General features: G+C 43.1%; 15 protein-coding genes and 3 long non-coding RNA genes across 33 annotated transcripts; 8 read left to right on the top strand and 10 right to left on the bottom strand.

The window, feature by feature from the left end:
• Positions 1 to 420: 420 nt before the first annotated feature.
• On the top strand, positions 421 to 17,487 carry hook2 (hook microtubule-tethering protein 2). The gene is made up of 22 exons (XM_082530235.1): positions 421 to 689; positions 2,507 to 2,589; positions 3,055 to 3,127; positions 3,263 to 3,313; positions 3,400 to 3,532; positions 5,959 to 6,026; positions 6,348 to 6,413; positions 6,545 to 6,625; positions 9,095 to 9,261; positions 9,507 to 9,647; positions 10,535 to 10,736; positions 10,902 to 11,012; positions 11,481 to 11,568; positions 12,839 to 12,905; positions 13,260 to 13,397; positions 14,139 to 14,226; positions 14,865 to 14,899; positions 14,998 to 15,080; positions 15,162 to 15,265; positions 15,386 to 15,487; positions 15,577 to 15,648; positions 15,756 to 17,487. Exons 1-22 carry the CDS (start codon positions 645 to 647, stop codon positions 15,882 to 15,884), a joined length of 2,127 nt encoding a protein of 708 aa, XP_082386361.1. The 5' UTR covers positions 421 to 644; the 3' UTR covers positions 15,885 to 17,487.
• Positions 17,488 to 18,665: 1,178 nt separating this feature from the next.
• On the top strand, positions 18,666 to 21,322 carry trir (telomerase RNA component interacting RNase). The gene is made up of 3 exons (XM_082531689.1): positions 18,666 to 19,519; positions 19,889 to 19,960; positions 20,035 to 21,322. Exons 1-3 carry the CDS (start codon positions 19,220 to 19,222, stop codon positions 20,140 to 20,142), a joined length of 480 nt encoding a protein of 159 aa, XP_082387815.1. The 5' UTR covers positions 18,666 to 19,219; the 3' UTR covers positions 20,143 to 21,322.
• Positions 21,323 to 21,419: 97 nt separating this feature from the next.
• On the bottom strand, positions 21,420 to 34,907 carry ubn2b (ubinuclein 2b). Of its 3 annotated transcripts, none has more exons than XM_082531674.1 (17): positions 34,249 to 34,907; positions 33,572 to 33,700; positions 31,594 to 31,695; positions 31,008 to 31,139; positions 30,784 to 30,887; positions 29,786 to 30,275; positions 29,585 to 29,655; positions 29,365 to 29,494; positions 28,258 to 28,364; positions 28,066 to 28,176; positions 27,202 to 27,345; positions 26,985 to 27,035; positions 26,861 to 26,903; positions 24,608 to 25,888; positions 23,096 to 23,303; positions 22,530 to 22,598; positions 21,420 to 22,276 (listed from the first exon to the last, which is right to left on the bottom strand). In XM_082531674.1, the coding sequence occupies exons 1-17, from the start codon at positions 34,558 to 34,560 to the stop codon at positions 22,230 to 22,232; spliced, it is 3,531 nt and encodes a 1,176-aa protein (XP_082387800.1). In that variant the 5' UTR covers positions 34,561 to 34,907; the 3' UTR covers positions 21,420 to 22,229. The 3 variants fall into 3 exon arrangements, with proteins under 3 accessions (XP_082387800.1, XP_082387799.1, XP_082387801.1); XM_082531673.1 differs by having other exon boundaries at positions 30,784 to 30,890; positions 34,249 to 34,906; XM_082531675.1 differs by lacking the exon at positions 22,530 to 22,598 and having other exon boundaries at positions 30,784 to 30,890; positions 34,249 to 34,905.
• Positions 34,908 to 34,933: 26 nt separating this feature from the next.
• On the top strand, positions 34,934 to 39,921 carry LOC309705727. The gene is made up of 3 exons (XR_014276595.1): positions 34,934 to 35,021; positions 36,112 to 36,156; positions 36,653 to 39,921. It is a non-coding gene; the product is annotated as an uncharacterized lncRNA (long non-coding RNA).
• Positions 39,780 to 42,582, bottom strand: rpsa (ribosomal protein SA). 2 transcript variants are annotated; one of them, XM_082531687.1, is made up of 8 exons: positions 42,474 to 42,582; positions 41,538 to 41,708; positions 41,309 to 41,427; positions 40,821 to 41,066; positions 40,426 to 40,554; positions 40,154 to 40,316; positions 40,013 to 40,048; positions 39,780 to 39,920 (listed from the first exon to the last, which is right to left on the bottom strand). In XM_082531687.1, the coding sequence occupies exons 2-8, from the start codon at positions 41,668 to 41,670 to the stop codon at positions 39,823 to 39,825; spliced, it is 924 nt and encodes a 307-aa protein (XP_082387813.1). In that variant the 5' UTR covers positions 41,671 to 41,708; positions 42,474 to 42,582; the 3' UTR covers positions 39,780 to 39,822. The 2 variants fall into 2 exon arrangements, with proteins under 2 accessions (XP_082387813.1, XP_082387814.1); XM_082531688.1 differs by lacking the exon at positions 42,474 to 42,582.
• Positions 42,583 to 45,229: 2,647 nt separating this feature from the next.
• LOC309705329 (mitochondrial glycine transporter A-like) lies at positions 45,230 to 50,599 on the bottom strand. Of its 4 annotated transcripts, none has more exons than XM_082531077.1 (8): positions 50,508 to 50,599; positions 48,849 to 49,043; positions 48,253 to 48,377; positions 47,989 to 48,073; positions 47,698 to 47,877; positions 46,710 to 46,878; positions 46,438 to 46,598; positions 45,230 to 46,319 (listed from the first exon to the last, which is right to left on the bottom strand). In XM_082531077.1, the coding sequence occupies exons 2-8, from the start codon at positions 48,861 to 48,863 to the stop codon at positions 46,197 to 46,199; spliced, it is 858 nt and encodes a 285-aa protein (XP_082387203.1). In that variant the 5' UTR covers positions 48,864 to 49,043; positions 50,508 to 50,599; the 3' UTR covers positions 45,230 to 46,196. The 4 variants fall into 4 exon arrangements, with proteins under 4 accessions (XP_082387203.1, XP_082387204.1, XP_082387201.1 ...); XM_082531078.1 differs by having other exon boundaries at positions 48,849 to 48,957; positions 50,508 to 50,598; XM_082531075.1 differs by lacking the exon at positions 50,508 to 50,599 and adding an exon at positions 50,341 to 50,436.
• Positions 50,600 to 50,605: 6 nt separating this feature from the next.
• On the top strand, positions 50,606 to 70,445 carry LOC309705331. Its single transcript, XR_014276535.1, has 3 exons — positions 50,606 to 50,685; positions 69,780 to 69,876; positions 70,328 to 70,445. It is a non-coding gene; the product is annotated as an uncharacterized lncRNA (long non-coding RNA).
• Positions 51,328 to 83,020, bottom strand: LOC309705328 (myosin-9-like). 2 transcript variants are annotated; one of them, XM_082531073.1, is made up of 41 exons: positions 82,788 to 83,020; positions 70,720 to 71,051; positions 68,776 to 68,932; positions 67,733 to 67,760; positions 67,530 to 67,623; positions 66,915 to 66,935; positions 65,619 to 65,711; positions 65,471 to 65,534; positions 65,252 to 65,350; positions 64,990 to 65,133; positions 64,792 to 64,887; positions 64,435 to 64,706; positions 64,060 to 64,233; positions 63,804 to 63,977; positions 63,588 to 63,702; positions 62,320 to 62,507; positions 61,820 to 61,941; positions 61,618 to 61,687; positions 61,373 to 61,533; positions 61,148 to 61,256; positions 60,892 to 61,023; positions 60,337 to 60,543; positions 60,106 to 60,243; positions 59,865 to 59,988; positions 59,569 to 59,740; positions 59,243 to 59,455; positions 58,997 to 59,141; positions 58,711 to 58,917; positions 58,439 to 58,543; positions 57,807 to 57,959; positions 57,416 to 57,664; positions 57,108 to 57,320; positions 56,800 to 57,012; positions 56,252 to 56,413; positions 56,033 to 56,161; positions 55,850 to 55,938; positions 55,627 to 55,750; positions 55,306 to 55,514; positions 55,010 to 55,118; positions 54,561 to 54,733; positions 51,328 to 52,940 (listed from the first exon to the last, which is right to left on the bottom strand). In XM_082531073.1, exons 2-41 carry the CDS (start codon positions 71,044 to 71,046, stop codon positions 52,823 to 52,825), a joined length of 5,892 nt encoding a protein of 1,963 aa, XP_082387199.1. In that variant the 5' UTR covers positions 71,047 to 71,051; positions 82,788 to 83,020; the 3' UTR covers positions 51,328 to 52,822. The 2 variants fall into 2 exon arrangements, with proteins under 2 accessions (XP_082387199.1, XP_082387200.1); XM_082531074.1 differs by lacking the exon at positions 66,915 to 66,935.
• Positions 83,021 to 91,131: 8,111 nt separating this feature from the next.
• Positions 91,132 to 96,756, bottom strand: txn2 (thioredoxin 2). The gene is made up of 4 exons (XM_082529482.1): positions 96,650 to 96,756; positions 93,510 to 93,787; positions 92,149 to 92,272; positions 91,132 to 91,984 (listed from the first exon to the last, which is right to left on the bottom strand). Exons 2-4 carry the CDS (start codon positions 93,785 to 93,787, stop codon positions 91,868 to 91,870), a joined length of 519 nt encoding a protein of 172 aa, XP_082385608.1. The 5' UTR covers positions 96,650 to 96,756; the 3' UTR covers positions 91,132 to 91,867.
• An 8,202-nt stretch (positions 96,757 to 104,958) lies between these two features.
• LOC309705528 (CCN family member 1) lies at positions 104,959 to 113,932 on the top strand. Its single transcript, XM_082531431.1, has 5 exons — positions 104,959 to 105,513; positions 106,738 to 106,951; positions 107,622 to 108,065; positions 108,538 to 108,716; positions 111,522 to 113,932. Exons 1-5 carry the CDS (start codon positions 105,463 to 105,465, stop codon positions 111,825 to 111,827), a joined length of 1,194 nt encoding a protein of 397 aa, XP_082387557.1. The 5' UTR covers positions 104,959 to 105,462; the 3' UTR covers positions 111,828 to 113,932.
• A 576-nt stretch (positions 113,933 to 114,508) lies between these two features.
• On the bottom strand, positions 114,509 to 120,313 carry ddx39ab (DEAD (Asp-Glu-Ala-Asp) box polypeptide 39Ab). Its single transcript, XM_082531430.1, has 10 exons — positions 120,212 to 120,313; positions 119,136 to 119,352; positions 118,669 to 118,796; positions 116,721 to 116,997; positions 116,483 to 116,601; positions 116,217 to 116,348; positions 115,968 to 116,077; positions 115,651 to 115,795; positions 115,360 to 115,507; positions 114,509 to 115,022 (listed from the first exon to the last, which is right to left on the bottom strand). The coding sequence occupies exons 2-10, from the start codon at positions 119,341 to 119,343 to the stop codon at positions 115,006 to 115,008; spliced, it is 1,284 nt and encodes a 427-aa protein (XP_082387556.1). The 5' UTR covers positions 119,344 to 119,352; positions 120,212 to 120,313; the 3' UTR covers positions 114,509 to 115,005.
• A 780-nt stretch (positions 120,314 to 121,093) lies between these two features.
• Positions 121,094 to 125,773, bottom strand: LOC309705526 (volume-regulated anion channel subunit LRRC8D). 3 transcript variants are annotated; one of them, XM_082531429.1, is made up of 6 exons: positions 125,685 to 125,773; positions 124,994 to 125,353; positions 123,773 to 124,354; positions 123,458 to 123,663; positions 122,697 to 123,074; positions 121,094 to 122,591 (listed from the first exon to the last, which is right to left on the bottom strand). In XM_082531429.1, the coding sequence occupies exons 2-6, from the start codon at positions 125,336 to 125,338 to the stop codon at positions 121,469 to 121,471; spliced, it is 2,634 nt and encodes an 877-aa protein (XP_082387555.1). In that variant the 5' UTR covers positions 125,339 to 125,353; positions 125,685 to 125,773; the 3' UTR covers positions 121,094 to 121,468. The 3 variants fall into 3 exon arrangements, with proteins under 3 accessions (XP_082387555.1, XP_082387553.1, XP_082387554.1); XM_082531427.1 differs by having other exon boundaries at positions 123,413 to 123,663; XM_082531428.1 differs by having other exon boundaries at positions 123,413 to 123,663; positions 124,994 to 125,365; positions 125,685 to 125,761.
• An 11,008-nt stretch (positions 125,774 to 136,781) lies between these two features.
• Positions 136,782 to 142,823, top strand: LOC309705947 (uncharacterized protein). Its single transcript, XM_082532032.1, has 7 exons — positions 136,782 to 136,848; positions 139,050 to 139,128; positions 139,931 to 140,207; positions 140,454 to 140,623; positions 141,997 to 142,140; positions 142,238 to 142,403; positions 142,509 to 142,823. The coding sequence occupies exons 3-7, from the start codon at positions 139,949 to 139,951 to the stop codon at positions 142,703 to 142,705; spliced, it is 936 nt and encodes a 311-aa protein (XP_082388158.1). The 5' UTR covers positions 136,782 to 136,848; positions 139,050 to 139,128; positions 139,931 to 139,948; the 3' UTR covers positions 142,706 to 142,823.
• A 2,072-nt stretch (positions 142,824 to 144,895) lies between these two features.
• On the bottom strand, positions 144,896 to 173,445 carry engl (endoglin, like). Of its 2 annotated transcripts, XM_082531942.1 has the most exons (17): positions 173,281 to 173,445; positions 171,633 to 171,748; positions 170,998 to 171,170; positions 169,206 to 169,343; positions 168,950 to 169,124; positions 168,514 to 168,685; positions 166,408 to 166,552; positions 165,975 to 166,167; positions 165,211 to 165,380; positions 164,953 to 165,108; positions 162,362 to 162,442; positions 162,017 to 162,268; positions 161,372 to 161,860; positions 159,791 to 159,932; positions 159,617 to 159,718; positions 147,517 to 147,624; positions 144,896 to 146,566 (listed from the first exon to the last, which is right to left on the bottom strand). In XM_082531942.1, exons 2-16 carry the CDS (start codon positions 171,700 to 171,702, stop codon positions 147,518 to 147,520), a joined length of 2,565 nt encoding a protein of 854 aa, XP_082388068.1. In that variant the 5' UTR covers positions 171,703 to 171,748; positions 173,281 to 173,445; the 3' UTR covers positions 144,896 to 146,566; position 147,517. The 2 variants fall into 2 exon arrangements, with proteins under 2 accessions (XP_082388068.1, XP_082388069.1); XM_082531943.1 differs by lacking the exon at positions 159,617 to 159,718.
• On the top strand, positions 151,967 to 154,604 carry LOC309705883 (nucleolar GTP-binding protein 2-like). The gene has a single exon (XM_082531944.1). It carries the CDS (start codon positions 152,131 to 152,133, stop codon positions 154,300 to 154,302), a length of 2,172 nt encoding a protein of 723 aa, XP_082388070.1. The 5' UTR covers positions 151,967 to 152,130; the 3' UTR covers positions 154,303 to 154,604.
• A 2,944-nt stretch (positions 173,446 to 176,389) lies between the features above and the next one.
• pkn1b (protein kinase N1b) lies at positions 176,390 to 228,755 on the bottom strand. 4 transcript variants are annotated; one of them, XM_082531025.1, is made up of 23 exons: positions 228,475 to 228,755; positions 228,194 to 228,325; positions 193,228 to 193,528; positions 192,050 to 192,195; positions 191,822 to 191,942; positions 189,893 to 190,038; positions 188,903 to 189,116; positions 188,606 to 188,800; positions 188,344 to 188,453; positions 187,162 to 187,305; positions 186,908 to 186,983; positions 185,023 to 185,152; positions 183,756 to 183,846; positions 181,636 to 181,727; positions 181,177 to 181,249; positions 179,898 to 179,989; positions 179,581 to 179,757; positions 179,084 to 179,146; positions 178,907 to 178,983; positions 178,655 to 178,797; positions 177,171 to 177,278; positions 176,912 to 176,992; positions 176,390 to 176,830 (listed from the first exon to the last, which is right to left on the bottom strand). In XM_082531025.1, the coding sequence occupies exons 2-23, from the start codon at positions 228,218 to 228,220 to the stop codon at positions 176,627 to 176,629; spliced, it is 2,811 nt and encodes a 936-aa protein (XP_082387151.1). In that variant the 5' UTR covers positions 228,221 to 228,325; positions 228,475 to 228,755; the 3' UTR covers positions 176,390 to 176,626. The 4 variants fall into 4 exon arrangements, with proteins under 4 accessions (XP_082387151.1, XP_082387152.1, XP_082387150.1 ...); XM_082531026.1 differs by having other exon boundaries at positions 228,411 to 228,755; XM_082531024.1 differs by lacking the exons at positions 228,194 to 228,325; positions 228,475 to 228,755 and adding an exon at positions 199,038 to 199,253.
• LOC309705295 lies at positions 211,064 to 212,525 on the top strand. The gene is made up of 2 exons (XR_014276533.1): positions 211,064 to 212,030; positions 212,276 to 212,525. It is a non-coding gene; the product is annotated as an uncharacterized lncRNA (long non-coding RNA).
• Positions 228,756 to 237,086: 8,331 nt separating the features above from the next.
• Positions 237,087 to 278,880, bottom strand: prr36b (proline rich 36b). Of its 3 annotated transcripts, XM_082529942.1 has the most exons (6): positions 278,523 to 278,880; positions 269,466 to 269,563; positions 253,649 to 254,377; positions 253,194 to 253,272; positions 243,225 to 243,445; positions 237,087 to 241,541 (listed from the first exon to the last, which is right to left on the bottom strand). In XM_082529942.1, exons 3-6 carry the CDS (start codon positions 254,268 to 254,270, stop codon positions 238,219 to 238,221), a joined length of 4,245 nt encoding a protein of 1,414 aa, XP_082386068.1. In that variant the 5' UTR covers positions 254,271 to 254,377; positions 269,466 to 269,563; positions 278,523 to 278,880; the 3' UTR covers positions 237,087 to 238,218. The 3 variants fall into 3 exon arrangements, with proteins under 3 accessions (XP_082386068.1, XP_082386067.1, XP_082386069.1); XM_082529941.1 differs by lacking the exon at positions 269,466 to 269,563; XM_082529943.1 differs by lacking the exons at positions 269,466 to 269,563; positions 278,523 to 278,880 and adding an exon at positions 273,403 to 273,573.
• Between the last annotated feature and the right edge of the window lie 4,881 nt (positions 278,881 to 283,761).

Below are 283,761 nucleotides of genomic sequence, written 5' to 3' on the forward strand. Positions count from 1 at the left end.
GCTCATTTAGAAAAATAGGAGTGTGGTTATATAGAAAACAGAAAACAGTGTAAAAAATCAATGAAGTAAAATTTAAATGGAGAGCATAATAAGTATATTCTTGCAAATTAAGTAAATTTGAGGGTACTGAAATATTTTTTGACACAGTTGGAAATTATGAGTCTTAACATCACTAGTACACTAGTTACTTAAAAAAAATTCTAATATATTTTCTGTATCATGTCTATCTAGCTACCTTGACCTGAACCCTACTTTAAAAGCTAATTCGTCAGCTCACTAGCATCCCCCGGCTGAATAAAGGGTAAATAAATTACACTCGGAGATGGTCAGCATTTAAGCAACATCATTATAGCAGATTAAAAGAAAAACAGCGTATTATCGCGATAATTACTATTTTTGACTGCGACTAGACAAGCTGACCCAAAATATAATCCATCGTCTTGGAAACGCTCTAATACGGAAGCTCGCGAGGCCCACAGGAGCCGAAACGCGAAGGTTGTCAGGAGCAGCAGGAGGAGGCCACGGCTGGACAGTGTCTGACGTGGAAAGTGTCAGCACTGAGTAAGAAACTTCGGGCCAAAACAAGCCTCGAGAACAAAATCCCCCCAGTTCTCTGTAAGCTCCTGCGGGTTTCACAGAGGACAATGAGTCTGGATAAGGCGAAGCTGTGTGATTCACTGTTAACCTGGGTAAGTTTGACAGTAGCAACATTTCGAGCAAGGCTAACCGCCGGCTAAGAGGTGTCAGCAGGTGTTAGCAAATGTGGAGAATTACGGCTTTACTTTTGGAAGTTGTGGGCTCACGTAATCGATAAGGGGCATCTTTACTGACTTGGTCAATTAAACGCTTGGTGTTTTAAGTTGTAAGCTAACTGTCACTAGCCAGCCGAGCTAATTGGCTTTGTGAACACATTGGAGGTTTGCTCCTGGTGGTCTGCTTTATCTCTTATCCATGTTAGCAAACTGACTGCATTGTCAGCAAATTAACTGCCAGAAAAACAAACCCAAATAGCTTAGTGTAAGCTGAGAGGCCTAAGGAGTAATGTTAGGCTATCCAACACAGCCACGTTATTTTCAAAGCTCAGAGCAAATCCACCTGTTTGGCTCCTTTCTACAAAGAGGTGTGAAGACTTGGACTGAACTAAGACACCAACTAATAATAGCATACTAAGCAGGGCTGTAATCCCCCATTGCTGCTTAGTATTTTTTTTTTTTTTTAATTTAAGTTATGTTTAGAAAGCTTGAGCAGCTTTACACAAAATCCCCAAATACATAAATCCCCCTTCTTTCTTTAAATTGGAAAGTTTTTAAAAATGATCTTGAGCAATTGTTCTTTAGACTTTCTGAAGGTCTTTCAAAGTTTCTTTTAACATCGGCTACTTTTTTACTCATTGTCCAGTCCAGTCCTCGTATCTGACCATTCTCAAAGAAATGTTTTTGTGTTTTTAAGCCACTCAACACTGACCTATGAATTATTCAAGCATAAAAAGACACCCAACTCAACGGATGAGCTAGTGTTGTCTACACAGACAAAATAGAGAACCAGTTTTAAATTGTATCTTTAGGCTTTACTAGCAGCAATATAACTTGTTCCTATTCCCAGTGATAACACAGGTTGACAGGCATAAAATGGTATTTATATAAAGAAGGTGATTCACTAAGAGCTGTTGGCTGAAAACTTCACATCTCAGCATGGTGTGCAGTGTGTCCTTAAAAATGTAAGGAAACTGAACAGGTCGCGGACAAAAGATGTATCAAGGATCAAAGAAGACTATATACAGCAGAGGAGCAGAATATAAAATCGTGGCCTTAAACAATAGAAAAAATTAGATGCATTAGATGAACAAAATTTTGTTCAGATTTAGGCTGCTCTACAGAGGAGATCAGGAGAGAGTACAACAGTGAGACTCTACAGCCATCTGTAAAACACAAGGAAGGCTCTGTATGGTATGGTGTTGGCTTTCAGTCAATATTTTTGGGATCTTTTCAAAATTGATGGAACTATGAATGCAGAAAAGTGTAATACCATCTGGGAACCATCTAATTGGTAATCATTCTATTTATCAGTATGACAGTGATCTCAAACACCCTGGCAATGCAATGAAAGCATACCCAAATAGAAAAACACACAAGACAACACCATCAGTCATGGATTGGCTTCCCTAGAGTCCAGTCACCAAACATTAAAGCATTGTTCTGTTCAAGATGATTCCACAAATGGCAAATACCAAATATGTATTTTCAAGTTTGTTAGAATTGTATAAATCACGTTTTCCCCAATTTACATTTATGTTTGTCGACGTTTCAATAAATCACTGCACCCATTTTCCTAATGATTCAAGATTTTTGCACAGTGCTGTTTAGAATGGGGATATTAGATTCATTTATTTAATATAGTAATGTTTTCACCCTGGTTTAGTTTAATGTAATGTTGCTGTACATTAAATGTCAAAACATTGAAAGGTTTCTTTCTTTAATGACCAGCTCTTTAATGTCTTCACTCTCAGTTACAGACATTTCAGGTGCCATCGTGCAACAGCAAGCACGACCTGACAAGCGGAGTGGCCATTGCACATGTACTGCACAGAATGTAAGCACAAGCAGTATGTCACCAGTGTTGTTTCCACTAACTGCACGATTGTCTTCTGGAGATTCATTCAGAACTTACTCACTGAAATTTGCTTATCTGTATAATTTTGGATTGCCATTATCTATGCAAAATGTAGCCAGTTAAACAGTAAATGTTACCCAGACATGGCTCTGAATACCTCAGGCATTGGTGTGATTTTTTTTTTTTTAAAATAAATAAAGTGATGTGTGCAGGCTTAATCACATCAACCAATTATTGGAAAATACACATTTGGAAAACAGATTTTTAATCAACCTATTTTAGCTGTAGCTGCTTCCCATGCTGTGTAGCTTTTAATGAATAGTTTTACTCTGTCATTGTGCCTGAAGGGACAGAAACACAGGGTCTCACTGCCCTGTGGTCTTGTTATCAATCTCAGTATCCAGAGATGTCGTCGTTACAATTCTCTTGTGCTCTCATTAACAGAGACCCTTCTTGGTTTAATGAGACATGGCTAGGCAGGATCAAGGAGGAGAGCGGGGCCAACTGGCGCCTCAAGGTAATTTGTGAAACAGCATGATATGACAGAACACCCTGTAGTTATCTAGAATGACTAAAATCAAAGATCTTTTTTTAAATTCTTCTGCTTGATTAATGAAAGTGTTACGATTGTAACCCCGTTTCATTCTTTCAGGTCAGCAATTTGAAAAAGATTCTGAAAAGCATGATGGAATATTATCACGATGTAAGAAACTTTTGCTGATTTGGCCTTCATTTTTCATGTGCTGCTTGACTCGAGCCTACCAGCTCACTTTTCTGTTTCGTGAACAGGTGCTCGGTCACCAGGTGTCTGATGAGCATATGCCAGACGTGAACCTGATAGGAGAGATGGGAGATGTCACAGAACTGGGAAAGCTGGTACAGCTCGTGTTGGGTTGTGCAGTCAGCTGCGAGAAGAAACAAGGTAGGCCTGTACACAAGTACATTTCTTCTGCTTTCATTTAGGAATAAATGCCTCATAATCACTGCTGAGAAGATATTTGTCAGCATGAAAACACAAAAACGCAATTCAGTGATCTCAAGTCATTTAGAAATGCTCACACGGACGGCAACTTTATTTAGACAACAGCTGTATTTAGCAGCTGGCCACTCACTTTATACCCAACTGCTTGCAAAGCATAATATGACATGACATACTATCATGGTGGCCAGATGGCCTTGTTTTCCTCCTCCATCCTTGAATAGACACTTTCTGGATTTTTTTTTCATAAATTTTTGCAAATGTTTAAAAAAAAAAAATGGACTGACCTCTTGCCAACATAAACATTCATTAGGGGATTAGGAGCAACATTAGGAGACGTGGCTGCTGGTTAACTGCTATATATGGCAACTGTGTTGAAGCACAAGATTAAAAGGTGCTAGAATCAGCATTCTTGTTATTATAGTAAATACATTTTATTCTGCTGAGTTGTAGAAGTAAAGAAGATGTCTCACACTTGTGGGTTTGCTTTTCAATAGCTGGGAAAGGCAGTGACTAAACTGCTATGAGATCTAGAAGAAGGGAGGGGGAAACAAATTTTTCAAATGTGGAAATTAATTGCTGCACAACTATGCCAGTAATTGGCACAGAGTGTGCAAGTGTGAGCACCTCCTGAAAGTTTTCTGGTCTGCAGCATTTGGATGTGTGTTAACACAATACCACAGTCTTTCCAGTGTGAACATCCTATCAAATTCACCCCAAGGACAGACCGTTCAGCACTCAGAGAAACGGCAAATAACCGAAGATCTACATCTCAGACACTACAGAACTCAGTCAACATGTTAAATGTTGATGTTCAAGACAGCGCAATCAGAAAAAGACTAAAGGAGTATGGCTTGTTTGCAAGGGTTGCAGCAGAGAGCCTCCTTCATCTAAAAGGAACATGGCAACACAGCTCAGGTTTCCAAAGCTGCATCTGAAAAAGCCTTAACGATGTCCTTTGGACAGATGAGACCAAAGTGGAAATGTTTGGCTATAATGCACAACACCACATGTGGCGAATAGCAACAACCGCCTCACACCAGCTGATAGCACAGTGGTGGAGGGGTAAATGTTTGGACGTGTTTTACAGCCACAAGACATGGTTAACTCAGTCATTGAGCTGACCATGAACTCCTCTGTATACCAAAATATTCTAGAGTCAAATGTGAAGCTTTTGACAGCTAAAGCTTAGCTGAAATTAGGTCATGCAACAGGACTCTGGTCCCAGACAATCTACAACAGAATGACTGAAAAGGCAACAACAACAAAAAAAATCAAGGTGCTGCAATGATCCAAAGTCCAGAGTTCAACCTGATTGAAATTCTGTGGCAGGACCTTAAGAGCTGTGCATAAATGAAATGCTCAATGAAATGAAATGAAGCAACACTGTAAAGAAGAGTAGGACAAAATTCATCCACAGTGATGAGAGAGTGATAAAGTCATACCAGAACTAATTGCTTCAAATTATTGATGTTAAAGGCTATTCAAGCTACTGCAGGATGGAGTGTATTAAGTGTTTGGCATAGACTGCTGCATAGAGTACTAACATAAGAAGACTCATTTAATCATACATGCATATACTGCAGGGGTGGGGGAACTCCAGGCCTCAAGGGCAACTTCTAGATCTGTCCTTGATCCAAAACAGCTTGTTTAAATGGCTAAATAACCTCCTCATCGTGTCTTAAAGTTCTCCAGAGGCCTGGTAATGAACTACTCATTTGACTCAGGGTGAGATCTAAAACCTGCTAGACCCTCGAGGCCTGGAGTTCCCAACCCCTGGTATACTAGATTGTTGGCTTAAGGTGGTTCATTAGTTATAAAGCTTTCCTTTGAAAATGAATATTTTTTTTGTTCCTCATTTCACAAATGGCAGAAAGATCGACCCATCCAGATGTGCACTCTTTTTACTTCCTTCCTGTGAAATAAGCAGTGTTGGACATTTTGCATCTTGCGTACAGAAATACACATTTATTAAATTGGTGATAATGATGGAGACATGTTGGCATTCTCAAAAAAAAATAAGGTGTATGCGGTGCTCTTTCTTCTTTGGAGAGGTAAATGTTGGTGGCTTGAAACAGAAAAAGTTGGAACAGTTGTTTTTCTCTCAGTTATGGTCTGATCAATTTGTTGACAAGCTGTTTTCCCGTTACTGATAACAGCTCATGAGACAAAAAATGGTCAGGTCAGTTTCACAGAAAATTGACTGTAAAGCTGAGTCGATTTTTACAGCAGTGGTTTGACTTTCATGGGAGCGTGTGTGTGTGTGTGTGTGTGTGTGTGTGTGTGTGTGTGTGTGTGTGTGTGTGTGTGTGTGTGTTAATCTGTATTTGGCTGAGACTTCACTGGCCTTTGTTGTCTTCTAAACGCAGAGCAAATCCAGCAGATAATGACACTCGAGGAATCTGTCCAGCATGTTGTGATGACTGCCATTCAGGAAGTGAGTGAGCCTCTTTTTCTTTCCTCTTGGTTTACCCTGATTTGCATTAATCCAATTCTTAGTCACGGTTAATTCAAAATCAAAGAAGTCTGGATAAACATAAGACTAAAGAGCATCCCACAGACCCCTACTCTATGCTATTTACAAAGATGCGTTTACTGTTATCACCACCAAAGGGACTGTAAAAACCTGGATCATCTTCCAAGGTTTTTACCAAACAAGGTTATTCAGAGAACCAGATAAATCTGCCTTTGGCAAAAGACTGTTATTTTATTTTCCCTGTGGTTGCATTCATTGACTCACTTTCCTGTTTTGTTTTAGCTCTTATCGAAGGAGCCGTCATCTGAACCGGGAAGCCCAGAGACCTACGGGGATTTTGACTATCAGGTAAAAACCCACAACATATTCATTCCCCTACTTGTTTTTTACTTAGATTTGCTACATCCTGTGTTTGTGTTTACTCCCCACTGCTTTGATCAGTGTCAAATATCCTCTGTCTGCACGTCTTTTATTCGCAGTCCAGAAAGTATTATTTTCTGAGTGAGGAGGCAGACGAGAAGGAGGACCTGAGCCAGCGCTGTCGACACCTTGAACATCAGGTTGGTTTACTAAACACGGTTTTGATCATACTTGGCAAACATTTGCTGAGACTTTAAAGATATAATCCTAAGATTTCACTTCAGGTCAATTTGGCAATCAAGTCGGTGGAAACTGAAGAGACACTCTTTGAGCACACATTGGTTCAACAAATGGTTTTGTTGCACAAGCATCATCTGATTAAGGCCAGTGCTTTTCACACAAGACACAGTAGAGTTACAGCAGTATGTCAGCAGTGCTGGCAAGTTTCTGTGCAACCCTGCTAAAAGTGCTTTAAATCTATCATTTTGGTCCTTCACGTCTTTTTCCTGTGAGTACTTGAGTATAAATTCCACTTTTGTTTAGTTTGAACTCGTTTAACAGGAGATGGAGCAATAAGCATGATTGAGTACAGAAGTACGCTATAAAAACACTGAGACAAAAACCATACAACACTAATGTTGCAGTCCACCTATACATGGCCTACATTTATTGGTTAAATTTGATGGGTGTACCAAGTTTGGATGGTTCCCACCTTGGCCGGAGGGGTGTACTATAAAGCAAGATTATTGGATTATTCAGGTTAAAATCAGCGTTTTCAATGTCTGGAAAGTGGCTCCCTTTTCCCTGGCTACAATACTCTGGTAACTTATGTTAAACATACAACCTGGTCCAGAGCACATTATGTTCCTAGTTGAAAGCGCCACATTTTTACTTATTCCAGCATGCTTTAAGTGGGATAGAAAATGGTATGTTACAGGTTGACAAATTGCATCTATAAACCCTAACACAGTGGTGTCCAAACCTTTACTGTTTAAATGTATAAGGTTTACAGTTTCAGAGTTGTGTGCAGCTCTCACGTTAGAAATAAACAGCGGAACGCAGCTATAGAATGAATTCAGTAAATATGAATTTACTTCAAGATGATATATTTACTACGTTGCATGCTTGTGATGATATCGAGTTTGTAATATTAACATTAATGTGTTTAATTGTAGTAGTAGAAGTAGTATAACATTTCATGTCAGACAAGAGAAATTCTGACTTAACAAAGAAAGTTGATCGTCGCTTTCTGGGGTTTTAGGTTTAGGCTTTAACAGAAAGCCGGGCTTTTTTGACTTGCCTCATAGGACACCCCTCAGTTCTCACTTGTAAAGAAGATTTTGAGCTCAGTGTGTAAGAATATAAAGAGTGGATAGCAGAATAGCTGTTGCTGGGGAGAAATGGTTTGATTGCATGGAAATCTTGAGGATTATAACTTTAAGATGAGTCTCGGGTTTGTTTTATCAATCTTTGAGCTGTTGACTTGAAATTTGAAAAAATAATTCCATTTCATCTCTGCCTACCAGATTTACAGACTCTCAGAGGTTTAGTTTTGCTGTATTTTTTTATTTATTTATTTTTTTAGAGAAGCATGTTGCGTGTGTCTGTGCCTGCAATTTATTTGTGCTCTGGCCTTTTATTGATTAGCCAGCCAAAGGCTTTGTTTGTGTTCCCTTGACTTGTTTTTGCACCACTGAATGTGAGCGGACTAATTCAGACTTTTTTCTTTTTTTTGAAAAAGAGGATCCCAGTCGATAGTTGCATAACATCAAGATAAAACTGACACGTTGCCTTGGGATGGAGCAGTAGCCAACTATAATTTGTACTGCTCCCAGCCCACCTGTTTGTTTACTTACTCGGCCCACGCATTAGGGATTAGTCATTTGTGTTGTTTTGAAAGCTATTTACTGTTACTGGTTTGGTGCTAAAGCATGCAATCTGTCCTTAAAGTTCAGTGTAGGGTTTTGCTGTATTCAGACTGGAAAGATATCCTGCAGGTAAGTATGCGCTCCCCTCTCTTAATATTGGAATGCAAGCTTGTTTAACTATGAGCGCCGTTCAGTCTGACACAAACATTTAAAAGTAATGCAGCTCTAAACCACAGCCGGCCCTTTCCTCAAACCAACCACCGTCATCGATGTAGATCTGTTCTCCTGCCGACTATTAATGTTACACATGTATTACTTACGGTCCTCAATGAGCTCTGCATACTCGTCTGCTCATATCATGAGGATCTGCTTTGAACCCTGGGGGTAAAGCTAACAACTGCACTACTGAGAATGTTCCATCTGCTTGAGATCATTGCACACCAGCTGACTAACACACATTTTACAAAAGAGCTTGTGATATTACAGCAAAGCATGTGTTTAAGGTCCTCTTTGCACTGAAAGTGGTGAGTTATCGCTGTTTATCTTGTTTTCCTTCATGAATCTGTTGTGTCCTTGCACTGTGGCTTTTTTGTATATAGGCTGGTTTTTTTTGCTGCTTTTTGTTATGCTTCAATCTCGACCTTTCCTCTATTGTGTCTCCTTGTCCTGTTTTTCACCCCTTTTTAAAGCTGTAGCTCACCTTCCGTCTCTTCTCTCTCAGCAGTCCACTGCACACTCAATCTTTACACCTCTTTTTGCAATGTTTGTGCTCCGTTTCTCTCTCCCACCCCCCTCCGACAGCTGTCAGTGGCTCTGGAGGAGAAGATGTCCCTGCAGGCAGAGACGCGCTCCCTGAAAGAGAAGCTCAGCCTATGCGAATCTCTGGACGCCTCCACCACTGCCATCACTGGCAAGAAGCTGCTGCTGCTGCAGAGTCAGATGGAGCAGCTTCAGGAGGAAAACTACAGGTACAAGTGGTACTTAAGTACTTAGGAAAACAACCCGGGGTTTATAATGAGTGTCTCAGTCATTAACTCTTTAAAAAGATGTAGTAGTAGTAGTAGTAGTAGTGGTAGTATAAAATTTCAGCCCTCGTTCATAACATATGAGTCAACTTTATAAAGACATGCAAATCAGATGCCGTTGAGTCAGCTGTTCCTTTGAGTGTCTTTCAAAGTGCATATCCAGTCATATTAACCACTGTATATCTCAGACTGGAGAACGGCAGAGACGACATGCGTGTGCGGGCAGAGATACTGGAGCGCGAGGTGGCTGAGCTGCAGCTACGGAACGAAGACCTGACCAGCCTGGCGCAGGAGGCCCAGGCCCTCAAAGACGAGATGGACATCCTCAGGTGAGAGCAGCTCGAACAGATCGAGTTCAGTTGATCATGAAAATGTAAACAAGCCAGTTAAACAGTGGTTATTATGTAAGGAGTGGTGTAGGCCTTTTTGCAAGCTCACAAGTTTGTAGTGAAAGAAACTGCAGAAAGTTGCGCTTTGTGGGCGTTTGGTCACATGGACACTAAGTGTTTGTGTTCATGCTTTGCAGGCTTTTTTGAATGCATTACATTCACAGTTTACAAGTGTTTTACATATAAAGGTTTTCCTTGTGTCAAAACGGGTAATTGTAAACATTTGCTAACAACTTCTGCTGAGCTACTACTTCAGGAACTGTGAATAAAACAACTGCCAACAATCAGAAGGTCCTGCTAGTAAATATTGTATGTGAATTACAGGGTGCAATGCTTCTTTTATTATACAAAGATTGTTTTAAATATATTTGCTTCTGTCCAACAAATTCAGTGTTTCCTTCTGTTTGAGTAGTAGTTGCAAAAAACAGTGGATGAGTTGAAGTTTCTTGGCATATTTGAAGATTGATCTCTGTAGAAGAGGCAAAAACTTTAAACAGTTTTGATCCTGAGTCCAAAAGTATCAATACACATACTAATACAGTGTTGGTAAATTCTTAATATCAAGAATGTTGATAATGACGAGCCTTTTCCTTTAAGTAGTAGTTCAAACTGATAATAGATGAACTCACAGAAGCAACCCCCATGCTGCCCACACACAGATGTCCATTCTGCTCTCTCTGACATCTGTGTTGATAATACAAATTTTCATGCATTGACACCGGCTTGCGTCAGAGTACACATCTACATGGACGCATTGTGTTAAGTATAACTCATATTCCTCTGCTGTTGCTCGATGCCTCCCACGCTATGCTTTCCTTCCCCCTCAGGCACTCGTCTGACCGGGTGAACCAGCTCGAGGCGATGGTGGAGACGTACAAGAGGAAGCTGGAGGACCTGGGAGACCTGCGCAGACAAGTGCGCCTCCTGGAAGAGCACAACACTGTGTACATGCAGCGCACGTGCGAGCTGGAGGAGGAGCTTCGCAGGGCCAACGCTGTCCGCAGTCAGCTGGACACCTACAAGAGACAGGCAAGCTGTGCTTTTGCCTGTTCCTGTGCTGGGACATCCAAGAGATGCGAAACACATTCTGGCTCGTACACGTGTTTGGAAACCCTTTTCATTTATTTATTTATTTATTTATTTATTTATTTAAAATAGAGCACTCTGGCTGACTGTATGCTCTCTGACTTGTAGGCTCATGAGCTTCACACCAAGCACTCAGCAGAGGCCATGAAAGCTGAGAAGTGGCAGTTTGAGTACAAGAACCTTCACGACAAGTACGACGCACTGCTGAAGGAGAAGGAAGTGAGTCGGAGAGTATTTTTGAGAAATTAAAAATAAACAGTTTTTATATGGGGGGAAATGTGCACATGGTCTACAGAGTGTTTTTGTACACTGAGGCCCTCTCATTTCCCTCTCGGTCTAGTAATAGTTTTGATTTCAGTGATGACAAATGATGTTTAGATTGGCGTTTGTTGTGATCATTACAGAAAGCACTTCCCTACATGGAGAATTGTGTCCTAGTAGATACTGTACTATTCTTCAGCGGACTCCCACATCCTGTGTCAATTCTAGTAGCTTCTGCAGTCAAGGAGTGATTAATTTTCTCGCTTACTTGTGGGTGTAATTAGGAAATGTGCTAATATGACGTGGATACTTGTATTTGCTCTGTCTCTGTCTGGACTGCATCGCATCCAAGTCCAGATATAGAAAACCTGACGCTACATGGATCTTAAGGCCACTTAAGGTGTTTTGGTGTCCTTTGTTTTCCAGCGTCTGATCGCAGAAAGAGACACACTGCGGGAGACAAACGATGAGCTCAGGTGTGCACAAGTCCAGCAGAGGTATCTCAGTGGAGCAGGTGAGTTGAAAGCATAGGTATGGCTAGAAAACACCTAAAACAATGGGCTTTACTGAGAAATATGTCACGCACTGTTGGAGGAAAAAAATTAATAAAACATAAGGAAACTTGGAAGTTGGACCCTCTTCTTCCTTTAGAACAGCCTTAAATCTCTGTGGCACAGATTCAGGAAAGTGTTGGAAACATTTCTCAGAGATTTGACATGATAGCATCACACAGCTACTGCTGATTTGTCAGCTGCACATCCATGATAATCTCCCGTTCCACCAAATCCTAAAGGTGCTCTAGATCTGGTGACTGGACACTACTTGAGTACAGTAAACTCTGTGTTTAACTCATTCACTGCCAGCCATTGGCAGTGAATGAGTTAAACCCATTGACTCATTCACTGCCATTGACGGCTATAGACGTCAATGGCAGTGAATGAGTTAAGAATGGTGTGTCATCCTGCTGTAAGCAACCATCAGAAGATGGTCACACTGTGGTCATAAAGGGGTGGACATGGTCAGTGAGACACATGAAGAGACTACACAGATCACTCCTAATTAAACTAAAATCACTTTTCTTTCCCATTCAGATGTTCAGTCCACATCTACATACATAGATGCTTTTTGTTGCTGTCATGTGATTGGCTGATTAGATATTTTTGTAACTGAGCAATTAAACTGGTGTACCTAATAAAGTGGCCAGTGAGTGTAATGGTAATACTAAAGAGTGTAACTTTTTTGGGGGGGGGGATTGTAAACATTTACAGTGAAAAAATTTCTCAGGCTGAAATTGGCCTTTTTAGTAAACGTGGTCAAGTGTCCAGCTGACAGTGTGTGCGAGTCCTCCATCCAAATGCAGTCAGATAACAGTGGTTCTGGTTCAGAGGTCGTCATCCTCTGCACCGCTTACTAGAAAGGAAGCAAAGAACCTTCTAAAGACTGATTCAGCTCCACAGCCATAATTCAGTTTAATTTCTCTATCACAACAGTCGCCTCAAAGTGCCTCGTATCATATTTTTCATTATTGAGCTCCTTATTTTATTCTGTTAATCGTTTTAAATGTAGTTCAGTTCTATTGAATTTGGGATCTTCAGTGTGATTTCTGTGCAACTATTTTGTTTTAAGGGGGGGGTTTGTTTGTGCTGTTTCACTTTATCAAACTGATTTGGGGTTGGGGTATTTTGTTTGGTTGTTTGTTGTTGTTGTTTTTGGGGGGGGGGGAGACACAGGAATTACTCGACTTTTGCGATGATTTGTTTGTCTGACTGTCTTTCTCTCTGCAGGAGGCTTGTGTGACAGCGGTGACACGGTTGAAAACCTGGCTGCAGAGATCATGCCAACTGAGATCAAGTATGTCTGTTTGCACATTTCAATGTTTTCTTTTGTTTGGTGTTTTTTAACCATAATAAGAAGGCCGTTTTATTTTAAGTCTACACAAACATGCCTCGGTGTAACTTTCACTCACGCACTCACTCGTGCCATGTGTACATTCTTGCTAACACAACCACAAAAGTTTATTTTTAGAAAGTGGACGTTGCGTGCCAAATGGCGACACATGGCGCGTTTGGCCTGGGCGTTGGTGGATAGAAGTTTCGTTCATGCTTCCATTTGCAGCCGCCATTCTCTAACCCGTTTATTTTATCCCCGCCCCTCTTTTTCCCTTCACCTCCTGTCGCCCCGCTCTTATCATTGCTGCTTTGACAGGGAGACAGTTGTTCGTCTCCAAAGTGAAAACAAGATGCTGTGCGTCCAAGAGGAGACCTACCGACAGAAACTTGTGGAAGTTCAGGCTGAGCTGGAGGAGGCTCAACGCAGCAAGAATGGGCTAGAAACTCAGAACAGGTAGGGGTGTGTGTGTGTCCGCACACTCTTCTTTCAGCAGTGTTAAATAACCAGTCTGCTTCTAGGCCACCATACTGTGCGTTCCTGGACATTAAGCTGGTTGTTTGGCTGATAGGAGGAGTGATATCTGCCTAAATGTCAACTCACCCTCTGGACTGTGTGTTCAACTGAACTGTGTGGGCTGGACTGGAGGACAGACAAGCAAAAAGCCAGATTGTCCCTCGACTCAGAGTGTGTGTGTGTGTGTGTGTGTGTGTGTGTGTGTGTGTGTGTGTGTGTGTGTGTGTGTGTGTGTGTTTACATGCCTGTGGGCATGTGGACATGTGGGTGGACTGTGTGTGTGTACGTTTGTGTGTGTGTGTGTGTCCATTGCAACACCAGGCCCAGGGTGTGGGAAGCATCCTCAGCAACAGTACCAGGAGGAGAGGAGTGGAGTGAGCATGCTCAGTAGAGCAGAGCAGTGAATGGCCAGGCGGCACAGTCGGTGCCTGCAGCAGATGTACAAGGACCCACTTGATACTTTGCAAACATCTTCCACCCACAGTAGCAGCAGCTTAATAAGTTTGTGTTGCATCTTTCACGTCTTTTACCATCTGCCTCTCTATAAACCCTTTTCCTTCTCTAGTCATGCCCCCTCCCCCACACACCTCCCTCCTTTTGTTTTTTGTTTTTTTCCTCCTTCTCTTCCCAACCTTTCCTCTCATTCTTACCCCATGTTTCCTTTATTTTCCTCTTTCCAAGGCTGAACCAGCAGCAGATCTCAGAGCTGCGTTCTCAGGTCGAGGAGCTCCAGAAAGCACTCCAGGAGCAGGACAGCAAGAACGAGGACGTGAGTAGAAAGACCGGTTTGCTTCTCATCTGCCCACTTCTGCTATTACATAACTCAACACAATCAAGCTGACAGAATATTGGCAGCATATACACAGTGTGCAACTGACTTTTTTTTTTCTCATCAGTTTTACCTTGAAGAAGTGAAATATAAGATGCGAGATTAAATTCTAACCAACAAAGTCATTTATTATGTATATGCTCAAGTCATTGAAGGGTTTTAGCTGGCATGGTATTTATATGGCACACTGAGTATATTGAAACGATTAGTTCTGAAATCACTCTGCCTTTGAGGACCGCATTGTTTGTTCTCCTACTTTGATACATGTTGTGTGGGAATTTAACCCGTGTTTGCTGTGGTGATTCACCGGTAACGCCTGCCCCTCTGTGTCTGTCTCTCTCCGCCTGCCCCCACCGATCAACTCTGCCAAAATCAGGCCATCGTAAGTACGGCCCGCCCTCTCTCCAACTGGCCTATGATTTGACTTTGACACCTTGACTTTCACAGTTTAGTGTGTGTGTGTGTGTGTGTGTGTGTGTGTGTGTGTGTGTGTGTGTGTGTGTGTGTTTGTTTTTAAATGTGCCGTTTTAAGTACAATGGATTTTAAGTTTCTTTCTTTCTTTTCTTCTTCTTTGAAGTCGTCCTTATTGAAGAAAAAGCTTGAGGAGCACCTGTGAGTATTATTTTTCTGCTGCTTACTGATGCCTGTCTGCCTTCTGTGCTGCAAACAAAAGTGAACTCACACAAGTGTCGATGTGTGTACTGTTCCAGGGAGAAGCTCCAGGAGGCCCAGTCAGACCTGCAAAAGAAAAAAGAGGTCATTGATGACCTGGAGCCCAAAGTAGACAGCAACAGTAAGGAATGTCATGTAGATGGTATTCAGAAGAAGTTCAGCTTTGTTCCTTTCCTAAACACAAATTTGTTTTTCCTTCTAGTGGCTAAGAAGATTGATGAACTCCAGGAGATCCTGCGGAAGAAGGACGAGGACATGAAGCAGATGGAGCAGCGATACAAACGCTACGTGGAGAAGGCGAGAACGGTCAGTGGTTATAGGAGTACTGCACTTTTTATTTCACACATTTTTAAAGACTTCGACCTTTTTAAATATCAGAAAAAATGATGTTCTAAGCTCTTTAAATTAATATCCTTTTGTGTGCAGGTGATCAAAACCCTGGATCCTAAGCAGCAGCCAGTGGCTCCTGATAGTCAGGCCATGAAAAACCAGCTGATGGAGAAGGAGAGAAGAATCCAGCATCTGGAGGTATGAACCTCTGACTCTGAGAGACAAGTGTGCTTCCATCAGCACTGTAAATCCCACTAATGCATGATGATGGTGTTCCTTTTATACAGCATGATTATGAGAAGAGCAGGGCCAGGCATGACCAGGAGGTGAAACTCATCATCAGTGCCTGGTACAACATGGTGAGCGAGCGTGTAAATACACAAAAGCTCAAACAGGAACTACATCCACACCACCCAATCCCTCACTCCTTCATCTTTCTCTTTCCTCCGCCCTCTTTACCTGTCAGGGAATGGGGCTGCATCAGAAAGTGTCTGGTGAGCGGTTGGGCTCCTCCAACCAGGCCATGTCCTTCCTCGCCCAGCAGAGACAACTCACCAACGCAAGGAGAGGCCTGACACGACACCACCCGAGATGAGACACGGAGGCGTGACAGTTACCCTCAAATGAAAAGCAAAGTGCACACAAGGTGATCCATGTGATCTCTGAGTGTCTTTTGCCTTTTTTATGCCTTCACTGGGATCACTGTGCCTCAGTTTTGTCACGCTGCTGCTGCCCCCTGCTGGCTCTTACTGATATGAGAAGATTTCTTTTCTCCGTTGGGCTCCAGAGCAGAAGCTCTCTGCTCTGATTAAAAAGTAGGAGTTATAGGCCTTAAGAAGAGGCGACCTCACCTTTTAAGGTGACTTTTATTTCCCCTGTAGCTTCTTGGACTTTTTTTTTTCCTTGAACATCTATTTAAAATCCTTTTTTATTTATTTTTTTATGTTAAACAGTGAAACAGAACTGGAACAAGTTTTGTCAGGTGCCAGTTTAAATGTGATAGATGACAGAGAAGTTTGACTACTCCAAGTGCTACAGAACAAAAGCTGCACAAGCTGTCCTCATACCTCCACTACAGCAGATCGTCACGTTCACTACATTTTGGGTTTTATGTGTTTGCTGAGGTTGTTTTTTGTTTTTTTTTTTGTTTTTTTTTCTTGTAGCGTTTTTATTTTTAGTCTAAGTTTGAAGTACCTTTGGGAAAAAATGTAAAAATCAAGCGGGTGTGTAACAGCTTTAGTCTTGATTTCTTCTGTATTCTCTTTAAATGCTTTTTTTTTTTTTTCCCCTTCTCAGCCTTAAATCTGAAACATGTCTTTTGTAAATATTTTCACAGTGTACACCAAAGCACTTTCTCTCTAGAAGGGTGGGTTTGTTCAGTGCCTCGCAAAAGTCTCCCATGCTAGCCCTTTATAGATGAGACTGAACACTGACATGTTTGCAGCGCCAACACTGTTTCTGTCACACTGCAGGTACGTGCTCAAGTCTGGTGATATGACTTTTGTGTATTTTTCTTTTCGCTGTTGCCTCTAAATATTATTTTTTTATTTTTTTTATTCCTATCCATAAGACCTCCCCCATCAGGGGGTCTGATTGTGGGTCAGACCCAACTGCACTCTCCACTTTAAACACAAAAACTGGATAACACTATGCGAGAGTCTCTAATCATAAAAACACTAAAAAATATATAAAACTGAGTCAGCTGATGTGCTGTTTGCCGCTGCTAGGTGTTGTTCACGGCTGAGCTGAGCTGGAAGGAAACGTGTTCTTCAATGCGCTGGAATTTTTCCTGTGACAGGAAATCGACAGCAGATTAAAAAGCCTGAGGCACATTTATCAGACTCTACGTCTGCCTTTCTTTACAACCGTTGATCAAGTTGTTTTTGTGCGTCCCATGTCAGAGCTGCTGTCCTGTGACTTGTACTTGCCTCTAACAGTTTGTGCTATGATCTACAAAGACCAGAGTCCTGCTGTTGTGTAAACACTTTTTACTTTTTTGTTCTACTGATTTTTTTTTTTTTTTTTTAAGTTGGTTTTTATGGCGTAAAATTATTGGTCCACATATGCATGGTGTGAAAGGTTGCATCATGAAATGGTCTACTAGATTATAGCATAATGTACTTGGCACAGGGTTAAATTATTTGTAGTCCTCTCTGTTCTACTTTTTGCACTACAAATAAATGGGATCTTAAGTTAAAGATGGCATTTTGTGTTCTTCTTTTCAGTGCATTCAAAGACTCACTTTCAGTCCCTTCCGATTTAGACTCACCCAGAGAGGTCTGAGAAAGCACGCCAACCCAGGTTTTATCAAAGTGGGCCCTTGTTGTGGGTAGACTTTCATTCCGTCACAGTCCTAAAGGCCAAACCGATTAGTCAAACTTCTCACATCCTTTGTGCAACTGTCAAAACGGTGAAGGCATTGTTTATCCGTCGCACCACTTTTCCACAAGCACATCTCAACGGATTAAAGAGAGGTGGCACATTCAAACATGATGAACAACAGCACAATGTAATAGAATGGCATGTTTGGGGGGGGCTGTAAGATTCACCTAAGATTTGTTAAGTCTGTACTATGTAACAACCATGAACCACTCCTGATTTCTTTATATTTTTCTGGGAAAATGGGAGATGCAGCAGATTAAACATTAAGGATTAAAAACAGTTTCTACAATTCAAACAAACTTGAAGTCAGTTTGTATGACCACCTTTATTCTTTAACACACCCTCAACTCTAAGGTAAGATGGCCACCCACTGAGACAATTTTTCATGAGGCTTCAGTGAACTCAGATCCTGTGTTGGGTTTCCACTATTTTATGGTTATTTATTTATTGGTTAAAGCCTGCCACGTTGTCTTTTGTCCACCACATGTCCAGCTTCCACCCTCCATCCATTTTCTTCCACTTATCAGGGTTGCGGCAGGGGAGTGCTGGAGCCTATCCCAGCTACCATAGGAAGAGTTCACCCTGCGCAGGCCCCCGTTTCCTTCTTGGAATCAACACAAAAACAAATAAGGTGTGGCTCAAGACTTTTGCACAGGACTGAAGTATGAAATAAGCTTGCATAATGTGAACTGATCAGCTTGACCTTTTAATACAAGTGTAAATTGAATGGATTAATGACAGTGCTCCTGACAATCCTAATCAATATCTAAAAACAATGAATACAGTGAGGTTTTATTTTAAGCGATATAGCACAGCGTATAGTTTACGTCACTGTCAGAGTGAAGGACAGAGTTCATGTTCGGCTGTGTAAACTGGGTGTATTAAATTGTACCGTGTCAACAGAAGCAGACCTGAGAGCCAGCAGTTTCCAGCCAACAACCGTCTGTTATGTAATTTTAGTATCAATTTCACTTCCGGCACAGCAGGAGGCGCTACACAGCTGCCACGTGATGTCACCAGAGAAAATGAAACATGGCGGAGCAAAGGTGACGGTTTGTGAAAGTTGGCGATAACTGCGAGAACAAATTTTGACCCTTCTTGTCTTTGTCGCAGGTGTTTGAACCTTTAGGTGAGCCGCAGCGGTATGCTTATACCTTAATAGGTTCCGCACATGAACTGGGAGGCTGTAGTTGAGTTTGTTCGTCTGCAGTGGTCTTACCGAACCGGGCATTAGCTGTTAGCCGCGTTAGCAGCTAAACCAGCGCCTGCTTTTGTTTTTGTCGGGGCCCGGGGATTGTGTGCTAGAGGGAGGGCTGACATTTTTAAAGCCTTTTGGCTTTTTTTTTTTACACTTCGCCTTATTTTTCAAAGACCATATCCCCACACTGGACTGTGCAGCTGATCTATTTTTAAATAGACTTTAGGTTTTCGTATTGCACTGCGGTTGAGGCGTGCTGGCAGTGCTCTCCGCTAAGGCCAACCACACAACAAAGCCATACGTGTTACACAGCTAACACACAACAGACTGTGTCTGCTTGCCCAGGAACTATGGATCCAAAACGCGCACACGACAAACCTCAAACGAGCGGCGGCGGTGGCGGCAGCAGCGAGGACTCCAGCTGCGGGAGCCCCGCGTCCCCCTCGAGCAGCCCCGCACAGCCATCGAGCAAACCCCTGATGCCTGGGGGCAACGTGTTCGCTAACGACGGCAGCTTCATGGAGCTGTTCAAGAAGAAGATGGAAGATGAGAGGAGGAAAAAGGAGATGCAGCAAACAGGTGGAGATGCCAGAGCCACCGAGCAAGGACAGACACCAGTGGAAAAGAAGGCCCCACCCGTGACGAGCTTTGTAAGGGGTTTAGCAGTTGTAAGATGAGAGAGCAGTAGTTCCACTCACAGCCAAAGTGAAGCACTATGCACTGATACAGCAGGCTTACTGGCACCATAGTTAGTACTCTGATGGCTGACATGTCATTTTTATGAGTGTTTCATACATATGCCGGTGATTGTATTATCCCTGAGATATTTCAGTAAAATCACCCACAGTGATGGTGTAAAACAAACAATAGCTTAGTAAAGTGTAGGGATGATCCTCACTGATGGTTTCGCTGGTGGCGCGAGACAAGTGTAGACCTTCTGCTCTGGTGTAGTCTCCTTCATTGGCAGTCCACGTGCAAGAGCTCGTATAACGGTTTCAGTCTTCTATCCCCTAACCCAGGTGGGGAAGCGCCGAGGCGGTGTGTTCCTAAAGACCGGCATTGTTGCGAAGAAGCAGAAACAAGACACAGAAGTAAGTGGGATGGAAGGTGGCAATATTGATTGTGTTGTTCCCACAGGTGATAACCTCTGCCTCCTCCCCTGCAGGCTGAGCCAGGCAAGAGCGATGCTTGGTCTAAGTACATGGCTGAGGTGAAAAAGTACAAAGCCCACCAGTGTGGCGACGACGACAAAACCAGGCCTCTGGTCAAGTAGGCTCCAGGAGGTGGAAATGAAGTGCTTTGCTGGTGGGGGGCAACTACCTGGGACAACCTCAACGAGGGCCTGCCAATCCTCGCCTCCTGTACTATCAGTTCGAGTTGCCCTTCATTTTTACATCATTCACAAACTGCTTAGATTTACCCACCCCCTTTTTTTGTTTTTTTTTAATTGTTTTTGTCTTGCTTGTTACTTGTTGGACTCTGTTCATTTGAGTTGATGTCAAAAAATATTTCAGACACTTGAACATTTATTATTGAGGACCTTTTACATTTTTCATGTCTGGTTTATTTGGGGTTTCATTAAGGACTAAGTTGATTTAATAGCTAAATCAAGGGTTCAATTAAATCTACACTGCCTATAATTGTGTCATGTTGTGTTTCGACATTCTCATAAATACCACTGTAAAGGCATCTGAGGAGCAGAGACTGTATGTAAAAGATGGCTGTTGTTTGCAGGTCTGAAAAGAGAAGGCAATGTTGAAATGTTTTAAGCCTGCATTCTTTCTTGACTCTGCTTACAAAATCAGGTCTGATTGTATTTGCTTGTTAAGGATCCAGGGACACAGTTTCTGGGCTCTTGCCTTTTTACCATGTTGTAGTATTTTGCCATATTATTAGCCATAATCATGTAGCAAGTGTTTAAACAGAGTTTGATAAAAGTCCTGTGTTCCAGACACTCCTGTGCTGAGTAAGACTGCAGAACACAAGGCTTAAGATCAGGCCTTTTTTTAAAATTCTATTCTTTTATTAGATAATCCAAATTGTGTAGCAATATACGAATGGCTAGCCTTGTAATTTCAATTGGGTGGGGTTATCTCAGGCATTGTTTTGACTGAAGTTTGTTTTTGGTATCATCTTTTTGCTAAATGACCTTTGTCTTTGCCACAATATGTACTTTCATCCAACATGTTCTCTCTACTAATTGTATCTCAATTGGACCAATTTCCCTAACCCTTCCAGACATCACTATTTACTTTTTTCTTTATGCCCAAAATTACAGATGTGTTATATTTTATTTTTAAGATAACTCCAGTCACTGCACAGTATATAATTTGTTTCCTAGCCATCTCACATTCAAACCTAATCTGTGGATGTCTGGACATTAAACCTGGGAGAGACGCCACATTAATCATTCTATTGGAGGCAATAAAAATAGCTAATGATGCTAACAGAGAGTTAGATCTGGGAAAACGAAATCAATTCTAATGATGTCTGCAAACACTTCGAATAGTGTATGGGCTCACTCTCTACTTCAGTCATACAGGATAAAACATGTTTATTTCACAAAGGATGGTCCCCATTAAAGCCAGAGCAGTGGATAAAGTAGGTACGCTGACTCTGCACAAGTCTGCATTGTCTTCAGCTTCCAGTCAGATCCACCTCTCATTTGTCACAGCTGAACACCAAGATAGTAATGGCCAAAAATGCTGTTTTATGTCCAGCTTTTATATACAGTCTATGGTCCAGGGGTCAACATGATATAGAAGCTTCAGCTTCATTTGACTTTCATAATGCAGCTTGAATGATTCATTTGAAGAGAAAGATTTTAATTAAAAGTCAGTTTGAGTTCTATACAGGAACAAATTTATCCAGGAATTCAAGTACAATTAAAACATGTACAGCTCTCTCTTTTAAAAAAAAAAAAAAAAGCTCAAATTCAACAATTTGTTTACATTTCTTACAGGTATCAGTGATAATTACATTATGATAAAAACAGCACCAAGTAGACACACTGACCATGCATCAGAAAGGGAGCCATACAAAAGGCACACAGTCCCAGCAAGCACACACACACACCTCAATCAACTATAAATCCCATTCATTCATTCCTCCCTGTCCACAGTGATATAGGTCTATTGTGTAAACATTGGCAAACTGCATTTGCCATTTTATTTAACAGCTCAAAGATTTAAAAGTTGTCATTGTTTTAAAAAGGTTATTTTTAACTGGTAGTTGTGGATAGTTGAGCTGATCTTAAAAGCAAAAGTCTGTAATTCAGACCCCTGTTATGTGCGGTCTGTGCGTCCCGGCTGTCCCAACGTTTCCTCGTTTAATTGGACTGCATCAGCTGGGTCCGCTGGATCATAGAGTCTTCCTCTTAGCATCACCTCCCTGGCTTTGACTGACATCTAGACGGGAACAGCACAGTGTTTGAAATCTCAACAAAAACATTACAAAGAGGGAAGGGGGAAAAAATTGTTTTTTTTAAAGTAAGGCATGCTGCCACCAACAGATGAGAACAGGACCGGACAGAAAATAAATAAATAAAAAGAGGAGGAGGGGGGGACAACCTGAGACAGAGAACATCAGACACTTGAAAGGAAAAGCAGAAGAGCAAAGGAGCAGGCTTTTGAGGTGGAGGGAGCGAGGGTCAGATTTTACCTGAGAAAGCGAGCTGCAAGTGAGGAGGCAGAGCAACCTGAGACCCTGACTGGAGGCTCTTATACAGATCTGAGGAGACAGGACAGGGCGACAAGAAACAAAGAGGGAGAAGATGGGAGGAACAAGTACCAACGGAACGGGGAGGTCAGAGGAGAGACGTGTGAGAGGAAGGAGCAGGAGGAGAAAGGAGGGGATAAAGGCAGAAGTGTGAGGCCAAATGTGAGATAGGAGAGGAAGCATGATGTAATACAGAATTGATGGGGGAGCAAACAAAAATGCAATGTCTTACATTAATTACAAAGCTTACATTTAGACACAAAACATGGTGATAAATGAGAACGCACTACAACACAAAAAAAGCCCTACACAGGAAACACCCACACAAAAGCAGACACACACCCCAACAGCCTCACACATACACAGTGCTTTCATGATGTCATATTGTAAAGAAAGCAATGCTCTTAGTTAAATCTGCAGCTGCCATCAATGTCAGAGTTGCACCTGGTGCATAATCTAAGCCCCCCCCCCAGTACAATGAGCGCTTGTGACCTGTGTGCATCACTCACTCTGGGTCAGGGTGGAGAACGGTGGGTTGCTACTGGCTGCAGAGCTGCTGGGTGCCGTGTTGGAGCCTGCTGCACCCAGCGAAGGCAGGTTTAACAGTGAAGGGAACTGGAAGGGCAGGGACACAGGCACCAGCCCCCCCAGCATCCCAAAACCGAGCGGAAGAGACGAGGCTGAGCTGAGCAGATTGCTGCTTCCTGCCGCGGAGACCTGAGCAAAAAAACAGGTTAGGAGTGTTTAACAACAGGAAGAAAGTGGTTTCATTCAACAGATTCAGGGTTGAAAAATCCACCTGTGTACATGTGCTGCAGACAGTGTATCCGCACAGTATTCACAGAGCTTCACTTGGTCCACATTGTCTCATGTTACAGCCTTATTCCAAAATGATTAAATCATTTTTTCACCTTAAAATTCTTCACATAATGACAAGTGAAAAAATGCTGGTAGTAGCCAGTGGTACCCCTCAGCCTGCTGGTAGATACATATGGTATCAATTTCAAAATCCTACCTCGCCTTGTTCTCAAGTTATTGCGTTCACAAGCTTGTCAGGAAAACTTGACCTCTGACCTTTAGGTCGAGGTCACTGAGACTTTAGTAGAAACATCTGTCGTATCCATTTGAAAATCCTAAGTGACATTCACAAGATTTTCAGAAAACTTGACCTTTAGGTCGAAGCCACTTAAGATTCTTTTAGCAGATACACCTATGGTATCGATTTGAAATTCCTGCATCGCTTCGTTCTCATGAATTCCTCTGAGACAGGATTACATCGAGGCACAGATCTGGGGAAGGGTACAGATAAAATGTCTACAGCATTGAAGGTCTCAATGAGCACAGTGGCCTACATCATCTGTAAATGGAATCTGAGGAATCGGGGTAGAAGGACCTTAGTCAGTAATGCGACCAAGAACCCAATGGTCACTCTGACTGAGCTCTAGCATTGCTCTGTGGCAGAAGAAGAAACTTCCAGAAGGACAACCATTTCTGCATCATTACAACAATCAACTGAATCAGTTAAAGGCACATGATGTTTGCCAAAAGCCAGTTAAAGAGTCTCAGACCACGAGGAACAAAATTCTCTGGTCTCATGAAACAAAGATTTAACACTTTGGTCTGAAGCATCATGTCTGGAGGAAACCACGCACTCAGCCAAAATAACAAAGAGGGGTTTCAAGATCACTCTGTGTGTTCTTGAGTGGCCCAAACTTGAACATGACTGAACATCTCTGGATCTGAAGATGAGCGTCGCTGCACAGCTATTTAATCTGAAGACACTTGAGAGGTTCTGCAAAGAAGGATAATAAGAAACTGCCCCACAATAGGTGTGCCAAGCTTGCAGCGTCATTCTCAAAAAGACTTGAGGCTATAATTGCTGCTTGTCATTATGCTGTACTGTATGCAGAGGTAAAATATGAAACTAATCCATTTTCGAATAAGGCATGTGAAGCACTGTGAACACTTTCCAGATGTACATCCTACATGTTTCCTTATCTAGCCATACTGGCACTACAAACCTGTGGCAGCTGAGAAGAGACGGATGACATTGGGACAGATGTGACTGGCTTGGCGCCCTGAGGTGTCCCGCCCCCAGACCTCTGGCGCTGACCTTGATTGGCAGAGGCTGTCGTGGGGGAGGCACTGGATCCTGAATGCTTGCTTATGGATGAGGTGTTAATAAGGCTGGTGTTGGTGCTGCTGTTGCTGTTGGGGGTCTTCTGGCTGCCTGGAGGAGTGTAACTGCCTTGCCCCGGCTTGTTCACTCCTCCTTGGGCACCTGAGAACGGCGGGCGGAAACCTGCTGGGCTTTTGTTAGGGTACTGGTGTAGGGACGGGGTTGCCTGAGACCTGGGACTTTGAGAAATGGAAGCTGAGGATGAGGTGGCAACGGTGACGATGGGGTTGGGTGTGCGGGGAGTGAGTTTGACGATGGGTGGGATGCTGCTGTGGGTGGACTTGGTGAGAGTGGCGTGCATAGGGGTGATGAAGTTAGACTGTGGTTGTGGCTGTGCTTGTACGCTGGGGAGTGTTTGCGAGAGGGAGGAGGATTTACTCTGGGGAGTCTGGGGCAGGTGAGGTGTCTGAAATGTTTTCTGGACCGTGACTGAGGGCGATGAGAGGGTGTGTAGCCGAGGTGATGTGATGATCAGAGTGTCAACACTGTTGACTTTGTTATTATTGCTGCCTTTGAGGAGCCCAGAAGGGGCAGTGGAGACCCCGGTCTTTGATCCTGGTGCCACTAGTGGAGACGCAGTGGGCGGTGGACGTGGTTTAGGTGGAGACACTGAGGCAGGCATGTTGGCTTTAGTCACACCCACACTCAAAGGTCTCTGCGTGTTTAAAAGTAAATGTCTGTGCGCCTGCGCAGTGCCCTTAACAACCCCCATGCCATCCACCCTGACCAAGGGCAGAGGAGAGGACGTGACGGAGGGAGACCGAGACAAAGAGGTGGAGGATGACGAAGAGGTAGAGATGTAGTGAGGTGCTTTGGAGCTATTGGGAGTGCTGACAGAGTTCTTTTTCTGCTGCAGGATGACCGGTGAGGTGTGGAGGCCGGAGGGGGTGGTGACAGTCTTGGGTTTATCTGGGGACGGGGGGCTGTCCCCCTGGGCCAGGCCCTTAGCTGCATTGCCAAGGATGGCCAAGGCCTGAGAGATGGAGTCCAGAGAGGGAGCCTCATCGAGGGAATCGAGACATATGGGCTCAGACGGTGACTGAGTCGGACGCGTGGCGACCTGGGCAGCAGGGGAGGGAGTGGCACCTGCTGAGGGTGTGGTGTGACGAACCCACACAGCCTCCTGGAAAATACAGAGGACACAAATATACTTTTAGCGACATTTAAGAGCACCGCCATGTTTCTTCAAGTTAATCTGAAATCATCATTCATATACTAGGAGTAGCAGGTGAAACACAACAACAGTATCACAATATTCTGCATGGCGATACTGTATCAATACACAAACCCAAATATTGATATTTTATCAAACACATTAAAATACAAGAGGGCTCATTTCACGCATCATGAGATAACGTTAGCCGAGCACCGTGAGAGAACTTTAACCTTATTGACAAAGTTTCACTTTGAAGAGATCATTTGCATAACTTGTGTTTTTCACAATTTACTGTCCAGAGTTTCTGCTCCAACTTCCAGCTGCTGTACAGTTTCTAATGAGAACACATTTAGAATCTAAACCTTTAAAAAACAAAAACAAAAGAAGAAGAGGTGTCAAACATAATGGCCAGAGCTGACCCAGCAAAGATTCAAATCTGGTGCACTTGACACAGCAGGGCATGCCGACATTTAACTATATTTGAATAAGTTTTACAGTTTTTCCTGTTGATAAAAACCTCCCCCATGGCTATTCATGCTACACCAAAGTAATTAGGAATAGCAGGACAGTCTGGGTAGTGCACTACCAGAACCCTTTTTGTAATTTTACATTTATTTCATACAAATTAGGTCCAAAGAGTCGTGCCGACAGATTTCTTTGGTTTCCCATAGCTGCATTTCTTTATGATGTAGAAAAACTAAGAAGTATGGTTGAAACTATGCTTCTTTTTCTCATTTTAAGTTATCTCAGAGAGTTATATTAGTCACTAAAGTTCTTTACACTGACAAAAAGGAGTGTTTCACTGGTCCAGCCCACTTTAGATCAAAGTGGGCAAGTGTAAAATGTGTAGCAGTCATCCCTTCTATATCAAGAGCCCTTCCATTACAAAGTCACTCTGCTGACAGATGGATTGCAGATTAACTTGAAAGTTCAACTAACCTTTGGCTTGGCTTTGGGAACAGGGAGCATCTTCTTCTTTGCTCTGGAACAAAATAAAATTGAATGAGTTATTAGAACAAATCAGTGATGAGAAAATAGGTTAATAGTAAGGTGAAAAACGTACGTGTAGCCAGTGAGATGACCGTGAGCCATGATGCTTTCTTTGAACAGCATCCTGCAGATGGGGAAATACAGAAATATGAACACAACAAGCACTAATATTAGGGAATTACTTCTTCATTACCATTCTATTTAAGCCATGATTGAAAACATACGAGAAAGATAGCCGCTATTATAATCACTGGACAACCACAGAAATCGCATTAGCTGCTGTCACACACCTGGCCTGCATCCACCCCTTAGGCCAGAGGGGTTTGACTTCAGTCTCCATGAAGGCTTTGAGGTAGTCTTCCAGAGACAGCGTGTTCTTGCCTTCACGCTCGTAGCAGGTTAGCTTCACCCGCACCAAGTTACACAGCAGTGACCTGGAAGGCAAACAGCATTAAGTTGACCTCTGATCTTGAGGTTGAGGTCGCTGAGATTCTAACTCGTCTGAGATTATTAGTAAATACACCTATACTATGAATTTGAAATTCCTACGTTGCTTAGTTCTCAAGTTAACATATTCACAAACCTTGAAGTCCACATCACCCACCCACCTGGCAAGGTGACGACATTACAATATACCATAAAAGGCTGATGGGTAAAAACTGGGGAGGATCTTTTAAAATGAAAAGCCACATCATGTTCATTTTACAGCAATTTTTGTTAAAATTAAATAAAAGATTTTTTCCATGTACTGCAATGTATTCACACACCCAGCACTGAGTGTGTGATGTTCGAAGCACTACAAAGTGTCACACTTGATGACTGCCTGCAGCTTTCCCTCTCCAGTAGCTTCCAGAAACACTGGGCTGGACCTGGCTGAATAAACACCTCGCATGATCGACAAACATGGCTTCTCATATGCAAACTGTGCAGATCCAACTACCAGATGTGTCTTGATATATGATCAATGATGGCTGTTTTTTGTGTCCTAGAGTTTCCAGAGGCGTGGGATCACAGCAGATGCTCTCGATATGGATAAAGCGCCCTAGATCTCAGCTTTATGCCACTCAGAGCTACCAGAATGCACTGAACTGCTGAATAAAGAAAACAAGTAGAGTGGAAAGGATGGATCCTGTGAGCACAGAGAGGAAACTGACCTGAGTCTGTCATCCCACACAAACTTCTTCCGAGGCCCTATCACCCTCTTCCCCGGCTTCTCCTCATCGTCATCCTCCGAGCCATTTTTCTCTCCCTCCTCAGACTGCTGCCTGCGAGCAAAGAAACAAACATTTTAGATTAAGGAAAAAAGGTATGTGAGCTCAGAGTAAGAGCCCAGAGCGAGTCCTTACTTTGCAACTTTGGCAATGCAGTCCATGTTGTATCGAGCGATCTGCTCTGGCATCACACTGCACACCGCCAACTTCAGCTTCAGCAGGGGCGTTCGTAGTCGGTCATCCTGGACAACGAGAGAAATCAACACTCATAAGGACAATACAGAAATGAATAATGGACACACAGACACAAAAACAACAGCTTTTGCACAAATGCAGCAGTTGCCTCATAACAGGTTTAGCCCATTTTTTGCGACTGTTGTCAGTCCTGCGTGAACACCCAAGCGGGGGATAAGTGTGGGTTTGCACTGCCTACACAGACCCGCAGTTCACCCACAGCTATCCATTGTGGGTGCATATGGGCATGTTTGCTGAGTGTGCTGAGGAGAGCATCATAGCAACACAGATGCTAAATGTACTGCTGTGGAGATCAACAGCAAAACACATTCTGGCCAACAAAAAACAAGTCAGGGCCTTAAGCTGCTGTCGGTCTGCTCTTTGTGAATGAACTGAAGCGGCTCTCTTATAAAAAGTTTTAGATGGGACCACCGTGTTAGCATCTAGCAGGGTTAATGTCACTAACGTAAGGTAAGGTAATGTAATGCTTTAATCGCATGCATACAGGTCAGAGCTCTGGGCAGAATGTTATTCTGAGGGACATCCATGAACTGAGGAAAACCTAAGAGCTGATTTAGAACAAAATGAGTAGTACTGGGTGTGTTACTCTGCGTTTGGGCTTCAGTAGAGTTAAACTCACTTAGCTTTTTGCTCCATTTGCTGCTGTTGCATTTTGATACAGCCAAATTCACACTAAATCTGTCTTTGTGAATGAATGATTAAGCAGTTGTCAACACTGGGGAGGAAAAACTCCCTTTTAACAGGAAGACACCTTAGGCAGAACCAGTCACTCATAGAAGTGTTTTCCTGAAAGAAGAACGTGCAGCAGCTGTTCCAGTCTGACTTAAAGCCACAGACACTGAGACTGGTAGAAATGGTGCTCATAGCATCTTCACTAAGTGGAAGGACATGGGACCTTTAAGTGATGTCAAATGCAAATCGTAGACCTCTTGGGATCCCATTTTACCAAAACTCATTCTAACAGTAAGAACACTTGCTGCCACACACCTGTATGTTGAGGCTGAGCTTCTTCAGTCGTTTGAGCAGAGCATCTTTATTGCAGGGCACAAAGGCCTCCAGGTGAGAGTAGACAGCTGAACGCACCTCTGTGGGCTGCTCCTGAACCTGCAGCTCGATGCTGACACACACAGAAACAAACACAAATTTACATTTAATTGATTTTATACAAATTAATCCGCACTAATTCAAAATGAAGGAATGTACTCACTCCAGTAGGATGTTATTCATGTCCAGTGTGAAGAATTTCTTTCTGCCCTCTTCATCAAACAGACGGGACGCCTGTGACAAACAGACATCGCAGCAGTGAATAGGACTGGTTATGTAGGCAGTCTACTTCACATTTAATTTACACTCTTACTAACAATTATTTAATAAAAAAAATAAATATGAGCTGGTAGAAGGCTCATACCGCCCTCAGGTCTTCAATGCGTTTCGCGAGTGGGTCTGGAAGTCCGCAGGGCAGAGGAGGAGGGGTAATCACACTGCTCTGCACCGCCCGGCTACCTCCCATTTTGTGTCCCATCCCAAAGGAGCCGTTCTCCCCCTGAGCCGGGCTGGAAGGCTGAGGCGAGTCCAGCATCCCAAAGTCCAGGTCACCCATCATGTCCTGCAGTAAGTCGTTGTTGGCCGAGCCGAGCAGCGACATCACAGCAGGGTCTGCGGAAAGGTCGGCCATGTTGCACTCGTTGCTGCCAGCGGCCTTGGGATGGGTGTTCAGGAGCGCACTGTTGGTGTTCGGCACTTTGGGGCTAGGTCGCGGCAGACCGGCGGCGGCCATGTTCTTCTTGCGCATCTCCTCCTTTTCCCTGGTGAAGCGTCGCAGCATGTTGGCCAGGTGCAGGGAATCCTTCATCAGCTTCTTCCTCTTCTTCTTTTCTGGCCGGTTTAAAGCTAAAACGCTGCCGAGACCAAAGAAGCACAGAGAATAAAGACGTTTAAGGCACAGCGTTGGGATAAGGTCTGTGGTTACAGCAGTGTTTCACTGACATCACTGGACAACAAATTCTTACTAACCGTTTAGTATATTGTAATTAAAGTGGCATAAAACGGAACTAGCCTCCTACCCTCCTTTCAGCCAATAACAGACCAGAACACACAAGTACTACAAAGAAGTTTAGGCCAAGTACTGCTTATGCCTTCTGGGGAAAAACTAGTGGTAAAATAAATTATATAGAGGACTTTCACCTCAGAAATTAAAGTTCAAGTCCCATGTAAAAGCCAAAAAGTAGTGTTGAACTATTTTTAAATAAATGAATAATGTAGATATTCCTTTATTTGTCTGATGGGACGGGCACAACGAGGAGCAATGCTTATTCTTAAACGAACACCTCATGTTAATTTATCTAAGGAACGAATTAGCTACTTACTGAAATAACTATAATACAGGATTACAGGTCAAAACCTCACCCAGACTTTGGTACTTTGTTTTTTCGGGGTTTCTTTTCCTCCAAAATTCCACCATCTTGCTTTTTCCGTCGCTTTTTAATCACTCGCTCTTCACCGTCTTTCATCTTCTGCAGATAAGACACAAAAGGTGAAAAAAGGCACAGAATAATACAAGGAGCAAAGCAACAGCTTTTCTTTTTAACTATTTGTTCATATACAGAGTGCACAGAGAACCAAGCACCTACCTTGAAATGATTATCGTTTCCAGCCGCGTTTTCTCCCTCAGAGTCAGACGCAGCTCTGAACTGCAGAGTGCCCGTGTTGATGTAAAAGCCTCCATGTTTAGTGGTGAGAGAGGCCGGTACCAGCTCATCATACTGAGGACGGGGTAGAATTACAATTAACTGCTTGTTTTCTTATGATGCAACAGTCTTCTTCCCACGGTCAGTCTTCCAAACGACTACACATAATAATACTAAACTTTACTAATATTATTCTCAGTATTAAAGCTTATATATTTATTTGTTTAATGTTTTCCCTCTTATCCAGTTTCTTTTATTCTTCTGTTTCTACTGCAGATCAAAAGCATCCACTGACAAAAGGAAATGAAGCAAAGCAAAGAACCATGACTTTATATTAAAGTTACTGTAATTTCTCATTATTATTTTAATACAACATGAATGTTTATCATCTTTTTACTACACTTATTTTTTACTTTCATTACAAATAAGGTCGTTACTTATTTTAATCTTTGGCAAAGAGACCTGAAACGTAACCTATTCTGATGAACGCCAATAAAGAAGATTAATTTTTTTAAAAGAATAAACTCACAGCTTCTGAATTGTCAATGAAGGGATCGGTTTCATCGTAGCCGTAGCCGATGTCAATGAGATCCTGCATTCTGTCCTTTTTCTTCTTCTTCGAGCTGCCGCCCTGCAAATGGACAGTAAACACAAAGATCACAAAATATTTAAAAATACAACAGAAACACGCAACAATAATCACCCACACAGATTCAGCTGTAACCACAATATGGACAGCAGAACCAGCGCTTCAGTACAGGGAGGCAGGGGCGCTGCTTGTCCCGCTGTGGTACTGGGGGTACAGGAAGCACCAAACATGGATCACAATAAACATGAGACTTTTACTTTTGAAAAGGACACTTCATCATCCAGAGGACCCTGTGGGGGCCTTTATGGCTGAAAGAAAAGTCATGCTCAATCATCCAGGTAAGTAAATCTCCAAAAGTTGATTCTGTCTCAGACTGAAGAAGTCACTTGGATGAGTGACGAAACGTTTCTCCCACTGAAAACGCTGCGTCCAGACGAACAGAATCAACTTTTAGAGGTTGAAAGAAAAGGTTTGCAGCTCTTAACCAGTTCGAATCATGTAAGCTAAAAGAGTTGTCATGCCAAGCAAAACTAGGAATACATTAACTGGGAAAAAAATATTTACTTAATTTAAAAATGATATGCATGCTCAAACACAAAAACCAACACGTGTGTGTAAGTAAAAGCCTGTTTAACCTCGTCTTAACTGCAGAAGTCACCTGGAGCAAGAAATTAAATTAATAATGTTTTTTTTAACTCAAGATTATTTATTAGATTTCTAAATTGTCTGTTAGTTTTAAAAGAAAACTGTATACAGAACAAAATCCTACCAGTCACAAAATTTAGAAATTATTTTTAAATTAATTTAACAGAAAAGATACAATCAAACACAACAGCACACATATCAGTGACTCTTCAACAACAAGACATCAGAATGTTTCTATTCTACATTGTTACCATTTTGTAGAACTGCCACTGAACCATCGACCTGTGTGAGTTTTAGTCACCTTTTGATTGGCCGGTCAGTCAGTGGAAGAAAAACTGATCTAAAACTAGGTATGGTAAAATAATAATAACAACAATAATGATGATAATAATAGATTACTAAAATAAAAACAAAAATTAGACTAATCAAAAACAATATTGTGCAATTGAAATCGTTTCTACGTTTAGAAAGTTCAGTCTGATTATTTATTGAAACTTAGGATTTCTATGACAGTAAATCAACCGCTGACATAAAGCAGTCTCACTGTGCCCTCTATTAAATAATGATGTGAAGGAGAAAAAAAAAAAAAAAAACATCTCTCATGCAAATAAAAACTAAAACTGAAAGTAAACTTTTCAAACAATAAAAACTAAAAGTAAACGAGCAAATTCTCTCTCTCTTAGAACCAATTCAGAAATGCTAAATTATGATAACTCAAACTCCAGAGAAGGTCTCTCAGTCACATTATCATTCAACTCCACTGACCCCTGCGGTTATTAGATAGCAGGCAGCCAAACAGAAGGAAGGGAAATCCAGGACAAACATTTTGCTACCATTCAACAACTTCAACTTGAAACCTAGCATTCAAATAGCTAGAATTTCCCTAACATGACTCTGACGTTAGTCTCGTTTCTGGCTGTTGTGAAATATTCAGAATCGCCACTAATTTGCATGTTGTTATGGAGCCTGCTTCATTCCCGTGCTTGTAAAAGCCAATATTAGAAAAGACTTGTTATCAAGTGATAACATAGCTTTAACACTGTTTCTCAACCCTGGAACTAAGCCTACATTTTTGAAGCTTCCAAAAATTAGATTTTTAAACCATGAAGGGTTGAATAATTCCTCAAACGCCTGACTAGCAGTCAGGCAGGAAACGCTAACATTCTTCACGTTTTACTCTAGGGTCTTTACCTTACAACATAAAGCGACTTTGGACGACTGTTGTCCTCAACTGGTGTTATGCAAACAGGCCCGAGTTTACTTTGCTACTTACATATTTGCTTTCAAATTTTCTGGCAAGCTCTTCTACCTCCCGCCTCTCCTTCTCATCATCTGCAAAAGGGTCACTGGGGTCCAGCGGAGGAGTGAGTCCTTTGGGTACAGCAGAACCCACGGGCTTTACCTGAGGAACACCAGGATAGCAACTTGAATCGTAAATACGTAAGGCTGACAACAACATCAACGTCATAATCGCACCTGGCAATACATGCAACCTGCATAAAAAATAAAAATAAATGAAAAAGTAGGGAGGTTCTCACTACAGCAACTCTTTGTCTTGTGTGGATTAAGTAGGACACCTCTATATCGGTCATAACATAAGATGTAGACATAGGAGTAACAAGATAGGATGGTAATAATAAGAGGGTCCAGTGTCCCTGACACTTAAAATACTTCAGCCTGCATTCAGACTGCGTTTTTAAACTGCACTGCTTCAAACTCTCCAAAATCTATCTAAAGGTCATAATAAATAAATACATAAGGAGCATGAACATCACGTATTTATGGGCTCAGTGTGATCTACTTTATTTGCAAATCCTGTCAGACAAAAGTTCAGCAGCCACAACAACAACAAAACAACAAGTGCAACATGCACGCGGGTTCACCACCACCGGAGTTGTGCCCGGTTAGCCCCCCCGCTAACACCACCGTGTCTGCCTCTGCTCTCCTAACCTGAGAAAGAGATGAGTGGACCAGCTCGCCGTAGTTGAACTCGGAGGACCCTCGCTCATTCGGCTCGCTCAGCGTGAGGCTGAGGCGGACGGTGGGCTTCTTCTCCTCCCTCTGCGCGTCGCTACCTTTCTCGTTGCCGAACAGACCTCCGCCACCCCCTGACCCGACCGCACTCCCACCTCCATCTTTCCCAAAAGTGATGTCGACGGCCTCATCTTCGCGGCGGCGTTTCTTGCTGGTCTCCGGGGTCGGCGGCGGGGTGGTGTTGAGGGTGGAAATGGTGACGAACGGCACTTTCCTCGGCTCTGCCATTTGACGCTCTCCTTCCGACGTCCGGGCACACAAAACCTGGAGCGCCACGCTCCTCTCAGCCGCCAGTGGCAGGGGAGCTAAACTGGAGATGGTCGACAAGTAAGAGCTAGCTAGTTGCTCAGCTAGTTAGCTTCCTCGGAATGAGTGCTGCGGGCAACACAATGACTTTTATCGCTCCTCGGCCCGTTTTAATCCATACAGTATTATCCCTGGAACAGCCCCCGTCGCCTACGAGTGACTTAAACTGCAGGAAATCGCAGTTTTGACAGCTTCCATGAAATTGGTGGTTAGCTACCGCAAGGAGGATTCTGAAGTAGCCATCTTGATCATTATTATCATTATTCAGAGGCTGGGCGTGCATATGAAAAGAAAGCGGAAGGCAGAGAGGAAGGGGAACCGCGTTTGTCCAATGGCAGCGCAGAAACACGCCCACCTGACAGACTAGCGCGAACGTGGAGGAGGTGATTGTTCTGAACAGCCAGGATATCTCAGCTGTTTACTACAAAGAGAAAATATAATAATACATTTAAGTTATATCTTTAGGCACTTTGTTGTTTTTCATCTTAATGACTCTTTCTAGGTGCTGCACACTAGACAGCTTCTTCCTTTGTCCGACTTTATGTGTCCAGGGTTTTTAATCTTAATCTTTCCATAACGCTTTATTATCCAAGTCCCTTTCAAAACTACGTGTTTATCTCTCTGCTCCCGTGTTTTTCTCTCAATCGCATTTATCTTCAAAATCTTTGCATTTCTTCTCCATGGACAGATTTATTTCCTCATATTTGTTGGTCTCAAACTTCTCCGATTTCCGGAGGAAAAGAATTTGTAGTTTTTCCGCTTTTGACTGTTGGATCTCTTTCATTTTTAAACTTGGCAGCCTCATCCTGCTCTTTTTTTCAACGATTTCTCCACCAGGGTTAAAATCTTAGTTTTAAGCCGTTTAACTTCATCCGTGAGACGCCTTTCATTTTCTTTCGTTTTTTCAGGCTCATTTTGGAGTTGCAAGAAATCAGGTTTAATGATATGAGACATTTTTTAATTGATGCATGTCGTTTGTATGAATTTTTAAGTATTAATTTACTAATATTGTGCTTCACATATTATCTGCGGTGTCACTTTATAGAATGGAATGTCACAGTGTGATGAGCACAGAGCATGCATGTGTTTGACTAAAAGACATCATGTTCTAGTTGTTGTGAGGCCGTGTTGTGTTTTAGATGCAATTGTGCCTTTTTATTTTTTTATTTTATCCTTTTGATTGTTTGTCGTTATCTTTCTCAGTAAAACTGTGGCAGTTTTCACTGATGGTACTTTAATTTGTGTACTTTTTCACAAGTAAATCTGGAGTTACTACTGATTTACTCCAATATTAAATAATCTGTATTCAGATTTAAGAGTACAGGAAAATTTATTTTTCACTGAGTGGTTCTGCCTCAGCACTGGACAACATATATTAATGCTTTATAATATTTCTCTCAAATCAAGTAAGATGTACAGAGGACTGTGTCAACACGCTAGGATTAATTATGCCATTTCTTTACACTTTTGCAGGATTCTCTAATATGGACTGTACATCATTAAAATACTGCAATTTCAGTAAGTATACACATTTCATATAATCATAGTCTGTAACTTTATTATTGGCATTAGCCCAAGTAATTAAACATTTTAGTTAGTAAAGAAAAGAATGGGCATTTTGATTGTATGTGCACCATAGTCTATGTAACAAATAACCATATAGCCCAATAACTATATAATAAGGTGGATCCAACTTCAGTTTCACACTCTTCGTTTATCAGAAATACACTGCTCAAAAAAATAAAGGGAATACAAAAATAAGACATCCCAGATCTGAATGAATGAAATATTCTTATTAAATACTTTGTTCTTTGCATAGTTGAATGTGCTGACAACAAAATCACATCAAAATCATCAATGGAAATCAAATTTAACAACCCATGGATTTGGAGCCCCACTCAAAATTAAAGTGGAAAAACACATTACAGGCTGATCCAACTTTCATGTAATGTCTTTTTTTTTTTAAAGTCAAATAAAGCTCAGTAGTGTGTGTGGCTCTATGATCTCCCTGCAGCGCCTGGGCATGCTCCTGATGAGGTGGCGGATGGTGTCCTGAGGGATCTCTTCCCAGACATGGACTAAAGCATCCGCCAGCTCCTGGACAGTATGTGGTGCACCGTGGCTTTGGTGGATAGAGCGAGACGTGATGTCCCAGATGTGCTCGACTGGATATAGGTCTGGGGAACGGGTAGGCCAGTCCATAGCATTAATGCCTTTGTCTTGCAGGAACTGCTGACACACTCCAGCCACATGAAGTCTAGCATTGTCTTGCATTAGGAGGAACCCAGGCCCAACAACACCAGCATATGGACTCACAAGGGGTCTGAGGATCTCATCTCGGTACCTAATGGCAGTCAGGCTACCTCTGGCGAGCACATGGAGGGCTGTTCAGCCCCACAAAGAAATGCCACCCCAAACCGTTACTGACCCACTGCCAAATCGGTCATGCTGGAGGATGTTGCAGGCAGCAGAATGTTCTCCATCATGTCTCCAGACTCTGTCACGTCTGTCATAATGTGCTCAATGTGAACCTGCATTCATCTGTGAAGAGCACAGGGCACCAGTGGCAAAGTTCCCAATCTTGGTGTTCTCTGGCAAATGCCAAACGTCCTGCACGGTGTTGGGCTGTAAGTACAATCCCCACCTGTGGACATCAGGCCTTCATCCCACCCTCATGGAGTCTGTTTCTGACCGTTTGAGCAGACACATGCACATTTGTGGCCGGCTGGAGGTCATTTTGCAGAGCTCTGGCAGTGCTCCTCCTGTTCTTCCTTGCAGCAGGAGGTATCAGTCCTGCTGTTGGGTTGTTGCTCTCCTATGGCCTCCTGTAGCTTGATTTCACAGAAGTGTGATTGACTTGGAGTTACATTGTGTCTTTAAGTTTTCCAGTTTTCTGTTTTTTTTAGCAGTCGATAATCAAAAGTGTGTTACATGCTTAAATTTACACAGAAAAGTCAGAAATCTGCTCTTGTTCCATCTCTGTTCTGTCCTCATTCTCCATCTCCCTCTCTGTTCCTCTCTCCCCCTCTCTGTTCCCCTCTCTCTCTCTCTGTTCCTCTCTCTCCCTCTCTGTTCCTCTCTCTCCCTCTTTGTGCTGACAATCAAGCCAAACACCAACATCATCAAATATACAGTTGAAACCAGATATTTACATACTCTCCAGATAAAAACAGATACTTTTTAATTGTAACATCAAATCAGACTAAATGTTTATTTTTTTAGGTTGATAAATATAAAGAGTAAAGAGAGAAACTATCTGTATTTCTTAATTGTAAATGGCACCAAATTGTATTCAAAATTAAGCCACACTTATGGAGCTCCACAATTCTTTTTCTGGTGTTTTGGTTGACATCTCCTGAGTTTCCCATTTCAAAGAAACAGGCTCTGTGTTTTGCCTTATATGCATCTGCAGGTGTGCCACAAATTTACTCACATGGACTCTACTAACCTATCAGAAGCTTCTTCAGCTCAGAATGGAATCATCTGGAGTTTTCTTATTAATTAACTTAGTGTACATGTACTCCTAAATTTGATGAAAGTGATAAAAATAGACAGATCTCTCTCTCTTTATTCTGACATTTAACTAATTCAAAAGATATTTCAATATTTATTTATCCAAAACAAAACAAGTTTACTCTAAATTGATGTTGTACAGTAAAAAATGTTCTTGTGTTTTCCATAAAGTGTCTGTAAATATCTGGTTTCAACTGTGAATATCCTGCTGTGTATTGAAGTTCCTCTTGTTTTGCATAGAAATATACTGAACAACATACAAAGCATAATATATAAAATAACATCTAACAGAGTTTTTTCTTTGAAAGAAGCTCCTTATGTCCATTCTTGTATATCAGTGCATTACTGAAACTGATTTATTAAGCCGTGGAGGGTAACAACTGAAAATATGAAATAAACACATGTAAGCTAAGACTCTCTAAAGAAACAGCATTCGGCTTTTGATTTCACCATTTGTTGATTTACTTGAAGAACAAGTAAGGTAATATGAGTCAAGTGATCAGTTTGATATCAATCTTTCGTGATACACCGTCATATTTACATTATTTGTACAATTCGAATGATTTGCTTTGGTACCTGGTCGAACTTCAGTTCTCCGTCTGCCTGGCTGCGTTTCTCTAGCAGCGCACTCGCAGGCAGCAGCTCCCCCCGCCCCCTCGTGTGATTCGAATATTGTGTGTAGTTTTTGTTTTATACAGTTGTCAGCCAGGCATCTAACTATGAAAAAATTACACTCCAAAAGACCCTAGGGTTCTGAAAAAACAACCTGGGCTTAAGCCCAGTAAGCCGCCACCCCCCCGCCACTGGCCTGAACTATAGAACACGTAACATAATACCCACTGAACAGTATCAAGTTCTTTTTAATCAAAATTAAACTTATGAGAAAGTAGACCCCTTAAACACAAATCAGTGTGATAATAACTGAAAGCATCTTTTGGAAAACTAACATTTCCACGTATGGTTGGACACGTCAGCAAACTGCCGTTCCCATTTCCCCAGCCAAATATAAAGAAATAAGTGGTGCAACTTTTAATGATGCCACAGATTCCCCTTATTATTTTTCTGGGTATATAATCCAATGCATTTCATCCTACTCCAACCTAGTCAGGGAAAAATAACTGCAGGGGCCCTTTTACTTAAGGTTAGGTTAGGTTCCAACTGGCTAGTGAAGGAATATGACCCACTGCAGGTGGGGCTGCAGAAAACCGGGGTGTAGTCTCAAACAGGAAATGTTTACTTCACACATGAAGGTGCTACAATTGGTACAACCCATTCCACATTCGCAAACCACTAAGTTTTTAACATGCAATAGATTTGGTATGATTAATGCCAATGCATAATCTGATTAGCCATTTTTTTAATTAAGCCTAGTCCACTGGATCTTTAAATCACAGCCAATATTTAAAAAAAAAAAAAAAGCAGTGAGGTGCAGTTAGACAAAGAAGCCAAATAATTTCCAGTCTACCTGTATTGCGATGTTATGATTCAATGAAGTCTTATTTCCCACAGCTGTATTCATTTTGTGGAAAACCCATCAAAACACTGACATTAGAGTCTTCTTAATTGGTTATTTAGTGCATTTTTCGTTACTTTTAATTGTAAATATCAGATGAAACAGCAAATGAAAGTCAAAGTGTAAAAAACACTTTATTGTTGACATGAGCATCAATTTTAAGACCAGTCAGAAGCAGCGCCACCCCAGTCAGAAGCCTGAGCAGTGGGTGCTGTGGACCAATCCTCTGTGGCAGGCTGAGTACTCCAGTCTTCACCTAGAATGGAACAGGAAAAAAGGTGTTAAGTTCAGAGACTATAACAGCACACATGATACACAAAGGTAATGAAGATCCATATAAAAACTCACCAGTATAGACCTCACCAGGCTTGACAGGGGCAGGTGCTGTAATAAAATCCCAATCAAGTTTAAACCATTAAGTGTGAAAAAGTGAATGAAAAATCTTACACTGCATTTACAAGTTAAACACAAAGCAGCAAATCATCTCACCTGCAGGGAACTGCTGAATGGGCACAGATGGCACTGCAACGCCCTCAGACCAGTCAGCCACCTCAGGCTGGGCAAACTCAGGTGCAGGGGTGGTCCATTCGCCCTGGAACTCCTCCTTTCCAACACCAGCCTTCTCAGCAGCAGCCTGCTCCTCCTTCTCAATCTACAAGCACATAATAAGCATTAGTGAGTGTATCAGCAGGATGTATGCCTCATGCACTTGGTTCTAGCCACTTCAGTACTTTTAGATAAGTTGAGTGTGCCAGTCATACCTCTTCAGGGTCCCTGTAGAAGTACAAATCTGGCATGACCTCCCATGGGTGCTCCCTGGAGATGGTTCCCCTCATCCTGAGGACCTCCCGGGCCAACATCCACCACATCAGACCCACAGAGTGGTGACCCTGAAACAGACAAATAGGGTCAAATCCAAACCTGTCGGGGCTGCACTGCGATTCATTACATTCAAAAAGGCATAAAGCTGTAGAAAAGAGTTTGTGGCAAGACCTCAACTCCAATTCCCTGGTGTGGTTCAGAGAAAAGAAGTTGGCGATCAGGCACTTTTATTTAGCACACATTCTACACCACACACTGCACAGACAAAACAGCAGGGCTCTAGCTGTGTGTGCAAAGACTCATTCGTCATTGTTTTAAACTAACTGAATTTTACCTTGTTGTTACAGGGGATGGCAATGTCCACATATCTCAGCGGGGAGTCAGTGTTGCACAGGGCAATGGTGGGGATGTTTACGTATGAAGCCTCAGTCAGTGGCTGATGGTCAGCACGAGGATCTGTCACAATCAGGAGGCGGGGCTCCCTGAAAGCAGCCTGGATCTGATTGGTGAATGTACCAGGGGTGAAACGACCATGGAAGGTAGTGGCACCAGTGGCAGAGGCGAACTTCAGCACTGCTCTCTGAAACAGACAGTACAGGTTTTACTTGAGATCGCAACAGAAATAATAACTTAGATTTTTTTTAAAAAGAACTGTGGCTCAGGTTACTATCAAACCCCATTCATGGGACAGTTGTCCTTATGGTGTTAGCGAATCCCGGCCTGATTACTCTTGCACACTTCCGACACCTGAACACCAACGCAAGTGCCAGGTTTTAACAGTGTGCACATAACAACAATGAGTCAGTTTTACCAGAACTTTACCTGGCCAGTGTTTCTGGAAGAGATGACACACACATCAGCTGGGTTCTCAATGGCAACAATGGCCCTGGCTGCCAGCAGCAGCTTCTCCCAGGTCTTCTTCAGGTTAATGATGTACACACCTAGTGAGCAAAACACGACAAGTTTTGTCATTTGCATGTAAAGCCGCAGCAGGGACAAAGTAATCAAAAAGCTCCATCGTCATAGCACAGATGACTGCTACACCACTCACCGTCGCTTTTTCTCTTGTAAACGTACTGCTCCATCTGGAAGTCCAAGTTGGTACCTCCCAGATGGGTTCCCGCTGCTAGGAACTTCAGCACATCCTCCTCCTTCATTTGAAGGACATCCAGACCTCCGGACATCGTGACCGCTTTCCCTGCGTTACGAGTTAGTGGGAGAGCTGTGGGGAAAAAAGTAGACTTAGAAAAACTACAAGCTGCAAAAGAGACAAAATAGTACACCCACGACCAGACAAGAAGCATCCAAAAAATTAGATTTACATCAGTGCATTTCTAATCAGACACAAAACAGCAAAAACCCATTGCTGAGCACAAGAACAGTAGCTCTTAGCAAAGTGAAGATGCTCCCTTAGTGTGTGCTCTTGCAGCAGGCCACAACGGAGACATGTTCACCCCACAAACGCGCATGTGTCAAGTCAATTTAGCCTCCGGATTAAATCATCAGCCATTTAGGGAGCGCAAACGATATGCAGATCTCGTTAGGAAGGTCGGGAAAAACATAACTACGAGGGGTGAAGGCGCAGAAGCTCGTATCTTACTTAAAGGAAGCTAAGCAGCAACGCGGGGATTAAGTTGAGGTATCTTGGATGCGAAAGGCCACTTGGAGCGTAAAAAGTCATGATAACTCATGTGTATGGTTGCCATCGTCTTCAGATATCAATTACAATCATATGAAATCTCGTCACTGCCGCTGTTCATTGGATGGAGGCGAGGCGCACGAGAAACAGAGGAAGAGCGCGTGTCAGCAGCTAGCATGTTAGCTACAAATGTTAGCATCATGAATGCGTTGAAAATTAAGAAAATTAGGGCACGGTAGTCTGCGCCTGTCTACCCACGGTATATGTTCTTTGTCCTCGGTCATAACTTTACGAATTTTGACTATTTCTTTCGATTTAAAATGACTAAATAGGCCGGTTTAAACTCACCACGAAACAACGCCGTATGGAAATCTGACCACACGGTGAAAAAGAGGGCGCTTGAAGGAAATGACGTTATTTTTATACCAAATTTCCAAGCGTGTGATTGGCTGGTTAAACCGAAGGCGGGGAGGAGGTAAAAAATGAGAAACATCAGCATTTTCGCCACTAGGTGGAGTTTTAATTCCACGTGCTTCAATGGTAGGAGCAGAGGTAACCAGAGGTGGGCTCACGGGTCGGATGGGTATCCCATATTAAGACAATGGAGATGGAAAGACCATATTAAGACAATGCTGAGACGCTGACTTCTCGGTGAAAGACTGACCTGTGTTCCTAACATATTTGCCAGAGATAAAGTGTTCCAGGCAAAGGGATATGTACACGATTGTGAAATTGTTTTAGTGAAACGTATCTTGTGTGTAGAGAGCTCTGCTGTTGTTCCCTCTTTGAAATGGTCCTATATTTGAAATTAAATTACAATAGATTACCGAGGCAATACACAGACAGAACAGACAGCTGATTAGTTTTCTGTGGGACTAATGGGCTCACCGAAAAATGGGGTTTGGGTACATTTCAAGGGCATTAGAGGTGATGGACATGGGCCAGATGCCTGAGATGTTTTGGAGCTGTTTTCTGGGAATGTGACCTAAATGACTGGGTAAAAAAGGTGGGATGTCAACACCCCTCACAATCATTGGATTTCCTTTTTTAAATAACTTCATAACCAAAGCAGTCCAACACACATGCAATAAAATATTTTCACAACCCCCTACCAAAACAAAAGCCAATTCTCATGGCTGTAGAAAAAAGGCACAAAACAAAAACAGACTCTGAAAACAGTGCCGTGTAACTTGAGAGAACCAAATAATACATAACTTTAACAAACAGCATAATTGGACATAATTCTGACATAAAGTCAAACACTATAAGTCGCTGACTCTCAGCTTGTACATGACTGAAGTATGCAACTTGTTAAAATGATTTTTAATATGATGAAGTATTTCAAACATGATCGATCACCCCTAAATATGAGTGGAAAAGTCATAAATCAGGTCTGTTAAGTGTGTTCTGTATATCATTTATAGATGCTGATCTACAAAGCCAACAGTTTTCTAAATTCATTAATTCAGTTGTTTATTTCAGCCTAAATAGCCTTCTTACTTTAGACTGACAGTGCTACACTCTTTGTACCGTCCTATTTCATGTCGTGCCACCCCTCCCTGTGCACTGGTACAGCGCTTATCTCTAACAGCCCTCATGTTCTTGCAGTGCGTGACAATATTCTGAGCAACAGCTTTGTAATCATTTAAAAACACTCCTATTTTTTTTTATAGTTTTACACCTGAACTCTCACAGCTGATTATTCTTTTATACACCTCAGTTAATGAAAGGAAAGAGTACACAGTCATGCATGTCAGGGGCGTGTTCTTGTGTTAATAGTACTCTTATTTTTGGCAAGCTGATCTGAGCACTAAATTAAGAAAAATATGTACACTCACCAGTCCTTTTATCAGACACTGCTTGTTAACACAAAAATATCTAATCAGCCAATCAAATGGCAGCAACAGGGTACAATTTGTTTGGGCTCACCAAAATGAGCAATAGAAGAGTCTGATTTGTCTGTTTCTTCTGCGCAGTCTGATGGTAGGGTCAGAATTTGGTATGAAAAGCATGAAAGCATGGATCCATTCTGTCTTGTGATATGAAGGCTATTTTCATGGCCCCTTAGTACCAACTGTGCATCATTTTAATGCCACAGCCTGTTGTTACTAACCATGTCTATCCCTTTATAACCACAGTGTACCAGTCTTCTGATAGCTGCTTCCCAAAGGGATAACACACACCATGCCACACATTTCAACTTTTCATGAACATGACAGCAAGTTCACTGCACTCAAATGGCTTCCAGTCACCTCATTATGGAGCAACATCTCTGAGGGAGGTTTTCTGCAACCTGTTGCAGAATTAATGCCGTTATGAAGGCAAAAGGGTCCAGCCTGGTACTAGCTTAGGTGCACATAACAGAGTAATCAGTACTGAACTCGAGCTTAAAATTCAGGCATGACTTTTGGTCCATCCATCCATTCGCTTCCGCTTGTCCTTTTCAGGGTCGCGGGGGGCGCTGGAGCCTATCCCAGCTGTCATTGGGCGAGAGGCAGGGTACACCCTGGACAGGTCGCCAGTCTGTCGCAGGGCTAACACATAGGGACAGACAACCATTCACACTCACATTCACTCGCACATTCACACCTAGTGGCAATTTGGATTATCCAATTAACCTATCCCCACAAGCTGCATGTCTTTGGACGGTGGGAGGAAGCCGGAGTACCCAGAGAGAACCCACGCAAACACGGGGAGAACATGCAAACTCCACACAGAAAGACCCCGGCCTGATGGTGGAATTGAACTCAGGACCTTCTTGCTGTGCGGCAACAGTGCTAACCACCGTGCCACCCCTTCACCCATTCACACACACATTCACACACTGGTGATGGCAAGCTACATTGTAGCCACAGCCACCCTGGGGCGCACTGACAGAGGCGAGGCTGCCGGACACTGGCGCCACCGGGCCCTCTGACCACCACCAGTAGGCAACGGGTGAAGTGTCTTGCCCAAGGACACAACGACCGAGACTATCCAAGCCGGGGCTCGAACCGGCAACCTTCCGATTACAAGACGAACTCCTAACTCTTGAGCCACGATCGCCCCTGAAAATGACCAAAATGACTTTTGGTCATTTTCTCCTAATAAAATTAACACAGAGATGAAATTTTCCAATAACTTTATTTTGTTTGACATGTTTAAAAAGTGAAAACGTCTGCATGAAAAACCACTTTTAACAAATATCAAAAAACTCCAAAGACATTTTAAGGCAGATGAATTTTTGGCAAATGCACGTGTCAAGTGAGCACACACTTAAATAAAGTATCAGAATATAAATAACACTGTTACACATGGAGACTCACAATCTTGTCTTTAAGAAGCTCTCTAGATTTTGAACATATGCTGAGGTTAAAGTGCATAAGTCTGGGCTTAATCTGGCTCACTGCCTGTAGTAGTCATGGGCTGAGTCATTGCACACAGCATGCAAACATCTGAGGCATTGGAAATCCCACTCAGACCAGGGTTTCCCTGCCATTCAAAGAGTTTTAGAACACTGTGGAGAGACACAGACATTGTTTCTGCATACAGTCCAAATCTTATTTGTAGCCCTACAACAGCCAGGCTAGTGTGTAGTGAACATTTCCCAGTTAATCTGCACTCAAAAGCATTTGATCTGCCAAGTTTAACCTGCAGATTGCGAAGACTCCTAAATATGTGGAAGTGAATTTACAACAAGAAGGAAGAAACCATTTGTCACAAAAAGCCCCCCAGGAGCACACGCAAAACTCTGAAGGGATTTCTCAAACATGGTCCAAATAGTTGGAGCAAAATCACCAAAGTTTGTGTAATTAGTAGTGCAGTAGAAAAATATCAGAGCATTTTTGTATCATCTTGAAAGTCTTTTTAAAGTTATATTGCACATTCTGACCTTCAGACACACCCAGTAAGACACTAAATGTACAGGAGACCTCCCACATGTCTCTTAGACTCTGAGTGAAATCGGTCACTGAAAGCTTCTGACACGCTAACGAGCACTGCAGTAGTTCCAGTTCCTTCCTGTGCGCTCATTCACTGCAACTCCATCTATATCTCTTCTTCCTTTTACAACATTTTCAACATTGATCACTTTCAGGACTTCAGCCCAATGTGCGCCATCATTTGTTCATAAATGGTCCACGCCATGGCCGCCATCATGGTCCTCCTCAGAGACCGAGGAACGGCCCCTCTGAAGAAGCCCTGGAGTCCATATTCCTTAGAGAGTGAGAGCAAAGTGAGGCATGCAGCTGATTAAAACCAGCTTATTCAACACGATACATGGAACGCAATTTTAAAACCACAGCAGAGCAAGAAGGAAGATTGAGACAGCTACCATATAGATATATCTGATGGCCTCTGCTGTCTTGAGTTGCGGATTCACTTGGACATGTGTTTTGACCACATCAGCAGGCTGAGTGATGAGGGAGGCCAACACGCCAGCCAGAACCCCGCAGCTGAAGTTAGCCACAGGAGCCGCAGGAGACGTGCTGATCTCTAAAAGGAAGATAGGCCAGCATGTGTATTTAAATGAACACCAAGAAGAACTCCAAATGCGAATATTTCTCGTTCTTAAGCTACTAAATGTCTCTCTGAGTCCATACTTACCTTTGGGGAGTGAGGCTTTGGTCTGGCTGTAGAACATGACGTAGATGCCGGAGAAAGGAACGTCTCTGAGGAGAGTGGCCATGAGGCCGGAGAACAGAGCCGCGGGACCTTCAGTTTGGCACACGCTGCGCAGAGCCCCTATCACACTCCCGTAACTGTACCTGCCACACTGAAACACAAAGACGTCTGGTTCAGTTCATGCATAAAACAGCACAATATGAACGCAACGCTAAAGTGAAAGCACGCTGCACAGGTCAAACAATAATATCAATGAAGTAAACATTTGTCTACATATATGTTTTCTTCACATACAAGCTGCACAGATGCATTTTTGTTTTAAAGAATTTCTTTCACTTCAGAAGAATAATCAATTGAAATTATACCAAATTCTATCTATTTTTTTAACACAGTATTATAGAAACATATTCTATTTATTTTAGGCTTTTCAAAAAATCTTATATTCATGAATTACTTCATGTAAGTACACGCAGAAGCTCTGGGGTTTAGCTCATGTGAAGAGAGGGTATCTGACACACCTTTTTCACCCTTCTTCCACATACAATGAAACGACTGAGCACCGCCTACTTCAGTCAGAGTCATTATCAGAGTTACACGTGACTGAGGTCTATAAAGAACAGGCTATAAAACACATACACCAAAAAGGCAACACTGGTGCTATGAATAAAGCAACTGAGAAATATGCAGCAGAAAATCTACACTGCTGTATCTATAGTTAGTACGCGCTGACTCAGCAGGAAATCCATAAATCACTTATCAGCACTAATCAGCGAATACACAGAGCCACGAGACAATTTTAAACCTAAACTGAATATAACCTGCTCCAGACAGATTATGTGTTCAGCACCAGGTTTCCATGGCAACCTAGAGAGCCACCAGGTGACATTGAAATCTCCGACTTGAAGTTCGACATACCTCACTAACCAATTAACCTCGCTTCGTAGTACACCCCTCTCTGGACACTGCTTACTTCAAAACGTGTCTTGACGACAGTAACCGGCAGCATCACTACCCCCGCCACCGTCCGGGCTCCGCCCCCCAGCAGCACAGCCTCCGCGGCCCCTGGGCATCTGTCCTGTAAGAAGTGCTGCTTCAGAGAGTAGTAGGTGCTGAAGTAGATCCCAACTCCTGGGATGGTCCGGACGAAGGACTAAAGGAGCAGACGGAGGAGAGAGACTGTCAGATGCATGGTGGCTCACACAGCAGGAATTTGTGACTAAATCTGTACACGAGGTAGACTCGAGTATACAGAAGCTCTAACCGGTGAAACTCCTTTCCAGAGTCCCAGCAGCCTCTCTGTCCGCACCACACTGAGGAGCACCGACACCATCCCCACTCTGCCCGAACTGAAGAAACAATACAGGCATCAGATAAGATGACCGAAAGCCAAAAACAGTGCGGCCTATAAAGGTCAATCAATGTCATGCTTTTTGAGTTCACCCAGTCAATAAATAAATAAAATCAGCTTTTGGATCTTATGAGACAGGAAAGCATGCGACACTGACAACTGTGCATGCACACTCACCCAGGCTGCACGCCGGTCTGCAGAGTCTGCAGACGGGTCTTGACCAGGTCGAGAGGCTGGAACAGCAGCGTGGAGCAGGTTCCACTGAGGGAGCCACACATGAAGGCTTTGATGGCCGGGTGCACCTGAGGGTTGTGGGGGAGGGGGGCAAATTTCATTTGCATTTCTAGTTAAAATCCTGACTGTCATGACTATGCCTACAGAGCATATTTCTGTCTCTTTAATGCACACTTACAACAACAAACTACTTAGATGTAATCGCCACTGACAGTGACTCTATTAAACCATGTTTATATTTTGTAAATAAATAATTTAATACCACTTCAATATTCCAACCGTCTTTTCCCCTATAACGCCCAGCCTCACAGTACCATTCACATGTGATGTAACAACAGAGTTTGCTCCCTCAGCTTAATGACTCAGCAGCTCTTCTTCACCTTAACCGCCGTCAGACTCTTAGACCGTGGATTAGTTAATCAGTATTTCCAAAAGTTATCAGTCAGACAGGACGCCCTGATCTCAAGTTACCTAATAAGGATGTACGCACTGATAAGGATGGAGCTTCTGATGTAACAAAACGGAGATCTAATACTCACCACTAAAAGTTCCATGTTTCTTCTCGAGGGTCACTTCTCAAGACGTTTTTGCAATACACTAAACCTTCTGGCTTCCTCCCCTCGTTGCCGTCCACTGAAATGTCTCCCTCTGATTAGAGGGAGAAAGAGGAGTTACTCACACTGGCCTTCCAGGAGCAGGGATGGAGAGATGGTGAGGGAGCGCAGCTCTGCTGTCTGAATGAGGGGACAGTGCGCACACAGAATAGATAAAGCTTGCCTGACCAACACCGTGTGTCCTATTTGCCCCCACCCGATACACAAGGCCACTCATTAACTGACCAAAGATCAGCATGCTACAAATTAGGATAGACCCGGTGCATGAGACACTGCTGCGTGTCCTTCACGAGACTGTGAAGAGCGTGAGCGAGTACGTCAAAAGTAAAGACTGTTCGCACTTGTTTTGAGCACAGTGTCCAAAAACAGTTCCACAGTGTACATAAGAGACACAGCTAGCGCTGGAAAGCCCTGTGAGCTGGCATTCTGCACTTAAGTGTAAGCAAAGAAAACACTGGCTGTCCTTAGAAATAAAACCCTTACATCACTGTTTGCATTTTTTTCAACATAAGATGTTGAGATGATGAAATACAGCACAGGGTGATAAAGAGAATGAAGCACCATCAGGTAGGAGGGAGAAGCATGCATAAAATTAATAGGAAACAAACAACTGTAGACTGTGCGGTGATCTCATTCTCAGGAATATTTCAGCACACACAATTACTTTAAATCTCCAATTTCTATGTGTTCCACATGTGTGTTAAGATTCATTTACGGTCTATCCAGGGCTTCCAAGCAGGCTGCTTTGATGAGCAGAAAATAATAAGCACTTATTTAAGATGAAAGAAAATTAAAATACATCGAAAGCAGGCTCCAAATGTGCAATGTCCAAATTAAGTCAAGAGCCAGAGACATATAAAACAAGTTATAAAGACAGAGATATAACACTGTTTGATATGCTAAATAACATTAAAAATAAAAAAAAAGAAGTAAAGAAGACCGAGGAGGGATCCTTGTGGAACATCTGTACTACTGGGCTTTCAGACTAAAATCTAAGGTCTGAAGATAATAATGTAATTTCATCTACATGGAGCTAGCACACATCCTTTCCAGTCGAATTTACTGATTTTACTTGAATCACTTAAGTCATGCAAAGTTGTGGATTTTATGCATAATAAAAACGCCAAAAACAAGATACTGTAACCCAACAATCTAATTACACCAACAGTTTTTATAATCGTGCCAAAGACCAGATGTGCTGATTTTTGTGTTTAAAATACATTTCGTCTTCCCACTATGGCGTTTATATTGAAAAGGGGGCCTACTTCAGGTGTCTCCTTCGACTTTCCGCAGGACTTCTGACAGATTAGCTGACAACACGTTTTCAAAAACATTTTTTTTAAAAAGAGCGCGTTGATGAAAATCGTGTGTGTAATGTTGTGTATTGAGGCTCTGCTGAGCTCTCCCTCTAACGCACCTTTAACTATAGTCCACCAATTGTTTTTCTCTCCCCGCCGAAGTCCAAATAAATAACATCAACGAAGTTACGCTTGAGCGCAAATTCTTCTAATTGACTACTCTAAGCAGGGCGAAGACAAACCTCACCACCACTCCCCACTAAAGAGCTGCAATGTACCACCAAACCTGACAGCCGCCTCTCTATCTCTCTGCGATAAGCCCAAACCGGCCGGTTCCTGTTCTCAGACGCAGCGTGTCGAAACTACGCGGAAGCACCGCCCATCTGCGATACAGCCTTCTGATTGGTTAAACAGCTTCTGGCTGTGACGTGCGCAAGATAAGGGCGCCTCTCCGGGAAGCCAGGGTGAGTAAAAAGAAAAAAAAGACTATTTAAGTTAATTAGTAATTTAATTTAAATTTAACTTAAAAAAATTACAATGTATTTATTTGAACGGAACGAAACATGTTTTGAGTTTTTATTGAAATGAAACTATACCAAATAAATTTAAAACAAAAATGAGTGAGGTAATTTCCCCCCTAAATTAGAACCAAGTCAATTGTAGGATAGATAGTATAATAAAAAACTGAAATACACAAAAGTACAACTAGCAGTCATTTAGCCAACCGCAGTACTTGTAGCATTTTCACAGTCAACTGTTTAGGACTCTAATTTACACATAACCTTTCTCTCCTTTTAAGTTACCGTCTATTAGTGTCTAAACTAGAAATAAAATATCTTTCATCCACGTTTACTCTTACTCAGTTAAACCGGTTCTGACCTGCTTTTGCTCCTCCTCACGAGCATGATGGAAAACCCTGGCTGCCGTCTGCTGGTGGGGACGCAACACTTTATAAATAACAAATGTGATCCACCACTGAGCTGTCTGGTTCTGACCTTCAAACTTAACCCTTGTTCTTTCAGTGTGAACTCTGATGTAAACAAAAGAGTAAGCATTAGGGGGAAAAAAAGAAAAAAAAGAAAAGAAAAACGCAGACAGACAACACGTGGCAGTTTAGAAAGCATCTTTAATCGTAATAATTCCAACATTTCACAACATGATTTCCATTCCAGAGGTGCAGACAGAAAAACATTACAATAATCGAGATGCAGTTTATTTTTTCTCCCCCCCCTTTTGGATTTCCTTTAAGTGCGAAAGATGTGATTGTTTAAACTGTGAGCCGTAAGTCTTAAGTTACGACACATTCCTCTCACTTTCCAGCAGTGTGAGCCAAAAGCTACCTCGGGCACAGCTTGTTGGGGTTTCTCCATCATTTAGACACAGACTGCTCGTTTATCTGATACATCTACTCAGAACCTGGCGTATATGACATCTTAAAGGCCAGTCAGACTTTAGCATACAAGTGATAAATTACAATCCGTATCACATGAATGTGCCTTTGGTTTGTGATAAAAATCAGCAACTTCTGTCAACAAGCTGTACCCTGAGAATACAGTGTGTGCTGTGAGTAAAGAGACTACCCCACCACCCCATTTAAACTTTACCCTGAACATTAGCAAATAAACAAAACACTGATGGGGATAAACAGAAAAATAAATGACCCTGCCCAGGAGATTTCTGCTGCATTTAAGGCCTTTAGTGTGTGTTGGCTGTGTGCGCACACATACTAAATTGGGATGTGCACCGTGTATTCAAAACTTTCAAGCTTTGTGTCAATGAAACACTCAAATGCAGTGGTTTATGATAATATCTAGGCTAAAATGCCCCCCCTCCCCAACACAACCCAAATGCAGTGCTAAAAATCAGGAAATTTCAGCACAGTCGCAATCAAATACCTTCAATAGATTCACAAGTTGCCAATTTGTTGCTTGAAAGCCTTCAAATTTAATGTTTCCACATGAAATGTGTGTAACAAAATGATCAAGCCCAAAAAGCATAGTCACGAGTGCTAACTGCAGCTAAATTGCTAGAATACATTTCAGCATATAAACCACCTTTATAGACCAAGGCAAGAGCATAACAAACACGAAGCACTTCCTTTCTTAACCGTTATAAAAATGTCTGCATACAAAAAAGAAAAAAGAAAACCCAAACTATTCTATAGATTGAGATATTACTTTGGTCCCCTTCCAGTAATCTGTCTTCATTTATCTATACTTCTTTTTCTTCAGTTAGAAAAATAGATCCTAAAGGGACTATTACACGTGGAATGTTTCCTTATAAAAATATTTTCATTTTTCCAAGAGAATGAAAAATTAAGCAACAGAAATTTGCCCCCCCCAAAAAACAAAAGTGTGTGTTTGTCAGTATGGTGATTGTCCCAGTTTAATGGCGTCTGGTGTGTGTGTCTGCATTGAGAATGCATAGATCGTCACTGCGAGAGAGAAAGAGCGAGATCAGATGTTAATCTGCATCCCTGTGGCTAATCTGGACAACATTTGTATGTTTGCGTCTCCGTTTTGGGAGTTACAGTAATGTGTGCTCATGTGTGTTTTTGGGTCTATTTATGGTGTAATTTTTAAACGAGTCGAGAGGCGCAGTTCATTCAGGCTTGGGCTCGGGGGTTTCACTCTTCACCTCGCTCTCCTCCTCACTATCACCGCCGCCACCACTGCTGCGAGGAATGGTGCGGCGTGTGGTGAAGGGGAGGTCACCACGCCTGAAAGAGAGAGAAAGGAATTTATAAATGAGAAAAAAAAAAACAAAAAAAAAAAAAACAAAGAAGACATAAGTAATGTGTTTTTCGAACTAAAGTGCAATGTCTACAAAGAAATGTAAGAAAAAAAAAATTAACAAATATATTAAGGCTTATTTTGCAAATGGTCCCTAATTGACCATTTGCAAAAAGACATGATTTACCCTAATGTGTGAGGGTAAATCATGTCTTTTCTGATGTGCTCTCCTCCTCTACTGGATCACCCCAGGGTTGTTGCCTCTCTCCCCTTCTGTTCATTCTGTACACAAATGAGTGTCGCAGCAATTTCACAAACAGACACATCCTGAAGTTTGCTGATGACACAGTGATCGTGTGGGGGACGAGTCAGGCCATGGACAGGTTGTAGATGATTTTGTGAATTGGTGTGATGAGTCCTTCCTCTCACTTAACGTGTCAAAAACTAAAGACATGATTATTGATTTTAGGAAGTCCTCTTATAGCTCATCACCCACTATCATTAAAACTGCCGATATTGGGATCGTTGAGAGTTATAAATATCTAGGTGTGGTACTTGACCATAAACTGTGTTTTGAATCTCATGCTGATGCCACTACTAAAAAAGTTCAACAAAGACTGTTCTTTTTAAGGAAAATGAGATCTTTTAACGTTTCATCTGAGATGTTGTCCTTGTTTTATAGAAGTTTTATCGAATCTGTGATGTCTTTTTGTATCGCTGCCTGGTTTGGTAACCTGACGGTGAAGAATAAGAATCTGTTGGGACTTCTGGTAAAAACTGCTAGCAAAATTTCAGGGCGCTGGCAAGATGGACTTTTGGCCATTTACAATAGAAATGTGCTTAGAAAGGCTCATTCTATTATTAATTGTGTGAACCATCCACTTCACAGTGAGTTTGAGTTGTTGCCTTCCGGCCGCCGTTTTAGAGTACCTCCGAGGAGGACTAAAAGACTCCAGGTCTCTTTTATCCCTACTGCGTCTTGTCTCCTTAATGGCAAATAATTGTCCTTGAATTTTCTATCATTATTATTGTTATTATTGTTTTATAGTATTGTTCTGTTTGTTCTTATCCTCCTGCTGCTAAACTAATTTCCCCTTGTGGGACAATAAAGAAATTGAATTGAATTGAATAATTGAGGTTCAAGTCAAAACACTATCATGCAAAGTAAAGCGAAATGTGGAGATTATAGTCGTTTCAAGACAAACTGCCACAACTGCTAAATGGCCCTGTGTAGAGTTAGCAGATATCTCATCGTGTCTTGTGATATATCCTCATGTTTATTGCATGAGCGTGTAACCGTCAATATCCTGTCTACTATGTCAAATCCAAATGGCTGGCACAAGCAGAAGAGGGCAGCTGGGGGGAGGGCAGGTAGGCAGTTTGCCTGCTTCCTGCACTTTCAGCTGATCTGTGCAGGACTGCTACAGCAAGCTCAAGATGAGTATATATCTATCTTCTTAGTTAGCGTATTATCTGTCTTGTTAAGGTTGGTTTATAATGGAGCACTGTTAAAAAAAAAAAAAAAAAAAAAAAAATTTCCCCCAGGGATCAATAAAGTATTCTGATAATAATGAAAGCCTCTGCTGTGTTACAGGTGCTTTACTCACCTGAGCTTGCTCTTGAGGCTGTTGACTTCACGGTTCATGGCATCAGCAGACTCTGTGGCGTCCTCCAGCTCCCTTTGAAGTTTTCTTCGGCTGGCGTTGGCTCTCTGAGCCTCCTCCTCAGCCTCCTCCAGCTGACGCTTGAGCTGCTTCATGCGAGAGTTCAACTTGTCGACCTGAAGGAGAAGAGAAAATATAAATAAATAAATAAATACAATTAAAAACTTTTGCTTGAGCCCAGATAAAGTTAGAAGCACAAAAACGTCTCCCTTTGATGAAGGCTACAAAGCTAATGTCAAAATAGATCTGATTTCGATTTGGAGCATTACATTATTTTCAATTCATTTAAATATTTGACTTGTTGCATAATGCACAGATATTCATAGTCATCATTGTAAATACTCAGAAAAGCCACAACAGGGAGACAGAGTTTACTGTAAAGAAACTCTCACCTGGTCCTTGTACTGCTCGGTGTTGCGCCTCTCGTCGTCCACCTGCAGGATGACTTCTTTTAGTTTCTTCTCGCTGCGTCTCACAAGTTTGGTGGCAGTCTGCCTCTCCCTGAGCCACAAACATAACAGTCAGACAAAAGACACTTTTTTTTTTCTAATATGGTCATCTCAGGCCCCACTAATCTGTGGATCTAACCTATTTACAAGAGATAGCCAATCAGAAGAAAGCTGGCTTAGCTGGAAGCAAGTCTGAAATAACAATTGTGTCCGTATGGTTCCGCTTCAGTGGCTTTTACCTGGTTTCTATATCCAGCTGTTCCTCCAGCTGAGCAATTTTAGCCTCCAGGGCGGCCATGTTGGCCTTGTACTTTGACTTGACCGTTCCCTCGAGCTCCTGCAGCTTCAGTTTCAGCTCCTTGTTCTGACGGTCGAGCTGGGAACGAGCCCCTTCGACACGCTGAGAGGTGCTGCGCTCTGCAGTCAGCTCCACGTTCATCTGGTCAGTCTGAATGTAAAAATTAATCAGTTATTTCCATTCTACATATTAAATGTTTAAGCATCTTTAGTCATCTGAACTTCAAATCAGAGTCTAAAAATGTTTGCATGTGTATACAAACCTGAAGCATTGCCTTCTTCAGCCTGTCGTTGACCAGCTCAGTGTTGCACTGCTCCTCCTCCAGCTCTTCCTCCAGCTGAGCAATACGAGCCTCCAGTCGCCTCCTCTCCTCTGCAACCTGAGCGCTAAAAAGAGGAAGGAGGGAGAGCAGAGATTAAATATGGCACAAGTAGAGATACTGAACACTTCTGGTCTGCTCATTTTACTGATGACTGAAGTCTTACTTCTTGGCGGCTTGGTTATTGATCTCATCCTGCAGCTCGTCTCTCTCCTGCTGGGCCTGCCTCTTTACTCGCTCTGCAGCCGCCAGCTCCTGCATAGCAATAAACAAGAAAATGCAGTGAGTTAAAGTAGATCACAGAGCAGGGGCACAGAACACAGAGGTGAATGAGTAAGTGTATGCCAACCTCCTGCATCTGGAGCATGTCAGCCTCCATGCCCTTTAGCTTCTTCTCAGTCTCCTTGCTCTGGGTGAGAATCTCATCTCTGGACAAGCGAGTGTCGTCCAGCTCCCGGATGAGATCTTTCATCTGGGCCTGAAGACAAAAACACGAGAAGAGTCAAAAAGCTGAGACCAAACCCCATGTTTCCTATTCAAAGATCAGATATAAAAAGGCAACACTCACCTGAAGTTTCTTCAACTGTTTCAGGGCCTCGTCACGGTTCTTGTTCGCCATGTCAATGGCTGCCTCAAGCTCCTTCAGGTCCAGCTCCAGCTTCTTGCGTCCAGCCACGGCAGCAGAACGCTGCTTCCTTTCATCCTCCAGCTCCATCTCCATCTCTCTCACCTGAAAGGCACGTCGATTTGATCAAAGCCAAGAAAAACTACACGTTCCTCTCCACTGATAACTTTTAAGCCCAACTTCAACTCATTTCTGACTTTATGCTACCGGGTGCTCATTCTGGTTCTTCCTGAAGTTCAACCAGCTAGCATTGAGACCTAATCAGAACGTTTTTAAGGTTGTAAGTACTTTTTCCTCCCGGAACAACTAAAAAATGCATTTTGTTATGAATTAGCAACAGCCGCCTCCTATTTACCCCCTCCTATTCCCAAACTGCCAGATTGTTGGTCTAAAACGCACTCGCTTTAGTCATGAGAATCAGAACACGCCTGCTTTCAACAATGCTGTACCTATATGTAGCAGCTAAATGTTGGATGGATGAATATTTGTACCTGTTTAACCAGTGCCCTCTTCTTCTCCTCTCCCATCTCATCGCGTCCTGCCAGGTCTCTCTCATACTGGGCTTTCATGGCCTGCATGTTGACCTCCAGGCGCAGCTTGGCGTCCTCTGTGGCCTGCAGCTCATCCTCCAGTTCCTCCAGCTGAGTCTTCATCTCCTCCAGCTGCTGCTCCATTGCACGTTTGGCCTTCTCCAACTCGTGGACCTGCATATAAGAACATTTATGATGAAAACCGAAGGATAGACAGCACTGGAGCAGAACATACCTCTACAGAGAAAAAGAAATGTTTCTTGACTTACGTTCTTGCCAACATCATCCTTGGAGGATACGAGGTCCTCCATTTCGGCCCGCAGCAGCTTGTTGTTGCGGTCCAGCTCTTCTTTCACCTCTCTCAGGGCTTCCAGCTCCCGGGTTAAAGCCAGTGTCCGGGTCTCCTTTTCTCTGGCTTCAGCTTCAGCTCTGTCACGCTCCTCTGCATAGCGACCAGAGATATTCTTCTCCTCTGCCAGCATCTACAGAAAAATCAACATGCAGCAGTGTTTTTATTTTGCTTTTCCTTCCACAAGACATTTTAATGGCTCTCTTATCTTGTGTATACTTGGCCTACCTGGTCAAACTTCTTCTGCTTCTTCTCGAGGTTGGACACGATCTGTCGGAGGTGGTCCTGGTCAACCTGCAGGTCATCCAACTCTTGCTGGAGACGCGTCTTTGTTTTATCCAACTTCTCGTAAGCGGCACATTTCTCCTCCAGGCGCTGGTTCACTCCCTCCAGGTCCCGCTGAAACTTCTTCTTTCCCTCCTCAGCACTTTCCAGAGAGCCAGCATCCTGCTCCGCCTTCTTCTTCAATTCAGCAAGCTGAGGGGGGGTAGGGATAAAGTCATGTCAGCTGTGTGATGGATTTGCGATTCAAACGACTGTGAGCTCCCACAGAAAACTAAATGCAGGTATTCTTTGCAGCAGGTTTGCGTCCTGCAATGTGAAGAAGTCGATGTTTTACCTGAGCCTGCACTGTTTGGAGCTGCCTCTCTACGTTCCTCTTGGCTTCTTCCTCCTCCTCCAGCTGTTCTTTCAGGTTGTTCTGTTCATCCTCGAGCTGGCGCAGCCGTGTGTTGACTGATAATTTCTGGCGCGTCTCTTCCTGCAGTAATTCCTGTTGAAATGACGGACAAGCAGAGTTACAGCAATGTTGTCACAGAGTCAGATGTTTATAACAGCCAATACTTTCATTTTTAAATATTTCTGCTAAAGGTTGCACTAAAAAGCTCTTCATACACTCTTCTTTTGTTAAGACTTTTAAACAACATGATTTAATGTGAAGCCAGTGTCTTCACAGTCAAGTCCGTCTGCTACAGTTCAACTTAAAAACTTCAAAGAAGACAAATACTTCATTGTTATAGTCTGGGGCTTTTTATCCCTTTAAAATAAAGACTTGTATTCATTGTACTTTCCCTACATGTCTTAAGACTGTACATATTAAGTAGAAACTAACAAACTTTAACTTTGCAGAAGATGTCTTCAGGTTTAGTCTATGCCAGTTTGCTCAAGAGTGATTATTATAAAAGAAACTAACAACAAAAGTATTAAACACTGTATTTGTTATGCATGCTTAACATCTGTGTGGCAGTGTACCTGAACGTCCTGCAGCTGGGATTCTACAGTAGAGCAGTCTTTGGCTGCCTTAATGGACTTGCCCTCCACCTCACTCAGCAAGCTGTTAACATTCTCCAGTTCAGCCTGTGGACAAAAGAAAAAACAAAAACATGAACCACTGACAAGGACACACCATCACTCAACACTGAATTGTTAATCCATGGCCTTCTATAAAAATGCAACTGCGATCATTCTGACAGCTCTCAGAAGGAATCACTATATCTGTTCTTAGCGCCTTCTAAGATTTGTACCTGCACTTTTGAGAGTTTCTCAGCCTGCTCCAGCCTCTGGCGCTCGCTCTCTGAGTGTTTGAGCTGCAGCTCCTGGACCTGGGCTTCGGCCTTCTTCCTGCGATGTTCTGACTCTCCTTTACCCTGCATCAGAGTCTGCAGCTCGATGGACAGCTCATTCCTCTCAGACTCCAGGGCCTGTTTGTTCTTCTCCACAGATGCTTTGTTCTGTAGACGGACAGTCAAACTGTAAAGGAAACTGACAAATGAGAAAAACTGAATCTGAATACCAGCTCTGAAAAATTACCCTCTTAGCCTGCTCCAGCTGCTCATTGAGCTCGTCAAAGGCCTGACTGTGTTTCTGTCTCAGGTCAGCAAGCTGCTGTTCGTGAAGTTTGCTTTCGTCATCAAGAGTCTTTTTAAGCTGGGCCACCTCGGTCTCACGTTTGCTCCTATGGAGGAAGAGGAGAGATTAGTCGACTTGTCTAAACACCACCCAACCAGATGTGTTGAGGTTTAGCTGTTATACTTGCTCCTATACTAATGTCTGTACCTGAGCTCTTGCTGAGCGGCAGTGGAGTCCAGAGTGTCCTCTAGCTCAGTCTTGAGGGCCTCCAGCTCTTCTCCCAGATCCCTGCGGTGTTTTTCTGCCTTGGCGCGGGCCTGCTTCTCCAGCTCCAAGTCCTCTTGGAGCTCGGAGAGCTGAGCTTCCAACTCACGGATCTTTTTCTGGGCCAGGTTCTTCTGTGCAGCCTCTTCCTCAATCCTTAAAGGGAGGAAGAAGTCAGGAAAAAATAATTAGTGAAGAATTCCTAAATACACTGTTCAAATTAATATTTTTTAATCTGCAGGGCAAACATCTTAAGTGTTTACACAGACCTGGCCAGAGCTGCCTGGAGCTCTTCTTCCTTCTTAGCCAGCTGGGCACGGAGCTCAGCAATCTGGGCCTGCAGCTCAGAAATCTGATCGCTTGTCTCAGTAAAGTCACTCTCCATCTTGCGTCGGTTCTTCTCCAGCTCCTGACGCTGCTTCTCCTCCCTGCGCAGACGGTCTGGCAAAAAAAAGAAAGAAAAAAGAAAAAAAAAAATTTAATTACAGGGATGGAGGGAAAAAAAGATGCTGTATTACACACAAGTTGCATGATGCTCTCTGCTACTTTTGGGTTTTCTTCTCACCCTCCAAGTCTGTGATCATAGCCTCATGTTTGGTCTTGAGTTTCTGCAAGCTCTTGGATTTCTCCTCCTCCTCTGCCAGGTTGGTGGTGGCCTCAGAGATCCTCTCCTCCAGCAGCTTCTTCTCCTGTGCTCACAACAATGGTGAACAATATGAAACTATTAGTTTAGTATATTATCTTCAGAACAAATTCCTACTGTGCTTGATTTACACAGCTATCGTTTCCAATTCATCCATCCTGACCTTCATTAGTTTGTTGTTGTGGTCATCTAACACCATAACATCCTCTTCTATCTTCTTCATCTTTGCTTCCATGGTGACCTTCTCTAGCTGGAGCTTCTGTCTGGCTGCTTCCTCCTCATCCAGCTGCTGCTCCAAGTCCTGTGTGCAGATAAATGACGAGTTGGAGATTTAACATGGCAATACGCCCTCCATATTAAGATTTAAATTACCATGTTTTGTTTTCCTGCTTACAGAAATATTTTGCTGCATCTTTTTCTTCTCCGTTGCCAGGTGAGAGGCACGCTCCTCCTCCTCCTCCACTCGGGCCTCCAGGTCGTGGAGGATCTCTTCCAGCTCCTGCTTCTTGGCAGCAAGACGGGCTCTCATTTCCTCAGCTTCGGCACAGAGTTCTGTTTCTGCCTGAAGCTGCTCCTGCAGGGCCATCTTCTCAGCATTCAGCTACAAGCAACGGGAAATAGGTGTTTAAGAGACAAGTTCAGAAAAAAATGTTACCTAAAAAATTCAGAGCGATGTTATCCCTCATCACTGAATTCACCGCCTATATTTAAATCCTCTAATAGACCAAAACTCTGTCTCTTTCTGTGAGTTTATCTGATCCAGTTTATTGCTGTCCACCTGAATAAGTTCAGTTTCAAGTCGACTAGCTGAGCAGTTATTTTCTGGCATGACTTTCCCCACATGAGATGCTTTGACAACATGTGTAAATTATAGCTAAAGAAATAAACCAGGGTCACTGATAGAAGCCCTGCAACAGTGCCAGAAAGTGGACGAATGTTCGAAGTTTACCTGCTGGTGTTTGTCCACCATTTCCCGGATCTGCTGCTCAGCATGAAAATGCTTCTCTTTCACCTTATTCAGCTCTTCATCCTTGGCCTGCATCTCCTCCTCCTGCCTGCTGACTTGGAGCAGAGGCTTCACCTGAGGACAAACAAATGGGAGATGTGAAGAGTAAGAAAAGCCAAAACAAGGAGGAAAATTAAAGAGAAAAAAAAAAAAAACAGAACAAGTGCTATGAAGTTGCAGAGAGGACGCCGAGGCTCACCTTGGTGAAGAGCCTCCACCACTGCCAGTTCCTGAGTTTAAGATAAGCAGCGCAGTTCCTCTGGATCACCCTCATTGCAGTCAGCTGCTGCTGCCTCTTCGCAAAAGCCCTACAAGCAAACAGCAGAGTCACAACTCATATTCTCTAGAAGTGTAAAGTAACACACTTAAAGACAAGAATTACACTTTATATGTGTAATCTATATAATGACAAAAATGTTCTTACTTGCGGGCCACATAGCCTCTGCACCAGGCCTGGAAGCTGATTATGATGTCCGTGATCTTCATGTCCCTTTCCTCCTCCAGGTGAGCCAGGACTCCTGCTCGGAAGAAAACTTTGCTCTGGCCAATGCGGTAGAGGTTGGGATCCAGCTCCAGGCTTTTGATCTGTGAAGAAAGGGAATGATCAGTCACTCCGGCAGAGGAAGCAGGCATTATAAGGGTGTGATTAGAAGTTTAAAGCCTACTTACCATGAGCACACAGGCCTGCTTTCCATCCATGAAGCCCTTGGGAATAGCATTGGGGGTAAGGATTTCATACCTGAGGGAAACGCAGGTGAAGAGCATATTGGGTTGTTTTTAAATAAATTAAAATGTGAAAAAAACAAACAAAAAAACAAAAACAAAAAACAAAACAAAAAAAACAACCCAGTGGGAACATTTATAGTCTTACCTCTGTCTGAACTCCTGGAAGACGATGCGGTTGGGGAAGCCCTGTCTGCAGATACGGATCCCCTCAAGCACACCATTACACCTCAGCTGATCCAGAACCAGGTGGGGGTCCAGTTTACCAGCCTGAGAAGAGGAAGATTTGCTGATTAAGAGTATGCTCTATTCTGCATATTAACATCTCTTCCTTTTCCAAGAGGAAAGACATTTGAGCCCCTGTTGGTGTTTCAGCTGCAAATGAAAATATGAGAATTGGGCCGAGTCGATCTGTGACAGCTTTAACAACAAAAAAAAAAAAAAAAAAAAAAAAAACCATGACAGATAAACCTGGTCAGAGTGCAACAACTCCTGGGTTCCTGACTCAAAATAAAATGTGCTCAGTGGTGTATTCTAGTGCAGACGTAACTGACAAACTTTACAATTGAACAACCCCATCTGCTAAGCATTTTCAGAGTTTCAGTTGCAGTGGCAACATCCAGTCAGATGCCCACGTTTCTGTAGTACCTTCTTCTCGTGGTTAGGGATGATGCAGCGAACAAAGTTGGGGTTTGTGTTCCTCAGTGTGGCCATCAGTTTGGACAGCTGCTCCTTGTACAGCTGGCCCACCGTGCGGAACATCCCTTTACGAGTCTTGAAAGCGCCATGCATCTCAGACATGCCAGTCACCTTATCTAGACCCACTATGCTGTCCACTGAACGAGGGGGGAAAACAGAAAGGAGAAGACATTATGTACAAAGTCAGCATGATTTGAATATTTCACCAGGCAAACTCAAATCAAATGCACATCAAAAAGGAGAATGAATATGAGCATTGTCTCTCCACCTCCTCTTGGTAAACACAACAGGAGAGAGAAGAGGTAGTTCACAAAACCAGCACCAGTGAAACGCCACACAATCACACACAAAAGTGCATGTGGAGAGGGGAACAAATCAGGAAGGAGGCTGACAGAGGGAGTCGCACAAGGCCAGTGAAGTGTGGAAAGAACACACCCAAAATTTAAAGAACAAAACATGTATAAAGTGCAGTGAGTGGAGAGAGTTCATTACTGAAACTGACAGCTTGTTGCTTTTGAAAATGTGTGCGATGACTGATTTAAATATGTATGTGCCTGAGAAGGTGACAAACATTGGCGGTTGCAGTGGGCATGTACTTTTGTGGTGACATTAAAAAACACCAAACCCATGCAGGATATACCCATTGCTGCAGTACCCATGACCAACACCAGGAGTCCCCAAACAACACTATCACACAGAGGGAGAAAAGGAGAGTTCAATGACAGAGCAACAAGTGGCAAGACCACCAGAAGATTTTGCTACTGTACACACAGCTGATTTTAGAGCAACACAAAATACACTTTTGGTTGATAAAGCTGGGAGAACGAGGGGATGAAAACATTTTTGAGAAAGAACAGGACCAAAAGGAGGAAGAAATACTAAAGAAATGAAAGAAACCTTTTTTCACCTGGATCTGAGTGCAGAATAGGAAAACGCTGATAAAAATAGGCTCTCTGACAATTATGTACCTCTGAGATGCAGTAAAAGACAAAAATGAGAAAAAGTGGGGCCACACAGGGGAAGGAATGGAAGGAAAACCACCAACGGGATTTGAGGAAAAAAATAATTTAAAAAAGGTAAAAAACAAAGGTCCACACACCAGACAGTAAGAGAGAAAAAAAAAAAGCACTATGAAGCAACATGATTATATTCCCATATCTTAGAGGGGCAGCGATTCCTGGGTTAAAGGCAAAAACAAGGCATCTGCCTCGACTCACCATCCTTCCAGAGCTCAGACACAAACTTGTCTGTGGACTGGTTGAGCAGTGAAGCCACATTGTCATTCAAGGGATCCATGTTCTTCAGCAGCCATTCGCCTGCCTTGTAGTCTACCTGTAGAGTGACACCAGACAGGAAGTGTCAAGTTTTTGGTTTTTTTTTAAATGATAGAAATATGTTGATGTAAACAGCATAATGAACTAAGCGATGTTTACCTTGCCAGCATAATGGATAATGCAGAAATCTGCTTCATCCTTCAGTTTCTTGGGCTTGAAGAATTTGGGATGTGTTCCCTGCTCCTGGAGCACCTTCTCCACAAAGCTCTTGTCTGTGGCCTTAGGGAACCAGCACTCCTCATCCAGCAAAGCCAGGATACCCGGGGGGCTGGCCTGGGACAGACGAGAGCACATGAGTCAAACCAACAAAGACGCTCAGAGGACCAACATAGTTACAGCAGATCAGAAAACTCACTGGCTTCTCAATGAGTTCGATACAGGGCTGCAGGTCGAGGCCAAAGTCAATGAAACTCCACTCGATGCCCTCCCTCTGGTACTCCTCTTGCTCCAGGATGAACATGGTGTGGTTGAAGAGCTGCTGCAGCTTCTCGTTGGTGTAGTTGATGCACAGCTGCTCAAATGAGTTCAGCTGGAGACATGGAGGGAAAGAAAATGCTTAAGAAATCTCGTGGGGCTGCATGCTGTTACAACAGACGGCCATGAACATGAGTGCTCAGCTATCACATAGCTGATATACAATTAATATACGTTAATTATACAATTATCTGCAGCGAGTGTGGTGCTTGATGGAGAGGTAATTATATTTTTAAAAACTGCCTTGTGTGTTTACCTCGAAGATCTCAAAGCCAGCAATATCCAAGATGCCAATGAAAGAGGCTCCCTGTCTCTTGGTCTTGTCGAGTGCTTTGTTGATCCTCATGACGAGCCAGCGGAACATCCTCTCATATGTGGCCTTAGCGAGGGCTTCCACGGCAAACTCTGCTTGCTCCTGAGTCTGAGCCTTCTGGACATAGTCTCGACCCACCTTGATTCTGGGTGACAGGATGGCCCTGGTGAAGTCTGTGACATTCATGCCCATGAGGTGGCATACCTTCTGGGCAGCTATTGAGAAAACGAGGGAAAGAGAATGAGTAGTGCAGGATGGAAGAGTGACATTTTAAAATTAATGTGCAGAGTGCTTGCTTACCTGTGTTATCAGGCATGGAGGCTTGGTCTGTATGACGCTCCTTCTTAAAGCTCATGTTTCCAAGCTGCAGAACAGATGCCACCACCTTCAACAGACCTGCACACGGAAAACAGCAAAATTAATTAACATGGCAAGAGTTACATTAAGCTGGTAATACATAGAGACACACATGCACAGAAACAAAAGCTGTCGTCTTACCAATTTGCTCATCCTCTGGAATACCCATGATCCTGAAGGCGTCCATGGTCTCTGTGAACAGATCCTTGTCCTGCTGGCCCGGAATTGTGACGTTCCCATTGGAAAGAAAACGGTAGTTGTTGTAATTTTCCAGGAGGAGATCACCTGAAATCAAACAGCAAAGGAAAAGTTAAAAAAAAAAAAAAAAAAACATCAAGTCACCAAATGCTTGAGGAAACTGCACCATCTTTAAACAGAGATTTTTGTTTAATGTGCTGCTTACTGCGCAATTTGTCTCCAGCCCCTGTGAGCAAGTAGTAGAAGATGTGAAAGGTCCTCTCTTCTTTGGCCTGGCGAATGGCACGAGATTTCTCCAACAAGTCTAGAGGTCGGTGTGTCAAGGACAACTTCTGATACTACCACAGAAAAGCTCTTGAACTGGTTTAAGACTTCTTTAGTAATAATAACATAAAAGGCAACAACCTGACAGCATTAAGGATACAAGTTTCAATATTGGCACCAACGATGTAACCATTGACATCAAAATTGATTCTGATGAATTTTCCCTGGTGGTGTGGAGGAAAAAATGTTTAAGTGAAAGTGGTATTTAGAAGAAATCATAAACAAAGGCTGTAGCAGTTAATTCTTACGAATCTGGAGGAATTGTCATTTTTGACAGTCTTGGCATTTCCAAAGGCTTCTAGAATGGGGTTAGCCTGCAGCAGCTGCTTCTCCAGCTCCCCCTAGTGGAAAGGAACAGAATTGCAATGCAAAACATAAGACGCAGGTACATCCATACAGGTAATTTCTCAGCCATGGATTCATATCCAACAAGACCATAAATCATTAAAATTAACCTCTTAAGCCCCAACGCCTAATCAATCTCCTGCCTTTTGCCCCCGTATCTGGGGTCGTTGGGGCTTAAGAGGTTAATCTGTGTATTGTGAGGGCTTCACATGCTAATCTGACATTTTCTATAAAGTTACTTATGATTACAAAAAAGCAGAGGCGGGCGTTTTGCATATACCCATAATATACTTACATCTGAGACGGCAACATAAAGAACAAGACATTTAAACAAAAAGCGATAAGATTGATACCACATACACACATATACATACACCAGCAGCACACATCACACCCAAGCATTTTATCCCAACACGCAACGACATGTTAGCGTTTAAACTGACAAAGACCCCAAAACCCTGAGACTGTCAATAACCCGTCACCTGTTATTCAAAGCAGAGGAGTCCAGTGAACCGCAAGCACAAAACAAGTTGTCGTTTCTATTTCAGTACTTTAATAACTCTTTCCTTCAAAAAAACTCCCACATATACACCATGCTTAATGCAGAATTTAACCTTTGAATTTTAAGTCAATCTTAACCAGTTCTCATATTATATCACTGTCAGTTAGCTTTTTATGAAAGCAAATGGTGTCCCCCAGCCAAATGAGTACAACTTCCTCAAGTGCATGTTAGGTCATTACACAACATGGACAGATATCCTAAGCTGCATACAAGCAAAAAAAAAAAAAAAAAAAAAAAAAAAAAGAAAGAAAAAGAAAAAGAAAAAAAAGCGACTTTGGAATCATCGGCACATACAAAGTAGCAACAAAACCTGTGAAAAGTTCAACCAGACAAATGTAAATACATCCATCATAGCAAAAGTAGCTCAAGCAAAGACCCCACCCTCTTTATCCTGCCATTGTCTGGCTGAATTTTTCACAGGAACACATACGGCTGCCGCTGAGCTGCAAACAAACTTCCTCCATACTTCCTATTGGCTGGCAAGACACGTAACCCCTGCCCTTGATACAAAGTGACTCCCATAATAGTGCGGTCCAGCGAGGGGGGAGAGAGAAGAGGATGGGCGTGGTAGAAGGAGGACTGTGATGACAGAAGCAGGTGGGGAGGAAGAGTGAATGAAGGGGGAGGGTTAACTCACATGTGACAGGACCAAGTTGTTCTGTTGATGGGAGAGAGAAATACAACAACCTCAAAAAGGGACGATAGATGTGGTTTTCAGTAAACCCCTGTGGGTGGGTTTTAGCAGCATCTATCGCAGCGCTGACAGGCCAGATAACAGTAGTGTGACGTAATGCTTGACTGCTTGGCAGAGTTTTATTTCTACTGACAAGTTGCAGTAAAAAGTGAAGTAAACCCAAACACATAGTAGATTAAGTTAGGTCTCTGGTCTATATGAAGTGTGACAGGAGGGCCTGAATGTACACTACTGTTTTCTGTGCCTGCAGGGTCGTTATTTTCATTGCCACACATTTTTCCTTGATGGTCTTTCTGTGCAGCTTTACCAACAGCAATTTTGCTCTGTTTCCTGTAGAAAATGAGCGGCTTGAAGGCAACAATGTAATGATTGATTCACAATCAGTGTGCATACTAATTACAGTTAAAATGAAAATAAGTAGATCCAGGGTGCACGGAGGAAAAGGATGATTACTTGAATTTACAGGAGTAAAACAGCTGGGAGTGAAGTGAGATGAATGAATGTGATAAACAATGGAGGTCTGAAGGTTCGAATGCAAGTATCAGCTGCAAGACTGACCTGATCTTTTTTGGTCTTGTGAGAGGAGGCGATGTGAGCGAGATACTGGATGACCTTCTTCGTGTTCTCTGTCTTACCAGCACCAGACTCGCCTCTACAGACACAAACAGGAGAAAATAAAATAGTCAGTGGACTGATTCAACACTGAGAGGACATCTTCTGTAATGTGACCACTGTTGATGTGTTCATCATCTATAACTTACGTGCACAGGATGGACTGGTCTTCACGATCTGCACAAAAAAAAAAAAAAAAAAAAAAAAAAAAGAATTGAATATGTACCCACTGAACAACAATTCTGCATATACAAAATGAACATAAGTTATCGTTACAGTGCAAGACGTTTTTTGTCTATACGACAGGAAGTTCATTGACCACAGAGAGGAAATGAATATCCGGCTTCCTGCGACAGTGAAGACGTGCTTGGGTCTAAGTAACCTTTTTTAATTACTGCAGCGCCTCCTCAAATGAAGAGCATTGAAGGGACAGAGTGTAGCTTGGGTGGACTGAACAACAATATGCACAACAGTGGCCTTAATGTCCAGCTGCTGTGGTGCATGCAGGAGTAATTAAAACATACAATACAATTGCTATGCAGGAAACACCGAGAACTGTCTCGATGGTAATTCACAGAGTCGCAAAAAAACACTGCATAATTATGTGACACGGCAGTAGTAAGAGGGGGGGGCGGCACAGGAAATCTGCACTAGCAGAGTTTTGTCAGGAAATTTGCTCAACATAATGGCTGTAAGCTACTGTACAGGCTCAAACATGGTGTAAATTCATAAATGTTGAAAATTTATTTTATATCCCATGTGTATATTTCCAATGAGTGAGCAACAAATTTTATTAGCTTGAGCTGAGAGATTCTGATGGCACAAGCTGGAAAAGTGCAATTCTCAGAGGGTCTCAAACAACATTCTGCAACCAGTGGTCCCCTGGGTCTTCCATGCAGAGCCAAACTACAGAGTACTCTTATACCCTGCATTCATTGTTTAAAAGAAGTAATGACACAAACAATCAGCCAGTGTTGATCAAAGCTGTGCCACTCAGAACACCAGTTTCACAATGTTATGTCTGGGAATGTTAGACAGGAACTGTATTTTTTGGTGTGGAAATGTTCGAGAATTTCAAACATTTAACAGCAAACGAAATATATTTTCATGATAGCACGTCGCCACCACTTCCTTTTCTTTAAATGCCGTCATACAATTCTCATCTCGACAGGCAGCTGGGACCGTGTCTTACCCTGCATCATGCTTCTGTAAGCCGTGTCAGTGATGGCGTAGATGTGGGGTGGCATTTCATGCCTCTTTTTGCCCTTGTACATGTCAACGATCTCCTCTGAGTAGATGGGCAGGTTCTTGTAGGGGTTTATGACGACACAGAAGAGGCCAGAGTATGTCTGCAAAGTGGATGAGAATTAAACAATTAAAGAAGCGCTCTTCGCCTGAACTGGAGAAAGAAACCTGTGAAACAGACTGGATGTGTTTATGTGATCAGAGATTTGCATCCCTCCGCATTACTGAATTAATATAAATGGCCAGTTCGCATTAAAGGAAAGGGCTTCCGCAGCTTCTCGATAACAAGGACTTCCCATCTTCAGTTTAAAATTCTCATGAACTCTTATTTGTAATCCTCCTGTGTTATGGAATATTAACCCCACCCTGCTGCAAGTTTAAACTGATGACTGATCTTGGCATTATAAAAAGTACAGCTATTTGACAAGCCAGCCAAGTCATATACACAAAAAAAACAATGTTTTCTCAGAGTCAGACATTAAAATTCCCTGTTTATTCATTTCTATAAAACTAATAAGTCATGTATCTTGTATATCTGGACTCATCTCTCCTCATAGCATAACAAATAAAGTTGTTTTTTTTTTTTTTTTTTTAAATATTTCGCATTCCTGAGCTGCCCTCCCAATTTCTTTGTACCAGGCATCTCTCCCTCTGTTGTACACCCGCGTTCCCCTGGGAGATGGTCAATTTCATGACTACAGAGCCTGGAGCCACTCAAACCGACCGTAGCCTGGGTCTCTGGAGGGAGGGGTACAACGGGCTGTGTTGATATGACCGGGTCACACATCACAGAGTCAAAGAGGCCAAAAATCACTCCCAGCCCAGATGGAGTAAATAACATTCATTATGGGGGCAGCAAGAGCAGTTACAACATAATTTACATTCCATGTTCATCTCTGCCAAAACTGTTTTTCATATCTCTCACACTCCCAACTGTATTGTTCCCTACAGCTTCCTGTTTACAAGACTCCGAAACACACACACACGGATCAAACAAGAGAGACAAAGTGGGACAACACTGAGGGAGAAGACTGCTGAAGTACCACTAGTATGTTAAAAGACTGTTCACATTCTTTATAAGAAGAGCCGGTGTGTATGATTTGTCATTGCACTGGAGCTTAACAAGATAATTAGGAGGTTAGACAGGGTTCAAGAGTAGATTGTTTTCTATAAGCCAGTGGGGAACAGCTATGCTCTTCCTTTTTCCTGTCATTTGTTTTCTATAACAATAGCAACCTGGTTAACGTTTGACATGATGAGGCAAGTCTATGAGGAAGTAATCCCCACGAGCTAAAAGCAAAGTTTTCAGAGGGTTTCTTTTTGTGGTTTTTCTCCTGCTCTTGGGTCTGTATGATGTCAGTGACAGCAGCCATCCCTAATATGGTCATCTCATGCACACAGCTCTGGCTGTGGGCGCAAAAGCCACACCCAACTGCTGATCAGACCTTTTGTTTATGAGGGTAAGCCAATCAAAACAAAGCTTGTTTTTTTCTTCAAAGGAAGAAGAGCTGAAACAGCTCGCTTCAGGCAGGATGAGGTCAGGCGCTGCACCAAAGCCCAGTGTAATAAACTATTCTGAACTGTGAGTCATAAGTCCAAGAATTAAAACAGTTTGATGTGAGCATAATGGGTCCACAGTCAAATAGTGAACATAATGATTGCAAAATGTATTTTCTTTATTAGAAAATAAGCACATTAGTGCATCATTTAATTGAATGTCATTTTCAATTGCAGCTTAAGCCTTGAATCTTGCAAAGCTACTATAATAGGATCCAAGATTAATGATATGTGGGTGAATATAAATAGAAATCACATCTAGTATATTATTGTGATGTTAGATTTCAGCAGACAGAATGAACAGAGCAACAGAAGGTCAGTGCTCCATACTTACATATATAAGACCAGAGTAATATCTCTCTTTCAGGTTATGCAGCACGGATGCCTCATTCAGACACGTGAGCTCGGCCATGTCCTCGACCTTGCTGAACTTCGGGGGGTTCATCTTCTGGATGTCATCCTTGTTCACTCGGATCTTCTTTCCAGAGTCTGCCAGCTCCACAACGCACTCGTCGCCGTGCTCCTCCTTGATGGAGCCGGCCTCGAACCCCAGGCGCTCCGAGGGCACCCATACCAGCTTCTTGGAAGCCCAGTCAGCTTGTGCCAGTGGGTTGTTGACCACATTACGGTCCACGTACAGAAACTTGTCTGCATCCGACATGGTTGCTGTTTTACAGAGAGAAAAAGAAACATTGCTTGTTGTTAGCGGTGCAGGGAGATTAGTGTCACACTAAAATCTAATGAGCAGTTTCACATCTTCAAAGAAAACTATTACATGCAATTTCCTGTTTAACTCCTTCTCTATTTGGTATCCATCTGTCTACACGTGTAATCTCCGAGGAATGCACAGGTCACCACTAATATACAAGAGCAATACGGCTCTGCGTTGACATAAAGGAAACAGTTCAAACAAGGCTCTGTTACTCCGAGGCTAAACGCTGTGAACACCTAATCAAATTTCGAGTGGCAGGGAAGAAACATGTGTCTGGATCACAGAGACAGCAGTACCAACAGGGGGGGCCTGCAGTTTGGCTAACTGCTCCAGTACAGTCTTTTACTGGCTGGTCATGGTGCTCGTTTGATTTTAGAGATAAACTGGTTGATGAATTATAGCGCTTATCAAGAGGTTTCAGGAACTAAAGGAAAAGTCCCTTTTCACATTTCTGCTTGATTGTTTTGGTTTATTATTTAGAGTAAGTTGAAATGTTTGTGTGGTGCCACCCACATACATGTCATTCGTACTTTCCCCTTTCCAATAGACACCGAGTAGTCACCTTGAGGCCCATCCAAAAACGCCTCCTCTCTCACTAATGCGTTGCAAAACTATCAAGTAGGAGGAGAACTACCAAGTTTGATAAAACTCATGAATTATAAATGAATACAAAACAAATGAGATTCACACTGAATGTTGCAGTTCACACTACACACAAGTGCATACAGATAAACATCAGATCTAATCATATAGATTGAAATCACTGCTCAGCCTAGTCTATACACGCTTATAAATAACAGCTTGCTGACAGGGAGTGCTGTGGTTTAACCCATATGGAAAGTGACTAGACTAGTACAACCAGTAAGGCAAGCAAAAAAAAAAAAAAAAGCACGAGCAGGCTACAGCCAAACCGCCCAAACAGTCAGTGCAGAGACGCTGTGAGCAATTAACCGAACGTAGTTTTCTTTCACAGACACCAGTACCCCCAGCCTTTACTATCTAAATGATCATTCCAGCACAGCGGGAGACCCACACCAATTTTCCCAGCATCACCAGGGTTCTTGGTCTTTTCTAGTGTTCCCTCACCTCTAAGGGTAACCAAGCACACAGACAGTTTGCATTTGCTTGGTCACTCATATGCAAACGTCAAGAAAAACACAGCGGAGGTCGGGCTTAGGTAGTCATGACTGTATCTAAATGAATATATAGAGGTAGTCAAGTGTTTGATGAGAGCAATTTCACACTGCAGGTCCAGTGGGACAAGGTTCAAATTACTCATGCTCAGCATAGTAAAATGCTGCTTGTACACACCACTGATTTACAAGTCTTACATTTCCAGAGCCGTTCAACAGCAGTGTAACTTCACAGCTCACACATTTCCCCCTAAAGCCCCAAATTTAGAGATGCAGTGAATTTGTGTATAGTTGCTCTTGCATTACAACAGCGGAGACTCTCAGCCAGAGGGACACAACTTTTAAACTCTGAAGCATTCATAAATTGTTCTCAATGTGACAGACTCTGGAGGACCTAAACCAAAAAACTACTAAGATACTAAAGTGCTGCTTGTTCCAGCACATTAACCCTGAGCTCTGAGAAAGAAAGCAGAGGCATTCTTCTCATGACCCCTGCGGCTTCATGTCCTCCATCAACACTCTGCCAGACTAAGCCACAGCTGACGTCCATCACTGTGCACCACGCCCACTAGCTCATCCGTGGTCTACAGACCCCATCCTCTAATAGAACGTGGGGCAAATTTGTCCTGCTTTCTCTCTCAGTTGGCCACAAGCTTCCTCCTCTGCCTTCAGACTCCCTGTGCACAATCCTAACACCAGCACCCACCCTTCCCCTTTTGTTTTCCAGTCTTTTCAGGGTCACATTCCTCCCATACTCACTCTTTATCAGGGAGAGACAGCATCTAAAAGCATTCCACAAATTTCTGTCCTATATACCTCTCCCCTTACATCTTCCTCAAACCCATTTTCTATGGCTTCTTCCTGTCACATTAGCATGTCAAGTGTGCCTTTAGGGGTTTCACAAACATTGCTCCATACTTTTGAGAGCTCTTCATTCCTTGTAGTGCATCTCTGACAGTGCTCCCATACTCCTTTAAAATTCTTTTGGCCATTACTTGCCCCTCTACATTCAGATCACTTGGCCCCGTGCAGAGTTTGTATACGAGCCATAACTGATTATAATCCCTGCAGCTTTGTTGTCTGGCAAAAACAAGAAGTGAAACAGAACACACCCAGCACTCTGGTTTGTTTTAGCTTGCTATGATTCAAAGGTACAGGGAGACATGTTTGCCAGGCCACTATAAAAAGTATCAAATAATCTTAACAAATACACACATCATCTGTTGCTGCAGTCACATTGCTTAAGGATCAAATACTTGCTAGTAGAGCAGGGCGATATGGCCAAAAATATTTATCACGATATATATTTGAAAATTTGCGATAACGATATAACCGACGATATAATTGATGCGAGACAAAATACAACTCCACAACATTACTAGCGCAAAAAGACAACCTTCCATTTATTTTCACTTAAACAAGAAGCTGGTTTTTATGTACATTAAAGCTTTATAAAAATGTAACAGTGCAAATGCAAATTCCTTGCTGAAAGTTTAACCAAAAGGCATTTCCAGTAGAAATGGGCTGACATATCCTGAGCATAACCATGTATAATATCCACTGAAGTCAAAAAGAGGTGCTTTGCAACATTAAACTGCAGTGTGCAGTACGCATTTTTCGGACCATAAGGTGCACGGGATTATAAGGCACATTAAGCGAAACAAAGCAGTCAGATAAATCAAACTTTATTAAACTCATTCTTCTTGCTTCCTCCACTTCTGTACCATTGATTCATTAATGTTGAATTCTCTGGTAGCTGCTCTATTCCCATGTTGTTGCAGTATATTAATGACTAACCTCGTATTGTGGATGGATTATCTCAGTTGTTCTCCTGACTGAAGTTTGGTCCGTTTACAGCATCCTGCCATGCGATTGCATTTGTCTCTAACCATGAAGAACCTTCACGTTAACTTTTATAAGTGGAAAAGTGTTAGTGTTCGTCCTCCAGCTTCACTGTTTATGTTATGCTAACATAGCTGTGTCGCTAGCGATCACGTAGCACATCATTATATACCAGCTAGCCAAACTTCAGTAACCCTACAAACGTCACTGCTGTTTAGTTTCCTGTCTTCATTTATGGTGGAAGTGATAGCAGAGCTGTACGTTTGAATTTTTTCAGAAATCTCTCAGTCAGAACATGCAATATCATGCTTAGGTAACTAGCGAAACTAGCGAGCTAACTTCCGCTAGCTTCCTGCTAACTTCTAACTCCGTTAAATGTAATAACTTTTGTTTTCATGGATGCCTGGAAGTTAAACTTTATAGTTACACCTGGTAAAGCAGCAATGCTGATCGTTTTATTAAAGATGAAAGAATTTAGACAGTTTTTAACTCTAAGTGATGCTGCAGTGTTGTTTGACCTGAAGCATACGGAGTTTAGGACCCAGATTACTCCCAGATTTAAGAGCATCTTAGAACGGCATGTTCTGCAAAAAAAATGTGCTTTGTGGTGTATCTGACGGACAAACACCAAACCAGTTCCACATCACGGAAGTTGCACCATTTTTACAAACCAATTCTGGTTCATCTGTTTCACTCAACAATCGGCCATGTGCGTATGAAAACAAAGGCACTGCGCATGCGCGTTTTACTCCCATTCTATCGCGATATTTCATTTTCCTATCGTTGCCTAACATTATACCGGTATTACCGTGAACGGTATAATATGGCCCAGCCCTACTTGCTAGTTTATTCATTTTAAATTAATGTTAACCAGAAGTCTTTCATACGAAACTGCAGTTTAGACATTTAATGTGTGGAAACTGCTGCAAGCAGTTGTTTTTCTTACCAATTAATCCACAGAGTCTTTTTCTATTTGTTCATTCCCACTTACATTATGTCTGACTTACTCAAAATGTTTTTGTCCTAACCACATAAAGTCAGTTTACCGTCACCTATAAAAGAAAGAATCAGCCAAGCAGTAAAAGAGGACTAAAGTCCAATCTAACAATGACGTCTGCCATAGTCCGACTCACATGCCTGACACAGATAACTGTGACATACTTCAAACTAGCTCTCCAGAGAGCAATGAGGTCTAAAATTACTCCCAGTAGCTATTCTAGCTTGGCAAGGCCTGTTCTATATAGAAGGTAGAAGACGAGGGATAAAGAACAGCCAATTTTAGACCTTGGCTTTTCCCCGTAGAGCTTAACAGTTACAGTAAGTCTTGGATGTTGATTTGACATTGAGATAAAACACTGTGCATTAAAGCTCATGAAACCCACCCCCTGCTTGAGGATCACAATTCCTCGTTCTTGAAGCCCTGCTGCCAATGCATCCATAATCCTGTAAGAATCAAGCGTTCTCTGAATCCCTGTCTGTGGAGTGACACTTGGCTGCAAAAACACCATCTATTCTGCTTAGCCTGACTTCAACTCATCTAGATTTTCATAACACAGATTACTTATTAAGTGATTACATGGTGGCAGACACTTGGACAGTCATCCTGAAACCAGCACGGCACAGTTTTATGGGCAATGACTGAAAACCCATTCAAAAAATATATTTAAATAAAAAAAAATAATCAGAGTTAGTTAGCTCTACCCCATTAGACAATCTGATTGAAAGAGGAAGAGGAACCAAAAGACAACATGAGGATGAGAACAAAGGCCGGTGTGCAAACCTACATCACAGAGCAGTGTGGTTCCAAACAGAGGAAGCAATGCAGGAGCCAGGACATTTAGAAAGAAGTGCAGGAGGAACGAGGAAAGGAAAAGGGAAACATAACGTTTAGAAAGAAGGTGAACTCAAGACCTTTAAAGCTGAGACCCTCGATTCATCAGTTTTAAAAAAACAAAAACAAACAACAGCCGTCTTTCTTTTCCACCTCACCAAGTTACAGTTTAAAAAAAACAGTTTAAAAAAAAAAAAAAAAAAAACTGGAGTCGTGACAACCTCCGCCACAGCTTGACCATGTAAAGTCAAACCCTCCTGTTCCAGCTGAAAGGAACCCATAAAACCAGCTGTGCTGAGCTGACATTGCTGCCTTTCTATTAATAATCCTGCCAAAGTCAATAACACTGTACTCCCACCAACAGCATCTCATCACAGCATCCCACTAACATAAGCTGAGCCAAGCCTGCTCGTCCTCAGTTGCCTTTCTCATGCTGTGGACATTGTTTTAACCCGTTGACACCCTTCATCCGTTTATGTTCCTCATTCCAACAAATACTACTTTGTCTATTTTTACTGCATCAATGCCTCCTCTGTCATAGCTTTACTGCATTCGACCCCCTCACAGTTTGAGCTGATCACTGCGAGTCTGCCCTCTCATGACATGAGTGTGTGCCAGACAGGAGCCGCTAAGGTACTGAGCCAGTCAGTCAAAATTCATTATGGGCTTACACGTCAACTCTCTCTACTTCCTTCACCCTCCTCCTCTGAAAGTGGCACAAGGGTGGGGCAAGGAGAAGGGAGGGGAGGAGGAAAGAGGAAATGACAAGCTGAGAAAACTATTTTGCCATTTGAGGAACTTGTTGTGTGCGAGTCTTTCGAGGAGAAGAAAGGTGGCGCTTTTCTTGAGCCCATGCTGAGCAGATCTGAGGACTGAGGAGTAAATTAAGCCCTGGCTGGAAAAATAACCACACTGCATGACAGACCTACATCACTTTCCACATTACTTTTCACATTCCTGCCCCAACCAGGATCAAATTTCACTGCACTGTAAGCTAGCCACTGCCATCTACCACTTGCAGCTAGGGGCCCCTACAACATCATATGAACTCAGACTTTAGTCTGACCCCCCCACAACCTTTTCAGATGAGCTAGTGAACTTCTTCACCAACACCACAGTCATGTTTAAGTGTGTTCATCTGAATTAGATTTGACTGATAGCAAAATAGTGGATGTAACAATTGAACTATGAGTGTTTGGGTATACCTGCCTTCATAAATTTAGTGCCAAGCAGGCCCTTTTAAACCATACACTATATGCAGAGGCACACGCAGCCACCATTATGTCACCTACTGGTTATGAGGTTCTGTTGTGAAGATCTTGCTTGTGCATTTTGGCCATCAATTTTTTAATATCATTATTTTTAAACTAGAAATGAAGAACGAGAGGTGATTTTTTGTGGAATCCCCATGCAATAGCTTTCTCAGACTTCTAAAGTAATGCATTTGTTTTCACAGACAGAAGTCAGGCCCTTTTGAGCATTAGCACAAGAGTACAGATTTAATGCACTTGCACAGTGACTTCACTTTTCAGCAGATGGACTGTATACCGAAGATGGACATACTTTTCTACTGGTCAGCAAAGAGGCAACTCCTTTGGTTAAAGTAGAAAGTAGTATAAGTTTTCTTTTTAGTTTCTGAATGGACGACACCAACAGAGCATAAAAATATAAAGAAGTGTATGCTTGACATGGCTTACATGTGTAGGTAGACAGATAAGCTACTATTGTCTCTCAGTTTCTTAGTCAGATCCACTCAATCGTGCACATTTTAAAACACCAAGACGGTAAAGTCGCAACACTACAAGGCTTACTAACCAAAAGGTGCGATCACACTGCAAAGTTCATCGTTAATATTACAGTCTGAGCTCAACAACTACAAATCATTCTAGCTGACCTTTTCAAGCACTTCTTTTACTTTAAGTTAACTCTCTTGCACTTGATCACAACACAAGTTTTTACCGTGGAGACAGTGCATAAAAAAAAATAAAAAAATAAAAAGAATTGGAGAGGGAACATGATCTTTCCACATACTGCCTCAAGTCAAGCATTTCAATGTTACTTTTAAGTCATCAGTTTCCAATACATCAATTTCACCTCCACCCAATCCAAGCAATAGTTAAGATTAAATGTTGATTTAAAATGACAGACCATTTGAAATAGGTCATCCGCCTGACAACTGCAACAGTTTCAGGGTCACAGAACAGATTTCCGTTATCTTTGAAACAACCACCCTGTTACACCACAGCCCAAACGACTGGTTACTTCGCCTGCCCTTTTAGAAAAACACTCCAACCGTATTGACTATGTGATAGCTCACAGATCGTTACGTAAGCCTTTTAATAGACAGTGAAAGAATGCAGAAGGGAGTTAAGATACACATTTCTGTTTGTCAGCAGCAATCTTTCTTAGGAGGAAAGCTGCACTGGAACAGCTACGCATTAGATTTCTGACAGACACAGTGAAGGAAATCTGCTACTTTTATAGTTTCACTTTTCGTATGTTCTTATACATTTAATTCTACCAGCAGAAAGCCTCCATCTGCTGCTTCTACTTTGTGGATTGCCATGCGGTTTGTCTCAGCCTTATCACTTGTTATCGCTACTTAGGTCACTCCCTTTGAGAGATTCAGACAATACAAAGCTGTCTTCTTTTTAAAAGAAAAAAAAATCATCTCATAAAAAGACACATTAACAGTCTTTGGAGAACCACATGACAGTCTGACAACCTGGACAGCTGGCATGTAGTCAAATTTTGGATTAACATGTGAATAAACTGTCCAACGGAAGTCAAATATTAGGCATATTACTCAGCACATTTCAAAGTTCATAGTGCAAAACTGTCTCTCACTTCGTCCCGAGTATCAATTGCCTTTCCGCACAGTTAAAACAGGTGTGTAGGTCACACACGCCCACCCAACCACGGACAAAGTACATTTAGGTCATATGCAGAAATGCAACTGAGCTTTACTACAGTCACGGCAGATTAGAAACCTTCCCTGTTTCAGGCCTTTTAACCTCAACCCAGCTTTTGTCTTGGTTCACACTGAAAAACGTACGTTTACATGAATAAGTAAAGCCTGCTAACTAGAACTTTGAAAATGTTTTTTTTACAAGACAAGATTTTGGACAGCCACTTCAATAATCCCAGAAAAAAAAAAAAAAACAAAACAAAACTGTATGATCATTAACTGGCACTCTGAGAAGGCTCAACTGTATGACTGTAATCTCTAATCAAACAATACCTCATAATTAGCGTTACTGAACACAAAGAAGCACCATCTGCTGAGCCATTGCCACAAGGAGGCATAAGTCAAGGTCTGTCCTTCAAGACCTGAAATCTCAACAAGTCTTTTGTTTATGTAGACTAAGTCAGAGCACAGTCATTTCCTGCCATTGTTGGGCTCTATTGAAACCTCACAGGTGTGTGTGTGTGTGTGTGTGTGTGTGTGTGTGTGTGTGGTGTGGGGGGGGGGGGGGGGGAGGGGGGGATTTAATAAGAATAGGAAAAGAGACAGGGGAGGTAAAACGAAGAACGTGCACTGTGAACAGAGGTCACAGAGAAAGGTCTGATAAGAAGACTGACACAACAAGGAAATACAAAGCTGTTTAAAGAAAGAAAGAAAAGAAAAAACCCACAGTCTGCATATCCTTGAGAGTAGTCGGGTCAACCACTAACTGAGGCAGAGCTAAATTAGAAGAGACATTCAGGAGAAAGCAGCAGTTTGAATGACTTGAATTAAAGGCCAGCATTAATGACATACTGCATTCAGACTCCACAGGCTAAAATCTGTTAATGTTTGATACTGCCTTTAATACATGAAAATGAATTTAAGCCAGTGTCGCTCGCAGCTGACACTGCTACATACTGAGAGAGGATACGATCGGCTCTGCTATGCTTAATGAAAAAAAACAAAAACAAACAAACTTGGCAATCTCCTCTGACAGGAATGTTTTGTTTATATTTGTGAATCTTGTGTCAAAGACACACACGATTTTAAACATTACCATTTTACTGAGCATTAAAACTATTTCAAGAAAAGTTAAAAGCTTAAACCAAAGTAAAGTCACATTTTAGAAAGCCAGAACCTTTTTTTTCATCATTTTCAACAGACAGGTTTCATAATTAATTCAAGTATGCCCCATTACTCTCAGCCCTAAAAAAAGCCCAGCACATATTCCAATCTGGTTTTCTTGGCGATCTAAACTGCAGGAATTACTGCACATGCGAATGTAGTTCAAAAAGGCAGAATAGGAATACCTGACATTTCTTCAAATAACACTGAGACAGGGTAAACGATCGCAATGTGCCAAATAATGTCACACTGCCCTCTCCACAGAGCAACAAAAGCAGGGGGCCTGCAAATAATCTTCCCCAGCTGGGACATCCACCCTTCAATGAAATCTAAACATCCACAGGCAAGTTCCCTCAGACCGTAACACTCTGAAAAGACTGAACAGCCTCACACACCAGCACCCTGTTCACATTTTAAAAGAGGCCTGCATTCAATTTTGTCAGGACTACGGTACATAACTGCCGCCCCCCCCCCCAGGAGGGCCTCGAGTATGGACATTGCTGACACATGAATGATGGAATGTAACGATCTCTGCAGGGGGGCTCCATAACAGCACCGAAACTGGCAATGGGAGAGGAGAACTGGCCTCCAGAGAAGATGTTGCACAATGTATTAATTTGCCAAAATGACTCTTGCGAATAACAGGATATGACATACAACATGTCACCCCATGTGACCCTTCAAGCATCAGACTTTAAGCACATGACTGCTGCTCTCAGGGAGACTCATCCGGAGAAAGGTCACCCTGAGATGCCATTTATAGAAGAATTCTGCACAAGCTGTGGCTATTCTTCTGCTACTACAATGACTAATACTGATCACTGCTCAGCCTGCAAGCATTGTTACTGTAGTAACCTTGCACTGTGGTTTAAGACTTTCTTGGCAGAAACCAACTGATATGAAATAAGCGTTTGTGTTTAAAAGCAAAAGGGTGCCACGCTGCCTCCCTCTGAGACCACTAACACCTTCTACAATGAGAAGCAGGTTTGGGTGGAGGAGTGCCAGAGCTGCTGGGATGCCCAAGTCTGATTTGATGCAGACTTTGTGCATTTCTTCCCCCAAAATGCTGAACTTTGGTGCTTGTCATAGCCTAAATGACTATCCACAGTCCCTGAGTGCAAACAACTATGCGTCATCTAACAGATGCAAACAAATGATACTGACAAAGCACATCACTCAGGAGGATGCACACTGGTATGACATGATTGGTCCTGATTTGAATGGAACACTGAAAATCTGTGATTGGCCCAAATGTTGCCGTAACATGCATGTTCTCTTTGAGCCTGAACTAACTAGAGATGCTTTTTTGTAATCTGTGCTTGCAGATCAACATTTCCACTGCAGACGCATGCACGCTTTGCCTGAGCTTGAACTCAAAGTTTCCCGTGATGACTTTCGAGGCTCTAAAATTACATGGCGTCTCATGTTTTACAGTTCGTAAAGCCTTTAGAGGTAAATTTGGGTCACTGGGTTGCACAAATAAAAATGCACTCAGACTGAGCCGATACCGAGCCCTTCCAGCTCTTATGTAAAATGGAAAAAGTCACGCTGCCCAGCTAATGTTCATCAGAGTGGACCGCACTGTAATTACAAGACAAGCCTGGTCATTTTAAGCTGGCACTGCAGGAACCACTCTGACTTAACATCTGGCTCATCTACATAACAACCACATCTTTTATCATCATGCCCATCTCACGCTGCGAAATACTTCCTTCTGCTTCACCCCTTAATGACTTTAGATCCTCTATGTGGATAACATTCACTGCATTTTTTACATGCATCTCTATTTTCGTTCTTCACTATCTTGGCCTGGAATAATGCTGACTGGAAAAACTGCTTTCATATCAGGCAATCAATGAGTGTATGAAGAATGAAACCTTAGCCTTACTGGAAACCCATTGGACTTTTATCTAATGAGATAATAAACGTTAAGTGCCTCCCAGGTGAACTAGAATATTTTAATAATAAATCTATCTAGAAATATGTACTTCACATAGTACAGACAATCACATAATACAAGTTAAGCTTCTGAAACATCCATATTAGCCCACCTATGAGTTTGTCCGACTTCTCTATGCCTCTCCCAAAAATCACAGTAAAATGTGTTCCTCATGCCACCATGTTGGCAGTAGCAGTGCACAGACATGCAGGTGACATGGTTTAGTATGGGTAAAGCTGGTCAGTGGCGGAAACGCTCAGCTCGGCGATCCACTGACGTCACCCTGCCAGCCAGACATATCACCGGCTCAGTGTCTGTCTCCCACCGCTACACACCGATAAGTTGTGTAGCGGTGTTGTGTAGCACAAACTAAGCATTCATATCTTACACCGAGCCGGTGTTCGGATAGCCTGAACTTCCACCTCTTCTCTTCAGCTCAAACTCTCGCCCGGCTTTTTTTTTTTTCTCTCTTTTTTTCCTCCCACGGTGCCATTCATTCAAGCGAATCACTTCCTGCCTCTACCGTTAAGACTTTTAGCTTCTCGCGAGCTGCCACAACGCTGAAGCTGTACTCTGAGACCTACGCTTCACATACTGCACACTCACTCGTGTATTAAAAGTTTATGGACAGTATATTATTTGAATATTAAAGTGCTGTGAAGTTAAATAAAGCTCGGGTTAAAACTCCGACGGAGGTCCCACTCCACCCAGAGCAGCTTGCTCTATTTGCAGCCCTGAACTAGCCAAAAAAGAAAAAAAAAGGCCCTGCTTCCTGGTTCACTGCACTTGCTGCGGCTACAAGCGAATTGCACGAGTTAGAAACGAGTACATGGAGAAAGCATGGCAGACAAAAGTGTTCAAGAAAGAAATTACCTGCTTTTGGGGTGCAGGCTGCCTTTTTTAAGAGGGTGGCTAACAACAACCGTGTGGCTCAGTCAGCGTCGCAGTGAGACAAACTTATCTTCCTGTCGGCAGCAGCTTCGAAGAGTTCAGGCTAAACTACAGAGCTCGCTTCCTCCACTTCAGTCAGTCGCTCTTTCTATCTTTTTTTTCTCTCTCTCTCTCTCTCTCTCTCTCTCTCTCTCTTCCTTTTTCCCTCCCTCTTCCACTGGCTGGTCTCTGGTTTGCGTAATTTTAGTCAGCGAACGGCCCGCCGGAGCCTGGGGTGGGGTTCAGGATGAGGCGGGACCCAGCTGTCACATATCCGCCCCCTGGCCAATGGCCGCCGTCCTTTGTTAATCCTCGACACTTTTGTCCAATCGGCTTCTTCTAAAGGCAGCACAGGGCGGAGGGGTGACAGTGAATAGGCGGGACAAAGAACAAAAAACTGAACTTGAAAGCGTTGAGAGGAGGGAGGAGAGACTAGAGAGGTTACCGATAAAGCTGTGTTTAATGAGAGAGGTATGTGCATGCTAAGGATTTTTATGACCATATAAGTACCAGTCACTCTCAGGATGAACTGCATCACTCAGGATCTCCCCTCGTGTGTCAGCGAGGTCTAGTCTGCCCTGAGCGCCGTGCTAAACAACTAGTACGGATGGCTCCAGATGTTTGATTTCGTTTCTGCTGTCAGATAGCAGACAAATCATGCACATGCAGGCTTGCGTGCTACTCATATTACTAATCTGTCTGTCTCTTTCTTTTTTAAGGTGTAACAAAAACTCAGGCAGCGGTTTCTTGAAACTCTACACCCACCTCTGTCTGCTTAAACACATAAGATGTATTAATATTGTGAAGCACTCCTCTCTGTAAACAGGCTGTCTCCACTCTAAAAGGAGGTCAGGAAGACCAGTGTGCAGCTGACCCCGACTTTGGCAGCATGGTTGCAGAGGGCCTTGAATTTTTCACTGTTAACCAATTTTTAAAAACTCAGTCATCCTGTCACCATTACATACAAGCAATTTCAGCCTATTGGCTCCTGCTTCCACCAGAGGGATTTTTTAAATATAAAAACTTTATCTACACTTTCCCAAGCTCTTAGATGCGAGAAACCAGGTGTTGTGGATTTATTTTTGTGATGCATTTAACTAAATTGTGTAATTTAAAATGCAATTACTCTTTTAAAACTTCCTCCTGCACCTGGCACCATGGCCAGTCCCAACAGATCTCCAGTTTTTTTTCTCCAGTGAGTTTATTGAAATGCATCCATCCACCTGTCAGATATGAGATTAGATCTGAAGAACAAACACGGTGTAAGATAAAATTCAAAACAGTTATGTGACTTTTCACTCGCCCAACAAGTGAGCCGAGCTTCATGATCAGACGTGTTAACGCTGCATGGGAACCGCCGCAGGTGATGATCTAATTAGTGTGAAAGGAGAGAAATACATGTTGACATTAGTTTTCACTTGGCTGTTAAAACTAACGTCAACGTTGCCTTGTGGAAAGAAATGAAGGATAAAGAGAGAATGAGGGAATGGAGAACAGGAAAGCAGGAATGTGGTAGGAAAGGGTGAATGATGTCGAGATGAAAGTCCTGTGTTACTGATGCCAAAGTCTACGCCGGAGAATGGAAAGTACAATATGAACCTGTTTACTTCAAGCAGCCCTCTGGGTTTCAAATCGGGTGATTTGGGTCCGGTTTGCTGAACGGGCCCTGAAGGCACAGGGCCAACGCACATGCCACAACCAGCAGGGAGACGTTAGCAGTGGAAAATAAATGTTTTTTCACTTTCTCTGTGTCCCCATAAAAATGCCATTGGATGTCTTCACTGTCTGCTTTAAGGGTTTGTGTTTTCACTTGAATTTATCACCCATCGTTTGTGGACCCTGACTATTATGCTTTGGCTGTCAGTATATGCTGCTGCATTGGTGGATGCTCAAAATGACCAAAGCTTCCAGTAATGCAGGTTTCAGGCTCTTTTTTATTGACTCTGTATGATGTCAGTGAGAGCCAGAGTTATTATAGTTTCCCGTTTTCAAAAGACTTTTATTTAATTTAGTTTAGTTTCTTCTTTCAGTTTAGTTTTTATTGTTTGAAAATGTTCCATAGGATTGGATTGGATTAGGATAGATAGATAGATAGATAGATAGATAGATAGATAGATAGATAGATAGATTTATTTTCCAAAATTTCATAAAATTATTTAATTTAGGTTTAATGAGCAACACAGTGGTGCAGTGGTTAGCACTGTTGCCTCACAGGCCGAGGACTTTCTGTATGCCATATTCTTCCCACCTCTGCGTCGGTACTCTGGCTTCCTCCCACAGTCCAAAGACATGCAGTTGGTGAGGTTAGGTTAATTAGTGTGAATGGTTACCCGTGTCTCTGTGTTAATCTTGCAACAGACTGGCGATCTGCCCAGGATGGACCCTGCCTCTCACTCTAATTACAGCTGGGATAGGCTCCAGCTCCTCGTGACCCTGAATAAGTAGAATATAGATGCATGGATAGTTTTAATATTTTTCAGAAGATTATTTTTTTAAGTTTAGTTTCACTTAATTATAATAAGCTTGATAAGAGCGGATAACTCTGATATGGTCATTTCAGCGGTAGTGACCGGGCACTGCCCGTCTGCCTGCAGCGAGCTCCGTTGTCATGGAGGCAGTGTACAAAGTATGTGGTACAACCGGTCTGTGGGCCACTCTATGTGCTGTTGTTGCTCTGTCAACTAACCGCGGAGAAGAGCGAAGTTATTACATACAAATAGCTGAAGTGAAACCAAGTTTCAAAAACACTGAAAAGTGTCACTGCAGCCACCGTCTGTCTTTTCAAGCTTTACTTTTGATCCTTGAAGAGTTTTTAGTTTTTTCCATGGTTCTCCCTTGCCCAGTATAAAGTAGATAAGGATTATTTTGAACCGTGATTCATCCAAAGCCACTAAATCAGCACAACAGATCCTTATTTATGACGAAGTGCTTGAGGTTAAAGTGTCAGAGCTGTGGATTATAACCCGAACTGCACACTTTTGATTTAAAGCAAGTTTTTCTACTAAGACAAGTCTTTCTGTTTTTCCTGTTTGGAAGTAATCCCTGATAAGAGATGGCAACACAAAACAGATGATGGCATTCTGAAGAGAAATAACACATATCTATATATATATTTCAGCACAGGTATACTTGAACTACACATTCGCTGCACAAGGCAAACTATTATGCTCATTTATCCCTAGAAGTTGCCTTATATTGCAGCAGGGCCTAAGGCATGACAGGAATCTGCTGACAAACACAGGAAAATGGCATTTTCAGTACAATGTGTGATTTATGTTCGCTGCGTGTCACTATGAGTGGAATGTGTCTGTTTGTTTTCCTATATGTTTTAGCAGCTGGGTATCGCATGTATGGAGAGCAAAATGCTGACGATTCAGCGTGTCTGCATGGAAAAATCAATAAGCCCCCACATCCCTACTTTACTAGGATGGACGGGAAATATCTGAATTTTCAGCTAAGAGGTCAAAGGTCACGTGTTACTTGAGAGGGACCAGATGCCAAAAGAGGAGAGGGGCAGAGGCGAAGACAACAGGGGAATAAGCAAGAGAATCAGGCTTCTGACATACAAACAGATCTGAGCTCAAAGCACATTTTGTAATATGACAACAGCTTCTCATATGATAAGAATCTTGGATCTAAAGGGGAAAAAGAGAAGCAAACAGAAGTGGGAAGCAAAATAAATGTGGGATTAAAACATAGCAGAATTACCAAATATGGACAACTCTGACCTCACCATCTCCCTCCCTCCCTCTTCCCTTTCTCTCGCTCATTCTCTCTTTCTCCCCCCCTTCAGTTGGTTGTAATAGCAGCAGCAGGGTGTGTCTGTAATTCAGGGTGTGTAAGGCCATTATATCATCCAGTCAGAAAGAAAGGAACTCATTCAGTGACGGCACGTTAAAAAGGGTGCTATGTTAACTCACTGACCACTCTTGGAGTGTAACCGCTTGCGTGAATTTGTGTGTGTGTCTGTGCCCTCAAGCAACACACGGGCCTACATGTCTGTACATGCAAAAGCTCAGATGTAGGTCAAATAATAGAGCAAACAAATTTACCTCTTGTACTCATTTCCTACTCCACTCTTTCACTCCTGAAGTGTACTAGAATCACAGTTCGAAATAATCCTTATCAACTTATCCTGGCTGTTGACACAGGCCCTCAGTTTTATTTATATAGCACCAAATCACAATAACTCCCGCTTCTGTATTATTGTAATGTAAAGACCCTAAAATAAAACAGAGAAAACCCCAACAATCAGCGAGCAAGTATTTGGTGACAAAACTCCCTTTTAGCAGGAAGAAGCCTCCGGCAACAGCCAGGCTCAGGGAATGGCAGCCATCTGCGGCAACTGGTTGGGGGTGCGGCGAGGTAAAGGATGTCTTTTTTCGTATGTCTTGAAACAAGCTGTTTGCGTCTCCTTCACCCTCCCTTTAAGGCCGACTTTCTCCCTATTTGCTGCAGCTTGCAAACAAAAGGTCTGAACAACAGGTGGGAGGGGCTTCAGCGCTCATGCAATCACTGGGATTACTTGCACGTACATTGAACTCATTGGCTATTTTTATGAGGAGCTTCTGCCATTTTAACAGCACATATATGACAGAAAATCGGGAAACCTCTAATAGGGCCACTTTATTGCTACTGTCTGAGCCACATCCTCTAGCTCTAACCGGTCAACAACACTTATTACAGCGCATGCGGTTTGTTCATCACCATCTCCCTGTCTGCCGAGACTATGTACCCAGCATGCTTCAGTTAACACAACCTCTTGACATAGTTAAACAAAGTGTTTGTTTGTGTGTATTTGAATAGCACGAACCGCAAAGAATAATTAAGAGCTTCCTCAGCTTTTATGATAATGCAATAATAAGCACCGGTGTGTCCAGTGGCTATTTATTCTGTCTTTAGTCTCACCCTGGGTTCCAGCTCCGCCATCCTCCTTTTTCCTTAGCAATCAGTACACAGGAAGGAGTGATAAGACACATGTTGACTCACAAAACTAGGGAATGTGGAGTAAAAGGGAAAACAGGCACAGCTCGTCTTCCTTTGTCCGTCTCTCTCCCCCTTTGTTGCGTTGCTGATAAGACAGCATCCCTAATACATGCTAAGTCCATAAGGTATTGCACTGATGGGAGTGAGAGAAACAGCAACAGTGGCTGCTTTGTCTGGAACAGAGCGCAGCTCTAACAAGGTGGAGAGGGTGTGTGTTTAAAATATAAATACAGATATGTATTTACTATAAACACAGAATTCTCAGGCCTGTGCCAGATCGGCTCTTTCTCCCATAAGCACCTCACCCAAATGCACACACAGGGCAAAAGCGTTTGGCTCAGAGACAAGCGATGCCATTTCGAACAAACAGAGAGCGAACATTAGCAGTTTGGGGCTCTAAAGTGGGACAGACTCACTGCAAGAATTCTGGCAACTCTGCCTCTTGCCGTTTACGCTGACTTTTTTTGCCTTATATGGTCACAAGAGGTGGTTGAGTGAGTGTGAGAGAGAGTGGGAGAGAGAGCGAAAGAGAGAGAGGGTGGAGGTGTGGTCTATTGTTTTTCGCGGAAGACGTGTAGGGTTACATGTTGGTCTTTAACCTCTGGTGGCTGTCGTCATCTCTTCAGTCACCTCTTTTCCTCAGTCTGAAAGTATAGGAACTGCATAGGAAGTCATGTGGCGCGGTTGCTGATTATCTGAGGCAGAAGGGGACAAAAGCGGCTGAAATGGTAGAACATTCACAGACATCTCAAAAACTATGCAGGAATGTCTTTCATCCAGCTTACAACAATTGTGTTTGTACATCTGGGCCTTTAGCTTTACGCACACCTGCTTACATAATGCCAGTGGAATTCCTCCCCCTCCTCCTCCCCCTCCTTCTTTTTAAATAATACAAAAAAAAAAATCACTTGATCTCTGATCTGGCTGCTACTGAGTAACTATCAGTGAGCACATCCTTGGGCTTCATTTGCAATGACCTAATCCAAACCAGGACCCGCTGAAAGTGCAGATGACAAATGATGTGACTTTAATGAGCAGTTCTGAAGGCCGTCACTATGATTCTGTCAGCTGTGGGCTCTCTGTAATGACACGCCAGGATGGGAAAGCAAGCGGCCAGGGCTGGGCATGTTTTCTGCTGAGAAAATTACGAGAGATAGAGACGATGATGAGAGAAGGGTCTTTCCAGGCAGGGCAGGTCATCTCCTGTCTGCTTTACCACGAAGCACTCGATTCTTTGAATGGTTCATTAGTGATACAGACTTGCCTCACTCTTGCACTCCAGTCTTTATTGGGCAGGCCCCTCACATTAAAAGTGTTTATATGAGTACAGAAAGTAACATTTTACTTTCTATCCCTCGTCACTGTGAGGTGCAGTGCTACGTAAATAAAGAAATAAATAAAAGCAAGCCCAATCTTACTACTCTGCTGTTAATCATTAACCACATCCAGTGATAAAACAGCTATTTATTACTTTCTTTGCTGTCACCATAGCAACTTACAAGCAAGCAAAGGCTGAACTCACACTCATTCGGACTGGAGAGAGGTAGATAGTTTATGAACAGCAGGCTCGAGGGTCAGAGTCCATCTGCCAGGTCGCAGCACATGTCGAGAACATCTCAACCGCGACAGAGGAGGGAAAGGTGGCTGGGCACGGTATGGTACTCTGGCCCAGGTGCAAGAATGAAAACATGCAAAGGTGAAAATTAGAGACACAGACGAGGAGGCAGACACTGTTGATTTGAGGGGGTGACAGAAGGGGGGTAATTTAAGTAGAGGGTGGTGTGTAGGTAGGCATTTCGGTAAAGACTGGATTGTAACAACATGAGTAACACCTGCATGTTCAGACAGAAGGCACAGGGAGATTTGGGGGGATGACGCTGGCATAATACAACTGAAAATCCTCCAGTTCACAACAACAGTCCTTTATATAGTAATTTAAGACCCTGTAACATTAGAGAATTCCCAACAATCCAACATCCTCCTAACTTCCTGAGGGCACAGGTTAGTGGGATCCGTATCCACAAATCAGGAACATGGATGTCTGGGGATACAGAAAGGAAGGGAGAGAAAGAGAGGACAGAAAATAAAAGAATAATGGCTTTTAATGATGTCATATAAATGCAAAGGGAATGAAAGCGAGGAGAGGTGCTCAGTACGTGATACCAGGTCCCCCAGCAGAATCTCCTGATCCAGCCCAAAACATGTGTTTATCCAAAAAAAAAACAACTAACTTTTAAGACTAATCCTGAAATCAGAGAGGGGGTCCATCTCTTGATCCCAACCTTTAAGCTAAGCCATCCCTCCCATTCTATTCTAGAACTATGGCACTAACAAAGCTACATCCTATAGGTACATGATGAAGTGTAAAGACTGCGAGTCGAGTATAGATATGTGGTCTCTCGTGTTAATACTCATTAGCACCTCTTGCTGCGTTGTTTTGGATCAACTGTAGGTTTTTTGGGAAGCCTTTGGAGCAACCTGGCAATGAGGAAATATAATGTTCCAGTTGGGAATATATTCCAGCACCGTGTAATTATTTTAAAACAAGAAACATAAATTGAAAACAGGCACTGGGTCAAAAACAACACAAATGTTAAAAATCAGCTCCCACACAGCGAGGCTCCACTTCTGTCTACAACATGGAAACTGATGGCCCTTCGTCACTTTAGCATCACCATCTTTAGAGAAGAAGGTACATTTGACTGGTTCCTTATTTCCACAGCAGACGGACATGTCCACGTTTCTGATTTGGCACAGATTTTTATAGCGATACCCCTCCTGAAGAAACCTTGCTATTTATCTGGGGTTGAGAGTGTTGCTAGGTTAACAGTAGCCTGCGACTCCCCGTGGCTCAGGTTGTGTCACCTCCTGGAGATGAAACCCGGATGTTTCATGTTTTTGATTCATGTCATAATTATTAATTTCTGGTCCCTTAAGTGCCAAGTCTTTGGAGACTTGTGGGGGAGAAGATTCTGACACAGACACTGATGATGACTCGGACTTCAGAGTTTAAAGGATGTGTCTTTTTGAAAACTGACCCCAAGGTTCCCAGATAGGCGACGTAAGGAGATCCAGAGCTACTTTAACTTCATCCATTAGGTAAGGAAAGCTTAATCCCCTTTAAGTAAAAACAACACAAATATCCATCTGGAGCTTATAACTGCATCCCCCGGGTGCTGTAAAACCAGCTGAGGGAGGGAAACTATGGTATTGCATCAGTGTCATTAGGGACAGCACAGCTCCAAGCCTTTGTCTCTATCTCAACCCCACACACAACCACAAACAATCCGTATACACAACATCTTTTTACTCCTTTATTACTTCACTTGGTCATGTTTCTGGTACACAGAGTTCATTTTAGTAATAAACTAAAAATCTTCATCGCAATTCCCGCTCGACTTCAGTTTTACAGTCAGGAACAGGAGAGAAACACGTGCGCCTTCCTTTCTCACAGTATTAGGCATAACGGTGTAAAATGACTGTGTGCGACTCTGTGATGTTAGAGAAACGTTGCCCTCGTGTGGACACGAGCAGGATCTACATGTAACACTGTCACCAACCTCATTCAGTATTGTCAGGTTGCAAGTTAAATTCCCTGCACCGCGAAAACTATAAATGTTCATCCAACATTGTACACAATGAGTGCAGTAGAGCACATTTATTTTCCATCCAAACTTAAGAGTTTTTACAGAAAACTGTTACACACCAGCTTAGCGAGAGTAGTCACATTATGAAAGAACGTGGAACTGCTGCAAAATGGAGCACACACCCATCGCTTGACTAGTAACAAAAAACACAAGAGGGAGACAGAGAGAGAGCCCGAAGAGACAATGCACAGCTAAAGCAACATGTCAAGGGATAGGTGTGAGCATTTGAGAGTCTGCCAGCTGTAATTGTGGTTAGGTTTTGTTTACTTAATAGTGATTGCTAAACAGGCTCAAAATGGCAGCCCAGGGCTCGCCGGCCGTGCCAGAATCAGAGAGAACAGCATGAGAATGACGATGGTGGGGGTATGGCTGGGTGAGGACAGGTGGATTTCATTGTCCAATGACTTTGCTGACAAATGAGTCCAGCTCATCATCATCTTTGATCCCCACAAAGTGATCGACGACGTCACCTCCCCGCATGGCGATGACTGTGGGAACAGCAGAGACCTGAGGGCAGACAAGGCGGCGCATTGTAAGACAGAACTAGTGACACTTTGACTTAATAAAACATCATATAAATATGATGATAGAATTCTACATCCAAGCACAGCAGAAATTAACCAAACAGGAGGACAGGAGTGCCATAAAGATATACTTAAACTAGGTCTCACCCCATATTCAATGGCCAAATCTGTGTGGTCATCTATGTCAACTTTTGCCATGGCAACGCGACCTTTCTGTTTTGCAACAGCTTTCTCCAACCTTGGTCCGAGGATCTTACAGGGACCACACCACCTAAAAAACACAAAACAAAAGGAGACAAACAGTATTAACTTATTTTAAACAAAACAATAGAGCTCTCTCCCACAGCACACATTAAACTAGTCAGAGAATTAAAAGCACAGATGTCGTTAACACCAATTAACATCTTTCAGTGCAAGGGCGTAGTTAGACTTTGAATACTAGGAGAAGCACAGGGCAAGAAATGCACATAAAAGCTTGTAAAAGGAGCCGGTTTAAGGACTTGGTATATTGCATGCTGGCTCACTGTAATGGCATGCTGGGAAACCTGATGAAAATGGGCCAATGCTTACACACAGTTACACTTTCCCAGCATTAATAAATAAAAACTCTGAAATTCTGAGGTAGAAAACAAAACTGTGCCATCCTCACATCTACCATCTGATGACCTAGAAACTAAATGAGGTCTGCAGTTTGTTTTAACAGACCTTTCTACTGAAGGATTGTTGATTTGATAGACAGCACTAGACTGTATTAATCCTTCTTGTTACAGCAGGACAAGGGTCAGAAAGGAAAAAGTGAATCAGACATATATTAGAAAGTAATAAAAATAAAACAGAAATCAATAAAGTATAAGATTAATTTATACCATGTAGAAGTTCTATGTACTACATAAACCAAAAAACATGTCACAGACATTTTTTTTTGAGGGAGACTCAAAACCTTTGCACAGCATCGTATTACAAGGGAAAGGAAAAGTAGGGCAGAAAAAAAGTCCCCAGTGTTATTTCAGTAACCGCTGTGAAAGAGAGCTAGTATTTAGTAAAAATGTCTTGTGTGAACAAGGCCTGTGGGCTGTATTAATGACAAACAACCTAACAGCTGTGAAGATGCACTCCTATCTGTGAGACATGCTCTGTCTACTGTGGACTTTTGAGCAGCTGTCGTGTAAGCTTACAGGACTTGAGAGTTTAAGTCACCACTGTACATGTATATATTTTTAACAGCACATGCTGTATGTAACACTTGCAGTGTTTTAAAGAGGCGGGGCAGCTGTGGAACAAGGTCTTTTCCAAGGAAAGCGTGTACAAACGCAGCCAAGCGTCAGCAGATATTTTGACTGAACTGAATATTATCTACATTTGCAAAGCAAATCTGTATCTGCATAACTGCAAAGAGCTTTAGCACCAAGGTGACCAGGGTGGGACTGTTTTTCATCCATTTATATTATCCCTAGTTTTATTTAATACGTCCATACAGTCACTCTCCTTGGGCTCCCTGAGGTACTCACTGTGCATGAAAGTCCACTAGCACGGGCAGTTCGCTGTTGATGACCCTCTCTGTAAAGTCCTCGCTGTCCTGCACATTGAAGGAGACTTCTCGGCGGGAGGTGTGAGGCAGGGCGCGAGGCAGACTTCGTGACGGGGAGAGGAAGGAGACCCGGGTTGTACTGGACTGAAGGGATGTGGAATAACAAGAGGAAGCAACGGAGGCAGTGGATGTGGGGAGGCAGCGGATATCGTTCACAGACAGTGTCCAGAGTCTTCGTAGCACGAGCCTGTGAGCCATCTTTGCACAACAGGCAAAGATACAGAAGATAAGTGTTACTTATTCTAATATTAGTATTGCATTTCAGATACTTCTGATTATAAGATTAAAAAATAATAATAAGAAATTTATCCAAAACCGCTATAGGTCCCATATGTTTAAAAGTAAACATAATGAATGAATGAGCTTTACAAACTGGCACCAGTTACTTGTCAGGACTAAAGTTAGAGATATATGAATTACATGGTGACACCCACAATGTTTATTTCCAGCTCCATAATTTCATTCTTGACTTGTACAAAAGTAGTTTTGCATAATTTACTATTCTAAATAACATTTTTTTTTTTTTTTTTAAATAGGCTTAAGATCCTTTTTCCCCCCCTTATGCTGCACTTGGTATAAACTGTCGAAATAGTGATACTCCCAGTTTATCCAGTACCTGAAACAAGGTATTTAAGCTCCTCTTCCTTTAAGCCAGTGGTTCTCATACTATGCTGTGGTGTTCCTGCTGGGGCACCTAATCAGTGCACATGGTGCAGGTGGGGCATGGATAAAGTGTAATAAAAAACAAATAAATCATATTTATGTGTGAATGTGAGTGTGAATGGTTGTGTCTATTTGTTAGGCCTGCGACAGACTGGCGACATGTCCAGGGTGTACCCTGCTAGCTGACAAAGACTCATTCACACTGATTGCAACATGTTGGCAGTCTGTCTGTATTTATATGTTAGACAACAGTTATCCCCTAAACTTCAACAATCTCTCTCAAAGTGACTGCACTCAGTCCAAATCAGACTGCAACTGTTTGCAGAAAGGTTACGTCCCATCAGGTGACCTGCGCAATCAACTTCTGATCAAAAGTGGTTGTGTGGTAACCATTTAATCACCACCAAGTTGTAGTACATGAAAAAATTCAATACAATCACCAGAAAGTCACCCGTGTAGATGTAAGGAGGTTGCTGTCCTATTTTTGTTCGTGTGACTGAGCCATTAGCTTGCTCTGCATTAGGAGGCATCTTTGTAAAGCTAAGTGCAACCAGCGTTTGATGGTTTATCAGTTGGGCTGATTTAATGCAAGTTTGCTCGGCTCATCTCATGACGTGAGCCTTCTTGTTCATAGTATTTTAATTTTTTAATTCATTTATCAATACTTGCTGTTCCTGTATCAGTGCAATAATGCAACACAAAATATCACAATACAATGTTGTATTAACCCCCCCACCACACACACACACACACACACACCTCTACATGAGAATGGTGATATGACCTGCTTTCTTTGACATCATATTGTCATCAATGCTGTTTGAACTGAGGTTTTGGCTCCCAGGGGGATTACCTGTATATGCACAGACCTTTTTATTTGTAACTTTGGCCATGTTAAATATAAGCATTCGCCAACAAATTCAGAAAAAGCACAATAGGTTTGCTTTTAACACATAAGTAAAAAAAATAAATTAGCTAAACCAGGTAATGGATATTTTCTTATGTCAGCAAATTGCTCATTTCAAAAACTGGAACTACTGGAAATGGTCCGTGTGGTTTAAGCAAAGGAGCTGTCTGGATAGATGGGATAGGAGGCAACAAATACTGGACTGATTTGTATTCGTACACACCTGACACATCTGTCAGGCAAGTTGGAGAAAAAAGTTCAAGGAATAAGATAAGATAAGATAAGATAACCTTTATTAGTCCCACACGTGGGAAATTTGTTTTGTCACAGCAGGAAGTGGACAGTGCAAAAGTTATGACGCAAAAATTAGAATACAATAAGAATAAATACAGTACACAGCTGTACAGAATAGAATAAAATAATATACTATATACAGTAGAATAAAATAGAATAATCATTTGGACTGCTTTTAAGGAAAATTATATTTTTTTTAAAAAATCAGTAGTTAGAACTTCTGTAATGCTACTTTCTGGAGGATTTTAGATTCAGTATTATTTAATTAAATATCAGGATCTCAGCTGCTGGCCCAAGAACAAGCGCTGAGGTCCACTTGGGTTTAGATCAGGGGTAGGGAACTCCAAGCCTCGAGAGCCGATGTCCTGTAGGTTTTAGATCTCACCTTGGGTCAACACAAATTAATCAAATGATTAGTTCATTACCAGGCCTCTGGAGAACTTCAAGACATGTTGAGGAGGTAATTTAGCCATTTAAATCAGCTGTGATGGATCAAGGACACATCTAAAACCTGCAGGACACCGGCCCTTGAAGCCTGGGGGTTCCCTACCCCTGGTTTAGATGATTATGACATCTTTTCTCCTTTTTTGCAGAAAAAACCTGCAACGTGCTGTGTGCGGGAGAAATAATCACTTCGAGTATCCTCTATAATACACTCACAGCTGACAATGTTTTGAATCACTTAGTGAAAAACTTCTAGTCTCACACGGTTTAAGCTCTCGAGCACGAGCTGTTTAATGAAGAATCAGCGCTAATTAACGTGATTAGGGCTCGTGAGCGTCATATAACGAGTGACGTGAACAAACGAGTTTATTGGCAGAACACACTCAGCCACGTTGCCTTGTTGAGAAACACTTTCTTAATCCCACGATGGCTAAAGAGCTTTAAGTATTCAGCATTTCCCCACTGAGAACGGCTCACTCCCCTCCAGCTCTCTGAGGGGTTTTCTCGGCCTGACATCTTGTGTTTGACGCTTTTCTACCGGCAGCTCGCGTGCTCCATTAATCTACGTTACGCATGAGTTTGCCCTCTTCGTCCTCCTCCTCCTACTTCTCCTCCTCTTCCTCCTAAACCTTCCCCCGCCGCTGCCTCCTCGCGTAAAGCAGCACGCGAACACCGAAACCGGACACTTTGAGAATAACACGTTCTCAAATGTCACACAAATTAAAACACGCGCCCGCATTTTCACAGCTTACCTCGCTTCTTCTGTCGGCGTTATTCTTGATCTTGGCCTCGCGGACCAATGAAGTACTTCCGTTTTGGTGCCGCAGAAAAAAAGGGAACGACGACACAGATCAGTGAGTGGAGCCACCGGCTGGCCAGGTTGGGAAGCACAGGGTCGGATTATCAGCGTAGCATACTTTTATCTACTATATATTAACCTGACAGCTAGTTTTAGTTGTAGTTTATAGTAGGTCTATGTTAAAATATAATTAGAAGCATCATTAATATTAATATTCATATTAATATGAATAATAATATGAAGAAAATTCATTAGTAAAGATTAGCAAGTGTAACTTGTAACTTCCAGTAACAAAGTTTGTATGATGTTTGTGTAAGATGTTTAATTAACCATCCATTTACTAAACAGAGAAACAGCCTGTCTATGAAAAAATAAAATACACTAAAAATAAAATAAATTTGCTATTTATTTTTTATGTATTGTATGTATTTACGTAAAGGTACAATGAAAATAAAATGCTATTCTATTACTGAGCTTAAAAATAAATGCTGCTGCTGGAACTCAAAGACAGACATGACTACTTTAAAAACACCTTACCTTAAACTTTATGTACTTGTCAGTAAGAATGCTGTAAGAAGCACAGATTGATTCATATTTCTGGCGGAGCTCAAATTGAGCAGTCCATTTCTAATGACTTGCAGCACAATGGATTTTGCATATTGTGCAAGATTTGACTCTACACTGGTCTGACACCGCAGGTAGAGTGCATTGTCCAGCCATCTTCTTTCACTATTGCACTATTGCAGAGCTAACACAGAGAGGCAGATAACCATTCACCCCCTACCAACATTCAAGAGTTGCCAACCAACCTCATCCATGCATGTCTTTGGACTGTGGGAAGAAGCTAGAGTACCCAGTGAGAACCCATGCAAGCCAGGGGCGAATATGCAGACTCCATATAAAAAAGACCACCTTGCTGTGAGACATCAGTACAAACCATTGCACCACGGTGGTGTTGTTGGATGAAGTCTGTCAGACATGGGCAAATGGTTTCCCTTGTTTCTAATCACTCTCCTAAGCTAAGTACACAGTCAGCTTCCAGTGGCTTATTTACACAGACCTGACTCTAAGTCTCTCCAAGGCTTCCCAAAATGTCCACACAATGAGACAATGAGCAGAAAAATATAGTTTTAGATTAAAATCTCTGTGGAGAAGCTTTGCTCCTGTGAGCCATGTCTGCTAAGAAGCATCATCATTCCTGTAGTTTTATATAGCAGACACGTCCATGCTTCACCTTCCTTTATTTTTCACATTTTATCACATCAAAAGCCACACTTCCTCCAGGTGGACACCTTTTTTTCTTTCAGTGGAGGGTTTTCCTGATCTGATCAAGGATGTAGACAGATCAAGGATGTAGACAGATCTGTCTACGGGCCTGTTTGAACAAAAGCACTGACAGGAAAGCAGGACTGTCTTCAGCTCTCGGCTCTCCAGCGCTGTTTTGCAACATCAACCGCCTGGGCTCTTAGCCAGCCTAGCCCTGCACAAACTGCTCCACTCTTTATTCTGCAGCTCTGGAGCCGTGTTGCCTGCAAACACACACACCCCTGAAGCTTCAGGTAGCCAGTTGCAGGTGTCAAACATACGCCAGGAAACCATGTGCAAACAGCGATGTGCTCAGAGGTTCAGTCCAGAACCACACAACTGGATGCCATTGAGCCTGAAGTGCACTCAGATCTCCACAGATCAGGGGTTTAAACATAAATGTTTTCTCTAGTTTTAGAATGCCCTGAAAGACAAACTGCACATCAGGACAGTCCATCTCCAACAACAACAACCAGTGGGAGAACCAGAGGTTGGCGGGCCAGACTGGTGACCCCACTTCAGACATCAGAGGAGCCTGCGGTTAAAGGAAAGACGCAGCAAAAGAGGAGAAAGAGGAGAAGAGAGAAGCAGAAATATATCATGCCATGTCAGATGTTTCTGACACGATGTCTCAGTGAGTCAACAGAACATCTGGAACAGGACAGATGTGATGAAAGGGAGGAAGTTTCTACAAACCACTGCACCCAGGAATCTATACCCATCTTGGCCCTGATGGTCTCCCACACACATTTTTCCCCAGGATGAATGTATCTGTTGATAATAAAATGTTCCTGTTACCAGCCTGCAGAGCTTTCTGAGTGTATAACCGAATGTAAATGTGTATAAATTTTCAATTTGTTGAGATCATCCTCAGTCTTATGTTAAAACCTCAAAGGATCAAATTTAATATACGTATAGTAGCTGTAGGCCTCTGTGGAGTGTGTATGGATGACGTCATCACTGCGTAGCACTCCCCAACAAGAAGCCACTTTGATCTTAAGTGGGCCGAACATGTGAAACTGCCCTTTCTGTCACTGTAAAGATGTTGAAGTACACATTTAGAAAAACATAAAGTGCAGTTTCAAAAGTACTGTCTCAGTTTTTCTATATGATAATGAAATAGTGCTGTAGTAAACAAAAGAAATCTATCATCATAGATAAATAAATGTATAAAACTGCAGAGGAAGTTACGGTGTGTTTTTTATTTCCTCTGTGGACTTATTGTAAAAAGTAGACATTTATAGTACGCAATGGAAAAAACAGGAACTTTTCTGTGATTTAACTCTTTATTCTAATTTCTAATAAATGGGCACGGGGGAGTACAGTAAAAAAGTCCAAAATTGATGCCTTCCTATTCATTTCTCAAAGCTGTCAACTGGAATCTTTGCTGGGCCGATTCTGGCCCCAGGGCCTTATGTTTGACACCCCTGGGCTAGCGCCTCTGCTCATATATGGATCTGGATTTTTTTTCCCCTATATATCTTATTCAGAAAAAGACATTTTAGGTTCTTAGTTTGTTTGATCTCAAGTTTTCTTTTAACATCATGTATCCATTTCTCCAGCAGAGGGTGCTGTTCATAGTAGCCGGGGTGGGATGTTGATCAGGCTGAGGCGGTTGGGGCCTGAAACAGAGCGTTGCTCTGTGTGTCAGGACCAGAACACATGAGCCTCAGTCCCGCTTACCGCTCGTTTCACACACACCCCGCCTGCACATGTTTACTCTCAACCAACCCAGACTGTTTGTGAGTGAGGCCCTTTTTTCACCCCCCTCCCCACAAGCCCTCTCTTCCTGCCAAATAAACATTGCACCGGAAATTGCAGGGATTGCTGGGATTTTTCAGGGGGTCCTGGCAGAAAGGAGGAGACGACCAGAACAAGGCTCCTCTCTGTGACACCTTGGAGGTGAGTGGTAGGATGCACGTGTGAGGATGGGGGATCCAGAGTGGAGGGCGTGACCCCTGCTTTAGGTGGTTGATGGGTGTTATCATTACGATACAAACAGGTAAAAGTGACCCAGTTTCCTGTGACACCCTCCTCGACTTCAGGAAGACCAGGAGGGTGTGCTAAGTTAGACCTCAGTGAGTTAAAGGTCAGGAGGGAAGTGATATTCTTGTGACCTTCAGTGGACTCTGCCGTGGATCCAGTGACGGTGCACCTGACCATTCTCCTCTTCTCGTGGCTGTTTATTCCCTCTCCTATCTGCACAAGCCAGCAGTCGAGGGAACACAACAGCCGCCGATGGAGCCGGGCTTTCATAACAGCCCCCTGACAAAGCACACATGAATGGCAGGGTGTGTGCCCTTTGCGTACACAGAACGCTCCCCTCCCGCCTTTGTGTGTGAGTTTTGTCCCAGCTCGCTTCCCATAAATCCCAATGTCTTTACTTGATAATAACAGCCTGGAAAAGCACACAGTATAAAGCCTGTTATTGAGCAGATTGCACCACAAAGATTATTCCACTTGATGACCTTCTGTTTATCTCAGTTAGTGTGAGAGAGTATCCTCTGTGGACAGTCACATATTCTACAGCTGGTGAGCCATCACATTTTAAACACTCTCGCCGCCAGCCTGTAATTAGGATTCTCTGCCTATCCACCACTTCTTAATTATGGTCAGTTAGATCAGATGCATGGTACATGTGCTGTATACACATATGCAGCAATGATATAGCACCAAAGGAAGTTCAAACGAACGCTTTCTCATTTTTCACCGAAGGTTTGAGCGCGCGAGTATCTTTAAACTGAGCAGTGCGCCGTGTTTACAGGACGACGCGTACACATCCTGGTGTGAGTGTGGCTGTGAGACCATAAAGCATGCCAAACGGTGGCAGGCGTGTGCTTAGAGGATGCATGTGCCTGGATGTACACGCACATACGGGATGACGCACTTGACAGATGCATGAAGCGTGTGTATATGTGTGTGTGTGTGTGTCTATGTGTTTGTGTATATAAGCTCCCTGTCTTCTTTTCTCAGCTCTGCTCCTATACCGATCTATGATTCTGTGTTTGGGGAGTCAACAGTAGAGTTCCTGTCCTTAGTTTAAAAATAACTTTGGGACTTAAATTCCTTGCCCCCTTCTCATCCTTGCTAACTGGTACTCTCCTAACCTCGCTCTATGCTTGTTTTTCTTTCCCTTTTCTCCTGTTTTGGAACAGTCTGTACCCTTGGTCTCTTTTTTTTCTTTTCTTTTTTTTGTCAGTTATCCTAAATCCATCTGTGGCAACAGAGAAATGCCTCAAATTACCAAGGGACCGCTAATAAAAAATTCTTTGACTTTTCCCAAAGACAGCCCTATTTCTGTTACAGTTTTTAAAAAAGAAACAGGGTTCTCAAGATTAATAAAGTTAATATACATTATATAAGCAAGATCTAGAAACACTGCTGCCTACTCTGGACCCAGTTCAGCCAAATGGACTGGCTTAATTCTGAGAGCGGTCCATCAGCCACAGGCTAAAGAGGAGAGGGAGCGTTCGGTTGGCAAGGGTAACTTGCTGTTCTGTGAAGACAACGTGAACACTGAAGAGTATATAGAAGGTTTTGGAGCTGCTATCCAGCCTCAGGAGGTAGGTCGTCTGCTAGCTGATTGGTAGTTTGATCCCCTGGCAGTATGTCCTCACAAGTGTGTGCAAGTGTTTTGAGTGCACCTTATACATCACTCATGCTCAATAAAGTTTTTGATACTTTGCTAAAAAAAAATCACAACTTTATTGCGTTATGCTGAAAAATAAACCGATTGCCCCCATATGATAAGAAGCCATGGTGACACAGGTGTCATCGCCCCTTTACACATTGAGGAAAGTTTCTGTTAAAGTTTCAAAATTGACTTTCCCATAGTTTTCCTGGCAGTAAAAATGGGTCTGGGCTCTTAAACTTATCAGCTCCAAGTGATCCCAAATAAGTAGGAAAGCTCTACTCAAACTTCTAAAAGGGTACCTGATGTTAAAATATGCCAAATAAAATATGTGGAGCTGTGCGCTGTGGCGACTCCTTGTGGATAAGGTGAAAAAATCAGTCCATTTGCCATTCAGCGGGTCTCTTTTCAGAGAAGGCCTTGCTTATTTCAGCAAGACTATGCCAAATCCATATTCTGCATGTTTAATAATAACATAGTTCTGCAGTAAAAGAGTCGGGGTATCAAATTAGCATGCCTGCAAGGAGCCCCACCTGCCTGCGGTTTAAACCTTCTGTTTGAAACAGACAGGCAATCAGAAGGAAGCTGGCAAAGGGAGAGTAGCCTAAAAGGTAAAGGAATTTTAAAAAGGCTTGTTACAGACTGAGGATAAAAAGACGGCATCAAGGCCCAGTTTGAGATATATATGAAAATTAAAAAAAACCCATTCTGCTGGAAAAGAGCATAAAGGAGTCCCTGTAATACTCAGTTTACCGTGTTATTGAGATCAGACACCTTTGGCTACACCCTGAGCACCAGCTGTATCTCGAATTTCTTGGAGTGTGTATGTCCACAATTCTGTGAGTTGGCCGCGCCACTGAAAGAGTAAGAGGAGTGTCGTGGCAGGTGTGGCAGGAGCTCTCCTAAACAAACACTCCACACCTGTCTTCCTCCCTCCTCGTCCTCCTCCTCCACTTCCATTCCCCTCTGTGTATAAACACACGCTTTCTCACAGACACAGAAAGGCGTTTCGTGGCGTTTCGTTCTCTGCAGCAAAGAATCACGTGTGAAAAGTGAGCTGCTTTTGTTCCACTGACCTCACACTATTATCCTGTTCTATCTTTTATTTCTCACTATTTAATATTTCCTTGGCCCTTTCCATGTGCCTTACACCTCTCTCTCTGTCTCGCACACACACCCTGTCTGTCATTTATTTCCACTGAGTTGTTTTTGAAGGTTTGATGTGTTTCTCACCTGCCATGGCTTGCCTTTTTTTTTCTCTTTTCCTTATTACCCTCCTGTCCTTTTGCACCTTCCCGTTTTTTAATAGCAGCGACAGGGAGCTTTTCCAGCCAACTCTTGTAGCAGTTTGGGTGGGTTTATGGGCTGACGTTCACCGTTGAGCTCAGAATACAAAGGTCACCACTTGCTTTGATGACTATGCCTTCCATCTCCAAGAGACCCAACAAGTTTGTTTATTACATCTGCTGCAGATGAGACTGAGACCAAAGTGGAAAGTACAGATTCTCTGATGAGTCAATGGAACCTAAAAATTCAGAACAACAACTGTATTTCTCAGACTGCAGCGCATATGTGTGTGTGCCTTTTTGTGAGGGTCGGTGCACACACAGAAGCTTCAGCAAAATCCCGTGTTTTTTTCCCTCTCTTCATTTTCTCTCACCACGCTGGGCTTGTTTACACGGGCCTGTTACATCACCTCCGTGCCCTGACAGAGAGAGATGGATTGTGTGGGAAGAGGATGGAGGTTTGGTGAATACATAATTTTAGTTTTCTGTGTAGGCCTTTGTGCGAGTGAGGACACACTGTGCATATGTATAATGTATGACAGTGCATGCTCCTGCTTTGTGGAACGAGCTGCTGACATACAAATGTAAGCACACTTGCACAAGGGGGTGCATGCAATATGTATAATCTACCTTAATTGATGCTTGAAGACTGAAATTGTGTTTTTTAGATGAGAGTTTTCTGTGTTTATAATCATATAGAGTGTGTAAAACAGTGTCTAAAAGGATAAGCTAAGAGCAAGCAGGTGCTTTGAAGCTGCATTATTTCTACTGGCCAGCAGGGGGCAACCCCTCTGGCTGCAAAAAAAGTCCAAAATTGTGGGAGTCTATAGAAAACATGACCTTACTTCTCACTTGATCTAAAAGTGCAGTAAACACTTTCCTGAGGAGTAAGTGTTCTAACTCAGTACTTTCAAATATTTTTGAATACATCATGATGTTAACTTTTTGAATTACGGTCCTATTTACACTAAAATAGACAATAAAGTACGGTATACTTTACGGCGAGCCTAGTTTCTGCAGTATAAGTAAATGGGCTGGTACTTAAACAGTACGTTTCTACTCAACCTGAGGACTCAGAGTGATTTTTACTACAAGCCTCATTCATCTGACCACACACAAGCATCTCCAGAGGAAAGGCATGCAGTGGTTCTACTATTGCTCCACCTATTGCTTGTGATGTTTCAAAACAGGAAAATGGCAACATGATAACCACGGTGATGTCGTCCATCGTTTATTTACAGTTCATAATGATAACGTTTGGCTTTCATCTATTTGGCTTTGACTCCTTGGAAAGGTGTTTCACATATCAATCGATAATTGATTATCATATTTATACTATTAGCACAAAGAGGTAACGGGACAATTTCTTCTCCCGCTGGCACAAATGACCACAGGTTTGCTTAACAATCATTGTAGAGAACAACAAACCCTTCTCACACCTTTCAACTAGCAACCTACTCCATGCATTTGTGTCTCCAGTGAACAGTTTCATGTCTGAGAATGTACTAATGTGGAAAATGTCTACAGTGCTTCTAAAGAGAACAGCAATGTGAGTCCCTAAAAGGGACTTGTTACCTACAAGTTCAGGTACTGAGAATGGCTGGTTTTCCTGTGTCAAAATGACACAGAGACTGTCCAGGCACACATCCCTGGCCTCTCTAACACTCTTACAGTGTACAGATACAGAACTGTTTTTTATGGGTACTTGCTGGTGCAAGTACCCATGAAAACAGGTTGTGTGTGGGAGACATGAGGTCTAAATAGGAACTGATGAATTACACTGATTATTTCAATGATTTTCAGACATCCCTCTCACTCTGTTATGCAGTTAAACCCAGCTCCTAGGAACACTCTGTTCTCCATGTGTTTGCATTTGATCTGCCCAACTCTTGTCTAATAGTATTTTTATAAAGTGGCAGAAGGAAATTCCTAGCTGTTTTCCATGGCTGCTCCCAGTATTAATGTAGCGCAGACGAGCAGCTGCGTATATTTATTTTACTCCTCACAAAGCGGCAGCCGGACAGAGGCTTGCGTGTGAAAAGGACTTTAAAGCATCGAAAATATTATTTTCGCTCGAACATAAATAAATAAACATCCCAGAGCCAGCTCCTCTTTGGAATGTAGTAATTCTGATTTTTTATGAATGAGTGCATTCATGGCTGGCCACGCCCCCTCCCGCAACCAAACCTGTGTTGGAGGTCCAAGCCCCGCCTCCTTCCAATGCCCTCCCGCCCTGTTTTTCTTTTTTTTCCAACTTTGGCCGCGCGCCTGTGTCCTAATTGGTTAAAGGAGGGCTGGGGTGGGCGTGGTTGCCATAAAAAGAAAGGGAACGATATAAAAACAAGGCTCAAACTTTTGGTCTGTGAGAACTTGAGAGATTGGTGGAAGACGTGTGAGGATACATAAATATATATATATATATTGCGAGTCGGATTTTACTGTTGTGGACCAACGCTATTGCTCACTTGAAGGATTTGGGCTTTTCCTGTCACAGAGCGCTGTTTTTAAACGCTCTCCCGTCTTCCATGTGAGCACGCTGACAGCATGGGGACGCTGCTATTATTTGCTGCCTTACAAGTGGTTACAGTCGCTTCGGTGAGTACGTGAAGTGTTCTCCCTTCATGCAAACGCACGAGCTCTAAGGTCTCACGCGCCCGTGCTGCTCTCGTGCTGTCAGGGTCTGCTCTCCATGCTGGTGTTAGCGCTGCGTGCCAAAATAATAATGGCCCAGTGGCTCCCAGCACTGTTAAGATTGTCATCGCTTATTAATACGGCGGCTACTGTGCTTTCTGGTTGGCTGGTTTCCAAATTGAGGCTTGAGGAGCAATAAGAGGTCTTGAGCGGTGTTTCAAGAGGTCCCATGTAAAGTCAGTTGAGTCATTTTACGATTTGTTTGGCGGTTTATTTCCATTACATTTTGTAATGTTACACTACAAATGTGATCACTAGTGTCCGAAGCATATTCAAGTAAAGGGGAAATATATGCAAACTATATAAATGTAATTGGTTACACTCTCTTCGCAGTCTAATTAAATTATCTGACAAGTAAAAGTAATAAACCCTACTATGTGTACACCGGCTTCCATCCAACTGTAGGTCTAAAATTATACCACAGTAATTTTATCCAATGGGTATAAAAATACACTTCGATATGAAGTCGTTCCGCTCCATAAATATCTCAAGGAATATTATGTGACTTTTGGCTGGGAGATGCTTTAACTTACCATGTTATGCACGGTGATTCACGAGTTATTGTTCAGTCTTTGTGTAATGTAATTTTAAACCCTCCCAGGAACCTCAGCAGTGAGTGAAAGCAGTGCCAGTGCTGGTTCTGGCACACCAGAACTTGGCCCGGGTTAAGAGAGTGGCGGCGGAGTCAGGAAGGGATCACTGTAGGTGATCTGACTGCGGACAGTCAGACTGACAGCTCCCTGTGATCCACAGGCTGTGTGATCCCAATAAATGCTGGGAGTGGTGAGAGTGGCTTGTGTGTGTGTCGACACAGAAGGGGGTCAGAAACAAAAGATTTAGAAGCCGGGAGGTGGGGGTCAGTGAACGTACCTTTCATCCCCTCTTGCCAGGCGAATGCCAAGCGGAAGGCGACAGAGGGCTACAGATACCCCTGTGGGGTTCAGGACAGTGCCGAGTATTCAGGCAATATTTTAAGCCACACACACACACGCATTCATACATACACGTTGAGGACTTTCTGTGATCTGGGTAACTTGAGTCAATCTGTTGTCCTGCCTGGTTCCAGTGTGATTTTTCTCTTTATTCCTTTTGGTGCAGAAGGTTAAATTACTCTGTCCCTTCCTGCAGGTGACTGCTGAGTGTCCAGTAGTGTGCGAGTGCCCAGCAGTGCCCCCATCTTGCCCCCCAGGAGTAAGTTCAGTCCCAGACGGATGCGGCTGCTGCAAGGTGTGCGCTGCCCAGCTAAACCAAGACTGCCATGAGGGGCGCCCTTGTGACCACCATAAAGGACTGGAGTGCAATTATGGCAATGATGTGGGCCGAACCCATGGCATCTGCAGGGGTATGTACCACAGAGGTGGCAGAGCAGGGATGGTGGGGGTGGGAAGGGTTGAGAAGTGGTGAATTTATTTTTTATTTTTTTTTACCCCTGCTTTAGATCAGGCACAGCTTTGGGGGTTGAAGTAAGGCAATGTGTAACTTCAGGGTGGGGAATCTGGCTTCTGAGCCAGGGCGGCTGGGGTTTCTCTTTGATAGGGGCTTGAGGTTTGAAGCCTGTGCCACGTTTCAAAAAACAGAGCACCTTCATGAGCCTGTGACTGAAACCCGGCCAGCCCCGGTATTTATATAAGTGCTGCAGTGTGTACACAAACAGGCCCGTGAAACACACAAACACACATGCACAGACAGTGGTATTTTTATATGTGTGTTTATTTGGGGGTGTTGCTATATAAAGGGGGGTGGGGGTATCCGGGGTGTTGTGTGGGGAGTCCCACTCAGGGTGTTAAGGGAAAGGACGTTGTAAACAAGTCAACGTTCCCTTTCTGGTCTAAGAATAGTGTTTGCTTCTTAAATGTGGAGATGTTGCGACTGTTCTCTCTCTCCTTTCATCTGTCCACCACACACATTAAATACACAGTCACATAAAAGTCTTGCTATTTGATGTCTAAAGACTAAGTGTGTGCTATTAAAAGCGTTCTGACCAGCTCGCCTGTCTTCTCTCTTCCTCCCAGCGAAGGCCGAGGGCCGCTCCTGCGAATACAGCGGTCGGATTTATCAAAACGGCGAGAACTTCAGAGCTGGTTGCAAACACCAATGCACTTGCATCGATGGAGCAGTAGGGTGCGTGCCTCTTTGCCCCAGCCACGTGCCCTTGGCGTCACCTTCCTGCCCTGCCCCGCAGCTGGTCAAGGTGCCCGGGCAGTGCTGCCTCAGCATCGACTGCCACAAGGGAACCACGGTCGTGCCCCCGGTGTATCGCCGACCCCAGCCTCCCGCTTTCCCTCCGTACCCTCCATTCATTCCCTACCCAGTGTATCCCTACCCAAAGCCTTTCCCGAAGCCTTACCGGAAGTTTTACACTTACAAACACAAAAAGGAGAAGGATACCCTTGGCAACGAACTGGTGGAAGCGGTACGCAAGTGGGGCAAGCCACGTGGAAACAAGCACCTGGCAGGTGAGGAGTTGGTGACCTGCTGTGGAGTGCGCCTGTTTCCACTACACAGTAAAGTGTCCTGTTTACGCTTTATTCACTTCAGCCCGCTGATGCACAAACGGCCTCGCTGTGAGCCGTCTCCCCGGCGTCCATGCATGTGTTTTGGCATTTATGTGAAGCTTGTTTTCCACTGGCTCCTTGCACACCAGAGGTGCTCTTGGTCGCACTCACACACACTGCTCTTTCACAGCACATGCCTCCGTCACCCAGCTTTCCCTGCTCTGTAATCATCCTCTCTGTGCGTCAGTGTTGCCTGTTCAGTGAATAAGGCCAGTGTGCTGTGCATCTGTGTACCTCTGCTTTTCCCTCAAACTTCCCAGTAGCCACTTCACTCCCCCTGCTTAACTCCTGCTGACCTGGCTTCTCTCTGGCTCTCTCTCAATATTTCCCATCATCGCTCTCCCTCACGTGTCCTTTCTTTCATCTCGCGTAGCCTGGAAGCAAACAAGTGATGAGTGCGTGGTTCAGACCACTTCCTGGTCCGAGTGTTCCCGGAGCTGTGGGATGGGCGTTTCTTCTCGTGTTACAAATGACAATGCTCAGTGTAAAATGATCAAGGAGACGCGCCTGTGCAACATTCGGCCCTGCAGCTCCATGTCCATCCCAGTCAAGGTGAGGAATGCATGAGTGTGTTTGGATGCTTTAAAGATCCTTATAAAGGCAGACCTTCTTCTCATGACCCCAGCCACGGAGTTCCAGCAACCAGACTAAATAAGATTCAGGAAAGAAGCGTCTCTCGAGGGGCAGTTTGTATTAATATCATGGCATGTATAAAGCCCCCTCCCCTCGAATCCCTCTGTTGCTGGACCCCTTTTTGATCCATTCTGTCTATTCAAAGTCCTGTTGCTGTGTGAGATGAAAACAGAGGGGAACGAGACCTGTGGCTTCAGCTCGTTGTAGATCAGAGTATATCAAAGTATATCAAAGTGTAGCTAATTAGTTTGAAAGTTTTGAAAATACCATTTCACATTTCCTGCCAGAGGGTTGGTCGTGATGATTGACAACACTCTCAATACAGTAAATGTCTTCATACAGTAAATATGAAAACTAGAATGAAACTAGAGAGAACAGCCTGGCTCAGTTCAAAGATCATAAAACGCTCTAATGAAATCCTGCTTTACTGGAACTGAATTATAAAAGTAAAATTTCAACAGGGCTAAGATCAGAAAGCCTTGCCTGGTTAAACGGCAAGTGCTCAACGCCAAGAAGTAGGCCACAACACATCCTGTAGCTTCATCACAACCTCTGAAGATGCAGAGCGTCAACAGACATACTTAATTACCTACACTTTGGAGTCATTAGAAGACATTAGGAACGTGTAACTTGTAATAAAAAAGTAACTGGCAACGGCCCCATCCTGTACATGGTACAGCTCATGTCATCATCACTTTGATCTACCCAAATATAATAAACCTAATTGGCTTAATTACTACTAAATATGATGACTACTAAAAAAGTTAAAAGCGCAACTTTAAACATTTTGCTACAGGTCAGACACTTTAACTTTTGCATTAATATGAATAACAGGGGCTTTTAATTTTAAACACAGAATTTAAGATGGAAATAACTGCAAAGGCAAACTGTGTAAAACAAACAAACAAAAAAACCCCACCATAGATCATGCAGTTTGTTCGTACAAATACACAGTAAAAGAAACCAAAAAAACATCATGGTGGTGACCAAAATGCTAATACAGAGGCTTCAAAATGCATCTTACTGTGTCTGTGTTTTTTTTTTTTTATATACAGTCTATAATTAATAGATTGATACCTGCTAATGCGACTTTCAGTTGCTCCTTTATTCACGAAGCTGCACTTTTTTTACTGGCTTCATGTTCACGTTTGAACTTTGACTACATAAGTGTGAATCGGAGAACTTTTTGCTGCTGCGACAGAGGAATAACTCTGTCTCCTTCACTGACGTGACACCGCGGCCGACAGCTGCACTCGGTGGCACTATGCTGTGTGATTTAAAGAGCACTTCGCCCACTCTGTTGCTCTCTCACATTTCAAACAAAACACTCTCAGAAACATTTTGCCCCCTGCCTCGAGCCACTCATGAAGCTGATTGGCTTGTTGTGCACCTGTTTCTCTGAGCTCTCCCAGTGTTTGCAGAGCTGCTGTGGGTGTTAATGGAAACAAGTGTCAATCCTTAACTATCGCTGGCACGCTATTCTCTCCGGCGCTCATCTGCTGTTCTGACCTTTTATTTCTTTCAGCCCATTAACTTTGTTTTTCACGTCATGAGCGATGAATAACAAGTTGCTTGATGCTGCTCTATGGTACGGTGGCAGCTCTAATTTCAAGCAAACGTGAAGCCATAAAGCTTTCACTGGAGCACAGTTTTAAACCGGCTACACACCACACCCATGCCTCCTGTGCCAAAGAAAGACTTTGTTAGCAGATTTTATGGATCACCCAGAGAGTCAAATTCTCTAAATATCTCGACAACCTTTAGACCTGGTAGAGTTAAGTATGTAAGGTGAATTTATGCGGTTATTCATGTTCCCCTGACTATTCCTGACATCACTGGATGTCAGGATCACTGGATCACTGTAAGGTTTGGTCCACATTCAGGGTAAACTGGAATCATAGAGTGTATATAAAAGATGAATTTAGCTCTATTAGCCATTAGTTAGTGATTGGAGGGTCTGACCAAAAACTCTGCATGCTCACACAATAGCCACTTGATAATCACAAGGTAAGCCCACAATTAAGCATACTATGTTTTATTAGCTATTTTGATCATAATTTATAAAACGATAAGACCTCAAATCGCTAAATAAAGACTAAAAATTCTGCAAGAAAGTGTTTAAAGAGCTCAGAGATCAAGTGTACAGTTGCCCTGAGAGGTCAAATGCAGTGCAACTTAAGAAAACACCAAGAAAATAGAAAAATGCTGCAAAAGTACACAAAACAAAGGAAGTGTTTTTGGGGGAGATGTGATGGAACAACTGTGGTAGATGTTAGGATTGCACTGGGACGTGCTTTAAAAAAAAAAAAAAAAGCTTATGTTCTATCTACTTTGTCTTCCTCATACTTGTGGCCAATTTTGAAACAATTGCACCTGGATGGTTAAGATGCACAGAGACAGACTGGGGTTTGAACCAGGAACCCTCTTGCTCTGTTTGCTAACTGATATTGTTTATATACATGTCCACCTTTTATATACAGTCTGTGATTTTTGGTGACATTATAGCAGGATCAACATCAAGTTTTAAATTTGGGCACTACTTTATGTCAGTGCCATCAACATCAGTTCATTTACTTTTCACTGGAAAACATTCCCCTTGTGACAGGCTAAACCAGGATGGTGAACAGTACAGCCTCACAGCCCTGCGTGCATGGCTGTAGACACCTGGTGAAGCCTTTTCACTGGAAAAACTGAATTGCTTCTTTCTTCTTTCTCCGTCCACAGAAAGGAAGGAAGTGCTCTCGCACCCATAAGGCCCCAGAGCCACATCGTCTGTCATATGCTGGCTGTAGGAGCACTCGCCTCTATCGGCCCAACTACTGTGGAGTATGCCGGGACGGCCGCTGCTGCTCGCCACGTCGCACCCGCACAGCTAACGTGACCTTTGCCTGCCCTGACGGCGAACGCTTCAGCAGGTCCGTGATGTTCATCCAGTCGTGCAAGTGCAGCGACGAGTGCAACCATCTCAACGAGGCCGTAATGCCCCCACAGCTGTGGCTCTATGGGGACACGCACAAATTCAATGACTAGCGGCGTTACCCTGCCAAACCTACATTCCTTCATAAAAACAGACATTAACTCCCCCATCTCACCCCCACCCCAGCAGTACCCATTATAGAGTAGTTGTCCTTAGTGGATCCATGAGCGGAACACACACCGAAACATTTGAGGATGAATGCGGAAAAGAGGAATGTGTCTCGGACTAGGCGTACCTCACAATGTGGAAACCGCAAAAGTGACCAGGCCCTGCTTTAGTGTAGATAAAAAGCTGTTTCTGGCCTTGCCAGACTTTAAACTGTGAATAAATCTTTGGGTGTAAGCAGACCCCATGTTAGTGCCCAGCTTCAAAAGTTCCCTAGAACTGTTTTTGGGAACAGCTGAGAAACACAGACATGCATAAGTCTTTCGTGTGCTGAAGGATTCACGGTGTGGATTTGACAAACCTGCTGGAATCACGTCTGCGCACTCCAGTATATGACAACTGATAGACTAAGTGACAAAGAAGAATAGGATGGCGTTGGTAGAAGATGGAAGTTTGTCTCAGATGTTTTGACGGGAATGTGGTTTGGGTCATTTTATGGTATTTATTCTCTGGTATTTATTGTCGAGACAGACATGATGACACAGCAGCCTGCCACTGGGGAAGGTGGCGCTGCTATTCTCGGAGAATCGATGTGGCAGAACAACAATATCAGGCGGACAATACTGCTGAGCCCAGAGAGAGGGTGAGGAACTGCCATCAAACCAGGACTTGACCCCGGGCTCAGATTTGGTCAGAAAGCCATATCTAATGATGAACAACAAATGATAAAGGAGGAAATGAGGTATATACAATGGATAAAGTTGGAGTTGAACTTGGTGGTTGGAGGCATAAGTGGGAAAAAATGTCAAAGGTTGTTTACGCAGCTGGACTCATCCCCTCGCCTTGCCTTCACAAGAAACTGAGACATTTCGCGAGCATCCGAAGAACACGCTCGGGATTCTGTCGCCAACAAGTCGACCACCTAATTTGGCCAGGTACAATCCTGACTCGTGATGGCAGAAGGAGACAATCGTCCACTCTGGTTTGTTTTATAAATGAATTTTGGAAAGCTGCATGTGCCACGGTAAATGTGTTATTTGTGATTTGAAGGTGGAACTGCTCTGTCGTCTAATCTGGCTCGTAACTGAGCAGCCTCTTCGTGTTAAAGTGCATCCTGTTTCTGAGAAATGCTGTTGAAAGGCTGTTCAGTCGTTTCACACGGCTGTGAGAAGAGCTTTATGTAATTTTGTTTTCAGGGGGTTGAGGTCTACAGCTGCCAAATGTCAGCAGGAGCCTACCTCTAAGGACACTAACACTGTCAAGTCTATCTTCAGGTTGTACGTTACGGATGGCTTAGCCCTTTATTATGATTATCCACCCGACTTGGTGTTTGGGTTGACGTTTGAGCACCTTACAGCAACCTTGATTCACAGCCTAATCTGGTATCCACATACAGATGAGTTGAAATCACGAACTGCCTTTTTAAAAATTACTGTATACAGTGGTAACTTCGTCTCAGTGGAAGCACCAATGTACTTTATCCGTTTGTGCCATAAATTACACATTTTTGCCCTGAGGTGAATGTTTTTCCCCCCCTACCATCTCAACTACAAAACATCTGCTGCCCCAAATCCTTATCAGGGGTTCTTTTTAAACTTTAATTTGCTAAGAAATGTCTTGTGTTTTCCATTGCTATTTTGCCCATGAAGATGCTGTGGTTTTGATATTGTATCTTTAGTTTTATTGAGGGAAACTATAGTGCAGCTATGTACAGACACATTGTTACCTTTGTAGTTCTATCTGCTGTATAAGGGCCAATCATTATACTGAAGTAGTCCATGTATAGTTTAGCACTGGACGAGGCAGGGTTCAGATCGTTTATGAGCATTAAGTGCCAATTTTGAAAGCTTGATGACTGTAGAACTAGTAGTGTACATTAATAAGTCTGTAATTTTCTGTAATGAGTCATGCTTAAGATCTTATGCTTAAAAACAAAAAAAGTGTTCCTTGTGATTAACTCTTCTTGGAATCTGGTTAGTTTACAGTTGACTTTAAGAGCTGGAATGAGTTCATCGTTTCGCTTTTTAAAAAATAAAATTCTCTCTGACAATCATTGTTGAACATTTATCAAAAGAGGATTTTTTTTTGTCACGTAGGTTAAATTATACAGCAACTCTATGGTGTAGCGCTTAACACATCCCCCTAACATGCAGATAAATGCATCTGGTTTAAATTGAGTCAGATCAAACATGCAGATCCAGCTGCTGTGGCGGAGCAGCCAAAGATCTGCAATTTCACAGCTATGCTAGCAGCCCTGCAACGAGCCATACTATGTTAACATTTAGCAGGCATTTCATGTATTTACACATGTACACTACAGTCACTATTTGGTACTAAAGAAAAGTTACCTTAGTGGCAAGATAAATTTGTGTCTGCCCAACTGCACTTAAGATATCAACATCCAATATCGAGTTACTGTGCAGCAATAAAAATTGCAGAGAACCATCACTATGACTCTGCACAGTGATGTTTATCCAGTATTGAATTGTTGCTAAATCATCTAAGCAGATTTCCACTTGTTTAACACTTTGAATTTTTAATACTTAAAACAAAATACCAAGAAAAAAAAAATACAGTTAAACAGTGACATGTTTTGCCCCGTCAAAATCTGCAAATTCATCACTACCAGTTCATGTGGTGACTTCATTTATTGGAGGATATTCGGTTAAAAATCCATAGAAAGAGCTGCCATATGAGCCAAATTTGTGTCTTTACAACTTTTTGATTACCAGCCAAACAGCCACTTTTTTTGTACTGGGAAGGAAAACAAAACATCTCCTATACAAATCTTGCTTGGACATAAAGAAAAAGCACAGACTCCTATCACATGTTCCTCTGAAAGTTTCCCTGAAGCTCTGTCGCTGCTGAGACTGAAACCAATGAAAACTGAGCAGAGACAGCATCCTCATAAGTGACCACAACAGTAAAATGACATTTTATAAAAAGTTTTAATTCCATTAAGCAAAACAAAGACAAATTAAAACCAAACCCCCCTAAAAACTGACAATAAAAATAAACGTTTGGTGAACAGAGGAAAGGCAGAGCTTTCAAATCAATGGTGAAGTACGTCTACTTCCAAATACAAGACGAGATCCACGAAGAGCAGACTGCCGTTTGGCCGGGGACTCATCTGGACTGCTCGACTACAGAGGGGGAGAGAAGGAGAGACTAGTTGAGCACGCAAAACATCAGAACGATGAGCAACAGCTGAGCATACCGACGTTTCAGCAACAGGTTAAATATGTGAAGGATTTGAGGAGCGCTTCAGTTAACGTGACAGCACCAACTGTTGCGTCTTGTTGCCGAGTAAAGGTTTACTGCAATTTTCTGTGGGGAACGCTTCAGCATTAACGCAATGATTTAATAATAAAGTGCTGCAAAACTCTTTAATCCACAGATCACAGTGGTTCTAATGTTATTAAAGACATCAGTATGCTTTTAAGGAGGCATTCAGAAATAAGAAAAACCAAAAACACTTACTGTAAGATGAGATGTCAATCTCATCTGGCAGCTCGGCCACATTGACTTCAAAGCGGTCCTGCACATCGTTTAGAGTCTTGGCATCAGTCTCGTCTGACACAAAGGTTATAGCCAGGCCTTTGGTCCCAAACCTACCAGCACGGGCAACCTGAGGGGCACACAGAAGGTAAGAGTAAGTCCAAACTGCAACATGGACTACCACTAGCATTCACACAGTGCTTGATGAGCAAATAAGACAGCCAACTTTCCTGCATATGAAAAAGGAGAGGGGCTCAGAAATTCATTTCTCACCCTGTGCAAATAGGTGTCAGAATCTTCTGGCATGTCGTAGTTGAAGACGATATTCACTCGCTCAATGTCCATCCCTCGGCCAAACAGGTTTGTGGCCACCAGGATCCGCCGCTGGAAGTCTTTGAATTGCTGATAGCGAGACAGCCTGAGAGAGGGTAAGAAGGGGAAGGAGGACAGAACCATCAGGAGGATTATCAACAAGCACTCTCTGAAGACTAATGCGTTGAGTTGAAGGATGAGGCCTCCTGCTCTCAAAAATACACAACACATTTGAAGCTCAGCAGAGCATGTTTACGAGTTGAGAGTTTATAAGTCACCTTTCCTCCTGAACCATTCCCCTGTGGATGGCAATGGCAGGGAAATTTTGCTCCACCAGTAGCTGGGACAGAGCGACGCAGCGCTGAACTGACTTGACGAAGATCACCACCTAGAGGCAACGCACGGGCATTAAGGAAGCACCGAGTTAGACCTCTGATGCAATTTTTATTACAGCTTTCAATGAGTATTTGGGACCTTTTGAATACAAACATTAGCTTGCAACAATATAAAGATGTATGTTCCCTCACCTGATTGAACTCCAACACATCAAGCAGGTCAAATAGCTTGCGGTTTTTCTCGCTGTCCTTCAGCTTGCAGTAGTACTGTTGCAGGCCGTGGAGTGTAAGTTTGGTCTCGTCATCCACAAACACCTCCATGGGCTGTACATGAGATAGCAGGTAAGTAAAACTTCAGTGCAGCAGTTTTCAGTACAGACCGAAAGTGGTGGAGATGAGTTGTCTCACAAAAAACAACAGACATTCAGAGGTGAAGCAGCCCTCCGCTGCTTACTTACATCTTGCATGAACTTGCGGCACACTGGACGGATTTCCTTACTCAGTGTTGCACTGAACATCATGACCTGCTTCTCATGCGGTGTGATCCGGAAGATGTCCTGAACATCACGCCTCATGTCTGCCATGTGAAGAAAGAAAAAGAGTGAAAAAAATGACTAAGGTAAGATTCTGACTGACTACTGCAGTTTTGCTGCCGACTTGGTGAAAACTGGGAAGACAAAAGCAAAGAAAAGTCACCTAGCTGCTCCAGCATTTTGTCACACTCGTCCAGGACAAAATGCTTGACGTTCTTCAGACTGAGCGTCTTGTTCCGGATCAGGGCGAGGATACGGCCGGGAGTTCCGACAACGATGTGAGGGCAGTTCTTCTTCAGGACGTCCTCGTCTTTCTTGATAGGCAGGCCACCAAAGAATACGGCTGCTTTTATGGTGGGCATGTACTTGGAGAAACGCTCGTACTCTTTGCTGATCTGGAAGGCCAGCTCTCGTGTGTGACACATGACTAATACAGACACCTGGAGACAAGGAAACACAGATTAAATCCAAAAATCTATCAAAAAGTCAAAGGTAGGCAGAATAATTTGTTTAAAATGAACAGTTTTACATTACAAACGACAAGATGCATTTAATGTTAATGTTACATTTTTAGTGTTTTATGATCATCTAAGCATCTGTCCTTGAAAGAAAATTACATCCCACTGTAGCTATAACACCTTAGACTTGAAGGTCTGCAACTCTACAAGCCAGAACTGAGCCATATATCAACTCTTTGGTGTATAATTTCCACATAACAAGCACAACATGAAAATGCCACTTACAATCAAATAGACTGATGCTATAATACACAACGAATGTCATCCATCCTCTCAAATCCCCAAATTCCACCAGGATCGGCTGCGCTGCATTTCAGCACTGACACGAACACTTAAGCCAATCGACCCTTATGCCTGATTTATGCTTTAGCAGGAAATCTACATATTAAACGGAAACCCCTCTTAACCGCAAGCGTAACATAGAAAACCCAACATGTAGTAACATTTCTCTTGTCAAGTTATGTGGAAGGTTTTGGTGCAGCGTTAAGACGGGTTTCTGATTACGTCGTAGATTTCCCGCTAAAACATATTTTATTGTTGTCCTCAAAACTGCATATCCCAACAAAGAAACCTGCTGGTTATAAGTCACCTATGAAATCTGTTATTTGTATATTAATAAGGAATGTCATGATCCCAGAAATTCATCAGTTGGTACCAATACCAGTAGAATCACACAGCTGGATAGTGAAACAAAATGACTGGCTGGTGCCAGGTACTTAAACTGTTACTAAAACGTTTTAGAATTCTGATCATTTATTTAAATGTTGACATCATTTTACTGACAAGACCCAGACTGAGATGTTAGGATGGCTGCCGAGTAGCCCATTAGTGTTACTAGCAAGTGACTGTAACTCGTGTTAGTTACATTAAGTGAGCACAAACATTTCAAGGTTATTTTACAATGGGGAGTCTCAAACAAAATAAGCAGTAATCTGTGATTCTGGATAAGATTTGCAGGACAAAACTTTGGATGTCACTCTTAACTTATTCGTCCTCAACGTGAACCACATAAATAGCTCTGGATACCAGTCTTTCATGTGCCTTGCTAAATTGGAAGTCCAATTATTGTTTGCATATCGCCTCTTGCTAATCAATTATCTCAGATTTTGCAGCCACCTGAATGCAAAGTAGCTGCACAGCCGACTGCCTTCCTTAAAAAAAAAGAGACAGAGCAGAAGTTTGTTGCAGTTGCACGACTTTCCATCTTCCACCTGTTCTTTGACAATAGAATACTTTAAACCACATCCTGCCTCCTTTAGTTTTGGAAGGATTTCTGCCTCCCTGCATAAGCTGATGACGAGCACTGCTGCATCTCATAAATCTTGGTATCAAAATGGTACCATGGGTATTGATTCTGTTGGCATTCCCTAGCTCTGACTAAGACTGATTTTGATCAGTCTTGTTTGTGCTCTCTCACAGGTGGCTCTGACTTCAGCTAAGTTAAAAACAAAAACAGGACAACAAAAACATTTGGACCTCTATCAGCTTTTATTGGCTTGTTCATTAATTACCAGACTAATAACATTCATTGCCGATAAATGAAAAGCTCAACATTGAAGGCACAGTCAAAGCATGTTAAACACACATACTAACCTGTCCGTCAACGGGTTCGATCTGTTGCAGGGTGGCCAACACAAACACAGCCGTCTTGCCCATACCAGATTTGGCTTGGCACAGGATGTCCATGCCCAGGATAGCTTGTGGGATGCATTCATGCTGCACTGTGTTTTTAAACAACACAACACAAATATTAATGTTAAGTGCAGTCTTATTATTACCTGCAAATCAATTTCTTTGAACTGCTATAAAGAGCACAAGAGGAGTGGCAGTCCTGCTGGGAGTGGTGCATTTTTTTAGACGCACAAAGCAAGTCAAGCTATTCAAAAATTCTTAATGTATGCAAGCAAGATAAGGTAAGCGCTGTTGAAGAACATGCAGACTTACAGCTTTTGACTGGTTCTACCAGTGTAGTGCAAGGGTATGCCATAAACAAACTCAATTGCCAGTTCCCCACTAGTCCCATTTAACAAAAGGTACCAGAACAGTTGAATGAGTCTCACCTTCAGATGGATGCTCAAAACCACAGTCAATGATGGCGCGGAGAAGCTCCGGCTTCAGAAGAAAATCCCTGAAACCAGAGCTGTGGATGGAAACATAGGAACCTTTCACCTCCTTCTTGCCTGCTGGGGTTGCACTCTCGGGGGCTCCTTGAGGCTCCTCATCCTCTTCATAATCAAGGAGCTCGTTGTCAACGTCATTCTCAGCCATTGTATTTGTCTGGAACAAAGAAAATACAGCTGAGTATTAATGATCACTGTCCTTCATCTGTGTCTGTAAGAGAGGGCTCCCTTTACTTAGATTATATGAAGCGAGGTTCTTATTCGAGCCCACTTGTTGCACATATTTTAATACATTTAAAAAGTCTTATTTTATTCTACCATTACAAGGCGGGTTTGACTTTGTGCAACTATGAAAATCGTGGTTGGTTATAAACGTGACTCCAAACATTAGCTCTATTGTGTATAACTCGAACTGAATTTTAAAGAGTAAGCCTGTGGTTAAGAAATGCTAAGCAAGAAAACACGCAACAGAGCAGGCCTAAATATGAATACTCTAGTGTTTTGTAGGCAGAAAATATTCTGTACGACCACGTACACTCAATATAACAAACAAGGTCAAAACCGTAACCGACGATGTCAAATTGACCAAACCGGTTAGCTTCTAAGCGCATACAACACTAGAAAGCCATTGTGTTGCATAACCATTGCTAACGTGGCAAGCTACTCTTCTACACGACAACAACTAATCCGCTACGACCAACTAAATATTCCCAACGGCATAAGAAGGCGATCTTTTCGTAATTGTAACGGGAGTGTTATATGGATGACAAAAAGGCGGCATATTTCGTGTAAATAAGGAAATCTAAGTGGCGATTGCTTTGCTAGGCTATCAAATGCTAGGCTACAAAACGCTAAGTAACACCGCCCCCTGAAACAAACAACGAAAGGTTATTTTTAGCGATAGCAAACACTACTGCAGCCCAAATTAAACAAATATAATTCACAAGCTTCTTTAGGTGAAACGAGACGCGGAAAGCCGCCCAAGCGGGACAATGAAGTAGTTCAAGGATTCCTACCGTTTCGGTGTTAGCTTCGACTGCCCCGATAGATCACAACCGCATGGAGAGGCCTCAGTTAGTTTATACCACCAACCGGAAGTTCCGCCTCGACTAAAGCGGGTCGATATCATTCGCCCGTTTATGCGACCTCTGTGAAAAGCAGCCTGTGATTGGACAAAAAGTGTGCCGCAGTCCGTCGCAGTTGAAAAAAGCGGGACACAGTTGTAGCTGCTCTCCGTAGGGGAGCTCGGGAGGGACACTCGAAATAAATTAATACAGTCACGTTTTGCTGCAATATAAGTATAAAATTAACCGGGATGTGTTTGCGTATGATAATGCAGGCCTGTGACCTTAAATATAAAACAGCTTCCTGGAATTGATTCAGGTTGGATCAATTTTGTTAGTTTGTTTTTGTTTCACAGAAATCGTTAAAATTGTATGAAATCTAGACGTTCAAGTCGCGCGAGGCAAAACTCCTCTCCAGGATGTGATGTTAACAGTGTGAAGAAATTCGGACTCCATCAATAAAAGTATATGTAACTGTAATTTCTATGTTTCCTTGCACAAGTCTAAATCAAGCTTTAATTCTGGAAACATTAAGCACTGAGAATTAAAAGTCTTTAGTGCCTTCTAGTGGTCAATGAACGCATTAGTGTTGTACAGCATAAATGTCGTTGAAGCATTACTAACGTTTACAACCTTTTATTAAAATCAGAATTACGAATAACAAACGGGGCGCCAAAGGCCGATAATACGGTAACTGTATTAATAACGAGAAGTATCAGTATTTCCAACTATCCAACATGGATACACTGGCATCAGGTCTCAGCTTTCATAATACTTTGAAGAATACTTTTATACAGGAAGCAATCAGGAAGTATCTGCAGATCTGCAGAAATCTTTACAAAAGAATACATTTTATTGCTCTGTCATCTATAAAATCTCACATTCTTTAACAGGAAAACTACAAATACAGAATGACAAGTAGTGTTATTTAAATATATTAATGGAGATGTCCACACTCATTTGATTTTAACTCACAATTTATGCGTTCATCACAGATGTTCTTATTCAAAAATATTCCAGAAATATTTTTCAATGCAATACAAAGCAGTCCATCTGTTAGTTCTGCATTTTTTAAAAACAAAATGGACAATAAGGGCAGATTGGTGAAGAATTTGCCTGATGCAGTAGTTGAAGTTAAACCTTCTAAATTGTAAGAAACTCCATCAGTGCTTTTATTTTATTATGTCACCAGTCTGATAGCTGTTGTCCTTATATCTGTGATTCCAGAGCAGAAGAGAAGCTCCACTGTGTAGGAGAGAAGTAGGGAAAACTGTCAGACTCGGGCCTGGAATGCTCCTCTGTGTGCGCACCACCTGGGGTGTAAGAGCGGCTCAGGAAGTCTCTGACATGCGGTGGCAAAGAAAGAAAGAGCCAGTTTTCCACCAGGAGACCACCTCCATGCAGCCCTGAGCAGCAGCCCAGTTCAGCAGGCAGTTCTTCCAGATTGTTGCTGCGCAAGTCCAGCCTGCACAGTTGACTTAGAGCTGCAATCTCTCTGGGTAAGAAGCTAAGAGAGTTGTGAGACATATTCAGGGTGCGCAACTCCAAACAGCAATTGAAAAGCTCAGTGGGTAGCCTCTCCAACCTGTTCCCACTGAGGTCCAACTCTGTGAGCAGCTGCAGTGCCTTCACCTCAGCAGGCAGCTCCTCCAGCAGGTTACCGGCAAGCAGGAGCCTCCGAAGGCGTCGAAGAGTGAAGAGCGCTGGAGGAATGCTCTGGAGCTGGTTGTTTGACAGATCCAAGAGCTCGAGGCCTCTAAGCACACCCACGCTGGCCGGCAGTACCAAAACACGGTTGTAAGCAAGTCTAAGACAAGAGAGACGACGAAGGTGAGCCAGACTAAGCAGCTCCTCCAGAGTCCTCAGGTTATTGTGCTGCAGGTCAAGCACCCGGAGGTTGGTCAGTGCTAACAGAGCAGAGGGTAAACGCTCCAGCTGGCAATCCTGCAGATGCAGCTCTGTCAGGTAAACCATCCGCTTCAGGCCCATCAGCACAAGCAGCCTCGTGCCCTCATTCTGGATCTCCAGTCTCACCAAGCTGCTTGCCACCTCGCAGAGCTCACCGGGGATCCGCTGCAACATGCCTCGAATCACCAGCACACGTAGGTGTCGCAACTGGCGTAGGCTCCCCAGTGCCCAGCTACGGCCCACCCCACCGTCACTGCCTAAGCGACCAGAGAGGTGAAGCTCATGAAGGCCTCGCAAGGAGAAGACCCAGCTGGGGATCTCTGATGCCTGAGTGAAGGTAAGCTGAAGGACTTCTAGACGTTCCTGGAGAAAGGCAAGCGCGCTGGGATCCACAGTTGCTGTGCAGTGGTAGAGGTGCAGCTCCCTGTAGTTGGAATGCCACATAAAAGTCCAAGTTAGAGTCTAAAAAGAAGTGAATACTTTAAAAGAAATACTTTCAAAGACTACGCCCCTGCACTGTACAACTCACCTGAGTGAGGTCATGCTGGTCATGTGTGCAGTAAACCTGGTGTCTGCGATGAGCTCCAGTTTGAGGACCTGAAGCTGGCTGAGAGTGAAGAGGGCTGGAGGAAGGCGAGGCAGGGCCACCAGCTGCAGCCTGGAGCGGCCGTCTGCATCCACGCTGATCATGGCGTGCAGCTTCTCCTCCCCCCAGCGCCTCTCTAAGCTTTCCTCCAGCAGCCTGCTCTCACTGACAGGCGACAAAAACACAAAGAGACGCTGGACCAGCAGAGGGTCGTACTGGTCTAACATGTGTATAAGAAAGGCCAGGTCGTTCTTCAGGTCAGGAAAATCTCTCAGGGAGCTCAGCTCCTTCAGTGAATGGAAGGAATATTGCTGCAGAGAGCTGAATTGAATCAAACACACCAAGGCAGAAGAAGAAGAAGAAAGAAAAAACAAAGAGAAACATCAAACAGGATATTTTGTAGCCAAAAACACAGCACTACATTTTTTACCCCTGTAACTAGTTTTCTGATATGCTCATCATCAGGAGCATCATTTATTTATTTATGCTTTTTACATTTAGACTAGTTTCTCTCCTCAAAGCCTGTTAAAGCCTGAAGTAGCACTCATACATACTCTAACTTTCTTTGGGCAAAACTATCCACTTTAAAAATATATATTCCTACCTTTTCTGCGATAAAAACACTGAAAAGTGCACCTTTAACATTTTTTTATTCTAACCTGCTTAAAATCCAGGTGAGAGTGTAAAAATTAAGCAGACCATACAGGCCCAGTAAGGTCAGGTAGGCCGCCAGCAGTTTGCGGAGAAGTGAGGAGAGCACGTGGATACACTCGAAGGTGGCGTAGCCCACCAGGGCCCGCTCCTCAGGGTGACAGGTGTGGTTGAAGGACAGGGAGCCGAGAAGAGGGACTGTGTAACTCATAATCAGTGTTACAATCAGGAGTTTGAAAACTGTCTGAGCCAAGTAGACCTGAAGAGGGAAAAATGGGCATCAAGACTAAACGATTCATGGAATTAAAAAAAAATTAAGGTAGCAAAGAAGTTGATCTGTAAATCTAGCAGACTAGAGGATCTCTTACCTTACAAATGACAGCTGAGCTTTCACAGTGGGACCTAAACTTCCTGACCCTTTCAAACAGCGCCCTCGCCTGTTCCCCATCACTTTTATCCAGACTGATTACCTGGCTGTGGCTGTCAGCCATTACTGATGGGCTGGAAGAAGGAAGTTGCTCCCGGGAGTCAAGAGATACACAAGACACAGTGGAGTTACAGGACAGTGTGGAGGGACAAGGGGATGGAGGGGTGGCAAATGCGCTGTCTATCCTCTTTAAAAGTGGGCTGTCTGTGCCCGAGTCTATGCTCGAGTGTCTTGTGTGGGTCACTGTCGGGGAAGTGGAAGTTCGGTGGTGTGGTTGTTGTGCTCGTCTTCCCTCCTCCACCATCTCCTGGATGCTCTCTTGGCGGGCGGCATGAGACAGGGCCTGAGATGTCCAGGGTGACTCACAGCACTTTGCCAAGATGGATAGGAACTGCTCTATGCGGGATGAGGTGTGGGGAAAGTGGAGCCAGAAGGAGCCACTGGCTACCAGGACGAGGGACTGAAGCAAGGCCATGTAAGGGAAGAAGCGGGAGGACAAAGGCAAAGCTTCATGGTAGCACACCTATAGAAACAGGCAAACAGCAATTGATTGTTTGACCACATGGGGGCAGCAGACATACACTGTGAAACATTAATAACAAAGGGTTACCTGTTAACAAAGGAAGAGGATTAGTATAAAAACTGAAATGGGTGCTAAAGTTATTCTTTTTAATTGAATTGATTTGAATGGGTAAAAGCTTAAAATACAGGATACACTGTAAGCCCAGTTCTGTGAGTATGTCTACTCACAGAACTAGACATACTGGTTCTGTGAGTAGACAGAACTAGTATATACTAGTTCTGTCTACTAGACATACTAGTAGACAGAACTACTAGTATGTCTAGTAGACATACTAGATATACTGTTTGCTGGTTTACTTCTATAGGTTGGCTATAGGGGTAAACCATGGTTCTATCTCCGAGGGTTAGTAAGGCTTAAATAAGCAACACCATGAGAGCTGTGAGTGAGCACTGAAACAGTCAAAGTGTGAATCAGAAGAAACTGGGAGATTAAAGTTCCACTGTAGAGCTGAGATAAGCGGTTTAATAACCTGTGGGTATGAGCAGGTCCTTTTACATAAAGGTTCAGAATGTTAAATATAGCTCACTCTATGCTTTCACAGAGTGAATAACAAAAACAACAAAGCCAGCACTACTTTACCTGGCTAATATAAATGTACTGCTGGTACACCAAGTGCGTGCGCCGACCCCGAGGTGCAGAGTGAAGATTTGGGCCGATTTTGTGTGCGTGGTGTATTTGAGGCTGTGACGATGGAGACAGTCCCACATTGGCACTTTTTGAGTGACTGTGATCACTAGTGTTTGTAGTTGAATCCAAAGGAATGCACACCACTCGGTCCCTGGACAGCTGCTCCGTACAAGCCAGGACAGATGTCATCAACATCAGGACCACCAGGTAGTCCATAAAGACCTCCCACCAGGGCTTCAGCAGTTTAGACCTGTTCTGATGCTGATTCAGAGGCGCTAGCTCTGACAGGGAAAACATGGCGTCCTCTGGGTCCTGCAAGATTTGCTTTAAAAATGAGAAAACTAAGAGAGAACTACAGCACTGACCAAATGTGGAAAGTTGTATTATAGGATCACATCATGAGCTAAACTGCAGAACTGAACTACAGTGAATTTTGTGAATATTTAACAGTCAATTTGATATAATACATAGAAAATCTTTTGAAATTTCAAATAGATGTATTCCAGAAAACTTTGAAATGCTGTTGCTAACTAAGAGTAAACGAATTATATATATATAAAAAAGTTCACTTAAGTTCTACTTGGCAACAATGCAAATTGGATCATAACAGTCCTTGTTGTTTTATCCACAGCTCTTCACCTACCTGTGCAAATAACTTCTTCTCTTGCTGTTCTCTCTCTACTTGTGATCAACCCACAGCCGCATTACAGAAACTCCAAGCCGGCGCTGTCTGGTTTAGCAGTGAAAAACTTCTGAAACTTACAAAACAAACTCCTCCTGAGCTGACTGGCACAAGGCTATTCAAAAGTTGCCATGGCAGCAGAGGATGTGTGGCTGAGAAATTTAATTCAATGCTAGAAGCCTGCTCAAGACCCACAGGGGGTTTGCTTGCTCCCTTTAACTCCTTCAGAACTGAAGTAGACAAAAATGTGACACACACAAAAAAACAGTGGAAAAATGTTTCCACTGGACAAAGTGAAAATACTTCATATGCATAATGACGGGAACACTTTACCAGCTTTATACACTGTTGGAAAGTTCAATTGACAACACTTCACAATATAGCCTGGTGAAATCTGCCTCCATAAGTCACCAACAGTAGTTCCCAGTAGGCTCAGTAGAACAAGGTGATAACCAAGAAAAGCGGACAGAGTACTTATAGCTCCACTTTCTTCATTCTAATTTTGCAGTACTAGTAGGTATGCGGGCTGTATTATAAACTACCCTAAGCCTTACTTTTTACATTGTAACTACACATTATTTTAGGTGTCAGCTGTAATATATGTCAGTTATTGTGTTTGCAGCTTCATACTTAAAATCCTTATATGGATTAAAGCAAATAATGTCTAGTGCGTCAGATAAAAGAGGTATAAGGTTGCATAACAACATAAACTACAGTAAAACAGTTAACTGAGAGCATTGTCCAGCAGAGGTCGCTGAAGTTACGGTACCGCTCTGACTGCACTCAACTGTAGTCACACACATTATCTGTGAATGCTCCTCTTGTGCCGCTCTCACCACTTAATTACAAAACCCGAGCTTCTGTAGTGAGACATAAAAGGTCAAAGAACTTTGATGACCAAAGTTTTGAAACTGACTTGTGAGTATTTTTGTGTGTGTGTGTGCAAGAGAGGGTAATAATGTAAATTTCTGGTGTGTCATTTCCTTGATATTTAGGCCACTAAACAATCTGGAGCAAACACTCAAACTGAAAATGAACCACAAGATGAGCTACTCCACACAGCTGGTGTATGTGTGTAAGTGTGAAAACTGTGTGTGTGCGCGCGCGCGTGTGTCTGCATATGTGCATGCTTTTGAGAGTGGGGCCTGGTTTTACAGAGCAGAAACGAAAAGTGGTGTGGAAGATGCAGCAGTGGTGGCAAACATTATGTGTGAGCGAGAAATGCATTCACTCATGCCACAGAGAAAAATCTCAAGATAAATTCTGCAACTGTGACTGACGAGGACAGTTCTTCAGATAACATGCTCAGCTTCTCTACGTAAACATTCAAACCCACAATACCGCCCCAGATTGCTGAGCGTTTATTAAATCTAAAAGCTTTACATAGCTGAGAATTGCAGTGCAGTTTTACACCGACTGCATTAGATTTTCTTCTAAAGCTCTCTTTCTCTCTTTGCTTGTATGCATATGTGGGTGTGGGTGTTTGTGTACGCTTATGCTGACAATGGTTACATGAAGTGCTGTATTAGTACCCCTACTGTTTACTCATAACAATCAAAAAAGCTGAATTTGGAAGTCTGTACACTTCTCGCCTTCAACCGTTGCCATCTTGGTTACATAGATGAATGGCAAAGACCGCTAATCGAAGAAACTTCTGGGATGAAGCAGAGTTAAAACATCTTCAAGAAACTTAAAGAAGTCCAGTCGCTTTTCTTTCTAAGCTCCTTAGACCTCTAATCTTTCCTCTTTCTACAAGTTTTAGACCAGTAGAAGAATAAATTATCATTGGTGTTATAACTATGGTCTCCACTAGTTAACAGTGCTAGATTGTTCTACCTTTTAGCTTTGCTCTTTTTGCCTTCATAGTTTGCAAATGAATATATGGAATCCTATGAAAAATTAAGTACTGCTGTACTCCCCACCATTCAATAGGTTGTAGAACCACATTTAGCAAGTTTAACTTAAAATAATTAATCTCGCTGAGATTTGGGCTGTCTCTAACATTGTACTCTTCTTTACTGTGTTATGCACAGCTCTCTTGCGCAGCATTTCAGTTAGGCTGAAGTCCACAAACCGAGCTCAAATCATCAAGACTCTACCACTGTGCTTTAAGAGTTGGTAGGAGGTGTTTGTGCTGGTATGCTGTTTGCTTGTGGTGGTGTGTATCACGGCCAAACATCTCTACTCTGGTCTGGTTTGTCCAAATCCAAGAAATGCAAGAATTCTTATGGTTTGTTCAAATGTAACTGCCAACCTAAGCCGTGCTGCCATGTTCTTTTAGATAGAAGATGCTTTCTCCTGGCAGTTGTTTCAACTCAAGCCTTACTTGTTCAGTCTTTTCTAATTGTGCTGTCATGGACTTTAACATTTAGCATGCTAATTGAGGCCTGTAGAGGCCAAGATGTAGTTTTGATTTATTTCAGTTTTTCTGAGCATTGGCACCATCTGACCTTAGGTTGAGTTTGCTGGGAAGATTGTTTGACATAGACGTGAATGTTTAAAACCAGCAAAGTCCACAAACATCTGCTGCTACTTTCGGCTGATTTAGACTTCTGCTATGAATCTTTGTATAGCCTACAATGTAATCTACGCAAGTAGTTGATGTCTCTGGTATTTAAGCTTTATGTGCTAATTACTATGTGATTGTTTTATATGCCATGCCAACAGAAAGAAATGCTGTGACTTCTTCCTTCCTGGCCAATCACAGCAGTTGTGGGCAGCTTTGCAGTTTGGTTGGCATACGTCAGATTACGCTGTAGTGTTTCAGAGGGGTTTCGCTTTTCATCATACACACAGTTGTGTGAAAATGTTTCCATGTAACTGTATGTATGACAGATGCAACACATCAAATTATGGCGTTGCAATGGAACTTGTGATTTAGCGAACAACAAAGCTCATTATTTTCTCCAAAAGCTCCTTTGCTTGCTAACATGTTAAAGCTGAAATATCTGATTTCCTGGCTATTTAGAGTCAGCTCACTAAGCATTAAATGTACTATTGACCTTACATTTCTGCAGCATGTAAAGCTGTATATTAAGGGGTATATGCTAAAAGTATTTGACAGATGAAAGCTACACTTTAGCTTTAGCTGAGGTACCCACCCCCAAGAGTCTGTCCATACTTATTTAAATGGGAGGGCTATCAGTATGTGCTAACTCACAGGAAGAAATTAATGCACTTCCATAAACGTCAGTCTACACATTTAGGGTAAATGCTTGTGTATGTGTAGTGGCCAGCCTCAGCACAGCTAAATGTGATAAACAAAATAATATTTGAACAAAAGTCATTGCACAGAGAGCTAATCAACTCAAGTCTTTGTATTTTTCTCTTGTTTTCAAAAGAGAGCACATTATGGTTTCCATGATCTCACTGCAAAATAAACGGAGGTTTTTCTATCTCTTTCGGGGAACGTGGCTACAAAATTAGAAAGCAGGGCTGTGATGCGATGAACATTACAAGGGGCTGCTATCCTATAAACACCCTCGGTTTCAAAGTTGTGCTCTAAACCCTGCGGCTTCACACCTTTTCAACTGCAATATACACACACACTGTGACGCACTCACACACCCTTGCCCATAGGCAGGGATGTTTTGGGTGGGGTTGAGTTAGGTGACAGGATTCACACGACCATGTCATGAAAAAACATCACAAGTTTGCAACAAACCTCACACATCAAATGGCTAACATCTTTAATCACAAGCAAACAGCTCAGACACCCTTCACAATGATGGCGAGTTTATGGTAAATATTCTGTAACTCCGATGGAATTATTAGAATTAGTAGCTGACTTATGATCAGAAGCAAGGCCCTTTCTGTAAATGTTCAAGACTTTTTAAATAGACACAAAGAAAGTACACCCGCTGTTCAATCTGAACTTTATGTATCAGGATGTAATAAAAATAATTTAGCTCTTTAGCAAGTCTTAAAATCACATAAATACAACTTTTGATGAACCACAAAGCATGACATATTATACCGTGTCTTTGTTTATTTATCTAACAAACACTAAGAAAAAATGTAGGCGCACGTGTGAATAAATAAGCACACCCTTAATTCTTTAATAGGAATTAGGAGGGCAAGAAACAGGCAGGTGCTACAAATCACTTGATTAACTGATCATCGCCAAGTGTGAGCACCTCTATAAAAGCTGACGCTTTGGTTGTTTGCTGGTCTGGAGCTTTCAGGTGTTTGTTAACACAAAAGCGAGGAGGAAAGACATCAGCAGTAACCCTAAATAAGCAACTGTTGCTGTCCATCAATCTAGGAAAGGTGGTATATGAGGTGTAAACAATTTGAAGTCCGTCATTCTACGTTCAGGACAGATGCCAGATCCCAGCAAAATCACCCCAACCCTGGCGTTTTGAGCCAGGCTGCCCACCATGATCGGTCAAAACAGCAATGCTAATGATGTATATGCAAAAAAAGAGAGAAATACAGTATTTAATCACATTATTTTCTCTTTAAAAATGCATTGCAAAGAATAATTGAACTCATTTTACTACTTTTTGTTCGTGGTACCACTGATGGTGTAGCTGAAGGGGAATTCTAGTTTCTTTTTCTCGCAGAAGGAAGGTAGGAGAGAGTTCATTGGGCAATCCAGTGTCAGTAATGAAAACAATGCTAGTTCCTGTATACTGTACTAGCAACTTGGTTTTGGCGTTCGGTGTATGCTCTGCCTGCTAGCATCTTGCACCCTGGTGTTATGTGCTGGACTGTCTCTGGAGCATCTTTGCACAGGGTGTGGCTGAGGTCTTGTCTTGTCTGGTGTGGTAGACCCCAACCTTGCTGGAGCTTCTGCTTTAAACTTGTTACTGTGCTGCCAGGATTAGTGCCTCTGTTCAGTCCAGGATTTCTCAGTATCAGCCACTTCCTCTATCTGCCGATGCATGTCGTGCAGGGGCCTGTCATTTCATGACAATTCCTCCTCTAGCTCCTCTTCTTTCTCAAATTTCTGCTGCCTGAGGTATTCACTAAGGGCATGATCAGTTTTGGCCATTTTCCTGATGTACTCATGGATGTTTGCCGTTTCGTCCTGGAAAGTGGTTCTGACACTCACTAGCCCTTCCTTCCACTCAGCAGTGGCTTCTGTCTCCTCCTTTGGTCAGCGTATTATCCCAGTGGGCTATCTGATGACTGGCAGGGTGTAGGTGGTGATTGCCCAGGTCTTGTTCTTCCCATTCAGCTGACTCCTCAGGACTTGCAGCTTTCCTAGGTACGTGTTGTTGTCCTCAGTGTTTGCAGTGCTGCCTTCTGTTAGTACAATCTCCTCAGTTCTGACTACCTTCCCTCTCTTTGTTGCCATCCGACTACACTTTCCCACCTTGAATGACATTCCAATGTTATTGCTATAGATCCTAGTGGTATGGATCAGGGAATCGATGTCTCATTCACTCCTGGCATACGGCTTGTTGTCATCCATGTAGAGGAGGTGACTGATGTTTGCTCCATTCTGTAGCAGGTATCCATTGGTGGGGTCCAGGCCTGTGCAGAACATCAGCAGGGACAGCATCTCCTTGGTAATCCAGCACTCGATGGTCACTTGTGCTTTTGGCTTGAAGTTGGCCTCTAGTGTTGTCCGCCACATCCCCATCAAATTCCTGATGAAGGCTTTTAGGGTACTGTGGACAGTTCCAGGCATTCCAGGATCCATGGATCAATCCAGTTTAATGGACCATGAGGAGTGGCCATTAAAGCTGCCCCATAGCCTGTATGATTATATCGACAAAGAAAAAAAGTTAGTTTGAACTACGTCTAAGCCAGATTACCAGTATGTCATTTTACCAATCCAGCCTGCATGTAAGGCTCAAAAAAAAGAAAAGAAAAAAAGAGCTACATCTCAGAGTCTACAGGCCTCAGTCAGCATTTTAAATGTTAAAGTTCATGACACCACGATTAGAAAAAGACTGAGCAAGTATGAGAGAAAGCCTCTTCTCTCTAAAAAGAACACAGCAGTACAGCTTAGCTTTGCAAAGCTGCATCTGAACAAACCACAAGACTTCTTTGGACAGATGAAACCAAAGTGGAGAAGGTGCCCACATGAACCTGGGCACATTGCTGTAAGTGAGAAAACCATGAACTCCTCTGTGTACCAACGTATTCTCGAGTCAAATGCTTGGCTCGGTAAAGCTTGGCTAAAATTGGGTCATGTAACAAGAATAAGCAGAGGAGCAAATTTACCACAGAATGGCTGAAAAAGAAAAGCATCAGTGTGTTGCAACAGCCAATTCAAAGTCAGGGACATTAAGATAGCTGTGCATAAACAAATACCCGCAAACCTGTAAAGAACAGCAGGCCAAAACTCCTCCACAATGATTCATGGGACTCATAAAGATACACAGAAAATGTATTACTGCTAAAGATGGTTCTACAAGCTGCTGAATCATGGTTTGCAGTGCTTTTGCATTTGGTTTTTTGTTAAAGAAATAGAGACGGTGTAATATACTCTAAGATTGTACATAGATAGCTTTAAGACTTGGAAAAACCCAGATAATAAATTTTTTGGTATGCCTGTAATCACAGGTCTATTTCCTTTTAGAGCTTGTGGTTATATATTTAGAGTCTCTCTGGGGATGTAGGCAGCAGCTGTCTTGGGTACCTTGTCATTGATGAGTTCTCACACCCCCTTACCTTTCTGTAACCCTGCTCTGTCATAGTCACGCAAATCTCAGTTGGATGAATGTGTAGGAGTGGGGATGCCCATTTGCTTGCTAAATTTGAGAAAATTTCTGTCTCCAATATTGTCATAGTTACCATAATTTGTTTGTCCTCCTTACACAGAGTAGTGGCAGCTATAGTTAGTTTAGTGGCGCTGCGTTGGGTGGTAAGACTACAAACTCTTCTGGTTCAGTAATTTGTTAAATGAAAAAAATGTGAAAATTTGGTTTTAAATTGAATCTGTGGCATTTTCAATCTGACAGCAATTGATTGAAAAGAGTAGGAGGATGTGATAAGCGGTAACACAGAAAGAAAATACCTCAGCAAAATACCTCCTTCCTGTTCAGTGGGTGGCACAGGCCTGGTTGGAAGTATTGTGGCTTTGCTTTTGTACATGGCCCTGTAATATAGTATAATATTGAGAGCTACAGCAACCAGTTCCCATGGCTATAGATACAGTGTTACACAACATAAGTGCATCATATCGTAAAGCACATCTGGTGTTTTTCCTGCCACTGCTGCGGCCCTTTTATGTTACTGTATATAGCGCTTTGTACTTTGACGAAGCGCTTACTTGACACACACTCAGGACATTACCAACATCGGCATCAAATTCTCACAAAGCTGTTAAACTTTTACGATTTCCTCCCCTCAGCTAAAAAAGAAACTCCTGAACTGTCCATAACCTTTGCTTTTTTGCCAACCAGAGTGAGAGAAAGTTGAAAAAGTTGCGAGGAAATGAGTGTAAAACGGGTGGGTGGGGGTAAACTGTAGACACAAGAGAAGCTGTTGGCCGTGAGAAAGTGGCATAGCGCTTCATTCGTCAAGTCCCCTGACTGAAACCACTGCAAGCCACCAGCCACAGCAGCTACACAGATAAACAGCAGCGAGACTGTAGGCTGACCTCGAGGCTGCCTGATAACGTGAACCTTCTCTTCCTTTGATCGTCGATAACGATTCATTTGAAGTAATGATGTCATTAAATGTGCTAGATACACCCACTCTGTTCTTGCCAGTTATAAAAAAGTACAAAGACTTTTTTCGTAATTAAGTTGCTGCATATGCAGAATATCCAGAAACATCGCTGAGATGTGCTGTCTGGCTCAGTGGCTCTGAACATCACATATTATGGAAAGTGATCCATCTTAAGCTGTAGTTTTTAAGCTCGACTAACCTGATGTAGGTGTGTTTGCTCACACAGCTGACTTTTCTCACATGGTCTGGTGCAACTTTGAAGGATATAATGGATTTACTATTGGTGCACTGTCAACCTGATGTATAATAATTAAAGATGGAGCTCAACTGCATGCTAGATTAAGCTGAAGAATAATCTGTCACTTGTTGTTCTTGCATTTTATCTCACTGCTAAGTGTTTACTTAAATCATCACTATCAGAGACTTTGCAACCACCATGTGATAAAACCAAATGGATGACATCAGCGCCCAAAACGCAACTTTCTGTTCAGCGTTCTCCCTTTTGTGGTACTGTTTTTACCCATGTGACCAATTAATTACAATATTTATTCCCCTATGTAGCAGAAATACAAATCTTAGAAAAATATCGCTTAAATGGCTTTTAAGGTCACAGAGGACACTATCCAAGTGTTTTCAGTGGTGTCTAATTATACAAAACTGACCCATAAAATAAATAGCTGGTGTAAAACATTTCATAAAGTAGTATCTGTTTTGAAAGAGTTCTGAGAACTATGCTGCTAAATATCTATCCATTCATTCTCTTCTACTTATCCAATCCAAGTTCATGGTTCTGGCTAACACACACACACACACACACACACACACACACACACACACACACACACACACACACACACACACACGCATACATACTGTATGTGCGTGTGTAATGACCTCTTTCCCTTGTTTTAGTAGCTGCTGGGGTGTGGAGGAGGGTAGTTGGACTAAGACTGAGAGAGTGACAGTCGGAGTGTGACAGAACGGAGCAAACACCTCCAACGTGTGTGTATGGAAATATAAATAAGCACAGAATCCAAATGTGTGTGTGTGTGTGTGTGTGTGTGTGTTTGGGGTCTGTGTGGGGTCTGTTTTCCTTGTGTGTTTTGTTGAGTTTAGCTTCCCTCGTCTCATTATTCCAGATTTGCTCTCGCTGTGTTTCCCACCTGTTTCCTCTCTGCCCCGCTCTCCCCTGTGTATCGTCTTTGCCAGAGCGTACTGTTCAGTTCACCAGCATCATTTTGTCCCATGGTCTTTGTACCGATGTGTCTCTTTGCCCTGTGTCAGTTTATTGGTTCAAACTTGGGTTCTGTTTTGATTTCTGTTTTGTCTCATGTTGGTTTTCAATCAGTTCAATAACGGGCTCGCCTTTTGTTAGCCTCCATCTGCCTCTGCGTCTGTACCTTGCATCCTCCAGCAACACATACTGACATTTGGCCCACTCTTCTTTGCACAAGTGCTTTAATTCAGGCACAATAGAGAGTTTTTGAGCATGAATGTGTGATGGTCCTGGGTTTTTGACCCTGTCTTTATCTTTTTCGACTTTCAGATTCTGTTCATTATTAAATATCTTCCGTAATTAATTAAATCCCTTGAGTTTCAGTTTTCCTGCCATCATTTCGTCCCCTGTCTAATGTTTCCAGCTAACCACCCACCAGCTGCAGTGATAGCTAGCCACCTTTCTGAGCCTGCTTTATCTGTTTTGCCATCCTCAAAGAGCAAATGTGGTCGCTGGTAACGCCTCGGTAAGCCTGAACACTGCAGCAGAAGTCAAGCACCGAAGGTCTTCCCACCTGGGTCAGTCAACCAGGCTGTGGCTAGCTCTGAGTGCAATCAATGCTAGGTCCACTCTGAGGTTCCGTCCTGGATTGATTAACACAAAGACTGAAGACACTAAAGACAAGAGCTGCTAGGTGCACATTGTTTTTGTAGCTGTGTCAGTCAGCACTGGGCCCACAGAGTGTTTCGCTGCTAGGTCCCAGTGAGAGACTGAATGTGGGCTGGCAAACCCAGAGACTGAGCACACTACACCTGTCCCAGCTGCGAGGGTGAGGGCAACCAGGCCACAGCCTCAACCCCAGCCTCCAGAGCTGCCTGTTGCCCTCTGCAGCCCCAGCCTCTGCAACCAAAGCATCCTGGACCAGCCTTTCTGCTTGCATCTACTGACACCAGGCTTTTCGCCATTGTTGACAACAATGAACCTCCTGAGGTATTCTGTCAAAACGTGAAAGTTGGTATCCCGACTTGTGCCATACAGATGATAGAGGGGAGAGTATGATAGTGCAAGGATAGAAACTGGAGCAAGGAAATGTAAGTAAGAGTTAATTTGAAGTTTCTCACAAGGGAAGTATAAAATGGACACACCGCTGAATAGATTAACTAAAAGACAAACACGGGAAAATAAAAAAAAATCACATAGAAATATAAATTCTGGGTAAAGAACAGAATTCATGGTACCATCAATACAGAAAGTCATCTAGATACTGAAACCCCAGTCTGCCATCACACTACCAGCACCAGGCGTGACTGTTGGTATAATGTTCTTTGTGTGAAATGCTATAATGCTAGTTTTATACCACATGTAATGAGACTATATATGTATGTGTGTGTGTGTAGTCACTTGAGGTACTGTAGTACTTATGTCATGTTTACCTTATAATAAAGGACAAGTAAAATATAAAGTACTATACTCCAGACTATCACAGCGAGTAAACATCTGGATCAAAACAAAAGGAAAATGAACTTTTGCCTACAATTGTTTTTTCTTGCCTCGCTCTGCTTCAGGTTTCAGGTTCCTAGAAAGGCAGTTTTCTGCCACCATCGGGGGAACGAGCAGCCCCTGAACCCCCCAAAACAAATGAAGTTGAAAACCCACCGAACCCACCAGCCCGTCTCGGCTCCCTGCACTCCTCTCGTCTGCTCTCCCTGAAAGCCCCTGGGAAAAGGTTGCCAGCCCCCCACCACATCAACCACAGTGCTCTGACATGCCTGTCTTTGTGCACATCAAGGGGAACTCAGCTTCAGTTTGTGTTGCTCACACCAGGAGTCAGATGAGTTGCTTGCAAAAAATACAGCCACACGGAGAAAAGCGTTGGTTTCAGTTCATGTGCCTTTGATTTGATTTCAGTCTGAGGTCAGATTCAGGCTCCAGAAGATATCTGTTCAGAAATGCCATTTTTTCCAGTTGTGTCAGTGAGAACTTGCATTGGGGAATTCTGACAATTTTGCTGACAATTTGGCAAAAAAGTCAAAGAAATTTCAAAGTCTTCTTTGTTGTTAATGACAGTCGAACTCTTAAGCAGTGACTAACATACCTTAGATACAAAGGTAGATAGGATAGATGATAGAAGATGTTTTCATCTTGTACATTTAATTACTCTTTGTGGCTGACATTTCCAGACAAACAAGGGTATTCATCTTGTAAAATGATAAGCAATAGTGTAAAATTGAGAGGTCGTGTGGAGTTTATGAGATATGAAAAGCGTGGTACTTTTCCCAAGTAAGTTTCAGAGAAACAGCCGAGAGTTCGTCATGCCCACAGGGGGCACGCTGTTAAAAGCTGTACAAACAGGGCAAGCTAACATCTGGGCTAATTATAATCTGCATTTGATCAAGTGCTGTGGCTTCTACTAAACTTACATGCCATCTGCACATATGCTGATTCTAAGTGTTTTTTATGAATAGTAACATCTTGAAGCCTGTAAGTAGTACAATTTAAGAATTTTTCTGCTGTCAGTCAAGGGGTTTGAACATTTTTGGGGCTAAAATTTGGGCAAAGATTCAAGAGATTCCGCTTTTGCTTAGCATTCGCACATGCAAGCTGTAGAATGAGCTGTGAAATTCTGATCTATTTCTGTCTGTGCCTTCAGTTTGATTGGTTAATGTTTTTCTCTCTTCTGTCACTCGAAATAAGCCCGATCTTCCCTGGGAGGGTGTTTTTATCAGACGTGGTATTTTTATTATGATCAAGATAAATGAAGAACTGATTAGTTTATGATACTGATTTCTGTGATATCAGTACAGATAAAGTAGATTATTTTTTTTCCAGTCTTCTTTAAGCGTTTTAGAGAATAGCAGACATAGATTATGCTGTGCTGGGTACATAAAGGGTAAAGTACTTCCCCTTCAGTTCAAGGAAGGTAGGCTGTGTTTGATGTACAGTGAAAAGCACTAGTTTTTGCCTTTGCCATATATATGCATATTTATTTATTACTTTTCTTGTAGATTGTAGATTTGGTTCTGGGAACCATAATTAATATAATTTGGGATCATTTTTACACCGAAAATGTCACATGTTTGTAAAGTGTGTTCAAATGTTGGGGTATTTGTAAACTATAAGAACTTGTACATTTCCATGCTGGAGTTTAGTTTGGCCTGTTCAGGCGTTTGGCAAACTGAGACAAGTAACAAAGAAAAACACAAAAAACAGGGGCAGCAGATGCAATTTATATGATAAAAACAAGTCATTTTAGCCAGTTGCTAGGTGAATGCTAGGCAACGAGATGGTGTCATAATATATCCTGCATAATTCAGCTTTTGTGGATATGAAACTAAAACAGTAGGAGTGTCTAAATGGTAAAAAAAAATGGATCAGATGATTGCCAAGCAACATGATGACATAGCTGATGTAGATGAGAACCCTCAGGAGTCTAAAGACGTACAAGGAGGAATCGTCTCATGAAGCACCGAAACACATAGATAGAGATTTGGTGCATGATAACAATGTGAAAACCCTTTTTTCACTTGTACTTCAACTAACCTTTGCAATGCTTTAAAAATAAACTGCCTCTAGTACCTCTTTCAAACTTATTACTTTGGTTATTTTAGTTAATTCTGGTAACTGTATAGATGGGCGGGGGTGCGTCTTGTCTTTGGAAGAAGAAAAAGGAAGTTGAATAAGCGACACAGTGACTCAGCTATTTTGCCTTTATTTTATTTACAACATAATTTATTAATTATTTACATGATTAATTCCTTCTAAACATTTACAAAGTGTAGCTTACTTAAAAAAAATATGATTACACATAAAGTGTACGATTATACCATGTAATGGAAGGTTTTTTAAGGCTGAAAATGTTAGCTGTATGGGTTCAGGTATAATTTAGGGAAGAATAAAAAATAAAAATATAAACTAAAACTGTGTGGGATAGGGGGACACCACATAAAACACTCCCACACGCTCATACACACGACAGGTAGGTCTACTGTGTAACTGCTACCTCAGTGTCTCAGAAGTAAAGGTTCAGATGTTCACATGAGAACAATGAGATATTCAAACTTTCCAGAGAATGCTTGGTGTATTTACAAGTACGCCCACATATATAGTCATTAAATCCAGCAGTGACACAAGCAAATTTCTCCCACATTAAATAAGGTTTCATCGTGACTTTGGCATCATGACAACTTAACTGATAGCCCCAAGACACCAGCTGATCAACCCTTTCTTTTATAATTTTACATTTTTATTTATTTATTTATTTTTGTTTAGGTTTGTATTTTATTGGGGTAAAAAAAAAAACACAACAAAAACAAAAAACTCCTATAAAACTGGCTGTTAAAAAGATGCTTACAGTGAAAATAACTCATTTTTTACTAATAGATGCGAACGGGTCAGGGCATTTTGCCACCTCGTGCCTCCAGTCAAACAATGTTCAGCAGCCTTTCAAAATCAAATCAAATCTCCTTGTGTCATGTCATCAGTCGATGGGTGTGAGAAAGTGAAAAGAGGACGTTGTCAGCTACAAGGACACAAGAAACACTTCAGCTGCGCAATACAGAGGTAAGAAGAGCAATTTATCTGGTATCCACTTGTTACTGTGTCATAGTTAATCTCAGCTATATTTTTCCACATTTCTATTTGCACCTAAAACATGACAAAAGTAATCATCTGGTGCACTGTGACATTTGTGCAGGATATTATTTCAGTACATAGCGAGGTTAAAATATTGTTACCTACTGTCACTCAGGCTAAAGCTAGCGGAAGATTTAGAGGCAACATTTTTTAGCAAGTTTAAATAAACTAGTTTTACATCCATGCTGTTGCCTCGCCTAGTTGTCTTTTCTGTTTTCATTTTCAGGATCTTCTCTTCCTTGTTAAATAAATGAAATTTTATAATGCTAAATTTCAGAGCTACAAATATTCGCCCCTTATGTGGTGACTAAAACAAAAAAGGTCGGTCACAATATGAATCAGTTGTTTTGTGCACGCACTTGTTTCATTTTGAAAATGTGCGAGTCAACATGCGAGGTCAAAATCCTTAATGGCGCCGCTGCTGTTATTGTTCATAAAAAAAGAGAGAGAACATCTAAATATATTGTTTGCACTTCAAATAAAAGTATAAAAAGTAGCAGAAGTGTCAGTTTAGAAGATGTATGACACCACAACAGGGTTATCCTCACTGAGGGCTTTGTGCAGGTGGCAGGCTGTATTTCTTAAGGAAACCTCAAGCTTTGGCATTGTAACTGAACACGTACAGGTGCACGACATCTAAGTGCACGAGGCTCTAAAAGTGACATGAAAGAGTTGGCTTATCAGACTCCTGCAGCTTTCTGATACATGATTTTTTTTTGCCTCCCATCAGTTCAGTCGACACTCTGCCATGCCAAGATCGTTCCTCGTCAAGAGTAAAAGGACTCACCTCCTCAGCCCGTCTAAGGATGCCTTTAGACAGCAGTGCCTATCCCAGAGAGATGCTGAGGTGCCAGTGGCTGGAAAGGACGGCAGACGTCCTGAAGATGCTGCGCAGCCTTCGTCCCCCATCTATGGGGTCAAAGATTTTGCGGCCGAAGCCTACTTGCCGTGGAGTCGGGTGGCGGTCCGATCTCACAGTGACCCCACGCAGGACCGTTGGCCTTCAGGTATGAATATTTCTAGCATTGTTTGTGTATGTCTGTGTATACCTGAGCTTGAAATACTACCACAGTAAATACGCAATGTGTGTCAATGTGGCTTGTTATTTAAAACAATACCAAACGGATTCCGGTTACACCAAAGTTCTTTGTTTTTCTTGTACTCAAAGCCACAAAAAGAAATGCAAAAATGGTTCAGAATGATTCACACATCAATGAACTAATGACATTTGTATTCTCATTCTTAAAAAAAAGCCCCCTTGGAGAAAATAAACGCTCCTCTGCTGGTCTCGCCGTGGTTGGCAGACAGACACCAAGCATCTGAGAGAGAGCGAGAGCTGGAGAGACTGGTCTTCATGTTAGTCAACCACACATCGCACACTGACCTCAAATCCCCCGTCAGTGATTGCCCGCTGTGCGAGAAGGTAGGAGGCCTGTGGGTTGTGAGAATTATTAGTCTTTGCTGTTGATGTTCTTATCAGTGTCACAGAGAAAAAGAAATCACAAGTGGAGAGAATACTCTGAACCGCTTCATCTGTCTGTGCGTTCTCATGAGGAGGAATTTGAAATGAGTCCTGATCTCTCTAAAACTTTATTGATAAGAAGGTTTTGTTTGCATTTAGAATGCACGCGTTCGTATACGATCATAAGCTGTATGCTAAGTTGGAAGCTCATATCCAGAAAAATCTCTCTGCTTTTTGAATCAGCATCGATGACAGTCTAAAAAACGTTTATGCTGTTTAAATTGAACATCATTTGTAATCAGCTGTCCTGTTTCCTAACTGGAGCTGATGTTGGATTTTTGAGCTCACACTGATTTCAATAGTCTATAAAAAGACATAAAAGATTAAAAAACAAAACAAAACAGGATTTTGTTGTTGACCCTGTTTGTGTGAGCTGGAAATATTTGCTAATGCCCTCCTGGACAGAATGATACGGAATATTTGAGGATCTTTATAATAATTTCTAAATATGACAAATGTATTTTTGGCACATCTTATTATTGAACAGATGACACATTTGCTTATAACAGCGGTATGTGTTCACAAGTTTTAACTATTTATTGTGATTTCTAGCAGCATCGCAAATACAAAAGGTTTATTATAATAGATAATTAATGCAAAGCTGGCTGACGCCTAAGCCGCGTGTTCTCCAAATATTAAGAAAAGACCTTTTATTACCTTTATTCAAATGTTTTGCTGAAGATGAAATTCAATTTAAACAATCGAGGTGCTTTAACAGGCGCCGTCTGGAAACAAACGAAGAGTGAGTGCAGTGTTTGCAGAGCATGCTTAGAAAGCTGAAAGTAACAGTTCATGCAATATTGCATCAACCTACATGCGCCAGTCAGATGCAGCCTGCAAGGAATATTGCCATTTACTTTGGTTACTCACAAAAACAATTGCACTTTTAAATGATTGTGCACACTGTTTGAGCACCACTGGAGAATTGGCACAGCTGTAGCTCATCATGTTTTGTGAAAGCTTTGACATTTTGGGAAATGAGATAGATGAGATAAGTTATAACCCAACGACTGGAGACGAGAAGGAAGCAGCCAGCCCAGCTCTGCCCTCGGTGCCAAAATCTGCTTACAAGTGCCTCTCGTTGTTTTATTATGGATCGAACAAATGAAATGCAACAGTACACTAACATTAGACACTGATTACTTGTTGCAATCGTATTTCCAAGGCAATGGCGTTTTGATACAAAGCAATTTTCCATACTGATGAGCTGTTTAAATTCCCCTTATTTAAATAGCTTCTCACTAGTATTCTTCTTCATTGTCTGCCTCCTACAGTCCCTTTCAGAAGTCTTAATACCAGGAGGTGGTCTACAGGTTTGTAATGTTTTCTCTTCTCCACTGGCAACATCCCCCACGGCCACAGACATCTCCCACATGCCCTTTGGCTTCAGAACAATCAGCAGCTATGGTAGAGCTAAGGTACAGTAGCCTGATAATACTCAGACTCATAATAAGCTGAACCAAGCTAATCAACATGGTTCTTAATAGCTGTGTGTTTGTGTGTATAAATGTGCAGGAGCGTAGTTTTGGCTGCAAGGTGTGCGGAAAGGTGTTCAAGCGTTCGTCCACCTTGTCAACCCACCTCCTCATCCACTCAGACACTCGACCCTACCCCTGCCAGTACTGTGGCAAAAGGTTCCACCAGAAGTCAGACATGAAGAAACACACCTTCATACACACAGGTGGGTGAACGCAACAGTTTGATTTAAACCTTGCTCTTAAATGCTCCAGCTCTGAAAAAAAAAAAAAAAGTTCTCCTGCCCCCTTTTTTTCCCTCATCTGCTCAGGTGAGAAACCGCATGTGTGTAAGGTGTGCGGTAAAGGATTCAGCCAAAGCTCCAACCTCATCACCCACAGCCGAAAGCACAGCAGCTATCGGCCGTTCAGCTGCCCCCGTTGTCAGCTCAGCTTCCAGCGCAGGGTTGATCTACAGCGCCACCAAGAGACGCAGTGTGGTTACGGGGACATGTACACTCAAACCTGAGCCCATGAAGCAAAGAAAGTAAAAGTGGGCAGGGTGACATCTGTTGTAAATGTAAAAGTCTGAAAAATATGCTTTTAGTAATAACATGCTTAGAAGGGAATAAAGGCAGACTGGTTAGCTTGAAGAACTCTACAGGGACATCTTTGATTAAAACTCCCAAAAGTCATTCACAAATGATGATAAGGTTATTTTCTAAAGATTTTTTGCAAAGCAAACGTGTTCCGAAGGTAATGAGATGTTATTTCCATTGCAATATACGTGCGCCTGTGCGTGATTGTCCCATTACTGACTGAAGAGCATGCTTAATGTCCTGCTGCTGGGTCATGACACAGATGACTCACAGTGATCACTCACAGGATTCCCCTTGACTACTGCATGCACATGAAGTCTAGTTTGAATTTGCTTTATAAAAATAAAATAAAAACACTTTGTTACCATTTCAACAGCACATTTGGTAAAAGTGTTTAAAGTTGCAATATTGTTACATTAAAGTGGTCAGTCGCTTAAAAAAGAACAAAAGACATCCTTCCTGTTTTGGTATATCAGCCGCAGAGTTGTGTGCCTTATCTTTAAGCTAATTGAAGTAATTGGTGTCTTGCAGTTTAAAGCAGCAGCAATGGCTAATTGAGAAGAAAAACCAACAAAAATCACACAGGAACTGTTTTCTTTCTACACCAACCAGCCATCTATCTTAGCAGGTAGCTCCAAGACAGGCCGTGCTTATGTGAGCACATGTGTATTAAAGTGTACTGAAGATCTACCCAGAGTTCAAGTTTAAGAATGATCACATCCCACCCAGATGTCAGCAGGTTCAGCAGTTTAGTTACAAATATGAGACACATATTTGTAACACAGGCTGCTGGGCTGAATTGCAAATGTGCGTTTTCATATCAAAATGTCAATGTTTCTATGCAGCTGCTTTCCTGTGATGTTGTGCTTTAAACTATGACCATAAGACATGAAAGGAGGCTTCCATCATTAAAACCATTTTCTTTATCACATGAAACGAGAGCTGCTGAGTCTTTAAGCTCGGAGTCTGTCCCTACACAGCTCCTGTCCATGTCAGTCTTCCGTTAATCACGTATTATTTTTTTAAATGTATCAAATCGGACAATAATAAATATCAAAGTAGACTGAGAGCTTAAGTCCCCTGTAATTAAATGTAATTTCAGTGTATTTTATTTAAAACTACAATCTAATTATATTTAGCTACAAAAGCTTAAAGGCAGTGACACTGGTATAAGGCGGTAAAAAGTTTATTATACTGTAAGTAAATTTAAGTAAGTTTAAGCAGATGTAAATATTGTGAATGAATTCTGGATAGTGAGCAATTTCATGGTAATTTTGGGAAAAATAAGCAATATTTTCCAATCTTAAAATATGCTGTCCTTTTCAAGGCTTGGGCCATATTATGGAGTTATTATGTTCTTTACATCTTTATTTCATATTCATTATGTTGATGTGGATGATGGATTAATTATTATTAATTATTAATTATTCAACTGTCCTTTTATTTTACCACTATAAATGTGACAAGGACTGATCTGCCTTTCCAACTTACCAAAAATACAGTTGAAATTTGCAGGCTTATATGATCCTGTAACGATAAAACCAAGAGCCAAGTCTAACTTTTTTCACTATGACTGTTTAAACATAACTTTGAAAATGAGTGTTTGCTTTCCTGTCAAACACTGGAAAATTAGGCAAAGTTAAACCGCCCCCTAATTCAGCCTGTGTCCCAAAAAGGAAAGCGTACAATGGAAGATACTTTTCAAGAAAATGATCAAGATATTACACAGTGCTTAAAACTACTTCGATGTCATTTCTGTCTCCTTCGCTGTAAAGTTCCAAGAATTTGGTCCACTTTAAATGAGTTACAGTATCATTATTGCTTTGTTTCCTGTAAAAACCTGACTTGTTACCCCCTTATTCTAGTGTGCCTACCTTTAAGAATCAGTAGGTTAATACACTGAATTATTATAATTTCAAATAAAATACATCAAGATTCCATTTAATGAAAGGGAAAATCCACCCTTAATTTACTGACTGTATTATAAAGTGTTACCAATTAGACTTTTTCCAATAAGTGCAATACTGTTAAGTTACTGCGTTCCATTTTCCCCTGCTGCTTGATAGTGTCATCCTCTGCGTGTGCAGATGGTGTTGGAGAGAGGACAGGACGGATGGGACTTAACAGTGAGATGTTTATTTAGGATGGGTGAAAAACCAAACAAGAATACAAAACAAAAGGCAAAAGGAGACTCAGACTAACTAAACTGGGCAAAAGTAAACACTAGGAACACAGAACATGGAACCTGAAACATGGAGGGAGGTGAACTGACGTCCCGGCGAGGGACAAAGAGGAACTGACACAGTGAGGGTGATTAGGGAAAGCGGCGGCACGTGGGAACACAGGAGGGACAAATTAGGAATAACAAGACAGAGGAAACCAAACTGAACACAAACATGAGACGAGGGACTGCCAAAACAGGAAGTAGCACGCCCACCAAGGGGATAAAAAACATGGAAACACACGACAGACTGGGGGAGACAAAGGATGAAACACAGGGAGAAGAACGTGGAGAGCACAGAGTCAGGCTGTGAGAGACAGGGCGAGAGACATGACAGACGGGAGGGGACACCAAGCAACAAACCACAGACACCAGATCATGGGAGCGGGAACATAAACCCATAACCCTAAAGTAACCCTAAAGACCTCGAATAATATAGCAGGGAAATGACCAAACTCTACCATTTCTAGTCACAAGAACTAAACAAGAAAACCAACTTAATAAAATCACAAAATACATTTAACAAGATTCAAAAGGTCCAAAACACAGAACACAACAAATCGATCATTTCTTGAACTGAAACATCCAAAATGGAGAAACAAGTCTGGTCTTTTTTGCACGGTAACTGCCACAGTCTGAACCCCTGAGCAAGGCACAGAGATACATTTCACACCCAGATGCTGTCTACATCTCTTTGATGACTGCAGGATGTAAACATCAATGGCTCCGTCTCCGGTTGAGCTGCGAAACAGCCCAGCAGCACTTCTCAGTTTTCAAAGACAAAATTAAGGTTACTGCACCTTTCAAAATAAATCAGCACAATTGTGTGAAAGGTGTTACTTTTGTTACTTCAAACCCAAAGATAACAATCAGCCACGGCATGTTTCCCTTAAGCTTTACTAAGCATGTTTTGTCTATGACTTTGACGTTATGGTTATGCTGTTGAGATGGTTACATTTTTTTGAGACACGAGACAGAAAGATTGAGACAGATTTTAGCTTTAATACGTTTTATGTTTCCCACATACACAAAAGATTTCGCACACAGATAAACGCAGTTTTAACATCCAGCTGATTCACAACATAAATAGTGAAAACAAGTGTAAAAAGCTGACTGTTCAGACAGGCACACTGTGACCTCATCTTTGACCTCGCGTTCGCTCTGTACGGGCAAAAAAAATAACGTGGTTTCAGAGTGACTCGCTCGACCATGTTTAGGTTCTGTCAGATTCATATATGTGCCTCCACATGTGATGATTCGCTGCTGCTTTTGAAATGACTCTGCATCGAATGGTTGACAACACCACACAAGACAAAGAAGCTCCTTTTCACTTTGAGTCAAAACTCTTGACTCTTCGCTGCGATGAATAAGCGGCGCTGTATTCACTTTAGCATATACAGTATCAGTCTCTTACATTTCGGATGCACGGCAACGAGCCGTACTCGTGAGGAGAAATGCCCACACATGCACGCACACACACACACAAAGAGAGAGACAAGGCAGCTGCACACACAGAAGTTGTTGAAACCTCTGTCCCAGTTCTCCGTTCTCAGATTTGCAGGAGGAAATCCTGAGAAAGAGATAAAAGAATAACACTGTTCAGACCTATCGGGCATATCAAAGTTGAAATCTGCAGGTGCTCGACATAATGCTGATATATTTTCTGGAAACGACGGCGCTTCTAACCACAACAGTTTATTTTAAATGCACAGCTTTGACATTAGGTCTTTGCAGCCCAGCTGGAGTAAGACGTACAGTTCAACGGCACGGCGGTAGATCCACACTTCTTTAAGTGAAACATAGTTAGAGTTTATAAGCTACCAAATGCCACTGTCGCTTTCACTTTAATGGTGGTTCAGTCATCACCCTAAAATAACAAGTGGTCTTATTAAAGTGGTGAAGTATATCCATGAAATTGTATTTTTGCACTAACAAGCTCATTCCCAAAAAGGTATCAGACAAATACTTGGGATTTCTCAGTATGGTTTGCAGTGTGTCCTCAAAAAAATTGAGGAAACTGGACAAGTCGAACGCAGCCACAGCCATCTGTAAAACACGGCGGAGGCTCTGTCGTGGCTGGAGGTGCATTTAAGCCAGATGTGTGGAGGATATTGTCAAAATTGATGGAATTTTCCTTAAATACAGCATCTCCATGCATGCAAGCGTTTCATTAAATTGCTGCACAATAAAAGAAATTAAGGCTGACCCAAATCCTCAGCACAGCAATGTAGGTTAACTGTTGATTCTAGATTGGCTGTAAATATGGATCAGTGTCTCTCTGTGTTAACCCTCCCTGGCAACCTGTTCAGAGTATACTCCTCCACATGACATGTTCCCCCAAAAGGCACCCTGTGAACCTCATAGTGATGACCAAGTTTTATAATCCCCCCTCAAACTAGAAAGTCGCACTGATAGTGAAATCAGAATATGTTCACAAAATGTAACAGTAATAAAATGTGTGCTTGACACAGTGTAACACATTTAATTCCCCTTTGAGTTACCTTCACCATCAGCTCTTACCTCACACTGAGCTCGAGGACTGATCAGACACTGAAGGCGGGTTCCAGATGTTTTGTTCTCCACGAGTCTGGTCTGTTAGATGATCTCTATAAGATGCTGGCCGCTCCGCTGTGGAATAATACAGAAAATATGCAGATAATAAGGTGTATCCTGTTTTCCATCTTTGAAATGAATTTGGGTTTACTGCTAAAACTGCTCTCTGTTCAAAGCACACGATGAAATTTAAGTTATGATAATTTGGAAGTTTCTAGCAGCGTGAATACATCCACAGATTGATATGCTTTAATTTCTGTGCCTTCAAACTGAAAATGTGAAATATGTAGGGATGGGTATCGTTTAGGTTTTATCCGATACCGGTGCCAAATCGGTACTTTTGAAACGGTGCCGGTGCTCAAACGGTGCTCAAACCTGTGCTTAAAGAATGGAGAACACAAAATTGGTCCAAAAACCTCTCATGTTCAGCTGGTTTTTGTAAAAAGATAACAATGTTAGCCTTTTCTGCAGCTATGGGGCATATATGGTATCACTCTTGGCTGGAAGCAGTGCTTAAACAATGGAAAAAACACAAACTTTGTCCAAAAACCTCTCATGTTTAACTGTTTTCCACTTTTTCTTTGGTCATTTTAGCCTTTTTGGCCAGGGTGAAGGGAGTATCTGCCATCAAACAAGAAGACAGCCGCATGTAGCTATGATGATGTTTGCTAGTTCACCTTACATGCATTAATGTAATAACGTGGTTAGCCTACTCAACGTAAATTACACACGAACAACATTAAGCTACTCACGCAGAGAAGAACGGCTGCTGCTGCCATCATCATCCGTCATCATTTCTGCTACACTGGCAGGGCTAGGGGCCAGGACTCTATTCTTCATGTTTTTGGGGGATGTTGCATAACAGGCAACCCACCCGCAGTAGATGTGCTCGGTGTGAGGTCTCGCAGCAAGCTATGTCACTACCCGATCCGTACCGGAAACCCGATCGGTACCCCGCATGCGCAAATCTTACGTCACTTCCTCTCTTTGCCAACATTGCGACATTCAATATATTTGATTGATTTCCTGGTTTAAACCAAATGGAGCTTGTAAATCTAGAATAGACTATTGGCTAGGAAGTGACATCATTCTTAGCCACACTGTAAAAGTTGCAATGTCAAATGCACCTCTATCTGATCATTGCTTTATTGAACTGTGCTTAGAATCGGAAATTAGACAATCAAATAAAAGAACTTATTGGAAGTTCAATGCCAAACTTTTACAAAATGAAGACTACTGCAACATAGTCAAAAAAATTATAAAAGATATTATGGCTGATCATCTAATTGTAGGATATATCAATAAATGGGAATTCATTAAATTCAAAATTAGAGAATTTAGTATTCAATTCAGTAAAAACATAAGTCAAAAGCAAAGAGAATATGAATGTAAATTATTCCAAGAAATTACTTATTGCTGTAGTAAAGATGATCTAAATACCCAAGAAAGGAGTAAACTTATGGAGTTGCAAACTAAATTAGATCAGCTCTACCTAAATAGAGCAGAAGGAGCTTTTGTGCGTTCACGGGCCAAGTGGATTGAGGAGGGGGAAAGAAATTCTTCATATTTTTTTAATTTAGAAAAGAGCAGACAGAAAAGAAATTTTATATCTTCTCTGTTAATTGATGGCATTGAATGTGACGACCCTAAAATTTTGGAGAATGAAACTTATACATTCTATTCCAATTTATACTCCTCACAGTTCTCCCAAGCAGATTGTGATGTCTTTTTTGATCAAATAGATAATCTGATCCCTAAAATTGATGAATCATTTAAGGAATTATGTGAATCTGACTTCAGAATTGAAGAGTTAGATGCATCTGTTAAGAAAATGGCACTTAATAAATCCCCTGGTCCAGATGGGCTTACAGTTAATTTCTTCCAATTTTTTTGGGAAGACTTACGGGAAATTTTATTCAAAGCTATACTGGCCAGTATTGAAAAGGGAGAATTGATGTCTAGCATGAAACAAGGATTAATTACATTAATTCCTAAACCAAACAAAGATAAACGACAATTGGATAACTTAAGGCCCATAACTTTATTAAATACAGATTATAAAATTTTCTCTAGCTCAGTTGCAACAAGGCTCAAACAAGGGGTTTCAAGTATAATTAGTGAGACACAATCAGGGTTTTTGAAAGACAGGAACATTCATAATAATATCAGATTGGTTTTAGACTTACTGGACTACAATGATCTGATTAGTGATGACAGTTTTATTCTTTTCTTGGACTTTTATAAAGCTTTCGATTCAGTAGAACATCCTTTTATTTTAGAAACACTAACTCGATTTGGATTTGGGGATAAATTTAGGAAGATAATAGATATACTGTATAATGATATAAATAGCTCTGTGTCATTAGGCTATGGCACTGGTAAAAGATTTAGCGTCAAAAGAGGAATTAGGCAAGGGTGTGGAAGCTCTCCGTTGTTGTTCATAATGGTTGTGGAGATGCTCGCAATTCTAATTAAAAACAGCAGCGTTGCCGGAATTGAGATTATGGACAATTCTTTAATAATTAGTCAACTTGCGGATGACACTACTCTTTTCTTAAAAAATGAACATCAGATTCCCCTGGTAAAACAAATAATCACTACATTCTCAAAAGCTTCAGGCTTAAAGTTAAATTTAAATAAATGTGAATTATTGGCATTAAAGGAGTGTAATTCACAATTACTGTACGATATAAAGGTGAAGAAGGAGGTAAAATATTTGGGCATCACAATTTCAAAAGATCACAAAGTCTTAGAAAAAGTAAATATTTTAGATAATGTTGACAAATGTAAGACAATCCTAAATAAGTGGTTACAAAGAGACATCACAATTTTTGGAAGAATATTATTAACCAAAATGGATAGTTTATCTAGATTTATATATCCAGCTTACTCTCTATCAATATCGAATAAAGTTATTAAAACAATTAATAGCTTGAATTTTAATTTTATTTGGAGGAATAAGTGCCATTATATATCTAAAGATGATTTGGTTAAACCATACATTGAAGGCGGTGGAAACGCAATTGATTTTGACATAATGAATGGTGTTTTGAAACTTAAATGGTTAAAATCCTTCCTAAATAATCCACACTCCATTTGGTTTTTTATACCAAGTAAGGTCTTTAACACACTAGGGGGTATCGACTTTCTCCTAAAGTGTGACTTTGAAATTACTAAGCTACCTGCTAAACTCTCTGAATTCCATAAACAGGTCCTTCTTTATTGGAAAATGTTATTTAAACATAATTTCACTCCACATAATAGCCCAATTTGGAACAATAGATATATACTGATGAACAGAAAATCTATTTTTATTCAAGATTGGTTATCAAAAGGTGTTTGGGCAATTGCCCATTTTGTAGATGAGGAAGGACATGTTCTAGGACATCAAGATTTTTGCCAAAAGTTTAATATCCAATGTTCTAAAAGTAAATTTAATCGGGTTATAAAATCCATTCCATTGTCACTTAAAAACATAGTTGTAAATGATATAATATATTCTGACATCTCCCCCAAGTTAAGGCAATTATATATAGATGGTATTCGATTTTGTGATGTTAAATGCAACAATAAGTTTCTTAGATCTTCATTAAGGAGTCTTTATTCTCCAAATTTACTTAGACGTAATTACATATTAAAAGATTTCCAAAGGGAAGAAATTGAAAAAATAAGAACTGATTATATCACCTTCCCTATCCCTCCTAAAGGGAAAGAAGTCCAATTTAAAATCTTGAATAAAATTTACCCGACAAATAGACTCCTTAGTGATAGATTCAAAATAGAAACGGGTAATTGTGTATTTTGTGAAACAGAAGAGGAGGATTTGGACCATCTATTCTTTTTGTGCAATTTTATACAAATATTTTGGTTGGATTTTCATACCTGGCTTTATTCCAGTGGGATTCAAATTACCCCATTTACCTTAAATATGATAATGTTTGGAGTGTTTTTGAAAGAAAAGAAAGCTAATTATGGTGTTAATGTGTTATTAATCTTGTGTAAGTATTTTATACATAAATGTCGCTTTTTTAAGATTAAACCAACACTGGCTCACTGGAAAAACGACCTAAACCTGTTGGTTAAATCTTTGACTTTAGTTAAAAAGAAAAAGGCTGCTTTTTTTGTTTCCTTTGTAGAAGATTTTGATTTAGTGAGTTAATAATCTGTTAATTTATGTGACCCCATCTTTATATTTTATTTTCACTATATATGAAAGTTGCTAATATGTAAGAAATGTTTATTCTCTGAATCTGTAATATATGGTGCATTTTGTTTGTATGTTTATATTACTAATAAAAGAAAACCAAAAAAACCAAAAAAACTTATAGTACGTAGTACGCGTAGTGCGCGTACTTCAAGCGTGCAGACCCTGAATTGGGACACAGCCTAAGTACGCACGCAGGAGCTTTCTGATTGGTTCTCACCTCCGTCGCTCTATTGATGATGTCCTTCCTGTTCACCCTAAGAACACGTGTAGGGTGTACATTTTCGAGCTGAGGGGAATAACGGCAACAAAACATCGCCGTTCAGACACCTTCGTATTTTTTTTCTGTGGAAGGCTTTACCGAGTAAGAGGGCAACATGGTGAAGACACGGTACAAGGGGAAAAGCTCAATAAACCCCTCAACATCCAGCAGCAACCCCGATCGAGCCAAAGGTGCTGGTGGAAACAACATGAGGCTGAATATGTACAGACAAAAACAAAGATGTGATAGCCGTGGAAAAGTCGTCAAACCTTTACAGTACCAGTCCACAGTAGCTCCGGGAACTGTTGCCAGAGTTGAACCTAACATCAAATGGTTTGCAAATACCCGTGTGATCAAGCAGTCATCCCTCCAGAAATTCCAGGAGGAGATGGAGGCAGTAAAGAAGGATCCATATCGTGTGGTGATGAGACAAAGCAAATTGCCTATGTCCCTTTTGCACGATAGAGTCAAAGCCCATAACTCTAAGGTTCACATTCTAGACACGGAGGGTTTTGAGAACACTTTTGGACCTAAGGCTCAAAGGAAGAGGCCCAGTCTTGTTGTGGGCGATGTCAAGGACCTTGTAGAGCAAGCTGAGGCCTCAGCCCTAAGTTATAATGCAGAAAATGACAAAGACCTGGTTACCGAGGACACAGGGGTCCGGGCGGAAGCACGTGAGGAGATTTTCAAAAAGGGTCAGTCCAAGAGAATCTGGGGAGAACTTTACAAGGTGATTGACTCATCTGATGTCATCATCCAAGTGCTGGATGCCCGAGATCCTATGGGAACACGGTCTAAGAGCATTGAAACGTATCTAAAGAAAGAGAAATCCTGGAAACATCTGATCTTTGTTCTAAACAAGTGTGACCTTGTGCCCACCTGGGTCACGAAACGTTGGGTGGCTGTTCTGTCTCAAGAATATCCCACTTTGGCTTTCCACGCCAGCCTCACAAACTCATTTGGTAAGGGCTCTCTCATCCAGCTGCTCAGGCAGTTTGGCAAGCTCCACACAGACAAAAAACAAATAAGTGTGGGTTTCATCGGATATCCAAATGTTGGAAAAAGCTCGATCATCAACACTCTGAGGTCAAAGAAGGTTTGCAATGTTGCACCCCTCGCTGGAGAAACGAAGGTGTGGCAGTACATCACTTTGATGAGGCGCATCTTCCTCATTGACTGCCCTGGTGTTGTCTACCCCTCAGAAGACAGTGAATCTGATATTGTTTTGAAAGGAGTAGTTCAAGTGGAAAAGATCAAGAACCCAGAGGAGCACATCGGTGCAGTACTGGAGCGGGCCAAACCAGAATACATTCAGAAGACCTACCGCATCCCTACTTGGAACTGTGCTGATGACTTTCTTGAGAAACTGGCGTTTCGCACAGGGAAACTTTTGAAGGGCGGTGAGCCAGATCTCGCCACAGTCTCTAAAATGGTATTGAATGACTGGCAGAGAGGACGTATCCCCTTCTTTGTGAAACCCCCTGGACCTGAAGGGGATCAAGAGGATGAGAAGCCACTGCCAGTTGCAGGACCGTCGGAGGTAGTAGAGCATGTGCAGAAGGAACAACCAGACAATCCGGACGCCATCTCAGAGGAACGTGAGGAAGAACAGCAGAGACAGAAGGAACAGGTCCAGAAGATTGTGGCTAATGTCAGACAAAACTTTGGCAAAATCAGTGTGGCTCCAGAGTTCAGCGAGGAAGACTTAGTTCCCATGGACATGCCTGATCTGGACATGTCAGATTTTTCTGGCTCTGATGGTGAGGAAGATGAGGGCACAGAGGAAAACGAAGGCAAAGAGGAAGATGCGACAAGCGTTGAACCAGCTGATGAAGTGACTGACATCTCTGAGCCCACAACCTCTCAGACTGAAAAGACAAACGGCAGCAAGAGTTCACGGGAGGTCATACGTGAGCTGGATGTGAAAATCGCCAAGTACAAGCAGTTTCTGGACCGAGCCAAATCCAATCGCTTCTCTGCAATCCGGATACCTAAGGCGCTTTCTGACAAAGTGTTCACAGACATCAAGACTAAACAGTCAGCAGCGACTAAGCAAGCACAGAAGAAAGCTCCAAACCAGAGGGGTAAAAAGAGGAAAGCTGAGGAGGGTGAGGACCTGGCCCAGCTGAACAGACTCACGTCTAAACAGAGAAGAGCAATGGATCGTGCTCAGAGGACGAAGAAAGTTGGCGTACGTTATTATGAAACTCACAATGTGAAGAACAAGAACAAAAAAATCCCCGCATCAGGCACAGAAGGTCAAAATACCAAGAAATCGAAGCACTAGACTGGAGTTGAATAAAATAAAACACACATGTAAGAAATCTGTATCTAAATTAGCCTGAAGCTATTTTTATTGGGATAAAAAAAGGTTGGCAGAAGGTGGAACACTAAGGTGGTCTTAATCAACTTGATGCCTTATCTTCATGACTGTTGTAACTTTGTCCCCTCAGTGCAGAACTGTATTTGAATGACATTTCATTCATCATATACAAGTGTACTGCTCTCTTGACGTTCAAGAGCAATGTGCAGTAGTTGTTTGAAGTGTACTTGTTATGCCAGAACAATAAAACATTTGTAAATTAAAAAAATAAATATATATATATATATATATATATATATATATATATATATATATATATATATATATATATATATATATATATATATACATAAAAAACACCCAGCACGCCCCTGCGGGCGGTTTATCCTTCAAGCTCGGGTCCTCTACCAGAGGCCTGGGAGCTTGAGGGTCCTGCGCAGTATCTTAGCTGTTCCCAGGACTGCGCTCTTCTGGACAGAGATCTCCGATGTTGTTCCCGGTATCTGCTGGAGCCACTCGCCTATCTTGGGAGTCACCGCACCTAGTGCTCCGATTACCACGGGGACCACCGTTACCTTCACCCTCCACATCCTCTCGAGCTCTTCTCTGAGCCCTTGGTATTTCTCCAGCTTCTCGTGTTCCTTCTTCCTGATATTGCTGTCATTCGGAACCGCTACATCGATCACTACGGCCGTCTTCTTCTGTTTGTCTACCACCACTATGTCCGGTTGGTTAGCCACCACCATTTTGTCCGTCTGTATCTGGAAGTCCCACAGGATCTTAGCTCGGTCATTCTCCACCACCCTTGGGGGCATCTCCCATTTTGACCTCGGGACTTCCAGGTTATACTCGGCACAGATGTTCCTGTACACTATGCCGGCCACTTGGTTATGGCGTTCCATGTATGCCTTGCCTGCTAGCATCTTGCACCCTGCTGTTATGTGCTGGATTGTCTCTGGGGCATCTTTACACAGCCTGCACCTGGGGTCTTGCCTGGTGTGATAGACCCCAGCCTCTATGGATCTTGTGCTCAGAGCTTGTTCTTGTGCTGCCATGATTAGTGCCTCTGTGCTGTCTTTCAGTCCAGCTTTGTCCAGCCACTGGTAGGATTTCTGGATATCAGCCACCTCCTCTATCTGCCGGTGGTACATACCGTGCAGGGCTCTGTCCTTCCACGATGGTTCCTCGTCTCCCTCCTCTTTCTTGGGTTTCTGCTGCCTGAGGTATTCACTGAGCACTCGGTCAGTTGGGGCCATCTTCCCAATGTATTCTTGGATGTTCGTTGTCTCATCCTGGACTGTGGTGCTGACACTCACCAGTCCCCGGCCCCCTTCCTTCCGCTTAGCGTACAGCCTCAGGGTGCTGGACTTGGGGTGAAACCCTCCATGCATGGTAAGGAGCTTTCTTGTCTTTATGTCAGTGGCTTCTATCTCCTCCTTTGGCCAGCCTATTACCCCAGCAGGGTACCTGATCACGGGCAGGGCGTACGTGTTGATGGCCCGGATCTTGTTCTTACCATTCAGCTGACTCCTCAGGACTTGCCTGACCCTCTGCAGGTACTTGGTGGTTGCAGCTTTTCTAGCGGCCTCTTCATGGTTCCCATTCGCCTGCGGGATCCCCAAGTACTTGTAACTGTCCTCTATGTCTGCAATGTTGCCTTCTGGTAGTTCAATCCCCTCAGTTCTGACTACCTTCCCTCTCTTTGTTACCATCCGACTACACTTCTCCAGTCCGAACGACATTCCAATGTCATTGCTGTATAGCCTGGTAGTGTGGATCAGTGAATCGATGTCTCGTTCACTCTTGGCATACAGCTTGATGTCATCCATGTACAGGAGGTGGCTGACAACTGCTCCGTTCCGTAGTCGGTATCCGTAGCCAGTCTTGTTAATGATCTCACTGAGGGGGTTCAGGCCTATGCAGAACAGCAGTGAGGACAGAGCATCTCCTTGGTAGATCCCGCACTTGATGGTGACTTGTGCTATGGGCTTGGAGTTGGCCTCTAGTGTTGTACGCCACATCCCCATTGAGTTCCTGATGAAGGCTCTTAGGGTCCCATTGATCTTGTACAATTCTAGGCATTCCAGTATCCAGCTGTGGGGCATTGAGTCATAGGCCTTCTTGTAATCAATCCAGGCAGTGCACAGGTTGGTCAGTCTGGTCTTGCAGTCTCGGCTGATTGTTCTGTCTACCAGTAGCTGGTGTTTTGCGCCTCTGGTATTCTTGCCAATTCCTTTCTGTGTCCCGCTCATGTATTGACCCATGTGCCTGTTCATCTTAGCCGATATGATGCCTGACAGGAGCTTCCATGTAGTACTGAGGCAGGTTATTGGTCGGTAGTTGGAGGGGACCGGTCCCTTCTTGGGGTCCTTGGGGATCAGGACCGTCCGGCCTTCAGTTAGCCATTCCGGGTGTCTCTCGTTAACTAGCAGCTGGTTCATTTGTGCTGCCAGACGCTCGTGGAGTGCAGTTAGCTTCTTCAGCCAGTAGGCGTGAACCATGTCGGGCCCTGGTGCTGTCCAACTCTTCATACTGGAGACCCTTTCTTGGATATCTGCCACTGTGATGGTTACTGGACCCTGTTCAGGGAGGTCGCTGTGGTCTGCCCTCAGATCCTCTAGCCACTGAGCATTGCCGTTATGGGTTGCATCCTTCTCCCATATGCTCTTCCAGTATTGCTCCGTCTCCAGCCTTGGTGGTGCTGTTCTCTTATTGTTCCCTTGCCACTGAGAGTACACCTTTGCTGGTTCTGTGGAGAACAGCTGGTTTATTCTCCTGCCTTCTATCTCTCTGGTGTACCTCCTCAAGCGGCTGGCCAAGGCTGTGAGTCTTTGCTTGGCAGTTTCCAAGGCCTCAGGTATGGACAGCTTGCTGTATTTCTTAGGCACCTTATTCGTCGCACCTTTCTGCAACTCCGTTAGTTGGCTAACCTCTCTCCGTGCTACTTTGATCTTGCCCTCTAGCCTTCTTCTCCATGGAGGGTACTGCCCCTTGTGGCTGTTCAACTTGTAGCCAAGCATCTCACTGATCACTGCTGCCGTATTGTAGATCAGCTTGTTAGTGTCGGTAATCGTGGTTGTAGGTATTGCCCGTAGTGCTGCATTAACATCATCTAGCAGACCTTCTGAGGGTACTTCACGTAATCTTGGTAACCGGCTACGGGGGATCCAGGTTTCAAGCTTGGCCATGATCCTATTTTTCAGGTCAGTTCCTCTCGCACTCAACGATCCTTCTCCTATCACACTTGGGGCTATGTACCCAATCTCGGGTGGGGGTGATGATATCTCCCCCCTGACCTGGCGTCCTGACTCCTCCTTGCCGTAGCATTTGTGTTGTACCTCGTCAATCTCTAGCTGTGAGAGCAGTCCCTTCTTTCGAATCTTGGAACACTGAGCTACTAGTTGTTTCGCCGTCATTGTGGATGTTGGGTATCGAAGAATCCATAGGTCCCTCATCCTATTCATGTAGCCCCTTCCGCCGGGGTTACTTGCGTAGTAGCATTCCAACAACGCCCTGTTTTCGTCCCTTGCCCACCGATGCCTTCTTGTTCCAGTAGCCCACTTTTCGTCAGGGTGCCCTGGTTCCTCAACACCTGACGCGGACCTTGTTGATCCGGGCGACGTCCGAGCCGGCATGCCTTCATATTTATCTGTCTCGCTCATGTCTGCGGTAGGCTTGCTTAGCATAGGGGGTCTAGCCTTAGGACCCTTACTGGATACAGACGCCCCAGGCAGGAATCGAACTTGCGATCCTCTGTTCCAAAGGCGTGTAGTCTAACCATATATGTATATATATATATATATATATATATATATATATATATATATATATATATATATATATATATATATATATTTGATTGATACGGTTAGCGCCCAGTTAGCTCCTAGCATTTCTCAACAGCTCTGCCTCCTTTTCGACTGCCCGGGACATTTAAACAATGGATAATCCGTATGCAAAGAAATTCATGCTTTTCTCCTCAACAGAGAGCGTCCCCCGATTGAGCAACAGCGCCGTAAAATAAGAAGGATGGCGCCTAATTACAGAGTTAATAATGCAGACTTTGTAATATCTCACGTGTAGATTCATCAGCCAGATTAAGTGTTTACTGACAATTGACAGTGATAGCGCACATCATCATCACTATTCCAACAATCCTCTCCTCACAGACAAGCATAAACACACTCGACTATCGCTAAATCAGATTTAACACACGTTTGTAATGACGATAATTCAGTTTATAATAGGGTTTATTCGCTCGGTCAGCAGGTGGCGGTATCCTCGTACACTGGAGAGTAAACTGCCATTAAACGAACAGAAGAAGAAGAAAACATCTGCACATGCGCGGTATTGATCGGGTAGACCCGATTTGTAGAGAAGGATTTGTACGGTCAGACTTTACACATGCGCAGTAAGGATCGGAGAGTCCTGATCCGTAACTTTCTTTTTATTTTTCGTTTTTGTCTACATTGTACTGAAACGCTTCATTATTGCAAACATTTTAAGATATACTTGTTATTCTTAACATCTTAACTCTTACTCTGACCCATAACTATCGTAAAACGCTACGACCGGAAGTAGAAACCTTTCGCGCATGCGGGGTACCGATCGGGTTTCCGGTACGGATCGGGTGGTGACAAGCTATCAAATACGGCGCATTTCTGGGCTTTTAAAAAAAACGCTATGCGTCGCCAGGTATTTCATCGGATTTGAGGTGTTACCTCCTTTGACAGTATCACAGTATCAGCTTAAAGCACTTGTTGCAGGCTGCTGAGTTTGCATATTTTGCTGTGAAGTACAGCCAGACTTTTGACCGCTTCGCCTTGGGCATTTTTAATCTGTAGCTCTGCTCTAAAAGAAAGTACGTACCTGGACCCGCCTACTATCCTCGGAAACGTAAAATGATTGGCTAGAAGTGTATCACAGCTCAGGAAAAAAAAGCACCGAAATGTGCGCTGCTTTTCGGTCTGAACCGTTTATGTCAGAACCGGTGCACACCGGTACCCATCCCTAGAAATATGTGAGGTACACAAATGAACAATGCACGCACAATAAATATGTTTTAGATTCTGATCATCAGGAAATACAATGATAATTCTGTTACTGCTGATATCTGATATAAATAAGTGAAAATAACTAAAGATATGATTTCCTGTGCTGCTGTTTCTTTCATAGACTTTTATAGAATAGTCTGGGAGCAGTTGGTGTATAAACCTGTATTTAAATGAAACTTGATAAGATGACAACATACAGAGAACGCACAAGCTGCCTTTGTTACCTGTATAATTATAGATGAACCACAACCCCCCCATCAGACCGACACCCATTACAAAGGCTGCAAAGACAAGTCCCATCACTGGTCCAGTCTCCACCACCCGGTCTAGAGTCAGAGGGTGATATATTTTAAAGACAAAGACAGTAACATCACCAAAATACAGTAAATGATACTCACTGCTGTGCTCTGGCTCTGGTCTGGCCAGCGGAGTGACGCTGAGTCTCTTGATTCTTTGGCCAGTAGGGTTCCTCATTTTAGGTGACAGTGAACTAATCGGGTGGGTGACCACCATGGGTCTGGAGAGGTTTCTGATCTCACACTGAAGTGGGAATACAGGAAAAGGTTTATGCTTTAGTTATACTGGCTTCACCTTCCAGTGCCATGATATCAGAGGAAAACGTAAGTGTTAAAAAGCATAAATCATAATAAAGTAATTTTAAAAAGAAACTAAACCGTTTCAGTTCTAAGGTTTTATATATCAGGGTATATTAAACATACTCTGGTCCTTGGCAGGTATGAAATTAGGTAAATATAACCTCAGAAGTACAAAACAAGACATGAACCTGTGTCATTATTTATTCAACAAAAATTAGAAAATTAAATGTTGAAGCTGTGTGAGTATATCCCATAATTCATTAGCTTCTGGAATCACCTTTTGAAGTCAATTCAATTATTTTTATATAGCGTCATATCAAAACAGTTGCCTCAAGGCAGTCTGGTATAATAATAATATGTTTTTTGTATTCTTACAAAGTTACTTCAGTTAATTGAGGTTTGCAGGCATTGATTTATGCACAGCTCTCTTAAGGCCCCATCACAGCATTTCAGCCAGGGTGAGGTCTGGATTTTGAGCGGGCAGTTGCAAAACCTTGATTTTTTTTACTTTTTCAGCCACTCTGTAGTAGATTTGCAGCTGTGCTTGCAATCATTGTCTTGTTCCATGACCCAGTCTGGGTGAAGCTTTAGCTGTTGAACAGATGGCCTACTGTAGAACAATTTGGGATACAGAGGAGTTCATGGTTGACTCAGTAATTACAGAATGCTGGAAAACAAACCCAAATCATGAGGCATTTGGTATTCACCAAACACGGTGTTGTGCATTATAGCCAAACATCTCCACTTTGCTCCTGTCCTTCCAGAGGACAATTTTCCAGAAAATTTGTTCAGATACAAATTTTCAAATCCAAGTAATTCTGCCATGTTTGTATTCCAAACAGGTCACACCTATTCAGTCTTTTTCTAACTGTACTGCCGTGAACTGTAATATTTAACATGCTAACTGAGTCCTGCAGAGTCCGAGATGTAGATCCTGTGACTTTTGCAGTTTATCTAACTATAGGACCTGAGGAGGACCAGATTAATTCCCCTGATATACAAAACGATGTCCTGGTGTTTACCATGACTCTACTACAGAACTATTATATAAGGTTGCACATTCAAACGTGTTTTTAGCAAATATTTGGCTCTTTATTGTTTTAAATAAAGCTGACCTACTTTCTTACACAGCTTGGTGTGAAGGCTAACACGGTTCACTTTACCTACATTTTTTAAAATCTAAGACTAGGTATGCTAACTGGCTCCTGGCTTTAGGTTTCTCAGTGAGCTTTCAAACACATAATGGTTATCAATCTTCTCATCAAACGCTCCACAAGGAGCCTAACAGGCACTTTTTACAAATGACCAAGCTACAGTTTCCCTGCTCCATCTTAGTGCTTTTGACAAGATGATTTATTTGCTATTTCTTCTGGGTTTTTTTACCTGATGCCCGGGTGATCTAGATAGAAGCAGAGGCATGCGTGGCCTGCCCTGACAGTCATTCTTTATAGTTTCCTTCATGGGTTCCCCTATAGTTGTGTCAGAGACACAGAGGCGCAGGCTGCAGTGGAGGAACTGCATTGAGTCGTTATAAACTGGTCGTAGAATGAAGCTGAATCTTAAGGGCTGTATCTCCTCTCTCACACTCATGGTCCTCTTGTCTCTCCCTCCTCCACTTTCTGCTTTTTCACCTGTTTGATCAATTCTGCCATTTCCCAGGCCCTCTGTCTCTTCCGTTTCCTCTACTGCTTCAACGTTATCTTCAGTCTCCTCTTGCTCATGTTTTGACTTCGCACTGAAGGTCAGTGAGGGGTCAGAGGAACAGCCGTTACTTATCACAGTCCAGAAAGGCGATTTTTTGGGGTCTGAGAAAGAAGAGACTACACATGACTTCACTTCCACGACATCTGCGAGGGGTGCTTTAGCTGAAATCTGCAGCAGAAAAAAATGATGCAGAATATATCATAGTTATAATTAAGTAGCTTTCATGTTCATTAGATGTATTTAAAAAAGTAAGCTGTGAAGAAGTTAGTGCGACAGTTTACACCACAATATCAAATTGAAGCAGAGAAAACACATGAAAAAGACCTGGACATAGACACGCTGGTCAGCGGTGATGACACACGGACCAATCCGCCTCTGCTCGTAGCTGTCTGTGACAAAAAGCTCCAAAAGAAGAACAGGCCCAGATCTGTGTCTGGGTGTTGGGAAGTGGCTTAGGTCTGGGGTGGGCCACAAGCCCTCTGGCACCCAGGGGACCAGTTCTGTCTGCACAGTGTTTACATTCTCATTAGCAGCAGCGCTGCTCGGAGGGCCAGGGACAGCAGAAAAACAGCTGAACTGAAAGAAAACAGCGCAAGGTTATGTATGAAAAATCTTGCATGAAAACTGTAAAATATAAGATGAATGTAAACAGACACACAGACGTCTCACACGTATGCCAAGTGGACCTTTGGACTTCTCAGTCTCATTGAGTGAAAGGATGGTCTGAGGTTTGTCCCTCCATAGTAACAGCTGGTCAAAAAGGACAAACAGAGAAATCAAACTCAGAGTCACTCTCAGTCTCCTTCTCCTGGGGCATATCTTTCCACTATGAAAATGAGTCTTTCAGGTGGTGTTTTCCACACAAAAATGATAAAATATACAAATAGTATCAATACCATCATAATGTATAAATTACATTCATCCTGTGGTGTGTAAGCTTAGTTTCATGCCCTCTGCTATTTTCTGTTTCTGTTCTAAATTTTTACTCTGATGAGGCACTAATGATTGGTCAGTATAGAAACCTGCTACTCTCATTACCTACTTTGACTTTACCAAGTCTCGAATGTTCCCAAACTTGCTGCAACTACATGACAAAAATCTAACTTTAGAAGTTTGTTCCAGCGTCTTTGGCTTTATTCCTTGATTAGACGTCTTTCAGAGAGAGTTGTAAAAAAAGTTGTTGAATAATTTGCAGATTAAAGTGACTATAACTAAGGACAGATCTACTGAATTTTCAAACATAGTTGCGCTAAAGAGTACATTGAAAATGTTGGGGGTGCAGGTACCCCAGACCCCTCTCTTCAGCTACACCCCTGCTTCAGTGATCTTGGGCCAACCCATTTGAGAAAACCTGACATCAAGATTTTCATGTTTACAACCTTTAGTCTTCTTTAAGGCCCATTTATTTTTCTGTGACTTTCATCAACGTAGCAAGAAGGTTATATGTGTCATGATCAAGAACGTAAAGTAGATGGAGGAAGCTGAGGGATGTTCTCCCACAGACTTCTACACAACCAAACTTTTCTGAAAACCAGAAGAACTGCCCCCTGCTGTCCATTAAAATTAATACAGGTTTAAGGTACATCCCTCTAATATTTGCAGTCTATGTTCTAAACGTTCTCATCTTTTCTGTCTAGCAAGGTTGTTAGAACAAATGCAAGGAAGAGGAATCCTGGAGAAGATTGTTCACACTCAGCTGATAGACTATCTAAATGATTTTCAAATTCCAGAAGCTCTTCAGTTCGGCTTTAAGCCGTTTCACAGCACAGAGACAGCTCTCATAAAGATTAAACATGTCTTTCTTGTTTTGTTGGATATGACTGCTGATTTGACACAGTGCAACATGACCTGCTGATCTCTCGACTACAGCATTGTGTAGAAATTTCCGGCACTTTTGTGGATAAAATCATATCTCTCTAACAGGAGCTTTTGCGTTAAGTTGAGTTCGGCTTCATCCTCTGTGGCCCCTCTGCCATGGGGTGTAGCGTAGGGATCTATTCTTGGGCCACTAATGTTTTCATGTTTTCCTGCCACTCGGTGCGATCTTCCGAAAACAAAAAATTGAATTTCCAGGCCTGACTTGGAAACTGTCATCTATGCTTTTATAACCTCACGCTTGGATTACTGCAACTACCTTTTAATAGAGGTTGGCCAGGGCCCTCTGTCACTCCTGCAACTGGTGCAGAATGCTGTGGCATGGTTTTTAACTGGTAAAAGAACATTTGTGCACATTAATTTGCTTCTGGCCTCCTTAAACTGGCTTCCAATTGAATTTAGGATCTATTTTAAGATCCTTTTACTGGTTTTTAATTTGTTTTTACTCATTTTTAATTAATTTTTATTAGCTGGCCTTTGACTTAGTGGGTAACTGACAAGTTATTTTATTGTTATTTATTTTTTGTATTTATTATTCTTATTGTATTTTTTATATTTCTGCTGTACAGCAGGGCCATGTGTTGTTTTTAAAGTATGGTATGCTAACGAAGAGACACGAGGACGGATGAGCTGAAGCTCGCTCACCTGCTTCATCAGCTTTTCAGCCTTCCTGCCCGAATTCAAATTGGCCCAGATTGCCTCTTCACCTGCGTTAACCCGCAGTCTGCCTGACTATCTCCAGCCAAGTCAGCCTCACCAGCTCCAGCGTCATCATTACCTCTACAGTAATAAATGTGGTTCAGCTTGTGGGTTCAGCATTTGGACATAATTTGAGTTCACTGCTTCAGCACAGTGGCCTTAAGCCTGTGTTGTTTGTCTGTTTTTCAATCATGTTTCCATCCAGCCTCCCACCTCTGAGGGGACATTTGCTCTCACTTAATTTGCCTCTGCGCAAACACCCATTTTAGGCTTGACCTCAGCAATGTTCTGGTCACAATGACCTGGGTCGCAAGTCTTACCAGGACAACTTCCACTTAACACAAATTCAAGTGGCTATTATGCACCACATGCCTTTTTTTCCTGTACCATGAGTAAAGGACATTTGTTTTTGTTTTGAACGCAGACGCTTTCCTAACTGTGTTCTGAACGTTTTCCTGTTTGTCCTGTTTCCTCCCTTCAGATTTATTTATTTCTTTATTTTCTGACAGCTTGTTTTGAATTACATCCACAGCGATGCAGATTTTTTTCGAAGACAAGATCTGTATCATTCTTTCCCTCGTGTGACAGAAGATATAGAGAGGAAAGTTAGGGTTCAAGTAACAAACAAAGACAGAAAATTCTCCAAAGTTTCAATGTTTTGTTGTTGTTGAAATGTCTTATCTCACCATGTTTTTGTACTGCACCCCTCTAGGCTCTCCCAGGAGCAGGCCTTCTGTCCCACAGGAAATGACTGGGAACACTAAAAGGAAATGGCTCCCATTGGACTCAGCCTGGCAAGTCAGGTCACGCAGAGTCACGGCAGCCACCGGGACAGACAAGTTCTGAAAGAGAGCACTGATGTGAGGCACTACAGAATATCACAGTGTGAACAGCTGCTTTAGGTTTGTCGCTGCTTCTAATTTAGATTTTAAAAAAGTTAAGACCTGCAGAATGCTTCTGTCCACCGTCACGCTGAGGCGTCCGCCCTCACAGTTCACTGTGAAACCCTCCCGGCCTTCTCCTGCTCTGCTCCCACCATTCAGCCACTGCCTCAACCTGCGCTCCTCTGCCTCAGGAGGCCTTGCAACCAGTGGATTCGTCACTGCAAACTTACCTGTGATACAGAGAGGAGATCAAGAGATACAACCATTCACTCAAACATCAAAATCCTTCATTCAGCTGTAAATACTATATGGAATAAATACTATGAGTAAATACTATGGAATAATTTAAACGAAAAAAGACCAAACAAATGATATATACTTTCTTTTGAGTGAAAAAACGAAATTCAAATGTTCAGTTTATACAGCCCATTCTCACTCCTGAGGTGTAACATCCTGACGATTTGTCACGTCCTGCGGCGTTCCTGAGGAACGCGAAAGTTGACCTTCTGCGTTCTTATGCTACGGTTATGGGTGAAATCCAGTAGAATTACGGTCCCGCGGTACTACACGTTCCAGCCATCCCTAACCTTAACCAGCACTTTAATGGTGTTAAATAGTGTTTGCCAAAGCGATTTAAGCAAAATGAACGAACATGTGTAGATTGATTCCAAAAGGTTCTCATGTTTCCTCATTTTTTCCGATCTTGTCATTAAGGGATGTGTTGGGTGCCCGGAAGCGTAACATGTTGACGATTTGTCACGTAGCGTAAAATATTACGCTTTGGAAGTGAGAACGTGTTGGTTCAGACACAGAAGAGTCCCGACCTGCTTCTCCCTCAGCCAGCCGGATCACAAAGTGATTGGCCAGGTCGGCCTCAGTGTATGAGGTCACCGTGGTGAAGCCACTCTCACGGGCCCAAAGGAGAAGGTCCGAGATGCTAGACAGGTCAGGGTCGAGTGTGCTGGCCACTGTTAGGCCAGGCTCAGGTGGGTAGGGTGGAGACACGCTGTTGGAGGACTGTGTAGACAGCAAGATGAAGCATAATACAAGTAAAGATCAAGTAGAGTCAAGGACACTGTGGCACAGAGCAATACAATAAAGTATTTTAGACTATGGCCAGTAACGCTAGGACCAGTTCTTTTTGGATTTGGTCACAATGAGAATGATTTGTAGCCTTAGATTCCTGTTAGCTGTGTGTTAAAAAAACAAAACAAATTCCACCACGATGGTGATGTAAATGGCAGCTGATGCCCTTACATGAACAGAGATGCGACCCTGGACGCCATGAGCAGTAATGGCCCAGTTGACGGGCACAGAGCTGCTGAGAATCAACACAATCTTGTGCGCTCTTGAGTCGGCCACTGGAGGCACAAGCGATACAGTCACCTCTACCTGCATGGAGCTGAAGAAGAGTGGACAGAGAAAACAACGTTTAACCCAAACGGCATCATCTGGGGCCAAATAATTGAAGTAGTACAGAAAAAAAAAACCCTGCAGTTCCTTGAATCACCACAGGGGGCGACTCTAGAGTTGTTCTATGTCAAATTATCCAACTTTAAACTAGTTTCAGTACCCTTCATAACTACTCTATGATGGGTGAATGTATTTTAAACTGAGCTTTTTATACTGAATTAAGCCTTAAGCTTTATATTATTAGGGGCGTTTCAGGGGGGTTAGGGGGGTTATGACCCCCCCCCCCCCCCAATAATCAGACCCAACCAATATAAGCCCCCCAATAAAATTATGAATTATCTTGCATAAATAGGCTGTTGATTTTCTTTACTCATTTCAGGTATTACCAGCAAATTAGTTGCATGTTTAATCATCTCGGAATTTGTGTTTGTGCTGTTGGTGAATTATCTGATAATAATATTAAGGCTTACTTTGTGGTTCATTGTACTAATATACTGTACACTCTGAAGTGTTTTTCTTCTTTGTTAACCAATGTGCAGGTATGTGTAGCAGTGTAATGCAGCCTCATAACCAGGCTTGATAAAGATACCTGACAAATAGAGGTGGGTTTAGAAATTGATTTCCCCGATTCAAATAGATTTTAGCGTGAGTAAAGCAATATCGCTTCATGAAATCCTGAATCGATTTTTAAATATGAATGTATTTTTCCAGAAACACCAGAATCTCAGCTTAAAGCCCACAAAACAATTTCAGCGACCACCAAACAGCTAAAACGAGAGCAGAAACGGATTCTGCAAAAAGACGTAAACACAAAGCACGGATCGTTCAACCGACGTCACGTACACGGACGGTGCTGAAAGCCGACATCTCACAGATTCTGATGCTGCAGGTTTTGTCGCTGAACCAGCAGCAAAAGATCAAAACTACGCTTCACGTTTGATAAACATCGTCACTAATTCCCTCTTACTTTTGCTGTTTTGCTTCCACTACGATAAAATCCCACTTCCTGCACAGCTTTCTCTCCCTCAGTGTACTTCAAGAACCGTTTCCCATCTCAAATCTCGGTTTTCTGCATTATTCGCTTCCTTATTATGCACCAGTCTACTGTTTTGTTCAGCGCTGTTGCACATTGCTTTTTCTTTTATCTTAAAAATAACCTCCGACAAGAAAGCCTAATTTCTGATGTTCATACCAAAGAAACTTAAACTTTTACAAAATATGCCAAATTGCAAAACGCTTAGCTGTGTCTCTAATAAAACCTCTGTAACTTTGCTCAGCCTACATCAGGTAATTTTCATATCTTGATTCACGGTTTTCTTCATCTTTTAATTTTCTGCAGAATATTTTTAAGGCGGTTATCTGCCATAAAAAGCCAGGCCAGGAAAATCTGCATCATGTTTTTCTGTATTTTATCCTCCGTTACTTTTACACGATGCTTACATCTCTGATGAAGTCTCACAAGTATCAGCTTTCTTTTTATACATAGATATAAAAATGTGGATATGTACTGATAAATGATCAGAATTATAATATGAATTATAATCATAATATTACAGAATAATACAGAATTATAATATTATAATATGTCTGAGTCAAAATTGAATCAAATTGGGACCTTGTGAATGAGAATTGAATTAGTTATAGAAATCAGTGACGATATCCACCCCTACTGACAAATATCATCATTTCTGCCTAGAAAAAGCAAGATGGAAAAACCCAAAATGCTAAAATAAAAAATAAGATAAGATAAGATAAGATAAGATAGAACTTTATTAATCCCTCGGGTGGGTTCCTCTGGGAAATTCGACTTTTTTTTTTTTTTTTTTTTTTTTAATGGCAAACAGTGAAACAGAAAACATTGGCTACCATCATTTATATACAGGCTTTGTGGCTGTAAATAGATTCTAATTTCTGCTTTTGCCAGGACATCAAGTGGTTGCTTGTTCTCACCCACAGAGGCCTGAGCCTGATGAATGGAGCTTGATTACGTGGACCTCAGGGCTAGCTCCACCTACATTCAAGTGGGCACAACCGTGCACTTCCTGTGGCTGCAAGTCAGAGGTCATGTAGTTGCGAGAGATGAACATGGACTGCAGCTGACACACAGCAGGCAGGTTTGGATCTGTAATATGGAGACAAAGTAAGAGAAAGTTTTGAAATGGAAGCTGACCTAATGCAAAAGTCTGGTAGAAGCAAGAGGGGAAATGACTCATCTGACTCATAAGCCATCAGATGCTTGCAGATGTTTGGATTCATCATTTGTTTATTTTACCGTAAACTATTTTTCATTTGTGGATATTTTTGTGTATAAAAACTGCAAAGCTTAAATACAAAATCACCACTAAATTCGATTTTTGAGCACAGGAATGTGGATTTGGTGGCTCACCCTCTCCCAGTTGAAGGTAGACTCGATTGCCATGTGATGAGTGTGTCAGAGAGGACAGGTTGCCATGATGCTTCAGAACCCAGCGATGCAGCGCACGGGGACGAAAAGGCAATGAATGCATCGTCTGGACGTGCAAACGCAGGGCGCTGGACTGTACGCTGGCGTTTGAGGACACCTAGCAGTTGAAGGCAAATTTATAATGAATGAAACTGCAGAGTGCACTCAATCAAAACTGCTCTTCTGCACAATGACTGACCTGCACCAGGACCTGGAGGTTGGAGGGCAGTCTCTCGGCCTCCAACCACCAGGTAACTGGGACTTTGGAGATGAGCACTAGGTGGACAACCCTCATAGGAGAAGGAGACAGAGACAGAGGCTTCATCAGCACTGTCACCTATAGGGAGGAGAGGAAAAGGCAGTCCGCTGTACGTTCAGCACTTTAAAGGATAAATGTACTTCAGACAGTTAGGGTAGCTCCAAAGCTAACTACATGTAGCAAACTTAACTTAAAATACACCAAACACATTTACAGCACTTGTACAAATAAAAATGTAACAAATAGAATAAAATAAAACTTATTTGTTAGTCTTGTATTTGTGTGCCTGTGTAAGCAGCTAGAGCAATTAAATACATTTCAGCATTTTTGGTTGGGAAGCTAACGCTACTTAAAATGTTTGGTAGCACTTTATAATATGACCCACAACTAACAGTGTAATTATATGTACCTACAAAGGCTTCCCAGCAGATACAGTAGAATAAAGGGGTAGAAATTCAAATTTTCACAAGAGAGAAGAAATAATTCTATTGTAAGAGTCGAGGTTTCCTCACTTTACAGCGTAAGTGTAGCTTGTTTATCCACTAAATTACCCAGAAGTCACACGTCTTACAACTACTTACAGTATATTTATTTCTTTCCTCTCAGATCATCTCACGCTGTGTTTTTTTTAACATGGCAGTCAGTTGACTACACTCTCGTGGACTCTGCAGTCACAGATCTCGATCCAAAAGATCACCCTTGGGATGTGGTGGAATCAGTGATGCAACTGTGTGACGCTATCGTCTCAATATGGATCAACATCTCTGCAACCCCCTGTTACAGCTACAGCTATGCCTCAAGGAAGAAAGGTAGTTATAAAGGCAATGGTGGTTCCAACACAGTTGTAGCAAGATGTACCTAATAAAAGGGGGAGGGAGTATACATCTCCAGTGTCACAGTGTACTAAGCCTGTAATCTTTTGCACAAATAATCGTCTGTTCACCATCGTGTTTGACATTTCAGTTACATTTTTATCATAATTAGTCATTCTAGACTTACAGGAGGTTTCATGGAACTTTGACCCTCTTCCTTCCCCCAACAAGTCACAGAGGTTTCTTCCTGTTAAAAGGGAGTTTTTCCTTCCCACTGTCATTAAGTATTTCCTCAAAAGGGGGTCATCTGATTGTTGGTTTTCTCTGTATTTTTGTAGGGTCATTAGCTTCCCATACAAAGAGCCGACTGTAGATGTAATTTCACACAATATAAATAAAACTATCATCATCAATCATCAGTGAGAGTTTGCACCATATTTAAAGAAATTCACTCAAGACTGTTGTGACTTTTATTATAAAGAAATGTCCACAAGATCATGCTGAGACTTACTATTATTTATTTATTTTGATGTTTTCCCATAAAATCTGCCTTTTTATAACAGAATCAGCTCAGTGGTGCTACAGTGAAATTCTGTAGGTAATGTCTTTGTGATATAAAGGGAATTAAATGGATTTAAAAAGCTTATTTGAGATAGTTGAGATGTTTAAAGCTAAACATTATCATCACATTTTAAAGGAAAGCATTTGGCAAAGAAACCTTGTTGTTCATGCGTGTTTCTGCTCTTAGTTTACAATCAATGAGACTGATTGATCAGCAAGTGACTGGAATCACATTTTCCAGCTTTCTTACGGCCTATTTGAGTCAAAACTTTAAAGCTAAAACCCGGACTCAAATAAAAGCCCCCCTGCTCCTGAAGCCGGGGTCCTTGGTTTTTGCTAAGTAATCGTTAGCCGGCTACCTTGTTTTCTGGGCTGTTGGTCACTCTTCTTAATGCAATGACATGAGTCTCCTTGTTTCCGCGTTCTCTAGCAGCACAGCCGGGGCCTGCCTCGAACCTTTCCAGCAGACCCTGAACAGGGTGTCGAGCACCCACTGGACCAGCCACTGAGCAGTGCAGCTCTCCACTCTGAGCTGGAGAGGAACAGTGCATGCATCACTACAAAATGTGTTAAACCTGAAATATATATGCACAGGAAGTACATTCATCTGCTGCAGCAGCGTGATCACTGTGTAAAATAACAAATAACATGAGACATGAGTGCTTCCCCATGCAGGCCTCGCTGAGTTTCATTGTGAAACATTGTGTTTCTTCTCCTCCTTTCTCTCCCTCTAATGTGTGGGTGATACAATACTCTGATGTTTCTACATTTGCTCAAATCCCCGCCTGGGGGTGGGTGGGAACTTGTCCAAGAAAAAAACTATGTAGCAACTTTCACTTTCATTCTGACACTTCAAGTAAAGACCTTTGACTTGGGCACAGGAAATACCACATTTACAATTCGCTATGTCTTCACGACACAATCCTCATTGTTGCTGGTCTAGAAGATAAATACATCTCTTGCTGTGTCTCCTGCTGGGTGTCGTTGGACTTACCTTCTGGGTGCTCCAAGAGGAAAGAGAGAAGGAATAAAGTCCATCCAAGTCCAGACAGCGAAGGCATCATGACAACTGCTTCACCAGACTGACCGAATGCTTTTTTAGTGTAACACCTTAAAAACACAATCAAACATGCAGTTTATGTGTGATTTCTAACTCAGAGTTATCTCAGTATGCCTGTTTTTCGCCAGAGCAGAAAAGCTTCAGATAAGTTTGATTAGTAATGATCAAAATAGGGACTGTTGGTTGAAAAAAACAAGCAACCTTGATATACTCCCCCTGGACACATTATTAGAGACATCTGTTCAAATGGCCATTAATGTAAATATCTCATCAGCCAATCACATGGCAACAACTCACATTTAAGCATGTAGACATTGTCTGAGCTTCAGACCAGGGGAGAAACCTGACTGATGTAACATTGACATGGTCGTTGGTGCCAGACAGTGTGGTTTGAGTATTTCAAAAACTGATATTTTGCTTGGATTTCCCCAAACAATGATCTCTAGGATTTATGTAGAATGGTTCGAGAAAGAGACAGCGGCAGCTCTCAGGGAGAAAATGCCTCACTGATGTCAGAGATCAGAGGAGAATAGCTAGAATGTTTCGAGCTGAAGACGACAATAACTCAACGACCACGCTTTACAATCAAGGCATGAGTAATAGCATCTCTGAATGCACAACTCTCTCCCACATAAACAGGACCTCATCTGTACCCTTAATGATGAGTTTTGATACCTTAGTAAATATAAACAAAGATGTTGTTTGATGAACATTAGAATAGTTAATGTGTTTTTCCAAGTTTAGGTGCATCAGCAGAGACCACCCTCAATAATTTCTGATGCAAGCGCAGTCTATAACAGAAACTGCCTGGGTCAGAAAAGAGATTCAAGCGTCACTCTTAGTAGGCTTTCAAGGATAAAGAGTTAATGTACCCATCAGCTGATGGGGATAACACACCATCAAGTAACATCATGGATGTGCAGCAGCTGTTTGTTGCTATCACATTAATATGGATCCAAAACTGCTGGCAGAAAACTGCTGAATAGAAAGGTGTACCTAATAAAGTGTCAGTTTAAAAAAAATAAACATTTAATAGCAATAATTAACAACCAATCAACCAAACATGTTCCTCTGGGAAAGAGTTTTACAAAATGAACTGTCACAATAAAAAAGTCTTTTAAATAATATAAAAAAACTTTCGTCAAATGTATTAAATCAAAGCTTTTATCAAACCATCCTGACTTAAGTGCACTGACCTCTGATTTACTCTTTTCAGCTTGTTTTTTCTTTTTGCTCGCAGAAATGCGCTGACATGGAGCAGAACGTGCTTGAGCATCAGTCTGATCCATGCATGGTCCACGAATTTACTGAGAACCAGTCCATACTGCTCAGGAAATCATGCAAAACATCCTGAGCAGAACAAACACGCGCTCTGCAGTCTGTGTGAGAGCTGCTAACTTGATTCATGCTTTAAGATAGTGAAACATGGAGACTGGTGTTCTCATAAATGTATTTTTGTTGCTGCTGTTAAATTCCAAGAAAGTTCCGGACAGATAAGTCGAGTCTTCAGGAAATTGCAGGATTCCTAAAAACTCTCTCCCCTCCAGCGGTCTGCGCTCTTGGGGTGAATACAGTCACTCACCTGCGGCTCCTCGAAGGTACAGGCTGACTGCTGGTCCAGCTGTTTGCTTCAGACTTCACTGTATTCACAACTCTGCGCACACCCCTCTCATTTCCTAAACACACTATCACACACCCTCAACATGTCAAACAGACCAAATACAGAATAAGAATAAGGAAAAAAAGCGCAACTGTGCGGGCCTTTAGCCCGCTGAGGTGCGTCTTGTAAGCAATAGATTTCTCCGGGTGAAATTCATTTTACACATGGAGTAATGCCGAAGGGGAGGGGGTGTCGGGGGGTGGGCAGCTGTAAAGAAGGGGCAATGGGAGGGACTGCGGGATGGTGTGACAGAGTGGAGAGAGAAACGGCGAGGAGAGGAATAAAAGGCTCTGGAGACGTCTCCAAACGTAGATGGTAACAGGAAGGAGGAGTAGAGGGAGAGAAGGAGGGAAAGAGGAGGGAAAGAGGAGGACCAGGGTGGACCTCAGAAGTTTGACTGGCAGGGGAAATGTGAGGGTGATAACGGGAGGCGGGGTGGAGGGTGGTGGGGTATTTAAAAAACAAAAACCCAGACACACACAAACACACACATTAACTTCTTCTTATCTGAACCTCTGAAACACCTTTCTAAAGAAAACATGATAGCAAACCAGTGAAAGCCCACAGCAGCTTCTCCCCAATAAGCAGCCTGTCAGAGCTTCATCATCTATTTTATGTGTGGGTGGGAGGGGCTTGTAAGATCTTGTTTTTTCTTGGCTTTCAAAGTGGAAAGAAGTGATAACAGTGAGCATACATTGTCGAGGTTGTGATTTTGCTCACCTGAAGACCATAAGAACTGCGTTCACAGAGTTTTTAGCTCCATCTTTGGTCTCCCCACTCTCACTGCTGAGCCTGCTCGCTGTCCAGTGTGGTGTTGAATAGGCAGTATAAAGGCTTTTTGCCTTCTGGCCAAAAATGTTACTATGGGAAAGGGAGTCTGCACCAAAGCTGTAGAGTTGTGAGCACAACAACTAAACAAGGAGATAATTCTGCTATAAATTTCAGAAAAGCCAAAGAAATCAGGCGTGATTTCATGTTGTTATGGACGTGTAGACAGTCCAAATACCAAAGTTTTGCATGAGACAAAAATCTTAAACTGTGCTTTAACAAATGGGCATATCTTCTGAAATGTGAAGCCGACATGGATGTGCCTGAAACCTAATGTCTTTCTAATGGTCAGCAGGGGAGACTCAGCTGGCTGCATGATGAAAACACAAAACCTCAGCTCCCTCTCTCTTAAAGCTTTCCTGATGAGTCGTGGAGGAAAATCAAACATCACCTCATGATGTAGAGTTTCAAAAAACCCAAACAGATTACTGCAGATCGTGCATTTCTCTGACTTTTACAGTGTCTACATCCTTCTTTTTATATACAGCCCATTAAGTAAACCTGAAATGAATCAGGGGGCTGTACCCAATCAAAATACAAAGATTCTCATCATATCATTGTAGATGTCACAGTAACAAGATTTACAGTATTAAAAGACTTGTCTAGTTTCCTCAGATTTTTTAAGAACAGACTGCACACCATGCCGACCTCTTTGTAAATCACCTTGTTGGTGCAAAAATCCTATTTTATGTCTGTCAAAGTGTTTTATCTTAGAGTCAACTAAATAAATGGGAACAAACTGTGGTTTAGTGACAGGCTGCAAGTAAATAAAGTGCAATTTTTAAACATGATCTGTGTCTGTGTACTTTAATTGCATAATAGTTCCCTTAAAGCACCAATAACGATACCAGCTGGGACCCTGAGTAACTCAGACATGTTTAGTCATCCTTTTACATTTTACCTGTTTTTTTTTTTTTTTTCCATCTAGGCCTTAGTGAGCAGGGATAATTGATCCACTCCCCAAATCCAAAATGCTGTGGGGTCAGTGCGACACAAGAAAGAAATTACACGCACATCTGTGTGCTGCTCTCCTGCAAATCACCTTTCAATTAAAGCAATCACAGAAACTCCGGATACATCTGCGCCATCGCTCAGTCAAAACTCTTTGGACTGGTCTTTCAGCTACATTGTTAGTTTTCATTTTTATTTCATTTTACTTATTGTTTAAAACATTTCCATTTGGTTTTTATTCATTTTAATGCCACTTTTAGTCCTTTTATTTATTACAGTACGGGGGTTTTCGGGTATTACGATAAACACCAAACACTTTTACCCTAACAAACTGTTTGTTCTGAAGCTGATATAGAATTAAAATCAAACACACTTTCTGATTATTCCAAGTTTATCTTAATTCTGTAGGCTCAAAACATTTTTTCAGGTTTTTGTCTATTTTTTCGTTTTTCTTTAAGTAAACAAAACAAATTCTTCACACCTCTTTTTGAGTTTATTTTTAGTTTAATATAAAACCACAAACCTATCGTAAAGAAACATTTTCTTTGAGGAACCTGGAGTTCAAATCATTTCTTCTATCCGGACCGATAGGTTTCCTTTATCGCTCACATGCGTGTGCGAACAATTTGCTGATGTAAGAATATACAGCAGACGTGTGTGTTGTTGGGGGAGGGGGGGCATTAAATCACCAAATTTTCCAAAGTTTGGGTTCACATTTTTACTGAGTCAACACATTTCACCAGCAAATGACAGAGGAAGAAACACAGATGGGGGTAAAACAAAACTTTAAAATCACAAAAATTGTAAAAGCTTCCTGTCTCTGAAAAACGATTGGAGTCAAAAATCTGTGTTGTACCAAAAGTCGGTGGGAACGCAACACAAAGACGACTGAGCAAGACCCTCCACTTGCTCCTGCCTTTCTTTGGCTTAATCAAAAGAAGAGAGCCCCTCTTTCCTCTGGCTCCCCCGGGTGGTAATGTACGGGTGGTGCATGATTGCGGATCACGTGGATACATTCATGACTGAGGCAGAGGACAGTGCACATGGCTAAACACACACTGTAGCAGCAACAGACAGCAGAGATAAAGGGACGACAGAGTGTAGCAAATGCAGGAAAAAAAGAGCGCTTCCTGTCAGAATCATCACATTTTTTTCACTCTTTGTGATTTTGAGGCTCTGTGAGCGTTTCAAACAAACAGCAGGATCTGATAACCTGGATTATCTTCAGTTCTTCTCGTGACCTCCCCACCCCCCCACCCTCAAGACAGTCTGTTTGTTACTGCCTGTGTTTGGAACGCGCAATCATTGACGCTCGGCCCGGCCAGTGCTTCGTCTCACCGTGAGCACGCGGAGAAGAGAGTGCTCCTCGCTTCTCATCAACATCAAGTTCCTCTGTGCTTTTACAGCAGCCTTTCACTTCTCAGTCTCCTCTCAGAGTCTGTGGCTGGCAGTGGGGAGCTAATAACCCTTTGACCTCTGACCGCGGAGCCTAGCAGAGGTCAGAGACGTAGTCAAAATCCTTAAAGTAATCTTGCTCCCTACGGGAGAGGGCTCGGCGCTCGCGGGGTGGCGTGAGAGCGGGAGCCTCGTTGGTGAACTCCTCGTCGAAGTTGCTGACGTCTTCTTTCCCCACTATGTTGGGAACGAACGGGGGCGGGACTTTTCTCTGCAGGAGTGCCTCCCAGTCCATTACCTGAATGGGATTTAGGTTTAGGTAGCTGTCAATCAACGTTCTCGCCAAGGAAAAAAAAAATATGAAAGAAAAAATGCTCACCCTGAAAAAAGGCTGCTTTTTGACCTCTTCGGCATCCTTTTCTCCAGAACCGAGACGTCTTTCGGGATTTCTTCTCAACAGCTAGAAAAAAACAAAAATGTCACTTATGAGCACAAAAAAACGTGAAGACATATCAAAACCTTCCTAAAAATCAAAAAGAAAGCGCTATATAAATGCAATCCATTATTATTATTATTATTATTATTATTATTAGAAATACACAAAAGCCCAAAATAACTTTAAGAAAGCATCGTCTGACCCGTCTCATGATGCCGATGGCCTCAGTGGTGAGGAAGCGCGGGTAGCGTACTTCATCGTTCACTATGCTGTCAAAAACCTCCTCTTCATCATCACCTGGGAAAGGAGACTGAAACAAACATTATACATTACACATCTGTAAAATATAACGTTTTATTCAACTACATTCTGTAGCATACTCATCATTAGTTACAGTGGTATTACACTGTAACTAATGACAAAATGCTGACTTTAAGTAATTTGATTATATGTAAATTTTTCATAGAATATTGGTACACGAGTACAATAAAAATGTTACATTTAATGGAACCTGGTCAAATGAAATTTACATGACGGGTGTAAATTAAATTAATGATTCATTATTATGATAAATAAACATGGAGTTTATATATTTCAGCTGCTCTTTTAAGGAGCTTAGAAAGAAAAGCATCTGGACTTTTCTTTCTAAGCGGATGAGAGGTGAAACGTCTTTAAGCAACTTAAAGACGTTTCACCTCTCATCCGAGAAGCTTCTTCAGTTCTAGGGTCAAATGGTGGAGAGTCACAGATTTAAGCCCTGTGGGAGTGTCCCCCCCGAGAGGGAGAAAGGACCCCCTAATGATCCTCTACCTAACCCCATGAGCCAAGGTGTGAAAATGGATGTAGGTCACAATCAGCCAAGGTTTGGGGTGAACTCACTGTAACCCCACCCTATCATGTGATTACCTGGACGTAGAACATTTTTCTAATGCATAACAATACACCTGAAGCAGCTTAGCCACCATCCTTATTTAAGTAAGACAATAACCAGACCATGTTACAGCACTAAAGAGTTTGGATGCCTAAACACCCACTGACTACCTCTGCTGCACTATGACATAAAAAGTCTTGATGCCCAATCATCCAGGTAAGTAAACCTCCAAAAGTTGATTCTGTTCAAGAGACTGAAGACTGAGACTGAGGAAATCACGTGGATGAGTGACGAAACGTTTTTCCCACTGAAAGTGCTACGTCCCGATGAACAGAATCAACGTTTGGAGATATGATGTATAAGTCCCACATCAAGCACGAAAGAGAAAATATTCTGCTTTCAAGCCTTAAGCTAACAGCTTCATCTGCTATCAAACGTTTTAAAGTGTTAGAAACAGTAAACATGCCCCTGTCATGACTTTTTATGAAACCTAAAGATGGCATCTTCAGTGTTAGTGTTTCATTTTTTGTCATTTTATTTGACATCCAGGCAGGAGATAAGAAGCTCGAAGAAAGATGGGTATTCATGACATTTACACAACCTTTTCCCCACTCCTGTCATGCTCAGTGGGAAGCTCAGAAGGTAGCAAGTTATGTAACTCTGGGAATCGGGGATCATCTGATCCTCTGCGTCTGAGCTTGGGTCAGTGCTACAAGGATCATTTACCCTTTCTACCCTAACAACAATCACATGGGTGAGAGCAACGTCAGGAGAAAATGGCCTCTGTGTGAATGTGGTGACTGACTAGTTCTCACCTCTCCCACCAGCATCTCATACACGAGCACCCCGAGGCCCCACCAGTCGACTGCCCTGGTGTACGATGTGTCTGTGAGCACCTCTGGGGCCAAAAACTCAGGAGTCCCACAGAATGTGCTGGTCCTGTCTCCATAACCCATGCCTCAGAAAAGAAAGAAACAAAGGGTGACCAACGTGTGAGGGTTGAGTCAGATTTAACCAAACAGAAGGGAACAGAGGATCAGTGTGATCAGCATATGATGAACACTCACCTTCTTTACAAAGCCCAAAGTCAGCTATTTTAACATAACCCTCAGTGTCCAGCAGCAGGTTGTCCAGTTTAAGATCCCTGATGGAAGAAAAGGAATCAGATTTATGTCGACTACTTCAAAGAGAAAGGAAACGCGTTACGTGTGGAATGCAAAGACGGAGGCGATACAAACACTCACCGATACACAATCTTGTGGTCATGAAGAAACTGAAGACCCAAGACCACACAGGCAGAGTAGAACCTGTTGTACAGACGACAGAAAGCAAGAGACGCAGAAGAAAAGTGTGAAGCAAGACTTCAGTCCCATTCCTCCAGGTGTATAAAGTCTGCGCACCGAGCCATTCATGAAACAATGAGTCACACTAAAGAGCTCGTTGAATTCAAGCTTCGGTTTGTCAAATTTCTTCCCGCCTACATATCCCACAATTAACCGTGTTATTGTAGAGTGGAAGCTTTTACGACCCACAGAAGCTCAGCCACAAAGGAGCCTACTACACAAAGTTGCAGTGCGTGAAAGTGACAGACGCTCTGTTGACTCAAAAACTGCTTCAAACTTCCGTACACATTAACATCAGCGGCAAAACTGTGTGCCGGGAGCTTCATGGCATGGTTTCCATGGCCGAGCAGCTCCTGTAGATATGTGTAGGTATACATGCACGACAAAGCAGAACTCACACAGCACGTTGCTCAGAAAAGACGTCTGCATGTATGTGCATCATGAGGTCTCCTCCTGCCGTGTACTCCATGACAAAACACACATGTTCTGGCGTCTGGAAGCATGCAAACAGGTTGACCAGGAAGGGATGGTGGGAGCCGTTGACGATCTCAAAGATCCGCTTCTCACACATCAGACTGGAGACGGACAGACAGAGGAAAGGGGGAGGGACGGGGAAGGAAGGGGGATGCACATGAGACAATCATTGTGTAATTATGAGGTGAATGAGCTCTTGTCGTGCAGCAGAGATGTGGTTAAGGTGGTAAAGCACAGCTACCTCTCCACTTCATCACGCGCGACGATGTCTCCTTTCTTCAGGGCTTTGATGGCGTACTGGCTGCCTGTTTTTTTGTACTCCGATAGCAGCACCTGAAGAGTCCAACAAAAGCTTTCGTTAATCACTTCAGAGTTTTTGTTGAGTAACTCTCTGCTAATGGAAATGAACTGGAAAAAAGTAACAGAAGGCAGGTGTAATTCTGTAATTTTGTCTCTGTGATCAAAAAGCATATCTAATAAAGAACTCAGTACTCTCCCTCCTACCCAACCTGCCTCAGCCTGAAACCTAAAGCATTTTTCTTTTCAATAAATATGAACTTGGAGCAACCCTGCATTTATCCGGGAGGTATTTTTGCAGTAAGTGTGAGTATTTAGGGAAGTATGTTAAAATAGCCTGTATTTGTATAGCGCTTTGGTGGTGGTGGTTTATTTGGTTGATCGCAGCTCTTTATGTGTTCCTTGGGCTTCTTTCGACAGTATGAATGGACAAATTTGAGCTTTATCAGTATTTTCTGACAAGAATATCTTTGTACTCTGCAACTAAATTTGGAACGGCCTTGAACTATGTCCAGGCTGGCTGAGGAAATGCCAAAATGTTTTATCTTACAGACACATGAAACATAAACAGATTTCACTGACAATTCTTATGGGTAGTTATTTATTTACTAGTTTATATTCTCCCCGACTCAGCTCAGATTAGCAGGTAATTTTGTTTGTGGCTCCAAACACCTGTTGCCAATAAGGAAGTTACAAAGTGCCCCCTGGTGGACAAATAATGCAAAGTCAACACTCGTAAAACGGTTAAAGGGTGCTTCCCCCCATCTCTTCTATCATTTTTAAATGTTCATTTATCTGCTGTAATAAATGAAAACGTTCTCAGCTATTTACATCAACAGATCTTAGTTATTATAGATACAGATATATAGATGTATATAGCTAAGATCAGCTGATATACTGGTTAAGATTAGTAGATATGATCTGCCACTCACAAGTCGGTTGGATTCTGTGAAAAAGCCTAGAATTCAAAGCTCATAGGGGGTGTAATACCGAGATCTAATACCAAATGTATGATGGAAAGAATAAAACTGTTCAGTGTGCACGTTTCATCAATCAAACAGTTATTTCACATGCCCACTTGAATGAGGCCCACAGAGCTAAAACAGGCTAAAATGCTCCATGGAGCTGCATGGAGCTTGTGTTTACTGACAGGCTGCTAATATTAAAATACTTATTTACACAACAGATGTGTATTTTATCATTTTGAAAATGAAACACAGTACCTTCCCGAAGTGGCCCCTGCCGAGAACAGCGATCAGCTTGAAGTCCTGCAGGGAAAGAGGTCCTTTGCTGGGCCTGAGAGAGGGAAATTACTATTATACAGCAAATGCAATAAATGTCTTTCATAACGTTCAACAAAATCTGTTACATACACCAGAAACTCGCTTTTTTGTTCTGCGTTTTAGCGTCTAACACAGTAAAGCATGTCTTATTCTGGGGTGACATATGCAGTAATCCATATTAATGATGACTCAGCGTTAAAATCAGGTGTTAAAAAAAAGAGGTTACGAAATATGGCCATATTGTGTGAGGGGGTGTCTTCCTGGTGTCATGCTGTGCTGGCAATATTGCAAAAGACATGCTCAGGTGTGGGTTCAAGTGTGTGTGTGTGTGTGTGTGTGTGTGTGTGTGTGTGTGTGTGTGAGACAGAGAGAGATAAGGATCTTTGTCTATTTCTGCACCTGCTTAAAGAGTTGTGGGATTGTGATCTGATTGGCGTCTCCTGAACAGGGACTTCTGGTTTGGACGGAGGCTCAATGACCGGCGTCTGTTCCTGTGATAACAGGGGAGGGGAAATGTGAAACACCAGCATACTGAATGACAAGAGACACAGGGGGGGAGATAATACCAATAAGGGAATACAGCAAAAAGAGGGCAAAATGATGGAGAACATCTGTAGAAGCAGACAATCAGTCAGTGATGCTCATCGAGCCGGATGGTCAGATCCCCCTGTTGGCCGACAGCCTCGCTCCTCCCCTCTCCCCTGTCTTCCTCGCTCCCCTCTCACTGCTAATTAGTTGTCTAAAAACATCAGAGTAATTAATCTCATAATACTTCAACCCCGCTGAACACACCATCTGCCACGGGCCCCTCTGGGTCTCTCTCTGCTTGTCTAAATCTGTCTGTCTTCCTCCCTGGCCTCTTATATTTAAAGTCACACTAGCTCTGCTGGTATACAGTGTACTGACAAGCCATGTTGCATAAAGTGTATAATTTGGAATATTACATTTAGAATGCAAGGAATGAAATCACCAAATTAAAGCTTATATTTGAAAAGATGATATTTTGTCTCCTTGTTTAGTTCCTGTAATAATGTAATATTATTTTAAGGGATCATGGTGCTTTAGTAAAGACCCTACAATAAGACAGAGAAAACTCAGACGACACCCTATGAGCAAGCACTTGGTGACAGTGGGAAGGAAAAATCCCTTTTAACAGGAAGAACAGGAAGGGTGTTCCCATGATGCATTGAGTATTTCTTCTTCAGTCACCTTTCTCACTCACTATGTGTTAATAGACCTCTCTGCACTGAATCATACTTCTTATTAACCTCTGTCTCTCTTCCACAGCATGTCTTTATCCTGTTTTCCTTCTCTCACCCCAACCGTTCCCAGCAGCCGTCCCTCCCCTCCGTGATCCTGGTTCTGCCGGAGGTTTCTTCTTTTCCTTCCCACTGTCACCAAAGTGCTTGCTCATAGGGGGCCATATGATTGTTGGGTTTTTCTCTCTATGTATTATTGTAGGGTCTAGCCTACAAGATAAAGCGCCTCAGGATGACTGATGTTGTAATTTAGCGCTGTATAAATTAAATTAAATTTCTTTCACATGCTAAAATAACAGAAAAAGGTCTGGTAGCTCGTTGCCCAGACAGTCTTGTATTTTTAATAATGTCCCTTTTTTCTACAGTAGAACATTTCTACAGTAGATACAGCAGATACTGGAAAAAGAGGAAAGTTTTTGTCATTTAATTTTTAATCTACTCCTTATTTACTTTGGTATTTCATGAATGGTCGTGGAGGAGATCTTAATCAGTAGAAAAAGCTGCAAACTATAAATATATAGTTAAAAGTTCAAAATCTATGCACTCCTTTACTTTTTCCAAATCTTTCCAGTGGGCCGGATTAGAATCTCTGCCGGTCCAATTCTGTCCCCCGGGCCTTATGTTTGACATTAGCCTATTCACTTATGTGATGCAATTTTAAATAAATTAAATGATTTAATGTCTCTGGATTTAAACCAGAATAAACTGTGTATTTTTGATAATCGTCATAATCTTTAAAGCAGTTCCTGAAAATTCTTTTCCTTGTATTCTTACTAAACTGCATTGTTTTTAATAATAACTGTTTCCCTTTCATAAGTAAGTGAAAATGAAATAAGTTAAATTTTCAGGCTCAGTTGGTTCTTTGCTTCGCTGTCACAGCTCCTCTATTTTCCACCTCTCTATTCTTCACTCCCACACTATCACCCTCTGCAGACTGTGTTCTTCACACTGGGAAAATCACACAGATTTGGACTTGATCAAATTAAAGCTCCCCTCCATCCAATTATGTCTCATTAAAGCTGTCTCCCTGAGATTTCAGTTCTCCATTTGGCTAATTATTCATTCTTTCTGTTTCTGTCTCCGCTCAGGCCCCGGCTAGGCCGGTCTTAGATTTCACTGCAGCCCACAGGAAGGCAGCCTGTATGACAGGGAGCACTGTTTTCAAGACAGAGGCTGCAGGTAGGAAAACAGGAAAATGGTAACGTGATAGTATAAAGATGCCCATCTTTTCCCCCAAGAGAATCTCTGCATCTCACTCACCACGGGAGCAGGTGAGTCCACTACATCTGTCTTGACTTCAGGTTTTACCAGATGGTCAGTTTCCAGGTTTAGCTTCTCCACTGAGATTTCCCTGCAGAGTGCACAAAATAAAGAAAAAAGAAATCAAACTTTGTGGAGGCACAAATAAAAGCATTACCGTATTTTCTGCACTATAACCGCACTTAAAATTCTTTAACTTTCACAAAAATCGACAGTGTGCCTTATGTATGAATTCTGGTTGCGCTTACTGACGTCGGACCGATTTTATGTGGTACACGGTGCTCAAAAATCTGTCAAAAAATGTTTTAGCAGGACTTTGGTAAGCTATGAAGCTGCACCGCTTGATGGATTGTCGGAGCATTACGGCCACCGTAGTCAGGAGCCTCGCGGAGTAATCTGGGTCCAAAACTCCATCCGTTTCAGGTCCCAAAGTCAAATGAACACTGCGGCATCACTGAGAGTTAAAAACTGTCTAAATTCTTTCATCTTTAATAAAATCATCAGCGTTGCTGCTTTACCAGGTGTAACAATTAAGTTTAACATCCAGGCAGCCATGAAAACAGATGAACGCTAACTTTTTTCCACTCAATGAAAGCTCATGTGAGGTTTCCCGATGGTTAGGGACAAATGCAATCGCATAGCAGGATGCTGTAAACGGACCAAACTTCAGTCAGGAGAACAACTGAGATAATCCATCCACAATACTGCAACAACATGGGAATAGAGCAGCTGCGAGAAAATTCAACATTAATGAGTCAATGGTACGGAAGTGGAGGAAGCAAGAAGAAGAGTTGAGTAAAGTTTGACTTATCTGACTGTTTTGTTTTGCTTAATGCGCCTTATAATCCGGTGTGCCTTATGTATGAAAACAGACCCGTTCATCGACAGTGCGCCTTATAATCCGAAAAATACGGTATTTACTTTCTGGTAAAAAATGAAAATGAATACACCGCCAACAATAAACTCAACTTCAAGAATACCCGCTCAGGTGTAACTCACGCTGTCTAAATGATGCAATAATAACAATAATAATAATGACAATATAAAAATATAAATAATGGCAGACATTAAAAAGTTCTTTAAAGCTACATAAGATCCACCACCCATTAGCAACTGATCCAAAGTGGTCAGATATTGATTCCTTTAATCAGCTCTACACTGATCAATGACCACGACTTAAAATAAACATATCCTAAATTAATAACTGAAATGCATTAAGGCATACCATATGCATTTCAGTCCACCTGCAGACACATTAGTTACATACCCTGCACTGGTTGTGAGCGGGCTGCTTGTGAAACTGGGCGCGCTGCTTCCGCTCGGGATGACGTTCCTCAGCAGGCGGACCCAGGTAGCGATGTCCACGTTCATCTGACGGGCCCGCAGGAAAGCTTTACCTAAACGTACACATTGCCAAATGTGAAAAAGAAACTCTTCAGCTTCAGCTCAGCTGTCAAATGACGTGACTCTATTGCATGTGACTTTTTCATGTGAGTTTTTTTTTCTTAATTTTTTACTGCTTTTAACTTGTACTTTCTGCTGTGATAAAAAAAAAAAAGATCCCACATGTGGGACTAAAAGAGGTTTATCTTACCTTATCTTTAGAATGTGCGTCTCGTAAATTAAACAGATGATATTATTTCAACTCCTGTGGTTTTATAAACAAAACTTCACATGCAGCAGGCTTGAAGCGAGTAAAATAATATCTTAATTTAGAATAACTGATGTATGTATCATTCAGCAATTCAGTTTATTTATACAGCACCAAATCACAACAACAACCACCTGAAGGTGCTTTGTAGTGTAAAGTAAAGACCCAACAATGATAAAGAGAAAACCCCAAGAAAGCCCAAACGAAGGAAAACTCCCTTTTAACAGGAAGAAACCTCCAGCTGAACCAGGCTCAGGAAAGACTTTGCTGCGACCACAGGGACACAAAGGAGCTAGAGTTGCTCACCTTGCAAATAGTGGCTGATCCACTTTACCCACTAAGCTATACCAAATAATTTTTTAAGACATGCATCCCTTTTCCTTTTAACCCAACGACATCTGAATGTGTGAATGTGCAACCCGCTCAGACCTAACAACATGCAGTAATGATCACTTTCAACATGGCACAAGTGAGAAAGTCACTCAGAGTCACTGAGGGGAAATTACAGTTGTGCACTTGTCTCTCCGACATGCTGAGTTGTCAGCTTAGCTAACAATAACTTTTTAAACAGGGGAAAAACCTGCCATGTGACACACTCACTTTAAGCCTCCGACTAATCTGACAACATGCTCAAAGTTTTCCTCTTTGTGTTCAAAAAGGCTTTTGAACTAAAAAAAAAAATTCAGAGAAAGCAAAACAGACAGTTTAAAGTTTTTGTTGGAGGTACATACAAACCTCTCCAAAACCTCCTCTCATGCTCATGTCAAATTTTGAAGCATAAAATCTTCACCACTGCTCACCAGTGCTGGCAATAATCCCAGTTAACACTAATAGGAGCTACTTCAGGAAGCTTTTTGTTGTGCTTTTATTACAATTCTGCAGCATCAGATGACAGAAACCTCTCATTATCTTCTCCAGAATGAAAGGGCTGCACACATTTGCATGCAACGCAGAAAAACATTATTAATTACCAAAAATTAATTATCCCCGACTTGCTGACAATGTCTAACAGCAAATGACACCAAGATCTTTACTTCACAAAGATGATCTCTAACCTTTTTTATTTTGCCAAGACAGTTATGGATGTATCCCTATAACCTCTCTAATTATTAAGGCAGCTCCAAAAAACAGCTGCAGTTAAGAAAACTCTGACCTCGTGCATTATGCATCACTTGGTGTACTTTCCATCAGTGTGTTCTGAGTACGTCTGAATGAAGCCGTGAGGAGCAATCATGCAAAACGGGTCCATGTCTGAATGACAGATCGCAGTCACAGACCGATAAAGCCAGCGGTGGTGACTTAACACACACACGCTTCTCATTCTTTTGTTCACTGGTGGATTCAAGTCTCTTTTTCCACAAGTAGATGGCGCTGCAGAGCACGTACACGTTTGATCCGCTTGTCAAAAAAAATGTGAAACAAGAAAAGCAGCAAGCTGGGAAAAAGATTTTAAAGTCCAAACGTGGATATAAAAAGGTTGTGTGTGAACACTGGAGCATACCGTGCTGCTTAGAAAAGACTTTCTTCTGCCTCTGGAGTCTTCGGCCTCTCTCTATGACTGGATTGAAGAAGGTCACCTGAAACATGCACAGTTACACGTTACAACTCTAGTCTGCGCCTGAGGTAAAAAAACACAGCGACTGTGTTTTTTAGGTACTTTTGTGTTTTAATGTTTGCAGGCAAATATGAATGATGAGGAGGTTCTGATGAGACTAAAAGGAAGCTGTAATGTTCACGCATGTGTCTGCCCAGTACCTCAGCCAGCAGCAGCCCCTGTGGCTCCAGTTCCAGCTGGACTTGATGTCTTTGGTTGTCCAGGAAATCCTCCAGCTTCAGGTACTTCAGAGCACACAGGGAGCGATAATCTCTCCAGTACACAGCGATCTCCATCTCCCTGGACTAATCACAAAACACGAACATTCGATTGCTTCGATACATTAAAAAAAAACAAGTCCGCAGTTCTGCTTCAGGGAAACCGTGAGAAACAGGATCTAAGCTCATGCTTGGTTATCGCTATAGGAACGACATTTGCAGCTCAGTGACAGTGTAAACATTTAACAGGCAGTTTCTTCATCGTGGTTGTGCACTGTGAATTTGCTCCCAGATTCAGGCTGTCAATGCAGAACAACACAATCTTCTTCACTATCTTCCTAACGCCCCTCTGCTCGCCAGATTTGCCTTTCTGTGACTTGGACAACTCCCTCCTCCCCACCAGAATGTAAATCTGGTTGAATGATCATAATTTTGACACACTGGAGGAGATCCAGTGGGCGTTACAGAGGCACAAGGATGAAGAGGGCAAGACTTCCAGGGAGAGATTTATATATAGCAGCTGTGCTGGAAATCGTCCAGTAGTGCACTAGAACAGCGGCCCCCAACCTTTTTTGCGCCACGGACCGGTTTATGCCCGACAATATTTTCACGGACCGGCCTTTAAGGTGTCGCGGATAAATACAACAAAATAAAACTAGTACCGGTACCGAAAAAAAGAAGATTTATTTATAACACAAGTGAAAAGACCCAGGAAAACCAAGTAAACGATAAAAACGATAACAAAATAACGCTGAAAACTGATAAAAACCCTGAACACCATACATTTCACACCTGAGCCTCAACTCTTTGCGGCCCGGTACCAAACGACTCACGGACCGGTACCGGTCCGAGGCCCGGGGGTTGGGGACCGCTGCGCTAGAAGATGATACTGAAGGGGAAATGTGTGAATTTAAACCAAGTAAGGAATTGGAAACAAATCCAAGTGAAAAGAAACAAAACAAAATCTCTGCTCTACTTTAAAATGAAGGTATTTTTCTGGGTAACAACCCATCAAATGCACTGTAGCTAATGTAAAAGCCCATGGAAAGCACTGCTTGACAGCTTAGGCCAGAACCACAGTATTTCTGTGACAGTGTAACAGATTGAGAGTGTGCTTTGTCGTACTCTTTCCAGCTCTAAAGTGAAGGTCTGGTCCCAGGCCTGCTCTCCAACTGTTCTCCAAGCTGTCTGACCCACCACTGTGTTCTCCAGCTTCAGCACGGCACTCACTTCCGCTGTTAAAGATACACAAACACTAAGTAAAAATGTCGACTGCCAACCGGGGGCTGCATTTTATTAAATTATAAGCCTCAAGTGTCAATTTGTTTTAGTTACTACAGTCATCTAGAGCTTAATTCAATGGGAAAAAAAGACCAGGAACACTTACACGAGAGGTCCTCGTTCTTACTGGGGATCTTGAGGCTCATGCTGCTGGTGCTCCGGCTGTAGAGGCCGCTCAGTTTGAATGAGGAGCGTCCATCTGGTGTGGAGTAAGAAGGCAGAACGACAGGGGTCCCTCTATTTCTCCCTGGGACGACCTCCAGCAGTCCCACACAGCCCAGAAGACGAACCTGAAGACTGCCTGGAAAGAAAAGGCAAAGAGGAATTAACCTTACGTTTTTTAATAATAAACTCTGACTGAATATGCTGAAAGCTGTTTTATTCTCCTATTTATTCTGTCTACCTGTAAGGGGTGATGGTTTGATCAGGGTGCTGTACTGGTTATGGACATATGGGGTGCTGTGACGGGAGCTAAAAGCTGAGGAGGAGGCCAGCACTAGCTCCTCTTTGATGAGGCAGGCTTTGGGATGATCCTCAGGCAGCTCCAGCAGTCTTTGTTCCAGAGAGCATCGGAGCAGGTCCAGACGCTGGGACGAGCCGCTCAAACCACACTGAGCCTGCGGAGCGCAGAAAGAATACAAAGCTGTGAGACTGGAGACAGATTTCAGATTCTTTTTAACATACTGTCCTGTGCTAACGTCTTTCTTGTAAATGGTGAAAGTCTTGTCCTTAAAAAACCGGAAAAATCCAGCAAAGACCTGAACCAGGACCTGAGAGATTAACAGGTCTGTGGGTCAAATGGGCTTTTGGCTGAACCGTCAACTGTTCACTGAAGCCTCATAAGAAATGGTTTCACTGGATGCTTCAATAAACTGCTGCATCCACTTCCTATTTTTCTTGCAAAATGAGGAGGCTAAACTGACATTATTTAGCAATGCTTAAAGGAAAAAAAAGTCAGAATTAGAAAATGTAACCAAATCTCTTTGAAATGACTACTCTGGATTATGTGGATGTGTCTGCACCAATAAAAGTACAGGTTTTTGCTTCTGCCTTTTCCAAAGAAACACTGACACTTTAAGGATTGGCTCAGTATTTAGGAACAAATGTTATGACTCTTTCACTTTCTTTCAAAGAGATACGTGACTGATATCACCACAAAGGTACAGCTAGTAATTGGTTAGCATTGTTGGACTAACATATGAGACTGGTAATTGTGAGAAGCAGCTAGCTGGATCTGTTTAACGGTAACAACATACAGCACAGAACTCAGCATTTTCTATTCCATCTACCCAAAGGAGAGACGCAAATGAAACTTTTTAGGGTTTAAAACAGATGATACTGCCAGGACTGTAGATCTCTGACCCAGATAAAGTTCAACCATCTCCTCTCTGACCTCAGCAATGGCCTTCTTATCTTGGACCTTTCCCGCACCCAGCAGTCGCATCATGTTCTTGGCTCCCTCAGCCATGGCGTGCTCCACACGGTAGTGATGCCACAGCTCCTCCACACGCAGCTCCGCCCCACACAGGTCCGGCTTACCTGGGACAAGGTGTGAACAGCACACAACATGAACAAAGGGCAAAAATGACTAAATATGACATAGAAACAGAAAGTGTAACGAGGCTTTTTTCCAACGATGCACTGGATCCTTTGTTTCCATTTGCTCATAAATATAACCTTAAACACTGTGAGAGTTCCACACAAATCAAAATTTGCAGGAGAAATCTAATTAAAGACATAAAACAAACAAAAGATGTTTTACACTTGGTCACCCCAGGCTTAAACCTCTGTGGTGGGGTTTTAAAGAACAGGCTGTTGATCCTCATCAAGCTGGAGACGGTTACAGAAGCATATCTCACGAATTTGATCCTCACCAGTCAGATGTAAGAATGTGTGTAAGAGCACTGTAACTCTCCACAATCTGCAAACCGGTCAGTTAGCAATGATTAGCTAATTAGCCAGGAGTGTTAAGGCCTGGGTAGCTTCCAAGAGGATAAAAGACATCTGTCACGTTTATGAGGCCACCATCATCATCACTGAACACGAACAGCGTGCATTGCAGGTCTGCAAGCACAAAGCACTACTCTCATTAAGGAACCATGCTAGCTTGCTTGAATGAAGGCTAAATGATCTTTAGATCATTTGATCTGCAGCTCATTTAGATGAAGGCTGTTTAAACAATGCTGTGTGGATGAATGAGAGCAAAATGGATTTCTCAGCCAGTAAGACAACAATCTCTAAACACACAAGTTGCTCTACTAAAGTTTGCTTAAAGTCCTGACCTTAATCCCACAAAACTACTGTGGAAATATCTGAGGTGAAAGGCTCATGAGATTGCAGATACCCCCCACAGACACGTAACATTTGATAATTTTGTCTCATGTGTCACAGCGGTACAGAAAGTTTTTCCAAGAGAAAGGTTCTGTAGTATCGTAGTACTCATTTGACATTGTGTTTTTGTCTGCCTCATTTAAAGCCTCTTTTATCTCTGGTTGAGGTCGCTGCCGACTTGTGGAGAAACATCTGACTCATTTCTGGCGCCAGTAAACGCTCCACCGTGTCAGCTAGCTCGTCTGACACGCTGGGTACATTGTGCGCAGGTCCTTGTGAGTGAGCGTGTAAAATAAACATTAAAGCTTAAATGCAAAGACTTCCACGGAGCTGAGAGGAACTGGAAAGTTGGGTAATACCCTCAAGAGTGACTGCATTTATGCACCAACAGTCATGTGATCCGCGTTAACATAAAAATGGCAAACTTGGCAGTTTTAAAAAAAGCTGAAGAAGCAACACGCTGGAAGAAAAGTGGCACAGACCAAAACAAAAAACATCTCCCCAATCGAAGTGTGTGTCTAAGTCAGCGAGCTTGGTGTCCTATCTAGCGTCGCTGCTGATCTGAGCTTTGTTTTATCCTGCCTGCTTATTCTCTTTCATCTCTCACTCCTTCCTTCCCAGCGCTTCGCTCTGTTGTCATCTCTGACTCAGTCCTTTCAGGCTCACTCCCTTCCTGGCTCCCCGCATCTGCCCGGCCTGCTCTCTAACCTCTGTTAAATGAGCCATGGCTTTTAGTTGTTGGGCAACATCAAGGGGATGCAGGAACATCAATAAGACTCTAACCTGAGAGAGTGAGGGGGCTGTAATGGACACTGCGCTTGTGTGTGCGCGCGTATGAGTGTGTGTTTTTGACTGGAAGACTATACGCTGTGAAGTTCTGAACCAAGAATTGATCCGCCCGCATCATAAAATATGCAGTGTTTATAAGCTGAAAGACTGACAGGTGGAGTAAAGGAGGAACTGAAAGATGAGACAAAAGCACGATAGGTACTTTGGTTGTCCTCAGACTGCTCCGTTGCCTGCATGGCCTTTCGGATCTGCATGCGGATGATGTCGATCTTTGTCTTGCTGTCCTGCAGCATCTGCTGAGCAGTCTGGAGAAGCTTCTTGTCCTGAAAAGTGACAAGAGATCATGTCACAGGTTGAACACCGGAAGGTGCAGGTGACAGTAAACATAGTGAGTAAGACTTTTTGCTGGTGGTTGTGCTAGTTCAGTTACCTTGGTACCGCCACTGGAATATATTGGAATCATGTTCTCTGCTCCCTGTTTGACTTTCAGCTCAATGTTCAGCTGCCGCTCCAAAGCAGCTATGCGGTGCTGATTGGTGGACGTCTGGTTGACGGGTCCTGGAGACTTATTTGAATCTGGTAACAGAAAGAGAGTCGGCTTAGGAGGTCAGGTTGCTTCTGATGCAGTCTTTCAAACATCACTTTTGTCAAATGGTCGGACATGAAGCTAAAAACTGTGTGTAGGTTTTCTTTTGGTTGTTTGTTTTTTACTTGTTTTACTCCATAAAAGGCCAACACACAAGACATTTATATGTTTTTACATATTTCCTGCCTAAGGAGGCATCAGGTTTCAGTTACAAGTGAGTAAAGTTTATATATAAAGACACTTTCAGATCGGTATTTTCCATCCATCCATCTTCTTCCGCTTATCCGGGGCCGGGTCGTGGGGACAGCAGCCTAAGCAGACAAGCCCAGACCTTCCTCTCCCGGTCTACTCCTCTAGCTTGTCCGGGGATAACACCAAGGTGTTCCCAGGCCAGCAGAGAGATATAATCCCTCCAGCGTGTCCTGGGTCTCCCCCGGGGCCTCCTCCAGGTGGGACATACACCTCACCCAGGAGGCGCCCAGTAGGCATCCTTGTCAGATGCCCGAACCACCTTTCCTGGCTCCTTCCAATGTTTTATGAAGCATAAATCTAGTAGCAGGAATCAGCTAAAGCTAACAGACTTTTTTTTAATTCCTGACCTTTTTTTAGGAAAAAAAACCTAAAGCTGAGTAATGCACCTTATAGCTGAAACGGTACATTACTCAGGCTTATGTTATCATCACATCATAACTACAGTTCTGGAGCTCGATTAAGGTGTTGTTCATTTCTTAGTTTAGTTTCACAACTGTTTTATAATCGTTAGGCACCATGTGGAAATATGAGTATGGAAAGGTGCTGATTTGATAAAACAGGAATGGAACCCCTGGTGCCAAACAATTTACCTGCTAAACATTAGCACTGATACTATGAGCATGTTGGTATGTTAAAGCATTTAACTCAAAGCTCCAGCGTGCCTTATTAACATCTCAGTGTTATCTAAAAGGAGGAAACACAAAAAGGCCTCCAGCAGCACAGGCAACATGTGATGTATGCTCCAAATCAGATACAGTAAAGCACTGTACCTTTGTTTTCTTCATGGCCTTTGACCACAATGTGAGCATCCAGCTCTTGAAGCTGAGCCTGGAGTGACTCAAGCTTCCGCTTGGAGCTGCGGAGCTGTGAGTCCACCTGCTGGGCATTCCTCTTGTCGGTAGTGGCCCTGCGCAGATTCTCTGCACCCTCCTTGATCTTCAGCTCCTTGCGGATCTCTCTGCGGATCTTCTCGCGGTGCTCATCCAGCCGCTGCTGCACACTGGAGTCTGAAAAGTCTGAGTTTTGGTCCAGACCGAGCTGCTGGAGCACTGACAGCCTGTCTGTGTCACTCTGAAAAAGGGAAAAAAAAGGAGATGGTTGTTATTGTTAAAGAGCCTAAAGAGAAGGGAAAGGTGATTTCCCACAAGAACATGAAAAAAGGTTCTATATTTAGGTTGCTGTTTATGAGAAGGATTATTCAGTTTGACCTAAGAAACTGATTTGCAGGGTGACGGAGCAAAGCTGAGGTTATGACAGTAAAAGCTGGAAACAGTCACCCTGCACATATTTGACAAAATGAAGCACTGCAGGATAAAAGGAGAGAAAAACTGTACGTCTGTGAGAGAATCGTCAACATTTGACACCTGCCAAGCTGACGTGGTGAAGCAGCATCAAAGCAGAGGCAGCACTTAAGTGTGTAAAGAGCTGAGTGCTCACATCAGCTCTCCTGCTGATCAACACTAACCAGATTACAGAAGATTAGAACAGCAACAATGCAAACTAAAATCAATCAGGGTCTCCTTCTGGATTGGTCACTAGTAAGCAAACATAATAGTAAGCATACATGAGATGCAATATTTAGTAGAGGAGAAAACAGAATATCACCAGATGCACAAGAGTTTAATTTGAGCTTATTTCCAGCATCATTTTTTTTTCTTGGTCGCTAATAAAACAGTTTTACATGATTAACAGTTAATAATCATCCTTATTTTTCTTATACTGGACCTTGGTGCAGCCCAGCAGTTAATCCTATGTCAGAAACAAGCTTTTTTCTGCAAGCCAACTTTCTGTGTGTTTCAAACAGAAAGTCTGAACAAAAGGTGGACGGACTGTGTTGATCAGAAGAGAATACAATAAGATGTAAAAGAAAGGAGGAAGATCAGGGGTGTCCAACTCCAGGCCTCAAGGGCTGGTGTCCTGCAGGTTTTAGATATCACCTTGGGTCAACACACCTGACTCAAATGATTAGTTCATTACCAGGCCTCTGCAGAACTTCAAGACATGTTGAAGAGGTAGTTTAGCCATTTAAATCAGCTGTGTTGGATCAAGGACACATCTAAAACCTGCAGGACACCGGCACTTGAGGACTGGAGTTGGACCCTCCTGTGTTACACGTTACATTAGCAGCTAATGCTAACAAGCTTGGTTACCAAACTGCATCCATAGATTATGCGTGAGCAATACACAATCAGATACCTGCTAATATTAGCTAGGAATAGTACAAAGTAACAGTTTCACTCACAAAATCAAACTAAAAACTTCTTGAATGGACTGTACAATTAACCACGCAGGAATTTAGACTGACGTTTTGCAGATATGTGATTGCTAGCCATCTGACATTAACTCTTCTGCCATTCTGGATGTTTGACAACCATGATGGCAATGTAGGGTCACGTGATTAAGACCTTGAAACCAGTCAGTAACCATTTGGCAACCAGTCGTAAGGGGAAAATGAATATTCCAACAACCAGTTGCTGAGTGTTTGCAGGACCTTGATGGGAAATCCTTTGCTAAAGCCTCAGGAAAACAGATATAGAGAGCAGTCAGTGACCTCCTGACAACCACTGGTAACTAGGGAAAACTGTGTATCTCCAACCAGCTGTGATTGCTTTGATCGGTAGCAGACTGCTGTGGTCACTCACAGTTTGAACACACTAACTTTTCTACAAGCACTTACCAGCTATTCTCCAAGCAGTAGTGAAACTGTGAAAAGTGTGACACAAAACGGAAACGGAAAATGTTTGCTGGCACAGTAAAAGATGCACCTTCCAGTACTGGCTGCACAATTGTTACTTAGAAGACAAATATTCTCCATTTCTGGTTTGTGTCACAGTTTCTCAAGTAACTGTGTTTCTCTCAGTTTCTCTCAGCAAGTATTTGCAGTCATGTTGACAACTTCTATCCAAACTGCTGGCAACCATGCCAATCTGATACTGACCAAGGCAATCATAAGGATGCTTTTGGTGGAGGACCCTCTTTGTGACCAATTTCATCTAGTGATAACTAGCAGCCTCAAGGACACATTCGCCAATCAGTTAAGAAATACATATTTTTACCTCAAAATATCATGTCCAGTATGGTAAGCAACTCGTGTGCATGATGTCACGTGAGAAATCTCTACTATTTTTAACATAATTTTGTTAAAGCTGTTCCGAAAGGCAACAACAGCTATGGGTGACACTGAGTTTTACTAAAAAACCCTGCAGACAGACAGGCACACAGCCCTAACCCTAGCTAGCAGCTGAACACATAGCTGTAGTAGATGTTCACAGCACAGAACAACACTCTATGAGGAGGTCAATAAAGCTAAAGCTTAAGTTGTTTAAAACAACTTTTAAACAACCCAGAAATATTAAACAGTTATCATAAACGTTTACCTGGCTGCCACAAATGTTCTCATTAGCTTTTTAACTCTTAGCAAATACCCGGTACCACGTTAGCCGCTAAGTTACGATTAACCTAGTGGCTATGGCTAAAATGAAAAGCTAGCTAAGAGCTAGGCAACAAATATTATCAGGCCTGCACATCTGTAATGTTAACAGACAGCCTTAATTTAACAAGGTGGCTGTAATGTATGAGTTACCAATAATAATAATAATTTGCAGCTAATTGGCTATACAGATTTAAAAGAATTTCTAGCAGGCATTTCTATTTCTTCCACCAAAGTAAACCTATAAAAATGCTTATTTCATTACTGAAGTTGGACATTTTAACATGGGAGCTTAACATAGGCATTGTTCATTTAAAAAACATATACGCTTGACAGAAAATAAGGGAAAGCATGATTAACCTGCTCTTTTAAATTATGTGCATGGATTAATTTAAAAGTTGTTAACAACAGCTGTATCAGTTGTTACAGGCTACACCTTCATCAACGCGGCTCCAAAGAAGAGTTTGACCTCTGCCTTTAAACTGATTTAAGCCGGTTGATTTCTCTCATATTTCGAACTCAGTATGATGATGATGAACAGGCGACTGGAAGTTAACTGGAGACAGCAGGCGAGAGTCATTTGATGGGGAAGAACTTCTATGTGTACCAACGGCTGAGCATGGAAGGTAGACAGAAGGAACCTGTGAATCCGTGGAGCTAAACCTTTATGGCAGCAGATGGGAATGGGCACTGATGCATCCACAGTAGACTTTAAAAATAGGAGAAGTTGGCTGGAAAAAAGTTCAGAGATACTAACTGAACCCTCCTCTGCCAACATGAAGAAAGCGGAAAGTAAGCATTTAAAGGCATACAACAGGAAGTGAAGCGTTTTGTGGTGTGGCTCCGCTCCTGAACGTCAGATAATCTCCAGCAAACTCAAACTACAGGAAACGTCTTTGGCAATTTGGTCAAATTTGTCAATGCAACCATCATGAGATAACCATCATTATCTTACCCTTTATAGATGCAGCCCATAAAACCAAATAAAACCTGATGACACTAAAAATGAAACAAAACATTTTTAAACAGCAAAACCGAGATAAAACTAAGTGAATTCTTTAAAAACTGTTGTAACATCTGAGGGCTCTCAGCTCCACTGTGCTGGAGTTAAAAGACGAGCTGCTCAGGGCCTTTCCCTGCACTGTGCAGCCAGCTATCCAGCTTAGCAGATCTGATTACAGCCGCTTAGGTCTCCGTGTCCATCCAGCCACACACAGGCTACGGCTACAGCACTGTTCTCATTAGGCCATAATCCATCGGCAACACAATGCACGACAACCAAACCACATGGCACAGGCCGAGGGCTTGTGGGATTTTAACTGCAGATTTAATGCAATGTTACGTCACTGCACAGCTCTGAAGCAATCAAACTGAGCGTGTCTCACTTGTTGTTGAAAAAGGTCAACTATGTTATCTTGCTTGGTCTAGAAGAACAACAGACGCACTATTTTTATACACGTATACAGAAGTAGGCATGTACGATGGATGCATACTGCTGTATATTATTAACATCGCTGATGATGTGGCAGACCTGAACAGCATGAGCGCGCCAGCAGCGGCCATTCATGGCAGAAAAGAAAGCGGAGCAACCATGAACTGCAGGAAGGGAGAGTTTGCACTCTGACGTAGTCCTGCTCGACACAATACAACTTAATCCCTGGTGTTTTACAACAAAGAACCTCTGGAGTGAGGTATAAGACAAATCAGGCAGCAGGGTGAAATCATAACAGTGGACAGCAGTCAAAATTCACAAGTGATTCGCTGTGAGACAGTAGATGTTTTTACAGGAAATGAACGAGGAAACTGACAGAAAAGAGAAGGGCCACAGTAACGCAGGGAAAGAAAGCGGCGGTGTTGAGGCCTGCTCCGGCCACAGTGGCCTACCGAAGACTCTGGATCACCCTGCTCGGGGCTATCAATCAACTGATCCCGTGGCAGGTCTTCCAATGCACAGTCCTCACTGGCCATCTTTGGCCTCCCTCCGGCTTTGCTCTTGGGCCACCACACACACACACATACACACACCCAGCACTGACAGCAGCACCAATCAGACAACACAAAGTCCTACTCCTGCCTCCCCCAAATCCAGGATGTCCTTCCCGCCAGGAATCAAAAGCCAGGCTAAATCTGGAGCGAGTGAACAAGGTGGAGGAGAGGAAGAAAGAACGGCATAGACCGAGCCCCACCTCGCTGCTTCCTGTTCTGCTCTTTGCCAGATAGAGACTGAGGCGTCATGCACTCTGTACACACACACACATTTAAGTGGTTTTGTAACTGAGAGAGCTCACAGTCACTCTGCTTCCTGCTACCGAGTCCCCATAGCTGAGAGACAGGCTGTTGTGATAGAGTCTACTACCAAAGCAAGTTCTTGTGTATTTTTGGCATATTCGTGAATATGGAACTATGATACACACACAGATTTTATGCATCCAGGTCAGAATTTCTGCATAGATAATAAGACACTGTCAGAAAAAGTGTTGGATTAAGAAAATAAACCTCTAAGTGAGTAGGGATGTGTCAAAGGACAAGCTGATGGATCTGCATTCCCTGGGATAAAGGCTGAAGCAAACAAACTCTTCTCACTTGAACACTAAGCCATGGATATTAAAAACCTGTGCACGGAGATGGACTTTGCCTGCAAGTCTATTTGAAGATGGCACAAAAAATGCTGAGCAGTCACTTCCCATACACGAACAAGCAGTGATCGCACATCAGCAGCACTGACTGATCGCGGCTGTTCCTGAGGGCAATAGATGGTCTCACTGCTGCCTGACTTCTGTACTCTTCCTGCCAGCGAGAGACAAGCAGGTCATGGGTTTATCTGACTCAGATGCTCAGCAGCGCAGTGGCACTGACCTTCCAAGCCCTCACTGTGCGGCAGATAGCCATCTCTGGCCACCGTGTATCCACCATTGCAACAACATGAGACACGAGAAGGGAACCAACAAGCACACACAGTGTGGCATTTAAAGAGGCACCAAAGCACATCCAGTTCTTCATATTCCCGCATTTTACAGCAAGGGGAATAGGAAGTGAAATAAGATGAAGTTATGCCAACCTATGCAAAGCACAGGCAGTTAGAAATGTTCTGATAACAGATATCCACACTGTGAAACATATCTGTGTGCGGGTAATAAAACATTTCCTTACCGGGCAGCTGTCACTCTCAGTGGCTGGTGTTTTGCGTGGACTGGTAGCTGCGGAGATAACAGCCCCCATGCATCCATGCTGTCTCTCACCTCTACAGATATGGCTGAGATGTCATCATTAATTCGACAGCAATGAAAGTGAAAATTTCCAAACTGATCTCAAACTATCTTGAAGCCTGTCAACACAAAACTGTGTCTCATTGTGTCTGTGAAATCGCAGGGTGTGCAGCTGCTAAAAGTGTACTGACCACATTATCAGGAACTAAGATCATATCACTTCGCTCTTAAAGTTACAGTCAGTTCATCTGATTTGGATTCAAAATTAAAACATAAAATTACTGTCAGTCAACAGTGCCAACCCTCAGCCTCCAAGGAGATCCACATAATGTACCAGTTTGAAAATCCTTGGTGACTTCCTTCATTGGCTATTGCATTCACAGGATTTTCTTGACCTCTGACCTTAAGGTCAAAGTCACTAAGATTCAAACTTGTCTGAGATTTTTAACAGATACATATAATATGAATTTAAAAATCCTCGGTGGCGTCTTTCACAAGTTATCAAGTTAACATTTTCACAAAACTTGACCTCTGACCTCTGAAGACCTCTCGGAGATTTTTCGGAGATTATTATGACGACATATTGATGAAAATCTGTAAAGAACTTTCACTCTCTGTGCTGCTGTTCATTTCTAAGAGCTCTGAAACTTTAAACGGGATATATATTTAAACATTAATGTTACCATCCCATAGCCTAATAAAGGACATGTGGAAATTGTCTTACTTTGTTGGCAGATCAAAGTGAAATTTGTTTCAAGTTGCCCATATAAAATCCATTCCCCCAGCAGATAATCTACACTGCACTTAAAACATGCTGTAAACAAGAGAATCAGTGAAAACGTGGCACTTGCAGTTTTAACCAAACAGGTTAACTCATGTTCAGCATCCGTTACCATAGTGATTTCGCCAGATAAAAAGAGAGTGACAGAAAGCTCGGCATAACTTGCTAACCCATTCATCTTGCTTCGTACTACACCCCTCTGAAACCCAAGGTTTTTTTGTTCTATTGTAAAACACAATACAGCACTCCTTCAAAATCTTCTCTCCGTACAATATGTCCAGTCGGGCCGCTATTTTTAGATCGCTCTACAGAAGTCCGGCTCTGTCCCCTTGCACTTGTGCATCTGTGATGCAGACTGGATCTCCACTGTGTAAAAACAGGAAGCTTTCAACTCGATTTTTTTTTAACTGTTGTTAACTTAGCATTTTAACAACTGTTTATAGCAACTTTTTACAAAAGGAAAAAACACCTCATGACAAATTTTAAGGCTTTTACTGCCTGAGCAGAAGTCTTGCTCCCCTGCCACCATGTACTCACTGTTTAGAGAGTGAAAGAAGGCTGTGAACAGCAGCAGCAACCAGACTGAGAAAAATAAAAATTTTATCTTGGTATTCAGCATGACCCTTGATGAGTTTGAATCGATAAACTTGATGACACAAATATCTGTATGAAAGAATAACAGTTTAACTCAGTTTTTCCTTGTTTGGCACCTTGTCCTCCATCAACGATCAACACCTGCTTGTTATCCATAGCCTTTCTGAACAATGACAGTGTGTTCAGAGCAGGGTATTTTTCCGTGACCTGGACCCTGCCTTTCATCCAACTGTCTCTGCTGATCTTCTCACGACTGGCCTGGGGAGTCTTAGCACCCCTGGCAAATTGAAGGACTGCCAGGGACTGGAGGCCTTAGACAGATGCTCAGACAAAAGTCTGACATCGAAAACATCATCCTGGCTTAATGAGATTAAAACACTGTATAAATTTTACATTCCATCAGTGAATTGATTAGATAAGAAAATACTCCACATAGACTTTGCCATGGCGATATAATAGGACGAGATTATGAATCTGAGAGAGGAATTCCATCCATAATTAAAATACTAGTGTTTAGTCCTCCTTGATTTTATTTTAAAGTTAAGTCACTGCTAACCGGCTAGCACTGGATCTTCTAGTCTTATGTTTTTCCCACCACATCATGGCAGATTTCAATCAATCAGCTGCTCATCCAGCAAGAACAAGGACCACCGGCTACAGTTGGAATTGTTTCTAGATGAAACAAGCCTATAGGTCAAAGTGTGGAACAAAACAACTCCCAACTGCTATCTTCATCTCTCTCTCTCTCCAACCCCTTCTGTCTTGGCCTGTCTGTATTTTCTTTGCTTTATACCTATTGTAATAATAATAGTGTTGCTCCCTCTTTCCTACCTCTCTTAAGCTTACCGTCCATCCATCGTGCACATATCTCTGGTAACAGAGGCTGCCCGGTAACGCCGGTGGGTGACAGAAAGCTATCCCTTTGATTGAGTTTTAATGGCCTGTCAACTCATCTTAACTCATCTGGAGTTAAAAATACAGATTAGGTCCATTTTGTTGGAAGTGCAGGCGGTCAGGGAATGCTTCATTCTGTGAGCACTCATTTTATTACTCACTCGCTCACAAACACCTGCAATTCACAGGCAACAATTGTAATGAGGAGGCTTGGGAATGGACTTTCTTACCTGAATCAAGTTATGAATAATTTAATAAATGAACCCTAAGCCGCGTTTTGCATGAGGAGGCGTTTTTGTCCCTGAAAGGGGGACTTGTTGGAAGTTGAGGAAAATTCATTTTCTTTCATAAAGGTTAAAAGTGAAATGCAAGGTCATGTTGTCAATTTTATTATGTGCAGATGTGGGCCATTTCTAAAGAACGTCTGTAGTGTGATAAACCTCACCTGAGCAGAAGTGGACTAAACAGAGAATTCCAATTAATCCCTGCACTTACAAACACACACACACAAACACACTTCTGCCCAGCAGATAAAACAAGGCAATGGATACCAACAGAAAACACTGAACAAGCTCGACCACAAAGATACATTAACTCTCATTTCCAAGACTGACATCCACAAACACACAGGCCTAATGTACTGTAACTGATTGGTAATGAATAAAACAGCACTGTAAAGGACCATGTCAGTTGGATGTTGAGGGTACCAAGAGGAGGAAGTGTTGCTCTGCATGATGTTGGCACAGCAGATCAGAGGGAAGTCTGCTTTTGGGCTTCAAAGTTAACTTGAGGACACTGTTACAGTCAGCGAGACTGAGCCGACTCCTATGTGAGCCTAGTTTCACTACCGAGCAGTAGAGTTAGGTATGATCTTTGATGTGACTGATGCCATTCTGTCCACCAAAAGCTACAGCAAACAGATCAATCGCTTATTTTAGCTTTTGTCTTGCATTTTGTTTTCTTGCATTGCACGGGGATAAAGTGGTAATAAATACGAGAGAACCAGAAATAATGGGGAATCTCAAGCCCCCCCAACTTACACACTTATCCTGCATTCATCTACATTACATTCCTGGCCATTTTAAGACATTAAAGTAACAGGGTGCAAAATAGCATCATTAATTGTCAATGCATTGCAGATTGCAGACAACTGAATTATGTTTTCTTACCCATCGCAATTTAACCCTTTAAGACCTACCATAGAACCAAGTCCGCCAGAGCTTATATTATATTTTTACATGCTGTAGTGCCATTTTTGGGAGCAGGTTGCTATACATCAATACAACCATGATAGCCCAAATTTTAATAATATGTATGCATTAAGTGCATAGTAATTACATAAATTGCAAAAAAGTGCAATAAACTACAAAAAAATTGAAAATCGTTTTTGTTTTTTTAACATATATTTCTAGTTAGAGAAATTTAAGAGGCTTATCCCTTAAAACTGTAAATACAAAAAAGTTGCACAAAATAGTTTCCAACCACAGCAAATTTATTTTGAGTATCTTCATAGTTTTATTTTTGAAATACACCAATTTTTATATACTGCAGAAAAAACAAAAAACAATCCTATAATGCAAATCTACAAAGAAAACAGCATGTGCATCAAAATAAACTATTTCCAGCAGTGCAATTTGACTTCTAAGCATCCCAGAAATGACACAGAAAGTCATAAAGTCAAACATAATTTTTTAAAAAACACCAGTATAGGCTTATAAGGCCTTGATGGTAAAAAACTACATTTCTGCGAAAATGACGTCACTTCCGGTTTCGGGCAGGTCATGGCGGACACGTGATAGTTCACGCTGACCTCTGTTCCAACATAGGAAGTGTTATGAACAGCTGATCGGATCGGCAAAGCGTGTTTCTGGAATATTATTTTTTTGTTGCTGCAAGTGCTTTTTATGCAATTTTTGCAAAGCTATATGTGGAAGGAAACCGTGACCTAGGACAAGCTGATGGCATAAGATGTAAGTACAACTCCTCCGGTTTCATATGCAAAAACAATAATTGCGCTTTAGTAATTAGTTTAGTAATTAGTCCATACAAGTAGATGAGTCAGTGAAGCTCACTTCTGACCGATGAAAGTGATATTGAGATGAGTTGAGGATATCCTGAACATTTCTATTAACATTTCTATTAATGCTGTCTTTGCCTCTGTTAGCCACTGTTAGATTCTGTTAGCTGCTGTTAGATTCTGTTAGAAATTTAACCTCAGTCAAGTTGAATTACAAACACCACTAAGTGCGGCACATTTTCTTACTCTTAAATCCCCCAAATTATTATCTAAAATATACAGAACACTTTCTAAATTAGATGAATCAATATCCCTTCCTACTGCAAAGTGGGAAGCAGATTTATCAGTCAACCTAGACCAAAACTTCTGGTCTCAGATTTGCTTAAAAACTTTTAAATTAATTAAAAATCCCAGTCTGCAATTAATACAATACAAAATACTTCATAGAGTGCACTATACAGGTCATCGGATGTTCAAGATGGGCTTTACATCTTCCAACAACTGCTCACACTGTCAAGGCAATACACCAGACAATTACATCCACGCTCTTTGGTTCTGTCCACCAGTGCAAAAGTTTTGGCGCGAGATATGTGAAGACTTATCAAAGTGTCTAAAATGTAACATTCCAACTTCCCCCTTAGTGTGTCTACTGGGCAGCTTAGATAATGTCACTTCAGAAAAGAATATAGCCCATATGATCTTCACTGCCCTATGCATAGCCAAGAAAACAGTCCTCATGAACTGGAAAAATAAAAATAATCTTAATTCTAACCAATATAGAAATTATCTATTAGATTACATTAGTCTTGACACAGCCTCTGCCTGTCAAGAACCGAAGTTCAACACACACAAGCTGGACCCAGGAGCAGAACACACACACAGCGGTACGAGAGAAAAAATAAACTTTATTATAACTGAGAGTGTCCCGGGAGAGTAGAAGGGAGAGAACGCACGGAACCAGAGAAACCGAGGGACCGGGAGAAGAATCGCGCAGGAAACGCCGAGAGCGGGACCGTGGGAGGCTGAAACAGAAAAAGAAAAAAGGATTATTGGGGTGCGGGTAAACCGGCAGCATACGAGGGGAGGTAGTGTACGCGTCTTACGATGATAGCGGGGCCAAGGGAACCGGAGGGAGGGGTGAGGGTCCGTGGGGAGGAACTCCAGAAAGGGCGAGGGGGCTGGGGCTGATTGTGATCCAAATTCCGGACAGGCAGGTGGACAGGCTGGTGGCTCAAACACGCCGAGCTGTGATCTGAGTATACAAGGCAGAGTTAGTGTTAGTTCACACGGATAGGTTTACATAAGGGCTTTCCCGCAGGTGTACGTTACCGCTGAAGGACGACTACGGACTGGCGTGGAGCAGCAGGCTGGGCAGGATTAAATGGTCCACCTGGTGATCGCCTGGGATGGGATGCAGGTGTGGAGTCAGTGGCCACGCCCACGGGAGTGGGCATCCCATCAGCACCTCAGACGCCGGGCCGCGGACCATGACAGTACCCCCCCCTCAAGAGTCGCCCCCAGGCGACAGGCCGGGACCCCGCCTGCGGAGAGAAGCATGGAAAGCAGAGATGAGGCGAGGGTCCAGAACGAAGGAGCGCGGGACCCAGAGGCGGTCCTCGGGGCCGTACCCCTCCCAATCCACGAGATACTGCCAGCCGCGCCCGCGCCGGCGCGCATCCAGGATACGCCGGACCGCATAGGCCGGATGGCCGCCGATGAGCCGGGCGGGAGGAGGGGGCGCGGAAGGAGGGCACAGGGGGCTGAGGCGGACTGGTTTAAGCTGAGACACATGGAACGTGGGGTGCACACGCCGGGAGGCTGGAAGCCGAAGCCTGACCGCCACTGGGTTGACGACTCGGCCCACCTCGTATGGCCCGATGAAACGGGGAGCTAGTTTGCGGGACGTGCCCCGGAGTGGGATGTTCCCAGCAGCCAACCAAACCTTCTGTCCCGGCTGGTAGTCAGGGGCTGGGGCGCGGCGACGATCGGCGTAGTGCGCATGCCGTTCCTTCGCACGCAGGAGGGCGCTGCGAACGCTGCGCCATACACGTTGGCAGCGCCGAAGGTGGTGTGGAGCCGACGGGACGGAGAGAGTCAAGTCCTCTTCAGGGAAGAGCGGAGGCTGATATCCGAGAGACGCCTCGAAAGGTGATAGACCGGTGGAGGACGAGGTTAGAGTGTTGTGGGCGTACTCCACCCAGGGCAGGTAGGTAACCCAAGAGGAGGGGTTTTGACTGGCCACGCACCGTAGCATAGTCTCCAGTTCTTGATTGAGACGTTCAGTCTGTCCGTTGGATTGCGGGTGGAAGCCGGAGCTTAGGTTAACCTTGGCGCCGAGAGCGGAACAGAAGGTCTTCCACACCTGTGAGGTGAACTGGGGACCTCGATCGGAGACAATTTCCAAGGGGATTCCGTGGAGCCTGAACACATTAGCAACCAACGACTGGGCAGTCTCAGCGGCTGAGGGCAGCTTGGCTAGTGGGATGAAGTGAGCGGCCTTGGAAAACCGATCTACAACGGTGAGAATGACACGCTTTCCGGACGAGGCAGGGAGACCGGTAACAAAGTCGAGGGAGATGTGAGACCAGGGCCGGTGGGGTGTAGTGAGCGGGTGGAGCTGGCCTGCGGGGCGCTGGGTGGATGACTTATTACGGGCGCAGACGGCACAGGCAGACACATAGTCCCTCACGTCCCTTATTAGCGTTTTCCACCAAAAATGTTTCTTGAGGAGGTGCGTCGTTCTGTTCACGCCTGGGTGGCACGTGAATCGTGCTGTGTGGATCCAGTGGATGACAGCTCCACGGGCGGCAGCAGGAACGAAGCGCCGTCCGGGTGGTCCGGTCCCTGGATCGGGGTCTCCCGGGAGAGCTCGGCGAATGGTCTCCTCTATCTCCCAGGTGAGGGCGCCCACCACGCAGGTGGCGGGTAGGATGGTGGCAGAGGGAGTCGCTTCGCTGTCGGAGGAGTACTGACGGGAGAGCGCATCGGGCTTGGTGTTCCGCGATCCTGGACGATAGGAGAGCGTGAAGTTGAAGCGGGCGAAGAATAGGGACCAGCGAGCTTGGCGTGGATTCAACCTCTTGGCGGTTCTCAGGTACAGGAGGTTCTTATGGTCTGTCCAGATGAGGAAGGGCTGAGCGGCCCCCTCCAGCCAGTGGCGCCATTCCTCTAAAGCGAGTTTAACGGCTAGCAGTTCCCTGTCGCCGATGTCATAATTCTTCTCTGCGGGGGTGAGTCGGCGTGAGAAGAAGGCGCATGGCCGGAGCTTATTCAGAGGCCCAGACCGCTGGGAGAGAACCGCTCCCACTCCCGCATCAGACGCGTCAACTTCTACAACAAACTGCTTAGCAGCGTCTGGGTGGGTTAGGATGGGTGTGGAAGTGAATAACCGTTTTAACTTAGCGAAGGCTGCGTGGGCTTCAGGGGACCAGGTGAAGGGCACTTTGGGTGAGGTGAGCTGGGTGAGCGGCGCTGCCACCTGGCTGTAGTTCCGGATGAAGCGGCGGTAAAAGTTCGCAAACCCCAGGAAGCTCTGAAGCTTCTTCCGTGACTCCGGAACCGGCCATTCCAACACTGCCTTGACTTTCACCGGGTCGGTCTTCACCTGCCCACCTGCTAGAATGTAGCCCAAGAAGGAGATGGATGAAACGTGGAACTCACATTTTTCCGCCTTGACGTACAACCTGTTTTCGAGCAGCCGTTGTAGTACGCTTCTCACATGGATGTGATGTTCTTCGGGTGTTTTGGAAAAGATCAGAATGTCATCTAGGTATACGAAAACAAACACATTTAGGAAGTCCCGTAACACGTCGTTGACTAGAGCTTGAAAAACCGCCGGGGCGTTGGTTAGTCCAAACGGCATCACCAGATATTCGAAATGCCCCAGTGGGGTGTTGAAGGCGGTCTTCCACTCATCACCCTCACGTATTCGAACCAGGTGATAGGCGTTCCGCAGATCCAGCTTGGTGAAGACTGTGGCTTCCTGGAGTGAGTCAAAAATAGAATTAATTAGTGGGAGGGGATATTTATTCTTGATGGTGATGTCGTTAAGACCCCGGTAATCGATGCAGGGGCGAAGCGTCCCGTCCTTCTTTCCCACAAAGAAAAAACCCGCAGCGACAGGGGAGGACGACGGCCTGATTCGTCCTGCCGCTAGCGACTCTTGGATGTAATTCTCCATGGTTTCTCTTTCGGGGCGAGACAGGTTATACAGTCTGCTAGAGGGCAGCGAAGCTCCCGGGAGTAAATCAATGGCACAGTCATAAGGACGGTGAGGAGGTAGTGAGAGCGCCTCGTCCTTACTGAACACCTGCTGAAGATCGTGATATTCGGGGGGCACGGAAGAGAGGTCCGGTGCGGGTGGCGGGGTTGAATTTCGTTTCGTTGAGGCGGAGGGAACGGCCGACCCCAAACAGTTCGCCAGACAGAACACACTCCAGCTCGCGATCCTCTTTCCGGCCCAATCGATGCGAGGGTTATGTTTCTGTAGCCAGGGGTAACCTAAGATAAGCGGGGTGTCAGGAGCGGGAAACGTGAAAAAGGAAAGCTGCTCCTGGTGATTCCCTGATGTGACTAACTGTACAGGTGCAGTTTGGTGGGTGATATAAGCAAACACTTGATTATTCAACGTGGATGCAGGGATGGGCGGCTCGAGTGGCGTGAGGGACACAGCTAATTTCTTAGCCAGTCTCTCATCCATAAGATTCTGTTCCGCCCCGGAGTCTACCAGCGCGGAGCATGTAAAGGTCTGGTTATTAGTTACGAGGGTAACGGACAGTAATAATCGGGGTCTAGTAGTGCTTAACGTGCTGCCCACCCGTATCCCCGGACTTACCGGTGGGCCGGGTCGTTTGGGCGGACCGGGCAGACAGCGATGCGGTGACCGGGCCTCCCACAGTACAGGCATTCTCCAGCCCGAAATCGGCGTTCCCTCTCCTCCGGAGAAAGCCGAGAGCGTCCGATCTGCATGGGTTCGGGCGGGGGAGGCGACGGAGAGCGCGCACACGCAGCCGTGGGCGTGGGCGGAGAAACACTGATCCCGGGGCGCAATACGGAGCCCATAGGTTTAAGCCGCCGCTCGGCATCCCTCTCCCGCAGGCGTCTATCGATCCTACGGGCGAGGGAAGCCAATTCTTCGAAGGATTTAGTCTCTTCGTGAAAAGCTAGTTGGTCCTTCATCTGGTCGGTTAGTGACCGTAAAAAAACCCCACGGAGAGCTGAATCGGGCCAACCCACGGCGACCGCTCTGGTACGAAACTCGACTAGGTACTCCGCGATACTGCGCCGCCCCTGACGGAGCCCCAGCAACTTCTGTGTGGCGTCATCTTCCGAGACCGGAGGGGAGAACGTAGCCCGGAACTCCTCCAGGAAATCATCGTAATCGCAATCACGAATGGAGTGAGATGTTAAATAGGCCTCAGCCCACGTTAAAGCACGTCCCCGTAATAAACCCACAAAATAGGAGATTTTAGCTGCATCCGTGGGGAAGGCGTGTGGCGTGCGGCTGAAGAACAGGGAGCATTGAAAAAGGAACCCCCCACACAGGTCTAACTCCCCGTGGAAGGGCTCCAAAGGCGGAGGCGAAACGCCGTGGGGCACGGGATCAGGCGGCTTGGTTCGCAGCTGTTCCCGAGTGTCACTGAGCTCTTGGTAGCGGTCCTGGAGCGATTGAAGCTGCTGGTCGTGGCGACCGAGAATAGCGCCCTGCTTATTAATGGCGGAACGGAGTGGTTCTGCTGGGTCCATACTGGCCAGTCCGTACTGTCAAGAACCGAAGTTCAACACACACAAGCTGGACCCAGGAGCAGAACACACACACAGCGGTACGAGAGAAAAAATAAACTTTATTATAACTGAGAGTGTCCCGGGAGAGTAGAAGGGAGAGAACGCACGGAACCAGAGAAACCGAGGGACCGGGAGAAGAATCGCGCAGGAAACGCCGAGAGCGGGACCGTGGGAGGCTGAAACAGAAAAAGAAAAAAGGATTATTGGGGTGCGGGTAAACCGGCAGCATACGAGGGGAGGTAGTGTACGCGTCTTACGATGATAGCGGGGCCAAGGGAACCGGAGGGAGGGGTGAGGGTCCGTGGGGAGGAACTCCAGAAAGGGCGAGGGGGCTGGGGCTGATTGTGATCCAAATTCCGGACAGGCAGGTGGACAGGCTGGTGGCTCAAACACGCCGAGCTGTGATCTGAGTATACAAGGCAGAGTTAGTGTTAGTTCACACGGATAGGTTTACATAAGGGCTTTCCCGCAGGTGTACGTTACCGCTGAAGGACGACTACGGACTGGCGTGGAGCAGCAGGCTGGGCAGGATTAAATGGTCCACCTGGTGATCGCCTGGGATGGGATGCAGGTGTGGAGTCAGTGGCCACGCCCACGGGAGTGGGCATCCCATCAGCACCTCAGACGCCGGGCCGCGGACCATGACACTGCCACCACATTAGATCAATTGCTCTGGGCCCCTTTTATCAGCTCCATCACCTAGTGGGGGTGGGGGGTCATAGTTTGGTCCCGCCTTCACTGTTGTGATTGGTGAGGGGGTAGGGACAGGCTTAGGGCGTCGGGGGGTTCCCCGGAGGCATCTTCCTTGGGGGGCTCAACCCGGGGTAGCGGTCATGTCCGGTTGGGGGCTCTGTTGGCTCTCAGGTGACTGTTTCCTCGCGGCTGCGTGCAGCGGGGCTAGGGGAGGGTCTGTGCTGACGGACGTGGGTTACTGACCTGGCAACCTGGCTGCCCCTGGGTGGGTCCGGGATGGGCGTGAGGTTCTGGGGGCGCTCCGTCTCTGGGCTGGGGCCCGGGCCGGGCCTCGGGGGCTTGGGTCCTGGTTGGTGTGTTGCCGGGGTTGTGGGCGGGTGGGTGCATGGGGGCCCGGCCCTGGAGCAGGGTGCCGCCGGTGCGTCGAGCCGCCTGGGGGGCTCTTCAACTGGTGGGGGGGATGGTCACATCTTGCAGGAGCTTTCTTCTCTTCAGGAACTCTCTGCAGGAGGGGGAGATACAGGAGAGGTGGAGGAAGATCTCAGCCTGGGCGTTTACCGTCTTATGTAGTCTGGAAGATGTGTGGATGGTGGGGTGGGTGCAGTTTTCTCTGTGGTGGGGTTGGGTGGACTGTCCAGGGCTCTGTGGAGCCGGAGGGCGCTACTGCACTGGGCCCTGGTCTGATGGGCCTGGGCCCCCCTTCCCTGGCGGGTCGTGAAGGGTGGGAGTGCCTACTGGGGTCAGCGGGGGAGCTGGCCCCAGGGAGGGATTACCTGCCCCTCCCTTCCTTCCCTCCCCATCTCCAGCTGCCTCCCTCTTCCCGCTCCTCCACAACCACCCACACATGCAGGGCCTTGGAGTGGGGGTATGTCACCAGGGTGCAGAGGAGGCTACCCCCCCCCCCCCCCCCCCCGTCCCCTTCTGGCTGCCTCTGCCTCAATTTTATCCCACAACTTAGACATTCACATTATTCACACTCTCATTACACATACATATAGGATCTTGGGGGTGGGCACAATCACGGAGTCCAAATTACCATCAGGGTGTATACCTCACCCCTGACGTCGTTGCCCACCTCTCAATTTTAAATACACTTAGTCATTGAGGGCTAGCAGGAGGGACTATGCGCTTACCTGCTGCTCCTTGGCAGGTAGCTCCATGCCCTCCTGGGTTTTAATTGCACCTTAGAACACATATGCATCAACACTACAATGAGCGGGTGGAGGGAGGTTTGGAGTCTTCTCTCACCCCCCATTCTCTGCGGCCTGCTGGAGCGGGAGGGCTAGTAGGAGGAGTAGGCCGTCCGACTGCGGTCTGGGGTGTGGGGCCTCCCTGCTGCTGCGGAGTCGGGGTGGTCTGCCTCTCCCCACCGCAGGGAAAAGGGTAACTCCACCTGGGTCTGGGTGCAATTCCCCCCTCCAGGGGCAAGGGTACCTAGACCCGGTTTGTAGAGTACGCTTGGGGAGTGTGATTGTGTGTACAGCGTCTCTTTATGTCTGTCTCCATGTTGGTTGAGTGTGGAGTGAGTGCATATGAGAGCATGAGGGTGGGAATGGATGTTTGTGTCTGTGTGTGCCTGTATGTCTGTGTCTATATGTCAGGTTGGGTATCAGACGCCACCTCTCTGGGAACACCTCAGGCCCTCCAAGGTTTGGAGGCCTATCTCCACCCACCACCACTTCCCCTGCCGGTGGCGGACTCCCTCAGGTGTCGGTGTGTTGGTGGTTCTTTGTGTCTGGGGGTGGGCGTCCGGGTACACACCGGCTCACTCCTTGGCGGCCGCTTGTCGGGGCCTGGGGCCTGGGGCTCGCTCGGGCCCCTTTGGAGGTGGGGTGCCCCCGGCCTCTCGGCCTGGGGCTCGGTCACTCAGGCACAGCTGGGAGCCGGCGGAGCTCACGGGCGCGTCACTGCAACTCCCCCTGACTTCTGCTCCGCGGCTGCTGGGCGAGCCCTCATCTGGGACTCTCCTCGGCTCTTACTGGAACAGTGGCGCGGCTGCCCCTCTGTTGGTCTTCCATGGTCTCTTGTGTTCTGGGGGCCTCTGGATGTCTGGAGTTTTGATCTCCTCCATACCCGCTTCACACCCTGGAGGACGGGGCTGTGGCCCCCCCACACTCCCTAGCAGATCATTACATGGAGAAACCTTTGGAATGCAAGCATGCTGATCCACACAGGTATGCACACATGGGTATTCACAGACGCGGACTAAAGCTTTCTTGGCTGCTGCCTCAAAGCACACTGTGCGCTGTCTATCTTGCGTGCTGCACAATATCGTTTATTATTTAGTAAATATTGATATCTATGACTAGCTAGTTTATTGTGATGGTGCTTTGTTTTCTCTATTATTATGTTGCTCTTTGTTGTTTGCTGTCTCCTCTGTTTGTTTTTTTTGTTTTTTTGTTTTTTTTTCTCCATACAGGTGACCCAGGAGTTCTTTTTTTTTTTTTTCTCTCTCTTCCCCCCCCTTCTCACCGTCTCTTCTCCCCTTTGGTTTTCTTTCTTTCTCTCCCCCTCTTTCTCTCAGTCATTCCCCCTGTCCTATTTATTAAAAAAAAAAAAAAAAAAAAAAAATGACAAAGGATGAACTGAAGCTCTGCCATCACGTAATGTCGCATACTGCTGTTTCTGATGTCATTTAGAAAAAAAAAAAAAAAAAAAAAAAAAAAAGATTCTGTTAGCTGCTGTCAGTGAAACTTTCTTTGAAAATTGTTGGACATGGACATTTAGTGAATAAACCTGTCATATGATGTGAGAATGTAATCAAATTCTTTATCAGAGGGAAAGTTTGATTTTCAGGATACTCGAGCCATTGAGGGGCATAATGTTAGCTTAGAACCAGCTGTAGCTGTATTAACTAGCTTGTTATCAACTGTCTGGAGAATGGATGGTTAGGTTTTTTCTTCATCACCATCAGTTTTAAACTCTGCAATTATGTTTGAATTACACAGCAATATGAGCATTTTTGTTGGCATTTATGACTCAATACAGCCCCAGTTTCAAAAAAGTTGGTCCACATGTAACCTATGTTTAAACAGTAAATAATATGATGATTCTCTAAAACTAATTGGCCTCTATTGTGTAGACGCTATATAAGCTCCTAGGTCATTTAGTAGGTGTCAATCTCTTCATCTTCTAGGAGGAAAATGAAAAAAAGTTCCTTTTACGTTTAACAGAGAGCATGCATAGTAATAGCTGGCTTTGTAGAGTATAACACATGGAGTTTTACCATGCAAGAAGGCTGCGGAAATTGGGAAACATACAGTCATGCTCAATTTTAAATATCAAATATTCTTCATTTAATCTGTTTTTCGGAAATGCACAAACCTTATCGCAGTGAAATACTAAATCACTGCAGTTCCGTTTTAAGACCAGGAAAACATACACCAAACAAATCACAAAATTATTTCAGCCAAATTCCCAGCTGTTATAAAATCTGTATTGGGATTTAAACTCTTGCCCTCTATGAATGAGTTAACTGCTTACAGAATGTACCTTGGACTGTGTCTGTGTGCTGCCTGTTAATCCCTAAAATCCCTTATATTCCAGGGAAATTCTCTAGCCAAATCTCCTTTTTACAAAGTGTAACACTGCCGTACGTATATGTGCTGTACTGTACTGAATTCACGTTTATGAGGGGAGAAGATTTGCCACGTCTGAGCAGACAGGAGACAAAATGTGCTCCGGTTTAGGTCACAAAAAAAGTGTCTCGTGTCCGAGTGCACATCTGCCTGCATGGCCGTGAGTTTGTGAATGTGCAGCAATGTCCGCTTCACAGCCGGGGAGGAGCTGATCGACATGCACGGCATCGTTGTGAAAGAGTCTATCTTCTCAAGAGACTTCAGTAAACACTAATGTGTTTGTGTTCCTAGCTTTGTCCATTGTGAACTCTCCTGCAACAAACAGGCGCTCTGTTCAGGCTCCTCAGGAATAAAACAGCATAAAACCCCGAATGGGAAAAGCTCCACAGTTCTCATAATTAATATGGCTCTGTCTTGCATGTAACAGAAGCTTAAGGATAAGATAGAAATAAAAATGACACAGTTGAAGGATTGTGACTATTTCCAAAAATACCATTCTTTTAAGTCCATTTTACTCCAACCTTATATTAAATTTTGTGTGCAAGGCAACATCATCTTAAACATTGCTTCTATGTAGTATATTTATATGCCATTAACATGCATGAAATAATACATCCAAAAACAGAAATTTATTGAACTTCTCAGATAAATAATAAATGACAAAAGGAGCAAGGCACATTTTTAAAAAAATACACTATTTACCGCATTTATTTGCATCAATCTTATTTCAGCTCAGTGTGAGTCATTACTGCATACTGCTGTTATTTATGGTCATGCTAGACACGCACTGAGGGAACCTCCTCTCACAAAAACACACTCACTTAAGTTTGAGTGTTTCTGATGATGACATGCTATGTTACGGTAATAACACAATAACACCTTCCTAATAAGTGCTAAACTGAACAGCAGGAGCGTGAGAAAGAGAGGAAAGCATTGTCATTGTCACTGAAGCTTTTCTGCTGCATACTGCAGAAAATCTTTTGGTATAGCCGGCTTAAAAGACCTCCAAACTGCTGACCTTTTGTTAGTTCTCCTGCTAGCTGCTGCTATAATGTGGTGAGATGAAAACAGAATAACCGAGGGAATAGAACAGGTGGTTTCCACCCACTGTTTAACCAATTCGGTCTTTTAAATTTGTATCAGACTGATTGAAATCCCAGATTGGTGCATCCCTACTTGTGGGAAGTTATACATCAAGACCACCCCTTACAGAGTAGAGGGCCAGTGATGACAGATTTGGCGTTAACTAAGTAAGAAAGGACATGAATCAGAGGAGCTCGTATGTAAGCGGGTTGTAAAGTGGCTTGCAAAGCTGTATGCAGGCTGAATCAGCTAAAGCAGCAACCCGTACATGAGATTTGAGGTCATATATGTGACATTCATTGCTCAAGAGTTGTCTACCACATTGACACGGTAAAGCCACTGATTGCTAGGCAGAAATAAGCATTTCCAAACTGGCTTGCAGTGGTTCCTGACGGTTGATCTTGTTGCTAGCACATTTCCACATTTTCTTGTAGTTTTTCATGTTTGTCTGCTCTCTACCTATTAGCTGTGTGGCAGAAAAACGTAAGAAAGTGCAAAGCGAATAGAAAATGGAGACGTTGTAGCCAACGTGTTTAAAAGGCACAATTTTTCCTTTGAAGACAAACAGTCTCCATTTCTGGTTTGTGTTGCACTTTTCGCAGTTTTAAAACAGCTCGGACAGTATTTCAAGACCATCCCTTGCATTCAAACTACAACCGCAGCAAAATACGTTTTTGACTATCGGTTGGGTTGCAGACCAGTCTCTAGGTCTGTATGACACACACCTAGAGAGTGGTCTGCAACCACCTGGCAACTACTAGTTGTAAAGCAACTTGTTGTTGCTGGCAACCAGTTGGGGAAGGCACTAGGAAAATTATGCCTCTGTTGCTGGGGCTATAGCAATCATTTTCATAGTGCCTTCCCCAACTGGTACAGCTAGTGGTTGCTAGGTAGTTGCAGACCAGTCTCTACGTCTGTATGATTTTGGCCTGCTTCACTTGAGCCTATGCTGCCACTATGATCGTCACATGTCCAACATGGCAGACAAGTTAGTGTCACGTGTTTAGTGGTCACGTGTCTGCAAAACCTTGATAATACACACAGAAGTGTATCGGCTGAGCCATCAGCTTACATGAGATGGTATTATGCAGCTTGCTGGCTGAGCTTGACCCCTGGTGTACACGAACAAACGCTTTGCTTTTGGAGATTTGTAGTTATTTGCTTTTAGGCTAGCCTATTCAGTATGTTTTTTAAAGAGCAGCCCCTGACTGGCTGAGAGGTAAAAAAGGTCAGTGGAAATAAATGCAACAGACATAACCCACTTTTCCCTGAATGCACCACTGAGATGCACCTGCATATAAAAAAGGCAGAAAACAAAGTTGTTGACCTACAACAGTCAGCCTGCATAAGGGTGTTACTCAGAGGAGAACCCATGAGGCACTTTGCAGTCAGAACTGCTTTAACTCCATGCCTTTCTCCATATTTAAAACTGATTTCAAGTTGGGTATGGGAACGTATGGTGCATTACACTCAAAAAGACTGAAAATATATGGAATATTAAGAGCTCTCAAAATAGGAGAAAACGCAGGGGAGGTCACAAAGGAGAAAAGGCATGTGATATCAGGTATTGTAGGAAGTGAGGTAATGTGCATAAAGACAGAAGCCTGAAGGGAGAGGAGGAAATAAAAAGCTGATTCGGTCTATAGATTAAAGTCACACAGGTAGATGGTACAGCCCCATTTAGCAGGAAGTAACTTCCTGCAGATTCGATTTTAAGAAATTCAACTTAGTGCTTCTTTGTGGATGCTCCATAACTGAAATCTCACAGGAATCCCGCAGCCTAAAACGTGAATGAGGTACAACTGCTGCAGGATTTGCCCCATTACTGTACTGTACTTCCTCCCCCCACCTCCCCCCCAACTTCCTGGTATAAATCCAAACTCAGATGTTGTGTAAATCATGCACGGATGTCCATGAGAGATTTCATCAGAAAATCATGTGTTTTAAATCTAAGGTTATTAAGATGTCATCCTGCAGCGTCTTCCGGCCTCTTGCTCCTGAATCTAACGGGTCAACAACAGGCTTTGTGACACATGCTTTACTCAATATGCTAACATGTCACCTACAGTGATTATCAGAGGACAAAGGGAGCGGAAAGAGACACACTGTGTAATGGAGTGGCTGAACCGGCATGATGGTAATGGACGAGGAAGATTAAAAATGATTATGGCAGAAGGGCTGAGGGGGATAAGAGGTCCATTCTATAATGCAGACGATTATCCCTCTTTACTGATGCTGTTGATTATGACAGCGAAGTGCTTAGAGCGGGAGGAAAAAACAAACATGCAGAAATGTTTGCAGATTTGTATGATCTTGGTTGCACTATAATGGCTAATGAAAACAAGACTCCATTCATCAGGTCAAAGTAGTCTGCAGAGAGTAGTCTGCACATGATGTGGCACTTTGATTTTTCTGCTGCTCATCTGGGGTTATGCAACGGTGCAATCCTGCAAGGGAATACTTAGTACTTACTTATTCAATATGCTTAGGAGCACTGCATGAACCTCACTTTTAAAAAGGCTCAAAAAATAGCTAACAAAGCATTATCTAGGGACTATTTTCAGATGTGGATTCATGCACCAGCAGCAGATAAGCAGATAAACACTGTTCATATTTCTAAAATAGCACGTCTGACCAGCAACCACTAGAGCTAAAAAAAAAAAATGCAGAAGAGCCAAAAAACTGCAGTCCAACCATGCTCACAGCCATGCTAATGATGCAAACAATAATGCTAAATCATTCTACCAAAAGCTCAAAAAGTCCTACTGTTTAGTAAACCCATCTTATGGGCGGTTTATACGTCAGTCAAAAGGATCCTGTGCTCTCATTAGTATTTACTTCAATCACTCACTGTGAAGATGAGAAAAAAATGTATTCGAGACCGACTTCACAACACCGGCACGCTACAGCTGTGGCTCAAGGGGTTAAGCCGGGTCTACTTATTGAAAGGTCGTGGTATGATCCCTAGCTCCTCCAATCTACATGTCGAAGTGTCCTTGATTACGACTTTGAATACCAAGTCCCCCTGATGCATGCAGCTCCACTGGAGTGAGCTTGTGCATGAACCTTAGAATGAAAGCAATGTACCAATGTGTGTATGAATGGGTGAAAAAGACTTTGGGTATAAGTGCTCAGCTAGAGTAGAAAACTGCTCTAAAGTACCAGTCCATTTCAGCAGCTTGAAGTTGCTGAATATGACTGACTTTCTATCATTACTAATCACCACATAACCGCCTGTTTGCAGTCTATCAGCAAATCAAGAAGTGCATCTTGGAAAAGTGAGGGTCTGTGGGGACACAGGTTTTGGATACACTGATAACACTTCTTGTAGGATCAGTTTATTATTGGTTCTGGAATTTCAGCATGTGTGTTGATAAGAAGAAAAATATAAAAGTTAGAGCCATGTGACAGCAATTCTTTTATACAATGTAGTACTGCTGGTCGGAGCTTATCGGAAGAAAAGGGTCAAGCCAGGGATCATAAAAGTCCGAGACTGCCCGTAGCATATCACAATACGTATCCATATCAAAGCTGGTGCAGCCTGTCAGCTAGTTCAGTACCAGAACTATGAGTCAAGCTTTCTCTTTTCTGTCTTCTGTTGGCTTTCCCTCTTCATTAAAGACTATTTATGCTTCTCCAGTTACAGCTTTCATCATATCCCGTGAATTGTTGATATCTTGGCGGGGGGGGAAAGCCCAAACTAACAATGGCACCTGGGTGCTTTTTGTTCCTCTGTATCCCACTGTTCCAGCAATTCAACCTCAGAGACTTTACTAACAATAGCTGCAGTTTGGGTTACATTCTGAAGGGTGGGCTTGTTGTCGGGCTAACCAGCTACTACCTTTGTCGCTCCCTCTCAAGAAGGTAATAACAGAATTTTTTGTTCCACTTCTCTCAGACTTTTACGGCCTCTGGGTGGACAGAACAGACAGCTCGCTGTTGCAAGCGACATCATGGCCGACCACGCTGCTGTTCCCACGAAGCCTCAGCGTGGCGAGCATCTTAAATCCAACACCACCCCTGCAGCGCTACACACCGGCTATCACATGACCTCTGCACGGTAGCGTGGCAGCTCATCTTATTGCCTCAAGTGTAACCACAATCAGGTCACACAGTACAGGTTCCTCTTTCTCTTTACTTTAGCATGTGGCAACTTCATCGTTTCTACCATGTACATCATTTTGCAACACAAAGGTCTCGGCGTCCAGCTGCCATGTGCTGTCATGATTTAAGTGAAATAAGTCTGAGTGTTCTGAAATAAAACTTACACTTTTAAAAGCTTGCTGATGCCCCAAGTCTGTTTTCTTTTATTGATTAATCCCCCAAACAATCAGATCTTAATCAGTCAATCTGATGTTGAAAATGAGCTTTAACTCCAGACCCCTAGCTGATTTGATCTTTGTACTGTTAGCAAATGGCTCTAGTTTAAAATTGCATTGTACTAACAACATTATTAATAAAGCCACAGGATCAATATCAAGTACAAGAGAGAGGACTGGCCAGTAAAAATGACCAGTTTTAACTTTATGTGGAAGTCCAGTGGAAGTGACCAGGATTAGATATTTCGTACATAAAACTGATACATTTCTTTGGCTACAAAAAAATGAAAATATCTTTCAAGTAGTTTGAAAAATGAAGGCAAAGTGGTGCTTATACATAGATGGCTGCCCATCCCTGGGGTTTTTCTCTTCCCAGTATAAGCGCTTGCTCACTGGGGGTCATCTGACTGTTGAGGTTGGAGGAGGACTACAAAACAACTCAGTCTTTATGGTCTCCAATATTATTGTCCCTAACTTTAAAAAAATGCACGTTTAAAGTGTAGCTAGGGGTGTGTCTAGACTTCACCTCAGCTACAGAGACGTCAAGCATGTGTTTGTTAACAGCGCTTCTTCATCTAATATTTGTGGTGGATGTGGTGTTTGCTGGCCGTGTTGCCCCCCCGAGTATAAACTTGTTCTAAATGTGAACGAATGTGCAGCAGCCGGCATCAGTGACAAAACCATACACAGAGAAAGGGCCAGACCACATATGGTCAAAAGTAAAAATAATTTTTACCTACGTAATTTCCTTCTTCAGTGTTGTATTTCCTCTCCTGCAGTACAATAATTAGGTTAAAAAAGTACTATACATCTGATTTTGCTGTCTGAGGACAACAAATGGTTTACTACTTTATCATATCTTAAGCTCAAGCTTCATCACTTCGGACACAGTTTAAGGAAATAATGTTGCCACAAATCCATGAAAAGACTCATTCAGATGACATTTGAACATCTAGTACACATTATGACACGTGGAAAAACTCATATTTACTGATGAAGATTATTCCAGCTTCTTAACAAACTGCACTGAAAATGTTTTTTCTTATTTATTCTTTGTTTTTGTTTTTATGATAAAATATGGAGTTATCTATCTTGTGGCTTCGCCTTTTTACCTCAGTGAATGGTCTGGCAGTGCCAAGCTGAGGTAAAAAAAAAAAAAAAACACAGTCCAAGCTGTTTCACAAGCTCACCTCAGCCTCAGTGCCCTCTGGCATCACAAAACTACTTTAGCAACCAGTCGGCGTTGATGGCTCCCTTCCTTTGTGACCTTCCTGTTCTTGGGTAATACTGGCAGAATTACCACTTCCAGAAGGAACTTACAATACGCTGCGCTAACATCGTTTCTCCAGCTTGTCCTTCTTAGCGGCACAATCGTGTAATACCACAATCCCTTAAGGCTCTGAAACACTCACCAAACCAGCTTAGAAAAAAAGCAACAGTCTATGCTGATGGTTTTCTCCAGTCTTTCTGCTGTAGTTATAGTTTTGCTTGGTGTCATAGATAACTAATCCTCTGAATGTCTGCCGGGTGACTGCAGCATCAGCTGGTTTGCAGACTGGTCGGCTGAATTTAAACATGACTGGTGAACTGTTGGGCGGTGCAGCCATTAGACTGGAAGACGGGGAGTCATGAATTCTAGCTGACATTTATCAGATTTTTTTCCCTACTCTGGCATTTAAGGTGTTAGTATTGCTCTCTGGCACTAATTGGGACTTCGTAGCTGCACCCTAATGAGCAGTGCTACTGCTAGACACATCTATTGGCTTTATTTATGAATTCCATTAAGATTTGTCCATCAATACTTCAGAAGCTGTAATGCAGCAGGAAGCTTGCCGACTGGCATGCCTGTGAGACAGACAGATTTCTGCATACACAGTGTAATCCTGGATTGAGGCAGGAGGGGCTGGATGCTGGGGGGGAGGTGGTTGTATATGTGTTTGTGAGCCTGCATGGGTGACTGAGGGCTCTAATGCTACCCTCCAAGGAGGTCAGAGACAGAGTTGAAGTCCACAGTCTCATAATCCTATTATCCATCGCAGTGGCAGCTGGACACATAATTTTGAGCGTGATGCAAGACATCACCGAGTACTACGACACATGTGCTGCCATTAGCCAACCTCATCTAGCAGCGCTTCTGCACGTGAGTATTCTCAAAGTCGTCAAATGCCATTAAAGACCGAGCCGCTTCCCCTCTCTTGGATGATCGATAAAAAAGTAATTTGTAGCCCTCGTTCCTACAACACTGAGAGAAGGAGCAGCGGCAACTCTTCTAACTTGCCTCATACAGATAATAACTGCAGGAAACCAACAGAAATAAAGAATTCATGAGGGAGAGGCCACAGAGTGTATATAGCAGCTCCCAAGCTATGTTATCAGCTCAGTGCAGAAAGCTGGATTTACACTTCTTACAGCCATCTGATGAGAGACGGTGGGTCAGCAGATAAAGAGGCTGCAAATCGATAAATGCAGGATAGAGATGGCAGAGACGCGCTAATAGTTAAGCTATATTCTCATGATCTCGCGATCTCATTCAGAGAGAAACAGTCATTTTAATTGTTTTCTTTAGAGTGAGACCAAATTCTTCCATCAGTGCTGCCTTAATAACATTCTGAGGAGAACTAAAAGGAGGGGACTGCGATCAAACGAGCGCAATCACCACATCGATGTGTCTTGGTCCAATCTGACAGGTCCTATCATCATTACCAACATGGCCCCTTGATCTCAATCAGCCATTGCTTACTGGCTGTGTGCCGCTGCTGCTGCTGGCCTGCCGGGATAATGACTGAGCCGTTTGTCATTGTTACGCAGGGAGAATGAATTCATCATAGTGGGCAGAAAAAGCTCAATTGCAGCCCAGGCTACGAAGGAGGAATAATGGATTCAGTCAGCGGGCTTTATAAGCTTGAATGTGTCATCAACGCACCGGTCACCAGTCAGTTATCATCTCTGTGTGAAGTTTAGGAAACAAAGGGAAAACTTACTGCTCATGCTACTTACATTTTTTTAAAAGCACAGTTATTTTTATGTAATTTAAAAGGGCAGTGGTCATTACTTTGACAGTAGTATATTGATGAAATCAGTGATCATGAATATTTGTGTTAATTTAGATAATAATTGAGTTCAGTAACCATCATTCCTTTGTTCCAGCGACACACTGATGCAGCCTTATTATATTTTAAGGCTCATTTATCATTATGTTATCATTATGTCTTTATCAATTATGTTATTAATGTGCAATATCACTGATCACACTGCACCTATGCTCCTCAGATGGCATGTATGTGTGTGTATATATATATATATATATATATATATATATATATATATATATATATATATATATATATATATATATATATATATACATACATACAGTGGGGCAAAAAAGTATTTAGTCAGCCACCGATTGTGCAAGTTCCCCCACTTAAAATGATGACAGAGGTCAGTAATTTGCACCAGAGGTACACTTCAACTGTGAGAGACAGAATGTGAAAAAAAAAAATCCATGAATTCACATGGTAGGATTTGTAAAGAATTTATTCGTAAATCAGGGTGGAAAATAAATATTTTGTCACCTCAAACAAGGAAAATCTCTGGCTCTCACAGACCTGTAACGTCTTCTGTAAGAAGCTTTTCTGTCCCCCACTCGTTACCTGTATGAATGGCACCTGTTTGAACTCATCATCTGTATAAAAGACACCTGTCCACAGCCTCAAACAGTCAGACTCCAAACTCCGCCATGGCCAAGACCAAAGAGCTTTCGAAGGACACCAGGAAAAGTATTGTAGACCTGCACCAGACTGGGAAGAGTGAATCTACAATAGGCAAGCAGCTTGGTGTGAACAAATCAACTGTGGGAGCAATCATCAGAAAATGGAAGACATACAAGACCACTGATAATCTCCCTCGATCTGGGGCTCCACGCAAGATCTCATCCCGTGGGGTCAAAATGATGATGAGAACGGTGAGCAAAGATCCCAGAACCACACGGGGGGACCTGGTGAATGACCTGCAGAGAGCTGGGACCAAAGTAACAAAGGTCACCATCAGTAACACACTATAACGGCAGGGAATCAAATCCCGCAGTGCCAGACGTGTCCCGCTGCTGAAGCCAGTGCATGTCCAGGCCCGTCTGAAGTTTGCCAGAGAGCACATGGATGATACAGCAGAGGATTGGGAGAATGTCATGTGGTCAGATGAAACCAAAGTAGAACTTTTTGGTATAAACTCAACTCGTCGTGTTTGGAGGAAGAAGAATACTGAGTTGCATCCCAAGAACACCATACCTACTGTGAAGCATGGGGGTGGAAACATCATGCTATGGGGCTGTTTTTCTGCCAAGGGGACAGGACGACTGATCCGTGTTAAGGACAGAATGAATGGGGCCATGTATCGTGAGATTTTGAGCCAAAACCTCCTTCCATCAGTGAGAACTTTGAAGATGAAACGAGGCTGGGTCTTCCAACATGACAATGATCCAAAACACACCGCCCGGGCAACAAAGGAGTGGCTCCGTAAGACGCATTTGAAAGTCCTGGAGTGGCCTAGCCAGTCTCCAGACCTCAACCCCATAGAAAATCTGTGGCGGGAGTTGAAAGTCCGTGTTGCTCGGCGACAGCCCCAAAACATCACTGCTCTGGAGAAGATCTGCATGGAGGAATGGGCCAAAATACCAGCTACTGCGTGTGCAAACCTGGTAAAGACCTATAGTAAACGTTTGACCTCTGTTATTGCCAACAAAGGTTATGTTACAAAGTATTGAGTTGTATTTTTGTTATTGAACAAATACTTATTTTCCACCCTGATTTACGAATAAATTCTTTACAAATCCTACCATGTGGATTCATGGATTTTTTTTTTCACATTCTGTCTCTCACAGTTGAAGTGTACCTCTGGTGCAAATTACTGACCTCTGTTTTTTAGGTGGGGGAACTTGCACAATCGGTGGCTGACTAACTACTTTTTTGCCCCACTGTATATGTATGTATGTTTGTGTATGTATGTGTGGGTGTATCCGTACGCATGTGCATGTATAACTTGTACATATCTTTCTTGTGTAAATGTAAATACCTGTGTTATTTTGTAGATTTACAGAGAGATGCCAAACTGTATTTCATTGTTCTTCTAACAGTGACGATAAAGAGCTATTCTATTCTATTCTATTCTATTTTAGGGTAGCTGAACCTGATGTGCAAGACACAACAATATATGGAAAGTAAAGTGTCTGGCCTTTTGGGGTTTGATTAAAACCTAAAAGTGAACTTTCTTAAATGGACTGGTTCTTATATAGCGCTTTTTTACTCTTCTGAGCACTCAAAGCGCTTTATACAACTTGTGCATTCACCCATTCACACAAGCACATTTGTCTAAGTGCTTTTTTTAGCTAACATTCACACACATTCATACTCCGATGGATGCATCGGAGAGCAATTTGGGGTTAGTATCTTGCCCAAGGATATTTGGCATGCAGACTAGAGGAAGCCAGGAATCAAACCACCAACCTTCCGATCAGTAGGTGACCTGCTCTACCACCTGAGCTACAGCCACCCCAAAACTTCCTTAGAGAACCACAGGTTCCGGGTTACACAAGTGCATACTACTCCCTCCACAGAACAGCACAATTTGGCTTACAGGCACATGTAAGTCTGCCATTTGAGTACCTGTGAAGCATCCGATTACTCTAAGTGAACACTCAGATGTTGTCATCTTTTCAGAAGTGCACCAGCATCTCACTCTTAACTTTCTCTTCTGGTTACTCAGTTTGGTCTATTCTGTGAAGAGAGCAGCACACACCTGTGTGTGAACTGTTGTTTTCTGCATTTAGTCATTGCTTCTTTAACAAGCACGACAGTTTTCTGCTATACTAAAACAGTTAGGTGATTATAATGATCAAATAAATCACTGATAAATGATGAACACTTCATCATGCCACAGAAACAATGGAGTGTTTGCTACTAAAAATATGCCTCTATATACCTATGTCGATATCTGAGTAAAAGTCATAAATGATTAATGATTCCTTTGATCATCGTCAGTTACAGTCCACATCAGCATTACGTTATATTAGGTGGAAATAGTGTCTTTCTCCTAATGACCCTTAGTTTTTTAATCTAAGAGGAAGTCATTTGTGCCTACGTCAGAGGAAACTGCACTACTACTGTTACTCCAACACAGGTTGTTTTTCCAAGCATTGCAGTCACGATATAGTAATACTGGGTTTGAAAAATAAGGTGGAAATGCAGTATAGCTAAAACTTGGCAAACTCGCCAGAGTAAAATTATACTGTTTTACCACCAAACCACCGTCTTCCAGCGTTAATACCGCTATAAATAATATATTATTAAAGTTATAATTAGTTTATAAAGGCAAACTACTTCTCTAAGACCTGTGCCCCCCAGCTGTGTGGAGTCTTTCATAAACTGTTTATGCTGAGTCTGAGTCTGCAGAGGGTCCCGGTGATGTGGAAGACATCATGCCTCGTCCCTGTACCAAAGACGCCTCGTCCCAGTGGCCCCCAGGATTACAGGCCCGTGGCACTGACCTCCCACATCATGAAGACCCTGGAAAGGCTCATCCTGGACCAGCTGCGACCCATAGTAAGACCACATCTGGATCCCCTTCAGTTCGCTTATCAGCCTCGTCTCGGAACAGAGGACGCCATCATCTACCTGCTCAATCGTGTCTACACCCATCTGGACCAGCCGGCGAGCACTGTGAGGGTCATGTTTTTTGACTTTTCCAGTGCTTTCAACACCATCAGGCCGACCCTCCTGGGTGATAAGTTAGCAGCGATGCAGGTGGATGCTTCTCTGGTGTCCTGGATTGTTGATTACCTGACAGGAAGACCACAATATGTACGTCTCCCACAGTGTGTGTCTGACAAGGTGATTAGCAACACAGGGGCACCACAGGGGACTGTCCTCTCCCCCTTCCTCTTCACCCTCTACACCACAGACTTCAGCCACTGCACAGAGACATGCCATCTTCAGAAGTTTTCTGATGACTCTGCGGTGGTTGGATGCATCAGCAGGGATGATGAGACAGAGTACCGGGCTGTGGTCGACTCCTTTGTCACGTGGTGTGAGCAGAATCATCTGCAGCTCAACGTGGCAAAGACCAAGGAACTGATCGTGGACTTCAGGAAGACCAGGAAACACTTGACCCCTGTTTCAATCCAGGGGGTCAGTGTTGACATTGTGGAGGACTATAAATACCTTGGAGTACACATTGACAATAAACTGGACTGGGCTAAAAACACCACAGCACTTTACAGGAAGGACCAGAGTCGTCTCTATTTTTTGAGGCGACTGAGGTCCTTCAACATCTGCCAGAAAATGCTGAGGATTTTCTATGAGTCTGTTGTGGCCAGTGCGATCCTCTATGCTGTTGCATGCTGGGGGAGCAGGCTGAGGGTCGCAGATGCCAACAGACTTAATAAACTGATCCGTAAGGCCAGCAATGTTGTGGGGATGGAGCTGGACTCCCTCAAGGTGGTGTCGGAGAGGCGGATGCTGTCCAAGATAAAGACAATGTTGGATAACACCTCCCACCCACTCCATGACATGTTGGTCAGTCACAGGAGCTCGTTCAGTGAGAGACTGAGATTACCGAAAAGCACCACTGAACGACACAGGAAATCATTCCTGCCTGTGGCCATCTCCCTGTACAACGCATCCACTTAACACACTGTTTGCTGCTACAGCTACACATGTTTCTTTTCCAACTATTTATTTATAAGTGACTTATGTATGTATGTATGTATATATATATATGTATATATTGTACTATTCTTAGTTAGCGTATTGTCTGTCTTGTCTTAATGTTGGTTTAAAATGGAGCACTGTAACAGAAAATAATTTCCCCCAGGGATCAATAAAGTATTCTGATTCTGATTCTGATTCTGATTCTAATCGCAATTTTCATTTTATGCTGGTGGCAGTTTGAGTAAGGTACTTCTTCTGAAAGCACACATGACTGAAGGCAAACTGAAACGTCTTTGACCCATATTGTCTGCTTCTGTTGATCCAGAGATAGGCAGTGTGCTTTCCAGTAAACATCAAAGGAACCTTGTCCTTGAAAAAAGCCATTAAATGTCAAGGAATACTTGAGCTCTCGCTCACAACAAATGATTCAGCAGTGCTGTATAATTACTGCGATCTGACTAAGTGGATTTCTGAGAGAAACACTTGCTGGTGCCTTATAATAAAACCCAAAAAACATAACAAAAACAAAACATATTTGCACTTGCAGCTGAAGGCCACAGGAAAGACGGGTGTCAAATCAAACACGCGCAGGTTAATGCTTGTGTACAGAAACAGGAAATGTGAGTGCTTTGTGGTTCTAATTGCACGCTGTCACACATCAATCACAAGCCTTTCTTATAGCCATTTCAGCTGTCCACATCAAGTAAAAGTATTTCATACTCACAAAGAAATCTGCACATGCTCTCTGCAGTAGTTTAACTTTGTGACTGGGGTTCTTAACCGCAGAGTGCTGCTGCTTAACCTGCTCCTGGAAAGAGCTGAGCTGAAGCGTCCTTTAATTTTTAACATCCTTCTCCACGGTGTCCTGTGCTGAACTGATACTAGGGTAGCTGTGAGCCAACCACTCCGAGCTAGACCTGCGGCTCTGACACGACAGCACCCTCCATGACCCACCCCTGACTCCACCCGAGGGCAACTGCTGTGTCCCACAGAGGGAAGTCCTGCCGCTTAATTTGGCAAATCAGAAGTGTAGTAAAACTGGAATGGAAGTAGAAAGAGCAGCACTTCCCCCCCTGAAAATAATATGACTAAATGCAAATAAGCTGTTTGCAGATGTGGATTGTTTACTAGACTTGGTGCTGATTTTCTAATAGTCCAAATAGAAGGTCTTTAAAAGGCCATGCCAGGCAGCATAGCTTTAAACAAGGATCAAAAGTAAAACGATTCAGTGGATGAACAGCAACTATTTCCATCTTTGACTCTGGTTCAGCTTTTCCACTCACACGACTCCTGGATGCTATCAGCATCTGAGCTGAGATAAAGTCTTTTAATTAACTCTGGCACATCTCTCACTAAATGTAATTAAGCTGTCTCGAACTGTGTATAATGCAAACTGTAGCCTCTAGCATTTTGGGCAATGAGTGGGCATTACCTGGTACACTTTTTTTTTGGGAAATGTGCCTTTTATAAATCTCAACTCTGTGGATGTACCCCAGCAAATTCATCATCAGGCATCAAAAACATTAAGGTAATGTTTGCTATCACAGACGCCACACATACAGCGAGCTTGTAGTGATGGGAGTCAGCTAAAAACACATATGTGCATGCACACAGCAGCTTTCACACAGCAAGCAGGGAAAAGTTGGAAACTCACTTGTAGCTCACTGAGATTGGCCATCATGCCAGCGACAAATGAGATGACTTCTGCTACCGTTTGTCTTACTTTACAGCCCTCGGATCATTGCAGCACCAGTGGATAAATGCAAAGAGTCCAACGTTGGAAGTCCTGTAAAAATAATAATAAGTTTAAAAAAATAATCCGTGTAAAGGCGCAGTCTGATGTGGGGAAGGTGGGTGAATAAAATGCTAACATGGTAACGTCTGGAAAAACGATAGAGAAGCAGGTGGACAGTGGAGAGAGGGGCAGACCATCACCTCCTGGTAGCAGGACGTTAACTCTCGGACTCCGGGCTGCATCACGCAGACAGTGCGGGCTGTCCTGGAGTAGTGTGAGGGAGAGCGCTGCTGCGGGGATCCTTCTCATCGTCAGGGGAGGAAAGCCCTGTGAGGAAACCCAACACCCGCCAGGATTCACTGAAACCTCTGCTGCCTGGAGCAAACAGAGGCCATCTTCTCCCCGAAGCGATGCGCTCCGGCTCGGCTCTGCGGGAAGCTGGGAGCCGGTTACTGTTGCTGCTGGGTAGGGAACACAAGCGCTGAAGGAATACAGAGAATATAAAAATGGGACTTCCTGCTCTGACCTTCAAAATAAAGTACGCATCGGCGATAACACGCACAGTGCACGGAATGCAAAAGAAATTTGGTTCTTACAAAACTTTAGGTTAAAATAACCGTGTGGAGACTTTCTATAGCTGCCACACTCACGGTGATATTTGTATAGAAACTGGAGCATACGCACAGAATCGTTTTTAAACCATTAAAACAAGCGTTTATTTATTTTTAACCAACTTACCACAGAACAGGAAGTCAGTAGTCTGAGTACACAGGGAGAATGAATAGTACAGATAACAGACCAGTCACACAGGACAGACAGTACTGCATTAAACACTAATGCTGTGCTTTACTGCTATTTGTGGTACAGATCTGACACCAAGTAAATAAATAGTTAACGCAATACACCGTTCAGCTTATTGTGTATTTTGAAAACCTGGTATGTTTGTCTCTAAAACACTTAACCTTTCTGCTCCGGGCTATAAATAAAATAGAGGTGACAGTCAACACAAAAAGGCTCAGACATTTTTCACAGTGCGTGTTTAAGTTTTTTATTTTATTTTATTTCCAAAAATAAATGTGTTCAACATAATCCAGTGGGCCACATACCGAAGTTAGAGGATAGAGACAAAGTATCGATCCTACTACGCTAGTATCAATCCGATGCCATTACCAGCGCTGATACCAATACTATCAATATTTGGATCGATTCTCCCACTTCTATTAAACACAGCGGCATAAACACACTAAAGAGGAGATATCACTGTTTGAGCTCTTGTGGGAGCATACGGCATTTATTTCGAATTGTATGTCCCAGTAGTTAATAAATAATCCCCCCATCAAACGCTTTAATTTGGCAGCGAAGTCGTGTGGGATTTTATTTTGAAACCAGCACAGCCTGGATCTGCTGTTATTGCGGACTTCTTTGGTCAGCTTGACGCAGCTGGAAAGAGGCGCAGACCGTTGCGGCAGCCGAGCGCCCTCCTGCTTTCATGTGAGACCTGTTGATCACATTTGAACGCATCACCGTGCTAACCTGGTTGTAGGAACACTAAACTTCATACAGTCAGTGTGTGACTGTATGAAGTGTGGATCTGTTGAATTTGTGCACTGCAGCTTACTGTGTAGGCCTGAGTTAAAATAAACTGATGATGTCTCTTCTTCTTATAAAATCAGTGTAATGGCCCTTTAAGCTGCTATAAAGGAACTATCAGTTCATTTATGTTTATTTATGTATTACCAGTGTATTGCATTCCTTCTCTTCTACAGGATCAAACAGCTCCTGGTGCCATTGCCAAATCATGCCAGAGGGGAAGACTGGGCTGCTTACCCTGAACACTACAGCTGTAGATGAATGATGAATTGCGAATTTGATGTCACTGCAGCAACAATATGACCACTGTGCAGCCAAATCTCCTCAGTCAAGACAGAAGGAAGAAAAACTTTGAACCTCTTTCTTATTCATGCATTACATTATTATGAATGAACCACAATGCACACTTTGTGAGTGAACATTTTTAATCAGGTACCCAAAGAGTACAGTTTTGTATATATGCCGCTTTTTATTTAGGACCAAATAACCAGGCCAGCGTGGTTTTTTATTATTTATGCTGTTCTGTGTGTTTTTCTGCCATGTCAAGCTATGCTGTCAGCTCTCAGAGAATAATGTGACCTCTGACCCTGCATGCTAAAGGATGTTCAACTAGAAAAATTGTAGAGGGTGAAGGCAACAGTGATCCTTGTGGTAATCGTAACACGTGGATCATTATGTCCATATTGTCCTCTATATCTCACTATATTGTCACATACCTGACACAGACGTTGTTAAGGTTAGTTGATGTGTGAGCCGCCACAGCTTATGTTACACACTGTAGCTCATGTTGTGAGGTAGACTTGCTGGATTCAAACCTCGACCTGTTGTTCCAAAGATGCCACTACACCATCCAGCTATGTGTGACATGGTTACTTATTGTGTCATTTCGTGTAATTTCAGAAACCGCTTATGTCATATTAATGGCAGGCATCCTAGAAAAGCGATCACTCCCATCGGGATGCGAAATGGGTCCAGACTATACCAGCAAAACAAAACTCCTATTAAAAAGATAGCAAATATAGTTATTTCTGTTTAGAAGTTAATGAGGTCGTACTGTATGTATTTATTGACATGTTAATCTGCAAACTTACTGAACTTTAGATATGTAGTGAAAAAAAGTGTGATTTTGCATCTGAAATGTAGCTGAGTAGAGGCTACATTTAAAATACAATGGAAACAACTTTAAAGAACTACAAACTATAAAAGGGTTTGATGACACAGCGAGTTCACTCACCTTGGTCTAACAAACCCAACAGACGGCTGAGGGAGACATACAGGGTGAGTGCAGACTGTGTACACCCACACTGTCTTTGTGGATGGATTATGGCTGAGCTCAGAGTGCAGGAGTAGAACTGGATTTTATTTGTGATACAGATTTCTGTATGAACAGACAACTGGTGATATTTGGACCTGGGATTTTTATGGAAAACAATATTTTCCACTAAGCAGTGCAATCATATGTGTAATATGTGCCATCTACAGTGTACACACAGTCTTCAGGTACTGGGTTGGACTCCCTTTTGTTTTCAGAAACACTTCAATACTTCACAGCACAGATTTGTCTGTTGCACTTCCGTGATGTTCCACCTCATCCCAAAGATGCTCCATTGGATTGAGATTTGGTGGCCGTGGAGACTTGTTGTGTTCAAGAAACCAGTTTATGGCGATTTTAGCTTCGTGACACTGTGGTCATAAGAGATGGGCATGGTCAAAAACAATACTAAGTTAGGCTGCAGTGTTTAAACAATGCTTAAATGAAGAAAGCAGCTGGTGAGTGTACATTGAGTTAACCCCTCATTGGCTACCGTACACATGTAACCCCGAGCAAAGGTCCTCTTCTCTTCTGTATGAAAATAATCCGACTCAGTGTTTTTGAGTAGCTGCTTCTCATTTACATCTTTTTTAAAATTGTTTGTTTTTCAAATGACGTGAATTTTAAAACAAGACTATAACCAATTGATTTAAAGCAGTTTTATTTACTATTGAAAGCATAAAAGTTTTGACATTTTATACTTTAAAATGATCTGGAACACTGGCACAACAAAGAAAGCTTCTCCAGTACTAAAGAAGAGGATGACGATCACTCGCACACTGAATATCAAAATACTGAGAATGTAAACAGCAATTTTGTATAGATTCATATGAAATTCAATAGCAAAGGTACACAAAAATATCTGTGTAAAGTGGCTTGAGGCGGAGTAGACTGTACTTTGACAATAAAGGTGCACATATAAGTCTAATCACACATGCACTAGTTACGCTTGCTTGTATGTTGGTCTTTTCAGAAAAAACAAACTCTTAATGATATGATAGAAAGCAGCATACGACAGCAGAGGCCACATAACACATGCATAGTCCAGCTGTAGTACAAATATTTTTGGAAAACTATATTCTGTATGCACTTTGAAATATAATCTGCTTTTTACAATATTCATTTAGGATACTTCAGAATCATATAAACGGGCACTTTGCTTACAGTAGCAGTAGATAAAGGAAAAGCCTATTAGCTATAACACAAATTAAATGATGTCACTGCAAGAGATTCACAGGCTGTGTAAGTGGAAGAATGGGTCAGTGTGCCACACGTGCTGTCAACAGGTGGCAGTGTTTCTTCACTTCGATCATCCCAGACAGACATCACCTACCTTGTGCAGACACAAAGAGAAACACAGGTGCTTTTTTTTCTCTTCACTCAACACATTTAAATATCAGACAGGCTGCTATGTTCTCATTACCTGACTGATACAAGTAAACACCTCTTTTAAAAAATATGATAACAAAGGGAAATATATAGAAACTCTTCACAGACTATATTAATATACTTAATAAAAGAAATATAGAGGTTGGTACTTGGCCTGCCCTCCACCCTCCAATCCCCACAGCCTCAGAGTGGGTGCATTGTCTCATCTCCGCATCTCCTCTTCTTCTCCCCCCACCATGATGTCATCTGTAACCTCGGAGACTCCCTGAACACTGGGTGACCCAGGAAATGAGGTTATAACTTCGGAATGTGTGAGGGGGGACAACTCTTCCCCCCGCCAACCAGCCCTGCACCCTTGTACGCCTTCCCTCACCCCTCACAGCAGAACAAGGAGCGCCCTTCTTCTCCTTAACGCCTCCCTCTTCCTCCGTGACTGACAGCTCTATTAAGTCCATGAAAACCTGCTTGTCGAGTATAGTCACAGTAACACTGAGCAGAGACTGGTGTTTGTAGGGGGACACAATACACCGATTTAGGTATTTCACTATGGGGATTTGGGGAGATGTAAAAGCCCAGAAAAAATATTCATCTATCAACAGTACTGGCTATGTAACACAACACTACTTACCTGTATAAATACTTTGGCAAAGACCATAACAGCGAATAATCAACGGTAGAAAACCAGTGCAATTTGTCATAGCTCAGTCTCTCATTTGAGAGAGCGACCAGTGTTTGGTCTAGATACAAAAGAGACAACAACGTGGAGCGCTGCACCCACACGACACAAGAGACAACAGGGCTGCTAAAGTAGATCCAGCGCATTTCAGAGTAAGACAGCTGAGGACAGATGTTAAGTGCTTCTGGTAAGGAGAACATGCTCTAATGTGAGGCGACAGTATGACAGTATGCATGTCTGGGTTACAGTAATCAATTACATGGGGTCATCTACAGCGAATATGTTCTACTACAAGTAATGACATCTGTTGAAGACCAGGTTGGTATGGTCTTATGGTTAAATCAAGTATCCGGCTTAACCGTAAAATTCTCGTATGGCTTCATTAACGATGGCACATTAAATTAAGCAGATCAGATCTGTGAGAGGAGTTCTGTCGTATGATGCACGCTGCTCATGAATAACAGCGTGAGATTTTGGCACAGCATTAGACGAGTAGATCAATATCACCCTTTTGGCTCTGGTGTGTGGCTGTATGTAGAAAATGCTTCCTGCAGCTCTCCTATTTGTGTTCCAAGCCCCTCCCATCGGTGAACCTCATCACATGAACTCAGAGCCTCCAGAAATCCACACCAAATCCTGGTGTCAGCAGTTCATCACACAGGAGGGGACCGTTTAACCCCATCAAATAAAGGTCAGTTGTCGTCTTTGTGCTTTGCTTCCATACAGATTTATTTGTGAGCTTATTTGGATACATTTCCCTCAATCTTTGCCAGTAGATTTCAATTTCTTAGAATAACTGTGGCTCGACTGAGCTGAACAGCAGTGAGAGTCGTATCAATCTTCTCACCTAACCCTGTGCCAAAAATTAAAAACAGATATTCATAAATATGTGAAACTGTTCCTCGCACCGATTTATTGATGTGCTTCTCCGCCTCCCTTGTTCAGTGATGGGTCTCCACCTCGACCACAGTCCAGTCACTGATTGGGGAGCTGCCCTGGCTGTCTGGGGAGTAGCTGCTGACAGATGTGACTGTAGCGGTAGGAGGGCTGAACTGGGGAAACAAACTGGGCCACATGCTGCTCTCCAGGGGGCTTAGGGTGCCCCCGGTCCCCACAGGGAGGAGGAGGAGCGGAGGGCAGTCTGTATCACCAGACAGCACCATGGTCTGGTTGATGAGCTGCTGGACCATGTCCACCTTCTTATTCCATTCCAGTTCTTGTGGGGGCACCGGGCGCAGGTGCTGCTGCCGGTGGGGGGACCGCCCCCTCCTTCTCACCTCCCCTCTGGCTTCGTCCTCCTCGTCGCTGGTTTCCATGGCTTCGTAGATGGTGCAGAGCCCCGAGGAAGGGGAGAGCATCACTCCGGTCGGGCTCCTCCTGAGCTGCTGTTGCTGCTGGATCTGTTTCTGCTGCATGCGGTACTGCTGCTCCAGCTCCAGCTGCCACTGCAGGACCTGCCTGCGGTGGCGGTGCTCCTGCTGTTGCTGCTGCAGCTGCAGCTGGAGGAGCTCCCTGCGCTGCTTCTCCAGCTGCTTCTGTTGCTCCAGCCTCAGACGCTCTTCCTCCAGCCACTGCCTCTTCTGCCTCTCCTGCACCTGGCGCTGCTGCATCTCCCTCAGCTTTTCTTGGTGTTGCTCCAGCCTCTTCAGCTGTTCTCCGCCAGCGTGACCATCAGCAGCAGCAACGGTCAAAGATGGAGGGGGAGCAATTTTGGCAAAATGGGCAGCAAGAGTCGGATCAATGGGCCTCCTGTTGCCCGGGACCATTGCCAAGTAGTGACCATTCGCTATGGGAGCTGCAGCAGTGTGGTTCTGGTTCTGGTTGTCTTCCTGTGAGTGTTTTTGCCATCTGTGAGCTTCATCCACTTCATATCTCTTCCAATCTCCTGTGGGACAGTCAAGATCACTTGGTGCATCCGTTATAGATGCATGCATCAAACAGAACGGGTGGTACAACAAGGGGCCAGGAAGGAGGAGAGATCTGACACAAATGCAAAAAGGTGTAACAAAAAAAAAGGAACAAAAAACAAGGGAAGGGGCTTCCAAAATAAAAGCGATATAGGATGCTGAATACCGCAGCTACAAACCGGTACAATGAAACACATCACACAACACTCAGTGCAACATGTTTCCTCTAATGTCACACCTTTGTATCATATAGGACCACTCGGTTGAGTAGTCTGCACCAAAATCCCAGTCTCACATTTGAGGTGTCATTCTCAGGAACATGATGTCTGTCATGCAGGACAGTGGTCATATATGTGATTCACAGTAGAGTACAGACAACGGGCACATGGGATAGAACTGATAAAAAATATAATCACAGGAAGTTGATCATATCAAGATAATGTGTGGTTTTAATCATGTGGAAAAGTAACTTCAGTGTACGGTAGAAGAAACGGTATAATCACTGAAGTATAATCACCAAGTCAGGGAAGCACAAACCTGAATCAAGTCGTTCATGGTCTCATGAATGTAAATTTAGTGTTTAGGAAATGACAAAAGCTGGTATTTTAGAGACATCTAAGCTACAGCTGTGTCAGTGTGTGTGCTGTGGGGTATGTTCCGGTCAGGGTTTCAAGGAAGAGCACGAGGCCAGACCAGAGAGGAGATGGTACTATTTATATCTGCATATGTAGCGAACGAGGATGCAGATTCACCTCATGCCCTTCTGCGCATCTGATTGGCTAAACTCAAACAGGACCTGCATTTTAAGCAGCACGAGTCATCCAACTGTTTTATACCTGCAAGCTTCTTTGCAGCCCACCTCCATTCCACCTCCCCAGTTTATATCACGGCTGACTTAATGTCATGTTCATCATAAGTGGTTTTTCTGGAGGTGGGGGGCTTCTTGGCATGTATGTAAATAAAGAGCAGAGACGCCCCCCCCCCCGTTGTCCATTACTGCAGGAGGGAGAATAATCAGAAATGATGCTAAATGTGTTCTGTACAGTTTTTGAGCACTGGTAGCCCGATGAATTCATGCCTGGGCCCCTTTATCTTTGTGAAACAATGGGTACAATCTGCTACTACAGCTGTGACAACTGATGGTGGCAATGTGACAAGAAGTGTAGCAATGTGCTTGTGCAAAGACGAGGAGGAAGAGGAACTTTAAGCGATCTTCTTAAATGCTTGTTTGTAGTGTAGGAGTCCCATTAAGCTGACCTTCTTCTGATTGGCTGCTGCTTTTCGGTGGGGCTTCTGTGCCAAGTCAGAGCTGTAAGCCTGACGTGAACATATTAAGGTCATATTAAGGAAAAGTATATTTTGAGGTTATTATACAGCTCTAGGAGTAGAAAACTATCTGAAACAGAGTATTTAGAATGCTTCTACTGACCATACTTAATACTGTGGCCATGTTTAATGTGAACATCCACCAGTGTGTGACAGTGTGTATGTGACGGAAAATCATAATAGATCCATTTAAATGTTTTTGAGGTGTGACAAATGCGTCTCTCACAGAACAGCTTTGTTTGTTTACAAGAACTTTAAGTGAGAGAGAGTGTCAGAGAGAGAGTGCGCTGAACATTGTGTTGGCGGATCTGAAAAGTTGACAAAGGTGTAAGCGTGCTGAAGATCTTGGATCGCCTTTTTACTTTGACCAAAATTCCATCTAGACACAACACCATTGAACAATGGCCACATCACTTCCTGTTTAACAGCAGTTCCCATGGCGAAGAATAAGAGACGCCACTTGGGAAATACTGTTGCATAAACACACACACACACACACACACACACACACACACACACACACACACACACACACACACACACAAACAAACACAAGGAGACGAGTTCAGACATGCTCGGATCCATAGGGAAAAAAGGAAACAGGAACAAAAATGCCTTGCAATGATGTTTTAATGGAATTTTGAAAGATAACCTAATGTGAACCATTCATTTCTGAACATCATGTCTAGTGTAGAATTGTTGCAAATTTCCAGGTAGTACAGAGTCTTTGTTAATTAAACATGCAATATACTGTTGAAATAGTAAACCAAACGCCCACTATGAAAAGGTTTCAGAGAGTGTAAAGCTGTGATGTGGAGCTTATGTAGCGTCTCATCACGAATAAAAAGGCTAGCCGTTAGTCTCTTCTTGGAACACAAATGATCTGCTAACTGAGGCTCGAAGCTTGAAGCCACTTAACCAAACGCCTGAAACACATACCGTACGTGACTGCACGTTATATACCTTAACAACCTATGCAAAGAGCAGTAGAACCTCTTGAAGCACACATTAAAAGCGTCACCAACTGCAATCTATTGACCGCCCCCCCCGCACACACACCTACTTCAACTAATCCGTAACGGCAAAATGAAACCTGCTGTGTTAATATCTAGCCTTTATTTTGATAGCTAAAAGTCTTGAAAGCAGAAGACAAACAAATAAAAGAAAAAAGCAACTATCGCTATGGTGCTGTTGAACATGGAGTGTGTGTACACAGGGAAGGGGAGGACCAGGTTTTAACAGAAACCAAAACAAAACAAAAAACCCCCAAAAAATAAGCAAATACAAAACAACAACAACATTTGATTGGTAAAAACAGTAGGATAAATACACAATGAGTCCATATTATTCCGTCTGTGTGTTGTCTTTTTTTTTTCCTTTTCCTTTTTTCGGTTTAAAAGCTCAGTCACATTGGACCAATCAGTCAATACCCCATCAGGGGCTACAGAATAAGCAGGGTTACTTAAAAAGAACATCCTACTAGAAAAATGGAGTTAAGCCATACACTCATAACCGTGACCATAACAGTATGAAAGAGGGAGGCTTCATTTAAAAATTGCTACAGTCATTTTTTTTCCTTCTCCTTTGTTCATTTTTTTAAAATCTTTTTTCCTACAATCTTGCTCTCCTTTTTTTTTCTTCTTCTAACCATCTAACCCAATTGGAGAGAAAACAAAAGAAGAAAACAGGTAAAAGGGGGAGGGTTGCAGGGAAAAGGTGCATTCCGGGGGGTAACAGGAGGGACTTATACGTTACCTGCCAGAAAACTATCAGTCTTATCAGATATGGTAGAGTAGTAGGATGCCTGGTTGTCGCCGGTGCCTCCAGATTCCTCGGCCTCGACTGGATCGATGTCCTTCAGCTGGTCTGCTGCAATCTTCCCTCCCAGCATGTAGTGGTGGTCATCTAGACTGGGATGGTTGTCCTCCGGGTGACCCAAAGGCATCAGATCCACAGATCTGCCCAGCAGGTCCTCTGCAAGGGCAGAGGTGGCAGCTGGTGGCAGCGTCAGCTCCTTGATGAGGGAGGGGTCTTTGGCCTCCTCTGGCAGCTGCTCCTCATTTTCCAAGGAGAAGATTCCAGGGCTCTTCCCGCAGCTCTCAGCCATGGAGTGGGCGTTGGAGTTGGATGTAGTGCAGTCGAAGCCGTAAGACGCTACAGAATTGGCTGACTGAGGGGTGGCCCCGCCCCCATCCTCCTCACCCTCCCCAGCTGGTGTGTCCCCAGCCTCTTCGTCCTCCTCGAGAGCGGGCAGGCTACACGTCTGAGGAGGACTCTCAAACCCGGCACTTTCATCTACCATCATGGGTGCTTCAGGGTCATTTATTTGCATCTCCCCTTCTGTATCGCTGGCCTCGTCTCCCGAGGTGGAAGGGGAAGAAGGGGCGGATGCAGGAGCAGTTGGGGGTCCGGTGCCCAGGACCTCGTCGGCGGGGAGCGTCTCGGCTTCCTCCTCTTCTCCGTCGCCTTTTTCTAAGTGAATACCGAGATCCTGCTCCATGTCAGGCTGAACCGAAGCAGGCACTGGGGTCTGCTGCTTGTCAGAGCGGGACTCGACTCCAGAGCTGCTGTCATAGTCACGGAGTTCCTCTGGTGTGCTTGTCTCGCTGCTGCTCTGGGCTGCCAGAGCCGTGCCGCTTAGAGTGCTGGACTGGGACATGCCTACAGGTGGGGCAGCAAGTAGGGTGGGAGCCTCTGCAAGAACTGAGCCCTTCGTCTCCTCATATGATGACTGATGAAGGTTGGTTTCTTGCTCCATCTCAGGAGCAAAGGATGGGGCGCTGACGTCCAAACATGCCTGGGCAGGAGACTGGGTGGGCGCTTCAGACTCAGCAGCACCGTGGTCGGACACAGGGCTGGGGGAGGAGACGGAGAGCAGTGAGGCTGGCTGAGCCCAGGTATCACAGAAGGGGTTGGTCTGGCCCCAGGAGGATGCAGGGATGGAGGGCGGAGGACCCGATTGATTGAGGTTATCTAAATGTGCCTCCTCATTAAAGTCATCCTCATTCTCACAGCTCTCCATCACTCCTTCACTGCGCATTTCCACGTCTTCATCCTCTTCCTCATCTTGCCCTTGCTCCTGGAAAACTTTATGGTGTTCGTCTACCCTCTCAGAGCTCAAATCCATATCGTCCACCCGCTCATCCTCATCATCCTCGTCCTCTTCTTCATTGGCTAGGGTTTCCACATTGGGAGAACCCATGAGGTTACCATCTCCCTCAGAACCACGGAGGCTAGTGTCAACCAGGGCATCTGAACTCTGGGTGCCCTCTAGAATTGCGGTATGCTGGGTGCTACTAAGGTCTGAGACCCCCTGCTGTCGGCTGCTGGTGCAGCTGCTCACATCCTCGGAGTCCATCCCAGACAGCAAGTCGTCACCGTGCCACCCTGTTGAACCTCCAAAGGCAGAGGAGCGCACTTGGAAGTCGTCAGAGGGCTGAGACGTGCTCATGTCAGTGATCAAAGACGAAGGCTGATAGCCCAGTCTCCTTTGTTCTTCATCATCATCATCCTCTTCCTCATCATCATCCTCGTTGATTTCCTCATCAGCCTTTTCCACGGCCTCCTCCTTTTCATGAGGAGAGATCAGGCCTCTGGGGCTGAAATCATCCAGAGGGGAGGCACCCAATAAGTGAGGTTGCACTGTGTTATTAAAGGCCTCGGGAGCTGCGGGGGTATGCATAAACAAGTTTTCCTTCTCTTCTTCTTCCTGCTCTTCGTCCTCTTCCTCCTCTTGTGTCTCCTGAGCCTCAAACTGCTGGCACTGTTCCTCTTCTCTCTGGAAGTTCATCATACTGCTTGGGCTTTGGTTTATGTTCCAGGGATCAGAGTGGACATGGGTGCCCAGGAGAGAGTAGGCATTCTGTTGGTCTCTGACAGGAGAAGCAGGGCCTTGTGGGGAACAAGGAGGAGACATGACTGTAGTACCCAGGGAGTCGTTGGCAGGCTCCTCAAATTTGAAAGGATCTATCTGTGCAGGGAGCTGAACACCACACACTGCTTCATGGACCGGTTCTGCCTCCTCCTCTGCTGGTGGGTCAGACAGGAGATCTACAGATGCCTCGGGGGATGGTTCTTCTTCTTGATGTGAAATTAGTTCTTGTACAGGTTCTGGTGTTGGTTCTCTTACGGGCTCTGGTGAAGGTTCCCTGACAGGCTCTGGAGTAAGTTCTCTTACAGGTTCTGGTGTAGGTTCCCTTGCAGGTTCTGGTGTGGGTTCCCTAACAGGTTCTGGTGTGGGTTCTCTTGCAGGTTCTGGTGTAGGTTCCCTGACAGGCTCTGGTGTGGGTTCTCTTACAGATACTGGAGTGGGTTCCCTAACAGGTTCTGGTGTGGGTTCTCTTGCAGGTTCTGGTGTAGGTTCCCTGACAGGCTCTGGTGTGGGTTCTCTTACAGATACTGGAGTGGGTTCCCTGACAGGCTCTGGTGTGGGTTCTCTTACAGATACTGGAGTGGATTCCCTGACAGGCTCTGGTGTGGGTTCTCTTGCAGGTTCTGGTGTAGGTTCCCTGGCGGGTTCTGGTATGGATTCCCGTGCGGGTTCTAGTTTTGGTTCACAAACTGATTCAGCCACTGGTGCACAGACTAGTTCTGGTTCTGGTGTGAGCTCTGCTGATTTTTCTTCAGGAGTTGTAATGGATGGCTCCACAGCTAGTTCTGCAGGAGGCTCTGGTTGTTCTGGCACAGCAATAACAGCTGCTGTGGCAGCAATCGCTGCTGCAGCAGCTACAGCTGCGGCAATTTCCTTTTCAGGTTCAGCGGCTGTGGCAGCTTTAGGGGCGCGTTTAACAGGAGTTGGTGTGCTGCTTCCCACAGTTTTCTTGGGGCTGGAGGTCTTGGTTTTGGAGCCAGGAGTCTTAGCTGGTGTAGGCTTGCTCTCTTGTGTTTTGGGGCGGTTAGGTGTTTTGGTGTCTGCTGGCTTGTTAGTAGCAGGCTTTTTGGCAGTGACCTCTGATTTTGAAGCGGACTTGGAAGTCTCGGATTTTGCCGACTTCGTTGTAGAAGAAGGGCGAGTAAGGGGGGAGTCTGCAGGCTTTTTGGCTGCTGGCGTGGAGGGTTTGGTGACATCTAGAAAAAACGCACAAAAGCACACAAGGGGTGGTTTAACAATGTGATATTGTAGAAAATTAAAACACATCATTGATGATTAAACCCACAGTGTAATGTTTAACACATTTGCATAATGTACAGTCAAGACCCAGAAGAAAAAACCTTAGAAGGGTTGTGTCAGGAAGAATATCCCCTATAAAAATCTGCTAAATCAAACAGGTGGATCCATCTGCTATGGCAACCCCTTGTAAACAGGAAGCAGACAAACAACGTTTTATTGATCCCTTCAAAGTCACCACTGAGTTTTCTGTAGTTAACACTGTAATCAGGCCAAATATATGGAATATAAAATTGAAATTAATTAATTTATTCATTTATTGTGAGATCTCAGACCCATAAAACACATATCAGTCTTACACATAATTATAACATACTAGAGCGGGCAGACATAAACACATTTTATGTTTTAATGTTTTATTTTTTACATCCATCTGAGGAAATGATGTGATCACTTTAATTTGGACAACACTTCACTCCTGTTTTTAAAGTTCAGCCACTGCTCACCAGCCTGTTTTGTCACAGGAGGGCAGACTGTACAGGTTGCTGTGACGAGTATCAGTGTCTCTGATCCTGTTTCAAAGCCAGAATTCAATGTCTTGTTTTGCTCTAGAGTTCTGCTGGAGGGCCACTCTAACCAGACTGGTGCTGCTTGGAGTCTGTCCACAGGATGAGGAATATTTTGCAGTGGCCGCTCCATTCCTGATAATTACAGTCTGTACGGTACAATTTACTTATTTATTTAAGACTAAGAAGTGTGACGCCTTTCATGTGCATGCATATGTGTGTAGTTAAAATGTACTCCTACAGTACTTCTCTATCTCCACTCCATGATATGTTAACAGATGATCTCCTACCACTCTTACACCGATGACATCCAGCTGTACCTTCGATTTAAAACCTGGTGATCAGACTTGTGGATGCCTAAAGTGGCAGTGACAATGTCATGCATTTGACCCAAAACATGAATGAAGTCTTAATATTCAGCTCTGCTACTGCTCCAAAACCTCTTTGTCTTTGGTTTAAAAGGCACAGCTGCCAGTGGTGGGCTGACAGCTGATGCTAACAGTAGTTGTATTGTTCATTTTCTCTTTGTGGTTATTTATTTTCCCTTTTGTCCCAGTAACACAGACAAAGACCTTTAACACACCGTCCCTGAATAAACACTCATTCAGAAGTCCATTTTCCCAGCGCACAGCAGGGAAACACAGGTGTTACTAATGACGTTAATTAACGCTCATCTGTATTTAGTGCAGAGCTTTTATCAAAACGATTATTCACCCCTGTGTTTACCTACTAGTGCATGGAAAACGTTTGTCAGAAACATCATCTCGACTCTTGTTTTGTTACAGGTAGTCCTATTTCCTCTGCAGCTGGTGCAAAATGCGACGAGCAGGCTTCTGTACAGACTAGCACCCCATCACAACTTTTCCAGATCTGCTTTTTCATTCATTTATTTATTTATTTTTAATCAAGGGGTGTCAGTTGTTAGCCCAAAACTATGGAAGTACCCATCATCCAGAGCTTTATTCATCACTGGCATCTTAAAAACATCTCTTTTTCTTTTGTGTTACTAGTCATAATACTTGCTATTAATTGGTATCAAATGCTATTGTGTTTCTTTTCTCATTTCTTTTTCCTTACCTTTTTTCACAAGGGTTGTGGTTTTGGATGTTTGAGATGGAGGTTTGCCACCAGAGGGGGTAGTGGAGGTTGGTTTGGGGGTAGCCGGCTTGGCGGCGGCAGAGGGAGTTTTAGGAGTGGCAGGTTTGGTTGTAGCAGGGGAGCTCTTGGCGTTGCTGCTAGTAGGTGGCCGAGATGAGCCCGTGGCAGGACGAGGGGATGAAGTTGTGCCGGTTGTAGGCCTGAAGAGACATAACAGAGAAGAAGGGTTAGCAAATACTAAGCTGCACTACACAATATGTCCAAATCACGAATGAGACCGACAGTGAAATGAATTTAACAGACAGTGAATCCCCTGGTTACAGAACTCAGGGAATGGAGATTAACTGAAAGTGACTCAAGCATTTGAGTTTTTAAAGTCACCCACATCTTGGGGCAAACATCAAGTCTCACCCTGACTGTGTGCTGATCAACCCTGTGCTCCGAGTGCTTCAGAACGGCTCTGACAGCGAGCAAGAGCTTGACATGTCAGCAGCAGACACTTCTACTGCTAAAGGGTACTTAAGAAAGAGCACACACAAGCAACAATGCTTGCATAGCTCACAACACTAACATTAAACATACATAATATTAATAATGAAAGCAATATATAATGGCTGATTTGCAATCTTTCTAGACAACAAAGGCTAGCCATCTATTTTAAAAATGAAGTGCAGAGTAGTGCAAACATCTTCTGTAATAATAAATTAAAGCATGTGCAAATAGCCAACGCACTGACCTGATTAGCTGTTGCAGCAACGCTAAATTCAATGAGTCAACGGGTTCACATAAGGTAGACACCTATTGAGACTTACCTCTTAAGGACAGGAGGGTAGACATGAATGATTCAGAGGTGCCTGAGTACTGATTTAAAAGCCTTTACATTAGTTCCCTGTCAGTTTTTGTAAGGATTTTCAAAAGGCACACTAGTAATGCACCATCAGGGCAGCCCCTGAGGTGCTTTGGCACAAATTCATTTCATTTGTTTTTATTTTTTTTTATAGATGCAGGACAAAAACTTTGGAGCAGTCAGAAAACACGTGACACCAACCTAAAAGTGCCAATTAACCCTCTCCAGGCAGACGTTGCAGATTACCCCACATACATATTTTATGAGTTTCTTTTACTCAGAAGTACCACTGGACTAGTATGAAAGCAAACTTTGACTCCAAGTCCATGACAAACTCCTCCAGGGACAATCAAGTTGTTGAAGGTGAGTCAGAGCGGCCCCAGAGAGGCACACTGACCCCAGTTGATCCCTCCTTGCCCACTTCCCTCCTCACATGGGGGTGATTCTTTGGGGCAGCGTGCGTCAGCTCTGCCTGCTCTGGCTCTCCTGGCCTAGATGCTGGCTCCTATGTCACGTCTGAGCGAAGTAACCTACATCTAGTAGTCCTGACAGGGCTGTGGTGTGCAGTCTCTCGGGCCCACGCTACACTAACTGCCTGTTTCTAAATAAAGAATTGAGTTAATACTGGCAGAAAGAGAACAGGCAGCGGGAGGGAGGTGGAGGGAGAGTGAAGATGCCTGGGACCATGTTAATCTTTAATACTGAAAGGAGAACAAATATAACTCTTCCAAATCCAGCAGCACCAGCACCACCCCTCCCCTCAGCTGGAAGCACGGGCTATGTTAAAGGCACGCTCACTTCATAAAGGCGAGGAAGTAGCGTGTGCTATTCACAGCCTGGCAAATGTACGGGAATACAGTGTGGCAACATGAAATGAGAGTGAAAACCTGATAAGGGTGTGGTGAACTCAGAGGTTTAAAGAAGCTTTTGCAGTTGATTCACATCATGCAAGCTCTGGGGCAGTGAAGGTGTGTTACTAATAGTGAGGCTGCTGGATCATGTCAGGATCGTGCTGATCATTCTGAGCTGTGATTCATTGTTTTAGCATGTCTGACGCCGACTGTTTTCTGCTAAATCTGGGAGTTAATGTTGCTCACGTTCTAGTGCGTTTGCTGTGAATTTTGCTATGGAGGCAGCGTAAAAGCCACATCTCAACTGTAAAATCCCGCCTTAGTGAGTAAGATACTAAGATTTTAAGCTCTCAAATTTAGAATCTGTTCTTCAGGACAAAAAAAAGATGATGTCTGAATTAGAGAGTGAAAGATGGGAATTACAGGGAAAAGAGAATGGGGAGAATTAAGAGATAGAGACTGGCATTAGAGATGAAGTATGCTAATGGGATATTCAGAGAGAGCATTCATAGTAATCTGCCTGATAAAAGGAATGTGGATAATCCAAAAAGGCAGGAGGACTTTAAAGAGCGCTGGAAATTAACCAGGTCACTGAAAAAGAAGGAGGCGCGACGGAGATGGAGACAGAGACAGTGAAGGAGATTTCTGTTGAGTTGTAATGCGTATCTACTGGCTCTCAGTCCAATTTACTTGGATCAGTATTTCTTTACTTGTGTTTATGTTCTTTTGTTCTTGCACTGGTTTTGATTATTTATTACCATGATTTCCTTCCTCATTGTTAAACATGGCCGTCTCCACATCCACAGTATTGTAAGACTCCATCTCACAGTAGAATTAGATCTTGTGTGTTCCAAGATTAGTTTACCACAACTTGGCTTGTGGTGACGAAGCCTAAACACGGTGATGTTTGCTTCTGTAATTAAGCTCTCTTGTCAGCCAAATGACTGAGAAGACTGCAGGACTCATTGTAGTCTTTAAATGATGCGCCTACATTTAACTCAAAGGGCAGCTTGTGCTAAGGGAAAGAAGCTTTGTTTATTGTTCTCATCCCACCACAGGCCTCGCTCAGAGAAACACTATAAATTGGGGCTAAAGCAAATTGTTCAACGCGACACCGAGAAATGGACCGAAGCTGAAAAATCAGATGACTCTCATTGCTACAGGCGCGCTGTAAAATATACTTAAAGACGCCCGAGGATCACTGATGACACTTCAGCTGAGAAAGGATTGCTGTGTGCAAAAACATGGCTGCCTGCTGGTGGTGCTTTGTTGCGATCCAACGGGATTCGGGGCTATGATTTAAATAATGAGATCGACAAAAGGGGGAGGCAAATGAGTAATCAGGAGCAAAGCAGCCGTGCAGGCAGACATCTTCCCTGCAGCACAGACGGCCATCTACGGTGGAGACGAGCTTCCTTCTCCAAAGACAAGCAGATAAATTAAAGTATGATGCTGTGATAATTAAAGAGGCAAGATAACCCCTCCATTAAATGAACCTGATCAGAGCTCTGCTCCTTAGAGCGCTTGTTCCTTTAATAAGGTGTTTTTATTTAAGACAAAGGTTGCAGTAGGGTAGCCCTAAGCAATGCAGGTGTCACACTGCTCTGCAGCAGGAAATGAGCACCTTGAGGCTCCATGATTCATAACCTGGATGAAATTTCATCTAAACCTTATCTAAATGTGAATCGAAGAGACTGATCACTGCAGGCAGGGTACTACACTTCAGTTTATGTGAGGGATGTGTGCGACTTCTCGGCATACTTAGTTGGTTAAATGAAAGCACAGGATCAGATACATGTCAGATCTAACATGTTATCCAGTCACTCGCCACTACTCACTGCTGCAGCTCTCACACACTCTGAGGGGAAGTTACAAACGAGTAAGGTGGAAGCTAACACAGACGACAGCTTGATGGTTCTGCAGTACTTTGATCCACGGATCAGCTGTTGTACTTCACGCAGGCTGCGTCAGAGCAAAGTGCCGTATAAGCACTTGACAAAAGTATTCTGCGCTCACGTGTGGATGTGCTAGCTGTAAATGATTTATGCACGCTTCAAAGTGCCACACATCTTGTCTTGTGTTGACAGTGTTTAACACGTCTGTTAGATTTTGCTCAATTCTGGTGGATTTCTATTTTCTTACTAGACTAGTTTCCTCTTGTTTAACCCTTTATCACAGAAGTATCATACAGGACATCTGGCCTCATTTTATAACTCAGGCTGAAAAAAAATGCTACTTTGATACCCCAACAATCCTGTAAAGCTCAGCTTCTCCCCAAACAGTTTTTTTCTACCTTAAACAGTAACGGCATTAAAGTCATTTATAGAGCGCTCGTAAAATGGGCCAACTGCCAGAACCATGATAAATACAGGCTGGGTTAAATGGAAACATCTCCAGTGGTTGACCTGTTTAACCAGGATGCAGGGTGGATAAAAACATATCACCTCTCTAGTCTTTGAAATGTTTGACTAAAAACTGCAGTGTTTGAAGAACTGCCACATGTCTTTATCATGAGTGGAACACCCACAAACAAGTCTGCCTCACATTCAATCATACTCTGTCCCTCCCTCCGATTACTAAATCCATTTAGTAATTGGCTCTGCGGCTGCTCCCTAATAACATCATGGCAGCGGGACTCTGCTTCGTGGAGTGGTTGGCCACACCCGTGGCACGGGGGAAGATTTACAGCCTGCGCTGTGCGTTGTTTGTCTTCATATCGGACTGCTGAACACTGTGTGGCACGAGCTGCTGCTTACCACACAAACCGGTGTTGGACCGTTACATCAGCAGTAATTTGTTAGATGACGAGGAGGGCTGCATTCATTCCCCTCCAATAAAAATTTATCATCCCCGAGGGACCATCAGCGAGGAAAACACCATGACTAATGTGGGAACATGGGCAGCTGAGTGGGCAGCATAAAGGTGATGAAAAAAAAGACCCTGATAGCTCAAAGGCTACCACATCTACTTCTCTGAGTGCATTTATATAGCACTGAATGCCCTTGATCTGTCCTCTGATTTCCAACAGGGCAATTTCTTTCCTTTTGCTTCAAGCAGAGTTAACCTCTGCTCCTTCCTCCTTTCTCCACCTCTGTGCCTCTTTCTCAAACACTAATTTGCTGCATGTAGAGCCCTAACACGACAAGCATCTCTGGCAGCAGTGACGGGAGCTCATCAGTGACGTATGCGATCGCGAAGCATCCATACTCCACCGCCACCATTTTTGTCTTCACTACGCCACAGCTAGAGACGGCAGAGCAAGCAGGAGAACCCGGCTCGGCGTCACGTGACCGTGTACTACGTGTCCAGCGCGCGCGCGTACGACTCCCTTCCCCCCACCTTTAAGTCCACGTCATACACAGCAATATATCGGCAAATGAACACATGCTCTGCATTCTAATGACATGCTGTTTCTCCAGTGCAATCATCCGTGCACACACAAAAGCACCTATAAGGGGAATGCACAGTGTGCTGCAGTCTCCTATTGGGCGGTTTTCATGCTAGACACCAGCACTCAAGTCTCAATGCAAAACAAGAGAAAGGCAAGAAATTGGTAAATATTCATGCACACAACCTAGGACATATGCTACTAGCACACACACTGCTGCATGTGTAGGTAATATAATGTTCAAAGATCCAACAGTGATTTCCACTTCCTGTGTTTTGACACAAATATTTTCCCTCACATGCTACATGCTGTATGCAATCAGCATCAAACAGCAGGTGCACATATAACACGTACACACAATTTAATGAGTGTCCAGACACAAGACCTTTATGAAAAACAGAGACATGCACATACTATAAAGTGAGCAGGTAGCTATACTCATGCACATTGCAAACATGCAAGCTTGATGCTGGTGATGTACTGCTGACACAACAGGCTTCATCTTCATTGACAAAGCCATCTTTCTGGTAACTTTAAGAGTGCGATTACGAGGTTAAAGAGAACGGAAAGGATGAGTTACAAGAAAGAGTCCCTGCTGTGTTTAATGTAACTCAATTTTGCAAAAAAACAAAAAAACAACCCCAAACCCTCCAGCTCAATAGAGAAAGAAAACATTTATAAGTGGCCTCAAATTACATAGATTGATGTCACTCTGTGAACCAGCATTTGCTGTTTGTCTGATAAGTGAAATCTGCTTTGGATGGAATTAAATCAACTGAGTAACACTGCATAAATTGAGAGCCCCAATGTGTTTGAGTGTGTGTGCGGCAGCAACAGGAGGAGAGTGCGTCTGATGTGGCAGTTAATGTGTCTGTTGAGCTCTCCCCCACTCTGCCGATGGTAGGCCTGAATTACGGAGTGAGTGAGGTAGGAAAAGGGCAAAATCTAATTAAAGCTGAAATTTATGGCCCTGTCAAAGCACATCACATTTACTAAAGCAGACATGCACATACACACACTTAACAAAGCATGCCCACAAGGGTACAAGGGGCTGTCAGAAGAGCCAATCGTGACTAATAGTTATACTTCTCTCATGGGGATTCATGGAGATTTACTGCAGGAGGAGGCTTCTCTGGACTACACATCCAATGCATGAGCACATGCACCAATAGCACTGAATATCGCATCTTATAGATGCCTATAATTACAACCTCAGCTCAGTCTTTTGAACAAAGTGTTCACGTTACCTACTCAGGCTATTAGCTAAAGATTTAGCTTGGCATGCTTACAAATAATAATGATAATAATAATAATGATAATAATAATGATAATAATAACAGAGAATGTGTTAAGAATTCAATGTAAAACATGGATTGACATGAAGTCACGCTGGATAATAAATGGATTTCACCCTGCCAGCTCTGCGGTACAAAGCCTTTGTAATGACTGATGGAGGCGAAGTGGGAACAGAGCAGCCTTTAAATGTCTGAAATGGCAAATCTGGCCTCAAACCGTGACATGGTTGATGTGTGTGGAGGTGGGGCGGTTAGCTAATAATGCTGTGCTGGATTAATGTAACAATATCCACCCTCTATAATGCTAATTGTGTGACACAGACTGAACAGCGGATGTCTGCACGAGCACTATGGTTGACAGGAAAGAGTGAAACGGGTGAGTTTATTTCCACTTCCAATCTCTAGCAGTGAGTCATTGGTAACCTTACTTTTACAAAGCAACGAATTAGCACTTAGCTGACCTGAGTGTACCTGAGATATCAGCTTAACAGATGCATTTTTTAAAATTTCTTTCAACTGGAACAGGAGGCTAATGACAACGATTAGCTAACCTGTTACTAAATTCAAGCAAAATTCAATTTTAGAAAAGCGGAAAAAAAACATTTTAGCCATTGGATGAAATTTTAAAAAGTAAAGAAGAGGCGGGATACGTGCAACTGTGTTGCGAGTCTTGATAATAAATCGTTCGCCCATAGTTTGGGCACTTTACAGTGTCCCAGCTAGCAACACACAATCCCACAAAGACAATAATCTGAGAAGGATCGGGCAGTGTAAGCGAGTAAATAAAAATCATCCAGCATCTAATAATCATCAGTCAGTGCCCAATAATTAATAAATGTTAAATTCATAGTTAATTCGCTTTTACTATTACCAATCAATAAATTCTATATAATGTTATGTTTGGTGCCCAATAAAAGGAGGGAACGACAAGATTCGGATTACTTTGGGACATATAACATTGTCTGTGCTGTGTATTGATATACTCTGTGTTTGTTGTTGGTTTGTGATAAAGGTTTCATTATTCATCAGTGAGCCTGACCTCACACCCAGGCCACGAAACACTAGCTGGTTAGTCAAAGCTGCTGGCGTGTTAGAGATACCCACAAGGCGTTAGTCCTGTGATCAGTGTGTCAATTTACTGTTTATTATTCATGGGGTATATAGAGTGTTACAGATTTCTAAAGCTAATGTAAAATTATTATTACATGTTTTAAAGTGTTATGTGATGCACAACTAAAACACCTGCGAGTGAGTTTCATCTGCATAGATAAATTGCTGATTAAACACTGGTAATGAACTAACTACTGAATACAGCCCTAACCCTGATAGTGCTCATGTGTGTTTAATGGTTTTATATTTACAAGGAGTGGAGACTGATGCACAATGGTGGGACGTGACGGAGCCGGTCGGTATAACAGAAATGAAATCATCAGAGCAGTTCATAAACACTGCACATGAGTATTGTGCACCGCAATATAGATTATCAAAGTGCCCTTGTGTAACTCGTTTTAATAAGATGTTTGTACATCAACCATTGCATAAAGCTGTAATCTGAGTGTAATCTCCTCAATCCAACTGTTACCTGTGGCACAGGGAGAGTGAGAGAATGGACGGGGGTGGGGGTGGGGAGGATCTAAAACACTTTGCGGGTCAGGTGGGAGAAAGTGGTTGGCAAACCAGTGTGTGCTGGGAAGGAAAATGTTAGTATAGTGAATAGTATTAATACAATATATAACATACTGTCAGTGATTTAACAGGGGAGCTAGCTACAAACAAAATCGAGCTTTCCTCGGTCATATAAGGACCATCTTCGGGAGCGGGTATAGCTCACCGTAAGGCTATTATGGCTCTGCACTTTCTCCCAGCTTTCTTGTCTTCCCTCTGCTGTCCAATATAAAGAAAAGGCTTTAAAAAGGCTGTCTTCCATTCTGTTACAGCAGCAGATGTGTGTCTGAAAAGCATTTTTAATGTCAGCAATTATGATATTTGACTGTTTATAATTCCTTAATTTGCTATTGAAGAAACGTAATAAAGAGGTTTATCTGGATCATTCAGGTAAGGAAATCCAATGAAGTTGATTCTGTTCATCTGGATGTTGAGTGAACAGACCCTTCTGCTGTTGAGGAAGCAGCTTAGCTGGTCTTTCTTGTTATTAACCTTTCTAAATATACTGTTACCGCCGTCATGTTAGCACAAAGTTGCAAAAAGCAGTGGGCTAGCTTAGCCTAGCCTAAAGAATATGAGAAAGAAACATCTAACCCCGACCTGATCTAATGCTTTCTAATCCCACTAAGCACTTTGTGTCTAGTTTGAACTCTTTTAAGATGCTATTTTTGGACACTTGCTTTTTGGGTGGATTAAAAACATGTTATAACAAGATACTGTAATTAGTGAACTTCAGAGGAGTTAGTGGCCAAGAATGGTTATTACCTCTAAACTGAGCTAGGCTAGCTATTTACTTCCTTTTAATTTGATATCTTTCCAATTTACTATTTTCTGAAATGTCCAACTTTTAGCATCTTCCTGTGAATGCTTACATGGTCGATCTCTCAGAGGCTATTTGTTTACTCCAAATAGTGCAATCTCTTTGAGATGGTGTTTCGAACTCAACAATGGGTCTACACACAGACATACCAACAAGATGACATAACACCACAGGGAAAAAAAGGAGGCTTTGCATGAACAAAACAAACAAAGTCAAAGACGAGGCAGAAGGATCAGCTATTCAAAGAGCAGCTTGAGTCCCAAAGGCTCCTCTGCCCAATCATGATCATCGCGGCGTCAGACAAAGGCCTCCTTCAGCCTCCTCGCTTGGTCTGTTGCCAAGTCACCTCAGGATTCGGCACCATGCATACAGCGTGACTCAGGTGAGGAACACATGTTGATCTGATTTCCACATAAACATAGTGTCACAGCACACACTGCCACACAGAAAGAGCGCAAAAATAAATAAATAAATAAATAAATAAAAAAACACCCCCAGAAAAATATCTTGTTCTTCGTTTCATCTTCCCAACGCTCATCCTCCTCTCTCTAAATCCCTCCCCAAACTTGTTTTATTAATAATGCTGTATAATGATGAAAGCCTGCAAGGCATTACTCTAAGGCTTGTCCTGACATTGCCTCGTTGCTGGCCTACTTATGCCCGGCCCCTGTGAGCCTGTATGTGGGGGACCATTGTCCCCGATTCCCCCAGGGTGCTCTTTCTTAAACAGCGCCCTCTTTGAACCTGTAGCCAAGTGAAAGCCTTTTGAACTAACTGCTTCTCACTTGGCACTGAAGAGATTTGTAGTGCTTAGCTCAGTCCCTGCAACTCTTATCAGTTTGGTCATATAGTTGCATTTGCAGCTGTTCTGAAGCAAATTTTGAAATTTGGTAGCAGTTTTCAAAAGGAAGAAAAGAACACTGAACATTTTTGCCTGGAGGAGTCTGCGTCTGCGTTATAGATAGCAGCCTGTGCTATCTACAAACACACAGAAAGTATCTTTGTGTGTGCTTGTATGTGTAAACAGATTCACACACTTGAGCACGGCTGAGGCTTCAATCCAACGCAAATGTCACACCTACCTGGTTGTCTTGGAAACGGGGGGCTTATCAGGTTTGGGTGAGGCAACAGAGCCGGGCTTGGTGGAGGCAGGCTTGGGAGCTGGAGACAGGACAGGAGAGCAGAGGAGGGGAAAAAAGCAAAAAAAAGAAAAAGAAAAAGACAGCAGTGTAAAACAATAAGAACATTATTATATGCTGTAGTAAAGAAGTTTATAATAATAATAATTATCCTCAGATATAGGTCAGGCAGACAGCTTTTATCCAGTGTGTCACAAGGATCTAGGGCAAAAACATTTATAGTTTAGCAGGAGTCACTGTAGCATGTCTAATATGTGAGCTGAATTCATCTGACGAGCAGCTATATGCATATCATCACATTACAATGAGCACTCCTCATTAGAGCTTTGAAAACATTTGCTAGAATGCTAGAATTATATTTGTCTTTTCACGCTGATCTTGATGACATTTTCACCAACCTGGGGGCTTTTTAGCTGCTGCTGCTGCAGCGGTATTGGATTTGACACCATTAGCATTTGTGGATGGGGTCTTTTTGGCTGCTGTCGTTCCGGTGGTTGACTTTGCGCCGTTGGTGGCAGGAGCTTTCTTCTCAGACACTTTAGCCAATGTTTTGGAGGCTGGGGCGCCGGCAGTTCCTGTTGGTTTTTTCGACGAAGCTGAGGTCAGGGTGCTCTTTTTGTCCGCTGCAGGCGTGGTCTTCTTAGCAACACCGTTGGTCTGAGGTTTGGACACACCATTTGCGACGCGGCTCTGCGATGTGTTGGGCCGTGAGCCGGTTGCAGCCTTGCTTTGAGTGGTGTTGCCGGGTTTCGTCTTGGTCGCGGTCTTGTTGGTACTCTTGGCTTTGGGGTCTCCCGAGGTCTTGTTGTTGGTCTTGGCAGCTGGGGTTTCCTTGGCCTGGTCTCCCTGTGGTTTTTCCTGATCTCCTTCACCCCCCAGCTGCTGTGGCATCACCTCTGCCACCCCGCTGGCTGCCTGATTGGGCTCCTGGTCCCCGGGTGGTGCGCCATCATTCACGGGATTGGATTCCAATGTTTCCATTGGCTCCAGCGCTGCCGTGGCAACCCCATCCGGCTTCATCTCCCCTCGAATGGCCGTGGTCTGACACTGCAAGGCAGGGCTGACTGGGGTAAGTTGCGCGGGACGGCCACAGGTCAAGATGCGTTCTGCAGATGTTAAGGGTTAGTCTGGAAGGAGAGAATACACAGAGAAGCTCAGTTAGTCAGCAGCAAGACCAGACATGAAAAGCTCTCGCTGCTATCAATAGATGGAGGCCCAGGAATGTTGGTACCCTCAGGAAACAGATAAAGGATAAGCTTATATCTTCTAAGAGCTTCAGCACCACACATTCAGAAATACTTTTACATAAGTATCAGAGAGGTGGAATAAAACTGTAAATGTGCAGAAATAGAACAGTATGTCTCATTAAAGTATATAAGGGGGGACTAAACTTCTACAGAATATGAAAAACAGACAAAATTAGTACCAACTAATAGCAAAATGTGCATGAAGTCTCAGGAGTTATAGAGGGAAGGACAGAACAACATGTTTACTGCAGAAACAACACATTCTACTAATAGCCTTCATTCATTTCAAAGGCAGCTGCACTGCAGTTGCAAACGGTCCCCTCTGTGGCACGAAAAAGCTCAGTGACACACTTGGCCAGTGTTGCTGTGATGGTTTTTTCTTACTGCAAAAGACATCAAAGTCACTAGTGTGGAAGACTAGTTTTCTAGGATAGTACATTTAAGGGAGTGCAAAAAAAAGTTTATCATGCAGATTTGCATGCACACACACAAATGTACAAGCCACCTGCAATAAATGTTAAGACAGTCAGCTTTTATAATGGAGGAGAAAAGTCAACACAGCCTGCTTCCCGCTACCGGGCTAAAATGGTTATAAAAAGAAAAGTAGCACGAGGTGGGAGAAAGACTTGGATGTGTTTGCTAACTGGGTCAAGGCAAGTACAATAAACCCAATAAGCCCAAAGGCAGGCGGCAGTTTGACTGATGGTATGCAAACAGAGCAGTCTAAGACATAAATGAACATGAAGCATATGAGGCCTGAAAAAGGTCACAATCTACAATAAAATAGGTCCACATATCTAGTTTTTCCCCTGCTACTTTTGCAGGGATGGATCAGCAGAAAAGGACAGACCTTCACAAGTTTAAGAGCGGGGTGGGTTGGGAAAAGCAGGAAACTGGCCTGCTGAAGTTTACAAACAGAGCAAGGAGCCGGCTGCGAGGAAGGCTAAGCAGTGAGACAAACGCTTAGGCAATACAGAGGCCGGCCCAGAGGAAGAGGCTTGGCCTGTAGAGCATGGGAACAGAAAGAGAAGGTGGGAGAGAGAAAGGGAGAAAAGAGATGGGGAGAAAAGAAAAAAAAACGCAAGACAAAATGAGATCACTATTGGCTTATGTTTGCTGGTATGACGTTAGGACCCAGACATCAGTAGTCATCCCAGTTTCCACTGATCTAAACTTGTATGCGCACACTCACTCTCCTATTTCGAGACGAGAGGACAGACTTCATCTTTATGCCGATGGCTTCCTGGAACAATTCCCTCACTCACTTCATCTTTCCTTCCCTCATCTTCGGTCATCCACTACTCATCCCCTAAACTCAATCTCAAATGTCAAAAGGCCTTCTTTCTTTCTCTATTGATCCTTCCTTTCTCCCAACCATACCCCCCATCCACCCACTCCCCTTCAATTTCCTTCCTCCCCCCAACTGCTCCCTCTCTCTCTCCATCCCCTCTGTTCTCTGTTTGGTTTTGCACAGATGGCCGGAGCAGCTGAGCAAGGCCAGAGGGGGAAGGAGAAAAGGATCCGTGTATCCCAAACAACACATAAGAACAGATACACACAGCTAGTGCAACAGGCCACTGCTCAAAACAAGCAAACAGGCTGAGAGGGAGCTGACGGGTAGCTGCTGGGAGGGACTCATGGTCACAGGAAGGTTTTTAAATGCCACGAAATGTGGGTGGTTGGTCACAGATTTTACCAGAAGGGCAGGGTGGGTGATGAACAGGGAACGGAGCAAGGTCTGAAGCAAAAGATTTGGGTTTCATCATCTGCACTTGTCTTATTCAACATTTTAGGAAAAACCCTAATCTGCTTTTTTTGCCTAAGATTAGATTTTAGGGATGATTCATAAAAGTGGATGTGGATGTGCAGTATTCAAATGCCAGGCTAAGAGTTTTTGGGGTTTTTTTGCAAAGCTGACAGAGCAGACTGGCTGCAAGATCCAGTTAGATAGTCAGAGTTATGCTACATGGCGGTTGGGGGGTCAAGCCATGAACAACATATTTGCAAACGTGTGCAATAAACTTGTGATCTTGTTGCCTCTGAAATGGTTGCTTTGAAGACGGGGACCAGGCCTGTAACCACTCATAGTTGGCTTCCATCTTCAAAGTGACTTTGGTACGTCAAGATGGCAATAAGACAACAAAAAGACAGAAAAGTCAGTCTGCTATCAGTTTACAATTGAACGGAGTCAAGCGGACACAATCTGTTTGCAATAATATGGTGATAACTGTGTTAAATCAGCAAAAATTGCAAATCCTTTCTCATCTGCATATACAATCTTTCTCATTTAAAACTTTTATTCAGACTCCAGCAAGAACTCTATAGATTTGAAACAGAAATCCCACCACAAATAGAGTCTGCATAAAAAATATATGTGCTTGGCAACCTTGCTTTATAGTCAGTGTACAACACAACAAGTTGGCAACCAGTTTCCAGTTGTTCCGCTCATAGCCACAGACTGTGCCAAAACAGATTGCAATATGTTGTTAATATGTCTGTGTTAATAATTAAGTCAGGTGACCGGTGGAATTTCCTTACAACCAAAAGTGGTATTAGGGGCGTCGAACTGTAAACTTCTGGGCACCTAACATCTATTTCTTTGAAGAAACAACCATCTGATGTTATTTATTCTAAATCCTGCTCCACCAGGTGAAAAGTTTTCTATAGCAATATAACGTGTGGGGCTAAGAGTAGCAAGACAATACACTTTGCACTGAACACTTCCACATTTTGTTCAACAACAAAACAAAACCTCATTCAAGTTTTCCCACTTCTAACCTTGGGCAGTTCCTTTGTTAACAGAAAGCCATGTGATCAGCTTTGTATATCTAGAGTTTCATTACCCAAACGTCAAGGCTTCATTTCAGAGTTAAGTCCATGAGTAAGTACAGAGCTAAAGTAGTCACAGCTAGTTTAGATATATCTGACAAAACAACCAGACATATCAAAGACAAGTGAATGTTTAAGTCTTCAGGTAATGACACCAGGTTCATTATTAAATTGTTATATGAGAGCAGTTATTTTAGACCATTTTATTTTCAATTTAAGATTGTAGGTGACCTACAACATGACATACTACACGAAGAATCAGCAAGAAAACACTCCCTAGTAACAATTTTAGTAACAAAGTAACAAAATATTTGTTTAAAAAAAGTAAAAGACAAAAGCCTGTGTATAAAAAAAATCAGTTCAATTCAAATTGAGTTCTAGTCAGCCACCTCAAGGTATATTGGGAGGTAAAGATCCTAAATAATACAGAAAACATCCCAACAAACAGATGACCTGCTATGAGCAAGCACTTGGCAAAAGTGGGAAGGAAAAACTCCCTTTTAACAGGAAGAAACGTCCAACAGAACCAGACTCGGGAAGGGTTACGATGCTCGGCCACTTGGGTTACGGTGAAGGAGAAATGACCCCAAGAGTGCAAATCAGCAAAAAACATCCAATCATAAACTTAAAATGAGATCCAGACCGATACATCTTTAGGCGAATATCAGCCTACTAAAAGATAATGATATCAGAATTTTTCACCTACAAAATTGGTGAAGATATTTTCTCCAAAATATAGTCAGGCTCTAATTAAAATTGTCACTCTTGGCTCACTAATGACAGATGAGAAATATATAAAACATTAAAGCTGCAAGCAGCGTTATGAGGGCCCTCGCACCCCCGGCGCGTCGAGCCACGCCCAACACCTAAAACCAGCACGTCCGATCTGATGTCACATTGATGGAATTCATGCATTTAACCACCAGCTAACATTTCAACTCATTCATTCATGATTAGTTAGTCGTTCCACTAGGTGGCGCTCTAACCATTATGTACAAATGGCATAACAAACACTTCCAAGCTCAAGTCTCATCACACCTGCGACCTTTGGGAGAGATTGGACATTGTGTTTTTGAGTGACAGCAGATTACTGCTTTTTGGCGAGTGATTCAAACTCTAAGTGCCGCCATAACCACCCCGTTTCCTTGAACGTAAAAAGCTTCGCAATTTAACATCACAAAGGTCTTTAGATTCCACACACTGGAGAATGGTTCAATATGATGAAATCCCTTGGAGGAGTTCGTCAAAGTATGAAGCCTGAAAAGAGGGGAAAATGTCGCCAAAATTGCACATTAATTTTAAAATGGCTGACTTCCTGTTGGATTTGGGATATTGCACCAAGAGACTTTTTTGTACATCTTGATATCTCCTATAAGCTTACCAGGTTTCAGAATCATACATAGAACACAGAGCAGGGGCTGTGGTTTTGAAATTTTGTAGGGGGCGCTGTGGAGCAATTTCGCGCTATTCAATGAAAATGATCACATGCCAACAAAGCCTTCATCCATTTGGAGGTGTGTGCCAAATTTCAAGCCTCTATAAACTTTCCAAGCCCCTCAAAAGCCACTTCATCTTTCATGGTGAACCGCGTTGCCACCAGGGTGCGCCGTTCAGTTTAAAGTCACAATTTTTGCACTGAAGCATCACGAGGGACTGATGTTGATATTCACCGCTTTTGAGGTGGCCACGATGAACCTGTGAAAATCAGTACAACAAAGTGTAAGACGTGACATTTCCTGTTCCCACTAGGTGGCGCTGTACGTATTCCCGACAATGGGCACATCAATCTGTTCAGGGCGGGTCTGACATCATGCCTGTAAAGTCTGGTACTGATCAGACTGGATTTCATTGAGTTATACTAATTTGTTTCTTCATGGCGTGACATCAAAGTTCGCCATGCCGCTGGTGTCACACCCTTTTGCGAAAAGTCACAGTTTTCACTGTAACCCAAGACCAACTCCTTAAGGCTTTCCTGGAGAAATTTGAGGCTGCAGATGTCACCCATCACAATACTGTACCCCAAAGTGTAAAACATGACATTTCCTGTTCCCACTAGGTGGCGCTGTCCCTGATGTAAAATATGGCAGTTGAAATATGTTCAGGGATGGAGCCTTATCATATGTGTTCACTTTGGTCAAGGTCAGAAAATCTATGACAGAATGAGAGGCAATAAGATTTTCATGGCGAGTCATCGAAATTCGCCATGGCGCCACGGCCTCATGGTATTGTGAAAACTCAAAAGCTCCGCAATTTAACATGGCATAAGGGTGTAGTTGGCACTGACCAAATATGAAGGTTATGAAATCAAACCCCAAGGAGGAGTTCGTCAAAGTTCGAGGCATGGAAATGGTAAAATCAGAGCCAAAATGTCACCTTCAATCCAAAATGGCGGACTTCCTGTTGGGTTTAGGACATTGCCATAATAGACTTTTTTGTTCGACTCTGAACATTATATAGGTGTACCGACTTTCAAACATGTAGGTCATACCCATACCGGGGGCTCGCGTTTTTCATTTTTCTAGGTGGCGCTACTGAGCTAATTTTCCCTGGCCATGTCTGAGAACATTAAAATACGTAAATTTTCACCAGACCTGACGCGTGTGCAAAATTTCATGAGTTTTCGAGCATGTTTAGGCCCTCAAACGGCCAATTCATTTGCCGAAATAATAATAATAATAATAATAATAATAATAATTAAAGCTGCAAGCAGCGTTATGAGGGCCCTCGCACCCCCGGCACGTCGAGCCACTGCCAACACCTCAAACCGGCACGTCCGATGTGATGTCACATTGATGGATTTCATGCTTTTAATCACCAGCTAACATTTCATCTTATTCAACCAGGATTATAGTCATGCCACTAGGTGGCGCTCTAACCATTATTGACAAATAGCATAACAAACATTTCCAAGCTCGAGTCTCATCACACCTGCGACCTTTGGGAAAGATTGGACATTGTGTTTTTTAGTGACAGCAGATTACTGCTTTTTGCGAGTGATTGAAACTCTACGTGCCGCCATGACCACCCCGTTTCCCTGAACGTAAAAAGCTTCGCAATTTAACATCACAAAGGTCTTTAGATTCCACACACTGAAGAATACTTCAATATGATGAAATCCCTTGGAGGAGTTCGTCAAAGTATGAGGCCTGAAAAGGGGGGAAAATGTCATCAAAATTACACATTAATTTTAAAATGGCTGACTTCCTGTTGGATTTGGGATATTGCTCCAAGAGACTTTTTTTCACATCTTGATATCTTACACAAGCTTACCAAGTGTCAGACTCATAGATGAAACACAGAGCAGGGGCTGATGTTTTGAAATATTGTAGGGGGCGCTGTGGAGCCATTTTGCGCTATTCAAGGAAAATGGTTACATAACAACAATGCCTTCATCCATTTGGAGGTGTGTGCCAAATTTCAAGCCTCTATAAACTTTCCAAGCCCCTCAAAAGCCACTTCATCTTTCATGATGAACCGCGTTGCCACCAGGGTGCGCCGTTCAGTTTAAAGTCACAATTTTTGCACTGAAGCATCACGAGGGACTGATGTTGATATTCACCGCTTTTGAGGTGGCCACGATCAACCTGTGAAAATCAGTACAACAAAATTAAAGCCATGACATTTCCTGTTGCCACTAGGTGGCGCTGTACGTATTCCCGACAATGGGCACGTCAATCTGTTCAGGGCGGGTCTGACATCATGCCTGTAAAGTCTGGTACTGATCAGACTGGATTTCATTGAGTTATACTAATTTGTTTCTTCATGGCGTGACATCAAAGTTCGCCATGCTGCTGGGGTCACACCCTTTTGCGAAAAGTCACAGTTTTCACTGTAACCCAAGACCAACTCCTTAAGGCTTTCCTGGAGAAATTTGAGGCTGCAGGTGTCACCCATCACTATACTGTACCCCAAAGTGTAAAACATGACATTTCCTGTTCCCACTAGGTGGCGCTGTCCCTGGTGTCAAATATGGCAGTTGAAATATGTTCAGGGGTGGAGCCTTATCATATGTGTTCACTTTGGTCAAGGTCAGAAAATGTATGACAAAATGAGAGGCAATAAGATTTTCATGGCGAGTCATCGAAATTCGCCATGGCGCCACGGCCTCATAGTATTGTGAAAACTCAAAAGCTCCGCAATTTAACATGGCACAGGTGTGTAGTTGACACTGACCAAAGATGAAGCTTATACAACCAAATCCCAAGGAGGAGTTCGTTAAAGTTCGAGGCATGGAAATGGCAAAATTAGAGCCAAAATGTCACCTTCTCTTCCAAATGGCGGACTTCCTGTTGGGTTTGCGTCAATGGGCCCACAGACTTTTTTGTTCGTCTTGGAATGATACACATGTGTGCCAAATTTCATACATGTAGCTCAAACCATGTGGTCGTAGAGCTGCATTTAACAAGGCATAGGTGGCGCTCTAGAGCCATTTCCCAGTGCTCATAAGTAAAACCATTAAAATACAAAATTTTTCACCAGACCTGGCATGTGTGCAAAATTTCATGAGTTTTTGAGCATGTTTAGGCCCTCAAAAAGGCCCTTGTTTGGGGTGAATAATAATAATAATAATAATTAAAGCTGCAAGCAGCGTTATGAGGGCCCTCGCACCCCCGGCACGTCGAGCCACTGCCAACACCTCAAACCGGCACGTCCGATGTGATGTCACATTGATGGATTTCATGCTTTTAATCACCAGCTAACATTTCATCTTATTCAACCAGGATTATAGTCATGCCACTAGGTGGCGCTCTAACCATTATTGACAAATAGCATAACAAACATTTCCAAGCTCGAGTCTCATCACACCTGCGACCTTTGGGAGAGATTGGACATTGTGTTTTTTAGTGACAGCAGATTACTGCTTTTTGCGAGTGATTGAAACTCTACGTGCCGCCATGACCACCCCGTTTCCCTGAACGGAAAAAGCTTCGCAATTTAACATCACAAAGGTCTTTAGATTCTACACACTGAAGAATGCTTCAATATGATGAAATCCCTTGGAGGAGTTCGTCAAAGTATGAGGCCTGAAAAGGGGGGAAAATGTCATCAAAATTACACATTAATTTTAAAATGGCTGACTTCCTGTTGGATTTGGGATATTGCTCCAAGAGACTTTTTTGTACACCTTGATATCTTACACAAGCTTACCAAGTGTCAGACTCATAGATGAAACACAGAGCAGGGGCTGATGTTTTGAAATACTGTAGGGGGCGCTGTGGAGCCATTTTGCGCTATTCAAGGAAAATGGTTACATAACCACAATGCCTTCATCCATTTGGAGGTGTGTGCCAAATTTCAAGCCTCTATAAACTTTCCAAGCCCCTCAAAAGCCACTTCATCTTTCATGATGAACCGCGTTGCCACCAGGGTGCGCCGTTCAGTTTAAAGTCACAATTTTTGCACTGAAGCATCACGAGGGACTGATGGTGATATTCACCGCTTTTGAGGTGGCCACGATCAACCTGTGAAAATCAGTACAACAAAGTTAAAGCCATGACATTTCCTGTCGCCACTAGGTTGCGCTGTCCGTATTTCTGACAATGGGCATATCAATCTGTTCAGGGCGGGTCTGACATCATGCCTGTAAAGTCTGGTACTGATCAGACTGGATTTCATTGAGTTATACTAATTTGTTTCTTCATGGCGTGACATCAAAGTTCGCCATGCTGCTGGGGTCACACCCTTTCGTGAAAAGTCACAGTTTTGACTGTAACCCAAGACCAACTCCTTAAGGCTTTCCTGGAGAAATTTGAGGCTGCAGATGTCACCCATCACAATACTGTACCCCAAAGTGTAAAACATGACATTTCCTGTTCCCACTAGGTGGCGCTGTCCTTGATGTCAAATATGGCAGTTGAAATATGTTCAGGGGTGGAGCCTTATCATATGTGTGCTCTTTGGTCCAGATCGGAACATGTATGACAAAATGAGAGGCAATAAGATTTTCATGGCGAGTCATCAAAATTCGCCATGGCGCCACGGCCTCATACTATTGTGAAAACTCAAAAGCTCCGCAATTTAACATGGCACAAGGGTGTAGTTGACACTGTCCAAATTTGAAGCTTATAGGACCAAATCCCAAGGAGGAGTTCGTTAAAGTTCGAGGCATGGAAATGGCAAAATTAGAGCCAAAATGTCACCTTCTCTTCCAAATGGCGGACTTCCTGTTGGGTTTGCGTCAATGGGCCCCTGACTTTTTTGTTCGTCTTGGCATGATACACATGTGTGCCAAATTTCATACATGTAGCTCAAACGATGTGGTCGTAGGGCTACATTTAACAAGGCATAGGTGGCGCTGTAGAGCCATTTCCCAGTGCTCATATGTAAAACCATTAAAATACAAAATTTTTCACCAGACCTGGCATGTGTGCAAAATTTCATGAGTTTTTGAGCATGTTTAGGCCCTCAAAAAGGCCCTTGTTTGGGGTGAATAATAATAATAATAATAATAATAATAATAATAATAATAATAATAATAATAATAATAATAATAAGAAACGGAGCAGATACAATAGGGCCTTCGCACTCTCGGTGCTCGGGCCCTAATTAAAGCTGCAAGCAGCGTTATGAGGGCCCTCGCACCCTGGCGTGTCGAGCCACGCCCAACACCTAAAACCAGCACGTCCGATGTGATGTCACATTGATGGAATTCATGCATTTAACCACCAGCTAACATTTCATCTCATTGAACCATGATTATAGTCGTCCCACTAGGTGGCGCTCTAACTATTACCGACAAATGGCATAACAAACATTTCCGAGCTCGAGTCTCATCACACCTGCGACGTTTGGGAGAGATTGGATATTGTGTTTTTGAGTGACAGCAGATTACTGCTTTTTGGTGAGTGATTGAAACTCTAAGTGCCGCCATGACCACCCCGTTTCCCTGAACGTAAAAAGCTTCGCAATTTAACATCACAAAGGTCTTTAGATTCCACAAACTTCAGATCGGTCCAATCTGATGAAATCCCTTGGAGGAGTTCGTCAAAGTATGAAGCCTGAAAAGAGGGGAAAATGTCGCCAAAATTACACATTAATTTTAAAATGGTTGACTTCCTGTTGGATTTGGGATATTGCTCCAAGAGACTTTTTTGTACATCCTGATATCTCCTATAAGCCTACCAGGTTTCAGATTCATACATAAAACACAGAGCTGGGGCTGTGGTTTTGAAATTTTGTAGGGGGCGCTGTGGAGCCATTTTGGGATATTCAATGAAAATGATCACATGACAACAAAGCCTTCATCACATTGGAGGTGTGTGCCAAATTTCAAGCCTCTATACACTTGCCAAGACCCTCAAAAGCCACTTCATCTTTCATGGTGAACAGCGTTGCCACCAGGGTGCGCCGTTCAGTTTAAAGTCACAATTTTTGCACTGAAGCATCACGAGGGACTGATGGTGATATTCACCGCTTTTCAGGTGGCCACGATGAACCTGTGAAAATCAGTACAACAAAATGAAAGCCATGACATTTCCTGTTCCCACTAGGTGGCGCTGTCCGTATTTCCGACAATGGGCACATCAATCTGTTCAGGGCGGGTCTGACATCATGCCTGTAAAGTCTGGTACTGATCAGACTGGATTTCATTGAGTTATACTAATTTGTTTCTTCATGGCGTGACATCAAAGTTCGCCATGCTGCTGGGGTCACACCCTTTCGCGAAAACTCACAGTTTTCACTGTAACCCAAGACCAACTCCTTAAGGCTTTCCTGGAGAAATTTGAGGCTGCAGATGTCACCCATCACTATACTGTACCCCAAAGTGTAAAACATGACATTTCCTGTTCCCACTAGGTGGCGCTGTCCTTGATGTCAAATATGGCAGTTGAAATATGTTCAGGGGTGGAGCCTTATCATATGTGTTCACTTTGGTCAAGGTCAGAAAATGTATGACAAAATGAGAGGCAATAAGATTTTCATGGCGAGTCATCGAAATTCGCCATGGCGCCACGGCCTCATAGTATTGTGAAAACTCAAAAGCTCCGCAATTTAACATGGCACAAGGGTGTAGTTGACACTGTCCAAATTTGAAGCTTATGAAATGAAACCCCAAGGAGGAGTTCGTTAAAGTTCGAGGCATGGAAATGGCAAAATTAGAGCCAAAATGTCACCTTCTCTTCCAAATGGCGGACTTCCTGTTGGGTTTGCGTCAATGGGCCCACAGACTTTTTTGTTCGTCTTGGCATGATACACATGTGTGCTAAATTTCATACATGTAGCTCAAACGATGTGGTCGTAGGGCTGCATTTAACAAGGCATAGGTGGCGCTCTAGAGCCATTTCCCAGTGCTCATATGTAAAACCATTAAAATACAAAATTTTTCACCAGACCTGGCATGTGTGCAAAATTTCATGAGTTTTTGAGCATGTTTAGGCCCTCAAAAAGGCCCTTGTTTTGCCTGAATAATAATAATAATAATAATAATAATAATAATAATAATAAGAAACGGAGCAGATACAATAGGGCCTTCGCACTCTCAGTGCTCGGGCCCTAATAATAATAAGAAACGGAGCAGATACAATAGGGCCTTCGCACTCTCAGTGCTCGGGCCCTAATAAACAGAGCAATTACAATAGGGCCTTCGCACTGTCAGTGCTCGGGCCCTAATAAAGGGACAGAAAAAACATATTGTAAAAACAATAAGCCACAATGCAGGATCTTGACACTCTAATCCCTTTAGCATTTTATTCAAACTCACCACCCTGGTACTCCTTAATCTTTAATACAAATCTGGAATAGCTATTAACACTGTGACCTAACGTGACACCAAAGTGAACCAGGAAATAAGACTGTATCTAATCACTACTCCCTCCTCCTCTCTGTTTCTCAGACTCTGGTGTGCAGTTTATGTTTGGCTGCCGCTCTTCCCACAGCAGACTACAGCATCTGGCCATGATCTTCAATTCACTGCTCCTCTCCAAATTGTGTGTGCGTGTTATAGAGGGAGATAAATCCTGAGTGCATGTTCACAGCCACAGGAACATTTCTCTTTCTCCTGCAAGTTTCCAGATAGCTGTGAGATTGTACTCACAGCTATCTGGCTCTTTGGCTCACACACCCTCCCTGCGTCATCAGGACCATCAGTCAATGGTAGGCATAAACAGGCTGGAAACCAATGCAAGAATGTATGTTTTCTCCCCCCATTCGCTCTCAGAGAAACTGACGGAGTGAGGCATCCAGGCCACATTAATACACTATCGTGATTCCAGAAGCTAAATAAACAGAACTGAAGTTTAAGAGTTCATGTTTAGTTTGCTGCCAAAATGAAATTGCCTCCTGGACCTTTAATACTCCAGTATCCTGTTAGTGTTTTGCTTTTTATTTGACCTGTCTTTTCATCAGCCTTTTCTTGCCACGTTCCTCCCCCTTAAACTCCTTGGCTTCAGTTTTTTCGGTTGTTTTTGGACTATTTTAAGAAATATGAACTCATTTATAAACTACAGTGTGCACTTTCCCATATTTAAGCCCTTGAGCTTAAACATTTCTGCTATACAGTCTTCCTCAATGTGTTCCAACAGCTTTACTATCCTAAATTTCAACCTTAATTAACGTGTCTTTCCCAACTGAAACATCTTCATTGCACTAATGCTATTACAGGTTTTCATTAAGCCTAATTAAATTAAAAGCAGTTATAATTTTCCTGTTGCTGTGGGGGCAACATTTTAAAGGCTAAGCGTGATAAATGAGCATTTTCAGACCTTGTAAAATAATGTTACAAAACACTGGACAGCTGTTTTCTACAAGCTGGGTATAATAGTTGATTTCCATACGGTCTGGTCCTTTTTTTATTTATCTACGGAGGATCTTATTAAGAACACCTCCTTTCCAACTTCATGCTTTACATTTCCTCCGATGACACACATTTGTACAGCTGTGAGGCATAATTCTGGCATTCTCTGAGCAGCCTTACTAAAGCAACTAGGAATTATTTTTTTTGTTTCACTGGCACTTTAACTATAGCAGCTGGAGATGGTTTTACATTCAGAGAGCTACAATGAGATTACAATAATCTCTCTTACATTATATAATGACGGACTTGCTTTTTCCCCTCCTGCAAACAGTGTAAGTCTTAAACCTATATCTTCTATGTTGAGTTTATCAGGTAGAGCATTCTCTAGGTAAAACTGCCCCTAACACTTGTGCTGCTGTGCCAAGAACCCACACCGTCTGTGAAATCTTACATAATACACAAGCAGGCATTTTTATCCCACATGGGACAGAATGTATTCAATGACCTGAGATGTAATGTCTTTAGATTTGAGACAGATGGCTTCGTGAGCTCCATTTCAAAAATGTTTCACATTAGACACAGTGCACTGTGTGAAATGTTTACACCATAAAACAGTTAAATCTGAGGAGACTTTCTGGTCAAACTACCTCAGAAGAAGCAGCTGCTTCTCAGCTGCCCTGACCTTCCGTGGCCTGAGCAGCACACGAGTGCGGGCGAGGGATCTGCTGCAGAAGAACTACTTCCTTCACAAAGAGTGGGTTAGATCAGCTGCTGGCTGTGTCTAACTTTGTTTACATAAAAGGTTAATTTTTCTTATTTACCTAAATAAGGCATCTGTTACAATTGATAGCAATATATACCCAAGGGAGATTTTGTTAGGTACACCTGTTCAGCTGCTGAGTAATCCAATCACATTGCAGCAACCAGCCGGCAGTTCTTTGGGTAAAAATGCCTCGTTGATGTCAGAGGTCAGAGGAGAATGGACAGACTGCTTTGAACTGACAGGAAGGCAGCAATAACTTAAATAACCACTTGTTATAAACAAGGTGAGCAGAAGAGCATCTCTGAACACATCGAGCTTTGAAGCAGATGGGCTACAGCAGCAGAAGACCACACCGGGTTAGAATATAACAGATTTAAACCAACAAATGCTCAAATGTAAAGACTAAACAAGGAAACAAGGATGAGTCTTTTTAAAGGGTTAATTTAGCTGCTTGGCTTGTTGCACTCGTGACCCTTTTTCATCAGTGCTCCTCTGAAGAAACAAATATGCAGTGAAGCAGGGATGTTAAATCCATTTTACACAGTGGGCCACATCCTGGCTGAACTCCCCTTTCTGTCAGTGTAAAGAAATCTAACTACACATTTAGCTGAGATGTCTTATTATAAGAAAAAGATGTCATCTCAACAGTGTTTCTTAGTTTCTCGACATGAAAAGAAACAGTGCTGCAGTAAATGAAAGAAATGTGACTTCAGCTGTAAGAAATGAATGTGTAAAATTACAGAAACAGATGAAGAGAAAGCTGAAAATGTCCTATTGGGGTTTTGTTTTTTTACAGTTAACCAAAAAAGGTTAAGAGTTAAGTTAACAGCTGCCGACAGAGGATGAACATACATCTCCACCCTCTATGTCTGAGTGATTATCTCACAGCAAACATTAAATGTCCACCCTCTGTGTTTTCAGCATTGTTGACTTTGTAAAAATGTGATTGTCGGCCTCTGCAGTGGGTCATATGCTCGCAGCGTCCAAGCGGCGTCCTACACCGAATTCCCTGCGAGCCTCAATGATGAGCTGCGCAGTAACTGAGAACAAAAGAAACCCACACAAATACAAAGACAAATGCACTGGTTCAAGCGTGGAATCAGCAAAGACCAAAAATGGACTCCTTTTTTTCCCTCCCTCCCATCGTCACCCTCACACACACACAGCTCACATTCTTTGTGTGATAACCATTCACTGGACGAGAGGCGGGGTCCACCCTGGCCGTCCATCACATACAGGCGGTGTGATAACCCCTGTGTCAGATTCATGGCCATGTTTAAAGTTCAGCTACTACAGTCCAAAATCCCTCATATAGTTTTCTGTGTACTGCGAGTGTGTGTGTGTATATAAACACAGAATGTTGCCAACGCTGTTATCAGCTGGTGTTTTTGAAGCTGATCTCGTTTTTGGGGCCTTGTGTCTACACCCAGCCTCTTGCAAGTTTGCCTTCATGCAAACTGTGATATTTGTTTATGTTGTTTATTTGGTTTTTTTATTACACTTAATAAGCCTTAAGCTCATGATGGGCCAGCCAGCTCTGCAAGGTGAGATCATCCTCCTAGGCATCATCCCTTCCTAATTCCCACACTGGGACATAAACAAAACGTGTGTGTGAGGGTGTGCGTATATGTGTGTGTTCTCACTTGTGCGTGTATCCCAGCCACGCTACAGTGTTTAGACCAAAGCTGTCAGTACTGGAAGGCATCCAACTCTGCTGAGGGATCGAAGCTTTTCTGACTGTCTAGACACAAAAATGGCATTTGTGAATAATCAGGTCATCAGCATAGTTAAACGGAAACCCGGTATTTCAACCCCACCCCCCACCCCTATCTTTGTGCTTTTTTTCCATCGACTACGATCTACTACAGTGTGTATGTGTGTATATATCAGCTGTGCTTATTGGGAACACAGCAGCTTACATTTAAAGACTGAAGAGGGAAAGAGAGAGATGTTCTTAATCACAGCAGGGTTGCTTTGATTCATTATGCAGATTAAAATTAATAAGATGCAGCGTCGCTTATAAGCTAAATGATAAGCGAATGTCAACTGTGCTCCAGCACTGTGGTCTGCCTTCACATCTAATTGCAGACTTTTGGCCTATTCTACACAAAAAGACTAAAATCAAAGTGTGACACCCCCACCCACACCCACCCCCTTCCCCATCCCACCTTTACCAAAGCCGACCAACTGCCCGAGAGCGTGTATGAGTAGCTGTGGTGGAAAGACAAGTCTGCTTTCACAGTGCACAACTGTGTACACACACATATGCATTCTGTGAGCCTTCTTCTCTCCTCGGGGTGTACTCTAAATAGTAGTCAAAGGGAGGGATTGTGGGGGGAGGAAGCAGTGATGGTGATGAGTGCAGTGGGGGTGGGGTAGGGGAGACACAAGAAAAGATGCAAGAAGAAAAAGCGAGCTTGTGTGGATGATGTAGCACGCTGCTAACGCTGACACGCTCTTGCCTGAGCTTGATGGAATCATTCGAGGCATAACTAATGTCTCTTTAAGAGGATAGATGGTTCAAGCTGTAATCTATGTGATTAATCAATCTTTTAATTTATTTCATTTTTAGCATTTACTTTCTCTATGAAGATGAATATAATTTCAGTATCTTTGCTTTATGCCGCTTACTTAACTTTATGTTTAGAACAGCCTAAAGAGCGGTAAGAGAACTATTAGTCAAAGATTTGGAGAAAGTAGAAAACAATCAATGAAATCTGCAGTTTTTATGTTTAGTAACTATTAAATTATTGTGAATTATGGTCTCAGCATTAACCAAAATAATCCTCAATGTGATTTTGGTGGCAAAGCAAAGCAGCTCTGGTGAGCAGTGAGAGGACGGGACATTGGTGGGTCAGGGCTAGTTTTTAATGAGCATACGGTGGCCTTTGACCCTGGATTTGACCTGCTTTTATCTCCATAAACACAAGATAAAGGAGAGTGCTGTGTGCTCTTTAACACCCCTCCTGCCTCTGCCAACTGCAGATTTACTGTTGCATTTATAAAATCAAGTAAATTCATATTCATATTTTCAATGATGCCACACAGTTTGGCTGTCAATCTAACGTTGTCTTCTGTTCTGCATTTCACATTCAATGGCATAAAAGCTCCAAACTTCTGTCTTCAAAGCGCGCAAGTCTGCAGAGCTGCTTGAATAATTTACGGCTAACTTGCCTGCAGCCTCACTGCTCATGGGTGAGCGGGCTGATGCAGACTTGACGCAGCTTTACTTGTGACTGAGACCAGAAATTATCGAATGAGGTTGACCGTAGGCATGGAATTACGGTTACGTATAACTCCTGCTCTCTGAAAAAACAAAGAAGGGGGGGAGAATGACACATTCAAGATGCCACACGCTGGCACGGTGCCTCAGATTGTCCATTTAACCTAGTCTAAATTACAACAAGTAGCCTCAGTCAGCTCTCCATCCCCAATCACGAACACTGGGCTCCATTTACTGGATTTATCTTTGAAATGGATATTTGCATGATCCTCCATAAAACCCATGAATGTCTTTCTAGCTTTTCCAAACTTTTTTAGAAAACATTTTTTATACCATTAAAAGTTATAGTGGTTCAAGAGACTTAGGTTGTGTCTGTAGTAGAGTGTAGTTCTAAACTACAAATATGGAAAAAACAAATCTCCAATAATCAGCTGCCTCTCCAGTAAGCCTCTGATCCTGCAGGTGTACCACAGTCCAGGACTGCAGCTGGAGACAGCGGTCTCCGTTTTGCTCTGCAGTCTTGGTAAGCTCAGTGTAGGGACACGTGAACAAGTTCTCCACCTGCTGCAGGTTCTCTAATGGAGTGGCCACTAAGCTCTTGAGGACTACCACTGCCACCTGCGGCCCAGGACAATGTACTTGGAATCTGACCAGGGGAGACTATCTGGAGCGGCGCCTTGAATGACACAGAGGATCGCCACAACAGAGACTGCTCAGCCAAGAGGGGATAACTACTGGGTAGAAGCGAATGAAGATTCAAAAAAAGAGCGTGGCCATTCTTTTGCTTGCAAGAAAAATACTAAAGTGAATCTGCAAATATATCTGGGCTTATATGTGTGGGTAACACTGGTATATGTTTCTTTGTTGAAAAAAAAAATAATAATGCAAAATAAGAGGTAGAAGAACTCATTTATTAGTGGGATACAAATCACACCAGCCTTTATTTGAGTCCTCATAAGACAGGGATTCAATTGTGTACAAATAAAGCCCTGATACAGAATGTGGGTTTAAGATATGGAGAAGAGCAAATACATAGCAATGATGCTGAGGAGGCTGGCAGCAATGCACATCAGAGACATCTGACTGCTGAATGTTTCATCAACTCTCAGCCACGTCTTGGCAGAGTACTAACAACAGCAGCATCAGTCACTGATTCAGACCCAGAGATGAGATATTTCCTTAATTATACACTAACAGGTACTCTATAGTATCCTTTATGACTATAACTCAGTTGGCACACGGAAGTTAAAGTTTATATCACTTCATCGCTGCAGCCACAGACTCACGCCTGTGCCACTTAGTGGGCTGGTTTTGTTGCATGTGACTGCCTCTTCCGCAGCTTCAGCACTGAACATAATGGCTGGCAGCTCATCCATGAGATAAGAGACTGATTAATACCAAACAAATCCCCATGTGCATGATGAGGATGTGCATAAGGATGAAGGAAATAAACTGATAGGTATGCGATGTAGTGGCTGCGTGACACGCCGATAAATCCAGCTAGATGGCTGTGAGTGGCGCCGCTACCTTAATGCTAATCGCAGCTTTCTCTCCCCCCCCCCCCCCCCCCTCCCCCCTCAAACACCCCCAACATGAGGTCAGGAAAACCGCCTCTGTCCCACACACAAATAAAGTGCAAACAAAGCCTGCCGCTCTCCATGGCATTCCCCACAGACCGTGGGAGGGATGAGTGAGCAGGGAGAGAGAGACAGAGTGAGGAGACAGCCAAACGGGAGGAGGGAGACACAGTGAGCTTCCAAGTCTTCTGCAAAGTGAGAAATCTGGCTGATAACTTTGTTTCTTTTTTAACTCCTCTCTTCTTTTAACATTTTTTGTATTCCCAAAACTCCAAAACTAGATCACATTATATGTGTTTTGATTGTGATTGTCCAGCTGGTTGTGGACATTACAGGCTCTGTAACCCTTTATTCTATTTACCAACCTGTCACGGAACAAATTTATATCCTTGTCAGTGGTAAGTGCTTCAAATTTGACCCACTTAACATCTCCAACATTTAGTTCCCTTGTACCTGCTACAAGTTGCTGACTTTCATTAGCATTTCATGGCAGCACTCTTACTCTTTTCCTGTGTGCACACAAGATCCAAGAGAGCACTATTATGCATTTTCCTTTTGATCTAAGAGTCGTGTACTTTACTACCTTAAGTCTGATTTATGTTGTAGCCTGGCATCTTTACGTTCCACTTTCCTTTGATGATGTTTACACCCTTGCTAGGCATTAAAATATCTAGCATTTTTCTCCCAGACATCACATGGAAAATGTACCCAAATGGATGGAAATACGATTAAAAGAGAAATATTTTAAGGACGTGGATGCCATCAGTTCTCCAGACCTACCTCTTATAGATGGCACGACCAAAGCGAACATAAACATCTACTGCCTTCTTTGCTCCTTGTCAAGTGAACTCCTTAATGGTGTATAGTATAGTCATTCCTACCGAATGATTTCCAGTTGTTCCCTGGGCTGCTCAGTAAGACAAAGTGAGGCATGAGAAATACCCTGCAAGTCTTTTTTCTACTTTTCTTGGCTGAGAGGGAGCAGCAGATTGTGTGACAGTCACCTGGATCACAGAAACATGTGATCAGAAAGGCTGGCACTAATCCTTAGGACTCTTCAGGGGCACTAAGATTTTACAATGTCATCAAGTGAGCAACTGAATTAAGAGTTTACAAGCCTATAAAAATATTTTGTTAATGTTGTAAATGTGATAAAAAAATATAATAACAACTACTGAACAATTTTAAAGCAAAGGGTAAAGAATAATAATGCGCACAATATGTCCATGCTGTATAGTAAAAAACCCCACCCACACCAAAGAAAAGAGATAAAACATATACACAGTATGCAAACACTTGAAGCCTTTGGTTCTCATAGTGTGGTGTGGTACAGGGAAACTCAGCACCCTGGGGACAGGAAGATTAACACATGACAGAGCTCATTAGCATCTCTCTTTGTCCAGGGTTAATCTTGAACAGTTAGCTTCAACTGTCCACAAACTGTCCACAGAAACAGAGAGAGGGGCAAGGAAGGCAGGCAAGAAAGAACAAGGAAGGAATATGAAGCAGTTAAAGGGGCCGTAGTATGTCCCAGAAAGTAGACAATACTGTGTGGAGCCAAGGCTAGAGGGGCAATCAGCCCCACAACAATAAGGGTGGAGACAGAGCCCAACTACAAACAACGGCCCCAATGGCGAAGGCCCTACTCCAGTCTGGCTAAGCTCCACCGCCTGCAGGGGCAACCAGCAGGGCAGCGCAGAGCTCCACTGTGTGGATATCGATCGCACAGGAGAAAGTGGGGAGCCAAGCAGGCAACTCCACAGATGGCCAGGGCAGTGAAGGAGACAGAAACAGACAGAGGAAGTGCATTAGTGAGGCAGGTTCCTCTGATGCTGTTAGCGCTTCCCCCTGGGAGATAAGAGAGATGTTGATGACATGGTTTTAGAGAGGACAGCTTTTAAAAAAAAAAAAAGAAAAGAAAAGAAAGACACAGAGAGAGACGGGGGACCTAACAGAGAATCTAAAGCTAATTTGTAACTTGAAGAGCTGCTGGATCATCTCCATAATGGGCCGTCTGCCCACAAACAAGCTCCTCTCAGGGGGTAAATGAGATCAGGCCAGCCCAGGACCAGCTGGTGGCTTGGATCAATGACACCAGATAGACCAGATACAGAGACAGGGGAAGAGACCAGAACCGAGGCATCTGGAGAGAAGGGCAGAAACGCTGCTGCCCAAGAGGCTCTGGTGCTCTCTTGAGATTCACAGAGGGGGGACACGGACATCCGCACGCAATGTACAACCGGAACGTCTCTGTCCTTAAGAGGATTATGCCGTCACGTTTTAAGTGGAACGTGGCACGTTCCAGATGGAATCTGATCTCTTGCAGGATGGCAGACAGGTTGCATGGTCAGGCTGATCTGCACCTACAAAATACATCCTTCTGAGAAGCACACATCTGGCCTTAAAACGGCACATCTGTCCAGGACAGAGACACTTATTTGAGCAATTCATAGGAAGTTGGTGATTTATGTTAGAGCAAAGAATGAAAAAGGCAAAGCAAGATTTATGTCAACAGGGTAAACTGATATGACTGAGAAATAAATTGGCTGTTACAGCTGCTTATGGTAAGCACCAGTGTCAGGCCCAAATGCCTATCATTCCTGTTGAGCCTGCGGTGAGGGTAGGCTGGCTAGACACTAATATAATCTTGACCAGTTTAGCCACAAACACACGGCAATGGCGATGTATGGACGACGACATTGACTCCATTATCTCAGAGCCAAAATTGTTAGAGGAGATTGGATGACTAAGGATAGAGCAACCATCAGTCTGGACCAATTTTTTAACTATATCGGTGACCAGATTGCACCAAAACGCAAAAAAAAAAAAAAATCAAGGCGCCACAAACACAATGTGCAATGACAAATCTGGTCTTGAAGCCTAGCAACAGGGCTGTGAACCATGTCCATTATCCAGCCTCCCACCAGAGGAATTCAGAGAGCCCAAACACAGCAAATTACTGCAGCTGCTGGCAAATACAGTCTCAAAACCACGTCGCCAGTTGCCAACTGCATGCCCTGACAACTGCGACGCCACCAACCAAGGCTGCTATCAAGGCTAGAGCAGCTAGACGACAGCAAAGTCTATCTCTTCTTTGTCCTCACTGTGAAAATTCAATGCGGTGCCCGTGGCGGTTTCCTCAAACCTCAATCAGCCAGCAAACAAAAGGAAATGCAGCCAAACATACTGTTTCTGTTGGTGTTTTGATAATCTCCAAACAAGAAGCTATTGTGCAGCTGTTGCCATGGATTAAAAGAGAGCTGTGGGGCGATAGTGGTAATTTCTAATGACGCCATAAAGTGCAAGGGCCATGGGTTCAGGCTGAAAAAAGCTCGATGACCAGAGGGCCAGTTTTGTCCTTGTCACTGCTGAGAAGTTCAGAGCTGGGGGGGTGTCATTCTGAGTCACACACCCACCAACACCAGGCCTTTGACTAAGGGCGAGCTGACACACAGGTCTATTAATGCAACAACCATCTCCCCCTCTCAAGACCGAGGCATGGGTCGAGAGGCCAGCTTAGGGCAAAATAGGTCATTAGAATTTAAATTGCCTTGAAACAAATTCTGATGAAAGAGCTTTTCTTTGAAAAAACTAAAACAGGTATGCATATTTCAGATATTTTAGGTATGTTTTGCACAGACAAATGCAGGGGGAGAGAAACAATTACTGCACAGTTTCTCTCAGTGAATCTGCAAGACCTAAGAAAGCATTTATAACATCCTTCTTTAAAAGATATGAGCTACAACCATTAAGTTAGCTAAGGAATCTCATTACCACATGGTTCCTGTTAATGGGGCTCTAGTATAAGTATGCTCATTCACAGTTCAAATTTATTTTGCTTTATTTATTTTTATTTATTTAGTTCATCCACTGTCTGAAAAAAGCTCTTTTAGCCATCTTCCCACTATCCAGATGTCTTTTGATTGGCTGCACCTGGCAAAACATAAGATGGGCGTGGTTTATTTGCCTGAGCATGACCATATTAGGACTACCTGCTCTCACTGACATCATACAAAGCCGAGAGTAGAAAAAAACAGTCTGAGACATTGTGATTAGTGTTACATATGGTGATTTTATCATTTAAAACTTTGGTCAGGTTTATTTTAAAGTGATTAAGTACAAATCTGAAGCAACTCTTCATTTCATTTAGTGGACACATAGTAGTAGTAGCGGTGCGGGCTATGGGAGACTATTTGAGACAGCGACACTTAGTCCTCGTGCACCGCTAACACTGTAGACACCCACACCCTTGATTCCAGCTCCAAAAGTAGACAAAAGACAGAGGGATAAATGTTAATTTTCTAAAAGATGCAATACAAACAAAGACAGAGAAGATACAACTAGAAAGAAAGTAGATAACTCCATCAGATATTTCCTAATTACAATGATCGGTTTCATTGTTTAGCTTCTGAAAAATCTCCCTCCGCACACACACACACAAACACAATGCCTCTGGCATTAATCTCCACCCTCCAAGTAATAATCTTTCTGAAACATCTTAAATAACTTCATAAAGCTGAGTGTGGTTTTCAATGGCAGATAAATTTAATTTCACATGATTGCATTAGGCTGCATGTCTGTCCTCCATTTGCCTGCCTCATCCCACTGACTCCATGAGTCAGCCATTCTCTCATCCACGCACCAGAGAGAGAACAAGGGGGGGCGGCAGACTCACGGATGGCTTAGCCCACCCCCTGACTTAAGAGTCCTGGAGGGTCTCCAAACCCCAAGCCTGAAAAGTGTCCGTATTAGTTGCCCTGGGATGGCGTTTCCTCACGGTCGATCGCTGCTCATTATTTGACCAAGCCGTGCCCCACCAAGGCCACAGAGCTCAAGACAATTTATGTCCCTTGTCTGAGCCACCGCTGGGGGAAAAGAATACACTTGTAGGCTGAGGATAAAGATTTTTAATGCTTGCATGTTTGCAGTTTATTAAACGCTCTTGGCAAGGCTTTGGGAACTGTCAGTGTTTTCTCCTCCCTATTGTTCAGCAGAGAGGGAGCTTAATCTGTCTTGCTGCACTCACTCACCCCCCCCAAACAAAAAAAAGGAATCAGCGAGGGAGCCCCTCCAGCCTTATGCCACAATAGCTGATCACTTTTTGGAGACGAGGTGGTGGTGATGGTGGTGACATTAATCACCTCTGATTACATGCCAGCATGAGACTGTGCACAAACTCTCTCTGAGATTTACACTCTCCCTGCAGGATCTGCGCAGAGATTTGCTTTAACATGCTCCAAATACGCCCAAAGTTGGTCTGTTGAGTTAAAACGAAAGCTGCAAATTTATTAGCACGATATCTGCCAGCTTCTTTCCCCCCACTGAGACGGCTGAAACATTGCTCAGCAACTCACACTAGTTGGCTCATCACAGAACAATGGGCAACCGCGATGGAGGATGGAGAAGGAAGGAGAGGTCAGAAGAAGAGAAAGTTTAGAGGTTAAAAAGGTGGATAAACAGTCACACAGCGAGAGGAAACACTATGAAAATAAACAATAGCGTGGATTTAAAGGCATTTAGCTTTTTTTTCAGCTTTGGTCTAACAGGTCCTATGAGCACTTGAAGCTACCATGCAGCCTGCCACCGCCCCATCAAGCCCCTTTGCACGGGAATCAAAGTGACTGAAACGGAGCGGCTCGCCCTCAAAAATGATGAAGTGACACTAAAACAAACCCGTTTGTACATTTCCGACGCAAATCCAGTCACACAAAGAGCAAGCCGGATTCCACTGCGCTGCTTAGCGTTAATATAAAAAACACGAGTAATAACACAGTAAGCAGAGCAGACACTCCGTAACGGACGGCAGAAAATCATTTTAAATTGTGGCTTTTAATTAGCTAAACATGACTTATTGACTGACAATAGCATGCTAGCTAAAGCTAAAGAAATCTCGACCTTACCGGTTAGTGCAGCGACGAGCTAGCAAAATCCTCTCCAGCTACGCCCAAGTGTTAGCCGGTACACCCAGACTGGATCCTCGAGTCCGGCAAAAAATAACGACAGAAAGTGAGGATGGGAATTAAAAACGAAACCGGGAATGAGGGGCGGGAGAGCTGAGCAAATAGAGCCGAGACGTCAGACAAAAAAAAACTTCTAGGTCTCAAGCGTCGTTTTTCACAAGTGATGCGCGTTCCCTGAAAGGAAGAAAGGAGGAGAATGAGGCTTTGCTCCTCTCACACACACACGATAGTAGACCGGTGAACGGATGGATGGACAGGCTGAGGAGAAGGCTGACGCCGCCTTCAGGTACCCCTGGAAAAAGTGGGAATTGGGAAAGGTTTCCGTATGAGAGACCCGCTATAAAAAATTAAGTAAATCTGTAAGTAAATCTATAGCAATTCGTAATATTTGACTGATACTGATAATGTGAAGGGATCGTTGAATTTTTGTTTCGTTTTTTGCCGTTTTACCGTCAGTTAATGCTACTTAATAAAATGAATACCATTTACATGTCTCGAAGAACAATAAACTACATAAAGCTTCAGTTTGCAGCAGGTTAGCAGGTAGACCATTTTTGACGATGGGTAACAAACAAAATCCACAAGCATCACCAAATAAATAAATAAATAAATAAATAATAAACACGTATTATTATTATTATTATCACTATTATTATTATTATTTTAAAATTTCAAGATAATCCTAGGACATTATCAAACCATAGATTCAGCCCAAGTGAGCTAGTTTATGTTATTTTACTTGTTATGCTCATTTTTAACTCCATGTTTTTATTCTTTGATAACTAGATCAACATAATTACAGCCATCCTCCTCAGGGAGCCTGCCCTAGCTGTCACAAGGTAGGTGGGTCCAATGCTGACACAGGGGAGAACTCCACAGAGAAAGGACTCCATCCCAGGACCTTGCTGTGAGGCATCAGTGTTAACCACTGCACCACCATGCAACCATGCAGTTATCTGATAATAAACCCAGTTTTTCTTATACCTGGCATCCCTTTTGAGTTCAGTCTGAAAAAGAGTTTTAGATTCATGTTAAAAAGTAGGTTTGAACAAGCAGGTGGGTGAGGCCTGCCTGAGATGACCATATTAGGATTACTCACTCTCTATGACATCATAAAGAGTCATGAGCAGATAAGGCCTGTCTAAAACTGAGAATTTAAAAGACACTGAAGGCTGACACGTTGTCTCACAGGGATTATTGATACATATATTGGCTTTATTATTTGAAACTTTAAATTGTTTGATTATGAGGATTGACTATTTCAAGAGCAAACAAATGCAAAGCAAAAAAAATAAAAGATTTCCTGTAATGATGTTGATGAGATATAAAGTAATCAAACAGAATTAACAAAACTCCCACAGACCCACAGAAGACATGTCACGCCTGCTCTTAGCACTGAAACTGTATAATTCCACATTTATTGAGAAATAAGCATGGTGAAACACACGAAACAGGTGGTAGAGAGCCTGGACAGGTGGCGGTTTGGACTGGAGAGAAGAAGGATGAAAGGCGGTAGGATCCAGACAGAATACATGTGTGTGAATGAGATGGAGATGGACGGAAAGGTGAAGCTGCAAGGAGTAGAGATAGTGAGCATAGGTGAGTTTAAATACCTGGAATCAATCCAAGACAATGGACCGCGCACAAGAGAGGTGAAGAAGAGAGTCCAGGCAGGGTGGAGCAGTTGGAGATGAGTGTCGGGGGCGATTTGTGACAGAAGAATAGCAGCAAGAGTCAAAGGAGAAGTTTAAAAGTGAGTGAGTGGTAGTGAGACCTGGTATGATGAGTGGTTTGGAGACGGTGGTACTGATACAAAGACAGAAGGACGACTTGGAGGTGGCAGACCTGAAGATAGTGAGATCTTCCCTGGGAGTGAGCATCATAGTCAGGATTAGAAATGAGTACATCGCAGAGACAGCTCTTGTTGAGCAGTTTGGAGACAAAGTCAGGATGTTGAAGATGGATCTCCCAGGCAGGAAGAAAAGAGGAAAACTTCATAGGAGGTTGCTAGGGATATAGATGCTTCACTGTGACAACCCATAAAGGGAACAGCTGAAAGAAGAAGAAGATCAATTGGAAACTGCATCATGTTAAAAAAAAAAAGTACTACTCTCTATCGTTCTGTGAGTCTGGGTCTTTCTGTGTTGCATGGCAACATCTAGCACATCCCGACACCACATGTTCACTGGGGGAAAAGAGGAACTTACACTCCCAGTATGTCTTTCGTTTCGTCCTCAGAAACAGGAGCTCGCTATGAGTCCTTGAAGGCAGCATTCACCAGGACAGCGCGCCATACTGAAATTGAAAAGGGTGAATAGCAGCAGAGGAGCTCTGCTTTCTCTAAGAGGAGCCAATCACCTCCCAGGCTGGGGGATTATTCAAATAAAGGATGATGTCACCTCTTGCAAGTCACCCTACTCTCTTGTCCGAGTTTCTCGTGGCTGTCTGTTGCCCTCCCTCTAGGCCCCTCAGACCCTTTTCTTCCATTCTCCATGCTCGACTGAACACACACACTCATGCACGCTCTCTCTCTCTCTCACACACACACACATTACTGCTGCACCCCATGCATCAAGTTGCCTGCATTGTGTGCCCTCGGTGCTACTGTTGCATCAAGAATTCAAAAACCTTCAGTGCATTTCAGACCTGTTGATTGTAATATCTGGAATATTTTTCATGTTTCTCCTTAACAGGTTCATCTCCCACAAGGCGTTTCCAAATTGAAATTACATTTCTTTTGTTTTTTCTGGAAGGTCTTGAACATTCTTTTGTCCTCAAAGTCACATTTCCACCAGCCAGATCCCAAATGCCCACCTGCCCGTCGCGTCAGCCTGTCCCAGTTGGAGCGAACAAATCTCAAATTGGATGACACTAATTGAAAAGGGTGAGGCAGCCAGCGGGAAAGGAAAAGGCAACTAAAGAGCAGAGCGTAGAGTGTGTCTGGCTTTTGGTTAAAGTTGCACGTTTTCTCTCAAGTCACAAACAGATACCGGAGGGCATTGTTTCATTCCCTGAAAAGCTTTTGTTTCTTGTGCAGCGTGCTCTTCACCAGAACAGAGCTTTTCATCAGACACAGTCTGGGTGGGCATGCCGCCTGTCTGTCTGTCTGCCTGTCTGCTGCTGCTGCCTCTGCTGCTTAGCTCCCAGCAGCCGCCTGCCTCCTGTCTGCATGAGCCAGGCTTTTGTGTGCTGGTCTGTTCTAAGATAGGTTTCTTTTCATGTCCAGCCTGTGGTGTGCTCTTTCTTTTCCAAGTGCTGAATAAATCTCACCTTTTCCAGAGGTGAGATTTATTCAGGCTTGTGTTTCTCGCCTGAGCTCAGGGCGGAAATGTACGACTCGATGTATGACACTACGCCGATCACCTGCTTGCATGAAAACCTGTTATCGCCCTTTATCCCTCTCGATCAGATGTCCAGTGGAAGCTTTGTTTCTCTTCCTGCAAAGTGGATTGACCTCAGATTTGTGTGTTTGAAGAGGGTGTGTTGTGTTGTCTCACACCAACAAGAAATCCTGCAAGATTAGTTAGTTGCTTTTTTGTTTTGTTTATTCAAATGACAGATGAAGATTACAGCCACATACTGTAGAAATGTGTGAATTTTGTCGCGTCAATAAAGAATGCAACTAAATGGAAGGAGACCAGGAAGAAGGCAGGGACTCGGGTGCGTTCGATGCCTGCTAAGTTGATGCTGACGGACGTATTGGCATGGTTAACCGGGTGCAACAAAGAGAGGAAGGCGGTGGTGTGCGGCACCGGAGACAGGAAGAGGCAGGGCCGTGTACCCTGCTGCACAGTTCCCGTGTTATTTACCTCATTGTTTTTTTGTCCACACAGCCCGCAGTCCAGCTGGGGCGGCTGCAGCACAAAAGGGGCTGGCGCTCAGTCAAGCGCCCCCATCAACAAAAACCAAACAAATCTGGCCGCTGGTCAAGAGTCTGCTACCTTTTTTGCAAAACTCTTACACAACACATTAGTTATTTAACAAGCAGCAGATACAGGCATGCTCTAATTGTGTTTCACATATTCCAGCATGTAGCAGTCAGATTGCACAGAGGTCTTAATCTCGAGTGTATCTGATGCATCCCAGTGTTGGTGTCGTCCCTGTGTCATTATAATTAATGTTGGTCCAGGTTCAGCAGTGCAAGTCACCAGTCATGTTGTTATGATGTCATAGATTTCCAATGTGGAAAAAACAAACAAAAATGGGTCGGGGTTAGGGTTGGGGGTTTGAATGTGGTTGTGGATAGGGTTATGGGGTTAGGGTTTGGTGTGATGATATTTCTGGGATGCCTGAACCGCCTGCAAGTTAGGGGTTGGACGGATTGATCCAAATGCCGATAGTATCGATACCAACACCGATATTGGTATTAGATTGATATCATCACAACATGATCGATGCTTTAGCTTATTTGTCTCCTCTAATTTCAGAAGGAGACATGTCTGTGCAAACACCGCTCCTCTCCTGCTGGCACACTTTGCGCTGCCCTCTCCTCCCTGCTCTGCTTTTTTTAGTTGTGGTGCAGTCACATGACTCGGCGGTACTGAGCAGCAACATGTAGGCTCAGAATTTGCACATTTGCCCTTTGTTTTGAAAAATAAACCTCATCTCATAAATCATGGCGCACTGCTCTCCTGTACATAAGCTGTCTTTATGAGTAAAAATCATCGGTAATGGTATCGGCAACACCGGCGCCATTTATTTGTTATCTGATCAATATCAAAATCTGCAGTATAGCACACCACTGCTGCCAGCCCTCTCGAGCCACCCAGGAAAGCAGCTGGCACTAAGAGACACACCCTTTATTTTCCCCTAAAGATATTCACAAATCAACCCCCTTTTCAGACAAGTGTCTCCCAAATGCATGAGAGCGATCACCCTGCACAGCACTTCACACTCCAATAGCATGAATATCATTATCTCACAAACAGGGTGTGTACGTGTGAACAAATACCAAGCGGATGCAGGTTAGTGGACGCCAGTGCAGCTGCTGCTCTCTGTGCACAGCGTGGACTCCCTGAAGACAACAACGTGCCAGCACTGCATGTCATTAACATACAGGATGCTTCTACAGCCACTAAAAGGCAACATGTGATGAAGGAAGGCAACGAGACCCTCATTAACGCGCCATCATCACACAGCAGGCGTGTTCTTTTGTGTGTATCTGTCGCCCACAGAGCAC

This window comes from Aulonocara stuartgranti (assembly GCF_965226115.1).
Source record: "Aulonocara stuartgranti genome assembly, chromosome: 4".
Lineage (NCBI taxonomy): Eukaryota > Metazoa > Chordata > Actinopteri > Cichliformes > Cichlidae > Aulonocara > Aulonocara stuartgranti.

Excerpts from the sequence above, each read along its gene's own strand:
- hook2 (XM_082530235.1), top strand. The coding sequence starts at position 645 with ATGAGTCTGGATAAGGCGAAGCTGTGTGATTCACTGTTAACCTGG. Across the intron at positions 2,590-3,054 it reads GCACATGTACTGCACAGAAT|AGACCCTTCTTGGTTTAATG; the intron begins GTAAGCACAAGC and ends TCTCATTAACAG. Across the intron at positions 6,626-9,094 it reads GTCGACACCTTGAACATCAG|CTGTCAGTGGCTCTGGAGGA; the intron begins GTTGGTTTACTA and ends CCCCTCCGACAG.
- trir (XM_082531689.1), top strand. The coding sequence starts at position 19,220 with ATGGATCCAAAACGCGCACACGACAAACCTCAAACGAGCGGCGGCGGT. Across the intron at positions 19,520-19,888 it reads CCCCACCCGTGACGAGCTTT|GTGGGGAAGCGCCGAGGCGG; the intron begins GTAAGGGGTTTA and ends CCCCTAACCCAG. Across the intron at positions 19,961-20,034 it reads AGCAGAAACAAGACACAGAA|GCTGAGCCAGGCAAGAGCGA; the intron begins GTAAGTGGGATG and ends CCTCCCCTGCAG.
- ubn2b (XM_082531673.1), bottom strand. The coding sequence starts at position 34,560 with ATGGCAGAGCCGAGGAAAGTGCCGTTCGTCACCATTTCCACCCTCAAC. Across the intron at positions 31,696-33,571 it reads GAAAATTTGAAAGCAAATAT|GGCGGCAGCTCGAAGAAGAA; the intron begins GTAAGTAGCAAA and ends GTCCATTTGCAG. Across the intron at positions 27,346-28,065 it reads GTGTGGGATGACAGACTCAG|GTCACTGCTGTGTAACTTGG; the intron begins GTCAGTTTCCTC and ends TTTGCCTTCCAG.
- rpsa (XM_082531687.1), bottom strand. The coding sequence starts at position 41,670 with ATGTCCGGAGGTCTGGATGTCCTTCAAATGAAGGAGGAGGATGTGCTG. Across the intron at positions 41,428-41,537 it reads TTACAAGAGAAAAAGCGACG|GTGTGTACATCATTAACCTG; the intron begins GTGAGTGGTGTA and ends TTTGCTCACTAG. Across the intron at positions 41,067-41,308 it reads CTTCCAGAAACACTGGCCAG|AGAGCAGTGCTGAAGTTCGC; the intron begins GTAAAGTTCTGG and ends TGTCTGTTTCAG.
- LOC309705329 (XM_082531077.1), bottom strand. Across the intron at positions 46,879-47,697 it reads TCGTCAAGACACGTTTTGAA|TGTGGCAGGTACAGTTACGG; the intron begins GTAAGCAGTGTC and ends TTTGTGTTTCAG. Across the intron at positions 46,320-46,437 it reads CCATCAGATATATCTATATG|GAATATGGACTCCAGGGCTT; the intron begins GTAGCTGTCTCA and ends TCACTCTCTAAG.
- LOC309705328 (XM_082531073.1), bottom strand. The coding sequence starts at position 71,046 with ATGTCGGATGCAGACAAGTTTCTGTACGTGGACCGTAATGTGGTCAAC. Across the intron at positions 65,351-65,470 it reads TGGTGCCAATATTGAAACTT|ACTTGTTGGAGAAATCTCGT; the intron begins GTATCCTTAATG and ends ACCGACCTCTAG. Across the intron at positions 61,024-61,147 it reads GGTGGAGGCTCTTCACCAAG|GTGAAGCCTCTGCTCCAAGT; the intron begins GTGAGCCTCGGC and ends GTTTGTCCTCAG.
- txn2 (XM_082529482.1), bottom strand. The coding sequence starts at position 93,787 with ATGGCTCACAGGCTCGTGCTACGAAGACTCTGGACACTGTCTGTGAAC. Across the intron at positions 92,273-93,509 it reads CTAGTGGACTTTCATGCACA|GTGGTGTGGTCCCTGTAAGA; the intron begins GTGAGTACCTCA and ends TGTGTTTTTTAG. Across the intron at positions 91,985-92,148 it reads ATTTGGCCATTGAATATGGG|GTCTCTGCTGTTCCCACAGT; the intron begins GTGAGACCTAGT and ends GTCTGCCCTCAG.
- LOC309705528 (XM_082531431.1), top strand. The coding sequence starts at position 105,463 with ATGGGGACGCTGCTATTATTTGCTGCCTTACAAGTGGTTACAGTCGCT. Across the intron at positions 108,066-108,537 it reads TGGAAACAAGCACCTGGCAG|CCTGGAAGCAAACAAGTGAT; the intron begins GTGAGGAGTTGG and ends CATCTCGCGTAG. Across the intron at positions 108,717-111,521 it reads CCATGTCCATCCCAGTCAAG|AAAGGAAGGAAGTGCTCTCG; the intron begins GTGAGGAATGCA and ends CTCCGTCCACAG.
- ddx39ab (XM_082531430.1), bottom strand. The coding sequence starts at position 119,343 with ATGGCTGAGAATGACGTTGACAACGAGCTCCTTGATTATGAAGAGGAT. Across the intron at positions 116,602-116,720 it reads CAAAATGCTGGAGCAGCTAG|ACATGAGGCGTGATGTTCAG; the intron begins GTGACTTTTCTT and ends TTCACATGGCAG. Across the intron at positions 115,796-115,967 it reads GGAATGGTTCAGGAGGAAAG|GCTGTCTCGCTATCAGCAAT; the intron begins GTGACTTATAAA and ends ACCCTCTCTCAG.
- LOC309705526 (XM_082531427.1), bottom strand. The coding sequence starts at position 125,338 with ATGTTTTCCCTGTCAGAGCTAGCGCCTCTGAATCAGCATCAGAACAGG. Across the intron at positions 124,355-124,993 it reads AGTACATTTATATTAGCCAG|GTGTGCTACCATGAAGCTTT; the intron begins GTAAAGTAGTGC and ends CTGTTTCTATAG. Across the intron at positions 122,592-122,696 it reads ACCAGCATGACCTCACTCAG|GGAGCTGCACCTCTACCACT; the intron begins GTGAGTTGTACA and ends TTCCAACTACAG.
- LOC309705947 (XM_082532032.1), top strand. The coding sequence starts at position 139,949 with ATGCCAAGATCGTTCCTCGTCAAGAGTAAAAGGACTCACCTCCTCAGC. Across the intron at positions 140,208-140,453 it reads GCAGGACCGTTGGCCTTCAG|CCCCCTTGGAGAAAATAAAC; the intron begins GTATGAATATTT and ends CTTAAAAAAAAG. Across the intron at positions 142,404-142,508 it reads ACACACCTTCATACACACAG|GTGAGAAACCGCATGTGTGT; the intron begins GTGGGTGAACGC and ends TCATCTGCTCAG.
- LOC309705883 (XM_082531944.1), top strand. The coding sequence starts at position 152,131 with ATGGTGAAGACACGGTACAAGGGGAAAAGCTCAATAAACCCCTCAACA.
- engl (XM_082531942.1), bottom strand. The coding sequence starts at position 171,702 with ATGATGCCTTCGCTGTCTGGACTTGGATGGACTTTATTCCTTCTCTCT. Across the intron at positions 171,171-171,632 it reads CCTCTTGGAGCACCCAGAAG|CTCAGAGTGGAGAGCTGCAC; the intron begins GTAAGTCCAACG and ends GTTCCTCTCCAG. Across the intron at positions 147,625-159,616 it reads GTTCATCTATAATTATACAG|CGGAGCGGCCAGCATCTTAT; the intron begins GTAACAAAGGCA and ends ATTATTCCACAG.
- pkn1b (XM_082531023.1), bottom strand. The coding sequence starts at position 197,855 with ATGGCCAGTGAGGACTGTGCATTGGAAGACCTGCCACGGGATCAGTTG. Across the intron at positions 190,039-191,821 it reads GCAGTCTGAGGACAACCAAA|GTAAGCCGGACCTGTGTGGG; the intron begins GTACCTATCGTG and ends ACCTTGTCCCAG. Across the intron at positions 188,801-188,902 it reads CAAACCATCACCCCTTACAG|GCAGTCTTCAGGTTCGTCTT; the intron begins GTAGACAGAATA and ends TTTTCTTTCCAG.
- prr36b (XM_082529941.1), bottom strand. The coding sequence starts at position 254,270 with ATGAAGCCGGATGGGGTTGCCACGGCAGCGCTGGAGCCAATGGAAACA. Across the intron at positions 253,273-253,648 it reads AGCAGCTAAAAAGCCCCCAG|CTCCCAAGCCTGCCTCCACC; the intron begins GTTGGTGAAAAT and ends TCCTGTCTCCAG. Across the intron at positions 241,542-243,224 it reads CACAACCCTTGTGAAAAAAG|ATGTCACCAAACCCTCCACG; the intron begins GTAAGGAAAAAG and ends CGTTTTTTCTAG.